This window comes from Tiliqua scincoides, chromosome 2, assembly GCF_035046505.1.
Source record: "Tiliqua scincoides isolate rTilSci1 chromosome 2, rTilSci1.hap2, whole genome shotgun sequence".
Taxonomy (NCBI): domain Eukaryota; kingdom Metazoa; phylum Chordata; class Lepidosauria; order Squamata; family Scincidae; genus Tiliqua; species Tiliqua scincoides.
Window position 1 is genome coordinate 51042585 of NC_089822.1, and position 288358 is coordinate 51330942.

Consider the following 288358-nt stretch of genomic DNA (forward strand, 5'->3'; position numbering starts at 1 on the left):
TCCGGGGCAACATTTTGAGCTTTGCACCGGGCTACATGATCATTAGCTACGCCACTGCTCTTACTGCATTAGGGGAAGGATGACTTCATGGGTTCAAATCTCAGTGGGCTATACAGGGAAAATAATACTCAATTTACAGGGCTGTTGTAAGGATTGCATCACACTAATGCATGGGAAGTGCTTTTCACGCTCAAAAGTTGCTCCACAAAAGGCAAGTAGTAGCTGAATTAGCAACTATCAACAGTATTAACATGCCCTTACCAAAAAGGGTGTTTCCATGAGGTTTAAACACTGAGATGCATGAGTATGCTATTTGTACAAAGCATTTTCTGACAGAAAAAAAAAGATTATTACAGTATTTTATTCTGGTGTTTCTGAAGACCAGCAAGACCAGGAATTGCATATTAGCTAACCTCATACCCTGCCTAATACTTAACTTGCTGCATGTTTTATTTTGCTAGTTCCTGCAACGGAGGTCATTGCACAATCCCTTTTGAATCGTCTAATTAAGAACAAACAAACGAAATAAAGAGCACTGGGAAGAAAGAGGAAGTAACTTTGGTTTTATATATAGCCTTCCCCATCTGTCCGTAGTTGTGATGTTCTGTGACAAGCGCAACACAAAAAAGTAGCAACATTAACTGTAACAAGTGTCATCGATAGACTGGAGGAGCTGGAGCTCTGGAGAGATCAATTGTGATTGAGCACAGAATGACTTGTGCCAACTGCAGATTTGGCGGAAGCAAAGAGTCTGCAAGCTGCAGTTTCTTGGCCTCCCCCCCGCCCACCCACCTAGTGGCTGTGACCCTGCAACTTGCCAACTACAAGTTGAGAGAAACAAGCTTAAATTAAATCGGCAGACTCCTCTCTCCTTGGCGCAAGGTGGAGTCTATCAGTGCATTTATTTTGAGTGCTGTAGACACTATTGATATGGAAGAAGAACATTAATTAGTTCAAGTGCAGGGAGATTAAAAAAAAAACTTCACAAAACGATGTAACTACTTTCAGGTTGTTTTTCATTTAGCAGCCAAAAAAAAATTGTGTGGTGCAGATTGTTATTCACAGCATTCTTCTGTTTTTCAGTGGGCAGTGAAACTTTTTTAGTTCCACAAAGCTTTTAACAGCTGGTTTTAGTTGGTGTTTTGGCCTGCTGCTGTTTAGTTTTTGTCATTTGCATGATGATGATGAAGAGGAGGAGAAGGAGAAGATGCAGAACATTTATATACAGTACCTTGTTCAATAAAAAGTTCTTAAAGCAGTTTACATAGCAAAGAAACAAGAAGATGGTTCTCTGTTGTCATCCCCAACAGACAGACAGACAGACAGACAGACACACACACACACACTCAAAAGAGGCACCAGCAACACCACTGGAAAAGATGCTATTCGTGATGGCATCCTTGCTTGCTGGCACTCTTGAGACAAGGGCACCCTCCCTGATGGCACTGTTGGGGTTATTGCTGCCACCAGGACTGAGGCTGCAGAAGTTGGCCTTGTCACACCTGTGCAGAGCCCTTTAGAAGGAATGCTGCTGGCAACCCAAAAGTGTGCGGAACCCTTCAACAGTTGCACAACATTACAACTTATCACGATGATGCCTCTGGACACCTGGTGATAGTCATCACGTCACTGTGGGGTTGCTGACTCTGGGCTAGGCTGGGAGCTGAGCAGCTGCACCACCATGTACCTTAGAGAGAACACTGGTAGCCAGTTCTTGTTTTAGATCAATATGTAACACTTGTTAAGTCTTGTACATTTGGACTCCACATGAAGAGCTGATTCAGACCTCCAGATGTTCACGTGATTGTGCCATCACCGCAATGCACCTGCTGCACCACAGAAGCTGTTGCTGCTGTTTGTAGGACTAGTGAAATTGCCAGAGCTGGGACTGTACTGGGTCTGCAGGGCACTTCTTAATGGCTCATTGGATGTAGGCATTACCACTGAAGGTATTGAGAGTTCAGGGGTCATCCTGGCCAGATTAGCCCTCAGATAGGCGTGAGCCCTTGGCCAGTGCTCTGCCTGGTTTACAGCTGACATTACCCCTGTCGGTTTTGTGAATGTGGTCACATACTGTCAGGAGACTCAGACAATCAAGTGAGAGGGTGAGGCTCTTAAGCCCTTGCTAATAAACTTCTGAACCTCAAATCTGATTCTGTCCCAGTCCCTGAGTTCGTAGAAGAGTTTAATGAGGCATTTTTGAAATCATTTTGAAATAATTTCAATTTCAAGGCATTTCAGTTGAAGAGCAAAGTATTCCTTAAAATGAGCCACAGGGAACAGGGTAGAAGTCAGGGTTTGTTTGCCTCAAGCAGAATGGAGAAACAATTCTTCGACCCTGGCTCCTGAAAAGCTGCACTTAGTCAAGCATCATATAACAGACCAACTGGCTGTGGCAGGCAATGAATATTGTGAAGTTAATGACCATAACAATTCCACAGTGGAGAGGGGTGTTCCACCTTTTTTTTTTTTTTGGTAAGAATTAAAGCATGGCAGTTGGATTCTAGGTGCTTTGCCGGTACAAGATATTTGGCATGATGAATGCCCTGGCAGATCAATGTAGTAAAAATATTTATTTTATTGATCCACTTTTCATGCTTTGAGTGTTTAATTAGTTAGCCCAAAGGGAGGCATCAGTTAAAACAGAATTCAGCACTGGGGTGCTCAAGCGGCGTCAGGCATGAGGAATCTGGTGTAAAGCTAGGTCATGTATACACAAGAGAAACAAAGTGGGATGCTACAGTTCATAATGCTGTTATTCAAGAAATTAAGAGGAGACTCGGGAGAAAAAATGTACCCCCTGGTAGGCCACCTACTCACTAGTGGGACTCCTCAGACCCACTGCAGCTATTTTGGAGTAGAGGAAGGGGCAGGGCAGTCTGGTATAATGGAGCTTTTGTTGCCACTGAGATTCACCCCTTCCAGCCCCTGAACCACCCTGTCCTCCCTTCTCCCCACCTGCCTGTGACCCATTCCTACCACTACTTCACCTGCTCTGGTGTGGGCCACGTTTGTTGTGGCAGCCACCTGGAGCTGCTGGCCATTTGTGCCAGTGGCTCAGACTCTCTTGGCAGCAGTGTACCATTTACAGCGCTTCTGTGGGCTTTATGACAGCAGAGCAGAATGCAAGATTGTAAAGTTCCATAGTATTGCAAAGGCCCCCTGCCTTACTATCAGAAAGGCCCCATAGGATTGGACAATGGGTGCTCTTGGGGCTTACCTTCACTTCTTAATACTGACTTGCATGTAGCCTTAAATTTGATTAGGTATAATGTGGGTAATCAATAGTGCATTCATGATAAAGATTTTTCAGATCCAAGAAGCGGACAAGATTTGTGCAAGGGGAAGGACACTTTTTCTCCCAAGAAATTTGCAGATACAGAGGGCTAGACCCAGAGAACTACAAATGAAGGCAAAAAAGGCCCTTGGATTCTTTCTCAAATAGTAGTAGGGAAGCTTATGCTTGCTAAAATAGATTCAATAGCAAGTTTCATGCTTCTACTCATGTGAGAATCAGCTCTTGTGCAAGTGAATGGTTGAGGTGTGCTCCTGGGTGGGTATGTCTGGGATTGTGGCCCATGGTGTCTGCAGTGGAAATGTGAAAGATATAGCGAGGAGATAGGATGTGGTGTCTACAGTGGCCCCTTGCTCTGGTGAATCTAGGAAACATAGAGTTAAAGCCTAGGCTGCACAGCTGCAGCCACTAGAGGCAACAAGGTCCTCAGGGATAAGCATCTGGAGCAGGGACAGTTTGTGGGTAGTGAAAGGAACAGAAGGTTTGACTAGGTGACTGATGTACTGACAGACCAGGCTAATGGACCTGCTTACTGTTTAATGGACTGGTTAACCATTTAACGGACCTGCTAACTAACTGATGGACTGATCTGACTGACTGACTGCAGGGCAACTGTGGACTACTGGAACTGTGATGGTTGGAGACTGCTGGTTGGTGGTGAACTGGGGGAGCTAATTTGCTTAAAAGTGAACCTAATATCTCTGAAAAGTTTGGAGAGAGGACTTGGGAAAAATGGTGTCTTCTTGCGATGACACTGTACAGCTGGCTTTGCCAGGCTGTGCCTGTGTGAAAGCTTGCACGGGGTGGGGGTGATGCTTGCGCCTGGGCTTGGCAGGCAACTTCATGCTTCTGTGTGTGGGGGTCTCAGAGTCCATAGCTGCTCAGTAGCTGGGCCACTGTGGCCAAGAATAGCTAAGTAGCAGTGTGGTTGCTGGAGATGTTGGAATTGTTGCTGGGCTGTGTAAGATGGTGGGCATGGCTCAGACTTGGTTGCCTCCCCTCCATCTTTGTGTTTGTTGGCCAAGATTTGAACTGGGATGTTGGCTGGTTACTATGCAACACTGATGTGGTGTCTGGATAGGATTGGGCCTTTAATGAAGTGGATTGTGTATCTGGTGTGCTCCCTGGGGCATTTGGTGGGCCGCTGTGAGATACAGGAAGCTGGACTAGATGGGCCTATGGCCTGATCCAGTGGGGCTGTTCTTATGTTCTTATGTTCTTATTGTAGTTCAGTTCAACTGACAGTATGCTGAAATAAATCAGCCTTTAAGGTATTACAAGATTCTTCCTCTAGTTGTCTTCACTTGAGACTGCCATTAGGGAGGGCTTCTCAGCTGCCTACTGTTTGTTGGTGAGTGGACTGAAAGATGCATGGTGTTCTGGACTTTTTGTTCTCATTTTCCTGGTGCCTTGTCTTAGGACAAACTGTGTGTTGCATCAAGCATTTCTTATGTGTCAAATATCTGAAAAACCTTAGCAGTCTGGAAGCATAGTGTGTGCTTTCAGGGTGCATGTTTATTCCCAAAGATTATTCTCATCTCCCTTGGTTAAATATCACGTCTTGGCTTCCGGCATCCTTTAAATGCATTACAACCATTTGGGATATATCCTCAATTTTGAGAAAGAAAAGTACAAATCTTTTAAGAAAATTTTGTGGGGTATATTGGGCTACCCATATACCAAATTCAAGGGCTCTAGGCTCACCCAGAAGAACTCTGATTATCTCAACATCCTCAGCAGTGAGTGAGTGAGGCTTAAATGTCATTATATACATAACAAAATGAGTCTGAAAAGAGGAATACTTGCATAATTATCATACTGATGAAACTCCTGTTTGGAGAATCCTATAAAGCATTCTTTTCTATTATGATTTATAAAAAATTTTTTTAAAAAAAGATTCTGTGCATTGATTTAGTAAAGGGACAGTGCTAATTTTTTTCTTTAATTTGGCCTCTATGCAAATTTGAGGCTTTCATAGATCTATTGAAAGAGTATATTTTCCAACTTTTGTAAGATGAACAACTTCATTCTAATTTGCATTGAGACATTGGAGGCCTCTCCCACAAATGTTAACAGCTGGTGCTTTAATCCTCAGATGGGGCTTTGTAGATTTGTATTGAAAGGTAAAAAATAAAGATGAATGAAGAACTCACTACATTGCATTAGTTATGTAGACTGGCATGTTTGTTATAAAGAAATTACCCAGGAGACCACTTAGCATACTGTCGCTCAAGTTAATGCATTTTGTACACAAGAGGTGAATGTTAGACGAGATCCTGCATTACTTGTGTCTATGGTCAGGAGTTGCTTTGGGGAATGGCTAAAAAGAACTATGGGCATAAATTTTAACTTGACATTAAAAATGAAAGGAATTTTTTGTGTCTCTTTCTACACCTCTTCTCTGTTCTGTCCTATATAGGATAAAAGGAAAAAAAATATGTCCTTGGTTGACTTGCAGTGCAATCCTGTGCAGAACTATCTAGAAGTAAATTCCACTGTGGTTAGTGGAGATTACTCCCAGGTAAGTGTGCATAGGACTGTGTTGCAAAGTCATTTAACTACACAGGCCTACAAAATTGAGGGTCAGAAAAGTTTTTCCCAAACTTTATGGTGGGTTTGATATGAATTTGGGGTACTAATTCCAAAAATGGCATCCATTTAGCCCTATCACTTCTAGTTTTGGAGATATAGTATAGTCTCATTAGTAAATGGTTCAAGCAGCTTCCTCATGAGGAAGCCATGGTGTAGGCTTCCTCATTATTATTATTATTATTATTGTCGTCGCCGTCATCATGAGGAAGCTGCTTGAACCATTCACTAAAGAGGCTATGCGTGTCTCCAAAATTAGACGTGATAGGGCAAAACAGATACAATTTTTGGAATCAGCACCCCAAATAAACCCAGGAATTGGTGTAACATCTAAGGAAGCAAAATGTGTTGGCCTGTGCTATCAGCCCAATCCTACTTAAATCCCCATGTGGTAATGCAGCAGCACCAGTGTGGGCTACAATGCATCTCACATGGGATTTTTGGCAGATGGAGGTCACCTTGAGGTAAGGGGACATCTGTCTCCATGCCTCAGGGTAAGCCATAGCAGTCACAATGGGTCAACACAGAGCTGCACCAGCGATATCACTGGTCTGCGTCTGATATCACTGATATCACTGGACGCAAGTCTGCGTCAATTCGTCCAGGCAGATCAGGTCCAGGAAAGGGGTTTGGATATGATGCACACCAGCCTGGCTGATCCTGCCCCCTCCCATTCCAATCTGCCCACCCCACCCCACCGCTGCCCTGTTCCATCCTCTCCCACCCCACTCAATCCTCTCCCTGCCCTCCCCACCTCTGACCCTGCAGTGGACGTACCTGCTTCAGTGGGCCACACAATGACCATTGGTACCAATGGGAAGATTCCAGCCTTCCTACTGGTGTGCCTGGGTCTTGCGCTGTTTATAGTGCCTTTGCAACAGCACGCACCATTGGAATGTGCATTCCGCCAGTGCAGGCCCTCAGTAGGATTGGGCCTTAGGATGCTTTATTTTGATAGGAGTGAATTGTTGAGACCAACATTTTATTACTAAGCAGTGCCTTTTAAACATTAATGTTCAAATCTAACATAGTTATGGGGTTATTTCCAATATTCTGTTCAGCTCTACTTCATTCCTCCCGAGGTGATTAAACCAATGCAAATACCTTTGCTGAAAAACAAGAAACCTCTTAAAATGGTTGACTGATCTTTGGATATTTCCTTACTTTTTATGCCCTGATAATTAATTACTATTGTGCAGGGTCATAAATTGCATATGCAACATGTGGTTGTTTGGGGTGGCAAATGCTTTAGGGACACCAAAGAAACAAAGAATGGTCTGAGCCGTATCCTCTGCAACATTGCAATACAACCCCCCTTTAAGTTCCAACAATGTGTTAATTCTTTTACTGAATACAGAAGCTATATATTCTGTCTCCAGGGTTATAATCTGCTTGAGATGAGCAACAAAGTGAGAGGATGAGAACCAGGGTAAGATAGAACATGGTCAAGTAGCAGTGGAGAAGGAACCGATGAGACCCGAACCGACGTTAGGGTCAGAGAGAAGGATAGGCGTGGAGCCCTGGCAGGCTGAGGCTGCCACTCATGGTTTAAGGAAAGAGTCCAATGGCCTGATCTGGTGCCTAAATGATGATGTCATAATTGGTTGACAGACCAATGAGGTAGACTGATGAGGGTCACACTGGGAAGGGTGGGGTTAGGTAGACTGGAGGGATTTAAGGGAAGGCCAGAAGAAAGCCAGGAGGAGAAAGAGTGAGAGGCAAGGATGAAGATGGAGAAGCAGGAACTGGAAAAGAGCAGCAAAAAGAGATGGGAGAGCAGAATGGAGGTTGGGGAGGGTAAGACAGGCAAAGCAATGGAGAAGAGATAGCAGAGCTGGACAAGGAGCAAGGGTAGAAAGACAAAAGGAGACACCAAGGCTAGGGACAACAGGGTAAATCCAGGGGTGAAGGGTTGGTGGAGGGGCAGGAAGGAGCACCTGGCAGAGGCAGAGAAAGGGGCCAGCCCTGAGCCTTGTGAGGACTTGCTCTTCCTGCCTTCGTACAGCTGGCCTGCAGGGAGAGGAAGCCAAGTCCTGCCTGGGGAGCTGTTCCTAGATTACAAGAGGTCTTCACCTGTCAGAGTCAAACACCCCTTCAGAGGTGGGGTCAGGGACATCAGGCCAGAGTAGTGGGTCTAGGACTCTGGCCTCACCCCCTCTGATAGGTTATGATGAAGATGCCTATAGGAAGGTCAGCTCCCATCAGTGATTAGTGGAACAAGAGAAAGCCCTGAAGAAGTATTCTGGGGCACCTTGGCACTTACATAAAGAACCGCTAACAAAAAGACTGTTATAATATGCACCCCAGACTGGTAAGCCTTACCTTTCTCATTCTACAACACCACACCAACCAAGAATTGCCCCCCTTGTGATGAGGAGGGGCTCCTGGGATCTGGGACAAAAGGCTTTGCAAAGAAGGAAAAGGAGTGTGAAGTTTGAGGGAGAAAAAGAGGATCCTTGAAACATATGCCAAATAAATATACCAAATGTTTAGACCAGTGTTTCCCAAACTGGGTTGGGACCCACCAGTGGGTCACAACCTGACTATTGGTGGGTTATGAAACTGACAAGCTGATAGCCAACAAGGCAAATGTACTGAGCACTATGGAAAGTGAAACTGAGTCACACATGCATGTTTACTCATGAGTAGGAGGACATGCCTCAGTCCACTTTGAAGGGCAGGCCAAGAGGAATGCAATATCACCTGAATGGTCCTAATCAGATGAATTCAGGCTCTAAAAAAACACGAGAAGGGAAGTCCGACCTTCCCAGCTGACAAAGAAAATGCATTGTGCCATATTGAAATTGAAACTGAGCCACATGTGTTGTGAGCAGGCAAATATGTTTCAGCTCCTATTGAAGGCCAGGAGAAGGGGAACACAAGGCCACTGGAATGGTCCTGATCCGATGAATGTGAAGTTAAGGTCAACAAACACTCCAGAAGGAGGCCCTCCACCATAGTAAAGGGCAGTGGTTCTCGAACGTTTCTGGCTTGCGCCTCCCCTGGTCCTTGTAGCCATTGGCCACGGCTCCCCATTACAACACCTCACCTCAGTTACCCCCAAAATGGGGATGAAGGTGTTATAATTATACACTAGAAACAAGGCTGCCAGCACTCTGAGGCTGCAATCCTAACCACACTTACCTGAGAGTAAGCCCCATTGAACAAAATAGGACTTACTTCTGAGTAGACTTTGTTAGGATTGTGCCCTGAGTTTGTTAAAAGCACACCTGGAGGGTTTTGGAAAGGGAGGGGGGAAGTGATGAATTTGCTGGGGGAGGGGAAGACTTTGTTTTGTGTGTATCTGCTAATTGCAAACTGATGCAAACGGAGACCTAGAGACTGTTTGGCTGGAATCCTAACCCCACTTTCCTGGGAGTAAGTCCCATTGAACACAATAGGACTTACTTCTGAGTAGACCTAGCCAGGATTGTGCCTTTTGTCTTACAATAGCAGCCAACACAGTACCCCCTCCCCCAAAAGGAGGCAGGAAGAAAAAGGGATGGCTAAAAAGGAATGGGGATTTTTATTTTTAATCTATTTTTGGAGACAAAGCCATCAAGAGTGGCTTTTTTTTTGTTTTTGAAGGGGGAGGAAAAAGAGAAAGGTGAGGATCCTGGATTAAGCTGACACAGACCCCAAGCCTATGTAGGTTTCCTCAGAGGTAAGCCCCATTTGAGTCAATGGGGCTTACTCCCAGGAAAGTGTGGAAAGGATTGCAGCCACACCCAGCAAGATGGGGGCTGCTCACACACACCCCCCCAACATGCAGATGCCACCTCTGTTCCCCTCAGGCAAGATGGAGGGATGCAGGCTGGGGCATTTGGACACCCCCTCCCCACTAGGAGCAGGCTGGTTCCTTCCTTCCCAAGCAGCCTTGACCAATCCCAGGATGCCCAGGGCGAGGGGCACACTGGGAAATGTAGTCTTTGGGGCGAGGTTGCACATGGGGAGAGCTCCTTGATGAGATGTGGCACCTCTGCCTGCCCAGCCAGTCTTCTCTCCCACCTCTCCCCACCATGTTTCACAGCCCTCCCAGCCTCACTCTGCCCCACCCACCTCGTTCACAGCTGCAGAAAAGCAGCAAGTCAGCAGGCAGTGCTTGGAGCAGAGCAGCCTCTTTCCCGGAGATGCCTGGCGATGCCCCTGGAGGCTAGCCACGCCTCACTAGGGAGGTGGGAAGCACAGGTTTAGACCGTGCAGCTCTACATGTACACTCTTTCCCTCTTGCATGTAAATCATGTGTTTGAATTGCAGCTTTAAGAAGAACATGCAAAGGACTCAGGGCTGATTCACACATTCATGCTTATCACCTGATCTTCTGACACTTGATATGAATGAGTACACAGTTGAATGAGTACACTGATTCAGTTGAAAAGCATTGAATTCGGAGATGAAGTGAGACCAAACAGAAGTTATATGGTGTCATATGATAAGTAATTCATACATGCAAGAACTCACTTGATGCTTCAATCAGCAAGCAATGGCCTCTCCATCAGCCCTAGTGACTGCTAGAGATGTGCCATGGACTGGCTTGATTAAAACGTATTGAGTGTGAAGAGAGGTTGACTTGAGATTAGGTGATATGACAGATGTCTCTATGATTGCAGGTCTACCATGCCCTACTTGCCTATGTCAGTCACCACTTGATGCTTCCCATTGTCAAGTAAACATGCATGGGCTGAAGCTCCTAGAATGCAGCAACTTTGCTGCATCTAAGCACATCTTGGTCTGAATGGAAGACTGCCTTGGGACAATATGTATACCATCTTGAACAGCATAATGGAACAAAGGGAGCATCATGTATGTATTATATATATGTTTAAAAAATGTGTGATCCAATGCATGGTGATGAGATGTATGCACAAATCAAAAAGGAATAGCATGAACTTCCTTAATGTAAACTAGACAAACACATGTATAGACAGGTGCTGTTGTTTTTCTAACTTGCTGGAGTCTGTCGGTTTTCCATCTGAATGGTGGCAATCTCATATACGTGACCAGGTCAGATAATAGTTTCAGTTACAGAAATGGATGGAAAAAGCCAGGTTCTTCTTTTGAAGCAGAGCTCAAGGTCTCCTCTTAGCAATTTCCAGCAGCCACCATGACAACTTCACACCATGAGTCTCTCGCACAGGCTCTTTCTTGCAATGTATGGCTCAGAAATATAGCTGGGAGGATCTTTGAAGTAAAAACAAGATTTCCCTTTTCCATTAGTCCTGCTACTTACTTGCTCAGGAAGGCTGAGGTTACAAAAGAGGTGTCAAGCTTCTTACTTGTCTACCTCTCACCTACCATCAGGTAGCTGGCTTTCCTAAGGACTTTTGCTTGATCATCCTCATCAGGATTGATTAAATAGGGGATATGTCTTCCATTCATGCTTCCCTGCCATGCATACAGAGGGTCTGTTTCAGTCAGTGTGAGACCTTTTCCTAGACTGCAGTGAGAGCTCATATATCTTTGCATGCTGCTAAATGCTCTCTAAATCACTGTGGGCTACGATGAACATAATATTCCTCGTATCAATCAACAGCCTGTCTAGTAACATTGCTGCAAGCCATTCTGTGCCATTGCAGCATCATATATCTATAGAATATGAGTGGTCAAACATTCTGCTAAGTTATTTCTTGGTTTCCAGTTCACCCTGGGGCTCAGGATTGGTTTTGCCCCAATCTTTGCCTCACTGCTTGCACAGATGCAGCTGTCTGATAGAGCACATGCTGCAACCAAAGGTGGGTAGGCAATCAGACAGCCTGCAGGAGATATTTTTTAGTTACCTCCTGGGAGGTTGCCTAATGGCCTATGGATCTCTTTGGACGTACACCAGCCATTTTGCTGGTATATGTGCAAAAGGGGCAGGGCAGCCTGGGAAAGAGGTGATAGGATCTGGCAAAAGTTACTGCCACCAGATCCACCTCTTTCCTCCCCTGACATGCCTCCCAGTTCTTCCCCCAACACAACCCATTACTCCCCCTCCCCACCCTTGAATTGCCCCCGGCCAGGCTGGCTTACTTGCACTGGTGCAGGTTACTGGCCAATGTTGCTGTTACTTTAAAGTAAAATAATTTATGATGGCAGGACTCTGTCCCACCAGCGCTAGGCAGCCCACAGGATTGGGCTATATCTTGGAGCCCCCCCCCAAAAGCTCCTGTTATTTCTGTGTAAGTATAATTGAGCAATGAACGAGTTAGCTCCCACAGTTATGAACTCATGATTCTTTATGCCAGTTAGTCTGTGCTGGGACTTGGCCAGTCTCAAATGGTTAATTTGATGATTCCAAAATAGTAGATTGGATTCTGATGGTCCATAAGTATCCTGCTGATAGGCCACCAAACAGGGCTGGCTCAAGAACCCCCAGCACCTGAGCTGGTGGGCAAAATGCTAAGCTCTTACCTGGCAGTGCTCCACCCATCACTTCTGGTGATCTCTTCTCCCACGGAAAAGGAACAGGAGAATGAAGTGGCAGAGGAAATGGGAAGGGCCCAGTTGTGTGAATGACTGAATACATTGCTCTGCATTTTACTCTTGATTCCCCCTTTCCATTATTGTATTATTATCCCCACAATAGAAGTGGTCTATTGTTGCACCACTAAACGTGTCTCCCTCCTTCTTTATGCCACGCCACTGAGCTGTGGTCTTGGCCACTGCTCTTGATCCCTGCACTTGAACTAGATTTCCCCCACGTGCACATGCAACATGTGTCTTAAGAAGCACACTTGGAACAAAAGAGCTACATGAAATTTCACTTTTGGAGTGCGTGTTTGAAACAGCAAAAGTGAGTTTCAAACAGGGGCAACATTCCACTGGTGGTCTTGTTAACGGAAGTTCCATCAAAGTACTGCATCAAATGACCAGTGAGTTTTCTTCTGTATTCTGTGCTTTAAAAAAGAAAAAAGAAAAACAAAAATAACAAATTGGCAATATTTCATTTTTAAATGGTTCCGAATCCAATCATTTCAAATATTCACTATTTTGCTTCCAAGTGCATTTGTGTTTTTAAAAAGCAGAATATAAAATGGGAATGATCTCAGCAGACAGCGTGCTTCTGTATTGCAAAACTTGTCCTGTCCTTGTTTGATCCAAAGGGGAAGGTAAACAGAAATTTGCTGTATCACAGGACAGTTAGAGAGGTCCTTGAACTACTTCTAAGCGACATCACTGTTGCGTTTTTTTTTCCTGGTGTTTCCAAGGAAACCAGTTTGGTGTAAAATGAATTCTTTGTCTCCTGCTCTTTGCAAAATGGTTGGAACCATCCTATCTCATAAAACATTACTTCCCAGGTGATTTTAAGCAGCATTAAGCGAGGTGGGGAAAAAGAAGCTTAATCTTCAATTTGATGCATCAATGAAGGTGATTATCAGAAGCATGAACATTTTCTATTATATTTTCTGAAAACGATAAAATTATGTTCCTATTTCTGAAGCATGTATGAAGTCAAGCCTGTTATCTTCCATTCATGCTTTCCCCCCCCCCCTTCAAAATCTGCTTACTCTTTTTTTGTTCACAAACCAATGAAACATCAGAGGAAAATCATTTACATGTCCTGTGAAGGATTTCATCAGCATTTTGGCAGAAGACATGAACTAAAAAAAGAAACACGCATTTGTTTTTAATGCCTAGCAAACAGCCTGAACAAGTAGATAAAGATGTGGAACTTAACTCACTGTTTTATTTCTATGGATGTCATGTCCATTGTTTATCATCTTACTCATAAGATCAGTGGTGGAAATAAGAATTGCACACTTTTGATTGGAAAAATGCAAGACCTTTTCCTTGCTCTGTTTCCCCCTACTGTAGTGGTTCTTTAACTTTTTAGCATCAGAACTGACCTAAATTTTTTTCTCTCACTTTAGCAGCCACTTAAGCCTCTGTGGTTATAATGGTGAGTGGGGCACTAGTGTTCCCCCCAAGTAGTAGGTTGTTTAACTTTTGATGCACAGAGCCTAATCTGCCCTGTCAGTTTTGCGACCCAAAAAATTGGGTCATGGGCAACAGACCCACAGTTTGCAAACCACTGCTCTAGTGTGTAAAGCCTTCCTGGAAACCCGGTTGGGCCTATAAATGTTAGCTTTCTTAAACTTTCTGCTCCAGGACAATGTGGAATCTCTTAAGAGCAGTTGCCAAGTTCCTGATGCTAAAACAAGTCATATTCTGAGATCTGTTGGTTTCTCATTTCAGGTCTTTCTTTGCAATCTGGACATTTTCTCCATGAAAGTGCTGTATATGTGTTTGAACTTCTTTGCTCTTTCTTTAGGAACTGTGAATAGCTGAAACGTTCCATTTCTTCAAGCAGCCATACAGATGGGTGGATTTCTCAATCAGTCCCACACTGGAAAGGTACATCAGAAGAACTTCTAAGATATGTAGAACTATTCCAGACAAATTTCTGGATTCCCACCCTTTACAATTGAACTGGAACATCTTTTAAAAACAGGAATTACAGCTGGCAGGCATTCCTTTTGACAGGAGGTGGGTATCATCTATCAAGGAGAAAAGGACATTTGGACTGCAATCCCAGACATGTTTTCTTTGGAGTAAGCCCCACTTAACCCAATGGGACTTCTGAGTAGACATGCATATGAGTGTGCTTTTGACCAAGTCACATATGACATATCTTACTTTTTGGGTGCAATCCTAACCCACTTTCCAGCACCAACATAAGGGCAATGCAGCTCCTAGGTAAGGAAAAAAGCGTTTCCTTACTTTCAGGAGGCCTCCATGAGTGCCCCCCACCTGCAGGATGCAGCACACGTCCCACTGGCACAGCTATGCCAGTGATGGAAAGTGGGTTAGGATCTTGGCCTTAATTAACTAAATTTAATGCAATATTTTAATTTGAAATTAACATAAAAATAAACCAAGACCCACCTAAATTTAATAAGCAATACAAGAAAAAACACAAACAACTCTGTTACATTCACCCTATCACAATATGCAGGTTATCAAACGGGGATTACCTACCCACACTTACAGCACAAGCCTAGGCATGTCTACTCAGAAGTAAGTCCCATTGTGTTTAATGGGGCTTACTCCCAGGAAAGCACACACTGTATTGTAGCCTTACCTGGGAGTAAGCTCCAATGACTGAGTAGATCTGCCTAGAATTGGGCCCTTAAGGTTATAATTGTCCCTTAATCACCTATACATAGGAAAGTAGCACATAGGAAGCTGCTTTATACTGGGTCAGGCCAAGGGTCTATTCTGTTAGGAATTGTTGATCCTGGCTGACGGTGACTGTTCAGGGTTTCAGGGAAGATTTTTTCTCTGCCCTGTCAGGGATTGAACCTGGTCCTTCTGCATGTAAAACATGTGCTCCTCCCCCTTTTTTTGCATGGATGTAGGCCAAAACATATGATTGCAATGCTGTAATATGAAAATGATGCGCTAACTACAGACCGGCGGATAGATGCATTGTGGATGTAGGCCACTCAGAACCTGGCAACTTCACTGGATTCCCCCCACCCCCACCCAATTGGCTGCATTCATCGTGAAGACCATAGAACTATACCCTGAGATAACATCCTCTGCGTATTGCCGCACTGGAAAGTAGCCTGCAGGTATATTGTATTACAGAGACTGCAGGTTATTTATACTTGTTATAATTTACCATAATGGTCATCTGGATTATTCTTTCCTTCTATTTCAGGATTCAGCTTTATTTCTGATGGCCTCTAGCTAAGGAGTATTATTGATTCCCCCCCCCTTTTTAATATTTATGTTTCAATTGTTCTGGTCGAAAAGGCAGCCAGCCACGTTCTGCACACTGATATTGGGACTTCAAATGCATCTTGGCCTGAAAAAGAACCTACTCATCTAATTGAATTAACAGTGACTGTTCTGCTTAATAGAGTTTGTCATGAAACACTAAGTAGATGCGACAATGATCACAGTAAATCATACAGTGCCTCTGCTTTCTGGATTACATTAACCATTAGCTGGCTGTTGAGAGGTTTATCCTTCTTTCTAATCAGTACCAACTTCTGAGGCTGATGGGTAAAATATGCCCATGATATGGCTAACTGGAAGTGTTAATATTGGCAACGAACTTGCCTAATTAAAAGAGATGCAGATGGCTGTGCTACCTAGCAATTTTCACTTCGACTCCAATTATAGCCCTTCCCTACTGACTTACACTGTATAAATTACAAAGTCAGAAGGGCGGATGACTACTCACCTATTTCTATTCATAAAGAGGAGTCTAACACTTTCTTCTTTTCCTGTGCAAGGCATGTGATCCTGGTTTTAATATTTGTTCTGGAAATAGAGGTAACTGCATTAAAAAAAAAAACAAAAAAAAAACCCCAAGGAAGGAAATGAATTAATGATATTAGCAAATAACGCTCAATAGCATGACACGCTTAACAAAATGCAACGAGTACAAGCCACTGAGTTTTCCTGCTCACTGAAATAGCTGGGAACTACTTGAATCTGGTTGAAATATGGCACACAGTCTTGCATCTGATTGTTGGTTTGCATAACTTTGCATTTATTATATATAAAGCAATTGCTTTGAATGGTGCTATACCACACTTATGTTCTTGCAGATGTCCCCAAATTCCTGCATCCCCTGTTTGTTAACCACAGTTGGGAGAACTAATTCTTAAAACAACTGATGTTTTTCACGCTTTTTGTTGGAATTTCCAGTTTACCCCATTCCTGAGTTTTAATGTGTTAATTATTTATTTAAAGTATCTATACCTCACCTTTCCTCTCCCAACTGAAAAGCACTCAAGGTAGCTAACAGACTCATTGAAAAGATGACTTTATGTTATATATATTATATTGCCTTTTTCCCTTGTGACAGATGCTTAATGTCGCTGAGGATTAAGGGTTTATTTCCACCAGGAGAGATTCAAAGTTCTCCCAGAATGCATAGGAGTGACATAGAAAATGAAGTGAGGTAAATGCTATAAAAGGGGCCAAGGCTTTCCCCCTCCCAAATAGCTGGACAGATGTCTGAACTGAGCTCCAGCATTTCTACATCTGGTCTTTTAAGAAAATGAAATCATTTTGTTGAATTGTGCCATTATCTAGACAGCGGCAGACACTAACCCTTCCATCCACCTTTGTCCTGCAAAAGCAGGACTCAAACTGTGAGCACTGAACCCTGGCATGTGACATATCCATTTCTCTGCTCAGCACTATATACGTTTAGATTTTAATGGCATTTTCCAACCATAGAAGGAAGATTTGCACTGAACCATCTTGATTCATTCTTTCATGAGACCTGAGTTTTATGTGTCAGTATTAATCCCCAAGGTGAACCAACATCAATAAAAGACTCTTGAGCCATTTAAACAGATTTATTGTAACACAAGATTTTGTGGACCAGGTTCCACTTTGTCAGATGCATGAAATATTATCTTCAGTTGACACACACACACACATACGTTTTGGTTTGGGATACCAATGGGATCATGTAGCCTCGGCTGTGGGGTCTCGGAAACTTACAGGAATGCAAATGTTTGAAGACTACTAGACTAGAGCATCACCAGGTAAAGGGGGAAGCATCTAGTGTACTCTTTCAGGTACCAGGGGATTGTGACCCAGTCCTGCTCAGATTCTTAACAATTGTGATAAAATAGTTTTCACTAGTGCCAGGCTTCATGGTAACTTATTCTGCTTTCTGTAATAGGAATACTTGGTTACAGTGAACAGTGCTGGGAGGACATAACGGAGCAGGGGTGGATAGCATCCTGGGAGGGGGTGGGAACAATAGTGGGTCCCCAGTCCCATACTTCTTTTACTCGTATTTATTATTGGGGTCATGGCACAAAAAAGGTTGAAGAGCACTAGAGTATGGAATTGGAGAGGTACGGTGGGTGACCATGATTGAGTAAAGTACAGTGATGATTCATAACAGCAATATTAGATGGAGCACTCGTCTTAACTGCATTGATGGTCCAGTCCTATGGGCCATTTATGACAGTGGATCTATTGATCTGCTCTTGTAAATGACCCTGCAATGGCGCTGACATGCATGACTGAGGGCGCAATCCTAACTCCTTATGCCAGTGCTTTCCAGCACTGACATAAGGGCAATGCAGCTCCGAGGTAAGGGAACAAACATTCCCTTACTTTGAGGAGGCCTCTGTGAGTGACACCCAACTGCAGGATGCAGCACCTGCCTCATTGGCACTGCTATGCCAGTGCTGGGAAGCACTGACATAAGGGGTTAGGATTGCGCCCTCACTCACTGGCAGAAATGGTCAGTGGCTGTGCTTATGGGAGAATCACCCATATGCTTTGCTGGTAGTGGAGGGAGTGGTTCTGGGGTAGACATATAATACAGGCTTCCTGGTGGAATGAAATTCTTCATCAGTGTAGTAAAATAAGAAACCCATATCTTTGTTTAAGTCAAAAACAAATAAAATCTACAGAATCAGGAAGAAATGCTTAATGGTTCGCCATTAAGTAATGGACCTCTTGACTAAGGTATGCAACTTGTCCCTCAAAACGGCCACGGTGCCAGAAGATTGGAGGATAGCAAATGTCACGCCTATTTTTAAAAAGGGAAAGAGGGGGGACCCGGGAAACTATAGGCCGGTCAGCCTAACATCCATACCGGGTAAGATGGTGGAATGCCTCATCAAAGATAGGATCTCAAAAAACATAGACGAACAGGCCTTGCTGAGGGAGAGTCAGCATGGCTTCTGTAAGGGTAAGTCTTGCCTCACCAACCTTATAGAATTCTTTGAAAAGGTCAACAGGCATGTGGATGCGGGAGAACCCATGGACATGATATATCTGGACTTTCAGAAGGCGTTTGACACGGTCCCTCACCAAAGGCTACTGAAAAAACTCCACAGTCAGGGAATTAGAGGACAGGTCCTCTCGTGGATTGAGAACTGGTTGGAGGCCAGGAAGCAGAGAGTGGGTGTCAATGGGCAATTTTCACAATGGAGAGAGGTGAAAAGCGGTGTGCCCCAAGGATCTGTCCTGGGACCGGTGCTTTTCAACCTCTTCATAAATGACCTGGAGACAGGGTTGAGCAGTGAAGTGGCTAAGTTTGCAGACGACACCAAACTTTTCCAAGTGGTGAAGACCAGAAGTGATTGCGAGGAGCTCCAGAAGGATCTCTCCAGACTGGCAGAATGGGCAGCAAAATGGCAGATGCGCTTCAATGTCAGTAAGTGTAAAGTCATGCACATTGGGGCAAAAAATCAAAACTTTAGATATAGGCTGATGGGTTCTGAGCTGTCTGTGACAGATCAGGAGAGAGATCTTGGGGTGGTGGTGGTCAGGTCGATGAAAGTGTCGACCCAATGTGCGGTGGCAGTGAAGAAGGCCAATTCTATGCTTGGGATCATTAGGAAGGGTATTGAGAACAAAACGGCTAGTATTATAATGCCGTTGTACAAATCTATGGTAAGGCCACACTTGGAGTATTGTGTCCAGTTCTGGTCGCTGCATCTCAAAAAAGACATAGTGGAAATGGAAAAGGTGCAAAAGAGAGCAACTAAGATGATTACGGGGCTGGGGCACCTTCCTTATGAGGAAAGGCTATGGTGTTTGTGCCTCTTCAACCTAGAAAAGAGACGCCTGAGGGGGGACATGATTGAGACATACAAAATTATGCAGGGGATGGACAGAGTGGATAGGGAGATGCTCTTTACACTCTCACCTATAATACCAGAACCAGGGGACATCCACTAAAATTGAGTGTTGGGCGGGTTAGGACAGACAAAAGAAAATATTTCTTTACTCAGCGTGTGGTTGGTCTGTGGAACTCCTTGCCACAGGATGTGGTGATGGCGTCTAGCCTAGACGCCTTTAAAAGGGGATTGGACAAGTTTCTGGAGGAAAAATCCATTATGGCGTACAAGCCATGATGTGTATGCGCAACCTCCTGATTTTAGAAATGGGTTATGTCAGAATGCCAGATGCAAGGGAGGGCACCAGGATGAGGTCTCTTGTTATCTGGTGTGCTCCCTGGGGCATTTGGTGGGCCGCTGTGAGATACAGGAAGCTGGACTAGATGGGCCTATGGCCTGATCCAGTGGGGCTGTTCTTATGTTCTTATGGAATGGGTTAACAAGGAAATTCAGTCATTCAGTAATGGAATGGGTTAACAAGGGAAGTGGTGAAATCCAGTGGTCCAATAGCCCTGGCAGATTTCTGTGTGTGTGTGTGTGTGTGTGTGTGTGTGTATATATATATATATATATATAGTAATCTATATATTTCTATATTTCTATATAGATATAGTAATATATCTATATAGATATATAGTATACTATATATATATACTATATATAGTATATATAGTATAGATATATAGTAATATATCTGTATAGATGTAGTAATCTATATAGATATAGTAATCTATATATTTCTATATATAGATTTCTATATATATATAGTAGTCATTAACAAATACAATAATTGGTGATAATACAATCTTAGTTTTGCTGTTAAAAATTTATACCCCCCTATAGTGAGGGAAAGCTGTAACTCCAATTAAGACGTAAGTGAATTGATTTACTGATGAATTCTCATTTGGCAATTTTACACCCGTCTTCTTTTGCGTGGGTGTGCTGTATCCAGCAGGGGGCAGGGAAGGTGGATTGGGAGGCTGCACCAATGATTTCGCTGGTGCAAGTACAAAAAGAGAAGGGACAGGGAGACTGCTGCTGGGGGGGGGGGGGAGATAGTATCTGTTGTGTACCATCGCTTCCAGATCCACCCCTGCCCACAGCTTCCCCCACCTGGTTTGGCCCCTCTCTGCCCATTCCCTCTCCTCTCCTGCCTCTCTCACTATCTTCAGTGGGTGGGTAGCACTTCACTTCAGTGAAGTGTGCAGGAAATCGATGCTACAGCAATGTGCTGCTTTGCGCACTGCCAGAATATAATAATAATAACTTTATTTTTACCCCGCCTTTCTCCCCGAAGGGACTCAATGCCAGAAGCAATGTTACAACTGCCATTAGGCAGTCAGTGCTGGTGAAACTAGCATTCTACCAGCACAACAAGTCCATCGGATTGGGCTGTGCATTTTCAAGGTGTCACCAAAGACTCTTGTTCTTGCTGCAACGCAGCTAACCTTCTGAAATGAAATGAACCAAGCTTACTGTTGTAGCATTTTTCTGTGTTCTGCTCTTATGTTCCAACATGCAGGATGTCAAATAAAGGGCTCCCTTGCCCAGAAGTGACCTGATTCACCCTAACCAATGTCATAGTGAGGTCGCTGATGATTAGTCAGGCTAAGTACTCCAAACTGCAAATACAGGATCCAATGAACTAGGATCTCTTCATCTAAAATACTTTTAACAGAACAGTGTATTATGCAAATGAATGCTGGTTTGCAATGAGCTTTCATATTTCATAGTGACATACTAAATGAGGAGATCATGATGACCATTAATACAGTGAATCTTATGCCATTACACTGATTAAAAAGCTCAACGTTGCACTGCTTTCCTCCTGCTAGCTCCTTCCCTGCCTACACCTATCCAGACCTGAAGGATTAATCCAACCTAGAACTGAATAATTCATTTTTTGCAGGAACATCTTTCTAGTTTTCACAAGAGGGAAAAGAAAGGTTCATATTTCATATTGCATCTTCTTTTGCCTCCTCATTTATCCCTGTACTGGGTGTGTATTCCTGACCATTTGCAAGATAAATGAAAATCTCTGTAAACAAAGGCAATGTCTCTACAGAGACTATTTTTGGAATGGTAGGAGGAAAGGAAGACTGGTTTGGCAATGAAGTTGACATTTCCTCTGTAACTTCAGGCCAATATGACAATTCTTACTTACAGTTCCAAACAGTGCTGGCATCTGGATTGCTGGTTCGCACTGACCATCCCAGTCATTTATTAGCAGCAGCTCCTCCTCCTTCCTGGCTAATGGGAATATCACCTGAAGGCCCCTACGATGATGTAGGAGGCCCTGGGGATGGTCACATTGGTTAAGGAGGGTGCCAGGCCCAACAGTTGCTAAGGCTCTTGGCTGCTTTGTTCTTATGCAGCAACTGTTACCCTGCACATGCCTGATCTCGTCTGATCTTGGAAGCTAAGCAGGGTCAGGCCTGGTTAGTACTTGGATGGGAAACCACCTGGGAATACCGGGTGCTGTAGGCTTATACCATAGTCTTTTGAGACTGAAGGTTGCCAACCATGCTTTGTTCTTACTACTCCCATCAGTAGCAGAAATTTCAGGAGGTCAGCTTAGCTGAAGAGGTCCTCTGAGGGGCATGAGCCCTTAATCAGTGCCCCACTTGTACTTGTGCACAATACAGTTAAGGTGGCTACAATTCTCTGCATTACCTACATGCAGCACAAGAAACATGATTAGCTGACTGACATGGAAACTTGATACAGTGGAAGATACATGGAAACATCTAGGGCTGCAATCCTAACCACCCTTTCCTGAGAGTAAGCACCAGTGAACAAAATAGGACTTACTGAGTAGACCTGGTTAGGATTGTGCCCTTAGTGTTATTGCTGAACTTTCTCTAGGTTTAAATAGCATTCTTTATATGTTATACTCCAAGTAATGACTGAAACTGTTTTTAACCACTTGCTTGGGCTTTTGATATTTTCAAATGACCCTCTCTTTTCCTTTCCAAAATAAAGGAGCATCATCCAAGTGGTGAAACAGCATAAAAACAGCCTGTGACATCAGATATCTGGCTCACTTCCCCATTTATTACAAAATAGTCTATGTGTTTGGGAAATACGGAGAGTTTGAACATCTTACCTGTTCTAAATATCCATAGAAAATTGTATTGCAACCACAAACACTAATTGGGACTTCTTAAAGGTGGACTTAACCACAACAACCGGAACAGCCAAAATGAATGTACCAGTTGGCTAAAGATTCTGAGATAAAATAGATGAAGTGTGTATATGAAGGCAACAATAATATGTCTTTAGTAAAAATGTATCCATGCCAGAGATTCTCACCTTGAGGAGGGCATAAGCATCTCAGAGGAGCATTCACTTCCTTGGCAGTTATTGTTGGTCTCTGCCAGTGGTCCTTCAGGAGAAGGCTGGTATTTAGAATTCTTTGCCAAACTGAACATCTGTGATCTAGTCTCTTGTTTTTCTTTCATTTCTAAAGGTTACAGCTTCAGATAGTTGGAGAACAGCCACCTCTAAATGGATACTTAAAAATGTGACACACAGAAGGATGTCAAAGGAAGACCAAAAAACTCCCCAAAGTAGAACAAATTAGGAAACCTTAAATGTAGCAAACCTATTACCAAAGATCAAAACATAATGTGGTTTCGATTGTAATGAAAATACATCTTGCCAAACATAAAAGCAACCTTGCACACAAATGTACGTGCTTGCACGTGTGTGTGGGCACCCCCCCCATATAGTTATGTAGCATTCTAGCACCATATTTTTTTATTATTTGAAATTCTGCATATAATTCAGAATACTATGAACATGAATTAAGTAATGCTGTTTAATGATTGGGGATATAGCAGAACTCAGCTAAATCCAGGATAATCATACAATGCCACAGGTCATAGTATGCGTGGTGATCCCAAACCTGTAGATTTTGATATTGTAACTGGATATCTGAATCTCCAATTCCATTGCAGGCCATCAATGCACTGTTTTGGCAAAAGCTTCTACAGGAAATTAATTACACATGGCATTAGACTGGGCTAAATGGAAATGATGTGCGTGAATCAGTAAACATGGGGTGAGATGGTGCTTGGGTGCTGGCCAAAGAATATGTTCTTTTCAAATGCAGGTGAACTTAAGTAGGGGTTTACTACTTGAATTTCATTTTATTTGTATTTACCATAATGAACCTTTGGCCCAACTGAGCTCAAGGGAGATGGCATTTCAGTATAAAACCTTGCATGTATAATCTGGGAGAGGGGTTGAGGGAGGAAGTTAATGGGTGTACTGGGCAAGGCCTAGGAAAGGGGGGTAAAGGGGGTAATTTTTACCCCAGCCCAGGGCAAAAAGGGGGGCCCAGGAGCTGAAGGAGGGAGCCCAGAAATTTCCTTGCATCTGACATTTTCCTGTCTACTCAGATCTGTTGCCCATATGGGATGCTGGGGACACTGCTGATGCCACATGGGTGGGTAGACCTGGGCTCCAAAGACTTTTCCAGCTGTCTCTACCCTCCCTTCACCCTGTTCTGCTTTGCCCCTCCCTGTCCCTATTCTGCTCACCTATCACCACCCTCCCCTGCTCTGTTTCACACATCCCCCTTTGCAAAGGGCCCCAAAACAAATTTTGTAACCTCTGGTAAAATTATTCTCGGAGGCCCTGGTGCTGGGCTGCCATTGAAATACAGAGCAGCAACTAGTGCAGAAAGTGGCTGGTTACCTTATCAGGAGTACCATGATGTCATAGTTGTCAAAGCCTTATGCCTAGAGTCCATTCCAAACCGGCAGAGTTCATTCCAGCCTGCCTGCCAGCCAGACTGGGGGAAAAAACCTCACAGAAAGAGAATGACATGGGCTGCAATCCTAACCTCACTTTCCTGCGAGTAAGTCCCATTGAACACAATAGGACTTACTTCTGAGTAGACCTGCTTAGGATTGTGCCCTTAGTGTGGTAGTGAAGTCTAACCCTGGCAGTTAGATGTCCCGAGAGTTAAGTGCTTCCAGGATTCAAGTAGAAGAGTAGGAGGTTTCACAGCTTTGAGGAGGGACATAGGAGGACGCATTGGGAGTGGGAGACTCATTCTTGGGGTCTAAGAACAATGCACACAAAAGCTGTCTCCCCCAGCATAGAATTTGATTGCCTGGGTTAGTGAGCTATCAACATTGGCAACCTCGCCCCCGGTAGCCTAACTCTGTAATTGCCATTCATTACAGTGAGTTGGTAGTTTCAGAGGAATTCCTCTGGAGGTGAGAACTTGTGTTTGTTCCTTAGGTGTGATGGAATCTTTACAACACATATCCTATATTGTCCCCTTTACAAGGACCTCCGTTCAGCCTTTCTTGAGGGTCTTCTTGACAGGAGGTTGGGTTGGGCAGACTCCGGAAAAATACAGTTCATCATTTAAGAGGATAATGACAATCTCTCTGTGAAAGTGGCATCTCTATTGAATTTAATTATTAAAAGGAGGAGGAGGAGGTTAGGATCTTTTTTATTAATTGTTTACTGATTTTTATAAAAGTGTGCGCGAACTGTATGCCTATTATGCCAATAAAGGGATGATGATGATGATTACAGTGAGTGTTCATGGACCATTCCCTTAACCCATGCTGATGCCATTATTCTTTATGGGAAAGCCACTCTTCATTTGTGCATTTTTGATATAGGTGGGATTTTTCTGGAACTGAACACCCATGTAAATTGAAAGCTGCCTGTATACAACAGTCATTTTTAGTAGGACTACAAAACATTTTTTCAAACTTACCAAGCTTGCCATGAATATAAGATATAATTCTTGTAAGACATAATTTATATAAGATTTAAATCTTATCAAAATATAAGATATGTTGGTAAAAAGATGCAGGGATGAACAGAGTGAGCAAGCAAGCAAATGTATGATAAAGGCTGAAATGCAACACTTTTCTGGGCGTAAGCCCCATTGAACACAACGGGACTTCTGAGTAAGCGTGCATAGGGTTGTGCTCAAAATTTGTCAATTGCTAGCACTCTTAATAAATAGAAGCTGGATTCCTGTTAGTGTATCAATCATTTCTACAGCACATTTCATATGCAGAAAAGTTTAGTTGTGTTGCATCTTCAGTACTATCCAATGAAGGAGCGTTTCACATTCTCACTTCGCAATAACTTCTACAAGAGGATGGCTGCCGTGTTGCTTGCAGTATTGCAAGCTTCAATGGGCACCCTGGCCTTAGGCTGCAGTCCACGCACACTTTCTTGGGAGTAGGCTCCCAAGCTGATTGAATACAATTGGACTGACTTCTGAGTTGACATGCATAGGACTGCAGGGTCAGTCAAGCGCCTATGGTCTGGCACTTCCCATTTTGTTTGGTCCATCTGTTTCTCATCCACTGTTCCTCCTCTGCTCCCTTGCAGAGATTCATGGATTCACAGATGCATGAAAACTGGTGGCAAATGGCTTCCAGCTCTAGCAGTGAGCTGCAGTCTGTTATTGTACACATTTTCCATTACGCTGGAACTGCCTGGACACCTGTTCCTTGTGTTTGGGGATTATTTTGTGTGTGCATAAAGAGTGCAGGTGAGGGGGTTTTTGTTCTTGTTGATGTGGACAAATTTGGACTCTGTGTCCTCAGCTCTCCCCATCCCCATTGCAACTCTCATGTCTGATCAGAGCAGCCTGTGCATGCTGCAGTTGTGCTAGACCAGGATTTGTGAGGTTGCAGGGGTGCAACACACTTTTTATATCCAATATCAGCCACATTAATCTTACAGCAGATCTGCTGTAATTTTTTCCTCCACAACAGAGAGTGAACCGTCATATGCTCCAACAGCACTGACTCTGAAAATCAGTCATGTACTTGCATTTACATGCTGTTTAATAGCAATCATGAAAGACAACCAGGAGACACAATAGAAGGTAGAACAGTCTGGTTTTATTACTTTATGTCAAGAGACTTTTTTTTTCTTCCCTTGCCATTTTTTTCTTTTTCTTTTCTATTTTTAAACCTTTTTTTCTTTCCTTTTTTTCTTTTTTACAGCATACATTAAGTTGTGAATCAGATGTTAGGGGGATGTGGAGATGAAGGGCAGTTGGTGACATCACAATATTTTACAACTTTACAACCAATGAGAGTCTGAATTTGTTGCATCTACCAGTGTATAGCAAGGGTGGAAAGCAAAGGCACACATAGGTCTAAAAAGGACCTCTTTACGCAAAGGGGCAGAAAAGGGGGGAGGGGAGTATCTGAACAGAAAACACACTCAAGTACAAAATGGGTATCTGAAGGTCAACTCAGCTGTTGGCGTGCTGTATATTACAAAGGCAGATCTATGTACAAAGCTGCAGTGATTATTCATTTCTACATTATGACAGAATGCTTGGTAAGATGTAGCAAGGGGCACTGTGCCCTCTGGAACTCCAGGGGGTCGAGTTTGAAAGGAAAAGATGGCATTGCTCCTTTTGACTTTGTCCTGATGAATTCCTGCTACCTGCAGTTTAGGAAGAAATTAAAAAAAAAATACAAAACAAAATCCCCAACAGAAGCATTGCTTTGATTTCAATATGCATAGTTCCCTAAAGGCAAACAAATCAGTTCCTTGAAGCAGGCAGAGATGAAAGGATAGTAGAACATGCAAGCACCCTTGTTACACACTTGGGTTTTGACCATCCAGACTTTCTAAATGACTACCTATGCGCTAACCAACTGGAAAGTTTTTCCTTTTTGTTTTTTTGATAATTGAAAAACAAAACACTCCTCCCCAAATCCAGCAAAATAAAAAATTTCTCTTGAAAAACAAATAGAAACCAAAACTGAAGAAAACAGTTAACACCCTCACTCCCAAACATTCTGTCCAGGCAATATAAAAACACGCACCCTCCCTCCCCCCTTTTTTGCTACAGTATGTCCACACAGTTATAGTAACAGATAAAAAACAAAATGTATGCTTGTGCTCAAACTGAAAAACTGTCAAAACATACATACACACAGGCACTCCGTGCACCCACACATCCCCCCCCCACCTGACAAATGGGAACAACTGAAACAAAAACTGGATTTCCTTCTAAAAAGGGTTATGCAGCATCCTTTTGGATTTGCATTATTGTACCGGTTTTTGAGAACCAGCAGGAACCAGCCTGCTGTTGACTTTATTTCCCTTCATCTCATGTGCAGTACATGTGCTATGCTGCAGTGCCTGGAATTTTTCTGCCAGACGACTGCCAACTGCACACAGGACTTGTCTCTGGTGGACACACCAGACTTGGTGACATTCCGTTCATGGCGTCTTTGCTGGTTATGAATAAGAATGTATCGCTATGCGGAAATGATATGAAAATATTCAGGTAGAAGGCAATGCTGCTCCTGATACAGTATCTATACTGCTAGCATAGCCCAAGATTGGTTAGAGAACCAAATTGGCACAACTAGAAAGTCACATTGAAGCAATGCGTACTGGTACTGCCCTGTCTTCTGGCGGGTCAGAGTGTTGTTATAACAGTAACCACAGCATTCTTCTTTGACATGTGCTCTCCAATTCAGGGGAATAAGTGAGGATGGAGATAAATAAATATCTGATTTATTCTACAGAGAGAGAGAGGTGGGGTAAGGTTATTACATACTACGTCTCAACAAATATACACAACTGAGGGTGTAAGGCACAAATTTACATGTGGAAGAAAAACAGGCTATTCACAGATGTATTTCCACGAAAAGACCCGTGCAGTAAGACCATAGTTTATGCATGGCACAAGCCAGCATACGAAGGAGTTCTTTGTGGATTTTTCGCTTGCCATCTCACATGCAAGGATGAAATGAGATGGCTGAGAACAAGCTGGTGCCTTCACAGAAAGTATTTGCTACTGACAAAACCATGTTCACAGCAATGGGGCACAAATGTGCAGCTTTTGAGAGCTTCCTCTGCAGTCACTCTAGAAAGACAGGAAATTCTGGGGTGGTGGGATTGGAGTTTCTTTGTTTGCTGCCTGACATAAAGAGGCTGGCAGAACAGCCAGCAAAATAAACTGACATTAAAAATAAATATTCCCCTTTTTGATTTTCCAGAAAGAGATCAGACAGTCCAAACACAAAAGTTCAGAATTCCAGCTCCAACTTATTATAACTCAGTGAATTTATTGGAAAAATAAAAAGAGTTTTAATTACTCCAGTTAATGGGTTTCACGTTAAATAGGCATAATGTATGTTCAATGTATTTTTTTTTTCCCCGTTCTGGAAAGCTGTTCATACGATGATATGCAGAAGTAATTTCCTTAGGAATAATTAAAAAAAGACAAAAGAATGAACAATAAATAATAAGAGTTACTTGCGTTAACAGTCACATGTTATTCGTTAAAAGAGAAGAGTAGCAGAAATCTATGACAGAGTTGTTGCCCAACATGGCAATCTGCTATAACCAAATGGCTGTAACACTGATGGGCAATTCACAGTACCTGCACATAGTAAATGTCTGCCACAGTTCAGTTAAGAGTTAGCTTAATCAACAAATTCCATTTATTTTGTTGTTGGTTCTGTTTCCCCCCTTCTTTTGCTTTCAAAGCACTCATTCCCCAGTTCTGGGATGCAGTGTGCAGTTGAGAGTGAAGCGATCACAGTCACCGTTCATGTGTGTGCTTTTGGCTCAATGTTTATGGTTAGTCTTTTGAGTACAGAACTGTTGCGTCGTGGGGGTGGGTCCTACAGTTGCAAATCATGGATTGCATGGCCCGATTGTTAAAAATATTCCACTTTTCCCAGAGAGCAATACATCCTCAGTTTAGCAACAGCTTCCTTGTCAACTGAAATTAGCAATGGCGGTTGCCGAACACTGGCTTTTAAGGGCATACTCTGGTTACCTGCTGTCCCCCCCCCACGGTAATTATGTACATGCATCGTTAGGCTTGATGGATGTTGAAAGAGGGGAAAAGGAGGGCTTGGGGGGTACGTCTGGTTTTAACGATGGTGTGCGTTTCAACCCTGATCTTGTCAACGAGTTGTATGTGGTGAGACTTGGCTGCCTAGATACAGTCACGGTTTGACCCTGAGCAGCATGGACTTGTATGGAGTCCACTCTCTGTGGGGCAGGAGGGGGGTTGTCTCCCCTGCCAAAGCTCTGATTTCTTGAAAGGTGAGAGGAATTAGAAGAATTAGTATTATTTCTTTTGAGAGTTGATGTCTGATGATTTCTCGTAAGCGAGTTCGTAGGGTAGTTTCTCTTGTAGTCCACATTATAAGCGGAAGAATGCATTTCCAATCTCTTGCTTAGGCCGCTCTGAGATAGAGAGGAGCCAGGGGGACCCAGGGAGGCTTCCCTCTGGGGTACTTTTGGTGGCATGCTATCCAGGTTTTCCACCAGATTCACCCCATGGTTGGGGCTTTTGCCGCTGAGATGCTCCTTTATGGTTTTGTATTCAAGTGTGGCATTTTGGTCCTCCATAGCCATCTGTGCCACTTCATTCATTTTTGGCTGATCAACATATTCATGCTGATAGCCTTGTTGAGAAATGGGCAGGACTACAACACTTGAGATATGGCTGGGAGAAGCCCTGAGAGGAAGGTCTGTGGGGATCACAGGTGAAGCCATGGGAGGGATGTCTTTTGTGCACGCATTGATGAGGTTCTGATTTCTTTCCCAGTCTCTGCTGCCCCGGCTGGGCTTCCTCTTCTGCTGAAGCGTTGGGGTAGATTCTGGGGTTGGCAGAGCAGCCAAGTCCAAGTGATGTTGGTCAGCTTTGATGAGCATCTTGGCAGTGCTGCCTGGGGTAGCAAGTTTGCCATTGTGCATCAAGGGAGTGAGAATGGCTTCAGGCTTTGGCTCTTTGGACTGACTGTCCCCAAAGAGGCCACTGAGCTTGGTGACACTGCTCATAGAGCCCCGGCGAGATTGGACCAGCTCCTTCTCCTTCCTCTGCACGATGGTGACATCTCTGCGCCGATGGTCACAGATGCAATATACTATGATCCCCGAGAAGACAGCCCCCATGACAAAGGCAAGAATGACTGCAATGGCCAGGAGGGTGACAGGCACCAGCTGATCATGACCTTTGAGATAACTCTCGCGAATCACTCCTGCAACAAACATCACAACATGGTAAGCAAAAGAGTACAGAAGAAAAAAAGATGGCATGATCACAGTTCATTTAAATTTAAAGATACTTGTTAGACGTTAACTTCTGCATTCTGAAAACAGCTTGTTTTAATTGCAAACACTACAAAGGTACTTTGACACAGTATCAAGGAACCTAAAGTGGATAGAGAGATGCTCTTTACTCTCTCACATAACACCAGAACCAGGGGACATCCACTAAAATTGAGTGCTGGGAGGGTTAGGACAGACAAAAGAAAATATTACTTTACTCAGTGTGTGGTCAGTCTGTGGAACTCCTTGCCACAGGATGTGGTGACAGCATCTGGCCTGGATGCCTTTAAGAGGGGATTGGACAAGTTTCTGGAGGAAAAATCCATTATGGGTTACAAGCCATGATGTGTATGTGCAACCTCCTGATTTTAGAAATGGGTTATGTCAGAATGCCAGATGCAAGGGAGGGCACCAGGATGAGGTCTCTTGTTATCTGGTGTGCTTCCTGGGGCATTTGGTGGGCTGCTGTGAGATACAGGAAGTTGGACTAGATGGGCCTATGGCCTGATCCAGTGGAGCTGTTCTTATGTTCTTATTGTCTTAATATAAAGAGATACTCTTAATGTCCAATAATTGGCTGGGATCCAGTTTCTGGGCCACGTCCAGGTGGATTTTGATTTCTTTCCTTTGAACAACAAACCCCATGGTGAATCCGAAAGCATTTTTGAAACCCGTCTTCAATTTAAACATGTTTTACCATACGGCATGTGTAGCAGGGAGCTACTTTCAAGAAACACAAGCCCAAGGCCTCTATGGACAGAGAACTAGTTGTACTCGTCACTGGCTTTGCCATTGTCTTTTTGTGTGGTTACTGTACACACACAGCACAAACCCAGCCCAATAGTGTTCTTTTGGAGTAATTGGTAATAATGGGGAGGTACACAAGGTTGAGGAGAGCCACGCAGTGCCTAAGAACAAGTCTTTCCCTGCATCCAGGTCCCTCCCTTTTATTTCTGCTGTCTCCTTCATGTCTCTTTTAGATCGTGAGCCTTCAGCCTAGGGATCTGCCTTTTCACTTTATGTAAAGCATCATGTGCAAAGGTAGTGCTAAATAAATAATACTAATATAATTGCAAATTAGTGAAGTTAGACATCATTTTGAACAGAGACATAACTATTTATGGTCCTGTGCTACCAAAAGAAAGGCCTAATTGAAAATCCAGGCTTAAAGGAAAGATCATAATTTCCTGATTGTTTGCATTCGTGGTTTGGATTAAGAACGGTTTTTAGAATATGTTCTCTTTAATCTCCTCATCTCCTCTCCATACACACATGGTATTACTGGAAATGTAGAACCAACAAAGAGAGAGGTTGAATGCCATCGCCATGCTCCCCTGTACTCTTGCAAGTGACCACAAGGTTTGCACATGTGCACTAAGCGTTTTGTCTGCATTTGCTTCCCAGACAGCAGTTTCATGTTCTGCATCATAACTGAAAGAGTTGTTAGGGATGGGAACAGTAAGAGGTTGAAGGTCTATTGCAGGGGTTCCCAAATTGTGCATTGCAATACCCTGGGGCATAGCAAGGGACTGTTGTGGGCGAGACCACCTGAGACACTACAAATGGAGGTAAGAGGCTCAGCCTAATGGACCTGTATGCAGTTTAGCACACTGAGAAAGACCCTCCAACGTGCTGTAAGTCTCTCACTTCCATGTGTTGGTGTCCCACATGGTATCTGAACCTGGAAGCAACTGGTCATCACCAGTCACTTCCAGGAGCCGTGTGCTGTGTTTGCAGCATGTGGGTGTATTGCAGGATACCAAAGACTGGGAAGTAGTGGTCAACTGAGGAAGCTATTTTACAGCTCATTTGGGTCATGTCTCATATCCTTCCAAGCTCTTCCTCTATTTTTTCTGCATGTCTGTACACAGAATAAACATTTCATGTAGGATATTTGAATATCCTAGGGGCTGCTTGAAGCGGAAGAGTCAGTTTTGACCCACTGAGGTCAAAACTAGACTTCACAGGTCCAGGATCTGTAACTATCTTTTTCTGTCCATGGGGACAAAAAAAAAAAAAGCTGCTTAGTAGGGGCAGTTTAATTTAGGAAAGTGTTTGGAATAAGGATTAAATGTCTTCCATCAGTGCCACTTTCCCAATCAAACTGGCAACCCCAACACATCTGTTTTGAACTTAAAAAAAGAGAAAAAAAACCAAAACTATGTGGGAATCACGATTACGGAGCTTTACATTATGCTGACTCCTAATTTTTTTTTTTAAAAAACACCCTTTTAGTGTGGGATTCCACCAGACATAATGCTTAAGGTTCATGAGGTTTTATTTTTTTTAAAAAGAACTCACCCTAATTTCAACCATCTTTTGCAGTCAAATTATTTCAAAAGAAAACAGTATCCCAGATGCGTCCCACTTTCTGGGCAGGTATGTGCCGAATTTTTTCCAGAGATGTTTACTGCTTCAGCAGAAACTGTGAGACTTAACCATTTTACAATATTACATCCTGTTCTTGGAATTGGTGTCAAGTCTCGCAGCAGTTCCTAGGAAATCTCCCTGCTCCAGCTGGCCTTCTCTAGCACAGTTAATCTCTTTAAGTGTACTCAAAATGATTTGAATGTACTCCATCAACAATTATACAGAATGTTAGCCAAGAGACTGCATTTCTGAATAATTCTTTTGTTGGGCTCTTTCAGTTCCTTTTACTTTTAGATGCATAGCCTGCTGTGCACCAAGGTCTCAGAATGGCTAATGTCATTCTATAATATCAAGAGGCAATGCTTGCAATCTACTACAGACAAAAGGTGCAAAGGCACTATAGAGCAGGTAAACAAAGGGATATTCAGAAAAATATGACACCCTCACTCCTTTTGAGAGCTTCTACAATCCAACCTTTCCCACAATCCCCTGCTCCATTCTGAAGTGGAATCCAAAGCCCTGCATGCTTTTCTTCTATGAAGAGAAATAAGCTGAACCTGGGATATCTTCTTTCAGGTATGGGATAATTATTTTTCCCTATTCATACAAAAGGATGGACAAGTCCCAGTTTGCATAGCCTTTCTTCCATGTGTTCCACAGAATCAATGAATCAAAGCCAAGGTCAATTAGCTCTGACCGCAGTCCATGTTTTTCTCATTTCTTTACATTTCAAAGTATATGCTAGGCCATTCTGTGAGCCAAACAGATAAGACATCAACAATGTCATGTGCTGTGGGGTGAGGTGGCAGTGGTGTAATGTTACTGTTCATGACTTCTCTTTAAAAAAAAAAAAAAAGGATTAGCAATCATATAGAGAATGGGTTTCATTTCATTATAATGTTGTTTAGCTAGTATGCTATTCATTTTAGTTGCTGGCTCCTTGTGACGGTATAGATGATTTGAACTATTACTCTACTTGCGTGTTCCAATACAGCAAGAACAATTTGTAAATCACTGTTCTGTGGGCAGATCTTCTTCTGAACCAGCACAAATGAGATGGTGGACATTGCCTTAATACAGCCTATCGCTTGTGGTTTAAGGGGAAAGAGGAGAATGAATCAAAACATCATTGTCCCTTTTTGAACAGATGTTGACATTGAGTTTCCTGTGCGTGCCAGCTGGTTGTGTAGGTAAATGCAGTAGCATGTGTGCAACGCAAATGGTACATATTAATTTCTGCACCCTGACACACAGAAAATAATCAGGCCCAGTAAAGGTTGAACTGGCTCTATGTAAGTTGCCTCTGAGGATTAAAGCAAATGTGCTTTAAATGTGAGAGTGTGGCTAGCATGCTTGGTTTTCAAGAGGACTGTCCCTCCTGCACTATAGGAGGATGCACTATCCTATAACAGGATGATAGGATGTAACCCTCTGCCCTGACACAGTTCCCAATTTGCACCAGGTCCCTGCTGACTGCTATCTGTCCTGGAAAAAAAGTGTGTGCATGTGCAACCTGGTTGGGATTGCGCTGGGGTCAGAGGGTTAGGCCACTACTCCTCCTACTCGCTATGCTGATCTGCAGAGGACCCAGTTTGGCTACTGAATAATAAACACATTCACATATGTTAAGTAAGGGTCGGTTTGAGCTGAAGTAGCAGTAAGGGTTAATAATCCCAAGAATATAACTGGTCCCATACACATCAGCTTCTCCAAATGTAAAGGAATCAGGCCTGCCAAGGTTTTTAAAACATGACAGCTCTACTCCTCCTTAATCTTTGCACCATTTCTCCAGCATTCCGTTCCCATGCATGTAACAGATCCCAAAGTGAAGTTATCAACGTGCATCTGTAGAAAGGAGACCCGATGACCAAGGGTCTTACAAAAGGAGTTCTGTGTGTTTCTTTATATTGTATGCTGTCTGCAAGACCAAAATAGCCTCGACATGTTACAAGTCTGAGTTTGTCTTGTCTGTAATCACAGCTAGGGATGGCAAAACATCACGGGAAATCTTAAGAGTATGAGCTCTCTAAAAATAGAGGAAGGGTCAATAGGGAAGTCAAGTCTGGGACTCTGACTTGTGATAGTTTGGGTGAATGAAAATGAACAAACATGCCTTTGTGCTTTAACTGCTGTGCCAGATGAAGATATGGGCAGTCTTGCAAACTTATCCCTATTCTCATATTAAAGATCACCCCCTTCCCATTACCTACTGCTGAAAGTTGGTCTCCCTTCACCACATGCTGTGTTCCTTTACTCCATGTCTATCCAACACAGGATTCTGAAGTCAGGTGTGTTAGCAAACTCATCATTACAGTTAGCCTCCTTTTAAAACTGTACAATATTTAACAGATTGTTTAATCTCACAATGGATCTAGTGGCACTATTGTAAGAAAGTTGTCACTCAATCCATTCAGCAACATTTACTGTCTGGATTTAGAGTTCTTTGATTCTTAAACTGCTCTTGTGTAACTGGAGATGACTTCCACTTGCACAAGGGGGCCTAGTTTTCCTCAACCACCCATTCCTGCTTTAGCCCATCCCACACATGCCACATACTATCCTGCACTGCTGGTCTGATTATTCTGTGGGGCAACTTTTGGGAGAAGGGTTTCGGGGGCACAGACGAAAAAAGGAGAGTCTTGTTCCAGAAACGGAACTCTGCTCACACTAGTTAGAATTCAAGACAATGATGGTTCGTTATGGTGGAAGCAAGGCTACCATGCATGTGTGCACACGATCTAAAGTTTGGAAAGGATCTCCAAAATCTCCACAAAAGCAAATCCAGGGCGGGTTTACAAAAGACCAGTAGCAGAAAATAGGGACTGTGCCTGGGAAATAGGAGCAATTGACATGTATGTCACTATACTGTAAATTAAATTCAGGACCATGCTGAGCAATTGAATTTGATCCTCTCTGTTCCAATCAAGGCAGAATATTTTTGATTATCATAAATTTTGATACCTGCCAGCAAAATTAATGCCAAACATTTCCTTTTTTTTTTTTTTTTAAAGCAACAAACCATATCTTTGGCTACAAGTGAACTCTTAAATTGTCTTCATGGCTACAGCAATCCAATGGCCAGAGTGAATGGGAAATTGAGAGTGTGCAATGTGGTTTCCTCTGTGGGAATCTGTCATCTTCTTCTTGTTTTCTAATGTAATGTGGACCAGATGGCAATGCAATAAACCCTTCCAAATGCTGGCATACACGAAAATGGGAGCGAGGCTTGGTAAATGAAATATGATGCGATTCTGGAAGGGATGAAGGGGAAACTGCTAATTGGGATATAAAATTTCAATGACTAATGTGCTGTGGTGAGGAGGCAGGCCATGAGTTGTAAAGGTAGCAAGTGTGGCAGCTATTTTGAGCTTCACATCTTGAAACGATGCCCACTGTAGTTGGGTGGGAAGTGGCCCGTTTCCGCTTCCACCATCTTCAGAACCAGCAGAGATCTGCTCTGGAGGCCCATCTCTTCTGCACATGGATGACTTCAGTCTATTTTTATTATAACTAATGTGGAAAACCTTGCTCATTTGCCTGGTGATTGGCATTTTACTTGCTTATGGGCTTATTCCTGTATACTTTATAACTTCACTTCTGAAACTCGGGCATGGTTCCATGTTTTCATAGATACAGGAAGCTATCACATGCTGTGTTAGACCATGGTCCATCCAGAGGTGAGTACTGTCCATACTGAATGGTAGAGGCGTTCTGGAGTTTCAGAAAAGGACTTTTCCCATCTCTACTTTGAGATGCCAGGGATCGAACCTGGGACCTGCTACTTCCATACTGTGTGCTCTACTACTAAGCTACAGTTGCATTTCCACCAATTTGTGTGCCTATGATTATGACACTTCAGGAAAGTTGCAAAGTTTCTCTGCCTTCCTCCTTGCCCAGCTTCCTAAATGTGTGAACCTGAAGCAGTGCTGACTTTTATTGTGCGAAGAAGGAAAGTTGAGTATTTGACATAAGTTGCTATGTGACAAAAATTTAGATCGATATATGTTTAAATAAAAATAAATTGTCTGAGCATCAATTCTTAATTAGTCAAGTTATAAACATTTAAATTTGAAGTAACAGTAGATGTTTGAATCAAACAATAGTCTTCCACTTCTCAACAGCATGATCAACTGTGCAGATGCACAGCCCAGTTATAGTACTTGGTAATACAATAAAGGGTTTCCATTTGTGTGCCAGATGCTGTGCCTGTGTTTTTCGGTAATAGCAGGCCAGAAGTCAATAGGTGCAGCTTTCTGCAGTGTGGAGATGCAATTATGAGTGTCACCTGCTGAATTTCTGTTTGCCAATGGGCATACAATCTCAGTAAGGACAATAAAGAATCAAAGTTTTAGTTTCAGTGTAATGCACGACCAATTCAATTTTATTGTCTATAGTAATCCTGAAGCATTTGATTCTGGGGTTGCTAACAAAACAGAAAAAAAAACCTGCCTTGGCTTGTCCTAATGCTTCAATAGTGACTTGATAGGGAGGAAATAGAAGGTGAGTTAGGGCGCAAACCAGTGCTGCCCTTAGGCTGATGCAAGTCCCTTGCACTGGCCCAGGAGGGTTACAAACGTGCTGTAAGCACATTTGCGCCTCCTCAAGAGGAAGCTGGGCCAGCACTCTAAGAAGCGCCAGCCTGTGCAGGCTGACAGAAGCCTCCACACTGGCTTCCTCCTCAACTCTTGCGTCAGAGAAAAGGTAGGCGGGGGGAGGCAGGCGATCCTGGGTGAGGCAAGGGCGGGTGGTGGGTGGCCCTGGGGGGCGGGTGGGCACGGAGCAGGAGTCGGGGCTGGGATCCAGCAGTTCTGCTGGATCCCAATGACCGTTCCAAGGGAGAACAGAGCGGCAAGCTCAGCCAGCTCAGGGGTCTAGGGGTGCGGGCAGAGGGAAGGGAGGAGGCAGGCGGGGACGTGTTTCAGGGCAGGGGGAAGGTGGGGCCAGGACCCAGCAGTTATGCCGGGTCAGCACGAAGCAGCTCCTGCTCCTCAACCTGCCTGCAGATCCAAGGGGACCCACTGAGGCTGCTATGGCTCTCCCTGGGGTAAGGGGAAAATTTCCCCCTTGCCCCTGGCTGAGTCACAGTCAGCCCCAAACTTCCACTGGATACATTGCAGGCCCAGTGGCCTGCGTATTCCAGTGCAAGATAGGCTTGCGCTGCCCAGATCTCAGTTTTAAGAGTATCTTAAAATGTAGCCATCGTAAAAAGAACTTATGGGTACTGCATTCAGAGCACCACAAATGCAACTGTAGTTTATCCTTTGCTGAACCACACCTGATGCTGCTTTGATTCTTAAGATATATGTCTTGCAACTCTTAATCCCCTGCTGCAGTTTTGTTAAAGCTTTCCATATAGTTAAGGACGCTTCTGTTTTGCCTGAGATGAGCTAAAATTAATCCAGTTGTCTACCTTGGCATGCTCTCTGCAGCTGGGATGAACTAGATTTATATATGCTGTTGCAACTATGACTTGTTGAAGGGTTTTTGGCTAATTGCTGTGCATCTCTCATCTTCATGGGCCCATTTCACTGTGTGTCGTTTCTCTAATAACGCAAAGCAAATGCGATTCACTCCCCACCCTTCCCCAATTCCCTTGTGCAGAGAGGCATTTTGAATTCTCAGTCCTCCTCACTCAGGCCCCTGCATTCCTGCACAGTGAATGAAAGAGAACCCACATTCTTAGGTCCTGCTTTTCTCATGTCCCATCCTGACTCTGTCCCCTCTGCTCAGGCGGAAAATAGGCACCCAGTCTGAATGTGGCAGAGAAACACTTTGCTTAGCTTGGTGGCGTAGCTGGAGGGGGGCGGAGTACTCAGACTGGCAGCGAGGCGGGCAAACGGCCCCTCCCTTTGAAACCATTCCCGCCGGGGGGAGCAAAACGGAGCCGTATGGCCACTTGCCCACCTCGCTGCCAGGCTGAGTGCTCTGCCCCCCTCCTACGCCACTGGCTTAGCTTGAGGTTATTGGAAGCATCTCAAATAAATAAACCCAAACAGAAAGAAGACATTTTAGTTGTTTAATACTGGAGGCTTAGAATATATTGACTTTCAAGTGCTTTTCTTTTAAAGACATTTTAAAAGGTACCAGTGTGAATGACTGTGTATGGTTTGACAATGATTTTGTGAAAACCATTGTCTGACCATGTTTTTCTTTTCAGTGTGTGCCCCAGCATAAAAAAGAATGGAACAAAGGTGTGAACTTGATGTAGCATGTATATGAAGTGCACTGACATCAAGCGCCAATAAACGGTCAGAAGGAGATATAAAACTTTCACAGTTTACACTGGCTAGGCTAGCTCATGTCTGCTTTTGCTCGCCAGGTAACATGTAGAAATATGAATCCACATGGGACTGTGAACAAGGAAAGCTTGAGAGAGTGCAGAAATGAAGTCTCTTCAAAAGCTCTTTATCTTGCCCTACATCACACTAGGACAAGCAAAGCAGGTTGAGCTAATTAACCTACCCTTGATTAAATATTCTAGGTAGTTAATTAATAGGCATATGCCCTGTATAGCACATCCTCTGAGATTCTTGAAAAGCTGTCAAAAAAAGCACCTGAAGGGCATACCTTAGCTTGAAAAATTAGTCCCCTCCATTTCAAAATGTGTGGTTTATAGGGTTAATGATAAGAGACTGATGCAGCCAACTTGCTGGAAAACCAGAATGTGCTAGTAACTATTGTATACTTGGGAGTCAGGAGCAAACAGGGTTGCTGAGAGGTTAACTTGCTTGCAAGACAGAATTTGTTATGATGAAAAAATGTGTCCTCTGCTGAATGAATGTATCTTTGAGAAAGAATCAGGAGAAAGAAGTTAATGCAAAGGGAAGATTGTGGGGAAAGGATTAGCTAGAACTTCCACTTACAAGGACACTACTTTTTTCTTGTTCTCTTAAAACATTCTATGACCCTGAATAAATTCAGTGAATGCAAACTCATTTAAAGCAGAGACAGTGCCCGTCATAACACAGCTGCACTAAGGAATCAGAAATTTCTATTGTTCTTTCATGTCTTGTTGATGTAAGCATTAGCCTGAGATAAGTTTCTTTAATTCTGATTTGTTTATTGCAGAGGATGGTAACCTTTTCGGGAAAATGGGCTGGACGTTCACAGCAATGACGTTATCACATCACCACCAAACTTTCTGGCTGCCAAGCTCCTGGAATCGGCTCTAAGAGGTAAGGCCTCCCGCCCAATTCACCATGTGCCAGATGGGGGAATGGTGCACCTATCTGTCCTGGCTCACGAAGTTCCTCTGCCGGGAGGCACAGGGACTCTGTGAGCCTGGGCAAGTTGCTCCACCATTCCCTGTCTGGCAGAACAGTGAACTGGGTGGGAAGTTTTGCCTCCCAAGCCAAGCTTCGCATAGGCTAGATGACTAGATCTCACTAGATCTGGTTCGTGGGCCATAGGGTTTATAGGATCTAAATGTTCATCCAGTGTTTTTCAAACTGTGGGTTGGGACCAACTAGGTGGGTCACGAGCCAATTTCAGATGGGTCCCCATTCATTACAATATTTTATTTTTAATATATTAGACTTGATGCTACCGTGGTACGTGACTGCATTTGGGGAAATGTTACAGACCTGTACTTTAACAAGCTACTACAGATATTCTTTTAACAATGACAGTAAATGGGACTTACTCTTGGGTAAGTGTGGGTAGGATTGAAGCCTAGGATTGTTAAAATTTTTCCTGCTTGATGATGTCAGTTTTGGTCATGACATCACTTCTAGTGGGTCCTGACAGATTCTCATTCTAAAAAGTGGGTCCCGGTGCTAAATATGTGAGAACCACTAAGTTAAAGGCAGAATCTGTAGCCCTGTTTTCATGACATATCCAAGGTGACTGAATGCATGGTTCATGGTGGCAGGTTGAGCTCCCCATCTACGGATATTCAGTTGAATGTCTGCATGGTACAAGCATGCAATTTGGTGTTTAAATTGAAATGCTTCAGCTTAACTCTCATATAATGCAGAGAGGGTTTTTTTTAAAAAAAAATCATAATATATAATCCAGCACATATTTGGAGACTTTGAACTGCAGACAAACTTAGCTATATGCATTAATATATTCTTTGTGCACAATCCATCCATCTTTCTCTTTAAACTATTGTGGCTACACAAAGGGTGGGTTATTCAGGGGGGATCTGTTTATTTTCCCATCCTCATACAGGGTGTTTTGCCTTGGCGCAAAGAATTGGACTTTTTTTGTTTGTTTGTCTCTTTAAAAAGGCAGTTAACTTATTTTTACTACTTAAGTTGGGCCAAACGCAGTGACAGGTAGTAAAAATGTCACCCTTTGAAGATGTCAGCATAAAGTATTTAAAAGCATTTTTGGATACCACACTGTTGGCATTATTAAGCAGGTTAAAAGCTGTGCCCAGGGATGTATGACTCTAAGAGGACTACTAGCATGAAAAATTAATCGGAGTCCTGCTGAGACAGAGCCCCAGGCATCACTTCTGATTTGCCAATGTTTAAGCAAACACAGAAAGTGCCCTTGGAGACCTCTGAGAATTGTGCAATATTGCTCTGAATGGATATGATGTGAATGTTTGGTTCTGTAAAAGCTGGATGTCATCTTGGTACTGATGTGCCTTTTTGAGGATGTTTAATTTGAGCTGTGATCCTTTAAGTCTCGGAAGACTTCCTCAAACAAGAAGTGGTCAGATCATACGAAAAGGCTGGCAAAGAATACAATTGCTTTGTGCCACCCTGAACAGCAAGGCGACAGTAGCTAGAGGATGAAGCCAAGACATTAAAATGTCTACAGTTTTGGTGGCAGATTGCTCAAATGCCTTTCCTGCATCTAGTGTCAGTCAACAACACTGCTGTTGGCTTGCTTAATGCAATGTTTGTGTTTGGCAAACATTTTGAATAGGGGCCATCTCTGGAAGGCAGCCTGATTGGTTGGTATATATGAGTTGGAGAAGGGGTTGAGGACAAAACTGGCCAGTGCTTTTGTCGGTACCATGTGACTGGATTAGCTAATGACAGTGATAAGTACAGGCTTCTATATCTCAGGTATTTCTTACCCTCACAAAGAAACTGTTTCTTTCTTTGAAAGAGTTAGAATGACTCCACACCGAAACTGGGGAGGGGAGGAGAGTGATACAATACTGGAGGCACAGTTTAGAGCAGCCATTTTCAACCACTGTGCCGTGGCACACTGGTGTGCCATGAGTGGTCCACAGGTGTGCCACAAGAATTTGGGGGAAGATCATTTATTAGTAGGGTCAATGGGGATGTGAGCCCCCCACTGGCAGCATGGTGTGCCTTGTCAATAGTCAAAAACCTGATGGTGTGCAATTTTGACAATTTTGATGCCTTGTCAGTGTGCCATGAGATGAAAAAGGTTGAAAATAGCTGGTTTAGAGTTTAGCTCTGAAGGAACGATCTACTGGAATACAAATACAGTGGGCTCTCAATATCCATGGATTCTGAACCTGCAGATTTGAGCCCACCTGGGCCTCAGACTGCCTTATAAGGGCATAAAAACGTCACTTCCAGATTCCCTAAGAAACCAGAAGATGCTTTTTTCTTTTTTCGGTGCCTGAAACAGGCATTCTGAGGGTCAGGGAGGCCATCAGATCACCCTCCAGATCTCACTGGAACGCAGCTCATCCAGATCTTCTCGACTCCGGTTTTCCCCTTTAAATATCTCTTGTTTCCAAACTGTTTTCCCTGTCTATTTCATGCATTCTGCCTTAAAATTTAAAATACAGGTCACATTTTTGATGGAAATAGAAAGCTTTTTTTCTCTCATCCACTCTCAAAGCAAGAAGACTGTGATGTTTTTCTAGGAATGTGGACTCTCTTTGTTTATCCCTTTTACTCTCCATAATGCAAAGTTTTTTGCAGGGGTTCTTTTTGTGGGGGGGATTTTTTTTTGCCCTCATTGGAGTTTTGTTTTTGAAAGTTTTTAGCTAAAAGACTAAGAAATACAGTGGACCTCTGCTTTACAATGATAATCTGTTCTGGAGACTCCCATCGTATTGTGAAAATATTGTAATGTGAACCCAATAACACTTTTTGGGGAAGGGAATTTGTTCCAATTCGGAAGTTGAAGTTTCTGCAACAACATGAAGCTATTTCCCTCTCTAAAAGCTACCACACATTTGTATCGCTGCTTGGCTTGTCTATCGTCACCAACGAGGTAAGGCTGGCAGTAATTGTGAGCCTATCGTAAAATGAATAAGGTATAGTGAACCTTGTTTTACTATGGAGAGTCAATTGCAAAGTGTTGTTGGCAACCTTCAGTCTCGAAAGACTATGGTATCGCGCTCTGAAAGGTGGTTCTGGAACAGCGTCTAGTGTGGCTGAAAAGGCCAATTCAGTGACAATCCCTTCCACACTGGGAGCAAGTGCAGTCTGTCCCTGGTCTGTCTCCCTGGCTATGGGCCTTCCTTCTTTGCCTCTTAGCCTCAGACTGTTGGCCAAGTGTCTCTTCAAACTGGGAAAGGCCATGCTGCACAGCCTGCCTCCAAGCTGGCTGCTCAGAGGCCAGGGTTTCCCACCTGTTGCAAAGTGATTTGATCATAAAATGAACGCACTGTAAAGCAGGGGACCACTGTACTGGTTACAATTACATGGATCAACGGTCTGATTTAGTATAAGGCAGCTAAATAGCCATCATATAATCACCTGTATTTTTTGATTAAATAATGTAAGCATTGAGGCTAAACACGTAATAAAAATATGAAAAATTATTCAAATATCTTTGCCATTTAAGTATGTCTGTATTAATTTAAGTTTATAAATATGCTCTATAATTCTTGTTATGTCAATTTATTTTTCTGTTTAAAGAGTTTCTAATGTGAACAATTTTGTTCCTTTCTCCAGATTTATCCAGTAGCCACAGTACCCTATTAGCATGAGCTGGAATGTCTAAGGCAGTGGTTCTCAAACTCTAAGGGAGATTGAGAACCAAGGTAAGTCATAGCAGTGGAGGGGGGAAGGCAGTAACGCAATCCCCAGGATCATGCTGCTGCCAGGGACAAGGGTTTCCTCACCCCCACTCACCTATACCAGCCTCCTGGGGGGTCTGGGGAGCCTGTGAACAAACATCTGAAAATGGGGGGGGGGAATCCACTTCTGGTTTTCATAGTGAAACTGGAAGTAGGAGTGTTTTTCCTATTTTCAGATGTTTGGAGGATTGGGGGAGCCTGGCAGAGGGGTTTGAATCTGGGTTCACATCACTGGCGGACCTAGACGGGGGAAATGGAGCAAATGCCCCGAGTGCTGACCCTTCAGGGCTGCCTCTTGGACCCCAGGAGGAGTGCCCAAGAGTGCTGCGGAGAGGCAGCTTGCTACCTCTCCGTCAGTGCCTCGGCGCCGACTGAGCCGCCCCCCTCCCCTCCTCCTTTATAGGAGAATAGGAGACAGTTACCCTAGAGAGGCACTGACGCTCTAGGGCAGGAGTGTCCAAAGTTTTTGGCAGGAGGGCCACATCTTCTCTCTGACACTGTGTCGGGGGCCAGGGGAAAAAAAAGAATTAATTTACATTTAAAATTTGAATAAATTTACATAAGTTTATATAAATGAATATATTAAAGATGAACTTATATGAATGAATGAAGGTCTTGCAATAGCTCAAGGCCAATAAAAGGCCTTGCACAAAGCAAGGCTGGCCTTTCCTTTGCTGCCGCTACTGCATCACAGACGTGAAACAGCAAGCAGTGGAGGGAGCCCTCATCCCACAGCTCATGTCGGAAGAAACAGTTGCCCTCACACTGAGAGCAGTTGCATCAGGCCAGTGTGGGCGCCAACAAATCTCCAGAGGGCCAGAGGCTCATTGGAGACTGAGGGTTCCCTGAGGGCCACATTAAGAGGCCTCAAGTGGCCCCAGGGCCAGGGTTTGGGCACCCCTGCTCTAGGGCACCCATCTCGTCTCCTCCTATAAAGGAGGAGGGGAGGGGAGGTGGCCCAGTTGGTGCTGAGACGCTGCCTGAGAGGCAGCTTCCTGTTGTCTCCCAGGAGTGCTCCTGGGTGCCCCTGCTCCACCTCTTAGGGCATCCCTAAGAAGCGGAGCTGAAGTGGCGTGCGGCTCCTCCGATTACGGAGGAGACACATGCTGCTTGCTGGGCTCCAGAGGAGCCTTCCATACTGCTTGTCAGTGGCATGGAGGTCTCCTTTGGGGCTCTGCCTGGGGCTGCTGGAAGCCCGTCTGTCTGGGGCGCCACTTCCAGCAGCCCCAGATCGCTTCAGAGGAGACCTCCGTGCTGCTTACAAGTGGTGCGGAACGCTTTGCTGGGGCGCCCTTCCTCCGCCTCTGAGGTCGTCCCTCAGAGGTGGAGGGCAAGCGGCACATGCCCCCTCTGACTTCGAAGGCTCTGTGGGGGCCTCAGCTGCCTCCTCCGTTCCCCCTTTGTTTTCAAAGGGGAAACGGAGGAGCTAGCTGCGCGGAAGCAATTGTGGTGACATTGACGTCACCGCAGTTACTTCTGGGTCAGCGGCGAAGGGGAAGGGGGGCAAAAATGTGGGGTTGCCCCGGGCATGGGGATCCCCAGGAACGCCTCTGGTTCACATTCAGAATGGATTGTTGAATTTGGGTGACCTTTTGTCGGATCCAACAGGGCTTCTGCTGAAAAACAGTTGAAAACATTGGAGGCTACTGAAAAACACAGGGCTTAAAGGCACAATGGTCCTGTGAAGCATTAGTGGCTAAGCAACTGAACTGTCACCAAGGAGTAACCTGGTTCAAATCACACCTCTGCTAAAAGCTCACAAGATGGCCTCAGGGAAGCTTTTCAGTTTTAGCTCTTATTCAGTTGCAATATGCAATAGAATTATAATAATCATATGTGATAATATGTGTGAAGTGCTTTGCACATCCATAAAGAACTACTCAAATGTGTAATATCATTATAGAACCAAAGCATTAAGATTTCTGGTTTGCATTTGGTTCCATTGTGACTAAAGACAAAACCAGATGTGATGTGGAAGATCTGTGATTAGGATCTGCTGTGGGTTTTGCTTTGTTAATTAGCAGCCTCTGGGACTACTTTGAAGCTTAGGAAAGTGCTGCTCATGAGAGGTTGTTTAACCCTTTTCTACCATATCCTTTTTCCAATGCAAATTGAAGCTCATAATAGCTCCATGGGAAGAAAAGAAATAAGAGAAAGATGTGTACTGATACTGTGCCCCTCCCACCACAGAGCTAACAGGAGCTTTGGGTGAAGAAAGGGGTTTACTTTCGTGAAAGGGCACTGGGAAAGATTTAAACATTTGCTCATAGAGTACCATTTTCCAGAACTTCAAAGCAGCCCCATATGGTGCCAATAATGGATCTCCAGCATCACATCTGATTTGGCCCTAAGTTTGTTCCAGTTGGCTTTGGGTTCACAAGAATAACTGGTTTGAAACACTCAAATGAGTTCAAGTGAGTGACTTTAACAATCATTCATAGGAGAAGTAGTTATGACCTTTGTATCTTGTCCTTCATCTGAGGAACTTAACAGCACAATCCTATACATGTCTACTTAGAAATAAGAAGTCCCATTGTGTTCAATGGGGCTTGTTCCTAGGAAAGCATGTATAAAGTCTCACAACAATTCTGGGTACTGTGATGGGAGTTTAAGCTCACTGACTCACTGAAGGACTGTAGTGGTTGGAAGACCATAGTTAACATGAAGACTTCGTGAATTTACATTATTTGGTCTGCTTACCCACTTATTTAGTGAGGCCTGGAGCTCAGGTGAACTTCACTAGTTGTCCTGTCTGTCTGCTCATTTAGCAAGGGCTGAGTGTGGTAGGCTCAAAGTTGCTGGTTTTCTATCAGCATGGAGCTATGTCCTGCAAGAGTTATCCTACAGCACAGTTTAGATAAGGCAAGGCCCAGATGGTGGAAAATCTGTCTGTGTGTGAAAGACATTGTAAGGATCTAAGCTCCCAGCTTCTTCTAGAAGCTTCTTTGATGTTGGGTATATAGCTACCTGAGATGCCAAATTTGGATTTCACTAGAAGACAAGGAACTGTGGAGGCATGCCTAGAACTTGCTCCACTAGGGTCTGTCCACTGATGTTCAGGGATCCCCAGCAGCAAATAGAAAGAATGTCGTAAGCTTTTGTTTGCCCAGTGCCTATTCCACATACTGTACATGCATTCTTTATTGTGTTTTCTGTATATAAGCTCTCTTGCTTCTGTATATTTATAAATCTTACTTTTTAAAACATATTCTATATTGTGCTCTGGCTCTCCTTGGCTACCCTCTGAACCGGGAAATAGCAGAGTCTGATTGAAGCAGCCTCTGGATTTCAGGACAAGGTGCAAATTTTCACCACCTATGCACTCTCATATTATTTGAGATGGGATAGACTTCAGGATCCGCATTACGGGTTCCTCTAAAAACTGGAGCATACATGCTTTATGAGGCCCCTCCAGTCCAATCCTATGGTTCCCCCATCTACCAATGCAGCGACAGCAAAATGGCTACTGCTGCATCCTGCAGGGGAGATGCAGTCACAGAGGTCTACTCTGGGTAAGTATCCACAATGCAGATGGTTCCACTTGGACCTGCGTTAGTGAAATCACTGGTGGAAGTCCGTGTAGATCAGGGCTGTGGGATTTGTTCCAGGAAGGTTAGGATTTGGTGGCTGACACACTGACCCCTTTCTCAGAGCCCATCTCCAATAGTTGGTTAAATAATGCCATGTTTGTCTTCTTTATGTTTTGTCACCATTTGTAGTAGTCTCCTTTAAGGCATGTAGGTCCCTTCTTTATGAAAGCAGTGAATCTAGCCAGTGCCAGCTACTGCCCAGCTGCAGGCATTCTCAAGGGCAGATGGGAGGCGGGGCCAGAATTCTGCGGTTATGTCAAATCCTGACCCTGTTCTGGGGCAGCATAGTGCGGTCCCTGGCACTCCCTTCTGCTTGGATCTGCGCCACCTCATCAGGTAGCGCAGATCCAAGTAGACCCATTGGGGCTGCAGCAGCACAACACAGGGTAAGGGGAAAGGTTTCCCCTGACCTTGGGTTGTGCTGCTTTTGGCCCCAAATTTGCACTGGATGCAGCGCAGGCCCGCTGGTCTGCCTGCTCCAGTGCAAATTAGGATTGGTCTGTTAGGTACTTTTTTTTTCTGTAGTGAAATGCCCAACTCACCCTCACCGTTTTGCCCCATGTTAATTAGATTATTTCTCTGAAGCTAGAACAGGAGTTCCTATGATTAACAGATCCATGGATGGTGATATGATATACGACTGTACTCTTTGGCCATGGATTTATAACTGCACTTTGTTGTACACAGCCTTGCTAGGAGTATGCTTTGGAAGAACACTGCTTTAATCTCATTTTACATCAGTTTTTCGTTATCTCACTTTAAACCCTTTCCTGTTATCTCATATAAACTCTTCATTTCAAATCTATCTTTCATACTTCTGTTTAAATCTCCAGTTAAAAAGAAACCTTTTGTGACATGCATGAATAATATTTGCTCTATAAACAAGGATGTTTACAATAATTTGACCAAAGAATAATTTCACCAAAGAATACTTTAAGGGAAAAGAAATGTATAGGGCCTTCTACAAATGTTTAACACGGTTAAAACAAACCTCCATTTCAAATGGGGGAAAAAGTATTTCTATCTTACTCAAATGAGGATATGGAAGTTCAAATGTATTCAATACGGAGGTGGCTCAAAACAAGATTCCTGTATGCATGAAATATTACTTGGATTACAATTACAAAAAAAAAAATTCTTACTTCTGGTTGCAGACCTCTGCCAGATGTTAGGAAAACAGCGGAAATAGAGACAGACGGAGTAATTCTGCCCTGATATGCTATTTGGAAACCCCAGCACACCAAGTGTGAGAACTCAATGCTGTAAAACTGTTGCAACAAAGGAGTGAATCTGCCTTTTGCTTTAATGTCACAGGCCCAAGGGTTTGCTTTTGATGTTGGTTGTCAAAATAGTTTACTAAAATGAGAGTGACTCCAGCCATATGTGTCTTAGGAATACAACTCCTTTGTGGCTTCTTAAGATGGAATTGATTATGCAGTTGCTACTTGACTGCCATGGCTTTTAAACATCATTTGCTCCTCTGTCAATTCTCCATAGCCTAGGTGAGCTGCAGGGTATTTAACTGACATTGGAGGTGACACCTCCAGGGTCACTTTTTGATAAATCTGCAGTGAAAAATTCTTTGCCAAAATGAAAACTGCACATTAATGTAGTGTGTTTTCCCTAACAGATGCTATATAGACTTGCTTTCAATGTCTTTAAGGTGCCAATCATATTCTCGGCCAGCCTGTGGGGCATATCAGCACTACCGTGACCTTGGTTGCATTCTGCGGGTTGGCTGGGGCCCATGGCACAATGGTGAAGTAAAATAAATTTTTACTTTTCTAGTCTGCTGCACCATGGTCCCTAATGGATCTGTTATCATCTGCACCAGCTGTTTGACTGGTGCAAGTCTGAATTGACCCAAGGGGGCACGGCGAGGCCAGGCAGAGGGCATAGGATACTGGTGGTGCCATTACCGCCAATATCTGCCTCCCTGCCTGCTCTAGGCAGTATTAAGACAAACTGAAAAAAATAGTCAAGACATATTATTTATAGCTTTGACACAGGCTATATAGTGGTTTTTGTTGTTTAAACAATGTATATTTATACCCGATGTTTCAGTCCACTAGCTTTCTTAAGGCAGCTTTCAATGTAATAATGGCCTTTGTCAGAGAAAGGTCCCATGTTCCATTATTAGCTCACTTCCACAAATCATGTTCATTTTAGAGGTCTACTCTTGGGAGCAATGTAATGGCAAAGCTATGAACTTGTGCTTTATAATACAATTCTAAGTGTATTTGACACAGGCTATATAGTGGTGGGCTTTACTCCTAGGAAGTGTGTATAGGATTGCAGCCTTATTGTGGTTTCTTTTCTATGGGTATTTTCCACTTCATATAAATTCATGGACTCACATGAATTCATGATAGAATGTTAACTGCTCACATGAATAGATTACTTGAGTGAATGGTTATTTGTGGAAGTGAACTGGGAACTAAAAGTGGAAGTTGCCTTAGAGTGTAATTCATCTTCTAAAACAGCCTTACTCCATTGTCTCTAAGGCACTATAGTCAAAGCTTAATTAACAACATGATTTAAGAAGCGAGGGTATCAGGATCCTCTTACAAGACATTGTTTTTCCTTATCTGATTTTGGAGAGCAAAGAAAAGTGATATAACACCCCTTGCAAGAAAAAACACCAAGAACAACAATACATGAGCTTACACAGTTAAAAATGGAACAAGCCATTTGACCCCACTTTTTGAATGACTGAAGCAATGCGACAACTGTAACAAAACCAACAGCGCTGAAGAGACATCTGTGTTTAATTTTCAACACTTTGACTTAGAGGGACAGCTTGAGAGGCACTAGACATCTAAGGACTAAGAGTGAAAACAGAACAGTTGGCTGCGGCTTTAACTGATGAATCGGAGACTTGAAATATATTGGGGATTTTTCAAAAAGAGAAGAGGCAGAGGAGAAAGGGCAGGAGGGTAATAAATGGCAAGGCCCTGTTATTTGCTAGAGAAAAAAAACACTCCACTCTTCTCATTTGGTTAGTAGGATCTACACATTGCAATGTAGCACTACTTATAGTAAAGATGGTCGAGCCTTGGAACATTCTACAGAAAGGGTTTTCTACCATGGGGTGGGCAGGGAGAGACTATGTACAATGGCAGCAGAAGGGAGAGTTAGAGTGCAATGTGAGGACTACTGGCATTTGTTAAAGATGACAAACACACATAATTAACACTGCAAACACAGCGAGAAACAAAAGCAAAACAAAAATATACTCCGGAAATTTATTTTGTTTTTAGTTCTGTAGGTAGATGAAGAAAGTGAGTAACAGACACATACATTTGAAATTTTGCCAAGCAAAACTGGAAAAGGATTGTTGGTTACTGAGTTTTTTTTTGCTTTCCCCCCCATAGCTTTCTCATCAATGGAAGATGTTTTTTCAACGACCAAAATGAAAAGGCCAGATTAGAAGGCAACACCAGCTTCTATGCTACATGCTGCACTCCACATTTTCGTCTTGGCAAGAATAAAACAACAATTCCGGTGTATATTTAGCTACTAAAGCTGCAGTGCACACAAATGTCACATTCCCATGAGTCAACCCATTTAATTATCCCCCTCCCCATTTCTTGCATCTCTTTTTAAGATATTCCCCAAGATGCTTGCACTGAATTAGAAGCTGAACATATGGATGTGACAACATCAAGGCAACAGTGGCATTGAAAACAAAGCAGCAAGTGGCTTAAGAATTAGTACAATTGGAGGCAAGTCATTCCGGGTAGGAAAAAAAAGAGAGAAAAAGCACCTTCCATGGGAATAATGCAACCACAAATTAACACCAACCAAGCACTTTGCAAGACCAAAAGAAGAAGAAAAAATGCAGAAAAAAACCACAATATTTTTTGTGAAGAAAAAATAAATCCACAACCAAAATGAAAACAAAGATTAAGCATAACACTTTGTTTTTACAGTTTTTGCATTGCAACCCTTTCCTTTGCCCTTGCTTAATAATTTACAATTATTAAAAGAGATATATTTATTTTTTAGTGCCATCTAGAGCGGGCAAGGGAAGGAGGAACAGCACACAGATATGTGATAACAGTAAACAACATGCGGTCACCTCTGCCACCATTGTTTGCTTGAACGTGTACAGACTGCTTCCAGCTTTGGCAATATTCCTAATTAGGCCCCAAAGAATCCATGATATTTAAACCAAGTGCTAATAAAGTCTCCCTGGTAGCCTCATCATGAGGCAAATTCAAGTAAAAACAATCATGACCCATCAGCTTTATACTTATGAGTAATTTCACTGGGAGCGGTTTTGAAATTTAGAAGAATGAGAAGTGGCTTGAAAAGCAGCCTGCTTGCCCATTAAGACAACTGCTCATTAGAGAAGCAGTGAAGTCTAAAAACCACAGAGAACAAGTCACCTTAGCCTATCTTGAAAGGTCTCTCGCTACTGAATGTAGGTCCATCAACAGCATCAAGTATTTTAGGCTGCAACCCTATACATACTTAGCTGGGAGTAAGTTCCATGGAAACACTGGAACTTACTTCTGTGCAGACATGCATAGGATTGTGCTGCTAATTAACTGGTAAGTACCTAATAAAATACAGCTATATATGACTAAACCCTCTTACAGGTTTTTTGTGTGTGTGATATTGAAGCAACTGCCATAATGTACATTTTAATAAATAAAAAACAACCACTTATTGATTTACAGCCCAATCTTATGCATGTCTACTCAGAAGTAAGTCCCATTAGAGTCAGTGGGGCTTACTCCCAGGAAAGTGTGGTTAGGATTGGGCTGTTAATTCCTTACACTTTAGACCTTAATTCTCCTTCCCATTTTTTTGTTATGGTACTTTACCACCATTATACTAGCCTCAAAAATACATAAACAGGCTCTTAAATAAAATTTGCCCTTGCTGTTGAAAACAGCCCAACCAAAACCAATAGGGTCCAATCCTATTCACCTTTCCAGCATTTAATGTAGCCATGCCAAGGAGGCATGTACTGTATCCTGTGGTGGGTGGCAGTTATGGAGGCCTCCTCAAGTTAAGGAAATGTTTGTTTGCTGATCCTGGGACTGCATTAGAGCTGGAGAGTTGGATAGGATTGGGTCCTAATTAGTTGATTAATTTGTCTTTTAAAGGGGAATTAAGCTTGCAGCCCTAATGAGGAATTTGGCCCCAAGTGTCTTTTTCCCAGATGGTGAAATCTTCTGGTCATTACTGTGCCTCACTCCCTGACAATTCTTTACTATGAAGTTTAGGTGGAATTCCCATTCAGTGGAATTAATGCAAGTTGTATAGCTGCAGTGTTTTAGTGGATCATGTCTAAGGCCCACCTTAAGCAACAGATTGTTTCCACAACTGGAAACATGCAAGAATGCTGATGAGTAATTAACAAGCTGCAAACTCAAGCCACTTCAACCTCTTTTGCATATAGTTGGACATCTCATTGCAATTAAGGACAGAGTACAGACAGAACAACAGGTGAAGCTGGTGCTTCATACTGAACAACATTAGAGGGATAGTATCAAATTACTTTCAGGACTGGAGCATTTTTTTTATTAGGGTCATTGTTCATATGAAAAGATCTAATCAATCTTCTAAAGTAAGGTTGTAGTTAGCAGCAATTCTGATACATCACAGAATTAGAATGTCTGTTCTCCATAGTATGGAGGATGTACTGTTAGTATTCAATTTATGAGACCACAAACTGGTCTGGTCCCCCCTTTCTAAGATTAATTAAAAATAAATACATACTGCCACCTTACAACTAGCTGCAAGTGTGTGTGTGTACACGATGGAGGGGCTTTAAAGTCTTGCAAGAACTTAAAAGTCTGCTACTCTCCCACAGCTGTGAAATGCCAATATTAAACACACACACAAACACAAGATTTGCCACCATTTGAGTTATCGAAAAACAAAACATTGCAAATATGACTACTCTTTCGATGTCAATTCCCCAATCACAAGCATTTGGATATTCAGGAGCTCTTTTGCTTTGGACACCATCTGACAGAAAGCTCCCTTGCACAAGGTCCACTGCAGTGAATGGGGACAGCTCCAGCTCTTTCGACTTCGCTTGCACTAGGGATTGTGCCCTTCATTTCAATGGGATTTCCATAATACTAAGTGCCTTGAGCTTGCAGTATAAATAAATTAAACATCAAAAGTGCTTTCATGCACTCTGCTGGAAGTGCAAAATGGTGAATAATGTAAAGCTGAAGCTCATCTTCTATCATCATCATCATCTGATCTAGCTTAAACTTTCTGATCTTATCCACAAATGTGTTCAAAGTTTATATGATTGTGTTTGTTCTGCATGGTTTTCTTAGTCACTGAAGAGCCAGAACCAAATGTAATTCTTTCTTTCCTTTTTGTTTCTGCTTTTTTTTTTATTTTTGATAAGCTTTTAATTATGGGGCAAGAGCTGTATTATATGTTACCATGCTCCAGCTGGAAGCAGTTAAACTCAAGTCACTCCCCCTCCCTTGCAACCACAGGAAGAATGCTTTCCAAGGCCTTACCCTTCTTGTCTTGGTGATTATGAGATGAGATGGCCACAAATGGATTTGTGTTTTCCGATGAGCCAACTGGATCCTTCCAATCTAGCATGCGCCCCCTAGCATCGTAGCCCTGTTGGGCTGGAGAGTCAGAAGTGGTGGTGCTGGGAACTAGGGAACTGGAGTGTCCTGTTTGCATCACAGACACAGTTAGGGAAAGTAAGAACAAACAGCCTAATAAGAATCAACATTTCCAAAGACATTTTTCAAAGGAAGTATAATATTTGAGCCTTGAAAGAATTTATGTTGTTAAAGTCAAGGATATGAAGACATGATTACAGCAAGATGAGAGCATCTGAAAAAGTGATAGGATTTTTCAGGACTAAGTGAACAATAAGCTGCAGTCCGCTTCCTACTACCAAGACAAAACTGTTACCATAGGTGCCTGCATGCCATGTGTGGAATCTTAATTCTTTCAGGGATAGGACAGTAGTCTTGAAAAACTGGTCAATGTATTTAAATATGCTGAAATTAATGAGATGAGCAGGGTAAAGGGAAAAAAAAACTGAGTGCAACTACAATAAACACACAAAGAAAAATATTCTCTCTCCCTCCTTCCTTGTCTTCCTTCATTCACATGATTTTGGTCAAGATGTAACTTATTACCTTTTCCTCTGGGGTAGTTTTGCAAAACAGCAATAACCAAAAATCTCATGCCTTTTGGTATAATGAAAGAAGTTACTGATTTAACTAATACTGCTTTAATTTGTCTCTCTCTTAAAATAAAAAAGAGGGGTTTAAATAAGCTAAATAAGAGGGGAGCATAAGCTATACCCGCAATAAGGTCCTCCTTTTGAACAAACAAGTGAAATTTGGAATAAAATTGCTTGTATTGATTTCAGAAAATATAGGAGAGGATTTCGCATGGATGAAGGTGCTTCTAAAGATACAATGGACTCAGGTTAATGTATTCTCTTTGTTTAAGGCCTTATAGTACATAATGAATTGTGCCTGGAGGACAGTAGGTAACTGTTAGGTACTCTCTCCTACTACCTCCTGTTACGTGACAAGCAGCTGCAATCACTACCAGTTAAATATTTCAAAGAGTTTTCAACCTTTCATAGAAGGTGCACTGCAGAAGTTCATCCAAGAGATTGCCAGGAGTTTTACAACAAAAGCAAGGTCATTTTTCAGGAAAGGCAATCAAGTGAACATGTAACTGATAAAATATGACCCTTGCCACTGATGCCTGCAACACATATGGGTTGTACAGCACTATCAAGCTTGAAAGTGCTCCTTTTGGAAGAGTGTGACCTTGCTCAGCCCATCTCCATCAGCTCATGAGAAGCAGTAGAGTCTTAGTCTAATGGTGTTCAGTGACAGCATAGTCAGGGGCATACAGGGTGAAGGAAGGGGCAGAGAGCGGAAAGGAACAAGAACTAGGAACATCGTGAGTGGAAAGGGACAATACCAGTAGGGTCAGAAGAATTTGGAAGATGTATGTATATGGATTAATCAGTGTAAAATGAGAGAGGTGAACACTATTCTTTTCAGCCACATGGAGAATTCACTAAGGCCCAGGAAATCTTGCTATCTCTGATATATTACCTTTGAGTGTCTGTAACTCGTCTGCGGAAAAGCAGGTCAGATTCATAGTGTTTCATTGTGCCTTCAGCCCACAGATGCAACAGCTGATCATTAACATGATTAATTTATAGAACTGTACCCCAGGCTGGAGAATTACACTGACAAGGGCACTGTATTGTTCGTTATCTATAATGACAGGAAGTGCAGTTCCACCAGCACCCATTAATAATGAAACTTAGGAGCTGCCACTTGCAGTTTCTGAAATAATTCCTTAAAAATAACAATGCCTTAAAGTGGAACTGGGGAAAAAAACCCACCATGTACTTTGGGAACATATGATGTTTACTCAGCAGGGGGAAAATTGTTAGAGATCTTGGTTTCTGTCCTTGGATGGATTGTGAATCAATTGCTGCCCATATATGAAAACATCTTCTTTGCAAAAAGGATTGGTGTAGATCAGGGGTGCTCACACTTTTTTGGCTCGAGAGCTACTTTGAAACCCAGCAAGGCCCGGAGATCTACCAGAGTTTTTTTTTTACAATGTTCGCGCCATCATAACATATAACATTTATGTGTACAATGTATGTTGGTGTACCTTGAGCCCCACTGAGTATAACAGGACTTACTCCTGAGTAGACATGCCTAGGATTAGGCTGCGAGGCTGCAATCCTAGCCACACTTACCTGGGAGTAAGCCCCATTGAGTACAATGGGCCTTACTCCCGGTGTTTCCTCCCAGAGGCACCTGAAGGGGGGGGTCGGCACTCCGCGATCTACTCATTTTGCCTCGCGATCTACCGGTAGATCGCGATCCACCTATTGAGCACCCCTGGTGTAGATAAAAATAATGAAAACCTGTGACTTCTGCAACTGGGGCTAAACGGACATAAAAAGCTTCCGAGAAGTGTATGCCTGGCCAGTCTTGGTCATCCTATGCCCTAAGACGACTGAGGCATAGAAATGTCTAGCATGAGTCTTTCATGTCCCCTTTCCTGTGCAATACTAAATCATAGCACTACTGTGGCATGTACTCCAGTCTACGGTTTGTTTTACTTCAGCACAAAATCTTTTTCGTCTTTACAAGCAAATCAATTCGCAGCATGAGAAACCAATTAGTTGTATCTAACGACACTGGAAGCAGATAAAACAACTGCCAAATAGCAGTTTTATTTTATACCTGGATTTGATATGCAGTTTGCACCCACCTCCTAGTGCAGATACTTTCGGTTTAGCTGTGTTCAAGGGGCCATTTTATGGTTAAGCTATACATATGGTTAAGGAAAACCTTTTCTTAATATGGTAATCTAGGGGAAATATTTGCCCAGGGGACACATTTGCTGCAGAAAGTGTTCCTGAACCATATGCTTCAGCTATGTGAAGAACTCATTGATAATGGAAAGCTATAGCTATGCAAAGAAATTAATGAGTGCCAGATGGTAGTAGGGCAAGGAAGTGTTTCACGCAAATGCAAAAAAATCAGTCCATTCACTCCATTACTAATGTGCTAGTCTCTTGCACACTGAGAAATGATTTTCTACATGTAATCAAGATAAACTGTCCTTCATATCCATACTTGAGAGAAAAAGAGAGGAGTAGGAGGGAACTGTATTACACGCTAATCTTTTCCACTTCTGTTCAGTGCTACTCTTGCAAATACCAGCAGGCCACTCTTTTGACTAAGTGAGCCCTGCCAGCAATCAACTCCTTTGAGCAACATTTATTTTTTGGAATAGTGGGCTAGCTTTATTTTTTGAATATTGGGCTGTGCACCTTTCATATTCCATATTCATTCTTCTAATACAGCACAGAAGGAGCTGCTTAGCACTAAGTCACACCATTGGTCCAATGAGTACAGTGCAGACAAACCAGAAAGTCCCTTTTCAGGATCTCACATATAGATGTTTCCTAGAACTGTTATATATTTTAACTAGCCTGATATATGCACAGAATATCCTTGGCTGCAGAACTCTGCACCTCGTTCCTTGGAATGCAGGTATATTAAAGGCATTTGGAAAGGGTAATCCAATTCTTCTGCATAGCAGAGTGACCCACAACATAAGAGTAAAATAGAAGGCAATGGTACTATTTGTAAAAAAGGGAGGGGGGGTTAGGATGATGGCTGTTCTTAAGGCATTCTTAAGTTTTCTTTGCAATTTTGGGAAAATGATTAGTGAAATTGCAAATCATATACAATCAATTTATCTCAGAATATGCCAATCTAACTGTGAATATGCTTTCAGCTGACCTCTTCAACACTGAATTCCTTAACAGTTATTAATGTTTACTATAACTATTTTTTTTTTTTACATTTTACTACCATCCGTTTGAATTTGTATCAATATAGTATTTGTTTTCAAACCCTGCTTCGGTCAACCTCAGCTCAGAAATGTAAATCTGCAGGTTTTATAACTGTCTGATTTAGAAGTTTGCTTCATAAGGCAAGACACTGCATTTATAACAAAACGGTTTTAAGTTGAGAGCCATTAGTTGTCTGATTTTCTCTGTAAACTGCTTGTGAACTTAATATAAATATTGTTAATAACAATAATGTCCCAAGACCTCCTGGAATCTGAGAAAGCATGCCAAAATGTTGTGCCCCATTACTAGGTGATGTGCCAGCCTCTCCTCCTTCAACTCCCTGGACGGAAATGGAAAAGGAAACAACACAGAAGAGGAAGTGTGGAGGAGAAGAAAACAGTAAGCTAGAATCTTCGCCCCCACTTTTTTTTTCAATCCAAGGAGAGGGAGAAGGAGCAGTGGACTGAACAAACTGGTGTGGGTGCTCCCGGCCAATCTGCTGGCTCAGTTGACCTCATGAATGGGCCAGTCCTGAATACTGTTTTTAAAGACTCCATAAATACGACAAGTGATAAGAAGGAAACACTGGATGCAATGCAGTTAGAGCACTAAATATCAAGGACGAGAACTGTTAAAATGGGTTATCAATACGTATTGGATGTTTGCTCTAAAAGAAGGCAGAGATTAAGGTGCTCTACATATTATTCCCTTAAGGCTAAGCAGCTAGAACAACCTAGTGAGACAATGGTTCAGGAAGGTTAAATCAACACTACAAAGGAGACAGGATGCAAAAGTGGAACAAATCAGGGCCTGATTCACAAAAACTGATGTTTGTAAGTGAAATGTGAGCAAGAAGAAAGCCTGTTTTGTCCTCCAGTCCTTAAGCATGGGCACCTGACTTTCATGACAAAGCAGGCATTTTGAATGATTGTATAATTGCTTTAAATATAGGAAACAATTGGGCACTAGAGGTCAAGTGTGCAGGCTTTTCACTTTTATCACCATTCTGGAAATAATCTGTCAGTGCAGTTGCCAAAAAAACCCCACAGTCTAAATAAGCAAGAGGGAAAAAAAAACCTTGGAAACATAGTGGATAGAAAATATCTAAGGGGAGAAAACAATTTATTTGCTTGGCATTTGGGAACATATTATTATATTTATCTGCCTCTGTCCCTTAATTATGCATTTTATTTGGTTGAGTAAATAAGTGAAATACATCATTTTAAATATTTAGTTGAAACAGATACAATTTCCTTCTCGTGCTAAAATGAATCCCCATGCATGGATATAAAGGAGAGCAAAAAATAGAGTGTTTACAAGATAAATTGCTGTCTAATAGGCATTAAAAACAAATGCGTCTTATTTTATTTGGCATTTTGAGCAAAGTCATGTAGGCAATGGAAGGCAGTTTGGTTTACAATGAGGACACATAACTGTCAATATTGTGAGTTTTTGCTTCACTGGGTTGTAGCCAAACATTGCCTTTGGCTACCTAGTGCTTGTGTAAGAGGGGCACAGTCTTTTCCCCCAATTTCCCCCTTCCCTCTCCAGCCTCCTACATCCTTTGACAATCTGCTAAGATTGCTGAAAATCATGTGTTCCTTCAGGTAGCTCTTAGTCACAAAAGGTGGGGCTTGGATAGAACCCATTATCAGTATGAGAAAGAACTTACCCACTGACTACATCATGATCTGGTTTGGTAGTATAACTGGTGTGATGTGAAAGACTAAAGGACATGGAATATCTTTTCTATGATTTTTTAAACTCTTCAAAGTACATAAGGAAGCAGTTAAAATGTTTCAGGTTGACAAATATCATGTTGGAGGACTAACTGAGGCAGTCTCGAGTGAGGCATTTTGGGGCATGTCTAGCCTTTCAGTAGCATTCTGAGTATAGTGCTCACAAAAGCCACCTTCCTCAATTGTTCTCTAGTGAAGCCCCTAACACCCCAAAAACTTGTTGTTGAAGGTTGCCGGACCTTTGGAAGTGACACACTGTGTGACTGGGGTCATGCAGAGGAAGAGGGAAGTACCAAGAGCCTGGAAGGAACCACAAATAGAAGGAAGAAAGGGAATGTGTTTTCTGTCTGTAGTTTCCATGAGCACTAGGCTATGGAATCTATGTTTTCTGTGATACTTCTGCTAACTCTATTTTAGATGAGAATAGCACAGTATCTTGTTCACACATATATTCCTGAGAGATTGCAGAGTGGTGGATATCTATGCTGTCTGCCCACCCTTTTAAAACATTTACAGCATAATCCTATGCATGATTACTCAGAAGCAAGTCCCATTGAGTTCAATGAGACTTACTCCCAAGAAAGTGCGTACAGGATTGTAGGCTTAGCCTCTTCTATGCTCTAGCATTAGTGATAAGTAAATAGCTTTCAGAGAAGGAAATCTAAAAACATTTACATTCCAGAAGGGGAAATAATAGTGTGCTACTCCATGGATTTATCTCCAGCACTTGTTTAGGGGATCTTTAAAGCAGAAGAGCACATGGCTGCCAAAGACACTCTTTATAAAAGTTTGTAAAATGGTGAAGACATCAGTGAAAGAAACTTTGCTCTTCAGTATGATACAAAAAAAAATCTAATAGATGTCATGACACTCACTCAATCACTTTTCACATTGCAAATATCACATAGCTGCTTTAAATGCCCATTAGGGAGATAAAGTGGAGTATAAATTTGTAAATAAATAAATAACAGTTGCAAGGAAAGGTACTGTTTGGGGGGATATTGCATCATCCCAGACACAAAACTTTATGTATCAGTGACATCCTGATGAGAAACACAACATTGATGGGAAAGCACCCTTGAAATGATGGTCCTTTAACCAGAGTTTCATGCAAGTTAAGGAGAGTTCTAAGAAAACATGGTTAAGATTGGGGTTCTAGCCAACAGAAGAAATCAGCCTTTACCACAGCCCATACTACTGCTTCTATCAGGAATATTTACCAGGCCACAAGGACCTATTTTACTGAATGCATTCTTAAGTCAAATAGTTGCTTAAATTATAACCTTAGTGCATTCCAAAGCTATGCAAGGCACATGATCTTCCTCTTCCACTAAGAACTGAATATGGTGCTGATAATGCTTCAATTTCTGCTTTTATTTGGGAGGGATTACATAGAAAATCTGTCTTTCACAACTGACAGAGCAGACATTCCATATTTAAATGAAACACTTTCTCCTATGCAAAGCAAAGATCACACATCTCCTCTTTGGTCTTCCTGTGTTTTCATTATTATACTTGCAAACACTTGTAAATTTTACAGCCCCTGATGGAAAACCAGGTTGCTAGTGCTTAAAAAAAATATGTTGCTTTGCTAATAAAAGAATAATTATTTTTGAATCTGCATTATATAAAAAGTCTGATGTGGCTAGGTCAGCCTGTTATCTTTAACTGTTCCTCACCTGCTGCAGAGTTAGGACAGAACAAGAATTTAAGAACAAGAATCCAATGTACCTTGTAACATTATTGCAGGGACAAGTGTGCATGCATGGTAAATACTTCCTCAACTTGCCATACTCTTTCTTCTCCCCAAGTCTAATTTAGCCCAAGCTGGACTCTATTATGATCTGATTTCAGGTGTGACAGAGAAAAGTGTCTTTGCAGGGGAGGGCATCTGCAGGACAAAATTAACACATGGGAATTGGGTTGAGCTTCCTCACTGTCAGCTACTGAGCTTACTGATGGTGTCAATAAGTACCATAGATATTTGAGTATGTTAATCTCACAGATAAGTTGAGGGCAGGTTTTGAGCCAAAAATCATGGAATTTTCTATTTACCCGATGGGGTAAAATGTAGAGGGGTGTTGGATTATAATTCTGGGACACCCCAATAATATCAAAAAGGCAGGTCTTCAAGTCCCTATATTAAAATGGCATAGTATTGTTTGTGATTGGCAGGCTTTAAGACCCAGCGACTGCCTGCCTGCCTGCTTGACCTATTAGCTGGTTGCAAAGCATCTTGCTGCAGGAGGGAGCTGTTGGGAGAATCAAAGAGGAAAACATGGTCAGCCAGAATGTGAAATCATGCAGAGTGAATTTTGCTGGCATCCAGGGGGAAGGAAGGAAGGGGATTTTTTTTTAATCTGCACTTACTAAGACCCAGTGGCAGCCTTCTTTCCTGCCTGCCTGAGTTATGTGCTGGCTGGCTAGTTGCGAAGTTTCTCCCTGCAGGAAGGAGCTATTGGGAGAGATAAAGCATGGCCAGCTGGAGCATGAAATTACCCAGGGTGAGCTCATACCTGCTGCTCCTCTGGACTTCTCCTGGGTGCTGTGACACCCCTGAACCCCGAGTGATCCACAGAAAGGAGACAATCTATGCTGGATATTTTGATAAAAATTTCTTGCCTTATAGGCAATTATCTACGGTACCCCTCTGCTCCACTGCTTGTGTCATATAGGCAGATCTTAATGCTAGACTGTCAGCTACTCTGGAGCTTGATATTTCATGAGGTGGGTCAATTTGTTCATCAATACAGTTCTAGTTTGGAAATGAAGAATTTGGAGAATAAAGTGTCCCCAGAAAATATAGAAGTTGATCTTCCCTGTTCTACAGTCTTCTCTCTAGAATTTTTTAGGCGAAGCATATTAATTTATAAAGGGTGGTACTGGAAGTATCGTGAGTGCAATGCCACTCATTCACAAAATTTTTTCTGCCCTGAGATATCCAAAAAGTGTTTTTTTTTGGGGGGGGGGGAAGGATCCTGGGAATTATGAGCATTGTGGAGGGGGAGAGTGCAGTGGGAGGGGAGAATTCCTAGAAATAAGATGCAAGCACCTTCTGCAAGTGGAACTCCCATTTGTGGAAATAACTGTGCCCTGTTTCTGGGGATAACATTCCCATACCATTTCTGAGGGGTCACTGGTCCCAGAAGCAGTTTTTCAGAGGATTCAATGAGTTGCCCTATACTGCAACTTGCATGAATGCTGTTGGGCTCACACTAGTTAGGATATAACTCAAATATCTGGCTTTAGCATAAAGCTCAGTGCAAAAGTTTTTTTGAGAACATGACTGAAACAGTCGTACATCAAAGAAGAAGAAAAAAATCTATCAGTTTTTTGAACCAGGCCACATAATGAAAATGATGCTATTTACTTTGGGATCAAAACTACCAGCTAACACAAGGATTCAAGGAAGAATTGAAACAAAACAAAAAATCCCCAAACTGACCATACACTGTAGTGTAAGACATTTCATGATCTGATGAAGTAGTTGAAATGTCTATGAAAAAAAATAAATTAGGGCACAACATTAAAACAATAAAAGCATGGAAATATTTTATAAGAGTGTAAAACATTGGATTCCTCCAAAATTGATCTGCACAGACAGGTATCAAAAGAATGTGACTAGGGAACTTCCTTACCATTCAGTGCTACGAACGAATCTGGAAAAAAAAGAGAAAGGAGGGGGAGGGGAAAGAATTATTTCTAATACCATTCTAAATTCTCTATCCACAAAACTTTGTATGCATCCTTAATACTATTCGTTCATATTGTGGCAGTATCCCATCTTGAGATCAAGGAAAAAAGGGAGGGGGAAGCAAACTTCAAGGCATGTACATGATGAACAATTTATTGCAAGGAATGTATCTGTATTTGAGCCCAACATGTTTCAGCACGATAAACCTTCTTTTTTTATCTGGTGTGCTCCCTGGGGCATTTGGTGGACTGCTGTGAGATACAGGAAGCTGGACTAGATGGGCCTATGACCTGATCCAGTGGGGCTGTTCTTATGGATCATAGAAAATAGTTTCAAAAGGCAAGAACTTTCATTGGCTGTAGTGATCTTCGTGAATCAGGTGCCTCTGATGAAAAAATTCACACCAAACCATATATGGATACACTCTTTGCAATAATGTTTTCATTATTCACATCCCTTGTAGTTCACATCCTCTGTTCTTCCTTCATTATTGAGTGTCTGGTCCCCTTCACGCTGTCGTCTTCTTTATCTTGAGATCAGCACATCTGTGTTGATCATCTCATATGGTTTCATAATATTTATTGTTGCATTTTGACATGAATAATAGCGTCATTTTTTGCAAAGAGAAACACAGAGACCTACAGTTTTGGATGAAAGCCATGGTATATTCTTCTTGGACCAATGTTTGAGTTTCTAGAGTGTTCTCCTAGGTACTGTCCTAATTATTTGTTAATTAGAAATGGATTCACATAATTTATTCACAATGAGAGAGCCAGATCATTGAGAATAATTCTTACAAACACGGCATTCTCTTTGCATGATCAAAGCTTAGTTTAAGAAAAAACAACAAATGAAAAGGACAAACCATATGAGCTGATTGTGAAAATAAAAGAGGGAATGGCAAACGCAGGAACAAAAATGAAAACAGGCTTATATAAGATATCTTAGGCTTCAAGCCTGTAACTTTCCTGGAAGTAGCCTCATTAAACACAGTGGGACTTACTTCTGAGTAGACATGTCTAAAATTGCATTATTAGTCAAGGTCAGGGGGACATTCAGGCTTCAGAACGAATGAGAGAGTGCTTCTACATAAGCCTCATAACTAGCATTCTGCATAGAGATTAAGCTCCCTCATAACTAGAGGTGTCTGAAAACGGTGTTATTTATTTTACTCAGAAGTAAGCTCATTGTGTTCAGTAAGACTTAGGCTGTAATGCTTTCTTACTGACTGGAAACAAGCACCTCTGCTCATAGCACAAGTCTGATTACTTTAAAACCTCCTTTAGATTCTAAGGAACTATGTCAGTAAACCCAGTAACTATAATTGAGCCAACATAACAAAATCGGACCCTACAGTGCTGCAGGAAGAGGCTCATTTTCAAGATGTTGTACATTTAAATAGTTAAATTCAAATAACTAAAGAACAGACTAATCCTTGTGAATGAACCCATGGTCTTTGGTTGGATCATGTCTTGCATTCAGTTTTGGCGGAATTCATAAAGAGGAATAAGTCAGAAGTGAAATATCTGTTCAAACTTAAGTGCCAATGAGAGTGAGGAATGCAATGAAGAATGTCATGGTCTCCAATTCCAATATGCAAACCTTGAGCCGACTGGGAATACTAAGACATTATCAAGTTCCCATTGCAAACTGTAGTATAAACATCTAGTTGGTAGAAAGATGGGCCAAGTCAGAATAGTATGCAGTGATAGCCAAATTACATTTCAAGTTGCAACATGGAACCACCCCAAGTACAAAAACCTGTTTAGCTGTGGGAATAAACTTTTTGCAAACTGACCAAGGACTCATGCAGAGAAAGCAAAATGCAGTTATAATCATGGCGGCATATACAGTATCAGTGCTACTACTATGTACAATAAATCATTATGGGTTACTATTTGTTAAATTCTAAGCTTCTGCAGGTTGTTTCATTCACTGCCATTAATGAAAAGAGTTATATGCAAATATTTTTGGGTGCTGCACACAGATTAAAAGAAGTTGACGACTGCCTGGCATTGAGTTTGGTGCATTAGTTTTAATTTTTGTAGTATGTAATACAATCTTTGAGTACGCTGAATATAATATGACAAGTTCTTCTTCTAATTCACAGAAGATAACATTTAATATTCCTCCAAAATACAACAGTGCTCAAACTTAGCCATTCAAAGATGTACATCTCAGTCTTATATAGTAGTGAGGCTCTTGCAGGGCAACCTAATTGATCTCAGTAGTGTTCCCAACAACCTCACTTTTCTAAATGTGTACAATCTTCCAAAACTCCATTTAAAATTCCTTAGTAGACATTCCTGAGAGTCAGCCAAGACTTCACCATGGAGAAGATGAACCATGGCTCCCTCCAATCAAGACTATACCAATAAAGAGCTACGGACTGGAACAGAAAGTGGTAGCACTGTGGAGCATCTGTATATCACCTTCCTCTAACATCCTGCAAGGCTTTCCACCTTGGTGTAATCTCGCTTGCTAGTGCAAGTCTTACTGCATAATAATTAAGTTTAAATGCCCAGTGGTCAGACTCCTTCTCCAGGAAACCTCTTCCAGCAATGACCAAGCATGGGTGCAGCCCACATCCTGTCATATCTTCAGTCCCCAGGAACCTCTTCAACTGGGGTGCAATTAAGTCTTTGTGCTCTCCTGGCATAACTTGGCTCAATCAAGCGCAGAAAACTCCTAGCTGTATGTTCCAGATACATGTTCCAGAAGATGTTCCAGATACCATTATTCAACCAGGAATGTCTTTATATTCTTTGTTCAAAATCATGCAGCTACCCCTGCTCTGGAAGCAGAATTTTGGCATTTTCTTCCCTACTGAGGACATCAACACTTCTGTTGGTTTATGGTAGGGTCTTTCTGATTTAAGGAAGTCTCTTGCCTTAGTAGCTGCTTTCATCTTTGGAGGGGCTATTTACTTTTGGGCTGCCAACTCAGTGGAGATGGCAGCCCAACTCTCACTCTGTCCCGTTTTGACTTAACTCATTCCTGTCCAAATGAAGTTATTTAAATGAATTATTTCATCCACAACTGCTTAAACCTCTTGCATAACAGATCTTCACCTACAAATGTACCTTTATTCGTATTTTGTTTTAACTTTTTCTGTTTTAAGAAATTTTTGCTTCTTTTGGAAAACTCTGTCTCATGGTTACTGTTAACCTAATCAGAGGTAGTTTATGAATGTTCACTCTGCTATCCTGTCAACAATCCCAAACAGCCATACACTTATTTTGATCTCGCACATTATAAATTCCCCATTTTAGTTTAATTCTGGGTTGTGAGACTGAATGTGTACATACACATACTGTAGACATGTGTGCATGTGTATGAGAGCAGGGTTGGCAACGCTATACCTACTCATAAAGGTCCAAGAACTATAGTTTAACTACTATAGTATATTATCTTAGTAGTCCTTAACTCATTGATATAAAGCAAATTTACTTCCATATTAGTATGTCCGATATTAGAGTCAAAGGCTGCAATCCCTAACTAAGTTCCCCTGAACTCAGTGGTATTACCTTCTAAGTACAGGTGCGCATCGCTTCCACTTAATGGACTGCATATACAAAGGTGGTCAAAGCACAGTAAAGAGACTCTTAAAGAGGCAGCAAAGTTTCCCATACCCTGCAGCAGGGTGTCTGTTTACACAACAAAGGGTGCAATCCTAACCCCTTATGTCAGTGCTTTCCAGCACTGGCATAGCGATGCCAGTGGGACACGTGCTGCATCTTGCAGTTGGGTGTCACTCATGGAGGCCTCCTCAAAGTAAGGGAATGTTTGTTCCCTTACCTCAGAGCTGCATTGTCCTTATGTCAGTGTTGAAAAACACTTAGGATTGCACCCAAAGAGACTCTTAATGGAAAGAAGAGGCAATCTATCTCCAGAACAGGCAATCTATCTCCAGCAATCTATCTCCTATCTCTGTGCAGTCAGCTAGTGTCTGGCAGGGAGTGTCCATTTATGGAACAAAGGTACTAGATTGGGCTGAATGTTTGTTTAACAACCTGATTGTATAGCAACAGGGATCGGAGAACGTAGCCCCATCATTAAGTGAGGCACACCTGTATTCATTTTTTGGATCAGGTAAGAAACATTTAAAAAGTATATTAATGTTCTTTTTTATTCTGTTAAATCATTCATTGTCTTTCCCTCTTAAGCAATTAAAAACAATTAAAGTTATGAGAATAAGAGTATTTAAGGTGAGTTGAAGATGCACCTTGAATTATCTTTAAGCACTGAAGAAGGAATTAGGATATGGGTGTCTTGTGTAAAGCTATGGTACAGAGGCGGTAATTTAAAATATTTCTGGCATATGAGCTTCTAAATGTTTCTCTGGAGGTTAGCACAGATAGGATGATTTTAAGAGTTAGGGAAGAAGGTTACTTCCTTGACGTAGTTCATGAGTCCCGAACATTAAATAATTGGCCATGTGTGTATTTTTCATCTCAAGAGGTAGATTCTGTTCTGATAGCTTTATGTTATCTTGAATTACTTCTGATTCAACATGAATGCCACTGATCTTCATGTGGCATCTTGAGAAGCAAAGAACTCTCAAGGCTGGTTAAAGATATCAGGATATGGGGCTAATCACACATTACTCAGAGAGGCAAATATTAATTTTAAATTTTGGGGGGGAAATTCAGAACAGGAAAATGGTGGGCAGAGAAACTCTCCCCCCCCCCCACTGCTTCATTTTCATTCTAAATATCACACTCTTGAAACTACCTTTAAAAAACAAGCCAGGTCACTGATACACATCGTACAGTGCAATCCTAGGCGTGTCTATTCAGAAATAAAGTCCACGGAGGTCAGTGAAACTTACAGTCCAGTCTTATTCTATCCTAGGTGGCTCTACACACAGGCCAGCTCTTGGACATCCAGCCAAAGCAGGTAAGGTGGGACAAGGGTGGTTTGGGGAGAATTGGGGCAAGGAGCAGGGCAAACCAGGGGAGGTTTGGGAGAGGATCTCAGCAGCAGCAGTGCACACCAAGATCCTACCCCACCCTTTCCCGGCACCAAAACATTCCTCAAGGCTCCTTGGAATTATGTGATCTAAATAGTTGGCATAGATTGAAGAAGACCCACTGGAGACTAGGTAGCTTACAGGGAGGTGAGCAAAAAATATTTTTGCCTCTCCTGGGCTGTCTGGTTGCTGCCCCTCTCCCAGCATGCAGCACAGGCTCTGTTGGCAGCACTGCATGCTCTGGGCTGGTGGGATTGTAGCCATCAGGCTACAATCTTATCTAAGCTTTCCTGGAGTAAACTCCATCGAACACAATGGGACTTACTCCTAAGTAGATATGCCTAGGATTGCACTGTTACTTCCAGGTAAAGGTATACAGGATTTCAGCCTTAGTGTGTATTATGAGTTGAAGCTTTTAGGGTTTATCTGAATAGGTTATACATTAGTTGCTGACATAAATTCTTTGTGTAATAATATGATTTTATAAGGTACAATGGCATTTCACAAAAAAAGTGAAACAATTCAACTTCATAAAAAGGCCTTTTCAGTCTTCTCAAAAACAAACAACTAGCACAGTTGTTAAACCAACATGCTTTTTTAGACAGTCTATAGGAGGCTAAGACTGTCTAAAAAAGCATGTTGGTTTAACAGTGGGTATTTATTTAGGCATATTGCAGAAGACGAGAGAAAACAGTATAGAGATTTCCTAAACTGTCATAATTTATGGGGGATGAGTGACAACACTTGTTGCCATTGATAACTGTAGCATTTCTTAGACTTTGAACCATTTTAATCACATATACTGTATTTTAGGTTTCGTGTTCTAATAATTCTTTAAACTCTTTCATTGTGCTTGTGCTAGTTGTTTGTTCTTGAGAAGACTGAAAAGGCCTTTTTATGAAGTTGAATTGTTTCACTGATTTAAGGGGTTAGGATGCTTTCCAGTACTGACATAAGGGCAATGCAGCTCTGAGGTAAGGGAACAAACATTTCCTTACTTTGAGGAGACCTCTGTGAGTGACACCTAACTGCAGGATGCAGCACATGTCCCATTGGCACCGCTAGGCCAGTGCTGGAAAGCACTGACATAAGGGGTTAGGATTGCACCCTAAGATGCTCATTACATATATACAAACACACTCCCCATCTCATTTCCTCCCACCTGCTGTCTGGTAGACCTATGATCTAGTTCTGTATATTTCAGCACACCTGAACCCAAAGCTTTGCATACCTACATTGTGGGTTGTGTATTTCCTTAAGAGGATGTATTTCCTTAAGAGCCCAAGTAAAAATGTAACCACATATTTGTAAAGCATATCCACATTTGTTTAAAGTAGTTTTAAACAAATGTATATCAACATCAAAAGTTTGTAGCTGGAATCTGACTCTGAATACATGTTTATTGCTCACTAATTTGGCTGAGCTGAATGTCTGGAAGTAAAATTTTTTAGCACAAAATGTAATTTTAGAGGTCCTAAAGTATACCCTGAATTACCCTTAACAGGTTTCTGCATGTTGGTTTGACGCCCTGGGCGGCTGCAGCCTTGATGTTTTTTCCGCTGTTGTAAAAACATTTCTTTCACAAACACAGACATCATCACACAGCCAAATCTGATTGGCTACATGGCAGCATTACTAACAACCATCAGGAAGAAAAATACGGCTATTTTCAAAACAATAGGGTACCAGAACAGCAGCTGCTTGAGGATGCAAACAATTCACTTTTTGGAGTGCCAGTACTTGGGAGGACAAAGATAGTATCTGAGATGGTATGCCAAATGCTGTCCCCCAGTACCTGGTAGAACTCTAGTCACCACCTCTGAAACTTCTCCTTCTTTCTGGATTTGAAAAGAAAGTGAGGAAAGAAGTAGAAGAGGAGAATTATGGTTTATGTTCCAGACTGCCACTCTCCTGCTCCATCCCCCACTATTTTTTCCAAAACAAGGAAGGAGAAGGAGCAGCAGAGGTGGGCAGATCCCCCAAACTGCCACTTGAAGCAACCTCCTCAGTTGGCCTCCTGGAGAGCCAGCCCAGACAATCTGGAGCTGAATGTGCATTGGTGATGAATGGGCCTGCTGTGTGAACATTCCCTAAAAAGAAAAGTAATTAGGGCACATGTTTTGCAGGCACCCCTCCTCCATTTCAGCATAGCCCTAGCCCCCAAATCAGAGATGATACAAGAGATCAAGAACACTCATTTCTAATAACCCAGTTCTGATGCAGAAAACCTAGGCGAGATCTAGAACTACATTTTCTACCAAGCTTGATTTTAATTTGAACACAGTTACCATTGAAACAGTTCCTATTTTTCTACAACTCATGTCCATGAACAATTCCTCACCTTTTGTTAGGCTTGCTGCTGTAAGAGCTGGTTACACTATTGTTGATATTTTCTCTCTTTATTATTGCTGAATCTGAGCTTGCAACACTCAAGCATTTATAGAAAATCTCTAAGGTAAGATAAATGAGAGATTAAACAATTTTGCTTACTTTGGCAGTCACCCAGGCCATCAGTATTGCCATGCTCTATGTCCTGCTCAAATGCCAGTCTAAACAACAGAAAGAAACATAATGGTGTGAATTACTGCATTCATATGCCCTGCCACATATAGGCCATAGTCTTTAAACAGAAAGGAAGATACAGACAAAACCTAGTGATTTTTCTAACCTTTCCACAATGCTTCATTTTTCTTTACTTTCCAATTGCTTCTTCGTGTGATCAGAACTTTATAAATATTCTTCTTTAAATCCTACCATTATCAGAGGAATACTTCACAACTTCAGATTTATGAAGCCTCCAAATCCAAAAACTGTCCAATCATCCAAATGATTGAGAAGCTACCCAAATATTTTTCATATGCTATTTTCAGATGACTTTCAAAAGGAAACCTGTAATAAAGATGACAAATTCACACCCCCCCCCCCCAAAAAAAAAAAAAAGCATAATGAATGCATGGCACAGGAGTGAGTTTGGGCGTCCAGGCTGAAATCATGTGGGGGCAATCATACTGAAAAGTGACAATCCATATACATTCCTATGCACACTGGCCTGAAGTCTTTATGTTTGAAAATTGGAGGTATCCAAAACTGGGGCTCATTTCATAGTATATGAATTAAAAACACACACACACACACACAAAAGAAAAGGAAAAAAAACATTGGCAGGAAATTATTTAAAGAGAAGCAAGTAAGTTCTTGCTTCTGTTTGGCCCTGATAGAAACTGTCGAGGACGTGGAAATATGCAAAACAATGACATAATAACATGGGAGAAATAAACTTAATTATTAACAGGATAAAGGAACAGGTTAGGACACAGTTATGCACTAATGTGCAGTGTCACCCTTAGAATGAAATGCCCAAATAATACGATGAAAGCTGACAGAATGTAAATGCAGAGAAAATAAATATTCATCACATTTCTTTATCTAGAAATTCACTACTGCCTGCTAGTTTTCACTATAGCTATGAACTCTAAAATGAGATTTGAGCAATACAGCTCTTAGTATCTTCCAATGTCAATGATGACTTACGTAGCTCCAGGTAAGAGCTGCATGCATGTCCCAGTTTCCTTCATCCATCCACAATATGGATCTCTAGAAGCTATGCAGGCCCTTAATAAGGAGATACACACGAATCATTCTACAATTCATTGCCAGTATCATAAACACTTGTTATATTTGAGAAAGGAAGTAACAGTGAAAGAAAGGATGACCGTGAATACCTACTTTTTGCATTTGCCATGACGCTCACATCTTCCCAGGGGAACCCTTATTAAACAATTGGAGAATGCTACGTAGAGGGCACTGCTTTTCTTGTCCAACTGCATGCCCATAATTCTCTTGTCTTCCACCCCATCATAGCTACACCTGGTGAAAAAAAAAATGTGACCATTCTTGAAAAATGTGATTAGAACAATTACTTTTCAGTCAAAACAAAGTCAGGAAAGCAGAAACTCAGCTTAGAAAAAGGACATATAATTATTTTACTAATTTATATGACATTAAAACTTATGCTGCAAGACAACAGCCTGTCTTGCTGGAGCATGACAAAGAGCTTGGGGTGGAAATGCAGCTCTGAGCACTGAAGTCACCTGCATACTTTGTATCCTCCTCCTACTATCAGCTATTTCCAGCAGAAAAAGGGCTGTGGATATGTGGGGAAAAGAGTTCATCCCCACTCATCTGCCCTACAGGCCATTATAGAAATAACTGTTGTCATACATTGTACATATTATTATGGAGCTTTGTAAGCCAACCTCAGTGCTGCCATGAACTAAATAAGGGGTGGGTCACAGTTTTCAGTGCTCCACCTGTGGCAGCAACCTCCATGACTCAAGTGCAGGGGTGTCCAAACATTTTGGCAGGAGGGCCACATCATCTCTCTGACACTGTGTTGGGGGCCGGAAATAAAATTTGAATAAATTTACATAAATGAATATATTAGAGATAGAACTTATATGATTGAATGAAGGTCTTGCAATCATGCAAGGCCTATAAAAAGCCTTGCACAAAGCAAGCCCAGTGATTCCTTTGCTTCTGCTGCTGCATCACAGATGTCAAACAGCAAGTAGCCCTTGTTGCACAGCTCATGCGAGAGGTCAAACAGTCACCCTCATGCTGAGAACAGTTGCGTCGGTCCAGTGTGGGCTCCAGAAAGTCTCCGGAGGGCCAGAGGTTCATTGGAGACTGGAAGTTCCCTGCGGGCCAGATTGGGAGTCCCCGAGGGCCACAAGTGGCCCCCAGGCCGGGGTTTGGGCACCCCTGCTCAAGTGGATTGTGGCACAGATTAGCAAAAGGGGGTGTAGGCTTGACTGTAGTCACAGTCCCTTATTCTGATAGTCATTTCACAACTTATCATGGGAAGAACAGTAAGTGGCATGTCATTACTTTCCAAAAGGCTTCCAGAAGTCAAATGTTGAGACCATCTACCCAGATTTCAGTTACATTCTTTTGGATTTTGTTCACTGATTGTGACATAAAATAGTTGCAACTAGAGATGGAACTGAGTGCACTCATCATTTTGGGATGGGAAGAAGGGAGCATGAAAGCTTTGAAAGCAAGTATTATATTCTACTGTTTTGTATTTCATTTGGTGTATGTAAATCATTTGTTTGGATATATTAATTTTAAAAGTAGTTTTTTTCAATAAAGAAACTAGAAGCTACAGGCACTCCCAGACTTACATAAAGGTTCTGTTCCAGATGAGTTGATTTTTATGTAAGTTGGAATGGAGAAGCAAGAGGAGACTCCTGCATTCACCGCTCGGTAAACAAAGCCGGAAATGCAGAGCATGCTGGGATTGCTTCCAGTATGCTTCATGTTTCCTCTTGATTCTAGAGCTCATGCAGAAGAAAGGGCAAGATCATTGCTTTCTGATCCTTGGAAAGTAGCGAAATGGCCCCTTGCCCTTTCACCTTGCTCCTCTCCCATGAAGGCAAGGGGCCAGACTGCTGTGCCCTAATGACTGAAACACAGCGATTTCACCTCTTCCTCTGTGTGGTCTCTTAGAACAAAGGAGGAAACGTGAGAGTATATATAGTAAGAGTACAAATAATTTTTTAAAAAGCAGCTCCTATTATTATTATTTTTTTGGTGGGGGGTACTATAGAGAACAGAGAACAAATATCGTCTTTGCTTAAACACAAAATATAGAAACAGAACCAATGATACACACTTTTCAGGATTGTAAATGCTCATCTCCTCCAGGAAAAGGCTGTCATTTAGAAAACCGCTGTTTCCTGTCTTGACCAAGAACTTCAAAATGATTCCCTTCTCTGATCCAAGAAAAACCACAGTGTGATTCTTATTTGGCCCAGCAGAATTATCTACAGCAATTTTGGTCAGTCGGTATCTGGAAAGACAACGATAGTTTTAATCATCGCATTAGCCTGTCAATTGTTTTATCATTCTTTCCACTTTATGGGATAGGTATTTAGTAATTTACTAAATACCTATCCTATAATTTATCCTAAATTACTAAATACCTATCCTATAATTTATCCTAATTTGATAACAGTAGCTCAACTATTCAACATAAAAGACCATTTTCCATCTTAAAAAAATTCAGGCATAGGTTGGGCTGAGGTTAAGCCACAATGATGCATACTTTTAAGTTGTATCTATTTAGTTACTTTGAAGCAAATATGTGAAGAGTAGGAATGAGAATCACTGCTTTTAACTGTTTTTCCACTTTGCTGAGAATTTCATGTATGAAGCAATACAGATTTTGTAACGTGCCAATGCATCTATTTTCTACATTTTTCAGAAGTTGATACAGGAATCAGCTTTCTGGTTCATTACTGAGCTATGAATAACATATAAATGTCCTCATTCATTTATGTGTGGAAAAAATAATGAACGAATCTACCTGTAACATGAAGCAAACAAATCAGTTGATGTATTTCACATAGACTAGAATAAACAAATTCCAAAGGCTGCTAACTTAAGTATCCTTGTATGGTTAAAATAAGCTTGTTTTTTCTTATGACAAAACATAAATTTATTTTGATGGAAATAGCTAATTCTGAACACTAGTGCAAATATTAGAATTCTTCATACCATATCCTGAAGGGCACCAGCACATCTGAAAACATCCTAGCAGACAGGTTTCATGTCTGGTGGATGAAACCCTTCAACTACCTGTTCATTTTACCCAGAATACTGAGTGCTTAAAAATGCTGACTCATAAGCAGATATCAAAGTTGATGTTTCCTCTAAGATCTGGGCTGAGGACAGTCTGGCTGGAATTAATGGCATTTTTCCATTTTGAAATTTGTTTTCAAAATACTGTAGTAACCTTTTCCTTGTCATCAGCTGTGAAAACATAAAAACTGCCTGAACAGACAAAAGCAAAGGTCTTGCAAGTCAAGCATTCTTGTAGTGGTCAACCCAGTTTAGAAAGATCTTTTCAGAGTTCTTCAAATGTGCTTGGGATCTCAGAATCCTAAACAGATGTCAGCTAAAAACTTGGCTACTTCATTGATTACCCTGTCTCAGATTATTTGAGAATATTTCAGATATAATTCGTTCCAATACAGATCTTTAAGAACCCCAATCATTCCATGATAAAAAAAGAAAAAAAGCCCCACTTTTTATTTATTCTTCATTTTATTTATTCTTTCATTTATTCTTTAGTCCATTTAGTCTTAACGCTTTGCTTCCAGGTGTTACGACTTCTAATTCAACTCATAGCCAAACACCTAGCAACTATGGCAGCCATATTTTCTGACCTTCAAATCATCCTAAGCAAACCTGAGGGGAGAAAAAAGAATACGTTCAAAGAATCTGAAAGAACAGTATTTACCTGACCATTGTCCGCAGAAACCATGGCTTGTTGACAATTGAAGGTACTGCTTCATCCATGAGAGAATGTGTTTTGATGAAGTTTAGTGTGTCATCTGGAAACTCATTGGAGGACGCATATTTCTCAAGCGATGCTGAACCAGCACAGGAACCTGGCCTAAATTAAGAACAAGGAATGTGATAATTTACTGCTTTTGTTCAAACATTCTATGTTCTTCTAAGCATCTTTTATTAGGTGAGAGTGTGCCAGAGGCCTTGTAGAGCAAAGTGAACAATGCATAATGCCATCAACCAACGCACTGTTAGATTTCCTCAGGGCCTAGTCATTCCACAGTGTGAGTCTAACTTTAGCGCTCAGTTCTGAGTGTTCTGGGAATACCTGATTTATGACCTATAGTGCACATAAATTTCCTAAGCAGATTATGAAGTTTGTAAAATGCAAGTTCATAGTTCATCCATCTACGTGGAGCCCAATAAACACATGAATAGTTTGGCAAGATTCTGTTTATTCCTTAGCCATGCTCCAGATTTTCTTCTGCAAGATTCTTGTTTTTGGAATTGAGTACATTATTTAATTTTTAAGGGAAATGTTGCATTTTTTTCCACTGAAAGTGTGAAATAAAGCTGCTTAAAAACACAGTTTGGAGAGTAAATCGCGCCAGCATCAAAGTAAACATCCTTTTTGCTATGGCTCCCAAGAACATTTTATTTTTGACAAGTATGAAAACCCTAGCCTTTTAAGCATGAGTCTGCAGAGTCCTCTAACAAGACACAGTGTTATCTGTCTTGGATAGCTGGAATACAAATGGGCTCAGTTTATTTCTGGAATCTTCCCAGTATTCTCATAGAAGCAGGGCCAAAAATTTATATATTGGCACCAGAAAAGTCTGCTTTCTTTTGCTTACTATGCCTTACTCCATTTCTCCTCACAATTCCTTCTTGTCTACAGTTGTTATACTTATTCAGTCTTTGAACTGCAGAAGAAGAAACTGCAAGTCCACACACAGCACAATGAAGCACATGCAAGGAAAGAGGCAACTTCTTATTGAAAATCAAGTTTCATTAGCTATTCCTATGAGGACACTGACCTGTGAAGGCACTGACCTATGGCACTGACCTATGAAGGCAGATGAAGTCTGGGAAGGGGGTCAGGATTGAACAGTGATCATCTGCTGACCCAATGCCGTCCCAATCTGCCAACCCAATGCCATCACTCTTCTGCCGACCTGTTCCCTTCCCGGTTCTGATCCGCCCTCTTCCCCCCAGTCACTGTTCCGCCCTTCCCCAGCCTCCCTCTGACCCTGTAGGTGGCCTTACCTGAGACAGTGGGCACTGGTGATCCATTGCAGTGCAGAACCAACCACTCGCCATTTTTGGCGGCAGTCAGCAGTGCTCTCTGGCAGAGTCGTGTTTGTGGCAGATGGAAAGTGCGCTATGCAGGCAGAACACACATTCCACCAGCAGAGTGCACTCATAGGATTGGGACCTGAATCACTGTTAATTCTTCTATTTACACTGCATGCCACATTCTCCATTGCTATGAAAATAATTATACTTTCTACATTGCAGCACACTTAGCAAATAAAAAGTACCTGGGCTTGGGCACTCGTTCATCAGGAACTGGTGTCCATATTGAATCTGGTGACTTCTGTTCTTTGAACCTCCCGGTAAATACAGTGGCAATGTCAAGAATATCATAAGCGCAGACTGCAGAGCCAGGAATGCTGCAATGTGACATTCCCACAAATGGTTACTCATTCTCAAGTTATGCATAATTTTTGTTTTTGTTTTTGACAGAGAAACATGCTTCATAGAAGTCTTCCCGTCACAGGCCATTCAATTCTGAACCTTTTAACCTCTGGGTATTGAAGTAAAAGGTTGCCCTCACACAGGCATTTGTGATGCTCCAATGGGCAGCCAGTTCCTCTCAGGATGACTTGCTTCCAGAAGATAAAAGCAATCCCATGTTATTGTCATTTCAGAAGTGCAAAAGATTCTGGGATGTGCTTCTGACTACACACAGTTCAAAGAAATTACTGAATTATCCAAATCACAACCCATTTACTGGGGGGGGGGGAACTCACACTTTAAATGTAACATTCCCAAAATTAAACCTCACAGGCCCTTCCAGTGTCTCCAGCTGTACTGTGGAAAGCATTCAGATGGCAGAGCAGATTCATTCTGCTTACAGATGCACCTCACTCAACCTGAAAGTTCAGCAAAATATCACTATCCAACTGTTAAGGTTCGGACTGTCATTTGATTTTCCTATACGTTTCTGGCTGAGTTCCTGTGAGCAGAAATTTGCTTAACTCAGTCAACTGTAAAGAGTTTGCAGAAGCAAATGCAGCCTTTGCCTTACACCCTCTAAAATTTAAATTTGAATTTTCTGATTATTTGCTTGTAACCTAATAGTAGCAATCACTAAATATAATTACATTTTTACACAAACACTTTTGGAAAGGCTTAGTTGATTCTTTTAGGTAATGGCTGCCAGGAATGAATTATTCATTGATCTTCCTCAGTTGTTTACACATGATCTACTGTGCTGTCTAAGTTAAGCTACACAGTTTGGAACAGATTGCATGCACCAGCTAGCTATGAGTTATAATTCCAATTTAAAGTGGTGGGATATCATACAGCCAATGATTAGGATTTGGCTTTTGGATGTGTATGTGTGTGTGTGTGTGGGGGAATACTAAGGCAAGGATATAAGAGGAGACTATTAGACAACCAAACAAAACTAGATGGTATAATTATCCCCAAAGGGTAATCTGTGGAAGGATAATTAGTGAAACCATACTTCAAAAGGTGATATTTGCTTTCTTAGGGTTTTTTTTTAATCAATGTGATTTAAGTTGCAGTGTAACTCGTCAGATAAGGCCTTTCCTTCAATCTCAAGAGTTTTATCAGGAATATATCAGACCTAAAGTATACAAGGATGCCTTGCAGTTATGGTCTTTTTTGGTACTCCAAACCTAGAGAACCTGAGCTTAGATGCATTAGCAACTGAACAATTCAATAATTTATGACTTTGAGCCAGTGCAAGGAATTAGTTACAGGACACTAGCAAAACAGTGATGCCATTGGTTGTACCCTGTCAATGGGGTGTGTACTGGCCTATGCAAGAATACTTACACAATTGTGATAAGAGCAAGGAGGAAAAAGGATGTTGCCCACAGCATGGAACCCCGTTTACAGCTGTTTTACACGTTCAATTAACAGCAGGTACACATTAATGTGTAAACCCTTCCAGTTTGTAATGGGGGAAGTGGCTACACATTCTACTATGAGTATAGCATGGAAATGTGCATCAGGGTCTAATTGCAAATGGAGTGGTTGTACAGTACACAGTAAGACAAATCTAAATTGATAGGAGCTGCCCTGCTTGCCCAGCAGAGGATGCTGCCTTAGTTGCGGCAACTCAAATGAATAGTTGTTCCACCACAAACAGGTTGATAGGATGAAGTATTTAGGTACCGAGGACTATAAACTACTTTGAGGCAATTGTTAGTATTGGGTCTGTGTCGTACTTTGCTCGTCTGCTTTGTTTCTCTACCCACTCATCCTTGTGGAATCCTATTTAAGAAACCTGCCAAAGCGGCTCAGAAGGGATGAGAAGGTATTTGGTTTTATACGTATATGGACTTGCTGTTTTACTATTTATTTTACTATTGTATTTTATAATTTTATGTATTTTTATGTATTTTATGGTTTTTAAGTGCTGTTAGCCACCTTGGGTGCCCTTCGGGGAGAAAGGCGGATTACAAGTCCAATAAATAATAATAATATGTACAGCTTTGTCCCAGGTTTTATTTCTTTGACAGGATAGAATGTGACAAAGAGACGAACCCTGCCAAGGTGTACACATTCAGTGATGATTAGGAGTTTGGTCGGGCTTATGATGGCCTCAAGAGGAAACGAGCCTTTATGTTCTCAAATTACAAAGGCTGGAGCGAGAAGAGAATGGGTGATGAGCTGCCCCAAAGGAAAAATCGCTAATGCAAGTTATAGCTGTGATTATGCTAATAAAAGTTACCAAGGACAAAACAAGGAAAACACTGAAAGAACATGAGATGCAATCGTGCTGACTCTTTTTAGCACTTTTCTTTTCACCTCTTGGCAATATATATATTATACTAAACAATGATTTTCTTGTAAATAAAATGTGCATCACTTCTTGCAGTTGGTTGTACTTTCAGCTCATGGCTTAATCATCTCCCAAACAGCTAATTCAATGTGGTTGTCAAAAACAGCTATTATGCAACATTTCCTGCACTTTCTCCCCATTTCATAGCAGTGGGAGGTCTGTCTACAGCCCTGCTTAAGTTACCCTTTGACTTCAGGTAGCCAATACACAGCTTGAGTCCATGAACTGCGGGGTTCCCCCAGCGCTCAAATGTTATTTCTTATATACAGGAAAGGAAACAGGCCCTTGTTGTCACAGAAGCAGTTTTACTTTAATTAGCATCTTTTCTAAAGTTTCCTGGAGACCTTAGCAACTGGAGGCCTTAGCATGTTTCCATAAATTACTGAGAAGTGCGTGGTAATATACCAGCACTTACAAATTCTTAACAGATGAGGTGATGCTGTAAAAGTCTTTTATTAGCTGACCTAAAAACTATGGATGTAAGATAAACAACCCCCATTTCTTTTATTTATTATTTGCATTACAGCAGTAACCACAGGACATTGCCATGGTCAGGCTTTCTGCTGTGTTGGGCGCTATACCAAAGGAGAGGATGATATATCCATTCATAGAAAGAATACTCACAGCCCAATCCTACCCAAATCCCTCCCCGCTGATGTAGCCGTGCTGTCTCTGCATGGGGAGACAGGGGGACTGGAAAGTCTCTTTGGCTTAAGTGAATGATGGCTCACTTAGCCCAGGGAAAACCTCTATTGCTACCATGGGACTGATCTACATGTGCTGGTTGTTCAGGAAGCGGGGTTAGCATATCAGCACACACAAGTGCCACCTTCCCTCCCATCTCCATTCCAACCTCTTAATTTGCCCCTGCCACTGCCACACCTACCGTTTAGGTCTGGCAACAGGCCTCTAGCACCACCACAGGGTGTGGCAACGCATCTAAAATGCCTGCCAGTGGTGTGCAGTGCTTGCTACTGAAAGTCATTTTATGGAAGGCTTCGTAAAGCCTTCCATGTGCTGGCCCGATCCATGATAGCATTGGGCCATCAATCTATGATGATGGAGAACCTTCCCTATTTCGTATGCACCCATGTGATTCAGAAAAAGTACAATCTGTCAGGTATGCGTTCTACTAACAAGCAACAGATTGTTAAGATTGCTTTATTCCTTAAGTCCAAATTATTTCTAAGGGGCTTCCATAGAAGATGTTTCTAGTGAATTGTGTCCAGAATCTCTTAGAGCCATTTCATACCTTCTGTAGAAGTGGCAACAGCAGAAGCATATGTGATTCATGCACTCTCAAGTTCATTTTACATATTTTGCCTACTGTGAAATGCATGTGCATTCTGGCACCATAACCGTCAGATAGGATCAAGCTGTAAGTTATACTGCCCAGGTAATGCTGGCTGACAAACAGCTACAAGTAGAATTATAACTGTGGTTTAACTGTTGTTAACACTGTACTAAACATGATGCTTTTTTGCCTCTGAACAACCCACAATGCCTGTTCACCAAGTGCATCACAGTACTGGTGGGTGCGTCTGGCACACAATATGTGACCATTGCTTCTCCCTGCAACTTTTTTTTTAAAATCAACAAACACATGTGCAGAAATGTTACTGCACAAATTCTTTTTTCCGTGAAAACTGCTAAAGTGGCACTTTTCTAAAATAAAAGTGTGCCAGTGTACTTCTGACTGAAAAGAAAGAAAATAATAATTTTTAAAATTTATTTAATTATTTATTGATAAATGAATGAATGAATGAATGATAGCAGACCACTTAAAGCAATACTGGCCAGGATGTGCAAAAAGAAATGGTGAAACTAGGTAAGGTAAAACGGAAGCAAAAAGAATGGTGCAGCTATTTGAAATGTAACAGAAGGCAAGGCAACAGAACTATTATGATTCACATCTGCAAAGATTATCCTGTTTGAAACTAAAAATATTACCACAAATGAGCACTTAGGGAAAAAAGAGTTAAAAAAGAAAATAAATGTGGGAGTCAGGTGGTGCAGATCCAAGTAGACCCATATGGGTTGTTGCGGCTCTCCGTGGAGTAAGGGGAAAAGTTTCGCCTTGCCCCTGGCTGAGCCACGTCGGCCCCAAACTTGTGCTGGATACAGCACAGGCCAGCTGGCCTGCATGTTCCTGCACAAGTTAGGATTCCACTGTAAAATCACTCCAGATAAGGAATTCTCACATCATAATTTTCTTGAGGGGGGATTCATCCAGGGATCTAATGTAGATCTAAATCTATTTCAACTTGTGTGGAAGACCTTAGGAGAATGAGATGGCATGCGTACCATCTCATCCCATCAGAAAGGAGTGCAGGAAAGGGACATTCATTTAAGATCTGGTAGACAACAATAGTTAACCCCTCTGCTGGAGGAACACAGAAAGAACCATGCCCACTAAGAGCAAGGAATAGAACTCTTGCATGCTGAAAGCTAGAGTCACATGTGTCTATCACCATAAATAAGTTATTTTACTAACAGTATAACATGTTTGCATGGGGGTGCTCACTGTCAATGCTTTCAGTCATATAGCACCTTTTCCATATGACTAAATAAAATCCTATTTTTCTTTGCAACACAATATTCAGCAAAAACAAAACACTTAGATGGTGAACGATTATGACAGGGAAGGCTCTTGCAGTGGTTACCTGTTATAAGGAGTGGAGAAAGTTGCTAAGACAATATTACGACCATTGATATGGATAACATCTGTCACTGCCTGCAGTATGTTAAAGTAGAAGTGTGAATCGCCAGGAACTGAACAGTTCAGTCGCGCCTTCAGGAAGGAAGTCCACTGTTTTTCTAGCACTCGTTGAGATCCGCCCATGTCATTCTTGCAAACCCGAGCTACTCTGGGGAAAACGACCTGGAGTGAGTGAAGGGGGAAGGGGAGTATGGAAATAAGGAAACCAGAATATTTGTTAATCAAAAAGGCTTTATTGGAATTTTGAAGGGTTTTTTTTTGTCTCTTCAGAAATGACAGTGTAGGCTGCTTCATTTGATCCCATGTTTCGTATAATCTGTGACAAACTAACACACAGAAGGAAATTTAGCTTTGGAACTGTGTGCTATGAAAGATAAGCCTGTGACATTTCAGACATAGCCGTAAATCCTTTAGGAGATCAGTTCTCAGCCCAAATAAAGCTCATTTCCATGCAGACAGCTCAGTGTTCCGTTTCTCTGAACAAAAGCATACTCTTATATTTGCAGCCCATGCGGCCTAACTCACTGGCCTCCAAGTCTTGTTTCCTCAGCATTTTTCAAAAGTATGCAAGCGTCATCAGACTTTTATTTATGTCCCTCTCCTTTTTAACCTTGTAAGTGTTTCTAATACAGTTATAGTGGAAATATTTTCTAAGACTTTTTTTTAAAATATAACTTCCATTGTTCGTTATGACATGGCAAGACTGAAATTCCTTCCTGTTCACTCCTGATGAAGGCCTTCCAAATACAGCTGCTTTCTTGCTTTAAAGGCAGGCTTGTAATGATTATTTGGAGCTCTAAATTAAATCAATTTGCCATATGCTTCCCAGCTTAATGGAAGAAAGGACAAAAAAAAGAATTTTACATCTTGTCGCCATCACAAGCAAGAAAGTTTTATATCAAGGCAAGGGGAATGCTGCATTCCAGACAACCTTTGGCATGAGCAGCAAGATCCTCTCAAAACAACGACCTTGTCATTATGATTTATGGCTCTCATTTCAAGGTCATTCCTAACTTGTGCTGGTCTATGAGGTGTTTTTGCCTCTTACCTTTCCCATGCTGTGATACTCCATGGCTATTTCTCGAAAGAAGAAGTAGATATAGTCACCATAATCCACTGCATGGACAAAGTAAGGTTCTGCAAGCAATACAAAATGTTCTGGTCATGTATGTTTGAATATGAAAACTAATCAAGGGAATACCGTGAGGAAAAGACAGCATTAAGTTGAGGTGAATTTTTAACTACTGTTGGTGCTGGAAGACTTTAAAACAAAAATGGACAGAGTGGAAAGTAACAGTGGATTTAAGGTACAGTGCTAGTCACATGACTTTATATGCTATGGAAACAATATTAATTGTTGATTGATACAGAAGTGTGAAGGAAATGAATTGGTTTCATCCACAAGAGGAGGATTGGTGATGTAAAACTATTGCTAAAGTAATTTCTTCTTGAACTACTGTCATGGCCTCTGCCCTGTGCAGTAGCTCAACCTAATGATTGTGGAGCAATCAGGTTAGAATGACCACCTCCTGCCCCACTCCCAACTCCTATCCCAGAAACCAGGTGCGCTAGCCAGGAAATCCCATAATTAGAAATCTTGGAGCCAGAGACTCCCAGAGGCATCCCATGGATCAGTTTGTAGAATGGTAACATAAAGTGAGAGTTGAGTAGCTATGCTGAAAATGTGCAAACTCAACTCATAAATTGATTACACTCTCTTTCCTTCAACTAATATAGGAGTACATCTTGGAAACATGGGGATAGCACTCATGAAATCTCATAAATGATAGTACCATTGGCAGGGGAACTTCCCCATTGATATATTTTGGGGACTATGTTATACAGGTTACTATACATTTCCCACATCTTCTTTCCTTATATATTGACCTTTTGGCCAGTCTCCCAAATTATATGAACTCTGAATGTAGGGTAAATTATGCAAAACAAGGAATTATGCAGGAAATTACTTTTGCTCAAATTTACTCAAAAGTACAGAATTTGGATGTACTTATTTGTAGAAGCATGGTTAATTTTTGCTCACAGAGAATTAAGAACATAAGAACAGCCCCACTGGATCAGGCCATAGGCCCATCTAGTCCAGCTTCCTGTATCTCACAGTGGCCCACCAAATGACCCAGGAAGCACACCAGATAACAAGAGACCTGCATCCTGGTGCCCCCCCCCCCGCATCTAACATAGCCCATTTCTAAAATTAGGAGGTTACACATACACATCATGGCTTGTAACCAGTAATGAATTTTTCCTCCAGAAACTTGTCCAATCCCCTTTTAAAGGCATCTAGGCCAGATGCCTTCACCACATCCTGTGGCAAGGAGTTCCACAGACCAACCACAAGCTGAGTAAAGAAATATTTTCTTTTGTCTGTCCTAACCCTCCCAACACTAAATTTTAGTGGATGTCCCCTGGTTCTGGTGTTATGTGAGAGTGTAAAGAGCATCTCTCTATCCACTTTATCCTTCCCAAGCATAATTTTGTATGTCTCAATCATGTCCCTCCCCTCAGGTGTCTCTTTTCTAGGCTGAAGAGGCCCAAACGCCATAGCCTTTCCTCATAAGGAAGGTGCCCCAGCCCAGTAATCATCTTAGTCGCTCTCTTTTGCACCTTTTCCATTTCCACTATGTCGTTTTTGAGATGTGGCGACCAGAACTGGACGTAATACTCCAGGTGTGGCCTTACCATCGATTTGTACAACACATTATAATATTAGCCGTTTTCTTCTCAATACCTTTTCTAATGATCCCAGGCATAGAATTGGCCTTCTTCACTGCCAACGCACATTGGGTTGACACTTTCATTGACCTGTCCACCACCACCCCAAGATCTCTCTCCTGGTCTATCACAGACAGCTCAGAACCCATCAGCCTATATGTAAAGTTTTGATTTTTTGCCCCAGTGTGCATGACTTTACACTTACTTACATTGAAACGCATCTGCCATTGTTGCCTCTTATCACATGCAGAAAATGCTTGCTTGACAATTGCAGTGCCCAAATTTTCCATGTCTCTTTTTTATTGTTTCCAAGGGACTCTTTTTTAAGTATTTCTGTGGACAATCAAATCCCCCTTGTCACTATCTCAGAATACTATGAGGCACTCACCAGTTGTGGACCTACCATAATGTCCGATGGGGCAAAAGCCCCAGGTGTGAGCCGCTAGGACCCTGCGGAAGCCTCTCTGAGGCTCCTGAAGGGGGCAGAAACTATGCTTCCAGTTTTCTGGAAGCACAGTTTCAAGCGTCAGGGAACCTCACAGAGGTTTCTCCAACACGGGTGGAGGTCGTGCAAGGCTCCGTGGGCCTCAGGTGAGTAGGGGGGGAGGATTTCTCTGCGGGGGGAAGGCGGCAGTAGCCTGCGAGGGGGGCGTCATCGTGGACCTTTGCTCCAGGCATGGGGCTGGGAAGGTCCGCTGCTGGCACTCCACTGCTGGCACCCACCCACTGGCACCCACCCATATAATGCTGCTGGAAAAGAATGAGCAGCACTCTTAACAATGAGGTTATTTAGAACATACAAATTCCCTAGATTCAGCAGCACCCATACGGTAGGTACTTCATGGTGATAAAATCGAGGTGCTGTTATTTTATTTTTACTGATGGCTCTTAACGCTGCAGAACAAATTTTCTACACCTCATAAAGTCTTGATAGTTACCCAGTACAATCCTCATCTCTGCTAAAAAATACTTCTAGCCAGCTTCCAATGCTCCACTCTTTCTCATACTATCCTGAAATATCCAGGCATTAAAAAAAAATTGGATGCAACCTATTTTGGTGATTCTTGTGGTTTTCTTATGCTATCTAGCAATTCAGGAGGAAAAAAGGTGAAATAAATGTAAAGAAGGTAATTTAGTCCTCTCTACCTCACAGAAGGTATCGCTGCCATGAAGTATGGTTGACATATGCTTTAAACATGGCTTATTTTAAAGATTGCTAAAGGGGTAGTGGTAAGGAAAGACTGGAGTATACAGCAACACAGTAAAGATAAGAAAAATAACAGTGAGATCTGTCAGGAATCCAAGAGTGTAATTGAAAACCCTGCCCTTCCCCTCCCCACTTTTGTTTACTTACCTTTCAACCATTTTGAATCATGTTTGACTGTCCGCAGAGTTGGGCTGTCTCCAAGGCTCCGATAAATGACTGCGTCTATTGCAAGGAAGTCTGTCACAGTGGCAGAATACAGCTTTCCCTCTTTGAAGGCAGGAGTGGAAAGGGACAGAGGGGGCAGAGAAAGAAGAATACAGTTGTATTTCCTCATCAATCACTGAGATAAATCATCAAAAATAATTCAAGATAACTTGCATTTCAAGATAACTCTTGAAATGAAAGTTCTGCCAATGTCATAGAAATCAGACAATCTTTTCTTACAGGAAAAGGCTCAGTTTGGGGGAAACAAAGTGATTAATGATTGAGACTTATAACCAGCCTTCCCCATAACTGAAGACCTGCGCAGCTTCCTGCTTGGTGCTTCCTGATTATGAAAATGTCATCACCAAGCACTCCACAGTTGCTTCCCATGCAGCCTGTGTAGGGCTCCAGGGGAAAATTAGAGGGCAGGTGAAAAGAAGTTCTCCTCCTCCAGTAATACTAGAACCAGGGGACACCCATCAAAACCGATTGGTGGGAAATTTAGGGTGGATAAAAAGATGCACTTCTTCACGTAGTGCATAATTGATCTGTGGAACTTGCTGCCACAACAAATGGTGCTGGTCACTAGCTTAGATAATTTGAACAAATTCCACCAATAGCAACTAGTCATGATGGATATGCTCTGCCCATCAAGGGCAGTGGCAATATGCCTCTGAACACCAGCTCAAGAGGAACAATGGTGGGAGAGAAGGATGTAGGCTTCCCAGAAGTAGCTGGTGGGCCCCTGTTGGAAACAGGACGTTGGACTAGATGAGCCTAGATTTGACCTGACCCAGCACAACACTTCTTATGGTATTTCTCAAAAGCGGTATATAAATACTGTTAATAATAATAATAATAATAATAATAATAATAATAATAATAATAATAATAAATGATGGACAAATGCAAAACAGATAATTCTAAAGAAAAATGGCCATCTCATTACTCCCCACTCCTTACGCTCTGTCCACCCCCTCCCTGAACCCACTGCTGCCTTATTTGGTCAAGATGGTGCAATGATGTCTGGCGAGGGACTTGAGGCACTGCCACATCTTGCAGTAGCATGCACAAAATAGCCACCAATGGAGGGCTGTGTGTTCTGTCGGTATCCATTTTATGACAGTGGAAGTTGCTTTTGCTATTGTAATGGCCTTTGAATGATACACCAATCTTCGACAGGAGTGGGCTGTTAGAATAGAAGTATGGTGGAGCCAATTAAAATCCCCTAAGTTCCAGCAGGTCAGAGTTTTCAGATTCTATTTATAAAATACCGGATGCTTCAAGAATCTAACATCTCTTTACACTCTCACATAACACCAGAACTAGGGGACATCCACTAAAATTGAGTGTTGGGAGGGTTAGGACAGACAAAAGAAAATATTTCTTTACTCAGCGTGTGGTTGGTCTGTGGAACTCCTTGCCGCAGGATTTGGTGACAGCATCTGGCCTGGATGCCTTTAAAAGGGGATTGGACAAGTTTCTGGAGGAAAAATCCATTATGGGTTACAAGCCATGATGTGTATGTGCAACCTCCTGATTTTAGAAATGGGCTATGTCAGAATGCCAATGCAAGGGAGGGCACCAGGATGCAGGTCTCTTGTTATCTGGTGTGCTCCCTGGGGCATTTGGTGGGCCATAGTGAGATACAGGAAGCTGGACTAGATGGGTCTATGGCCTGATCCAGTGGGGCTGTTCTTATGTTCTTATCTTTTTGTACACTAAAAAAAGATATTCCTTTAAACCAGGGGTCTCCAAATTTTTTGGCTAGAGGGCCGCATCGAATATCTGGCACGGTGTTGAGGGCCAGAAAAAAAATTTAAATATAAAATTTATTTAAATAAATTAGAGATGGAACTTAGATGAGTGAATAAATGAATGAATGGGCTCATTCATTCAACCTCTCTGGCCCTTGAACACCCTCTAGATGCAACCAGAGCATAGTTCCAGTCATGTTTGGCCAAGTGGGCCAGAGGCTTTCAGGGGACAAGAGGCTGGCTGCGGGCTGCATCTGGCTCTTGGGTCGGGGTTTGGAGACCCTTGCTTTAAACCAAGGGTGATTGGAAGACTCCCACAATTGCTACCCAATATTAAGACTAAAGTGAAAATCATGGGCCATCAAATTAAATTGATTGGTTTTAATAAAATCTGAGAGTAAAACAAATAGTTTTCCTTCTCCTTGTAAAATTTTCAATAAGCAGAACATGTTCATTTCTAGCTATATGTAAGCTATTCACTTTTTCCAATTCAATAATAATTGGCTTTTTGATTCTTTTAAGCACCTGTGAGAGATTATGTTAGTATTTCAAATTCCAGCAACATGTTTGAAGAACTCGTTACATAAAATGATGTGATATTTGACAGGATGTTTCAGGTAACTAGTATGGCATTTTCACTTTCTTTTTAGAAGAATAGATGTTAAATTTCTCACAGATTCTGATAGGTACTGTGCAATTCTAGATTTATTTCAATGGGACTTGTTGCCCCTTAGGAAGCACACAATTCTAAGGGAGCTACCCCAATGCTAAAAATTATTTTTCAGAAGCACTATATGAGACGTGAAAGAATGTTAGCAAAAGATAAATACATACGATCAAATAGGAAACCAAACATTTGGTGATGGGAGGGGATTTTCAAATGGCTTTTGGTAGGGTTTGCTATCTACAGTTTTCAGTGTCCATGGTGGCAGCTAGAACCTATCCCCTATGAATACCAGGGGACACCTGTAATTACATTAGTGACATTAGTACTGTGAGCAGAGAAGCAAATAAAATATCCCGGATTGGAGTGTAAATTGAATACAGGGCAGCCCTCATTATCCATGAGGGTTCCGTTCCAGGAACCCCCATGAATACTGAAATCCGCAGACTTTGGAATCCGCTGATTTCGAGCCCCCCAAGCTCTCCAAACCCAATCAGAACTGTGCTCTGGTTGGGTTTGGAGGCTTTTCTGAGGTCTTCAGAGGGTCGAAAACCATTACTTCCAGTTTTCAGCTAAAAACTGCAAGTTCATAGGGCTGCAGGTGACCCACCCTGCTGCTTCCAAATTCAGATCTGTGGGTACTTCACCAAGGCCTGCCTGTAGATTCAAACAGTCTAATTTTAATTTTTGTGACTATTATATTAGCCTCTTATGCAATCACACTTTTTTTTCCACAGGGAGAGGAAAACTCATAGTTAGTCAGCATTTGCTACATGCCATAGCTAGGCACCTGCTCAAAATGATTCTGAGAGGTTATCCCAGGTGGTTTCCACAATACTACTGAATATTTTACAACCACATCTGAAATGGGATCATTGGGGTTTATGCTAACACAATTTCAGTAATGAGACAATTTAATCATAAATCTATAAAGAGCAAAATTCCAAAATGCCATTCCATAAACAATGGCCCAAATTAACCCCACTAATAAGCACTCAATTTTTTAACTACTGCAAAAAGAATTAAGTGTTAATTGCACTTCATTGCATGCATAATAAATCACAATTAAACCCACACACTCTGCTTCAGTCCCCTCCCTGCCACAGCTGGTAACAAAACATCAAGGCGCTTAATCACACCAGGTTTGCCCATTTTTCTCCTTCTGTTTTAACCCAGAAAGAGATGAACCATACAAAATATTTTGTTACCATTACAGTGTTAGCTTTGTGTTCTGAGGGAAGCAGAACCACAGCTTACAAGTTGGTTCAGGGAGCAGGTGTAGATTGCTGAGTCAGCAGAATCAGCAGGCACCTGGGACTGACACACCCTGGGTGTGACCAAGCCAGCACTGATTGGCTAAGCTGACTACATAAGGTTAGTCTGCTGGAGCTTCCAGTGCAGCAGTAGGGGTGTTGGAGATAACTGTGGAACTGCTGCCAGTGACTGAGGAGGCTGGATACTGTATGTATATGTTATTACTGACTTATGGACTGAACCTTTGACTGTGTATTGTTGGAAACTGATTTGGATTTGTTATACTTGGAATGACTGCTCTTCGTGCTGACTCTTGGACTGTTTACTGACTACTCTACTTGTGATATCCCTTGCTCAATAAATCTGCTGAAAGTACTCTGCTGTATTTGCTGTTTTTCTTGCAACCTGCTCACATTGGGACAAAACAGGGATCCTACACCAATCATCCCACAAAATAACCTTAACATACAGTTCAGACAAAGTCTTTGGGTTGCTTTCATTTTTAACTGAAGCAAGGTGTGGCAAGATTTTCTGCCTTGCTCTGATTCAATGTTATAATATTAGCATACTTTTAACAATTACAACCACAACTGCAAATTATGATTTGCAAAACTGAGCCACTTTACTTTTTTGCCACCTACTCTTTAATTCCAAGTCAGATGATACTCCATGAACTAATAAGAACATAAGAAAATGCCTGCTCAGTCAAACTCATGAACCCTCAAATCTAGCATGACAGTGGACAATCAGATGTCTCTGGGAAACCCATAGCATGGCATGAAAAAATAGTCTTCTCCCCAGTAACAGATATTTAGAGGTATGCCGCCTTTGAATATGGAGATTCTACAAACCTATCATGACCAATAGTACATTTCTGACAACAGATTATTTCCTCAGATCAATAGCAAGATGCAGGAGGAAATAATTATTTGCGAAAAATTTGCTACTGGAGAACTTCTCTACACCAGATATTAAGGGAAGGGTCGGATCAGGGGGGAAACTGCTCCCTATTTTAGGATGTGACAATAACTGCACTGGAGTAAACACAAAAATCAGTGTATTTTTTAAAAAAATCTTGCATATTACCTGCAAACAATGCAACATTAGCATGCTTTGCATCATAAGGGCACCTGGCCATCCCGCTAAACTCATCTCCGTGAAACTCCAGAGTATCCATCTGAAAAACAAAACCAAGCAACAGAATCTCTTCAGAAACTTGCAGAACAGTTTAAAACTGCCTCTGTGTTGAATAGATTGCCCCACACTTGCTGCATCTTGTCCTGCCCTCATTTTTTTAGATTTGCTGGGTTTTCTTTGGTTTAGCTATCAGTGCAATCCTAAGTATGTCTAATCAGAAGTAAATCTCACTAAACCTAATGAAACTTACTTGCAGGTAAGTGCTACTTACTGAGGAGTACACCTTTATGAATACAATGGGATTAACTTCTGAGTAAACATGCATAAGCTTGTGCTGTTGCTTTACTTATTGTTTTCTGCTTTCAGAAAGCAGAAAACTTTGGAGGCTGCTTCTGAGGGCAGCAGCATATGAATTTTGTAAAAACAAAACAAACCACTGTGTGGATTCTGACAAATGATTGGTTTCTATCCATAACACACAGAATAAATAACCGTAATCCAGATTAACAATATTATCAAGACTATAATAATATGGCAAAAGTATTTTACCAGCTGGGGATACTTTTCCCCAATACTATTTTTTTAATGAAAATCACCTTTTTTCCTCCTCAAGATTTCCCCTTTCAGACAGACGTTTACTACAATGGTTTTGAGTCAGAGTCATGTATAAATCCTCTTTCTGTCTGTCAAGAATTAATCTGTGAAGTACTTGTAACTCTCGGCCTTAAGTGTAACCCCTGGGAAATTAATTCTCCATAGGGTAGCTGTAATGATACAAATAACCAGCTCAACACAAAGCAGAAGCTCAGCAGGTTTGAATAAAAGCTACAGAGAAAAGTAGCAGAGCCTTACAGGCTTAAGATTCATGTATCTCACGATTACGCAGCAGTGACTTATTTCATTCAGGTTCTGATCCACCTAGCATATTCAATTTACTTCAACAAAGGTAAGCACAGACACTGATTCTGAAAAACTAGCGTGGATAATAAGCCATCTAAGCACCATCAGTTTCATCCAATCAACTTTCAGTCCGATGTGTTGAGAGACCTATTTCAAGCAAAGGATGATTTGTCATCATTTGTTTCCTGTCATGTATCCTCTCTCTCCCTGGATCCTCTGAAGGGAATCAGTTGTGCTTACCATAGGAAGCAAAAACACTAAGAATGATGGTGAATGGAAAAGGGATTAGCTTAGAGCACAACATTTCAAGCCCATCTGCAACTTCACTTTATAGCCTTGAGAAATGACAGTGGTATTAGGGCAACCAAGTGCCTGAACACTGGCAGGGCCAGGTGTTCCAGTGGCATTCTAAAGACCCCTGAGATATTATTGGGCAGGAACTCTGGTAGCACAGCAATAGGTGAGGACACTAACATGGGCCCATACATCACAGGGAATGAAACATTGCAGAAATAATAAAGTCATTCATTTTCCCCACATTGTGGTGCTCCAAATAAACCTTTATTTGTATACAAAATGCAGCTTCCCAGCTGTGAGTCTCCATGAGATTTGTCTGTCACATTTATTGCACTATGTGCAAAAATCAGTTTCCCAAAACATGTAATTGAGAGGCTTCAGTGAGACAAGAAAACAACTGTCCAAGGCTCCTTTAGATAACAGTTTTCAGCTTGTTTCCTTCCATTATTGTAATGGCTTGAAGGAAAAAAGAAGAAAGAGATAACGGGAATATGCTTGTGCTCAGCCTAGCTGCTCACACTAGATGCTCAGAGCGCCAGAAGAAAACTAAACCAAATCTAGTTGCCACATCAATCAACAGCACAAATACTAGCTCCAAGTCAAGCCAGGATGCACTTTTGAGAGGATGTAAGGAGAAACTTGTGTCACTCTTGGGAGAATTCAGCCCCCTAGAGATCTACTTTGAGAATGAATGGAGAAAAGTACTATCAAGCCTACGTACACACCCACCAATCTCTTGTTCTATCCTTGAGTACAGGAAGCTGCCATATATTAGGTCAGACTCTTGGTCCATCTCCTTCAGTACAGGTTTCACTGCCTAGCAGCAGCTATCCAGTATTTGAGAAAAGTGTCTTTCCCAGCTCAAAATGGAAATGCCAAGGACTGAAGCTGGGATCTTCCATATGCTGTGCATGTGATCTACAACTGACTTTTCTCAGTGATACTATATATCTAATGCTGATATACAGGTCTTCCTCCAAAACCTATGTATTTGGTGCTGGGAAAGAAAGAATATTGGCTACCTTTTGAAAGAAAAGTTTGAACAACAGGGGTTTAGCTAACGAGGAGAGACATATATTATGCTAGTGTAGTTGAGATAAATACACTGTCTGATAATCTGGTCATGGGATCATAACCTAAATGTAATGAGAAAGTCTAATGGACTAATGCTGCCTCCTACAAGGGATGAATAAAGCAGGGTACAAGACAAACTAAGCATACTGTACCAAATTATTTGTGTTCCATGTCTACATATTCATCACTAAGGCTGCAAACCACCTGGGAATAAATCCCATTGAATTTAATTGGACTTATTTCCAAGTACACATGCATAGGATTGTGCTCAAAAGAATTACACCCTCTTGTGCTCAAAAGAATTACACCCTAGGCAAAGAATTAGCCCTATAATTATCCCTACTCTGGACTCTGTAAATAAACAGCTAAAAGTTCAGTAACCAGAGAAGGTACATTGACCAGACTTTCACAAGGCAGAAGATGTGTTTTTGGAGCAAAATTCTGTGTCCCTTGCTTTGATTCAGTCCCTTCTTTCTTCCATCATTGCTTTTTGCTAGATCTGTCATTGGTAAAACATTTGAGTTAAACCCTTGTTCCACCCAATGCTCCAAAAGACTGGAAGCAAAATTCATCATACAAAATACATACATGTATTATACATTTAGTAACAATAGCATATACATCCTGGAGTCTTTTTCACAGATGCACTGGCTCTTGCATTAATCCTCTGTAGCAGAATCTGATGAGCATGCCTCTGAACTGTGGCCATAATTCAGGATTTTATGGGGAAGAATTTAGATCGTTGGTATGCATACCAAGTGAAAACTAAGTTAATAACTGAACAGGCAAGTGACAACTGGGGTCCTATTTTAAATGCAAGTTCTTTTATAGTTGCTATTTGCTTCCATTTATAACATTCCTTACAGTAATAACAACCCTGGCACTGTTCCTACTGTAGGCAGGTCAATGGATTTGCTATTTTGCTGTTGACTTTAACATCAGTAGGAGTAAGTTTTATAATAGCCATTAATTAAATCTTCCTCCTCTCAAGAGATGGGCTAGAGAGGTTCCTAGGGAATCAGGGATATTACAAACAGAGTGTGCTCTTCATTCTGTCTTAGGTTTCTAAAAGCTTGATCTGACTCACATTAAAATAGGCAGAAACACACTGACAGCAGGAAAGGTTAGTTTAAGACGTGAACACCCAGGAGCAAAAGAGTGAACAAAGGAAAAACAAATGGGTTTTTCCCCCCATTTAAAACAGCACCAATGTCTCTAGAAGTCATTGAAGGGAAATGAACTTCTAGTGCCCAAGCTGGTCTCATTCTGATGGAACATGGGTACATTAATAGTGGCAGTCGATCAGCACAAGTACTTCACTTTTCAAGGAGTTGATTTTTTTTACTGCCCTAGCCTTTTTGTTGCCTATGTTTACAACTGCTGGGCTGGTCTTCACACCACAGCCAGCCTCCTTCTTCCATATGTCTGAGTGAGCTGCAAATTCTTAGCTCCAGGCATCTACTTTCTGGTCTGTCAGGACTGAACATTTTAGATAACAACAAACGGGAATAATTTGAGTGTACTAAACTGAAAGATGTTGTTCCAAGTGACTGCAAAGTATTACTGAGCTTACGCAGCAACAAGGAGTGAGTCAAAAGGATTTTAAAAGATGCCTATATTGCCTCAAGCATACACCTTTATTTCAGATCAGGATTAAATATAAGTGTGGCAATCCAAAGCTCTGCAGGGCTTTGAGGCATACATGGATTGCCATGTGAGCAGAAGCTTCCCCATTCATTTCAGTGTTGGGAAATGCTTTGTGTTTGCACTGGGATGATGTTTGCCTATGGAAACCTTGCTAACTGGGCAGAGGGACACCTATTTGGTGATGACTCTCTTACATTTCTCTGTATATACAGAGGAAAGCAATTATCCTATTCTTCCCAGGATATCAACAGTTACAGTGGCTACAGTGTCCTCCCCCATAACTTTTTTTTCCCTTTTAGAGTTGGAACCACTTTGGGAGTAGGAATCCCTGTTTTCCTTTCTTCTGCTATGTCAACCACTTCGTGAACTCTTTTTTTGTTGAAAATCAGTATATAAAATTCTTAATATGAACGTGTTTGTTGCAACATGTCTGCAGCAAGTGAATACTCTGCTTCAGATAAGGGAAGCCTTCTTTTTAGTAGTTTATGTACCAATTAGTGCTGTGATTTTCTGATTATCTGAATGTGACTTTGCTGAGATCAGCATTTTTGGATCTCTGTCCATCATGCAATTCAGCATTTCTCAAACCCACAAGTGGGTCACAACTTGATTTCTGGTGGGTCATGGAATGCCACCAAGAACCACCAACACTTCTGGGTTGCCAAGCTTTCACGTTTTTTAAATGCATAAAGCCTGCTTCAGGAGCAAGATCTCATTGATGAGCATACTGATGGAGTGTAGGCTGAATATTGCCAAGGCAACCCGGAAGTGTTGGTGGTTACAATCATGTCACCATCAACACTTCCGAGTTGCTGAGCTCCATGCTGAAGGTGAGTCACAGAGTGGGAAAGTTTAACCACTGTGCTAATTTATTGCAAGATTTCTCAGTGCACATATTCATTCTTAAAAATGCAATACATACCTTATAATTCCTGCAGGCAGGACTGAAGGCATTTGTCCCACAAACAAATAATGTATCATCATTCCTTTTCAAGAGAACCTTAATAAAGTTATGACATTCATCCTGGAGGGAGAAAAAGAAATCAAAGATAAATATTATTTGAGTAAATGCAATACAAATCTTCTTGTTTACTGTCTTATAAGGAAGTTTCATTGCTAGGATGAAACTATTTAAGAAATAAACTACTCTAGACTTTATTTCAACAATTCTTTAACAAATCAAACCAAAAAAGCAGTGAATGGATTTCCTGTTATTAGTATTAACATACAACAGAATAAGAAGAGAGGATATGATATTTATTGGTCTTCTTTGTTCAGCATTATTTCCAACATTTATACCCCAGCTGTAACAAATAATCAAGGCAGTTGGTAAAACCAGACAGTCAATAAATGTAGAGATGTCTGCTGAGGAAAATTTTGTAAGGTTTAGGTTCAGGAAAAAAAAGTTCTTGGAGTTTGGAAACCACCTCCCACTCCCACCCAATCCCCAAAAGGGAGGTAAACTACTCAATCTCCAAGACTTCTTTTTTTTTGCTCCAAAAATCATTAGTAAAATGAGTAGTGCTCATTTTGGTGGTAGTGCTTATTAGTTTGGCAGTGAAACAGATCACCCCAAAATGAGACAGAGGTTTCTACACTCTCAGCAGACTTTCTAGGTATGGACCAGTATCTATGTCAGAAAGGGGTATGTGTGTGTGTTTTAACAAGAAATGCTATTAATAGCCACAAGGGATTCAAGGAACTGTGAAATTCTAGGACTCACAGAATGCAGAGGGAACAAAGATATGAAAATACTGCAGTAACTCATCTCATTGTCTTGAAAAGCCATTCTGAATGAAAGCCATACAGTCCCCTCTGGGGAGCCTTGGCACATCTGAAGGGGACCACAGACTGAAATAAATGACCTCATGCTTATCTGTTTGTGTTGTATCCTGTTTTGACAGGGGGGGCCCTGGGACCTGAGAAGAACTCCTAAGGGGCTGTAGTTGAAAAAAATGTTGAGAATGCTGGTCTACAGTGATAACTTCTGGGTTGACAGTGAATGCCAAAGACAACGATTCTTGCGTTTACTGCTGTCTTCTCAACACACTTCTGCACAATCACACCTTCACTAGAATCCTGGATTTCACCACTGCTTCCTGTGCTCCACTGCTTCCTGCAGCTCTTACTTCCAGCTGCAAAAGAAGGGGTCTAGAGGAGCAACCAGACAGACTGTGCAAGTCTAGCAATTAAATTTATGATAGAGGATAGATGAATGATAGAGGTGCCAAATGAAAAGAAAAAAAGAAAAATCAAGGAGAATTGAGGGAGAGAAGAAGCTGGTCTGCTTGAGCCCCTAACAGCTTACAGTACCCTAGAGGTGAGTATTATAGTTGGAGGAATATGCAAATGCAGTTAAAAAAAGAACAAAAACTTGACATTCGTCTCATCCCAGATATATAGCAAATAAAGGTGCAAAAGAGAGCGACTAAGCTGATTACGGGGCTGGGGCACCTTCCTTATGAGGAAAGGCTACGGCGTTTGGGCCTCTTCAGCCTAGAAAAGAGACGCTTGAGGGGGGACATGATTGAGACATACAAAATTATGCAGGGGATGGACAGAGTGGATAGGGAGATGCTCTTTACACTCTCACATAATACCAGAACCAGGGGACATCCACTAAAATTGAGTGTTGGGCGGGTTAGGACAGACAAAAGAAAATATTTCTTTACTCAGCGCGTGGTCAGTCTGTGGAACTCCTTGCCACAGGATGTGGTGCTGGCGTCTAGCCTAGACGCCTTTAAAAGGGGATTGGACGAGTTTCTGGAGGAAAAATCCATTATGGGGTACAAGCCATGATGTGTATGCGCAACCTCCTGATTTTAGGAATGGGTTAAGTCAGAATGCCAGATGTAGGGGAGAGCACCAGGACGAGGTCTCTTGTTATCTGGTGTGCTCCCTGGGGCATTTGGTGGGCCGCTGTGAGATACAGGAAGCTGGACTAGATGGGCCTATGGCCTGATCCAGTGGGGCTGTTCTTATGTTCTTATGTTCTTATGTAAAGTACTCAGGTTCAGGGCTGGCAGTCAGCCACAATTCTGAGCCTTTGGCATTCTATGGCATAGTGGGGGGATGTTTCAGGAACAAGGTAAACAAGGGCGAAAAGGTGCCCCCTGTGATCACCAAACAGCATAAGGTCAAATTCTGTTCCTGCTAGTAGATGAGAGTACTCTGGAACATTTGTCCCTCCTGTTTACTCCAAGTTCATCTAGTTAATAACATTCTGCATTACGATCACATTTCTGTCTCCTGTACCTAGAAAAAGAAGCCCACATATCAAGAAACAGTATTATGTCAGCTCCCAATAGATAATGGACAGTAGAATTTAGCTACCGAAAATAGCATCAAATGATGTCAGTGTCCATAATCCCCAGTGCTTCTAAGTATTTCGCGATGTCGCTAGGTCTGCTGTCATAATGTTTCATCACATTAGAAGCAAACTATTTTTTGCAAATTAAAGCCTTTAATAAGCTGATGGAAAAAGCAATTACTAGCTAAGAAGCAAACAGCATGATCCATTCCACATCAGAGAGGGGTCTGAGATAACAGTCAAGAAACTAAACAAGAGTGGCAGCTGCTGAAGAAATGAAAATTGCCTACCTTATGTTTTCCCTTCATTCTGCATGTGTCTACATCGAGCTGTCTGGATTTCCACGTCAATTTCTGAAAGGATCAAGAAAGAAATCAATTAGACGCAGAGGTTGTTGAGTTGATTTCAAAAGTAAGAGTCCCCCCGAGAAAACTAGATGCTGAATGTAAACTTATTGAAAGCTTTCTGCATGTTGCCATGATTAATTTACCATAACAGTGGAAGACCTTGAATACCAAACATTTGCTTAGTTCTGACTGATATCCATTAAACCATAGAAAACATCTCACTTTATAAATCTGGGAAACAAGCACATTCAAAAAGAGGCAAATATATATTTTAAAAAATATATATAGGTTTGTAAACTATTTTCTTATCACTTAATTTGCCAGTTTCATTCAAATTGAGCTTGCATTGAGCAACAAAGCTACCATTTATTAAACCGAAGACATGTCTGACACACTACCTGAAAGCATTAGAGGAGGAACAAAGAACTCTAGTATGAGTTTCTTGCCATATTTAAAGTTGGCTGAAAGACCAGGAGAGACCTTCATCTAACAGACTCAGCATGCTTTATCTGCAAAACCTTGTCTCTTCGAAGTCCTATGGCTGAAAATACATTTCAGAGTGGCTTATTTGTTGCCCATTAAACTGAATTTTAGTTAAGGAACTTATTTTAAATTATTTGCACTGAAGTGGAAGGGAAATTTTGAGAACTAGAGCTGTTTATAGACAAATTGCCTGAGCAGCTTGGTATGATACCATTGAACAAGCAAAGCAAAAACCCCACTCAATCATATTATCTGTGGCTTAAAATACCAATCATATTAACATTGTGGACAATATTTGAACTCAACAAAATGAGTAATTAATAGTCTTCAGCAATTCTTGATTGCAGCATCACCTTTTTTTAAACTGCTGGCCAAGCCTGGCATTTCAGCTCTATTTTACCCAAACTGCTACATATGAAAATGAAGCCCATGAATCATTCTCAGGATGCCAACAAGTGAGAAGATCCTTTCCTGCCAACTCTGGAATCTACAAACTGTTCCGTCTTAAAATACCATGTCACTTATTAGTTATTTCATAGTGACTTGTTCCAAGCAACTAACAGCAAAAATACTTTCATCCTGGACATATAAAATACCTTATACTGAATCAGACAATGGGTCTTTCTAGGCCAATGTTGTCTTTCCTGTCTCTACCTGGAGGTGCCAGGGAGGGAACCTGGAAACATCTTCATGCAAAATGTATGCAGTATCACTGAGCTACAGGCCTTCCCAAATCTTAACTCATTATGTTTATAATGGGTAACAAATCTATGGAAATAGATATAATTATAGGTTACTGCTTTGCTTAGATATATTTGCTTGAATGGACATAAACTGCGATTATCAAACTACTTAAGAAATGTTTGCCTTTCAAAAGGGCTTTATTACAATTTGTATAGTATACCAGTAAAAAAAAAAACCTGCAGGATACAAATGAAACAGATATTTGATGGATTACTTGCCCATATTTCAGTATAGATTACTCCCACCCTGGTTAAGCCACTTATCAGAGATTCACAGTGGTCAAGGCTGAGCAGTGGTTTCAGCTTTCTCCAGTGTGATTAATATGCACCATCCTCCTTGATCATCACAATTTTAAGAGCAATGTTGGAATTTGTGCAGAACAAAGTCTTTTTTCTCTGTTTAGCCTACTGCACTTTTTGGTGTCCCTGGCTTGAGAAGGACAGAACAGTACTTACTTTGCTAAAATAAATTTCTTCCGTATGTGATGCATCCATATCAACAGTATAAATATGGTCCCTATAAACAAAAGGGGAAAATGATTGCCAAGTTAAACTTAGATAGATTATTACTTGCAGAAATATTCTTTTGTGATCAGATAAAGCATTGTTCATTGGGGAAAAAACTATGGGGACAAAGGAAGGTACCAAACAGGGTATACCAATCTCTGCTCCTCCCACGCTCTAACATTCTAGCTCTGTACTACTCTCCTCTCCAACACTTCCTCTTTGTCCACCTCTTCCTTTCAAATCCATGGAGAGGAAGGAAAAGAAGGAGCAGAGGTGGCAAGTTGGTGGAAAGAGATGGGTGTTCCCCACTTATCTGCTGCCCAAGGCAACTATTTCAGTTGGCCTCATGAATGGGCCAGCTCTGGTAGCAAAGAAAGGCAGCATCCCTTTTGGTTCTTGACATAAAGAGGAACACATGTAAAGTCATAAACTTGGCCAGCATGCACCGTTGCTGCAGTTCTTTTTTGTGAATCAACACGTGCTGTGATAAAAGAGCTTAATTGACTCATTAGAAGGAAAAAGTACAGATTTCCTAAAGACCTCTAATGAGAGACAGTGTTCTCTGCACACCGTGTACAAATACAGTGCTTCCTGTTTATGTCAGGATTAACGGAAACCTGCAATCCTCAGGACCAGCAGGCACCAAACCCCAGCCTGGGGGCTGGATCTGGCGCCCACTGCAATGCTTCTCCAGTGTGAATGGCACTTTCCGTTCTGCTAGGGGCCCTCTGCAAAGCCCCTCCATTTGCCCCCAGTCTTTGAGTTGGCCAGCTGCTTCTGTTACCCCAGAAGGTTCTGTTACCCCAGAAGACTTTGTGCTCAGATTTCCAGGCAGATGCAGCTGGCCAGCGTGAAGACTGGGGGCAAAGGGAGGGGCTTTGTGGAGGCTCCACAGTGGAACAGTAAGTGCCATCCATGTCAGGGAAGCCTTCGTTGGTGTGCAGTGGTCTCCACTTTGGAGACCACTGCTCAGGACTGTAGGGTAAGTACTCTGATTTTCTCTGTAAACTGATTTGTGAATATTTTGTTGAAAAATGGTTCATAAGTATTCTTTTTCTTAATAACAACAGGTAATGGTGATGATTCAACAGCTCCATAGCACCTATAAAAAAAGCAATGTACATCCAGAGCTTTGTACATGCAAGAGCCTTCCTAATGTTTTAGGAATAGACGGTCTTTGAGCACAATGGGGAATCCTTATGCACATGCAGAATAACTTCCTTCATAAAGGAGACAGGAACACTTGTGTGCAAGAAGAGCTTTGGGCTGTGTGCCATGTCCATATCCCCAAAGATGTGCTATACAAATGTGTTTATGTATCCTCAAGTCAACTGCAAGAAGAACTTTTGTCCGGTTCTTGGGATGGCACTCAATATCCTTCAGTCTTCAAGACTTTAAAGAACCATTCACTTTAATAGGCTGTTTTTCTAACCTCTGTTGAGATGTTTCAACTGACAATATGAAGGGAGATGGTTGACAGCAACCAAACTGTTTCAAGAAGTCATTTTTCTTTTGTTGCCTTGATGGCCAAATTAACTTTGAAAATTTGCTCTGGTAAAGAAAGAGTGTTTTACATTATTTGATTTTGTTCACCTTCTTGAATGGTTGAGAAATGGTTTCTCTTAAAAACTATCTGCCAGATTCCTCCTGGAAATGGGAAATATGCCCAGCAGCTCAGGTGTGGTTTTATTTGTGCTCATTTTCCATTTGTGTTGACAGGAATACAAGCCATTTCTTTTTTCTTTTCTTTCTGCTCTTGGATATATACAAATGAAATATCCACAATACAATGAAACCTTGATGGAACGGATCTGAATTGCATGGGAGCAAAATATAAGGAATTTATTTCTAAATAACCATCTCATTGTTTTTTCTATTTAACTCTCTCTAACTCTCAATGAGAGAAATCCTTCTGTTGGACTTAAGCAATCCACTACTTTAAAAGAAGGTGAAGAAAAGAGATGAATGTAGGAGGACAGACATTGTTTTTAATTTAAAAGTTTCTGCTTTCAAGATTATGTTTATCAGGCTTGGTGAAACCAGGTTGGCCTCTAAGTAAAACAGACTAAACAGTCCTTGCTATGAAACAGACAACAAGCAACACTCTTCCTAAACGGAGAATAGGGGCAATGCTGTTAACCGAATCAGGCTTTTAAGATTCCACAGCCTGCCACTGCACTGAAAATCGTGCTTTGTAAATGCCAAAATGAGGACATTATGTCTGTGTGCTTTCTCTTTTTTGTATGCTGCCCAGTCTTCAGTAGAAACTGTCATTTATTTCCAAGGCAGATTTATAGAAACTGTCATTTACTTCCAATACAGACGTAATCTGTTGGTTTACTATTTGACTTCACTGGAGGAGCTGTGATTGGAGGTCAACAGAGAATGGAATTCCCCATTAGTTTGATTTGAACTATACAGGTGAATGCAGTATGGCTTCCTCCTTCCCCATCCCTTCCCCACAGTTTCCCCTGATATATTTTCACTGTTGTGTTGCAATAAAAAATAGACCCAAAAAGAAATCTGAATTGTAAATGAACAAGTGATTACTATGCACTGGCAACATCTCAAACATGCTTCAGTTGCCCTCTTTTAACACAGCTCTGTATAAGTTAATTGCCAGTTTTTTTAAAAAAAAAAACAAAGAAAGAAAGCAGTAAGATTTCTAAACAAGCTTGGGTTGCTAAGCTCCATGCTAACCATGGGTCCTTATAACAACTTCGTGACTGGTTTGTCAATCAACCCTAGAAGAAAGGCCAATTTCTGGAACCATTTGAATGAAATTTGATTTCCAGATAACTAGAAACCATTTCCGTGTTAAACCACATCTGCTTACACAATGACAAATATTGAAAGAACTGTGAAGAACTATTTAGGTTCTGCTAAACTATTAACAGTAAGGGTCTGTGCTGTTCAGTTTTCCCTGCTGCTCCCTAGCCCACTATTGCCTGCCTGGAGGATCGATACGGCTCTTGCTAATTAACTTACGCATACACAAACAGACAATCCGAGCACTTCCGTTTTCCCACCTCCAAACAGTAAGTGTTGCAGATTGTTGCCCTGGCACAATCTGTGAAGGAAGGAAACTGAAACAATGTTGGCTTTGTTTGACACTTGGCCACCCACTGCAGCCCTTAGATCTGGTTTGTATAACTTCAAGGGACTGAGGTGGATTCAACACACTGTCCTGCAAGTGCCTATCAGGGATTGCAGGCTTCCTAACATCACAACAGGAGGGGAAGACACAAGGCAGATCTAACATGTGAACTGATGCTGCCAGGAGACGAGAAGTGGACAGAAAACGACTCTTTTTGTACTGTTCTAAAAGGAAAACTCATTTAATTATTTAGACCAGCCTTTTTCAACCACTGTGCCGTGGCACACTGGTGTGCCGCAAGTGGTCCACAGGTGTGCCACAGGAATTTGATGGAAGGTCATTTATTAGTAGGGCCAATAGGGATGTGAGGCCCCCACTAGCAGCATGGTGTGCCTTGGCAATAATCAAAAACCTGATGGTGTGCCTGGACAGTTTTAGTGCCTTGTCAGTGTGTCATGAGATGAAAAAGATTGAAAATCGCTGATTTAGACTTTGCTTGCTTTCCTTGTCCTCTAGACTGGGGTGTCCAAACCCCGACCCGGAGGCCATTTGCAGCCCTTGGGGACCCCCAATCCGGCCCACAGGGAGCCTCTAGCCTCTAATAAGTCTCTGGTTCTCTGGAGACTTGCTGGAGCCCATGCTGGTCCAACACGACTACTCTCAGTGAGAGGCCTGACTGTTCAACCTCTCACATGAGCTGCAGACCGAGGACGCCCTCTGCTGCTTTCTGTTTCATGTTTGTGAAGTAGCAGCAACAGCAAAGGCTGGCCTTGCTTTGCGCAAGGTCTTTTATAGGCCTTGAGCTATTGCGAGACCATCATTCATTCATATAAGTTCCATCTCTAATATGTTCATTTATGTAAATTTATTCAAATTTTAAATGTAAATTAATTACTTTTTCCCCGGCTCCCAACACAGTGTAAGAGAGATTATCTTTTTCCAGTGCCCGAAGGAGCAGTGGTCCCAAAATGGCCACCAGTGGGGCCAGCGAAGCAGCCCAAGGTCTCCTCAGGGGAAGGGAACCTCAGTTCCTTTACCCCTTGTCAAGCCCAGGCAGCCCTGATGGGTCTATTCAGATCCATGCCCATGATTGAGTGGGCACAGAACCAAGGAGACCCTTGTCAGTCTCCATGTTTCGGTAAGGGTTAAGGATTCATCAGCAGCCTCTGCTTACATCTCCTGCCACCTCCTGGGCCCAATCAGTGGCATCACTAGGATTCGCATCACCGGTTGCAGGAGGCCTGCACATCACCCCATGCAGTGGGCGGGGCAACACCCCAGGTGTTGGGCGTGGTGATATACTATTGGTTTTTTGGCTGTACCTTTTGATAGAACAGTTTTTTCAATGTGGTTTGTTTCATTGCATTCTACATGAAATTACACATTGATATATAACATGATGGGATTACTCCTCCAAACTCTGGTTTTAGTGATTTTGAAAACTTGTAGAGTCTCACACACACACCCTGTCAACTTACTAACACCTTATTGCAGCAGTTCTCAAACTTTTAGCACTGGGACCCATTTTTTAGAATGACAATCTGTCCAGGACCCATTGGCAGTGATGTCATGGCCAGAAGTGACATCATCAAGCAAATTAAAATAGATAATTATAAATAACTAAATTAAAAGAAAAGAAATAATTAAATAAGGGGGAGCCAGTCCAGTTCCACAAAGTGAATTTTCTCTGTAGTCTGCCTGCAATAACACCCCCCCCCCAAAAGAATCAGTGAGATTTCCAGCCCTCCCCAGTGCCCAGTTTAAAGTTCTTCTATTTCAAGCATATCAAGATACAGATCCACCTGGCTTTACAAGTGCAAGATAGAAAACATTCTGCTTACCAGTTCAAACCTCTTTTTTGTCCTTTTTAGTGGGGGCAGGAGAGGCTGCCTTCTGGAGCATCTGTGGAGCTCCAGTTCCATCGGATCGGAACCATTCTTGTGTCCTCACATTCCCCTTTGCCTGGCCTGATCACAAGCCAAAGCATGTCTGTTTACTCACGAGTAAACACATGGCTGAGTTTGCTTTCCATAGGGCTCAATACACTCACAGCTGGGAGGGAGGGACCTCCTTCTCAGGTGTTTTTTTGGGGCTGCATTCATTGGATCATGACCATTATGGTGTTGTTAAGAGTCCTCTCAGCCTGCCCTTTCTGAAGCACAAAGGCACCTGAAGCACATACTCACGAGTAAACGCACAATACAGCTCACTTTCACTTTCCATAGGGCTCCATGTATTTTTTTTTCCAGTTTTAAGAACTGTTACAAAACAGTCCAGCCTAAGAGAACAGAACTAGGAGGGAAAGAACCTAGTAAGGGGCAATTCCCATTCAGGAGCCTGCAGAGTAGGTTACGCCCATCAGCAGCCTTTTGTCTTCCTGAGCTTTTGTAAACTCACCTGGGAAGACCAGCCCCCCTTTCAATCAGGAAGGAAGGAGGGAGGGGGAGCCAGCCAGGAGCATAAAGCTAGGCCTGCCATCGCGTGAGGCTCTCTCCAGATGCGTGTGGCCTCTGGGACCCCAAGTGCCAGGTAAACTGAGAGTTTAGCATCTGGGCGAGTTCAGCAGCAGGGCGAGGAGGCCAGGGCCCTATACACTGCCCTTCCTCTTCCCTTGAGAAGAGGGCTGCTGACCAGTGTAGGGTTTATAAAAGTACCCCTAAATAAAACAACAACATCAACAAAAAAGCTATGCAGTCAGGCAGCCAGCAGCAGGGTGGGGGCTATCCCGTGTTCTGCATCGAGTGCCACATGTATGATTATATGCCTCTGGGGCATAAGTCATGGGTGTGTCCTCGGTGCAAGGAGCTCCAGGCTCTCAGGGAACGCGTCCGCTCCCTTGAAGCCTTGGTGGCCAACCTGGAGAAGCACAGGCAGGCAGAGGAGGACCGTGGGGAGACTTCCGGAGATGATCAGGCTTCGTCCCAACCTCAGGTGTGCAGCTCCTCAGCTGCCCGGGTGGGAAGTCTCGGGACTGGAGGACGTCATCCTGGAGAGGAGGGAAACAATCCCCTAGGGAGGACCCCTTCTCCAGGGGATGGGCCCGTATCTGAACGCACTCAGGATACTCCTCGGCGGGAGGGGGGTCGGGCGCTTCTTGTAGTGGGGGATTCGATTATTAGAAACATAGAGAGGGGGGTTTGCGACGGATGTGAGGACCGCATGGTGACTTGCCTGCCTGGTGCGAAGGTTGCGGACATCACTTCTTGTCTAGATAGGCTAGTAGATAGTGCTGGGGGAGAGGTAGCGGCTGTGGTGCATGTCGGCACCAACGACGTGGGCAAGTGTAGCTGGGAGGTCCTGGAGGCCAAATTTAGGCTTTTAGGCAGGAAGCTGAAAGCCAGGACCTCAAAGGTAGCGTTCTCTGAAGTGCTACCTGTTCCACGTGCAGGGCCAGCTAGGCAGGCGGAGATCAAGGGTCTCAATGCATGGATGAGACGGTGGTGTAGGGAGGAGGGGTTTAGATTTGTTAGGCACTGGGGAATGTTTTGGGACAAGCGGGGCCTGTACAAGAGGGACAGACTCCACTTGAACCAGAATGGAACCAGACTGCTGGCGCATAACAAAAAGGTGGCAGAGCAGCTTTTAAACTGATCCCTGGGGGAAGGCCGACAGGAGCCGAGGGGCATCCGGTTCGGGACTCCTCATCCCTATGGGATGAGGATGGGGAGGTTAGAGAACAACAAGACAAAGGCAGAGTAGGAGAAGAAATTGGGAAAGGTAGCGTGATGGGATGTGATAGACGGTTTGGCACACTGAGAGGATGCGGGGACAAAGGAGCGAATAAGCAGCCCATCCTAGGGCATTCCATGTACAAATGCTTTTATGCGAATGCCCGAAGTCTACAAGCAAAGGTGGGAGAACTGGAATGTCTGGTGACAAGGGAAAACATTGACATAGTGGGCATAACGGAAACCTGGTGGAATGCGGAGAATCAGTGGGATACCGCAATCCCGGGCTATAAACTCTACAGGAGGGACAGGCAGGGGCGTGTTGGAGGTGGGGTGGCCGTTTATGTTAAGGAAGGGATAGAATCCAGCAAAGTAGTGATTGAAGGTGGGTCCGACTCCACCGTAGAATCTCTGTGGGTTAAATTACCAGGCTTGTGCAGTGATGTAATACTGGGGGCGTGCTATCGTCCTCCAGACCAGAAATCGGATGGGGACCTTGAAATGAGGAAACAGATCAGGGAGGTGACAAGGAGGGACAGGGTTGTAATCATGGGGGACTTCAATTATCCTCATATTAACTGGGTCAATTTGTGTTCTGGTCACGATAAGGAAACCGGATTTCTTGATGTGCTAAATGACTGTGGCTTAGAGCAGCTAGTCATGGAGCCCACCAGAGGACAGGTGACTCTGGATTTAATATTGTGCAGTATGCAGGACCTGGTTAGAGATGTAAACGTTACTGAGCCATTGGGGAACAGTGATCATGCTGCGATCCGTTTTGACATGCACATTGGGGGAAGAATACCAGGCAAATCTCTAACAAAAACCCTTGACTTCCGACGGGCAGACTTCCCCCAAATGAGGAGGCTGGTTAGAAGGAGGTTGAAAGGGAGGGTAAAAAGAGTCCAATCTCTCCAGAGTGCATGGAGCTGCTTAAAACAACAGTAATAGAGGCCCAGCAGAGGTGTATACCACAAAGAAAGAAGGGTTCCACTAAATCCAGGAGAGTGCCCGCATGGCTAACCAGCCAAGTTAGAGAGGCTGTGAAGGGCAAGGAAGCTTCCTTCCGTAAATGGAAGTCTTGCCCTAATGAGGAGAATAAAAAGGAACATAAACTGTGGCAAAAGAAATGTAAGAAGGTGATACGGGAGGCCAAGCAAGACTATGAGGAACGCATGGCCAGCAACATTAAGGGGAATAATAAAAGCTTCTTCAAATATGTTAGAAGCAGGAAACCCGCCAGAGAAGCGGTTGGCCCTCTGGATGGTGAGGGAGGGAAAGGGGAGATAAAAGGAGACTTAGAGATGGCAGAGAAATTAAATGAGTTCTTTGCATCTGTCTTCACAGCAGAAGACCTCGGGCTGATACCGCTGCCCGAACGGCCCCTCCTGATCGAGGAGTTAAGTCAGATAGAGGTTAAAAGAGAAGATGTTTCAGACCTCATTGATAAATTAAAGATCAATAAGTCACCGGGCCCTGATGGCATCCACCCAAGAGTTATTAAGGAATTGAAGAATGAAGTTGCAGATCTCTTGACTAAGGTATGCAGCTTGTCCCTCAAAACGGCCACGGTGCCAGAAGATTGGAGGATAGCAAATGTCATGCCTATTTTTAAAAAGGGAAAGAGGGGGGACCCGGGAAACTATAGGCTGGTCAGCCTAACATCCATTCTGGGTAAGATGGTGGAATGCCTCATCAAAGATAGGATCTCAAAACACATAGACGAACAGGCCTTGCTGAGGGAGAGTCAGCATGGCTTCTGTAAGGGTAAGTCTTGCCTCACAAACCTTATAGAATTCTTTGAAAAGGTCAACAGGCATGTGGATGCGGGAGAACCCGTGGACATTATATATCTGGACTTTCAGAAGGCGTTTGACACGGTCCCTCACCAAAGGTTACTGAAAAAACTCCACAGTCAGGGAATTAGAGGACAGGTCCTCTCGTGGATTGAGAACTGGTTGGAGGCCAGGAAGCAGAGAGTGGGTGTCAATGGGCAATTTTCACAATGGAGAGAGGTGAAAAGCGGTGTGCCCCAAGGATCTGTCCTGGGACCGGTGCTTTTCAACCTCTTCATAAATGACCTGGAGACAGGGTTGAGCAGTGAAGTGGCTAAGTTTGCAGATGACACCAAACTTTTCCAAGTGGTGAAGACCAGAAGTGATTGTGAGGAGCTCCAGAAGGATCTCTCCAGACTGGCAGAATGGGCAGCAAAATGGCAGATGCGCTTCAATGTCAGTAAGTGTAAAGTCATGCACATTGGGGCAAAAAATCAAAACTTTAGATATAGGCTGATGGGTTCTGAGCTGTCTGTGACAGATCAGGAGAGAGATCATGGGGTGGTGGTGGACAGGTTGATGAAAGTGTCGACCCAATGTGCGGCGGCAGTGAAGAAGGCCAATTCTATGCATGGGATCATTAGGAAGGGTATTGAGAACAAAATGGCTAGTATTATAATGCCGTTGTACAAATCTATGGTAAGGCCACACCTGGAGTATTGTGTCCAGTTCTGGTCACCGCACCTCAAAAAAGACATAGTGGAAATGGAAAAGGTGCAAAAGAGAGCGACTAAGATGATTATGGGGCTGGGGCACCTTCCTTATGAGGAAAGGCTATGGCGTTTGGGCCTCTTCAGCCTAGAAAAGAGACGCCTGAGGGGGGACATGATTGAGACATACAAAATTATGCAGCGGTTGGACAGAGTGGATAGGGAGATGCTCTTTACACTCTCACATAATACCAGAACTAGGGGACATCCACTAAAATTGAGTGTTGGGCGGGTTAGGACAGACAAAAGAAAATATTTCTTTACTCAGCGTGTGGTTGGTCTGTGGAACTCCTTGCCACAGGATGTGGTGCTGGCGTCTAGCCTAGACGCCTTTAAAAGGGGATTGGACAAGTTTCTGGAGGAAAAATCCATTATGGGGTACAAGCCATGATGTGTATGCGCAACCACCTGATTTTAGGAATGGGTTATGTCAGAATGCCAGATGCAGGGGAGGGCACCAGGATGAGGTCTCTTGTTATCTGGTGTGCTCCCTGGGGCATTTGGTGGGCCGCTGTGAGATACAGGAAGCTGGACTAGATGGGCCTATGGCCTGATCCAGTGGGGCTGTTCTTATGTTCTTATGTTCTAACTATTCCACTCTGGTTTTTTGCATTGGGTTCTGCAGGACATTCCGGTGTATGGCATGACGGGGTTACTCCTAAAACTGCAATTTTAGCGCACCCCCCCAGTGTGCATCACCCCCCTTGCGCATCACCTGGTGCGGCCCGCACCCTCCTAGCAACGCCACTGGGCCCAATCCTCCCTTTGCCCCAAAAAGCCTCACCACCGACTGGTGGTGATACTCACTGCCCAGCACTCTCTCGAGTGCTTTCTCATCACTGAAAAACATAAGAAACATAAGAACAGCCACACTGGTTCAGACCATAGGCCCATCTAGTCCAGCTTCCTGTATCTCACAGCGGCCCACCAAATACCCCAGGGAGCACACCAGATAGCAAGAGACCTCATCCTGGGGCCCTCCTTTGCATCTGACATAGCCCATTTCTAAAATCAGGAGGTTGCACATACTCATCATGGCTTGTAACCCATAACAGATTTTTCCTCCAGAAACTTGTCCAATCCCCTTTTAAAGGCATCCAGGACAGATGCCATCACCACATCCTGTGGCAAGGAGTTCCACAGACTGATCACACGCTGAGTAAAGAAATATTTTCTTTTGTCTGTCCTAACTCTCCCAACACTAAATTTTAGTGGATGTCCCCTGGTTCTGGTGTTATGTGAGAGTGTAAAGAGCATCTCTCTATCCACTTTATCCTTCTCATTCATAATTTTGTATGTCTTTTGTATTTCTGAGGCCCAGCACCAACTGGCAATGGCCTCACTGTGAGTGCTACAGCCTTACCGACAGCACCAGAGTGCCTCATGCACTTTTTACAACACCCGGAGCCAGCAGTGAGGCTAGAGTGTGGGTGGTAAGCCCAACTGGATTGGGTTGCCAGACAGGGGCTTTTCTAATCCTACCTAGAGATTCCAGTGATTGAAACTCAGAACTTCTACACACAAAGGAGGTGCACTACTAATATAATGTATAAATATCCAGGGAAATATTCCATTTGAACATGTCATTTCTTCTGTCCTTTGGCAACAAAGAACATTATAAATTTACAATTTATAAATGTATAATTTATTTATTTCTGGTCTCTGATGTTTTTTCCTGAAATCCAAGAAACTTCCAGAGAATTACTTCCCAAGCAAACTGGATTTTCTCAACAAATGTTAGTCATTTGCTTTTATTGTTTTAAGGTAATTGGGTACAAATGTATACTTAACATCACTATATTTAGGCTACTTAAAAACAACAGCTCAGAAAGGAACATCTGATATCGTAGCTCAGGGATTTATGCCAAGAACAGTTTCAATTAATGCCTTTACGAAGCTGTTTGATAAACACCTCTGATTGGATTCATGTTTGCCACTGTACCTGGTTTTATACTGCAACCACCAAAGAAGAAGCAGAGTTGTAATCTAAATTTTCATTCACAGTAATGATATGAGGATATGACTCACTTTGTAGAATTTATCACCTAAAGATAAAAGTGACCTTTGCATTTTCACTTGTCACACAGGTTCATAGCTCAGTAAGAAATTTTAAGTGACATTTGGAATGAAACAGTTTTTGTGTGATTTCAGTGATGTCTCTGTACTTGTAAGAGTTGGAATGACTTTAGTATTTATTCTTCAGCAGACATGAAACTAACAAGGTTTTTCAGTGCATAGACAATATTTGCACTTTCACATTCTTAAGTATTTGATTCATTCTCAAGAATAATATTTGGCATTTATCGAGGGCACAGAAGCACTTCTGTGTGTTATCTTGATGTAGTGATTACTAACAGCTCAGTAAGATGTTATTTCTGTACTGCAGTTGGGGTTGACAGGGAAGTCACAGGGAAGTAAGGCCACAATGTGCCAGAAATGTCATTCAAATTGGGGAACCCCTGGCTATAGCTTTGTCTCTGAGCCACTGTAATTATGCTAGATCTTTGGCTTATGGCTGACTTGGAGCCCAATCCTATCCTTCCCCTTCCCCCTGCTGGTGCAGCTGCACCAAAAAGGAGCATGCTGTATCTGGGGAGGGGAGGAGATTTAAATCCCCTTATGCCTCCTGCTCCATAACGGTTCTACATGAACCTGGGCCAGCTTTGTAACTGGGGCAAGCCTAAGGAGAGAAAGGGGATGGGGAGGCTGCTGACAAAGAGGATAGGGTCTAGCACAGGGATGCTCACACTTTTTTGGCTCGAGAGGTACTTTGAAACCCAGCAAGGCCCGGAGATCTACCAGAGTTTTTTTACAATGTTCGCACCATCATAACATAACATTTATGTGTACAATGTATGTTGGTGTACCTTGCATAACCACATGAGCCAATATTGCACAACACAACATAATTAACTATAAACATTTTTTGTAATTACTTGAGTTTACTTTGATGACTTGCACTGAAGTGAATCAGCCAAGGATGCATAGCCTGGACAGTAGCTGCTGACAGCCAGCTTCAAGCACACTTCCAAATGTTCTTCAGTCATGGTGGAATGGTACTTGGACTTAAAGATCTTCCTGTAGGAAAAGGCTGACTCACATAAATAAGTTGAGCCCTTCCTGCCTCAGGTGCTCTTATATCCCTGAGGGCCCTATTGCCTTCAAGTGGCTGCAGCTGTGCAGCACACTCTGCTGGATGCCCAGGCCTTACCCTTAAAGGGGCCACTGCTGACACCACAGCCTACCTCCTCACCAGATCTTCCTCGATTCCAATACAAGTGGGGGGGGGGGAGCAGATCTCTATACAGACCAGTGCAAAAACAGGGGAAAGATGTGGGGGAGGGAATATCTCTATATAGACATCACAGCAAGACCAGTGCAAAACCCCTTGCACACAGAACCAACAGATGGAAGTTGGGGGGGGCAGGTCTCCATACATACCAGTGCAAAAACAGGGGAAAGGTAAGTCATCCCCAGAAGAGTCAACGGGGCTCACTCCCAGGGATGCGTGGACAGGAAAGAAGCCTGCCAGCGGCTCCTCTCCAGGCCTACTCACGAGTCACCCCAGTAGAGTCAACGGGGCTCACTCCCAGGGATGCGTGGACAGGAGCTCACTCCCAGGGCGGGGCTCACTCCCAGGGATGCTTCACTCCCAGGGCGGGGCTCACTCCCAGGAATGCGTGGACGGGAGAGAAGCCTGCAATCTACTCATTTTGCCTGGTGATCGACTGGTAGATCGGGATTGACTTATTGAGCACCCCTGGTCTAGCACATGCCATTGCCACTGCCTCCACCACCTCCTGCAGCCTCCCCCTCCTGTTCCTCCCCCCTTCCTGCTCAGTTTCACCCCTTCCCACACCCACTGTTGCCTTATCTGCTGTGGTGGTTATGGCAGCGTCCAAGAATGGATGGCCACAGATGGAACACTCTGTGCGCTGTGGATGGCCATTCTGCGAAAACAGAATTTCATTCTGCTGTCGCTAAGTGCTGTGGCTGGCAACTCAATTCTATACAGGCGTTGGGGACTGGCCAGGGCCCCGACTCACCAGGTGGCGAAGGCACAGGGATAAGAGGCACAGGGAAGGTGAGCAATGGGACAGGGTGGGCAGGACCTTGCCACGACTCCTTGCAGGCTCTGCCTATGTAGCGAGCTGACCAGGTATCCCAGCTGCCCAACAACTATCCTCCATGTAGAGGCCTCACCCTGCAACCCACCACCCACCTGCAAATGCCGAGCGCCAGCAAGGACACCGCTGGGGGACACGGGGAGGGCAGCCCCTGAGTGGGAAGGCCATCAAGATCACTGGCCTGCAGGGGATAAGGGAAGTAATCAAGGGGGCAAGCTGCCAGGAGAAGGTGGCTGAGACACAAGCAGTTGCCACTAGCCAACAGGGAAGGAATGGGCCCGCAGTTCCAGTTGCTCTTTCAGACAGTGCCTGGGGGAAGGTTGCAGCTTTGGCGGGGCCATGGAGGCCCATAAAGTAGAGGAGGCCTGTGATGATGGCCTGAAACCTGCATGGAGAGACAGGAGGCTGTGCTGCTAACAGCAGCCCATCAGTGACCCTAAATTCAGCCACAGTGTCAGGAAGGAGGGCAAGGGTGCCGCAATCTGGGGATGGTAACTGAGTCAGGTAATTTGAGTCCAAGCTGTGAAAATCAGCATTTTTTGCTGACTTGTGTAACTTGAGTCCGCTGTGCCGATGACTTGGGAATTGACTCAAGTCTGAGGCCACTGACTAGGCACTTGGTCCATATGCATGCAAATTCAAGTAAGAACATAAGAACATAAGAACAGCCCCACTGGATCAGGCCATAGGCCCATCTAGTCCAGCTTCCTGTATCTCACAGCGGCCCACCAAATGCCCCAGGGAGCACACCAGATAACAAGAGACCTCATCCTGGTGCTCTCCCCTACATCTGGCATTCTGACTTAACCCATTCCTAAAATCAGGAGGTTGCGCATACACATCATGGCTTGTACCCCATAATGGATTTTTTCCAGAAACTTGTCCAATCCCCTTTTAAAGGCGTCTAGGCTAGACGCCAGCACCACATCCTGTGGCAAGGAGTTCCACAGACCGACCACGCGCTGAGTAAAGAAATATTTTCTTTTGTCTGTCCTAACCCGCCCAACACTCAATTTTAGTGGATGTCCCCTGGTTCTGGTATTATGTGAGAGTGTAAAGAGCATCTCCCTATCCACTCTGTCCATCCCCTGCATAATTTTGTATGTCTCAAGTCTGCGTCAGTGTGCTTGCTTACTTTTTTCAGCGTGTGAAAGATCTCATCGGTCCATCACTCAGACCAGGCAAGCAGCAGAGAGGTTCCAGCCACGAGGCAGGGAAGGGTTAATGTTTGCTTTCCCATCTGAGCAAGGGGGGAAGGTGCAAGAGGGCTCTCTTGCCCAACTCTGAAGGAACTGATGATCACTGGATGAAGGATGGGTGGTCAGATTTGTTTCTTTGGATGAGGGAGGGTAGATGGAGGAGCCCAAAGGGGTTCTTGCCTTGGAAATGGCTGGAGAAACCCAGGAAAGAAGGAGATGGGTAAGTGGGGGGGGGGGGAAGGTTCGTAGAATTCACATTCTCCAACCACATGGCTGCTGTGAGTTCCACTGCTACTTGGGATTTAAAAAGCCTCATTGAATGACCAGTGCAAATGGGACTACTTCTGAGTAGATCTGCAAAGGATTGGGTCATCCTGGTAAGCCCCACAGCTGCTGCATGTGACCCTCCTCCCTCTTGTCAGTTCTGTCCCGCTACCACGCGGTCCGTCCCACCCCCTCCTGCCCTGTTTACAGATGGGATGGGATCAGCAGGGGAGTGGTTAAAGAGAACTCTGGCACACATATGTATACGTACACCCTGGCAACAGCTCTGTTTTTAGCCATGGAATTGCTGCTTGCTTTTTAAAGCAAAAGACCCATGACTCAAGTCTTTTCAAATCGCGAAAACGCTCTGGATGACTCAGAAAGAGACCCCATTATGACTTGTTTTTTCATCGAGTCACAGGGGTGCAGACTCATTACTCGACTTGAGTCAAGCAACACCTGACTTGCCCATCCCTGCCGCAATGCCTTCCCCCTGAGCGAGTCTGAGGACTCCACTGCTGCCACATTAGGGTGAGACCCTGGAAAAAGGCCATAAGGGACCCTGGAGGACCCTTGGCCTCACCCCAAGGGGCGCACCTGCTGACTCCTGGGGCATGAAAGTAGGATTGGGCTGTAAGAGTGCTGTCTTGGTTTGTTCAGCCTTAATTGATGGACTGATTTTCTGGTGAGCTATGGTACGACAGCATTTGCAACAAACCAAACAATGTATGACAAGACCACGTGACAAGTTTTAATCAGGCATTGTAGTATCTTCAGGGATCTGAGACATACAGAAGTTCCTGCAGCAATCCACAGTTTCTATACTAGTTCTGGGATAAACCTACATGTTTTAATGATAGTGCTCTGAATGATGTAATTTAATGATTGCAGCTAAAATTGCCACATCAACCAATTACAAGTTGCCCCAAACAAGTTTTACTTTATTTTGTTTTATTTGACTTTAAAGCCTGGCATCAATTCTAATTAAAAGGCAATGTTTATTTTTGCACAGTCAAATATTAATCAATACATGCCAGTCGAACAGTGACTAATTTTTAGCTTTGGAAGAAGTGGCAATTTCATAATCTATCAGAGCAGGGGTCAGCAAACCTTCAACTTTAGGGATCCTGGATTTGTAACAATTGTAAGGAAGAGGGAATTTTAGCAGGTGCAGTGTCATCTCACAGATGACAAGCTGCACCTGCTGAAATTCTCTCTCCTAAACAATTGATAAAGGTCCAGGATTCCTAAAGTTGAAAGTTTGCCCTCCCCTGTATTCCAGCATGAAGTTTAGAAGGTACCCACAGCCAAAAATCCCCTTGAAGTCACAGAATGTGGTGCCCGTACACTCTGCAAACTGGTTACAAGAAGGTATCATCAGACACAAGGTGTCGGCATGTAACTTCAAATCACTTCAGATGTAGATTAGAGGTGAAATGTTGTGCATGTGGCAAGGAGTTTGTGCACAAAACAGTTTCTCTGTGGCAGAAAGCCAATGAACAGTTATTTCAAGAGGCTGCCACTTGTCCAGATGGTCATATAAAACTGGTCCTTGTGCAGGCATGTGTATTGGAATTGCGGAAGATATTACCGAGGAGATAGGGTGTGGTGTCCACAGTGCCCCTTGCTCTAAGTGAATGCAGGATTAAGGCCCAGGTGGTAGCTGGAGGTGTGCTGCACAGCTGCAGCCACTAGAGGCTAAAGGAGATCCCTCAGGATATAAGGAGCACCTGAGATAGAAAGGATGGTGGGTTGTAGGAGGAGTGAATGTGGTGAGGTGACTTGGTTTATGGAATTGGGAAAGACTGGATTGTGATTGGACTTGGCTTTGGACTTTGATTTGGATACCCTGACGGATTGGACTGACCTACCTGGAACCTGACCATTGGACTGGAACTTGGCTTATTGGCAACTCTGATTGGACTGGCTTGCAAGGCCCAGTGGATTGGGATTTGGCAAAACAATTGGTACCAGGAGTGGGGTACAAGCCCAAGGGAAGTAGTATCCCCTTGTGTAACAAGAGAGCAAGCAAATGGATCTCTGGCAGTTCTGGGAGGCCCTGGACCTTGCTGTATGGAAAGCAAATGCTCCTGCCCTATTATGGAATGTCTGGGCTACTTTGAGCATTCTTTGGACCATTTTCCAGCTGGTGCAGTATATGGGTGGACTCATTAAATATGGCATCCTTTCCCTGAAAAGGCTCAGGGGGTCAGGTGGGGAGGATGTGGAAAAGAGAATTCTGAGGGAGGAAGTTGCCAAGTTAAAAGGGCTAATTTGCATTGAAAGAGAGAAGAATCTCACATATGTGAAGGCCTTTGCAAATGCCCAGAAAGATATAAAGGCTGCAGAGAGCCTGTATAAGGCACAGGCAGGACACCTGGTTGAACTGAAGTGCCGGTCTGGACTAGAGATAAAGGGGTGGGGCTGCAGGAGCAGCAAAGAGGGCCTCTTTGACTCTTTTCAGACTGGTAGATTGGGAAGCACTGTGTTTGTGGCCAATTTGAAGTACAAAGTTGGCTGGAAGAAACTGAAGGATGTGTTCAGCATGGCTGGTGTGGTTGTCCGTGCAGACATTTTGAAAGACAAAGATGGCAGAAGTCGAGGGATCGGCACTGTGACTTTTGAGCAAGTAATTGAAGCTGTCCAGGCCATCTCCATGTTCAATGGACAGTTGCTGTTTGGTAGACAGATGCACGTGAAGATGGATGAACGAGCCTTACCAAACAGAGACTGCTCCCCTCCAGAGCAACCCCAGCAGCTTCCTCATGGACTTGGGGGCATTGGTATGGGGCTGGGACCAGGAGGGAGACCTATTAATGCAAACAACTTGACCAAGGGCCTGGAGATAGGCAACTTGGGACCTGGAACAACGGGTATGAAAGGCTTGGATTTTAGGATGAACAAAATGGGAGGAATGGAAGGCCCTTTCCATGGCATGGAGAGTTTGGGCCATTATCCTCCTAGAATGGGGCTTGGCAGGATGAATAAAATGGGCTTTGCTGCTGGAGGGGGGTTTGAAAGAGACTCCCCAAGAAATGGAATGGGAATGCCTCATAGTTTTGGGGATGCCCGAGAGAGGGGAACAGATGGAAGTGGAGGAGCCAGCATGCCTGCAATTAATAGGATGGCCTCTGGACTTAACTGCAGGACCACTGGGATTGATAAGCTGCCCTCTGGGATGGGGCATGGAATAGACCAAATGGGCACCAGGATGGATTGGACTGTATGGGAGCTTCAGCAACCGGTATGGAAAAGATGAAACAGACCAAGGGGTGGATGGTCCAAGAAAAAAGAGCAATTGATCAAGGGAACCACTGTGACACCAAGGGGTGGATTGTATTGGAATTGCGGAAGATATTACCGAGGAGATAGGGTGTGGTGTCCACAGTGCCCCTTGCTCTAAGTGAATGCAGGATTAAGGCCCAGGTGGTAGCTGGAGGTGTGCTGCACAGCTGCAGCCACTAGAGGCTAAAGGAGATCCCTCAGGATATAAGGAGCACCTGAGATAGAAAGGATGGTGGGTTGTAGGAGGAGTGAATGTGGTGAGGTGACTTGGTTTATGGAATTGGGAAAGACTGGATTGTGATTGGACTTGGCTTTGGACTTTGATTTGGATACCCTGACGGATTGGACTGACCTACCTGGAACCTGACCATTGGACTGGAACTTGGCTTATTGGCAACTCTGATTGGACTGGCTTGCAAGGCCCAGTGGATTGGGATTTGGCAAAACAGCATGTTGAGAATTTTTCCTGGCAAGCCAAGAGAACACTTTGGCTCACTCACAATCGAACAAGTATATTGATAAATACTGGGTAAGTAGATCTGCTTCAGTAAGAACTAATTCTGAACAATGTTACTATGTTACTGAACAAGAAGATCTAGTCTATAATTGTGCCTGTTCTACTACGGAGCCCTAGAAGATTCCTTACTGTGGCCTGAAACGATGCAGTCCAATAGGTGGCACAGCAAAGAGGTCACAACAGAAGAAAGTTTGTTCAGGAACGAGGGTTTGTAATACTAATTAAATTCAAACTTGCCAACTTAAAATAAATGAAGTTGCTTTACTATAAAATATGTCTAGATAGTGCAGAAACATTAAAGTTTAATTCTTCAAATATGTACTCATACAATGTGAATTAGTCTTGTTTATTCTTCAACAGAAGCAACTGGTTGTGTACTCAAAAATTTAAAAAACTCTTTACAGATATAATGAGTCCAATATTCCAAGTGCTGAGTTGTGTGGGGTGCGCTGGCTTAGTACATCAGCTGAAGGCATCAGCCAGTATCACCCAGTTGTCAGGACATTGCAACTTTAAGCCCTAGCTGAACAGATAACACAACCTTTGCCATTGAAACACATTCTGAATGGGATACCAAGTCCTTGAAGCGGGGGTTTACAGAAGTCCAAACTAAACAAAGGTGGGGGGGGGGGAGAGAAGGAGATAGGCCAATCTCTTTTCATACTCTACATTAGTTTTACAACTGAAAAGCAAACTCTTATGGAACATCCCTTCAGCAGAGAGGCTGTCACCAATGACTCTTGTTGATGTGCACAGCACCACTCACTTCAGAAACAGTTTTGAAGGAAAAATAATTCTTCTCCTGTGCCTTGTCCTGCATTAGACCAGGGAACATGTACCAAAAATATGGTTCTATTGTTCAAGCAGGAGCCTGACCGAGAGGTTGGCCAGCTCCAGCACTGGTTGAGGGTCCATGTGCATAAGAGGGTTAACTGGCTAGGCTGACTGCTTGTTCACCAATGTGGGTAGGGGTCAAAGGAACTGCTAACAACATATGTTGCGGGAAAGCTTAGGAGAGAAGGCCCCATAGAGGGTTTTGCTCCAGTGCCTCCAGCAACTGAGTTTAGCAGCTTTCAAAGTCTCGTGTTTATACTGGTCGGTGCGAGAGAGTCAGTTTACACATTATCTGATCTTCCCCTTGGTAGCAGCTCTTCCAAGACCTGGGCAGGTCTTCCATGACCTCACTGTAACCTGCAATAGCACTTCTCTGACAGAGACTTCCAAAGATATACAAGGTCAAAGCCACCAGTATTTGGCAATAAGAACATATGGTCCTGCAATATTAATGCAATATTATTAACAATATTAATAATAATGCAATTTTCTTCCTCTTATTAGGGGTATCCACATGAGAAGTGGTGGAACATCAAACACATAGGGATGGAAAGTCAACAAGGAGAAATGGCTACAATTTTGATGGTATGTTTAGGCTAGCTCCTAGAGCTGGGATCGGCAACCTGTGTTTTTAGAGCCGCATGCGGCTCTTTCAGCCATCTGCTCTGGCTCCTGCAGGCTGGGATTTAAAGGGGCAGGACGGGTGGCTGCTGCTTTCCCCTTGGGCGGAGGGGGAGATTGTTTTGTGCAGGATGGGCTGCTGCTGCTTTCCCCTTGGGGGAAGCGGGAGATTGTTTTGTGCTGCGGGGAAGGGAAAGGGGGGCTTGGCCGCTCCTGCCTGGGAAGATGGTGTGCTGGGCCTTCGCCTGCTTCCGTAATGCGCTGTGCGCCCTCTACATCGTGTATATGGTGAGTGTGGCTGACAGCAGCCAGGCTCCCCTCCTGGCTTCCTGCCACCCTGAGTGTGGCTGGCAAGGGGTGGGGGCGTCAGGCGGGTGGGCTTCCAGTGGGGGGTCGGTGGGGGGCGCAGAGGCAGGAGGGGAAGCCCAGGCAGGGCTGCCTGGGTGGGGGGAGGCAGGGGCAGCTCCCAGGAGAGGGCAGAAGGCGCCTGCTTTCCCCTTGTGGGCATCTCCTGTGCACACAGCTGTGGTGTGGGGCTTGGCACAGTGAGGCAACAGGGATGACCTCACTTTTGTCTTGTAGGGCAATAGGTGAGGCAGAGCAGTGGGAGAGGGGAGGTGTTGACTTTGCAAGGGTGGGTGGGTGGGAAAGAGGGAGGCTGTGGAAGGGCTGCCTGTGTAATTCCATCTTTACCTTGCTTTTCTGGGGTGCCATGGGGAGCAGGAGGTCAGAGATGGGGCTGTGGGAGCCTTAGAAAGGGGTGCTCTTTCAGGAGCAAGAAAGATGGGGGTTGACCTGGGGAAAATGAAGAGTGCTAAATTCAAGGGTGCCGTCTTAGCATGCACCATCCCAGTGTGTGCCCAGGGTGACCAGAGGTCCTCCTTTTCCAGGACATGTCCTATTTTTTAGCCCCATGTCCTGGAAAAGAACTTAAATGTCCTGCTTTTCCCTGTGAGCAGGCAACGCATCCCCTCTTGTAATTAATAAATTATATGTAATACAGTTTTAAATTCAATAATAAGTAATTTTAAATTAGGCACATGAGATCAATAATACAATATATAATAAATATATAATCTATATATTGATTAATATATAATCAATATAGATGAGTGTTTTTAGCTTTTATTTTGTGGTCCTATAATTTTTTTCAATATCCTACATTTTGGGGTGACTTGTCCTCTTTTATTGTTATGACATCTGGTCATCCTGTGTGTGCCTCAGAGTGCCGTCTCAGGGCCCAATCCTATCCAATTTCCCAGTGTCGGTGCAGCCATCCTAATGGGGCATGCACTGCATCTTGTAGTGGGGAGTCAGTCACAGAGGCCTCCTCAAGGTATGGGAACATTTGTGTCCTTACTTCTGGGCTGCATCAGTGCTGGAAAGTTAGATAGGATTGGGCCCTCAGTCAAGATATATCTATCTTGACAATAAGTATATTGTCTGGTTAGCACAGGAAGAGGAGCTTGCAGCAGATCATAAAGGTAAAAAATATATATGCAGTGTTATCTTCATTTTAGATGTCAAAAGAGTTTTGTGGCTCCCAAGGTTTTCTTTTCTCCAGAAAACGGGTCCAAATGGCTCTTTGAATGTTTAAGGTTGCCGACCCCTGTCCTAGAGTGAAGGGCTTGTGAATACAGGACATGAGACTGGTGTAGGCAAAGATTCACTTGTGAAAGGACAATTCACATAATTCTGGAAGACCAAGTGATACATAAAAACTTAAGAGGATGACTATCTAGTTCAGAATCCTGTTTCCCAGAGTGGCCCACCAGGTGTGCCTGGGAAGCTCACACAAAGATGATATCCCTTTCCCATCATTTCTTCCCTGCACCCGGCATTCAGAGGCATGCTGGCTTTGAAACTGGAGGTAGTATATAGCCATGATAGATAGCAGAGACTCTTCCTTTTTAACATGAAAGAAAACGACCGCAGACACCCGCCCATAAGTCGACCCCACAGATGAGGGCAGGTTTTGAGTCAACAATCATAGAATTTTCTATCACCCTCGGATAAGTCGGGAGTTAAACTTAGGGGGGTGTCTGACTATAGTTTTGTCTGATTTTACCCCAGGCCAGATCCTGAAAAATAACCTACCACTAATTGTTACCTAAGAACTGGAGTCTCTAATTTATTTAAAACATAGTAAAAGATCATAACAAACATTTTTATTCTTTTTAAATTCTGGTCTTCACCACCTTTTTGTAAACACTATCAGAGTAAGTGCACTGTAAACTACATACCAGTAAAACAATGGTTCCCAACCTGGTATTCAGGTACTCCCAGGGACACTCAATAGGACCTTTAGGGGTACTTGAAAAGAATGAAATAATGGCAGAAAAAGGCAGGCCATGCTGCAGAATGCCTTGCAAGGCAGGAAAGCTTTGCAAGTACCAGCAAGGCAGGAAGGGAGGTAGCTAGTTGGCTGTGAAAGCCCCACCAATAGCTAGTTTTTGATCATCAATTCATCTATGAACCAGTGACTGAAAACCAGCACAGTAAAAAAGCTGAAACATAATATGGAAAGTGATCAATCATCCAGAATTTCTCAGCACACTTCTGGTACAAAACAGTGCAAAGGCAGAGTCTTCTTCAAACAGATGAAAAGAGAAAATATGTGATGAATACATGAAGTCTGGGCTTTCATATGGAGGAGATGAGGGCTTGCATTATTAATTACAAACATTTTGCTAATATGATGGGTGCAATTTATGGAAATGGGCTGCCAAGGGATATGCCAGTGAAAAAGTTTGGGAACCACTGCAGGAGAACCATGAATCAAATTCACCTTTAAGGTGTCTGGAGTGTTAAGCCAGAAGCTCTACATAAAACATACAACGTATAACACATAACTGAGAGTGTGCAATTCAATTTACAGCAGAAAGATGAGATATTTACAACCCTTTTTAGTCAGAAGCAGACCCACTGCTTTCCATGGGTAATGCAATTCTTAAGTAATGGTGCACCGAATTGTAGCCTGGGAAGGAGGATCCCATCCTGGAGTTTCAAAAAACAGACCTGCTTTGCAAGCATTTGCAAAGCAGAACCAGGCTGCAGCAGAAGGAAGGAGAATAAAAGGTTAACTTTGATTGGAATGTCCCAGGAAAATCACTGCAGCAACTAATGAGGTGCCTGCTTGAGCTGTTCAGAGTTGAAAGGCTCTGCCCTCTGACTGACCAGGAGATAAGTCGAAGTGATAATTGGAACTTGATTACTTGGCAGAGGCCAACTCAAAGAAGCCTGTGCTATTAAGGTGAGGAGAGAGGAAGTAAGAGGTAACTTACCTAGCAGCAATATAAATGGTTCTGTCCATGATCATGAGCAGCTGGATGTCCAATTTATGCCTTTGTGGGGCGTTGTGTCCTGGCTTGTGACCCACAAACACCGGATACTGTTTTGTATCTATGAAAAAGAGGCAATTGAGAAAAAAACAAATTAGAGTAACTCAGTGAAAATATGCTAACACCGGCTAGATGGCTTCTGTAACTACTGCTCTGCTTTTCTCTCCCAGCCTCTAGCTTGTCACAGAAATAGTAAAGCAGCAGATCACATAGCTCATCAAGGTCTTAGCTTCCAGCTGTCATAAAGGAGCCTGTTATATCCTTAGAATAATGAAGAACATGTCTTTCTTTTCTTTTTTTTTAAGAGCAAAAAGCTGCTAGAAGCTCCAGGCGTTTCAAGTACTTAGCATTTACACCTGGCTTTCTTTTCAGTTCTTTCAGTGTTCTAAATAGCTGGATTCTGCCTGCCAAAGATAACCTGTCAGCACAAAGATATTTTATAGGAGTCCAGTAATTAATGCTGTGGACATGTTCTCTGGTGCTCAGAACAAAGGGCTAAAGGCACAAAACTGGCAACTCTACAGGTTGCCTGCATGATTAGGAGCATAACATTCTAATTGCGTCTATTTTTAGGAACAGAGGGATGCAATTAAATGAACTTTAATTTTTTGTCACTGTTTTATCAGCCTGCTGATGGCGAGTACAATGCATCCTCCTTTTTCATTCTGGAAGTATCAGAGAAGGCCTCAAATGCAGAGTGGATTGAAAGAGAAGTAAGAAATTGAAAACTGCTACTTGAATCAATTGTGATATTCTGTATCTTCCCATTTTCAATATATTATTTAATAAAAATAAAACTGTAATTTACTATAGATATTTACACTCTAAAAATATAATCTTTTCTTGGGGGGAGGGAGTCTTTGGATTCTCTATGAATCACATAGCAATTATGATGACCCCTGTTAATACAAGTTGCAAAGTGCAAGATACAAGGTCTTGGCCCAGGTGACGCAACTCAAAAAAGGGAGTACTGAACACTGGCAGTTTATTATTTAATGGATGTTGTTTCTTGCTCTTCCAATTTAGTATTAAAGTAGAGATTCAGAAGCGCAGGAAGCAGCCCATTAAAGGTGTCCTAAAAATAACTGAGGTTATGCATTAAAAAGCTCAATTCATAGTTATGGGGCTAGTGATCCTCTTTACATCATAGAGGAGTGAAAACATGTCCCTTCCCTCAGCCACATAAGTAATCCAGGACATGATAGGAATGCTTCATGCAGAGACCAGCTTGGAGACCTTTAATTCCCACCCACTCTATTTTGAATGGGAAGAATCACACAAATAGAGTCAACATGTGGAGTATCTGCTTTGCACCAGATAACAGATATGTGATGAAGGGGATGGGTACATTTTCACTTCTCCTTCATGCAAAAGCAGATCTCTGACCCAGGAAGTATATGAACACCAGATACACCATGCCAGAGAAAAAGGAATCAACTAGCAGACAACCAGGTGGTTCAAGACAATGAGTTGAGTTACACAGTAAAGTTGAGTAAAGTTCTTTATAGGATGACCAGACAATGTGACCTGGGAAAAATTCCTTCTCTGACTCTAATTGGCAAATAGACATAATTGTGCAAATAGAACTTTCCAGTTATATCACCAAAGGAAAATTCTCTTACACCCTAATTCGAAACTCATTTATCAGGAAAGTTTTAATAATGGGATTGTTGGTGCCTAGGATGAAAAGGTCAGCATTTTGGCTTAGTTGCGTAGCACATATTGTCATCCATGGACCAATCCAGCGTACATAGCTAATCTACTTTTGAGAAACAATGTGAAGATGCACTTGCTATATCCTAACTGCATGCTCAAATTTATAATGTTCAATGATAAGTGTGGCAACAAGGGCTGTTATATACATATCACCGCTCAATTTGAGACTTCACTATGGCTTCCAACTTAGGTCTTGTTGGGTTTCTACAGGACACCCCTCACTAGCATTCAGATATCAAAAAGTTAGATCATTCAGCTGTAAGATAAGTGGTAACAAGTATAACTCTAGATGGCAGAATGATTTCACGTGCAAGTGTTGTAGCTTTACCTTGCTGTAGCTGGACACACGTGCCTAGAATAATATATGCATGACTCTATAATTCTCGCTTTCCGTGGCTTTAGAATACAATTGTTTCTTCATAACTGACTGAATGCAAGGCATTTATACACACACAGATGGAGGCTATCCCTGCTAGTTTTCCTAGCCTGTTTATGCTGATTTGCACTGGGGCACTTAAAGCCTCAGTGCCGTTTGCCCAGCTTCCTCCGATGGGCTCGGGGCAGAGGCAGGAAAACTGAGACTGTTGAATCCGTTGGGGTGTGACATGGCTGTCACTGAGGCCAGAAAGGTCTCCCCAGCCTCAGTCCAAGCCTTTTCAGCAAGTTGCGAGCTGCTCCTGTGGTCTGCTCTGCCTGCAAGGCCTTCATGCCTCTCAGGCTTCTGGGCTTTCCTTTCAAGTGCTTTGCTCTTGGGTTAGTTGGTCACCATTTCTTTCCTTTCCTCTGGAGCTGAGAGGAGGACGTCTGAGGGCTGCTGAGCTTTCTCACTCCTGTCTTTAGCTGCCTGTTTCTCCTCCCTCCCCACTTCTTTTTTAATTACTGGCTTGTGTTTTCGCCTATTTGGCCTTTACTGCTCCTGCCTTTAACAGGCAGCCCTGATCACAGGCTGGTTCATGTGCTGGGAACCTTCCCACTAGCCTCTAACCCCTTTTGGTCCACCAGCCCTAACCCCTTTTGTTGGCTTATGCTTGTTTAGGTGGGGTTTCTGAACCCCCTTTTTGTTTTTCAGTTCACTACTGGTCTCCTCAGAAGAGAGCAGCGGCCTTGAACTTCTGCACCCAGCTCGGTTTTGAAGACATGGCAAGGGTGTGGTAGGCTACCAAGAGGGTTATTCTCTGGGGCCAGCTGCTCCCATTGCTGAGAGAATAATTGGACATCAAGCCACCTTCTCAGGTAACTGTAGTGCATCTGGGTGAGAATGACTTGTGCCAGAGGACATCATTGTCCTTCAGGTAGCAAGTCCATAGGGATCTCACCCTGATTCAGAACTGGTTGCCGGGGATAGTAACTGTCTGATCGGACATGCTTCCCTGGAAGGTTTGGCGGAGTTGTCAACCCGCCTTGCGGCTGACATCTCCCTGCAGAAGATTAATGCATATCTGAGGCGGGTTGTGTCTCACCTCGGCGGGACTTTTATTTCTCACCCAGTATTATGTTCTCCTCACTGTTGCTGTTCAGAGGTGATGGAGTATTTTTGTTCATGGCTGGGGCTGATATATTTTTCTTTTGACCTGCAGCAGGGTCTATGGAGCCTTTTCAGCTTTTGTGGGGTGGTGGGATTTAAGCGCTAGGCTAACCCCCCTGTGTGGCAAGTGGCATGCTGGCTGGGTAGCCAGGAATGGAGGTGGTGTGCATGCTGAGGTAAGCAAAGTCAGGGGGTGAGCCAGGACTGCTTTGACAACACTTGTCCAGGTTGGTGAGGCTGGCTGGCGAGCCCCCTGGATGGTTAACCAAGGGCCGGTTTATGGCTTAGACTGTGCGGGTCAGCTGTCTCGACCCCTTAGGGTTGCCTGGGATAGGCTAACCCTGTCTCTGACAGGATGATGCCTGGAGTCAGGATGTCACGTCCATGGGGTCTTGGGGGAGGTAGTGCCGTTGTCCCCCAAGCTCTTAGTGGCCAGCACGCTTTGGGTTTTTTTACTAGCGTAATTTTTCCCTGCTGCAGGTTATTTTTATTAATTCAATAAATTACAATCATCCCAAGCTTCTGTCTCGTGTCCTTCTTGAGGAGTGCCTGGGTAACAAAACAACTTAGTTTTATGATCTAGTGTTTGTCATCACATTTTGGATAGTTCACCAAGCTTGGTGAAATATTACAAACCACTGAGCACTCAGGAACTCTCAAGGAGCTTCAGTTCATTGCAGTAGGTGGGAAAAGGAAGTTTTACATGAAGCACCTTATACCTGTCATTGTACAGCCAGTTATTGTGAAAGTTCTCCTCATCAATGCATCTGCTTGATGAACAGCAGAATGTTGTACTAACTTTCTTCCCAGGCAGACTGCCACTTATAATTGCCTTTTAAAACTGAATAGGGAACTATTTGTTTTATCAAGTGCTGTTTTACACTACAGCTGTAAAGGTAGAGGAGTGTATGCGTGTGCTATTCTTAAACACACACACACACAAATATAAATTCCAATTTGGGTAGATGTACCCAATTACCCCTGCTAGTTGGGCAAAGAGGTGCCTTAAAAGTGGTGTCCTCTTATTTTCAGCACGGGACAGTAACTGACCCTTTTGACTCCAGCAATGCATCTTTTCTAGTGGCTGTTGCCTCTTTTCCATCTTTTTTTTGGACTTTGACCCCTTTGGGGACCAGGAGCCATTTCTTGATTTGTTTTGCTGTGTAATTGCTTTGTGAAATACATTTGTTGAAAGGTAGTATATAAATAATAATATTCTAATATTCTCATGTAATCATTTAAGTGCTGAACAGTACATTCCCTGTGGAATCTTATCAGAGATTTATCTAACAGAATGCCTAATTTTTCTTATTAAAGACTGTCTAGCTCTTTTTGGAACTCATGGAAGAAAGTTTGAAGTGATGAAAAAGAGAAGTTTACTTCACAATACTTGGCTGAGAAAAAGAGTGACAAATTTTGGAGAATACCAGCTTAAAGAGGACCATGGATTATTAAAGATAGGAAGCAAATAATCTTTTGCCTTTCATAGATCATGATAAAAAAAAAAAACAACAGGTTTTACTTATTGCTCTGAAATCAAGGGATATGCTGGCATGGAGCTGAAGGAAGAATAGTTTGGATGTTCTGAGGAGACACAGTAGGGAAAAAAGTGCAGTTTTTGGATCACAGAAACATGCCAATTTAAATCTCACTGACCAAGAAGTCATGACTGGCAACTTTCAAAAAACAGGCATGGGTGGGAAGAAAAACAGAGTGCAATTCACTGCCTTTCATACTCACAGTTGCCATGCGAAATACTGATTGGCTCAGGATCTTCTGGGAAATCAGCCCCAGCAAAGTGTAGCAGTGTGAAATATAGCAGCAAGGCTTCTGACCTCATAGTAGTTCAGCTGGGAGACTATTTCTTCACTTCACCCTGTGAAAGACAAACGAGGGCATAAGCGCTTTCCATCAATTCATATTTAGCCACTGCAAACAAAAATAGGCCACAAATAGCGAACAAGTAACAAAGGGTACTCTTCTGCCCTTCAGACATTCACAATAAAATAACAAACCACCCTGGCAGCAAGGCTCAATGGGCTCTAACGTATATCGGCAACAACATCTTGTTCCAAATAGACCTGATGATGATGAAACCTTCCAGTAAATTCTTCGCTCGCCATTCTCTGCTGTTACTTTTTACCCTGATCTAGAAGCTTTTCGAGAAGGGCCAAACTGCACATGACACTTTAATTTCATGATTTCCATTTTTAGAAAGAAGCCATAGTGACTGGGCTGGGTTGGGGCACTGGAGTGATGCAAGAGACATCGACTGATTAATCCTCCCCACCACTACCAAAGCCCTGCTCCAAATCACTTCTGGAAGATGCTATTAGCTATGGAGGGAAAAACTTATGGGTGCAGTGTTTATGCCTGTAAGTGTTCCCTTCTGAGTCTAATATCACCTTTAGCAGGTACTTTGGAATGGTGCTGTGGAGCAGGAGAAAAAGGTTAGCCTTCCCTTCCCCATGCCACTGGTCCAAATTGTGCCTCTGGTGCTCCTATGACTGCTTCTTTGGGGGTGTGTGTTTCAGGTTCCAGTTATGGAACTCCCATGCTGCATCTATTTTGGACCCAACTAGATCCAAACTACACATTATGCAAAGTGAGCCAGTAAGTTAAGGAGATAGATTCTGGACTGCTCCTTTTCTGGACTCTTCCACTGAAGGTGGGAAGTCGTACTTTTTAATTCTCCAGCTTGCAAAAAAAAAAAAAGAAAAAAAAAGATCATGCACATAGTAAACTAGCAAGTCACAGAGAGTTCTGCACTAAAACATTCCTCCAGTGTGATCATTTTAAGATATGCAAGGTTTTGTATTTTTTTTTTTTATAAATAAGAGTTCAAATATATGATGCCACACCTACGAGGTGAAGCAGTCCAGAATTTTATCACCTTGCTGTGCATGACATGAACATCAGGTCTTAGCAATCACTGAGGTGTTAAATCTTATTGCTTTTAATTATGGTACAAACATCCTCAGAAATCACAGTTGATAAGATATAAATATTTTAAAAATAAATAAAACAATTTAAAAATTTCTGTGAGAACTACAGAGCTCCTACTAGGGGGAGGTATGCATAGGTAGCTTACAGGGGCATGTACATCCTGTAGGTTGACCAATCACACATCCCCACCCTAGCATGCAGCTCATGCTATGCAACTGCATGCTATAATGCAAGGGAGGAGGGATAGGATTGGGCAATAGGAAGTCTATTGCCTTCAGTCTCAACATGGCAGGATATAAACAAATAGCTTTGCCTTCTCTTCTACATACTCATTTTTGGGGAGAATTCTTGTTCAATGAATGAGTAGTTAATTGTGTGGGCCCCTGTGTGAAGCACTATAGCTCAGACTCAAGTTGGCTGTCTAAGTGAGAATGACCAAAAACAATCTATAGTTTATATAAGATTTTGGAAAATACTCTATCCACCAGTTTGGGAGGTAGGTGGAAGTTTACATAATTACACGGTGGCTTCGGTCATGAATTAAAGTCACTCTACATTATTTAGGTTTAACAAGGGATTAAGGGACCTTCCAAAAGACTGATTCATACTTGGTAGAGTTATAAATCAAGCACAGCAACATGGGAGGGAAGGAGGGGGACTGATGGAGCACAGTGAATGTATCATGAGACTGCAGACCCATAAATTTAAATACCATAAAAACCAGTGCTTCAAATTGCAGTAAAATAAGGGTGAATGAAACTGCTTAAAATGCAGAATCTTCACTCCCATCTCCACCTGCTGCATTCCAGGGATGTGTTCTTTTATTCCCCATCTAAAGAAGTCAAGTGTTTTAAAAAAAAATAAGAAGCAAGCGACTTTTCACTCAGTGAAAGGAAACTGCACAATACAGCAAAAATAAATCCCAGGCAAATTTCACGGAGGTGCTGATCTGCAGGATAACTCAGTGGTTAAAAAGTGGGGATTTCTTTTCATCCCTTCCAGAGTTTCAGACCTTTGATGCAGCCTGCCAAAGATTACATTTTTGAACAAAGCTATTTTACTGTAGTCCTGCCTATCAATCCAGATTTATGCACAGAGAGTCAAAACTTTGTAACCAAGATAGCTTTTGAAAGTCCATTTGGCAAACAAAGTGCTAACTTGCTCTTTTTGAAGCATCATTTAATATTAGATACCTATGTATTAGATACATTATGTATCTTTTCCTCATGCCAAATCTAAGAATTAACAACCCTGAGTATTTTATTTCAACATGGAATTTCACAAGCGCAGCTGATTCTCAATAATTTATCCTGTTGGAAACACCGCAGTAATTAATTTTAGAATTCAGATATATACTTTTGTAATAAATCTTTATATTCTTACTACTACAAAACAGTAATTCAGAAGGTGAGATAGATTGCTTGGGGAGTGCCTTTGTAATCTTTTAGAACATTGGCATCCTTCAGTCTCGAAAGACTATGGTATCGCGCTCTGAATGGTGGTTCTGGAACAGCGTCTAGTGTGGCTGAAAAGGCCAATCCGGGAGTGACAATCCCTTCCACACTGGGAGCAAGTGCAGTCTGTCCCTGGTCTGTCTCCCTGGCTATGGGCCTTCCTTCTTTGCCTCTTTGCCTCAGTCTGTTGGGCAAGTGTCTCCTCAAACTGGGAGAGGCAATGCTGCACAGCCTGCCTCCAAGCGGGACACTCAGAGGCCAAGGTTTTCCACCTGTTGAGGTCCATTCCCAAGGCCTTCAGATCCCTCTTGCAGATATCCTTGTATCACAGCTGTGGTCTACCTGTAGGGTGCTTTCCCTGCACGAGTTCTCCATAGAGGAGATCCTTTGGGATCTGGCCATCACCCATTCTCACGACATGAGCGAGCCAACGCACAAAGCAAGGCTGGCCTTTACTTTGCTGCTGCTGCATCACAGATGTGAAACAGCAAGCAGTGGAGGAAGCCCTCGTCCCACAGCTCACACGAGTTGACAGCAGTTGCGTCGGGCCAGTGTGGGCTCCAACAAATCAAGAGCCAAATGGTTCTCCGGAGGGCCAGAGGCTCATTACTTAGTGATTAGTAATACTAATAGTAATTAATACAACGGCGTAATAGCCAGAGGCTCATTGGAGACTGGGGGCTTCCTGAGGGCTGCATTGAAAGGCCTCGAGGGCCGCATGTGGCCCCAGGGCCGGGGTTTGGGCACCCCTGATCTATAGCACTAAAAAAGAAATCAGAGAGACGTCATATTACTTAGTGAACTTTTAACCCACCTTTCTGCCAAATAGGTACCCAAAGCAGCATAAAGGAACAGAATGAGACCTAGAATATCTGAAGAAAAATGTTTTCTGTTTTATGCTGTTTTGGTTGGTGAATTATTATACCTTCTTCATGTAAGCAGATCACTTACAGGAAACTTAACTGGCTGCAATAACCTATGCCTCTTAGCTTCACCTTTCCTGCATCAGACAAGACTACAGTATGTTGAATTCTGTCAAATATTTTTAATTTTAAGTAATTAACAACCCAATTCTATTCATTACTCCCAGGCCGCTGAAGCACCAGCACCAAAATGGCAATTGCTGCATCCTCTGGTTGTGGTGGTGGGTTTCCAGGAGGTCTCCTCTGGGTGATGAAACATACAGTATGTCTATTTGGATTTGTGCTACCTAAATAACTGACACAGGTTCACATGAACCTGCGAAATAGATCAGGTTCAGGAAGGGGGGAGGGGCTAAATAGTGAACGAAACAGGATGATCTCCAGGATCAGCTCTTGGAGATTACCTATTTTTCACCTGAAACTGCAGGTCTAAAGACCTGGTAACGAGTGCTAGGAGAGGCACTGTTATCCTGGCGGCATTAAAGTATCTGGAAAGTTTAGAGCTCGGCCAGAGAGCTTTCTTTTCAGGACTTTGCCAGTAAGGCAGCAAGGGAGGCAGTGCGGAAAACCATCCGCAACAAGCTGCTGAACCCCTGTGGAGATACCATCTGATGAAAAGAAGATATTTGGAAGAACTAAGTAAGTGCTGCTTATGTTATGCAAATTCCGGCTATAAAGGAGTGATGTAACTCAAAGCTTTGGAAGATAAAGGGAGAATCTCTTTAAACCTCTATAAACCTCCTGCTTTGGGAAGGAGGTCTGAGGCCCGAAAATAATATCAGAAGGTCGCCAGTTCGAGGACACCGGCAGCTCCCTGAACAGCTGAGAATGGCGAGACCTTGAAGCAGCTGACAAAGCCCAGCTGAGTGATTCCACCTGCTCTTGGTGTGAGTAAGAAGCGTCTTGGTTGCCCTCCATGTGAGAGATGGAGCTGCTTGTCAGCCTGCGCGGGAGAACTGGAGGCCAGAAGTGAGACCAAACCAAGAAGATCCATTCTGAAATGTTGTTGGTTCTTGAAAGAGAGAACCTCTATAATTGTAAAAATCCCCTTGAGGGATTTAGAAATGCCTGCCTATGTAAACTGCCTTGAATAAAGTCAGAGGAGTAATCTGATGACCAGAAAGGCAGTATATAAATACGTTGTTGTTGTTGTTCATAATAATAATAATATTATGAAGAAGAAGAAGAAGAAAGAGGGGGAGGACTCCTTCACTTTACTGCGGAGAAGATCATTGAGCACTTGGTATTATATGGCACATGTTTTCATCAATATATATTTATAAATGTGTAACCCTGAACTGGATATAATTTCTTTTTATTAGATTTTGGTTTTTGGACTATTTTGGATCCTTCATTGTGGCAGGATTTTGTGAAATATGGATTGGTGAATAGTCTTTGTTGTGTCTATTAATAGAGATGAAGAAATTCTTCAAATTCCATAGGAAAAAACAAAAACAAAAGGAAACTTTATAGTAAAAAGAGAGTTGACATCTAGTGGATTAAAAAAAAATTGCAAGGAGAAATGATGAAGGAGAAATGCCAGAAGATGAATGGCAGATCCTGATCCAGAGACAGTTGGAGAATATGCTTGTGATGAGCAGAAATCAGGTGATTCAAATTCTACAAATACAAATTAGCGTGGAAACTTTAAATCAACAAGTATCTAAACTGTGTGAATTGGAAGTAACACCGGAGAAAACTAATGATCAACAATTTGAGTTACTAACTGATGGGGTAAATTGGAAGAATTCAAAAAGTATCGGATTGGAATGGAGAAGAGATACCATGAAAAATAGATTTGAAGGGACTAATCAAGAAATTGGTCAAAAGATGGAGAGAATGTATCAGGAACTGGAGTTGTTGGGTGGAGTAAGAAGAGGATGGATTTTCAAGAAGCAATTGTTGAGAGATGTTGATATGAAGTTTATTAGGAAAAGAAAAAGAAAAGAAAAAATTTAGAGATAAGCAAGATATGAATAGATATTCAAGATAATGACATGATTTGGTAGTTGTGTAATATTTGATTTGATAGAAGAGAAAATATGTTAGTATTTTATAGGTTAGTTCTGGTGAATTAGATTTAGATGAATTTTGATGAATTAGTTTTGATGAATTAGATTTAAATTTGTTTGATATTGTTTTGGAATTTATAGATGGGGAAATGATATGAAGGTAGAAAGTCAAGTTTAGAAAGTAATGGATATGTAATATATGAGTGGTTTGGTAGATTTGTTTATAATTAGATCTATGATAAGTATTTAGTAGTAATTTGTATTAGAATAAGTTATATTAATAAAAGAGTTTAAGATTTTATTGAAAGAAGGAACATAAAGAATGATGGGAAAAGAAGGGGAGAGATAATTATGATGATGGAAATGATGAAAGTATAGAGAATATGACAGGGTTTTTAGAGATGAATATGTATTTTTTGTGGTTTTTTTCCTTTTTATAATTGTTCTTTTTTTGATTATATTAAGAGATATAAGAAATTATTGGTAGAACAAATTAGTAATTAATTGGTATATGATATCCTACAACCTCAATGTTGTGGTGTGTGCATGTGTTTGTTTATGTGTTTATGGAAAAGCAAAAATAAAAATTAGAAAAAAAAAATAGATCAGGTTCAGGAAGGAGGACAGGATATTGGCAACACTGGTGGCACCGATCCCGCCCTCTCCCAGGCCCAATCCACTCATCCCCTGTCTCTGCCCTCCCCCACTGCTGTGGTTTTTGAAATTATTACTATTATCAGCAGCTTTCCAATTACAAACATTACTAAGCAGAACTCTCTCATGAGTGAAGTTGAGGGGATGTCACTTAAGAAAGTGAGCTGTGAAAGAAATGTGTAGAAGAAGTTTCAGCAGGTGCAGCTTGTTGTCTGTGAGATGACAAGCTGCACCTGCTGAAATTCCCTCCTCCACACAACTGTTTTAAGTTGAAAGGTTGGCCATCCCTGTTCTACAGAGTAGGCATCCAGGAGCCCTAAGGTTGAAAAAATGGCCATCCCTGTTCTAAAGAGTTGAGGGTGACACTGATACCTATGAAGTGCTTTGCACACTAAGAAAGCACTAAGAAATTCTACTCCTTCCTGCCTCTCAGAAGGAGAGCCACAGCAGGTGCCACCCCATCACCCCCCTGGCATTAAAAAAAAATCTGATCTGTTCCAACTACCAATTGTTCAGATGCTCTCTATAAGAAGATAGCAGCATGTGTCATCAGCCAGAGGACTAAAGGGCTGCTGTGATTGCATGCATGTATTTCCTGTATTGCTGAAATCCGCTCTAAGGATCATTCTATCCAAAGGGGAGAGATAGTCTAAAGCAGGGATGCCCAAATCCCCCCGGCCCTGGGGCCACTTGTGGCCCTCGAAGACTCCAATCCGGCCTTCAGGGAGCCCCCAGTCTCCAATGACCCTCTGGAGACTTGCTGGAGCCTGTGTTGGCCTGATGCAACTGCTCTCAGAATGACGGCCAACTGTTTGACATCTCACGTGAGCTGTGGGACAAGGGCTCCCTCCACTGCTTGCAGTTTCACATCTGTGATGTACTCGTAGCAGCAGCAGCAGCAAAGGAAAGGCTGGCCTTGATTTGTGCGAGGCCTTTTATAGGCCTTGAGTTATTGCATGACCTTCATTCATTCATATAAGTTCCATCACTAATATATTCATTTATGTAAATCTATTCAAATTTTAAATGTAAATTAATTCTCTTTTTTCCTCGGCCCCTGACAGTGTCAGAGAGATGATGTGGCCCTCCTGCCCTGGTCTAAAGCAATGAATAAACAAATACTTACAAAGATGGATTTTGAAATGTCTACCAATGCACAGTGGGGGGATCTCTTACCACCTGACTGGGATTACACCAGTGATTTTCAGCCTTTTTTTAAATCTCATGGCACACTGACAAGGTACTAAAATGGTCAAGGCACACCATCAGTTTTTTTGGAATTTACAAAGCACTGTGCAGTCAATGAGGGGTTCACATCCCCCAATGGTCCTATTGATGAATGACCCTCTCCCAAATTCCCGCAGCACATCGGTGTGCCACGGCACAGTGGTTGAAAATGGCTGGATTACACTATACCTTACAATTCTATTTAAAAGTAATTGTAATTGCCCTATATAAGACAGCCCAAAGAATAACAAGTAACAGCTTGAGCTCAGGGTATTTTCAAGGTTTTGCATTCAACAACTTGAAACATAAAAGGAACACAAAAGTTGATTGTTGCAGTTTGGTATATGTGTTGGAATAGGCTTTGCTATTTTTTTTTTTTTTTTAGATTTATGTTTCCACTTGATATCAGCAATTTTTTTAAAAAAATCTCAACCTATTCTCCACAAGTATACTTCAAGGCAACAAAACTAAGTAGGCTCCTTTTGTGTATCGACTAATTTAACTTCACTCCTTTCTTCCAACCCCAGTTATTTTGGACAAATGCAAAGTGATTCTGGAAATAACAGCAGAAGAATGGCAGTTTATCCACCAGGAAAGTACCAAGTAATTTAGGTTTTTCATTGTAAACTGTTCTCATCCACAGGATCAGGCAGATCAGTCAAACTTAACCAGGTTCATAGTGAGGTAAGAAGGCAGAAGAATAGGTGCTTTATGTGGCTTTCTGCCATCACATCATCAGCTACCTAACTGTGTACATTATATGAGAGAAAATGTTAAGAGAGTGTTAATAAATCTTGGCCTCTCCACTTTAGAGCTTTCAAATCTTTGGGTGTGTGTGTGTACTTTTTTCGCCAGTTGTAAGCTATACATTATCCTCTCTTTGCCCAGTTTTCGATACTGTTCTGTGCAAACATGTCAAAAAGGCAGCCATCAACAGAAGTGATTACGTATATTACAAAGCTTTATCTAAGTGCAGTTGAATTAATGTGGCGGCAAATCCAGGTTTACCACCGAGCGTAAACTCTTTCTGCAGCCACAACCAATCCCAGCTTTCTGATGAGTGGAGCAGTATGGTAAACATGCTTTCAAATACACTTATTTCATTCACATTGTTTGATATATACCGAAGACATTTTTATGTATAAACCTAAAACTAGAAAAGAGAAAGCAGCCCTAACAAGCACTTTCTCCTTTACGCAAGAGTAGCGTGGCTAGAGGGGGCCATTCTGGGCAGCAACAGCAACACAGAATAGACACTGTCTGGTTTGGCAAACTCCTGCATGGTGCCATTGCTGCCTGGAGTGGCTCTGACAGCAGCCGCTTATGTGGCACATTATGGCGCCTGTAGTATTTACCATTCCCCCCAGTTATACTACTGGTAAGGAACTCAAGGAAGGCAGAAAGCCCATTCAAAATACACTGAATGGCTCCCCTCTATCCCATAGGGGAAGAGAATGACTGAACATGCCCCCCCCATCCCCAGCATACTGTTAAACCAGCACTTAACTGTGCAGGGAGTGTCTCATCCAAGCTGCCTGCAATGTGTTCAGACGTTACCTTAAAAAGATATTTGAACCACACACAGAGGGGCTGTTTGGATGGACTGTCAGTGTGTGTGGTGTGTCAGGTATTGAGGGATGGTGTGCATGGCCAAGCTTCTTCCCCACATAGTGGCAGCGTCCGTCTGGAATATCCCTTGAACCGGTCTGAACACAAACAGATCCAAGTTTTCATAGTTTACCACCCGACTTTGGTTTGGGTCCTTTTGGCTATACCCAGGCCTACTTGAAGTAGAGGTGGTTCTAGTCAAGCTAACTTGGTTGGCACACTTGTACAGTGAGTTCAGGAGAGCTGTGTTCATGACAGAGCTCTGCTATCACTGTACTGCTACCCTATATAACTCACACTTTAAATCACTGTTTCACTACTGAGAGCCTGTGTGCTGTAGTGCTGGACTAGGACTTAGGAGACCTAACTCCAATCTCAGTCAATTTATAAACCATAAAGCTCCCCCATAAGCTCCCTCCCAATAACACCCCCCATAAAGCAGGGCACTTTTTCAGTCAAAACTACTCTGTTATAAAGATAAAGGATGGGGATTGAGAGGGTGAAAATGCCAGCCTGAGCTCCTTGGAGGAAGCAGAGGCTATAAATAAAATGTTACAATCACTCTACTATTCTTTGGTCATAGTCACAGCCATGGAAAGTGACCTGCTAATGGAGCTCTCTGTAAATAATTTCCTATACTCCTGAGTAGCTTCTAGATTAGATTGCAGCAAATTACTATAGTGCATATCTGAAAAAGGCCTAGAAGAGTTCCAGATGGCCACCATGAAGGCTCAGAAGCAAGGTCTCAGTGGTAAGCATTCTGATGCAGCTGCATGCTATAGTGGGTAAAACAATAGGATTGTGCTGTTGGGTTCCATTCCTATTAGGGCCTTGTGCTGCCAGAAGTAGCATTATGGCAGTGCAAAGTCCTTTATGGCAGTGAGAAAGCCAGCCACTGTTGCCTGTGACTACCAATGGTGACTAGTACAGTGGGCATCGCAACAACTCCGAAAGACTCCACAGGCCCCAGTAAGTTGGTGATGGGAGAGGGAGGTTCAGGAGTGTTCCAAGGTGGGGAGGGCAGAAGACATGCTAGATCTTATCCTCCATTTTTCTGGGCCCACTCGACCCCTTCAACTGCACAGACTTAAGCCAGTTATATGCTGGTGTGGGTTCAGGGAGACCCACATAGGCCATTGGGGGATTAAATTTTTACTTACCTCTGGCAGGCCTCCTGATTGTCCCCCACCATTGGATGTAAAATGCACTCCACCAGTGCCGCTGCATCAGTACCAAGGATTGGGCAGTTAGAAGGATAGCAAAATGACGTCTTCAACCAAAAGTTATTTTTTAACTAGTAACTTTAGGAATTGAAGGGAAGTCCCTGTGACTGAATACTTTTCATTAATTTATTTTTAATAACTGGGGAAGATAATTTTCTTGTATGTTTCTGTATATGTAAGTGCTTTGTTTTGCAGAACAAAAAAGTGACCTATTTTCTTGAAGGGCTGGGACTGGCATGAATAAAACATCAGGCAAGTTTATCTTGAGTACTCCTTTTGAATCAAATAGAATTTAGGTAAGAATATAGAATGGAGTTGCAGGATGAGAGAAAAGGTCAATTGCACCCAGCACTGAGTTGTATCCTAGGTTTAGTTCACCATGACTAATTTTCTTACTAAAACTTAGGATATAACCCATTGCATTTAACTGTGACTAGTTTACAAAAGAAGTGTGATAGCTCCTGCTATTTACTCCTCATTTCCAGCGAGGCCCTGAAGACGGAGACTCCATTTTTAGCTGTTATAGCCAAAAGCCATTGATCTAACTTCTTCCCATGTTCTGGTCCTCTGACTCTATACCATAAGGCAGTGTTTCTCAAACTGTGGGTCAGGACCCACTAGGTGGGTCGTGATCCAATTTCAGGTAGGTCCCCATTCATTTCAATATTTTATTTTTAGTTTATTAGACTTGATGCTACCATGGTATGTGCTTTTGGGGAAATATCACAGGTCTGAACTTTTAACAAGCTACTATGTCTATTCTTCTAACAATGATAATATATGGGACTCACCCCTGGGTAAGTGTGGGTAGGATTGCAGCCTAGGATTGTTAAAAATATTCCTGCTTGATGTTGTCACTTCTGGTCATGACATCACTTCCGGTGGGTCCTGATAGATTCTCATTCTAAAAGATGTGTCCTGGTGCTAAATGTGTGAGAATCACTGCCATAAGGCCATCTAAGCCAGTGACCAGCACCATATCTTGAAGAAACGAAGTACTGTGATACATGAAGAAATACTTCCTTTAGTTTGTCCTGAACCTACTACCAATCATTCACTGAATGACCTCGAGTTCCAGGGTTTTTTAAGATAATAATTTCTACTATTCTCTCTGCACCATTTATTTCACAAGATTTATATCCAATACATTAAGAGAATGCTTTCCTTTCTTAAATATGTTTCCCATTAGGGAAATAAGGTTTTGCAGAAACAATTGTAAAAATTTGTATCCAGCTCTCCAAAGACGTATTGGGGCCAAAACCCGTCTGAATGAAATGGTGATTCAGTACTCATTTTTGCAAAAGGGAATACTTGAGAGGTGTGGGCACATCTGGATACTTGTGCCTGCCAGAACGCTTCCAGGAACAATGCTATAGAACATTATACAAGCTCTGGAATGTTCTAAAATCAGAATAAAAAACCCCCACAAAATGCAGGGTCTTGTTAGGTGAGACTAAAGCAGCATACTTGGGAGGTGGTTCTTTGGAGATGTTTTAGCATGTTCCTTTGAATGTTGCCAATGCTGTTGTCAAACTTTTATCTCCCCCCACTTAACAGTACTTTTATAGAATGTGGAAATTAACTCTCTTAGTTGAGAAAACAAATTTTTGTAGGGCCCAATTCTATTCCCTGCCATTCCATAGCATGCAGCTCCGCTGACAGAATGCACACAGCTTGCTATGGGGGCTGGGAGCATGTGTGACCAGACAGTTCAGGAGAGGTAAGTAAAACCTTTTCTTACTCACTTCCTTGAAGGCTGCCTGGCTTTGAATGGGTTTCCTCAGATCTATATCAGCTATTATGCTGGCATCACTTCCAAGCGATTCAGGGAAAAGTTCAGGGCAGGGAAAGGGGGACAGGATCCCAGCATGTGCCACTGCCACCAAGATCCTCCCCTTTCTTCACCCACCCTGAACCATCCACAATCCTCCCCCAAACTGCCACCCACTGATCTGCTCCAATGGGGCATCTGGAAGCTGATGTCATGTGCGCAGGGCCTCCAGCTGTTTGTGCTGGCAATTTCAAAACACATGACAATGACGTGGCTTTTGTGCCACCAATCCTGGGCTTATGCCTAAGCTTTGGTACACAAAAACCAAATAATTTGTAAGCTAAGGATACAATCTTATACACACTTTTCTGGGAGTAAGCCCCATTGAACACAATGGAACTTCTGAGTTGACATGCACAGAATTATGCTGCAAATGTTCTATTTTGGCTTTAGACAGTCTTCCTAGGTCCACCTGGACTTGGGCCAGCAGCTGGTCCAAGTATCCAAATCCAAGTAGACCCAGTGAGACAGCAAAGAATTACTCTTGAGCAAGGGAACAAACATTTCTTATCTGGAGGAGACGTCTGGGACTACGCCCCCTCACACGGTATGTACCACACGCTCTGGTGGCAAGGGGGTTTGTTAGGATTGACCTACCCAAACAGCAATTTGGCGAGTGATTATAATAGTTTTCTACCTATCTGTATTGCCAAAAGAATGAAGAAAAGAGAAAAAAACTTTAAAAAACTAGTATGGCACTTGGCTTCTGGAAACTGTGCCCATCTCTATGATACTGAAATAACCCCAGGATTTGCCGTTCTCTGAAACTGAGAGATGAAGGAAAAGATGCTGTGAGCATTTTATGTTTATGTAAACAGTGGGCACTAAAGGGTTATGAAGGTTGTTTACTGAATCAACTTGAAAAAGCAGTCACAATACAATACTGATCATAGCTGGTAGAGTCTTCCAGAAGAATAGCTGTGGACAGAAGCAATTACTTCTTGTGGAAGGTACTCTTGAGTCATGTAGTTTGCATGATATTGTTCATCTTCAGTGGGCCAAACTAGATGAGATAGCAGGAGATTCATAAAAAGATTACCTGTTCTTTTTTTAAAAGAAGTGTGTTAGGGACGGGGCAAACAGGCTCAAGCCAACAGCAGTTGTGAAGGATGGTTTAACCTTTCCGTTGTGGTGTTTTTCCTATTAAACCACTCCACCAACATGGTGACTAGCCTCATAAGAAGGAAATATTCAGGTATTATAGAGTACCTGTATGTTTTCTTTTGCTGGAGGAAAAAGCAGTTTGGGAAGCCATTATGATAGATGTAATAGCATCTTCCATCACGAAGGCCCCAACCTGATTCCCTTTCTGAATCTGGTCTTAACATTAAAAAAAAAAAAAGTAAAAGTCAGGCATTCAAGTAAGAACCTCCTGCCACCTTGTCTATTGGAGCCCAAAGTCCCTATACAGTTCCTCTAATTTTGACATCCTTGGTTATACAGGGTATTTATTAATATTTTCCAGCAACGGCTCTAAACAAGTATAAACAAAACATTTTCATGATACCAAAATGTGTAAGTGGAGTGATGCACAGCACTGTATGCTGATCCTCTTATTTTAACTCTTGGCATAAAGTGTGCAAGAGACATAGTATGCTTAATAGTTAGTTGTCTTAGCAAAATTACAGTTGCAGCTGGCAGTGGTCTTAGGTTAATAACAACAACAGATTTGCCTTCGAGTTGTACTAACTCTGACTTCAAAATAAAACAATGTTTTTAGAGTGTGAAATGTTATACTATATAACTATTCCATCAACACCGTGACAAGTGAAGGTTTCTGTGCTTCTGATACAGCTGAAACTAAGAAATGTGCAAGAAACTACTCAATCAAGATATTGAGCTCATCTTCCACTTAGCATTGCCCATTTATTCCTCTGCAACTATTGCTGAAGCTGAAAAGGTCCTCACAAACCATCCACAACAAAGCCTGGATCAATATCAAGAGTCCAGAGCTCTCATTTATTTCTTTCCTACTGGGGGTGTTGAGCTTTTACCTGACAGTGCCATTTCAAAACATATGAGACGTACTTCTCATGACATATAGTAGTTACAGAATCTGTCACAAAGGTCAGCTGAAGGATTGTCTCTCCTTATGTCTTCAACTGTTCTTTACATTTTCTTTGGCTTCCTATAGCGATTATTGGGAGCATCAATTGCTGGGAGAAGTTGTTTGTTGAGCTTTCCCTACAGACAAGATGTCTGTGTTCATGGAACCCATGAAACCTGCTTTGGCATTGTCTCTTTCTTTACATATGTCCACTATGAACACTCCCTTCTTAGTTGTGATTTATTGCACATGATTTAGTTCTTGTCTTGTGGCAGATACGAAAGGTTGAAAGGTTGAATGTTTGTCGTATGTACCAAACTTAATATTTATGTAAACATGTGGCAGTCAGAAAATTCCCTGGTTGTAATTAGATGTGTTGTAATTTTCATTAAAACGCCCATTTAAGCAGGAAACTTGTATTATATTTGTTGGGAAGGAGAAATGTTAATTTGCCCCTTATGCTGTTTCCATACTTATTTAGTACATTTTCTAAATAAAGCAGAATCTATTCTAGGATGAGATATCCCTTGGGATGAACTAGCATCTTTAGTGAGCAATGCATGGCAACAGCGATAAGTAAACAATGTTGGATCCAATTAAAATGATAGTAAAGCCTCGTAATCTAAATCAATCCCAAATCTCTAATGTCATGTACAATAGGTACTATTGCATCACTTACGAATACTACATAAAGATTTAGTGTATACCCATAAAAGGTTGAATAGAGAAATGAATCAATGGTTGACACAAGAAAGATACAAACTGCTCTGCAGGATCCTCAACACTAAAGTATTCTTAATTCTGTGAAGGTTCTTACATATCTTCTTATCCCTGCTAACTGGGTAAGAAGCACTTTTTCAAGTGGGTGCTCCTCTTATTTAGCAGGGGAAGAGTAACTGGGCATCCTCATCTCAGCAGTCTCTTTTCTAGTGGCTGTCTGCTGTGTTGTTGGTTTTTTTTACATTTTTTTAGATTATGAGCCCTTAAGGCAGTGGTATTCAAACTGGGGCGTCACGACGCCCTAGCCTGTGGGTCCTGGACTCTGCCCCCTTAAGGGGCGGGGGCAGCCAGGAGACAGGGGGAAGGCAGCGGCGTGTTCCACAGGATTGCGCCGCTCAGGGGAACTGCAGGGGCTTGGGTGCACTTACCCAAGCCTCCTGCAGCCATCTGGGGATGCGGGGAGCCCTGCACAACCTTCGGCAGGGCTCCCCAGGTCAGGAAAAGTGAAAGCGGAGTGATTGCGCCCCGCTCCGCAAAACCGGAAGCAGAGCACGATCGCTCTGCTTTCCCTTCTGACGGGGCTGCAGGGACTGGGGTGCACTCACCAGTCCCTGCAGCAGCCATCCCTGTGTGCGGGGAGCCCTGTGCGAGCGCCTGCAGGATGCCCCAGGTCGGGGAATGGGAGAGTGGGGCGATTGCACTCCACTCCCGCTTTTGTGGAGGCAGAACAGATCGCTCCACTCTCCCTTTCCCTGACCTGGGGTGCCCTGCAGGCGCTCGCGCAGGGCTCCCTGCACACAGGGACGGCTGCTGCAGGGACTGGTGACTACATCCCAGTCCCTGCAGCCCCTGAGTGACGCGATCCTGGGGATCGCGTCGCTGCCTTCTCCCTGCCCCTGCTTTCTCCCCCCCCCCCCCGCAAAGACTTACTGTGGGTTTCAAACTCCCGGAGAGTTTGAAAACCGCAGCCTTTAGGGATAGGAAGACATTACTTTGGTTGTAAACTAATCTGTGCACTTTTTGTTGGAAAGCGGTATATAAATATTATTATCAGATTTTTGCACAGTCAGGTAGATTTTATTGACTGGTTTGTTTTATCCAGACATTGAGTCCTTCCCAAGGACCTGGGATGCCTGGTTTTTGTCCTATTTTGCTGTTCCCAGGAAAACCGCTTTTTGTAGTTGGTGGATGGTAATTTCTGTGGCCCCAATGCTGTTCAGGTGCTCTTCAAGGTGTTTTGGAATAGCGCCAAGGGTGCCAGTCGCCACTGGGACTCTCTTTGGTCTTCTGCCACAGTCTTCCAATTTCTACTTGTAAATCTTTGTATTTTGTTATTTTTCCAGCTCTTTCTTCCACTCTGCTATCCCCTGGTATTGCTCTATCAATGATTATAACTTGTTTTTCTTTCTTCTTGACTACAGTTATGTCTGGTGTACTGTGTGATAGGTGTTTGTCTGTAGTTGGAAATCCCGTAATATTTTGGCATCTTCATTTTCTACGACTTTTTCAATTTTGTGGTCCCACCAGTTTCAGGCTGCAGGTAGCTTGTATTTTTTACAGATGCTTCAGACTGTCATTGTTGCTACTTTGTCATGCCTTTGCTTGTAGTCTGCAATCCTTTTCAGCAACTAATTAGGTGGTTCACTGTTTCATTGGCTTCTTTGCAGAGACAGCACTTGCTGTTTGTTGTTATTTTTTCTACTTTTGCTTTTTGTCATCATCTAGTTTACTACCGGCATGCTCCCTTATCCATGGAGGTTCTATTCTGGAACTTCCCGCAGATACCTGATATCATAGATACAGAGGAACAAACATCCTTGCAGTCTGGGAGCTCCACTCCCCTGGCCTCTGGAGGGGAGTCTGAGCTCAGCAGAGGCCAAGGACGTCCTTCCCCAGCCTCTGCCAGGCTCAGACTGAGCTGTATAGCTCAAAACATGCGACTTTGGGTTTCATGGAGAAACCGTAACTGATTTTTTAATGCCTTATAAGGCATTGGGAGGCACAAGGAACTTCTCCAGGGCTTCCCTGGGCCTCCCAAAGCCTTGTAAGTCATAAAAAACATTTCACAGATAAACTGGAAGTCATGTAACAGTTTTGAGCTACGCAGCTCAGTCTGAGCTCAGCAGAGATCCTCCACTCTGGGGGGGGGGTGCACGGGGATGGACATGCTGGGGGAGCCTAGACCCAATCCGTGGATACAGGATCTGTGGATATGGGAGCCCCCCGTATAGGCTAGTTGCTCTGTTTTAATAGTGTCAATGTTAGTAGACAGCAAGTCTTAAAATAGCATGTGGTACTAGTACATTATTTGGGGCAGATACATTATCTGGGACAGTCTTGTTTCTATGTCGACCTGGTAACATAAATCTTTGACCATGTGGTTCAGCTGAACTGTATGTTTACATAGCACACATACAGCAGTAACTTGTCTCCAATGGGATGAATGTCACTATCCATATAAACAGCTGCCTTATACTGAATCACACCATTGGTCCACCTGGCCCAGTGCTATACCCTCTGACTGGGACAAGGTTCACTAGCAATCTTGGCCCCTGTGCCGCCTGGAACTGGGACTGCAGAGGAATGCCACCCCCCACAGGGCTTTCTGAGGACCAGAGGAGGCCACACACAGCTCCCCAGCCCTCTGAAGCCCTTCTAAGGTCTCCAGGGGGCCATTAAACTTCACTTCCTGTTTTCAGACAAAAACTGGAAGTGATGTTTTAGACCCTTAGAAGGCCTTTTGAGGGCTGGGGGTTTCCGAGCCCTGGAGCATAATTCCTCAGGAATTCTCAGTTCCCTCAGTATTGAAGATCCTTTAAATGGAGAAACTAGAGTTTGAACCTAGAAACTGTATGCAAAAGTGTATATCATTGAGCTATGACCTCATGCTCATATGCAAAGCAATATTGAATTAAAAATGCAACACTGCCAAACCACATGGGCATAAGTTTTGTATGTTCCCAGAGTGGCATGAGAGCAACCATAGATGCAGTAGCAATTATACCACCCTGGGTATACATGGTGTAACATAAACATGGTGCTCAGTCAGCCTAGTTGTCTGAAAACTTCTTATCCGGTGATATGAGAGATCAAAACTTATGACTAGCTTGCGCTTTACTACCGAATTTTGGCCCCACCACCTAATATTAATTTTGTTTATTGTAGGACTCTTATGGATATCTCCATTCTAGGTGAAGATAAACAGCTTGTTGGTATGACAAACTACTGTATCGTCAAAAATAATTCAAGGACAGAAAGGGGGTTTGCTTTTACCACAATAAAGTGTAATTGACAAGCTAAGTGTAAGTTAACCAGATTTTACTATCTAATTACAGTCTGAATTTGTCTGACGTATCTTCTTTTCCAATCAGAAGTTTGTATTAACTGCAGATTGGGAAGTGTCTTGCACTTTGCAAATTATCTGGCTATAAAGGACTGGAGATGAACAAATTGTTTAACATCTTTATCCTGCTGTTTTTAGCCTTCATTTAAGAATATATGGAATGAGATTCGAATGCCAAATGTAATAGAGCAGCCATATGCCAGCTATTTCTCAGCACTGCCATCAGCTGCAGATTTGTGGACTGCATTTGTTTTAATGTTTGTGCCTCTCTTTTCAAACAGTGACTGAAGTTACTACCTTAAGGCAAAGATGGGTTTTGATTTCTAACTCATCTGCAGCACACAGTTTATTCTGCCACCCATAAAGTTCCAAGGCTAGTTTTCTTCTATTGTCATCATAACATAACTGTGAATTCAAAGTTCTCAGAGATCTTTTTTCAACTTTCTTATGCTTAAGAAACACAATAAATTTTCTGCTGGATGAGACCTCTGCTATTTCAGGATCAGGACCAGAAGTAATCTGACTCAAAGACTTGGAGGATCTGTAAAAAAACCACTGGGATGCTATTTTAGATGGCACAATCTCCCAGCCTTTCCACCCCAATTCTAGCATGTGGCCTTGCACATTGCTGAATTCACTTGGTAAGAAGATATCCAAAGTAACAACCCAATCCGAGGCATGCCTACTCCCAGATAACCTTGTTTAGAAATGCAGTATAAGAAATGCTAATCCGCTCCCAGGAAGCTGCCTTCTGCTGGGTAATGCTAGTGTGCCATCTAGACGCAGCAGCTCTCCAGGGTCTCAAACAGAAGTCTTTTCCAGCCCTATCTGGAGATGACAAGGATTGAACCTGAGACCAGGTAAATATAAGCAGATGTTCTACTTCTGAATTATAGCCATCATGGAGACAAATTTGGGCATGGTGGGGCTAGACAGGTGGCTTAGCAGCTTTCTACCTCTATAGAGGACCAACTCTAAATTCTCGATTAGAGCTTAAATTTACTACTAGTCATGACTGGCCCCTTGAAATTGCATGTATGGTCCAATCTTACGGGGACACGGTATGCCAGCAGCCTTCCCACAAGCCCCAGCACCAGTAAGTCAGCGTGGGGGGGGGAGGGTGCTGTTCAGGGAGTGAGAAGAGGAGCAGTTGAGGCAACTAGGCAGATGGAGGTGGAGGCCCCTCAGCTGCTTGTGTGTGTATATATTCTTTAATGCAGTAGATGCAGAAGCAGGGTATCACATTTGCCTGTGATTAGATCCAGAGGTAATCATAGGTTACTAGGCTACCACAGTAACCTTTGAAATAAATTGATACTCTGATGCTTTTGTACCTTGCATCATTACCCATCAAACACTAAGAAGTGCCAGCTGTTGTCCTCCTGCAACTATTTTTATTCTCAAGTAGGCATTAGGCAGACCTCTTATCTTTGCATACTGCAATAGGGAGTTGAGATAAGAAGAGGGTCACCATGCACTAGACCAGGGGTGTCCAAAGTTTTTGGCAGGAGGGTCACATTGTCTCTCTGACACTGTGTCAGGGGCCGGGGGGGGGGGGAAGAATTAATTTACATATAAAATTTGAATAAATTTACATAAGTTTACATAAATGAATATATTAAAGATGAACTTATATGAATGAATGAAGGTCTGGCAATAGCTCAAGGCCTACAAAGCAAGGCTGGCCTTTCCTTTGCTGCTGCTACTGCATCACAGACATGAAACAACAAGCAGTGGAAGGAGCCCTCAACCCACAGCTCACACGAGTGGTCAAACAGTCACCCTCACACTGACAGCAGCTGCATCGGGCCAGTATGGGCTCCAACAAATCTCTGGAGGGCCAGAGGCTCATTGGAGACTGGGGGCTCCCTGAGGGCCATATTGAGAAGCCTTGAGGGCCGCAAGTGGCCCCAGGGCCGGGGTTTGGGCACCCCTGCACCAGACCACTGAAAATCTCCCATAAATTTAGGGGAAGATTTCATTTGTTGATGCTTAGTTAGAACTGTTGCTGAATAGGATTAATCAAGTAATAATCTTTCAGGTTTATATTAGAGCAGTGTTTTCCAACCAGCGATAATTAGTACTACTACTGGTATCAGCCCCTACTAAGGGAGGGACTGTGACTCAGTGGGGTGGAACATCTGCTTTGCGTGCAGAAGGTCCCAGGTTCAACCACTAACACCTACAGGTAGGGTGGATAAACACTCCTGTCACAGGCAATACTGTACTGAGCTAGATGAACCTACAGTGTGACTCAGCATGGCAGCTTCCTATGTTCCTGGTGGGACTTCACCATATGACAGGTATTTGGTCCCACTGCCATGATGTCTACATGGCACTGCCTTGCCCATCCCAAACCTGATGGAAGTGGAGATAACTGGGGTGGCTGTGTATCTCTGGGTACGATGTGGCCACGCAGCTGCCTGGCACTTCAAAGGAGACACAATCTGGGGGAGGAAGCACATTAAGTTTTAAAAGCCATGTACATGTATTACAGGAATTGTGCAAGTTCTTTGCATTCACTTGGAAAGTTGTGCTGAACACGCAAGCTACACGAGAAAAGCATGCCAGCCAAAAGAGGTCAATGCTATTGGCGAAAGTGATTCACCTTTTGAGAGACTCAACCAGTTGTAATCGGTATTATATTGCAACTACTATTTTGCAAATTGATTCTGCAAACAAGCCTATCAATGAAAACCGTATACTCGTTGCAATTTCATTTTTACTCCAAAACTCCAAGCACATATTCCATGCTACGTAAAAGGGTTGGTGACAGAGAAAAGGTGCAATTCCATTTTTGTTTCCTCCTGGAAAGGAGGTGTGGAATTGAAACAAGAACTAAAGTTCTAGTTCCTATCAGCAGAAATACATATAGCAATAAGATACAACTATAGAACAGCTTGGTCAGCTATTGGAATGATGCCTGCATTATTTTGAAAAAGGCTCTCTCATTCAAGAGATAAAAATAGGTCTACTGATTATTTGTGGGCTTCAAGAAACCTGCGTCAGGATTTTGAACGGATTTAAGATTCAAAGGCAGCAGCAATCACTGCCTTTTGACATGAGCAAGAACACCATCTCAAATATATACTTGGCTGTTTCATCTCAGCATGTTCAATATCACAGACACACCACCAGCTACCACATTCATCTTCTCAGTTTTACATTTTGCCTGGGAAATCTCTGTCTTTCAACTGAACTTCTCTGATCTCCTTTTGCAGCATGAAAACAAAAAGGCGCCTGAGTGCCCAACTCAAAGTTATATAGAGAGACAGTATCCAATATGAGTATTAATAATATCTTTTATTTAAAAGAGAAATTTTAAAAATACCCAGAAACTGGTTATTTTCAGATAACAACAGCCACAAAAAGTGTTTCAGAAAAGTTTCAGAAAGCAAAAAGTTTAAAAAAAATCCACCATTGCACGCCTTCTGAGAGTATTTCAGATTTAGGTAGCCATGTGGAAATAAGATTTCTAGACTGCAAACCTATGTTCTGTTTCCTGGGATTAAAGTCTACTGAACACAGTAGGATTACTTTCCAAATAAATAAGCATGGGACTGCGCTGTTAGCTTATTAAATAAATATTTCAGGCCAGTTTCCCTAGTTGCTTGGCACATGCCTTCGTGCACAAGTTCATTTGAGTGATTCTGCATTTAAACTCTCCAGAGTTTATATCAATGATAATTAAGGCTTAACTTGGATTCTTTTCTTTTTAGTACCAGAACCCAAATCTCAGAGGGCCTGCCTCTCAGCATAACCAAACTATTTTTTTTTTCCATTGTGCAACACATCTAGTCTTCACCATGTTTCAGGACAGAAGATCATGACTTCAAGTCAGAAGAAACAATTTCCTTGCATTACTCCATAACTCAAAATGTAATCTGAAGTAATTCCAAACCCTAGGCCACAATGCAAAGGACATAAAAAGTGATAGTTCTCTTCCAAATTTTGGTCAGATTGAAACACAAGACTGTATTTTTAAAATTACTGATATTTAATATATTTTTAAAGGCCAGAAATGGACAGTAATGTGAATACAGACTACTCTGTATGTACACTTGCTAATCACTTGCTAAAATAAGAGAAGTGCTAGAAGTGGTTTGTGGGGGGGGGGGGGGGGAGGTCAGTGAAGGAATCTGCTAGAAACTGAATCTATGAGAAATGAATGGTGTTAATGCAGAACTGACACATACACCTTTGCATTATGGCCATCACATCACTTACACAGCATATAAATCCTGAACGTTTTTGTCATTTTCAAACTAAACATTCAAAGCTGCGTTTTAGATATGTACAGTTGTGCGCCAGTTAACGACAGGGATCAGGACCGTGATCCCCGTCAAGCAGTGCTTGACGCAATCTGAATCTTCTGCAGGGAAGGGGATTCTCCGCTCCACTCCCCCCCAGAGGGTTGTCTGAGCCTCCCAGAGGCAGCGCATGTCCGAGCACTGCCTCTGTAAGGCTCAGACTGAGGGAAATCGCGTCTCTCATGCCACTTCCAGCTTCCTCCGTGAAACTGGAAGTTGCGCGAGAGACGCAATTTCCCTCAGTCTGAGCCTTGTAGAGGCAGAGCTTGGACATGTGTTGCCTCTGGGAGGCTCAGACAACCCTCCAGAGGCGAGGGGAGCATAGCTGCACGTGGTTGTCACATATGCAATCCCAGCGTAAGCCGGCAGGTCACTAAGGGGCGCACATTTTCCTGTATTTCCTTTGATTTGTTTTGCTTTTAGAAGCGTTCTCTAAGATTCCATTAGAAATGGGAAAAAATCCAGCTTTTAAAGGAATGTACCAAAAAAAGAGGAAGAAATGCAGATCTTCACATTTGAGTCAACTGTTGAATAATTACAATTCACAGCCCATCTTGTTGTAATTATGGATACCTAACATTGGCTTGTGCTCGTGCAGTTTGCTCTGAAAACTGGCTCATCAGCTTTGCTTGATTTAGCTTGAGAGAAATAACTTTTGCAGCATTTCAAAAATAATCAGTGTGAGCTTACAAGTGATTGAAACTTTCCATGCATTACTTCTACTGAAGTCCCCCCTCCCCAAAAGAAAGGTGGAGGACAAGAAAATGCTGATCAAAGCTATGCCAACCATACAAAAACATTCATCATTTTGCAATGTAAATCACAGCTTGATTAAGCCAATCACTCATGCAACACATCCTGGCCATACATTTCTACCATAGCAACAATAGTAACATCCTGAGAACACAGCATCCAAAACCTACTCTGGCTGAACAATCTCACCATTAACAAGAGCAAATTACAAGTTCAGAGTCAAAAGAAAGTTGGTCAGCAAAGTGAGATGCAAAACTAAGCAAGATCTCATAACTGTCAAACCATCTAGAGGTGAATGACTTTTTTCTGGACAGTAGCAGGGCTTACATATAAAATGAGAAAAACAAGCTAATTTGTACCTTGATGGTGCAAACAAAAGTGAAAACACTTAAGCAGTAGTGAGTCCATCACTTTCAAGTTTCCAAATATTTTTATAATCACTTCTTCAAACAGGATAGGATCAAGGTCTAAGATGTCAAATTCATGTTCATCAATACATTTTGCCAAGAAATTGATGCTGCAAGACAATGTGCTCTTATGCAGGAGTAGGTTCAACAAGACAGAAGACAGCATGCCTATCAGTAAACAGGCACAGAATTTGGCAAACAGTCAAAACGTCTACTGAAATCATTGGGACCTGCTTTCACGTCAATGCTTTTTGTTTCCGTTTAGTTATAAAAGCTTTTTATTCATCTCATCAGCCTCATTTGTGATTAACCTGAATAAAACCGCTCCCTCTGCTGTTGCTAGCTGAAATCCAGCTAACGTATGTGCAGGACAGGACTTTTTCAGTAGTGGACTCCAAGATCTGGAGCTGCCTGCCACAGGAGATTCATATTACGCCTTCTGTCCTAGTCTTTCAAGAGATGACAACATATGTTCAGCCAAGCCCATGATGTACAATTGTTGGGGAGCTTTATTGGAAGAAGCGCTGCTGGTTTTTCATCTAATTGGTTTTAACTGGCTTTACTGTCTCTGAGTTATTGTGTTGATTTTTATTGTGCTTTACAGTGTTTTGTTATGTTTTTGAATTGCTTTGTATTTTAAGTTATATTTAGGTGCCTTGGGCCTATTGAAGAAAGGCAAAATGAATGAAATGTAATGATCTGGCCTCAATGACTAGCACACGCGCGCACACACACATACCAACTCTTCCTCACTTTGCCTCCTTGGTTGCCGCTACCACCTTTAAAGTGACCAGGTGAGGGTGATCCTGGCAGAGTTTCTCTTTTCATAGCATCCTTCCCACTGGCCAGTTTCAAGGAAATAGCCACCACCGCCACTTCTGCTATCTGCTCTTCCAGCTCTACCACTGTTGGAGGAGGAGGAGTTGAGCCTCCATCCTCCTCACACTTGCTCACTAGGAGATTGAGTGAGAAGAAGGTGCAAGCAGCCATGTGGGGTGGCTGGGCAGATGACCAGAGGATGTAGTGAACAGGTTTGGGGGTACAGGAACCCCTTGCCAGTATGCCACTTCCTCCAGCCTGCTGCTCAAAATGGCCATTTCAGTAGACCTCATGAATGGGCCATCCCTGCCACAATACAAACAATGGTTCCCACAGCAACTACACAGGTATGCACTGACAGCCAGACCACAATTTTCCATAGGTACTCATCCACATTCTTTTTTTTTTTAATGGGTTTGTATACATTAAATGCTATTGAAGCTGCCTTAAGTGAAGCAAGAAATAAAAATGACTATAGCTGTATTAATGACAAGCTTCACTTCTTTGAAAATACTCAGTTGGGAGAAGTTTGCTGCAGTGAGTGACTGAGAATGTAGGAATTTCTTACCTGAGAATTCCAGTTCTGGGAAAGGAAGGATGGCATTCCTACTGCTGGGATGCCCCTCCTCCTGGAAGGTAGGATAGGAACCTCACTGAACGGATACTCCTCCCATGTTGGGGGTGTCCCATAGTGTGCCCCAGTTCAGACTCGACAAACAGGAAAAGACCTGATGCCCCCTTGCTCTTCAGCAGTGGCATGGCCCTTGATTTGTGGCGTGTCCACCGTGAGGGTTGAGTATGGCAATACCTAGCCAACTGTACGAATACCTAAAAACAACCAACAACAACCAGCAACCCCGCAAAGAAATCCCGCTAGGGTTTTCTGCCCCCCGCTAGGGTTTTCTGCCCCCCGTAGGGTGGCCTGAGGTAACAGTGAACCCCCCGAGCTGGAGAAGCGGCAGGCAGAATGCCACCCTTCCTTTCCCAGAACTGGAATTCTCAAGTAAGAAATTTCTACTTTCTCTGGGAAGGAAGAGCTGCCATTCCTACTGCTGGGATATACCAGAGCCAACCAGAAGGGTGGGCCAGCAAGGGGTCGCTCACGGCCTCACCACCTGTTGCAACACCTTACGCCCCATAGCGGCATCCGATGAAGTGGCTGTGGTTATTCAGTACTGCTTGGCGAAGGTGTGGACCGAAAACCATGTCGCCGCCCTACAGATTTCAATGAGGGAGGTGTACCCATTGAAGGCCGCTGAGGTGGCAGCGCTCCTGAGCGAGTGAGCCGTGATCCCTTCTGGGGGAACTTCCCCTCTGGCCTGGCAGGCCAGCCATATGCACATTTTTAACCAGCGTGCTAGCGAGCTGACTGAGGCCTTGTGGCCTTGGTTGGCGCCCTTGTAGGTCACAAACAGGGACTCCGACTTCCTCTCTAGTGCACTTGGTGTAATAACGTAAGGCCCTACGCACGTCCAGAGTGTGCCATGCCTTCTCCCTGGGGTGCACCGGCTTGGGGCAGAAGGATTGGAGAATCAGTTCTTGAGTCCTGTGAAACAGGGAGTTGACCTTTGGGACAAAGGTCAGATCCAGGCAGAGTACCACCTGGTCCTTATGGAAAATGCACAGCTTGGGGTTGATGGACAAGGCCCCAAGCTCCGAGATCCTCCTGGCTGAGGTAATCGCCACTAGGAAGAGAACCTTGAATGTGAGTTCCCTAATGATAACTGAGGCCAGAGACTCGAAGGGTGACTGAGTGAGGGCCTCCAGAACCTTGTTCAGGTCCCAGCTAGGGAACATGTGTACCGTCGGGGGGTTCTGTAGTGCCACCCCCCTCAGGAACCTGTGGATGTGAGGATGGGATGACAGGGATTCCGCTGAGCCCGCTCCCAGGATACTGCTGAGGGCTGCTACCTGCCTCTTGAGTGTGTTGGTGGACAGACCCTTGTCCAGGCCCTCCTGCAGGAAGGCCAAGATATGCTTTATCCTAGCCATGACCCCCGACCCCCCTAGCCTCCGCACACCTAATAAAGGTGCGCCAGGTGGACTGGTACACCTTCCTAGTGGAGGGCTTACGTGAGGCCAGCAAGGTGGCCATGACCCTGTCAGAATACCCCAGCCTGACTAGCATGCTCCGCTCAGCCTCCACGCTGTCAGATTGAAGAGGTGTGGTTGAGGATGTGCCATCGGGCCCTGGAGCAGGAGGTCCTGCTGTAGCGGGATTGTCCAATGGTTCTGTGTTGACAGGCGTGGGAGCTCTGGGGACCACGGACGTCTGGGCCACTTGGGAGCGATCAGAATGACTTCGGCCCGGAGCTGCTTGATTCTGTTGAGGAGACGCTGGAGTAGCGGAACTGGTGGAAAGGTGTACAGAAGACCCTGCGGACAGGGGCTGCTTAGAGCGACTATGGCCTCCGCTCCGTCTTGTGGGACCCTTGTCCACTCCGGCCCCGTGCTCCGCCCGAATGGCTATGAGATGGGCTTTGGCCCAAGTGATGATGGCTGCGTGTGTGTGTATGGGGGGGGGCTCCCTCTTGGGGCTGGTGGAATCAGAGCTGGATGAGGATGGGGCGCTATCTAGTATCTGTTCAGTGAGGTTCCGATCCTACCTTCCAGGAGGAGGGGGCATCCCAGCAGTTGGAATGCCAGCCCTTCCTTCCCAGAGAACTCTAGCATGTGAATATATGAATTGGCAATGATGGATGAGCTACCATTTGGATAGAGGAGAAGCGTCTGATCCAAACTCCAAACAATTGGAAGAACAAGTCAAAGACATCCTTTTCACCCCACAGGAAACATTCCTTGTGCTTTCAACAACAGGCACAAGGTTTTGCAAAGAACTTCCGACGATGCCACTCAATGAGTCGACAGAACATTCCACACTGAAATACGGTAAGGGCAAACTTGAATATTTGTCCCACAATAGCTGGAATAAGGCGCAAGGATATTTTTTCTATCACTGGCAACTACTATAGCCTTTTGAGAGAGAATGCACTCTTGTTCCAAGAAGAATGCACAAGAAGGAAATACACTCTGAGGCTTTGCAGTTTAGCATCTGACTAGGAACTGACACTACCAGAAAGCTTGCACAATAGAGGCAGACTGTGAGGAATCCTTAAAAGACTGGGAGACAGAATATTTTGCTTCTAAGGGAAGAGGTAACTAGCTCAGGACTTATTTACATGCTACAAGTCAGGGTTGAAGATTTTCTTTTTTCTGGTACAAAAATCATAAAGGTTTCTGTTAGAACGATCAAACTCAAAGCAAGGCAATGTGCAGCTTGTGGCATGCTTGCAGCTTAGCAACTGCTTTGTTCCTAAGCCTAGTGGGAAATTATATTATTTCTGGGAACTATCACAATACTTCCTACAAGCCCTGCTCTTCTACAGTAGGTAATATTGTTCCCACACTGTGTGCAATGTTGCATGCAATATTGTGTGCAATTCTGATGACTGAACTGGCTGCTGATTTGTTCCTGGGCTCATTTCAAGGTGCAGGTGTCAACCTTCAACACCTTTTATGGTCTGGGACTGGGGTACCTCAGGGACCATCTGCACCCATATATTCCAGCCTATCACCAAGGTCATCTGAGGGGACTCCGTTTTGGGTGTAGCCATTAGTAGGAGTTAGATAGGTAGCAGTGAGAAGCAGGACCTTTTTTGTGGTGGCACTGCAGCTATGGAACTATTTCCCTTACAGCCCTCTCATTAGAGGTATTCTGGTGGGAGCGAAATATATTTTTATTTCAGCTAGCAAGGTGAATGAGGAGTGATATTTATTCTTGCTGCTTATGATTTTTGTGGATTTAATGCAGCTTTGGTTATCTTATTTTAGACACCTGCTTTTAGCAGCTTCCACTGCTTTTAATGTATATTCTGTTTTATGCTGCAATGTTGATTTATGGGGTACACATGGATGCTTGGAATTTTATTGATAACTTGTATTTTATTCTGTATTTTATGGTGTTTTATGAATGGGCTTTATTGAATTTGAACTTGGTACAAATCGGGATACAAATCTTTTAAATCAGTGATGTTTCTACCACCATTTTGGAGCTGCCATTGCTCGGTGGGATTAATGGAAGATACATACCAGGGCAATAAATTCGAAATGTATAAGACCATACAAAGAACAGTACTGAATCAGACTAACACGTCATCTATTCCAGCATCTTGCTTTTCACAGTACCAACCATGGGGAAGCTTACAAGGTCACTAAGGCCCTCTCTCCCTCTTGCTCTTCAGAAACTTGTATACAGTAACTTACTGCCTCTGAACACTAAAATTCCACTAAGACATCATGATGAATGCCACTGATAAACCTATCCCTATGATCTTATTTAATCCCCTTCTGAAGCCACCTAAGCAGGGGGTGTTCCTCAACAAGCAGGATGCCTAACCTATGGAGCTTGATCATGATTTTATGGGATTTGTATGCTTCTGTTGTATGTTCCTGACCATTTCCAGAAGGAGTGTGAAGTATCACAATGTGATGGCTGAGTGCCATGGTTCAAGTATTCTCTATTTAACAGGCTGAGTAGAAATCAGTTGCCATGGAAAGCCAGTTTTTAGCAGCCTCCCCATATTGACCTGAAGGTGCACTCTGGTCCTAATTCTGTTTCTCACTGTGCAATCCCCTTTTTCTCTGTATTTCTCTAAATGAATGAATTAGCCCCTAATTGGAAGTTCAGATTATATTTTCAGGCTGTTATCTAGTGCTGAATATCTAGTGCTCTGAAACACCTACATCACCTTCAGGTGGAAATATTAGTCAAAATTCATCCTAGCAATTTCTTCCAAACAGATATTCTGGAGTAGTCACTGTGTTGACTAATCTAAGTAATCTGTTGACAGCTAGCTAATTCTCCTTAATTAGAGAAGAAAGATTTGTTTGAGAATGAGAGGTAGGTGTAAAATGTTGATATGAAATTAAAAGATATCAACAGTGCTTCTAGAACATGGGTGTCCAAACTTTGTGGCAGGAGGGCCATATCATCTCTCGCACTGTGTTGGGGGCCGGGAAAAAAAGAATTTACATTTAAAATTTGAATAAATTTACATAAATGGAGGGAACTTAGATGAATGAATGAAGGTCTAGCAGTAGCTTAAGACCTGTAAAAGACCTTAGGCAAAACAAGGTCGGCCTTTCCTTTGCTGCTGCAGCTGCTTTACAGACGTGAAACAGCAAGCAGTGGAAGGACCACTTAGTTTGCAGCTTGCACAAGAGGTCAACCAGTGGGCCCTCGCGCTGAGAGTAGTCGTATCAGGCCAGCACAGACTCCAGCAAGTCTCCGGAGAGCCAGAGTCTCACTGGAGACTGGGGGCTCCTCACAGACTGGTTTTGGGGTCCCTGAGGGCTGCAAATGGCCCCGGGCCTGGGTTTGGATACTCCTGTTCTAGAACAAAGAAGCCAAAAATATTTTTACTTCAACAAGGAGATTAATTAAATTTCAAGGATAGAAGAACCAAAAATGCAGTTCCAAATCAGTAAGGAATAATCAGCCAGGTATAGAAAACAATTCTACAGAAAATGGGCTTCTTGCCAGTATGGCTGTCTTTCAAAGGGGCATTTACAATGTGATTCTCATATTTTGAATGCATGCACTATTGGAGTAGTAGTAGTTTGGAGTAGTAGACTGGAGTAGTTCCCAAGCAACCTCATACAGACTATTTTGATCTGATTTTACATACTGCCATAAAAACTGCATACAGAACCTGTTTTACACTGAGAGGCATCCTATGCCAGGTATTACAATCCTAGCGGATTTCCTGATTCCAGTTTTGTTTTCCACGCAATAGATCAGTTTTTACATCTTGTTTTCCCAACACCAACTTCCCAGCTGCTTGGTTATGTCCACTGTGAGATTTGAAGTATGAAATGTTGGCTTTCCCCCTTGATATCTTTTTAAACACTTACTAGTGATATGAAGGGGAAAATTTCCCCATGGTGAATTTTCCAGCTGTTCAGCTGTACTCACTGCAGTTCCATCTATCCCAGTTTTGGCCCAGATACAAATGCTCAGGCTTGAATATGGACTGATCTTACCAGCTGTCATGACAACAGCTGACCAGCCTCAATATCCTCAACTTCTGCTGAAGTCCTTGCGAATACTTAGGCAATTAACACTATTTCAGGAAACCAACACTTCACCAATAAAAATTCTGTACTAAGGCGCAGAACAGAGATAGGTAAATTATATATTAACAACAACAACACAATCTTAATTACTCTTACTCATATATGATTGCAAACTTAAACACATTTGCTAGGGAGTAAGTTCCAAAAAAACTAAGAAAGACTAATAGGCCAATCCTATTCTCACATCACAGCAGCTACTCCATCTGTGGAGCAGGGCAATCAGTGCAAAGGCCCAAAGGCTGAGTCCCACCAGCAGCGCCCCACAGACCAGCCACAGGGTGGGGTTTTATCAGCTGTGGGAGAGGATCAGGGTGGGACAGTAGCAGATCCTGGCAGCACCAGTGTCCACCACATCTCAAGCCCCCAACCTGGGCCTGAAACACCCACTGCAGCACTTCAGATCTACGCCAGCAAAAGGTGATCTCTGAGGAGTTCCATAGGGGACCAGGTAGCAGCCAGGGAGATAAGTAAAGTTTTTCTTTACTTACCTCTTCCAGTTAGCCTGGTCTACAATTGGTGTAGCAGAGGTTGCTCTGGTGACCCTGCATCATACACACCGAGGGATAGGATTGGGTCTTTACTTCTGATAAACATGTTTAGGATTACACTGCATACAGTCCTATGTGTTTGGTATGATATGTCTGTAAGAAAGTTCTGCCAATCTATTTTCATACTGACAGTGTGAGAGCTTTCAAGTGAGAATTAAAATATTGGGAACCACATATAAACTGCCTGCCCATCTTCCCTTTGGAACTATGATGGTCAAAGAAGTTCAACTTCTAACAGTTGCTATATTAGTACACTATCCATGGATACAACAGAACATACACTAATCAGCTAACTGGGAGCCATAAGCAGTTTTTTTTTCACGTGGTGAATCTAATCATTTATGATAGCTTGGTAATTTGAAACTTCTATCAACTATTAGTTCCCCTGCCCACTAGCTTTCTTTAATACCCTGCAGGCAATAGAGAAGGAAATTTGCCTTTGGTGAGCTTAGCACGGCATGTAATACATCTAAGCTGGCAGCCAAATTTAAAACCTTTGATTAGTTGATTGAATCGTGTGCAAGTTTAATAAAACGTCTGACAGCTAATTGCAGAGGTCCTTGTCATTGGTGTAGATCAGGCAAAATGAATAAAATTGTGGTAGCCTGGTCCTCAACTACGTGGCATTACCCTGTAAAAGTACAGAGCCAGAAACAAGAGCCGCAATGTCTCCTCCACAGAAAATTCATTTTGTTCAACCATGTCTGCATGAAATATTCATACAAATTTTTTAAAAGCCTCATGAGATTTGCCCCAGACAATAAATATTCAGGTTATGCCATCACAAAAGACACACTGAAGGTCAACGTTTGGCAATTTGGAATGGGGAGAAATTGATTTATGAGACAATTTTTAATCTCATCACAACCAAACCTTCAATGTATCTACAGTTGTATCAAACATTCCAAGAATTTACACTAAAGGTAAATAATTTTGACACCACGTCTGTACACTAAGCCCCCAGGTAATGTACTCATTCTATCCTGGAGATTTGCGCAAAGTTGTAACGTAGAGAAGTCATAAAACAACCAGCTCTTGCCAGCCCAAGACTATCACGCCTGCACAAAAACACCACAACACGCCTGCAAGAAAGTGCCGGCTCAGCGGTTCGTAATTTGGACATTCATAACTTGGGGATCTATAATGCTACTATAATGTTGTATTATACATTATACAGTACTACTATAATGTTAACTATAATGCTACCATATCATTCTTCCACTCTAGTTTGAATGAGTAGGGAAGTAAGCACGATTTAGTGGAAAACAAAGCTCCGCTTCTCCTATCTTAGGTTTCCCAGGCCTTGATTCCCAAGATCCCTAATCCAGAAATTTCCAATCTTTTTCAGCTCATGGCACACTAGCAAGGTGCTAAAATTGGCAAGTCACACCATCAGTTTTTTGACAACTGACAAAGAGTACTGTGCTACCTTATTCACATTCCCCAATGACCCTCCTAATAAATGACCCTTCCCCCCAAACCACCATGGCACACCTGCAGACCATTTAAGGCGCATCAACGTGCCATGGCACACTGTTTAAAATCACTGCTCTAACCTCATTTTGCTGAAACCTGCCCCTCCTGGGTTATGATGTCTCTGATTCCAGCAAGCTAGAGTTCTCACCCTTTCTACTGACCAATATTACCTGAAGTGAAACTTCTCCTTTGATAGGATTCTTTTAAACTAGGAAACACCAGTGGTGGAAAGGGGAGCCCTGTCTTTCTAATGTGCCGATCTACCAGGCCCCCAATATCAATCAATGGCACAAACCTGTACAACTGCGACAACCCCATTCCTCACAAAGAACAGAACATAATGCTCGTCTCCTCCCTTCTCATTTTTTTGTCCCACGCCCCTGTTTCTTCATTCCCTGCCTCTCCATAGAACTCTGAAAACAACTCTGTGCTCCAGGAGCTGAATATTCAGCCCTCATCTCACAGGGAGTAGGTGTGGTGCCACAGTTGCTTTCTGCCTGACTGGAAATGAATGCAGCGACAAAAAACTCATTTGTAACATCTGCCACTTTACTTTTCCCAAGTCACAACCCTTTCTTGATTGCAATGTGAGCTCAGGGAAGTATAGAAAATCATACTGGAAACAGCTGACTGTTGTGAGAAGGCAGTTGCATTTCTAAAAAGATAAAAACTTGCCACTGCTCTAATTCAAACTGTTATTTTGTGGGACTCATTATAATCTTAAAAACACATCTTGAAATATGATGTTAACACCACAGCTTTTATACCTCTAGATACTTGAGATATTTCTTAAGAAGCGAAAAAAGACACAGTTGTTTTCTTAACTGCAGGAGTGTACAACTTGTGACTTATTGTGCTGATCACAATCCACCAGCCATGTATTGTGACCTTCCTGGTGCTTCATAAAACCCTGCACAGTCTCAGGTACAAAACAAACAAAAAAAAAAACAGGAGGCTTACCCGTTCCTGAAAGGACTGCCACACATAGCTGGTGGGCTGTATTTGGCTTGGTGTGATAAAGTAATACTAAGTAACAAAACTATGTAATACTTGATGATTAAGGCACTGTGAGTGCTAGAATCTACATCTAATTATTAATCAGAGTCTATTCACTTAGTTAGTTCCTGACTCCTTTCTTCAACTTGCTTTTGAATTGATAAAAGAACTGTAAAGATATTGATTGTTCCTACAATGCATACCAATAATTATAGAATGCCACTAAATACCCTTACAGGTAGGTGGTAGTGAAACAGCTCCTGTTGGTTCATTTTTCATGGGGCTGATTCCAAAAAGTTGTCGTTTTGAGGTGACTTTTTTTTTTGGAAAGAATTAGAAATGTTTGGCAAGAGCCAAATATGCCACTGACTGCTCCTTACCTTTGAATGATGAAGTAAATATGTACATGCCAATGCTGGGATGGGATGAATAAACTGAGAAGATAAATGCTTTTATTTAGATCTAAGCAGAATTTTCAGGTTACTTTATAAAGTGAGTGTTGCATACCGACTAAGACTGAAGCCCCTTATTCAAATCTCATCTCTGCTGTGAACTCACTATACCCAGTCTTAGGTAAGCCACTCCTCTCAACCTCAGCACTTGAACACACAAAAGCACTACCCAAGTACTAAATTAATATTGTTAATATTGAATACACTCAGATTTTTATGTGCCTACTACTTTTCATGCTAGTGAGAATTAATTTTTAAAGATATATGCTAATGTCAGTCACCAAGTGAGCAAGTACAAGAGAGAAAATTCTAGGGAAAAAGTGTAAACTATTTTCACTGGAGATCCCTGATATTCAGCACATTCCCAAACAATTTCAAAAAATGTTTGCTCCATTAAATAATTCATTGCACCTCAATTGCGGTGTTTTCAGAATCACTGGAAAATTTGTTTCTTTATCAGACATTTAGCTTCCTATGCACTGAGAAAACTACAGAACTATATTGAGAATTTCAGCTAGTCCTAATCCAAAATTTTTCAGTTGGTAACTACACAGTAAGACATATTCCAATATGAAACGTCAAATACGATGGCAATATTACACAACCCTTATACCAGTGTTTCTCAAACTGTGGGTCGGAACCCACTAGGTGGGTTGCGAGCCAATTTCAGGTGGGTCCCTATTCATTTCAATATTTTATTTTTAATATGTTAGACTTGATACTCCCATGGCCTGTGACTGCATTTGGGGAAATGTTACAAACCTGTACTTTTAACAAGCTACTATGTATATTCTTTTAACAATGATAGTAAATGGGACTTACTCCTGGGTATGTGTGGGTAGGATTGCAGGCTAGGACTGTAAAAAATTTTTCCTGCTTGATGATGTCACTTCCGGTCATGACATCACTACTGGAGGGTTGCAACAGATTCTCATTCTAAATGTGGGTCCCAGTGCTAAATGTGTGAGAACCACTGTCTTATACATTTCAGTAGGTTCTGTGATAAGGACATTTTTGGTAGATTGTGTCTAGTGCTTTGAAAAACGATCTACATAACAATTGACTCCAATGATGAATAATCATGACCCAGCAAAATATAAAATGAATAATCCTCTTTCTTGAGCTGAGTCCTTCCTTTGTAGGAATTGCCACTTCCTCCAAGTAAGATTTTTCATTCCAGCATGAACTTGGCTTCATAATTGGATTTTCCATATATAAATATAAGCCAAATACAATGATTCATTTCTCTGTTAAAAGCCTAGTCATTACCATGTTTTGCAGATTGCTAACTTGTCACTAACAGCTATACAAATTAGGTCTGCTGACAAGGTCTACATAAATACCAAGAAGGCTTCTGTCAGATCATTATTCTGAAGAGTTGCCATCAGAACCATAGCAAATAATTGAACAAACAATGCAATGAAAGTACCAAAAGCAAAACTGGATGGAGAAGTGGTAGGAGGGGGTGGATCTGGTGGGAAAGGCATGAGCTGGATCCTGCCCCCTCCACTGGGGAACTCTCCACCCCTTTTCTCTCTGCTGACATACACCACCAAAAGCAATGGTGCATGTCTGAGAAGACCTACAGATGGCCCCAGGACTTACTGAGAAGCAAGTATAAATGTTTTACCTCCAGTAAGCTCTAGGGCCAATATCCCCCACTGGATGCAGTGCAAGCCTTTTTGGCATAGTTGCATCAGTGTGTCTGTGTGTGTGTGGGGGGGGGGGTTGAGGATAGGATTGGGACCTAAGTACATGATCCAAGTTTGCTGTTACAGATGTGTGGTCAGGTTGTATTAAGGCACAGGATAATGGCTGTGGGAAGGGAAATACAACAATTTCCAGTGGTCATGGATAATGGTGGAAACAAAAGGAACTGGAAATCAAAGTCTTGTGAGTTAGCAGAGAATGGAAGAAAGCTAGGACAGGATGGGAGTAGAAGGAGGGGACATTTGAGGCAGGTAACCAGCAGCAGCTTCAAAGATCTTTAAAGAAGGTGGGCTGTTCAGATTAAAATAGTTAGAGAAAATATTGAGAATGACAGAAGAATGTTGACGCAGAGTTCAGCCTGGGTAGGGCAGACCATAGACCAGGGGTGCTCACACTTTTTTGGCTCGAGAGCTACTTTGAAACCCAGCAAGGCCCAGAGATCTACCGGGGGGAAGGAAGCGTCTGACAGACACCCCCTTTAATGTATGGAGCCCCTGCTGGAGTCTAGTCAGTTTGGTCAGTTTTGTTGCTGCATGCCTGAAGAGCAGCTAAAGTGTCAGTTTCAGTGTCAGTTTAGTGTCAGCTAAATATGTCAGTTTCGTCTAGTCACTAGACGAAACTGACATATTAACAGTTTGGAGAGACAGGGCTCTGCGATCATTACAGTTCATAGCTGATAGATGATTACAGTTTGGAGAGACAGGGCTCCGCGATCTACTCATTTTGCCTCGCGATCTACCGGTAGATGACATCACCTCTGGCCCTCAGCAGGCATCATGAATGCTAGTCAGCCTGCCATAGAGCGTCATTGTTTTACTCACTGTGCTACTCACTGGTATCAGTCCCCTTCTTCACACCTTGTACTTTCGATGTATGCAGAATTTATTCTTCAGGTATTTTGGCAATTTACAAGAACTGCAATTAATTGGTCCCATGTGGTTCTCTCTTCAGATACGTTAACTTGATGATGCATGGTGCGAGAATTTTGGCTGCCACCAAGGTCCCTGCTTCCAGATCTGTTTCAGACCTCTTACTTAGATGTCAGCAGCATTAAAATCAATGGAACTTCCAAGTAAATATTTTTAGGAGTGAAGTGCCAAGGATAGAGGTCTAAATGAAGAGTGATTCTTCTGAACCCAAACAGTGAAATGGAAGACACTGATTATTGTAACAAATTACCACTTCCACATTTAAGAATAAGTGAACAAGGGGACTGATACCAGTGAGTAGCACAGTGAGTAAAACAATGAAGCTCTATGGCAGGGGTGTCAAACTCATTTCATACTGCAGGCTGACTAGCATTCATGATGCCTGCTGAGGGCCAGAGGTGATGTCATTAGGCAGGAAGTGATGTCATTAAAAAGGTCACAACCAAAAATAAGAACTTCTTTCTCACTTAGAAACTCATTAGCTGCAAATGGCAGAAGAGAAAATATGCAAATCTTGATCGTATTTCAAGATATGGTAGAGCCACATTTTCATGTGGGCTGCCCTTTCAGCAGTAAAGCCTTGGCACTGCTCAGCAGCTGAGAGCCCAAGGGCCAGATTAAAAGCTTCTGCGGGTCGCATCCGGCCCCCAGGCCTTATGTTTGACACCCCTGCTCTATGGGATCTGGTGGCATGCCCAGCCTTGCTTAATTATTTCTGAAATATTAACTTCAAAGTATATATTTCCTTATGACCAAGGCTTTCCTTTTCTTATTTAGAGGTTAGAAACATGTGCATTTGGGCAGTTGCACGTTATCTCATTCTCAAAAGATTAGTGTTATTCAAATTTGGAATGTGCTGGCAAAGTTAGAAGACCCAGTTTCCACAACAGACTTCTGCCAGCTAAACAGAAAACAGTTGTCACCCTCTCTCCCCCTCCAACATTCCAATATTTTTGCACATATTACATAGACACCAGCAACAAAGAGGTACAGTTGGTGAGTATGTGTGATTAGCATAATTAATACTTTCATTATTTCATTTCTTGCCCACAGGGAAAAGAGGAAAAACAGGTTCAATACTTTTTTGCTGTTTCTTAGAAGAAGCCCTTTGAGAATTGGAGGTGTGTTTTAGCTAATTGCTAATCCTTTCACCAGAAACGCCACTGACTTTAAACGCTTGGAGCACCAAAGTTTAAACCAGCTTGGGCCATGCAGTTCATTCTCCTTTATAATCCTCTGCAATTAAGAAAGACTAAGGTCATGATAATAAACACTGACATATGTTTTACTCAAACTATGACATTTACCTACAGGTAATATGTTTGGGATATATTAGCCTGAGTAGCTCAACATGATTCTGTGCCCTGGATGTTCCTTAGCCACCTGTCAGGCATATGACAAAATGACGTTTGAATAGCAAACAGGTGTGCCTGTGTGCTATTACCCTAGATTATTGCACAATCATCCATTCCCATTCATCTTGACCACCTGCTTGCCATGTGGTTAGAGAATTCATCCCGCATGCAAAAAGTAAGAGAACAGATCTCACACTGTTCCAATTTTGGCTGCTTGAAAATACCATTAAGGCTATATAGTACTTTAAAAGGCCCACGATCACAAATCCTCTTCCTAGCATCACTGTGCATGGGTGAGGCACTATAGGCCAAAGACATAGCCTCATTTTCCTACAGCTAGAGTACCAAGCTTTGCTTTTTAGGAGCGAAACCATGTAGTTTAATTGAGAGAGTCAAAAGGAGGGTTAGGGATTTCCAAAACCTAAGGAGATCTGTTACCACCCAATCACCATTAGATGTTTGATTTCTTGGCTTTCATCCTAGTAGCTGTGCTACCTATGGGCAATGGTATTGGTTGAGACTGTAGTCCTCAGTTGGTATGCTGAGGTGACTCGAGTTGCTATCCTATCTACACTTACCTGGAAGTAAGCCCCTTTGACAATAATGGGACTTACTTCTGAGTAGACATGCATAAGATTGGGCACTCAATCCCTTCCAAGCATTTCTTTTCCAATTTCATTATTCTTGATGCCAAGGAAACTACCACTGCATGAAATTTTGATTCTTGGGCAAGTCTTCTTGTGTAAATTAACTTAATGAAATAGGTTACTGTGAAATATGAATTAGGTTCAAGTATCTACTCAGCTACTGACTGGGGAACTAACCTGAAACCTCTTATGGAAGTGTCACAGCTAGCTTATACTATTACAAGGTTTACTGGCTCACATCTTCCATCTGTCTAGTCATAATCATAAAAATAGGCAAGTTTCCAAATAGATATGGCAGCTGTTAGCAGCCTAATACATGACTGGCATTATATTTCTTTCAAAAAGAAAAACTTATGGTTATTTTGCAGCCAGCCCTACATACAAAGTCCCTACATACAATGGAGATAAGTCTTTGTGTCCTCCACTTTTCCGCTGCTAACCAATACACTGTGAGACACTTCTCCGTGATTACACGTACTCTAATCATGCTATGTTCCGTCTACTGCTGACACCCAGACAGTTTAATCTCACAAAATCCTACTGCAAGAAACTGCCTTGGATCTGATTCTCAAAACAGTAGCACAGCTTGTGAAACGGGGTGTTTCATATGTGACATTCGCCCTACAAAAAGAGAAAAAGTCCTCTATAGGAAAATGTCACAAGGGAACTAGCCCGCATCTAAGCAATGCTCTTTATAGGAGCATTGTTTGATCAGTGAGACAATGTCAGAGTACATGCATGCCCCAGATTTCACAGAAGTATCTAACCCACTGTGATGCAAAACTCTTAGGCTGCAATCCTATATAGACTTTCCTGGGACTAAGCCACACTGAACCCAATGGAGTTACTTCTGAGTACATAGGAACAGAATTGTGCTGCTAACTTGTTGTTATGTTATACATGTCTTTACAATTTATGGAACATCAGTTGTACCCTTGACTTTAAATACGAGAAAGCTATACAGGCTGAGCTCTAAAGAAGACTATACACCTAAAATAACTGTTCAGCAGCTGTTCCTCATATGCAATTTATACTGATTTCACTGAGACTTACATACAAAGAAAAGTTTCAGGGCTGGGGTTTTTATTGTCCTTATCCTGATTATCAGAACACTCTGCTGGACCTGACTGCATTCTGTTAAGGACTGGCCTGCAAATCAGATCGATGTTACCAGGTATGATGAAATAGTTAACAGCTGTATTTCACTGTGGAGGATTTTTCCTCCAATTCTTAAGGGCTTTGGGTTCCAGTGGGAACCAGCTAATTAGAGAGCCAGGGAAACAGGGCCAGGGAAAAAGGAGATTTTTCGCTCTCTCTTCTGCATGCTTCTAACTGGGCAAGACAGGGATTGCCCACTCTCTGGGCATCCGAGTGGAAAGCTGCTGGGGAGAGCCCCCAGCTACAGAAAGGGATGAAGTATCAGCCAGGAGAGAGTGTCAGGTTCTGTTTATGTTGGTCTGCCCTCCCCCTCCAGACATTGGAACTCCTGGTTCTTTCAGCTCAGGCTAGGCTGATTTGGGATCCAGGCTCTTGGCCTAGTCCAGCAGGGTCTACACATGTGAGGCTTTCCTGCAGAGTCAGCACCATTCAGGGGACGTTAACCTCTGAGGAACCAAGCTTTTCCTCATCTCTTAATAAAACCTTTTGGTTTAAAACCTCTGCTGGGATCAGTGGATTTGTCAGCCTCCCTGCTCTGCAGGTACTACTGTCAGAGTGAGGACATTTTAACCCCTCTGAATAGCATTCTCTGGGCAGGAGGTCTGATCTAGAGGGTAGAGCCTCCTTAGCCAGAAGATAACATCAGAAGGTCACCAGTTCGAGGACACTGGCTGCTCCCTGGACGGCTGAGAATGGCAAGACCTTGAAGCAGCTGACAAGCCCAGCTGAGTGATTCCACCTGCTCTTGGTGTGAGCAAGAAGCGTCTTGGCTGCCCTCCATGTGAGAGATGGAGCTGCTTGTCAGCCTGCATGGGAGAACTGGAGGCCAGAAGTGAGACCAAACCAAGAAGATCCATTCTGAAATGTTGTTGGTTCTTGAAAGAGAGAACCTCTATGGTTGTAAAAATCCCCTTGAGGGATTTAGAAACGCCTGCCTGTGTAAACCGCCTTGAATAAAGTCAGAGGAGTAATCCGATGACCAGAAAGGCGGTATATAAATACCTAGTTATTATTAGTTAGTTATTCTTGGGGAACGGTTTTGCCCAGGGAACCCCTCTGAGAACCGAATCTCTTGGGCTGGTGGCAAGTGGACTAAATATACTAAGTCTTGTCCCACCAAGCTGCACGTTAAACTGATTGGGTGGGCAATGGGAAGGGAGTGAGCGCTCGGCACTAGGCATCACTGCCCTGGATCAGCAGGTGGTCACTAGAGGTCCCCCTTCCTCTTTCATGACACCAGAAATTCTTTATTTTAAGGAAAGGTTGCTTGGTTTAGAGCAGTGGAGACTGCTGCGCACCAGGGATGCCTTCCCCAGCGCGCTGCGGCTCATCATGACCCCAGATCGGAACAACATAAAACTCTGGGCAGTTGCGTCTATGGTACAATGCCCCAGTGGGCATTGTGCCTGGATTTCCGGGCAGATGCAACTGCCCAGAATATCGCATCATCCCAATCTGGAACATGATGAGCAGTGGCACGTCGTCAGAACAATTAGCACTGGTCATGGGGGGAAGGATTAACCCAAGCCCTGGATCTGGCCCGTGGACTGGGGTTTGGAAGGATCTGGTTTAGAGCACCAGTATTTCATAGAACGGTGCTCCTTGGGTATATCTGGTGGTGGGCTTTTTGGGGGGGGGGAGAACTGGTGTTCACATATTTGTCCCAATGCTTCTTTTCCTGTTTCATTATCTGCATAGTCATTCTCTCTCTCTCTCTCTCTCTCTCACACACACACACACACACACACACACCCCAAAGTGGCAAGCAGCTTATCAAGATACCTCACACGTTTCTCTTGTGGCTTATTTGGCAGTGCTTGTACCATATCCAAATTATCACACATACGTTTTGAAAGAAGCGTATTGGTAACTAGCTGGAAAAGATTCCTACACCATTTATGGTGACTGCTTCAGTATTGTCTTCTGCTGCAAATCAACTATATTTCTGTATAGGCAAGAATTTGGCTTGCCCTCTGCCTGATTATTTTGCTCCTTTTTACTACCTAAGTGATTTGTTTCTTTGGGTTTTATCACTTTGTTATGATTTGACATCCTGATTGTTGATCAACAGAATATAAACTGATCTAAGCTTTAGGGGGGATGGGTAGGTAGGTAAATTATTTTTAAGCATTGTACAATCTCTTGAGTATTTTGGTAATGAAAAGGCAAGATATAAATCCTAAAATTGTGACTAGTAAGAGAAGTTGCTTTGCATTTTTAAAAAAGTACATAGTACACACTAACCACACACATTCATTTCAACATTGTTGACCAGATCACATGCATTGCTTACAGAGCTTAAATTTCTTTCCCTACAGTTACTTGCTGTTTTCCAAATGACTAGGCATATAGTCATTGTATATACACAATGCGCATTGATTTTAATTGCATTTTGGAGTTGCCTCTGCCTGCCCCTACAAGAGGAAGCTTGAGATTTTCCCAGGCCTACCTTGGGCTTTAGGCATGAAAACCTCTTACTACTGAGCTATGCCTATGCCCCTGAGAATTACATTCAGTCATGTGGTGCAGTCCTCTTTTCCTAAGTGCACCATTTTGGAGACCATGGGCAGGAACACATCCCCACATAGATAATGTTGATATCACGGAAAGGTTTTGCACTTCAGAGATGCAACAGAAGGAAGACAGAGAAAGACTGTACACAGAGACCATGTGCTGTGGGATCTTAAAAAGCAACAATCAACCCACAATGGACTTTCACTTTTACACAGCTGCACAGATTAATGTTCTTCGCCATGCTTTCATCATAAATCCATGATTTTCAGGAAGTTTTAAAATTGCATTTCAGCTGTTCCAGACTGTATTGGACTGAAAAACCTTGGCAGCTTGTAAATTCAATTCCTTTCCAAAACATTAGCAGAATCTGTTAAGCTTTTTCTTAAACACACACATACACACACGCCAAATCTATCCTAAAAAGTTCTGAATTCTTTTGTACAAAAAGAGGATAGAATGGTTTATATTTCAGAAATGAAATACCGTATGCTTCCTCTTAAAGTCTTGTCCAATTGCCAGTACAGGAATTGAAGAAGTTCTCCTTGAATTTTAAGGAGCTTGGATGAGGGATTTCATCAGCAAACAAACAAACAAAAAAGCTTTGGGGAATTTTGGACGAGGAAAAAAACCCCATGAAATAGATATATAGCTTTGAACAACATTCATGAGTAAGTAAAATGATTATTTATTGCCCACAGGTATTTGTTAATTCTCACATTATTGTTCTCTTCCAGGCATCAATTAATTTTAACAGAGTTTCAATAATGCACTGTTTTATTTCACTGGGATTGCTTTTACTTTACAAATGTTAACATGCAGACTGCAAATGTCAGAGGTTTAGATCCCAGCAGTAATTTAAGATCTAGCAAATAGGTGTACTGCCTGTTCAGTCAAAAAATTGATTATGAAGAACTCAAAAACAAGAGAATGCTATTCTCATTAGGATTCCAAGTTAGAGCTCAGGATGATAAACACGGAGATGGCTTACCCCACTTTATCCTCCTAACAACCCTGTGAAGAAGATTAGGCCATAATATAGTAGGCAAGCCAGGGTTACCAGTGAGCTTTATGACTGACTGGAGATTTGAACTCTGAACTTTCCAGCCAATGTTCAACATGCTAACCACTACACCACGCGGTTAAAACCCTCCCCAAAAGTGTGTGTCCTCTTCAAATGTCAGAGCCACAGGGCATGTAAAAATCTGTAACACAGTCTCACAACTGGAACATCCTGTTTATTTATATGATGACACTGCTTAAAAATGCAGCTATCTGAAAACTTCAGCCTGCCATGGGAAATGCACTCTCGCTAATGAGAGCAAAATTTCCTTCAAAAAAGACTACGGTTACTTCTGGTGATTTGTTGTTGTTGTTGTTGGTTAAATTTGCCATCCCCCCCCTCATTTTATTTGCAATTTAATTGTCATTTGGAACTGCTGAATCTCATGTTAATTCCTGAACAAACAAAGAGTCCTCAGCAGGAGCTCTGCTGTCCCTGCACTGTTGATTCTAAATGGATAAACCTGACCAGCGTATGACACACTGCAGAGGCAGGAGGGGGAAGTGTGACGTATCTAAAGAAGAAAGGGACATTGTCCCAAGAACTCCATTCATGGAAACACAGTTCACACATTGATGTGTTGCAATATCTGAGAACTGACATGCCGCTCACTCTAAGTTACAACATGTATGTGTGCACACATATTACAATATGCAACATGCATGCATGGACACACATATTGGAATGCAAATATGACTGCCAAAAATGTCAGGACTTTGACAAAAAAATCTGGAAAATATATTGATAAGAAAACTAAAATAGTATGGGTTGCTTAAAAGAATTTTTGGGTGCAACAGGAAAAGAAATGCACACAAACAGATACACTTGACAACCTTTGGCAAGATCCCAAAGCCAGCTTCTCCTAGAAAGCTCAGTGTGACTATGTTTCCTTCAGGTACTACATTGTCAACAAGATGTTCTCAGCAGCAAAATAGCAACTACATAATACAGTTAGTTCCTGAATGGCTGAAGAGCTTCCTCCTCCCCTTTCACACACGCATGGTGTGATAAAAACCTGGTGTTCTTTTGTGCACCACAAAGCCTATACTTTGCTGACTCCAAGTTAAAATCTCACAGGCTATTAGAGGAAGGAGGAACAGTCCATTAGCATATGTGACAAGCAAGGAATATGCGACATTCTGGAAGCCAAATGTAGGGTTGGAGCTATGCTACATCATTGGTACCAAGCCAGAAGCAGCTTTTATGTCAATTGTAATGGAGGTATTTCAACAAATAGAGATTGACAGTTTCTAACAATACCTTTCAGCACTGTACGTGTCAAAGGTAAAAAAAAAGAAGCATTTTCCAAAACAGGAGAAAGCAAAAAGTTTCTTATCCTTTTCTTCCCCTGTTTCCATCCTCACTAATGACATACATTCCAGTAATGGGCACTGGAAAAATCCTTTCAGATGGCTGAACATCTGTACGGCAGCCCAACATTAGAGAGCATAAGTACTTACATAAATGTTCTCCAAGTGAAGACAATACAAAAAGCAAGGAGAACTATGGTCACTTCTTACTGCAGCTATTGAAAAGTCATAAAATCTGTGAACAACAAAATACACAGATTCCACATTGTATGATAAGATCATCCATGTCAACCTCTATACATTCATACATTACACTTGCATTTTTCACAGAGCGAAGAATCAATTAAAAAATGACCCTGTTAACATTATAGAGTGAAACAGATAACAAAGATTACTGAACCCAACACACATTTTGGTGTCTTAGACACCAAAGTTAGACCTATTCTTGGATATATTTGGAGTGCCGATTTCAAAAATGGCATCAGTTTTGCCATCAGTTCTAGTTTTGGAGATACGGCATAGCCACTTTATATACTGAATCAATCAGTTGTCTGTACAACAGCATCTAAGGTGGGTATGCCATATCGCCAGAACTAAAGCTGATGGGGCATTTTTACTTTATTTTCTTTTTTTGTTGAACACTGTTCAGTCTTGACCACCAAGTGCCAGATCAAACAAAAGTACTTTTTGCATTACTTCTAAGATATTTCAGTTTTTGAAATGAAAGAACTTTTGGAGAAAAGGTCTAGTGGTGTGGCACAGCCAAGAAGAATTCTCTGGTTGTTCTCATCACTCAAACTAAGGATACATAAAATCATCAAGAGAGAGTTCTTGGTAATTCAATGCAAATTAACTATACTATGGCCCAATCCTCTCCAGCATTACAGGGGCAGATTTTGCGCTCTGCCAGTATAACGCCTGGGCTGCTGATGGTTCTTCAGGTGGCTGCTGCCAGCACAAAGTCCTAGAGGCTGTACATGGGTTACACCAACCTATAGAATCCCTGCTGTTGATGGTAAGTAGGCAGTGTGGGGGATCCAGAGCAGATCAGTTCAGGGAATGGGTGAGGCTGGGGGGTGGTTCAGGGGTGACAGGATCTCAAAGGCAGCTGCAGGTTCTGGATTGTATCCCTTCTTCCTGGTCCAGCCCTGGCATCTCCTCAGACCTATGCCAGCTAAAGAGCTAGTAAAGATCTGAGGAGACCTATTGGTGACCAGGCAGCCTATGGAGAAGTAAAGCTATTCTTTACTTCCCTCTCCCAGGCTGACTGGTCTCCTGACAGCCCACAGCAGGCAGCATGTGCTTCACTGGTAGCACTGAATGCTCATGGGTGGGTGGGGGATAGAACTGGGCTGCTGGTTTAATTTGTCACATGTATAAGCATGCATTGCGAAGTTGCAAGTTCAAAACAATATTTTTCAATAAAAATTTAAAAGCATTAGCCTTCTTCTCTTGCTTTTCTCATTATCAAATAATCAAATCATTAAAACAACAAAGATAAATTCCTGATAAATGTACAGGTAAACCCAACTCCTTGTGGTGTCCATAAAGTGTTTAGTCATATCAGCACCTGTAATGTTGTCGCAATTAGGATCTGGGCCACTACACTCAAAACCGGAGACAGTCTCCAAATCATCATTGCTAGCACTTCACATCTAGTCCAGTCTTGATTATGAAGACACAAATTATGGCAAATTTGTTAGACAGGTGAAAGTGACAAAAGCACTGCCACTATTCCTCCTTGAAGTTCAGAGTAAACCGAATCTAGAAACCACACACCAAAGCTGTCAACCTGATTAATCAATGGATACTAATCCCCATCACCAACAGATGTTCATGTAACCCAAAGGCCACTGAGCATGTTGACTGTTATTACCTTTTCGGATTCACATTTAGCAGGTTCGCTGAATCCAGTCTCTGATCATCGATAGATTTCGAGTACTATCACTAAGTTCACTGAATGAGGATCAGATTAGATAAAGAAATGGGTTTCATATTTAACTTTGGAAGTTTCAGTAGTTTAAGCTCCATGAAGCATTACGCTCTCTAAACAGGAATCACTTTTTCCTAATTAATATGGAAGCATGTTAAATTGATCATTTATTATTGAATTCAATAATGATTAAACATCATTTCAAAGTCCGCAAGACGATATTTGACATTAAAAACAAATTCTGCAATTATGCCCTGCCTTGAACCCTACTTACAATTTTCATCTGAGTTACAAAACAGCTCTATGTGCATAGTAGGTACACAACAGCGAGAAGGAGGACACAATGGAGCCTTCAGATATAGCACAGTAGATCTTTGGAAAATAATGTGCAGTTTCTGATCACCATTCCTGCTGACATCAAGTAGAATCACTTGAGAGCGCTCCTGGGAAATGTCTGTCAAATCACACATTTCCAAAAGCCAACGCTTTACAATCAGAAGTATCAAAAGGCAGCCAAAAGCACTAGCAGGATAAACAAGGTACGATTTACACTATTACTCTCTAGGCAGGGAACATCTGCCAAAACCACAATTCCGGCATAGTGCCATGCTTCGGTAAAAACCAGACTGGCCGGAACACAGCAAACCAATATTGTCTATATGTGCCTGAATCTGAACGGCCACCTATTCAATAGCATGTCCTGCAACCAAAATGTAATCTGAGGCATGGTTGTAGCTGGCTAAAGAAACCACATTAAGATCGATATTTCTGAGCAGCAACTGAATGACTGAAGATGTGAATCCATTCTGTACCTCACCCTGCCAAAGTAAGACAACCAATTAACCTAGAAAGGAGACATCCATGCTATATACTATATTCTTCCGTACTATATTTGCATTTTTCTACATGTGAGCGGGTGGGTTCATTATTATTATTATTATTATTAAGGCACCTCAAAAAACTGTGTATTGTTGCATACAAATGTTTTATCAATACGAAAATAAGACTAATAATAATGACTATGGGCCCAATCCTATGCAGTGCACACCAGCTCAGCGCCAGTGCGCCCTGTTGCAAACGTGCCATATTGCTCCCTGGGGCATTTGGTGGGCCGCTGTGAGATACAGGAAGCTGAGCTAGATGGGCTATGGCCTGATCCAGTGGGGCTGTTCTTATATTTATGTTTGCTGTCCTCAGTGCTGGCGGACCGGACCATCCCCACTTACCTCTCTCACACGGACCACCAGGCAGCAAAGAGGTAGGTGGGGATGTGGGGGGAGGTGGGAAAGGTGGAGAGAGGGCGGGGAGAAGGCGGGCCGGAGAGGGGGAGCGGGGCGGAACTAGTGGATTAATTAGTTTCCACTTCTGTTGTCATACGGACAGTGACCCTAAGCTGAACCACAAAAGCATATGACTGCTTCTGATGTATTTACCTGGCTAACCATTCGGTGCATTTTACTGAATATTGCAAAGATGGGATGTCAATGGAAAAGAAAATTACTTGACAGTTCTTAATTGCATCTCTTTCATTGTTTTTCTAAATTAATTTTTCCTTGTTTTTAATAACTCCACTTTTTCATTATCTTAGATTCTGGTTTTTTATATTATATCCATCCATCCATCCATCCATCCATCCATCCATCCATCTATATATATATCTCTCTCTATGTATGTATGTATGTATGTATGTATGTATGTATATATGTATGTATGTATGAGACATCTGCCTATAAGACAGTTAAACATGCTATGGTATATTTAAACTGTTTTACTTCAATGGTTTCTAAAAAGTGTTGATATCTAGACGATCGGGACCTCCTTCTTCAACTCAGTTACTAATGTCTAATTTTGATTTTATTGGCCACTATATTGCTTCTCTGATATTTAAGGATGTGAAAATTTGGTATAATGATATCTAATTACAGAGACACTTCTGGAGGCACTTCAAGATGATCTTTGGATAAAAGACGCTATGCAATTTCAATAAATATTATCGCTCAGCAGTTCCCTCATTTTTCATTTGCTTCTTAGCCTTAGGGCTACTATTTATTCCTTACACACCATTTCTTATCTGGAGTATAATGAGCAGTAAATATTTTTATATCGTTATTCTTCACTAAATAATACAAGTGGAATAGTAAGTAAAATCTCAGACAGTTTGGGACAGAAAAACAATTAACATTCTGAAGTTCTGAATGACACTGGATTCATACAAAAACATAAGCAATCTTACAATGTCCCTAAACATGGGATTTGATAACCACCTAGCAAGCAGATCAGGCTCAGCTACGTACCATTCTATCCAAGTCACAGCTTGAAAATATTGTACCAGTTTCTGGAGGACTTTGACACAAGGCTCAAAACTTCACAAAACTGGTTACTGCTTCTGTTCTGGCAAGAATTCTCTGTATCTGCATTTTCATGCTCTGAATGAAGTGGGTGCAATACTGGTTTGGGTCCAGAAGGTTCACTTATAAGGCAGCCGTTCCCAAACTGTGGGTCAAGGACCCAGCAGTGGGTTGTGACACAATTTTTGGGTTTGGGAACCACTATTGTAACTTATAATGCATTCTTAGGGTCTTTGAGTGTCAGTCAGCAACAAGTATTTTGAAGAACTCAAAGCTGGATAGTTCAGGTTGCTAAAGTAGCAACTGTAACTTAAGCAACTATGGGCACAATCCTATCCTGCACTGGAACAGGCAAGCCAAGAGGCTTGTGCTATATCCAGCGCAGGATAGGTGCCCAAAGAGGCTCAGCCAGAGGTAAGGGGAAACTTTTCCCCTTACCTCTGGGTAAGCCACCCTTGCACCTATGGGTCTCCTTGGACTTGCACCACCTCCTGAAGTAGCATAAGTTAGAGCGCAGTGGCTTGAGGCCACTCCAAACTCCCCAGGAACGGGGGTTGGGATCCAGCATAACTGCCACTCCTCACCCGCCCACTCCTGAGGCCATCCCCCGCCCCCTCCCCGGAATGCCTCTCTCAGCCGACGCAAGACTTCCCCTTGACTTAAGAATGGCTCCCTCTCTTGAGACTTTTCGGCGAGACCCTTCTGTTTAAACAAGCCTTCTGAGTTTTCAGCCTTTTTAACATCTTTTCAACATCTTTTAATTTTTTACAGGCCTGATTCTTTTATGACTTGCTGCTCTATGCTCTTTTTACTACTTTTTATCTGACTACTGTTTTTATGATATGTGTTAATATGCTTTTATCTGTTTTTAAATTATGTTTTTAATCTGTTTTAACCTGTTGTAAGCCGCCTTGAGTCCCTTTGGGGAGAAAGGCGGGGTAAAAATAAAGATGATGATGATTATTATAAGACTTAGAACGTCTGTCTGCGTGGAGGCTTATTCCAACCTCCAAAGGCCGGCGCTCCTTAACACGCCAGCCTAGCCAACCCATGAGGAACCTTACGGCACTCAGGATTGCACCGTATGTGAATCACTACATTATGCAAACTAGAAGCACTGGCTTGGCACTTTCCCAATTAAAATCAATTTCAGTGTTTTCCCCCCTCTAAATTATGATACTACAGTAAGAACTTCAGGTGCATTTCTATTAAAAGAAGATTCTAAGTGAATATGGATAACATAAGTAATGTTTCTGAGGAAAAGCGCATTGATGTTTAGTTCTATAGTGAACTTCCACAGTAATGGAACTTCAGAGGCAATAAAGGCAACTTCTGCTCTACAAATGGTTGCTCAATCGCATTTTCATTGAATTTTGTCACTGTCGATCAGGGTCTGTGTATGAAGCCATTAGCCCTTAGATGCCACCATGCTGGTCTGCCTTTGTCCCTCAGAACTCTGAATACTTCCCTCACCTTACTACAGGAAATCATAGCCCCTTCACTCCAATGTATGACAAGTTGTTTCTTGCTCAAGACAGTAGTCACAAAGGGCAAAACAACGGGCAAGACTACAAGTCACACCATAGGAAGTCAAATTATACTGGAAAGATGCCAGTGACTGACCTGGTACTAAATGAACCAAATCCCACTGAGCTGTCATACAAAATCTGCCCAAAGAAGTCCAATAAAAGTAGGGCTTGAATTTGAAACTTCCATCCATTTCATTGTACAGTAACTCCAGCAGGGGTAGTAACCCCTCCATCAGTAACTTTAGAAAGTTGTTAGGTGTCATTTATTTTAAGGAGTATTAAAGGATTATCTCTTATTGGAGAACATTAATGATCCACAGAACACTATAGATAAGCCTCATTTTTAACAAGACTCCCAAATCAGTGAGTCACGCCTCTCTTTTGATAGTGAACCTTCTCAAAGACTTATTAAGAAGCACAAACACAACTGACCACAACAAAAAATGAATCGGTTCCTGCATATATTTTAATGGTGTTCTAAATATAATTTGCATTATCTTCCATCTTCATATGCCTGCTGCTCTCTTCACTCATCTTCCCTTTTAGTGTGAAAAGAAAACCCCCAAACCATAATCAATTAGGAAAGACACAATTTATATACTTTTGTAGAGCTGCGATACCAAAATGAGAACATGGACTCCTCTCTAGTCAATGGTTAAGGTTAACAAGGAACCTGAAGAATTCTTCAGCTCATTCCTGTGTTTTTAATCTTTAACCTTGCCAGTTAAAAGGTTTACCGTAACCACAAACATGTCAGCCTCAGCCCGTTTCTCTTTAAACGTTTTTTTCCTTCTGCTTGTAATTAGTGATTGGCATGTTAAAACAAGCTAGCAAAAGCGAGCTTCTATAAATTAAGATACCATAACAGGAGATACATTTCAGGTAGACAGAATTTCATATGGCTGAAGATCAAAAAGAGTTGTATAGGCAAAAAAAAAAGACAGACATACATCTCCATCTTTTAGAAATGGGCTATAAATTGTTCTCTTTCAAAGGCAATGGAATCGATGACAGGTTTGACTAAGTACCTGCTGTATCTGGAGCACCTTTATGGAGTGAAATCTCTTCAGAGCTTTTTCTCAGTTTCTTTCCTTGATAATGTATTGGAAAAGCTCCTTCTTGAAGGCTAAGCACCCATGTAATCCAGGCTCCAAAGTAAAGAAGAAAATGATCCTTAAGAGTCCAATCCTGAGCTCTTATCATTGGTCTGTGGTCAGCGCTGAGTGTCGTAAATGTGCCATAAGGCATGTCTGCAGCCCTCAGCCCTGGCTCAGCACTGGGCTAACGGGTGGAACACCAGAGCTCCACTGTTCAGCAGTCGCATGGACGGCCAGGTGGTTGAGAGATAGGTGGGTGAATGGAGGAGGCAGGGGAGGGCGGCGAGGAGGTGTGCCAGGGGAGGGAGTGGAGCAGGGGGGAGGTGGGACTGGTGGAGCTCTGCTCCACCATATCCAGAGCCTGTGTATCGGGCCACGGGCTCAACACAAAGAGGCTCTCGATTCTACGACAGCCCAAGGGTTGCTGCAGAATCAAGTAGACCCATTGCGGGGCTACTTGCCTTCCCAAGGGGAAGGCGATGAACGTCTCCTTCTCCCAAGCAGCTGCCCTGTTGCAACCAGGATGCTGCAGCAGCCATTTTGGCGCTGCAGCAGTTCTGGAGCATTTTGGCGCTGCAGCAGTTCTGGAGCAACGTGCAGCTCAGGATTGGGCTGCCTGCCCTCTCTCTCCTTACTCTCCTGCATGGCTTTAACTTAATTTTTTGAAGGATTATGTTCAACCAAGGAATTACCTCTGCTTTTTCATTTAAATTCCATCTTCGGTTTCAGCTAAAATCAATAGGACATTTCCAGTTGTTGTCCGATTGTAAATGATTAAAAGTTGGAACAGAATAAACATCCTGTAGCAATATCCAAAAGAAAAAGCTCTTTACAGCAACAGTTTTGGACAAATCTCTGGGAAAAATACTTGTTTAGACAACATAGTTCCATTCATGGCAATAGGATTCTTGCCAAACAATTTACTCCAGTCAGAGCAATAATTCCTTTCAGGTTAGAAAGATTCAACTGTCCTATTTCATGACATGGTTTATTGTTGCTATGTTGGCAACAAAAGGATGAGCAAACCCAGAGAGACATGAAGCAGATAAAAGTCACATTTCATCATGCCACTTCAGTTAGAAGTATCATGCAAACTTAAACCGCCTCTTTGGCGGAAAATGGACTAAGGAAAGCTATGGCAACTATGTATTCACCATGACACAGACCTTAACAAATTAATCACCATTTGCGTATGGGCAATCCTAACAAAATTCCCCCATGCCAATGCAGCTGCTCCAGTGTGGCTTGTGCTGTATCCTGCAGGGGAACGTGCAGCCTGGAGTTCTCCTTGGGGTGCCTGCTAATTCGCTGGTGCAAGTGGAGCCATGTTGGCAGATTTTGCTAGGGAAGGGGGATAGGATAGGATACAGCACACGCCAGCGCTGCCGATCCCAACAATAATTTTCATATTAAACTCACAAGGGGCAAAAAATAAAGTAGCACAATGCATGTAGACTGTGTGCAAAATGATTCCAAACACTTTGCTCTTTTATTTCTACAGGAAGGGAAAACCTCTCAAATTGCCACTGATGCCACCACAGAAAACAGATTTTAATTAAAATATTAATCATTTTAATTAAAATGTTGATCCTATCCTTTCAGGAAGGTCAACATCGCTTCTAAAGGGCAGCCACCACTGGTCTTTTTTTTGTCTCCCACACAGGCACTAACCAGGCTCACTGCACTTAGTTTCAAGAGCGCTACAGCACAAGATGCTTCCAGACCATTCATAACACTACACAGAGTACGGGGAGGAGGATATCCCGTATCTGTGGTTTCAGTTAATTGCGCATTGGATCCGCACGCCCCACACGTGCCCCTGGAGGCAATGGGAGCTATGCCCGCCTCGCCTCAGGAGGGTCTTCTAAGCCCCGCAGTGGCTGCACACGTCCACCCGCAGCCTCAGAATGACTGTTAGATTGAAAAAATGTTACTTCCCGTTTCATCATAAAACTGGAAGTGATGTTTAAATTGCCTAATAAGGCATTCTGAGGCCTGGAGAAGCGAGGGGAGCACAGCTCCTCTCACCTACAGGGGGGACATCCCCTCATATCCAAGGATTCAGCTATCTACAGGGGGGGTTCCAGAATGGTACCCCTACAAATACAGGAGCATGCCTGCTCTGCAAAATCATATAAATTTTAAAAATTGTGCAGTCCTTTGCATACAATTCTATTCTTGTTATGAAATGATCATAATTTTGTAGCGTTTGTTTGCATTCAATTTTTATTGTTCATATATTCACCGCTTCCAATTACCATATGTCTGGAGAGAGTTGCTTGATTGGTTCTTTATAAAAAAACAAACCAAAAAACTTGTGAGCAAAGGTCTTAGATCCACATGTTTGCATATTCCCCAACAAGTATTTGCTGCTATGTACACAAGGATAGAAGGGAGTAAAATATAATACTCAGATAACACCCTAAATAAGTCTTTGCTGGATTATAGCCAAGTGGATTCACCCAAGTTTACACAGGTGGTCCTACTGGTAAGGAAAGCTAGTCTACCAAATCTTCAGTGAATATTTGAGCTATTGAATAATCTTTCCTTGCATGATCCTCTGACTAGCTTACAGTATTACTCATTTGTAACAGCTGTGAAGGCTTCTGGCTCAGATTGGGGATATAGCCCAGAGGGTATTTCAGTCTTTACTCCCACTCCATATTTGCCAAAGCATCCCAAAACAGATATTTAACCATTACAGTACAATTGATTTAAGGGAAAGGGAAGAATTTTGAGCTGGATCACAGTGGTGCCTCTGAGGGAAGAGGGTTTAAGTCTTCCTCCATTTCACCTTCCTGATCTTAATCACCCTGCAAAATTGCTATCAGACCTACAAGGGAAAAATACAAGTATGTGTATTTTTCCCAAAAGGAACTACTAGTAGCTATAAGGTATTTTATTGAAATTAAGTGGCATGTGAAGAAAGTATTCTCTCTCTCTCTCTCTCTCTCTCACACACACACACCCCATGGGGGGGAGAGAGAGAGAGAGCGCATAACACTGCTCTGATCTAGGTCTGAGTGTCTTGAAACTGCTTTTATGTGACTATCAAAAACAGGAGACTCGTTCACACATATCCTGTATAACACAGACTGGTCCTCAGTTGTGCCTACGGCACGCTCCACTGTTCAAATTTAATATTTCTTCTATTCTACATATCATAAACATATTGTCACCTCCCTATTGCAATTTTAGATTCCCATGTTTCTACTTATGTAAGCACACCCACGAACAGGTACAGCAATACCTTACACTTTCATCTGGGTAGGGAGCAGAACATGTATGAAAGTCAAGAATGGATAAAAGTCAACGAATGGCCTTATTTAGCTTGCAAATTTATTTTGGCTAGTAAAAACATAAATAACAGCCCAATCCCAATCTGCACTAGAAAGCTAGCTGGCCTGCACAGTAACCAGCACAGGGTTGGAAGTGGCTGTGGCGCAACTCAGTGCAAGGGGATATTTTTCCCATTGTCGCAAGCACTGCCCCAGGTACCACAATGGAGCTACTTGGATCTGTGTCAGTTCAATAGGGGGTTAGGATCTGGCCTAAGTGTTGGAGGCCAGTCCCACCTCCCTCCCACATCCGGCTTGCCCACTGGTTCATCCTGCGCCTGCCCTCCCGCTCCTGGAACACCCCCAAAATACCCTCTCCTGCTCTCTCTGAACCCCCACACTAGCGACCAGCTGCCAGGATGAATTCACCTCCACTGGGTCTTGATCTGGTGCAGGGAGGCTAGCATGTGCCCTTGTGCTGGCCTCCCCAATTTGAATGGAGGCACAGATGTGCCCTACAGCATGTTTGCGACACTCCTTGGACGGCGCAAGTAACTTGTGCCAGCTGATTGAGCGCTCAGGATTGTGCTCTAACTATATAAAACTTGCAAAAGAATGTGAAACCTAGAAAAAAATAAATTAAACATAAAAATGTCAACAAACACCGTGGAATGAAACAGTGTTGGATGAAATCAGATGAAAGAAGAAAACATATGGATGAAATTTGAAAAGTGGTTATAACTGAAAATGGCTGAAAGAGCAAAATGATGAAAGTCATGGTGTCGCTGTACTGTTCTTTAATAAATATTTGGAGAAAGTTCCCCTTCATCCTCCTGGCTCTAGGCTATACCCTAGCTCAGGGGTGTCAAACATAAGGCCCGGGAGCCGGATGCGGCCCCCAGAAGCTTTTTGTCTAGCCTCAGGCTCTCACAGCTGCTGAGGTGTTACCGCTGAAACGGCAACCAACATGAAAAGTGGGCTTTCCCAAAGCTTGAAATATGATCAAGATTTGTGTACGAGATTTGTGTATTTTCTCTTCTGTCATTTGCAGTTAATGAGTTTCTATTTGAGAACAAGGTCTGATTTCTGGCCATTAGCTGCTTAATGATGTCACTTTCTGCTTAATGACATCACTTCCGGCCCTCAGCAGGAGCCCTGAATGCTAATTTCGGCCCTCTGTATGAAATGAGTTTGACACCCCTGCCCTAGCTATACCCTGTGGTTGGCTACAAAAGTAGTTTCCTTACTCCTTGAAATCAACTTGCAGTATAGCTTTCTGTACAAAGAACACAAATTCAGCAGACATTTTGGTCAGTGGAAGACAATGCTGAAAATAGATACAGTTCATTAAAGAGTACAAACTCACTAGAAAATATCATTAATGTATAAGATAACTTAGCTGGGATAGTAAGCTGGGTTGGCAAACTCTTGTCATAAAGTACCCACATGTAATTGGCTTTCCTGTTCAGTTTCCTCCGCCTTGGGCTGAATTATGGTACTCTAAGTTTTTTTACAATCACTCAGCAAAGGAGGCATCAACCCCTGAAAGCTGATTTACTCTTCCTTGTTCCTTTCATTCTGAACTCATTTTCAACATTACATGAAAGCACTTGCTGATAAATAAAGTCAAGATCCTTTTCCAGAGTACCTGCTGCTGAACACTGCGATAAGAAAAAGTTAATCCAAACAACAGTTTAATCTAGGGTAATTCCTCCAATCACACCCCGTCAGTAGAGTCTACAATTGCTGTTTATCTTTATGGCTCCAGTCATATCATCTAAAAATTCTGCACTCCATTGTGCTGGTGATGGTTTCACAACGCATGCCAAATGTTGAGCTCCCTCTCAATCACCTTCCTAGGCAAAGAGTGGCAGCATTGTATATATGAAGCAGAACAACTAACAAGATCTGATCATGTGCAACAGTTCAAAGGAAGGTTAATGCTGAAGGAAGCTTCAAGTTTTTCTTGCCATTTTAACAAGATTTAATTCTACCCAGATCCCCACCACCAATGCAGCCATGCCAATGGAGAGCAAGCTGAATCCGGGGGGGGGGGGGGGAGAGGCAGAAAGGTCTCCTCAGAGTAAGTGAACATTTGTTCGCTCATCCCAGGGAAAGCCTCTACCACCACCATGGGTCTCCTCACCTTCACCTGCTGCTGCTTAGCAGACATGAGTCTGAGATGTATAATGGAGACAACAAAGGGTTAGGATATTAGTAAGTACCCCTCATAGCACACCCAGTCCACTCCCCTTCCCCACCCTTTGCTCAGCCTGGGGTGACACCCATTCTTCCCCCTTCCCACCCAGCATCCTCCGGCTTCCATCCACCCTGGATGGGTGGCATCCATCCACCCTGGAGTAAGGGGTAAGGTCACACCTGGAGTATTATGTCCAGTTCTGGTTGCCGCATCTCAAAAAAGACATAGTGGAAATGGAAAAGGTGCAAAAGAGAGTGACTAAGATGATTACTGGGCTGGGGCACCTTCCTTACGAGGAAAGGCTACGGCATTTGGGCCTCTTCAGCCTAGAAAAGAGACGCCTGAGGGGGGACATGATTAAGACATACAAAATTATGCAGGGGATGGACAGAGTGGATAGAGAGATGCTCTTTACACTCTCACATAACACCAGAACCAGGGGACATCCACTAAAATTGAGTGTTGGGAGAGTTAGAACAGACAAAAGAAAATATTTCTTTACTCAGCATGTGGTCTGTGGAACTCCTTGCCACAGGATGTGGTGATGGCATCTGGCCTGGATGGCTTTAAAAGGGGATTGGACAAGTTTCTGGAGGAAAAATCCATTACAGGTTACAAGCCACGATGTGCATGCGCAACCTCCTGATTTTAGTAATGGGCTATGTCAGAATGCCAGATACAAGGGAGGGCACCAGGATGAGGTCTCTTGTTATCTGGTGTGCTCCCTGGGGCATTTGGTGGGCCGCTGTGAGACACAGGAAGATGGACTAGATGGGCCTATGGTTTGATCCAGTGGGGCTCTTATGGCTGTCGCATTTTGTGACACCTGTAAAGAACATTGTGGGCCCATTCTATCCAACTTTCCAGTACTGGTGCAGTTGCAACGTAGCCCCCAGGTAAGGGAATAAATGTTCCCACACCTTGAGGAGACCTCTGTGTCTGCATTCGCATCCCCTCCACAGGATGCAGTGCATGGCCCATTGGCACAGCTGCACCGGTACTGGAAAATTGGATAGGATAGGACATGAATGGGGATGTCATACTCATTCCGGTAATGTAAGATTCGGTTAGGATCAGGCCAACAGTATTGTCTTCTCTAACACCTTCAAAAGGTGCCAACTTCAGCATAAGATGGCATTTGGGGCAAGGCTTTCTCTGAAGATCTTAGCAAACAGTTATTTTCATATGAAAAAGAATTTCTCAAAAGTATTCTGAGTCCAGTTTAGGCCTTAAGTGCCAATACCAGCATTTTTAATTGTATCCAGAAATGAACTGGAAATCACTGAATATCTTTCTACACTGATCTAACATGCTCCTGGCTTGATCACTCCTGTTAATAAGCAGGTTGTCAAGTTCTGAACTGATTGCAGTTTTCAGATACACACAGAGCAGCCCACATAGAGCACTTTACAATGGTCCAGACTAGGGGTGCCCAAACCCCGGCCCAGGGGCCACTTGCGGCCCTCGGGGGCTCCCAATCAGGCCCTCAGGGAGCCCCCAGTCTTCAATGAGCCTCTGGCCCTCCAGAGACTTACTGGAGCCTGTGCTGGCCCGACACAACTGTTCTCAGCAAGAGAACAGTTTGACCTCTCATCTGAGCTGTAGGACAAGGGCTCCCTCCACTACTTGCTATTTCACGTCTCTGATGCAGCAGTGGCAGTGAAGGGAAAGGTGGCCTTGCTTTGGGCAAGGTTTTTATAGGCCTTGAGCTACTGCAAGACCTTCTTTCATTCGTATAAGTCCCATCTCCAATATATTCATTTATGTAAATTTATTCAAGTTCTAAATGGTAAATCTATTCCCTTTTTCCCCGGCCCCCGACACAGTGTCAGAGAGATGATGTGGCCCTCCTGCCAAAATGTTTGGACACCCCTGGTCCAGACTGAAGAGAACAGGTATGCTTCACAGTAGCCAGAACACCATTCTCTCTGAGTTGCTGATGCTGGTGAACCAACCAACTGAAGTTGATAAAAATGCCCCCAACTATCACCTTGACAGTCAACTCTATAAACCAGTCAGAACACAGGATACTTCCAAACTGCAATTTGCTCCTGCATGGGGAGCACAACCCCATCCATAATGGGAAACACCATCTACCAGACGAATCAGACCTCCCATCATCAACAGGTATGCCTTGTTTAGTTTGAGCCTCAAATGCAATTCATCACTATCACCAAGGCAATCAATTTAAGGCTCCTACTGCCTTTTGGCACATTCTTCTAAAGATGGTTATGACCTCATTAAAACCAGTAGCAGCATATGATTGCCACTGGTTGATTATTTTTTCTTATACTCCTTTGTCATTATTATGTTTTATAGTTTTTATATTATATGTATTTTGACATTATTCTATGCCACCTTGGTTGCACTTTGAAGAGGCAGGTGAAATATAAATCAAATAAATATATTTCACTATAGGGCAAATTTCTTCTCTGTCTTGATTGTACTTGTTTAATATACACTGTTAATAACTTAAGTGTCATTAAAAAGGCTCTGTTAGATTTATGCCCAAAATACTGGGGGGTGAATACAACATCTTTCATTACTTATGGCACTGAAAACTTCACTGACTATAAAAGGGCAAACACTCTGTGTGGTGTTTAAGTAATGCAGTACAATACCATTGGGCATAGTATTCTTCACATAATATAATGTTGGATATACTCCCAAAGAGTCACTTACATTAGAGCTGTATTTTTCTCATTGAAACTGAATAAAGTACACAGTAATACTAAGGCTTGTATTCTTTTACCAATTTGAATAAAAGGTCCAATAAAAGGTATTGTCTTACTCACTTAGGGACTCTTGTTTTTATCACATACAAAACCTATGCAGCCATACCTTGAGTTTATTGCCTCGAGTTTCATTGCTTTCTTCTTTTGACATTGCCAAGCATCCAGAGAGCACCATGCAAGCATCCGGAGAGCACCATGCAAGCACCCATGCAGAGCTTGGCTTGGGAGGCAAAGCCCCCTACCCAAGTTGCCGCAAGCTGCACAAAGACTCCATGTGACTGGACAGGGGGGTTGTTCCTCCATTCTCTGTCCAGCGGACAGTAAATTGGGTGGGAGGCTTGCCTCCCAGGCCGAGCTCTGCACAGGATACTTCTGGGTGCTTAATCAAGTCCAGCAACATAAAACAACCTCATTCTCGACTTTCATCTGTTTTTTAGTTTTGTCGATGCTCTGGTCGTCAACACATCAAATACGGGTATACTTTGCTCTTTCTGCAGCCTGTAAAGCAGTGGATTCCATCCCACAATTACTATTTGGGATAAGGGCAGCTCTGGATATGGGGTTATCCAGAGTGGTGCAGACTCCACCCTTATATGGATGATAGACTTTGTACAGTCAGTCCACATCTTACGCAAGGATTAAGTTCCAAAGTCAGTGTGCAAAAGGCCTAGTGAGTATAGTCAAAATTCCCTTAAAGCCAACAAATACTGTACATAATGTCTCTTTAAGAACTAAAACAGTACTATCACACTGATTCTCCTGTTTCAGGCTTACTCTAGCGCAGTGATTTTCAAAGTGGGTGCTAGCGCCCCCCAGGGGGGTTGGAAAGATCCAAAGGGGCGCTGAAAGTAAAATGGGCGTTAGGGGGCGATGGGGACAAAGTGGGCGATAAGGGGCAGTGACAGGTCAGGCCAGGTGAAAAACGCTGGCCACCACCAAAAAAAGGGGTTCCAGGCGGCCAGTGTTTGAATTTGGCGCGCTTTGTCCTTGCGCGCCTCTGATTTGTTTTTCTCTGCCTGGAGTCAATGAGCGGGAGAAGGAGGCTCCTCCCCCCTCACCACTCAGAGCGCTCCAGACTTCTGAGGCAACAGCCTCGTGAGTGCTCTTCTCCTGCGCCGCTTTGCCGCCTGCCTCCCTGCTTGTGTAGCCACAGCCTCAACGCTGGTCGTGGTGCCTGCCTGCTGCCTGTGTGGCCACAGCTGCTTGCCTGTGCCGTGTGCCTGCCATCGCCACCACAGCCTCTGCAGCGGCGTTGAGCTGCCTGCCTGCCTGGGACCAACACAGCTCAGCAGCAGCCTTCTCCATTGATATCCAGGTAAAAGAAGAGAAGGAAGTGTGCAATCCTGAGGCTGTCTACTCAGAAGTAAGTTCCATTATATTCAATGGGACTTACTCCCAAGAAAGTGTCTTAAGGATTGCAGCCTCAATACGTTAAGTTAAAAACATTACTCATCCTACTTGTGTCTACTCATAAGTAAGGTCCATTACTCAGTTGGGCTCGCCCCCAGTCCAGCAATCTCCCCCTCCCAACCCCCCCTGCACCTGCAGCCTCTATCTCCCAGTCTGAGCCCCATCCCAGTTGTGTCTACTCAGAAGTAAGCCCCCTGAAATGAAGTGGCTTGGATTGCAGCCTAACTAGTCTTGCCCCCCAACCCCTCTGGACCTGCCTGCACTGCCCCAAAGAAAATCCCGTCATGCATGCACCCCCCCGCCCCAAGATAAAAAATATATGCAATATATTTATACATATTTATTTATAAATTTATACATATACAAGATGGTTGATGCTGGATGCAAAAAGGTTGGTTGCAAAGTTTGCTGCAAGTAGTGGTGTGTGATTTGCACAGGTGTTTCTTGACTTGGCCTGCTGGAGACTTCTGCAGACTCTGCAGAAAAGGTTGGTTGCAAAATTTGCTGCAAATAGTGAGTGCGTGCTTTGCAAAGAATTTGCATATTCTTGTTCCAGAATAAAATATGGCTCCAACACAGCAAACAAAAAAGAAGTGTAGGCAATACAGTGTGGAATATCTGAAATATGGATTTGTACCAGCACCAAATAACAAGCAGCAACCAATGTGCCTACTGTGTGAGGGAGTTTTTTCAAATGAAGCCATGAAACCTTCCAGGCTCCTACAACATTTGAAGAAAATGCACTCTGATAAAGCAGACAAAAACTCAGCATATTTTTAGTCACTTTGGGAACAATTACAGAAAAGGAAAAATATTATAAATATGTTTGCTAGCACTTCACAGCAATCCAGTGATGGTTTGCGTGCATCATACAACATCTCATTGCTAATTGCTAGATCTGGTAAGCCTCATATAATTGGGGAACAGCTTATTCTGCCAGCAGTCAGTGAGGTTCTCCGCACAGTTCTACACAAGTCACCCGAACAAATTATTAAAGCTATTCCTCTCAGTGATAACTCTGTTCAAAGAAGAGTGGATGAAATGGCTGAAAATATTGAAGACACACTGTGCAACATGCTTAGAGCAATAGAATTTGGTTTACAATTAGATGAGTCCATTCTTCCAGGCAATCAATCTTTGCTTCTTGCTTATGTTCGTTTTGTCAAAGATGAAAGTTTGGTTCAAGAGCTGTTATTTGCAAGACAACTAGAAACAGATACAAAAGGGGAGTCAGTATTTCGTGTTGTTGAGACTTTTTTCAAGGAGAAAGATATCCCGCTTACCAACATTCTTGCTTGTGCAACAGATGGGGCACCTGCGATGACAGGTCGTTACCGTGGCTTCATCAGTTTCTTGAAAAAAGCTGTACCTGGTGTGTTTACGGTCCACTGTGTAATTCACAGGCAACATTTGGTCGCAAAAAACCTAAGCAGTCGACTTCACGAATCATTAAACACTATTATCACAGCGATAAATAAAATTAAGGCACATGCTCTCAATTCTCGATTGTTTCGACAGCTCTGCACTGAGAACGATGAAGATTTTGAACATTTGTTGTTGCACACAGAAGTTAGATGGCTGTCAAAGGGAAACTGCCTGAGACGTTTCTATTCAGTTTTTGGAACAGTTGTTGAATTCTTCCAAGACTCCAATCCTGTTCTCTCTGATGAACTAAGAAACATCAAGCATGATACTGCCTACTTGTCTGATGTATTCACAAAGTTTAACGAAGTTAATCTGCAACTGCAAGGAAATGAGATTAGCCTTATCAAAGTCAAATCTGTTCTCTCCACATTTCGCTCGAAGTTACAGTTGTTCAGACGTAACATCGCCCGTCGTGAGCTCTTTCAGTTTCCGAGCCTCTCTGAATTGAAGAAGGAGAAGAGCATACCAGACGATAACCTACAAGTGTATTGTGCACACCTGGATGAGTTGCACAGAGACATGTCTGATAGATTTCAGGATCTTTTTTTGCTTCAGATACCAGACTGGGTGATAAATCCATTCCTAGATATCGGCAATGTTGAAACAGGAATGGTAGAGGAAGAACTTATTTCACTCCAAAATGACATTGAGCTCAGGCCAAAGTTCAAACAGTCATATCAAGACTTTTGGTTACAAAAAAAATTTTTGACCGATACCCTGCACTGTGGAACAAAGTTAAGATGTACTTCATTGCTTTCCCTACATCATATTTAGTGGAGTGAGGCTTCAGTGCAGTTGCCTACCTACTTTCCAAGCAAAGAAACAGACTGAACATTATTGAACATGGGGATCTAAGACTTTTCCTTAGTTCCTTCCAGCCAGATGTTGATAAGCTGATATCCCTATACCAAATACATCCATCCCATTAAACTTGTGAAGACAACGTAGTTGCAGAAGAGATGCAAATTTAGCTTTTTAAAAATGTTATTTATTAAAAATGTTAAATATTATATATTTAACTTTAAATACTGTTCACTTTACTAGATTTGTCAAATACATGCGCTTTTTTTATAGTGTTGTATTACTTGTTTTGAATTTGCAGTAGACTATTAAGCAGAGGTGGAGGGCGCTAGGAATTTTTCCTGGGCCTCAAGGGGGCGTTAGCCCGAAAATGTTTGGGAACCACTGCTCTAGCGCATTCACAGAGTAAGTGGAATGATGGTCAGAGTCACCCGCACTATTTAAACTGTTGCATTTCTCTGTCTTTCTGGGGGAGGAGCATGTATACTTGATCTTTCATAAGTCTCCCAAGCATAAGTTGCAGGCTGTCTGTAATACTGCAGGCCGACTGATGTGTGCTACCTGCAGATTCCTTTTTCAATAGTGTGCTACTTTTACATATTCTCAGGAAAAAAAGAAAAGCAAGTCCTTTGGACATGCATTCATGTGAGTGATAGAGGAACACTTTATGCAGAAAAAAACCAGATTCTAATACATTAAGTGATCATTCAAAGCTGCTGTTAAAGTTCATTGCTAGGCGGGTTCAGTCAGAAGATGTAGTAAGATCTACTACATTTCAGGAAACTTAAGCCCATGGAGATATGCACTGGGTTGTATAGTGGAAATGCTCTTTAGACATCCTGTAATCATCCACGGGAGCATGTGGCACTGCTGGCAGGCCCACAGCACAGCAGGGATCACAGATGCACTGATTCATAAACCAGCACCTTACATGGGACCTGCATATGAGGCTGTAAAGTTTGTGTGCAATGCTTACTTGGCAACTGCATGTGTCCAGTCATGAAATAAGTTTCAGGAGCACACTTGCTCTGCCTAAGAAACGTATATGTCAATTTAAGATGTGCCTTCTGATGTATACTGTTCTTCATGTCAGGAACAACCACCTCTTTCTAGCCACTAAAATACCTTAGTCTTTGCCTTCAAACTACACCCACTTTTTCTGCATTTTCTGCTAGTTAACATTCTTTCCTGGTATTTCATTGTCAACCCTGACCTTGATAATGGTTGAAAGTGTGCCAGCTGTTTGCTCTTATTCCTGTTACCCTGCACATGCCCGATCTTGTCTGATCTCGGAAGCTAAGCAGGGTCAGGCCTGGTTAGTACTTGGATGGGAGACCGCGGGGGAATACCGGGTGCTGTAGGCTTATACCATAGTCTTCCGAGACTGAAGGTTGCCAACCATATCATCTGCAGGTAATTCAGCCAGAAAAGCTTTTCCCACCATTGCACCTCTATGCCAGAAAATGTTTCAGGGGTTGAATTCTTATCTAGACTTTAACTACCGTATATACTTGTACATAAGTCAAAAATTATGCCTTAAAATTGACCCCGAAAACATGGGTCAACTTAAACATGGATCAATATAGTAGACAGAGCTTCTAGGAGCAGCTGTATGGTGAGGTGGCGGTGGGACTAGGCTGAGCAGGATGCAGCGGGTGAAGGGGGGGAAGGAGTAATTTTACTTACCTGTAATTGTTCTAAGGCAGCAATAGAAAACAAGAAAAAGTAGCCATTTTAGCTTCTTCTCCAAAGAGGAAGAGAGTCAAGGCACTTATGGGAATTGTGGTCTATATGAGGGCTGCTGCTATGGAAGTTCAGCACTGTACTCCTCACAGAGCCCATAAGCATCTTCATTCACAAGCAGAAACTGTTATTCAGCATTCCTAAGGAATGGGAGTTGTTGGTTCATCCAATGTGCTGTTCAAAGCTTTATGCCAATGGTTCAGGAATTTTTCACTAGATCAAAAAAATGCTGAGGATATGAAATAACCTTATCAGACACTACATCTTTTACCTCTATCACAGTATACAATAATGTAATTTACTGCTCCTCTGCAGCCTCAAGGGCATCAATATCAATAACTTATGCTGTCAAAGCTTATAGTTCTTGAACACTGTCAACACAATACTTTGTTTCTGTCCTTTCTTGGTAGTGTATTGCTAGCCACAGCTGTAGGATGGGTTAGATCACTGATTCCCAAGCTGTGGGTCAGGACCCAATTTTTGGTGGGTAGCAAAACTGATAAGGCTGAAAGTTAAACACTTTTTTTCTGCCTTGTAAAGCTAAGTGGGTCCAAATAAGAGTGTTGTTCCAAGCAGTGGGTCCCAGTGCTAAAAAGTTTGGGAACCACTGAGTTAGATAATATCCCATAATGGTATTATATGCAGAAGTATAATGCAAACAACGTTACTGTTTGTAAGCTTACAAACCTGCCTTCTGAAAGCATTAAAAATGTCAAAAATTATGCCAAATAGCTATGAGAAAATGTCTGTTTATGGCAAGGAGGAACTGTATTTGCCAGGCACTAGTTGTCTATGCCTTCTGGACATTTACACTTAAGCGTGTGACAAGGATGTGTTTACCATAAACGTAGGTAGTCTAGAAAGGAAATGTATCACATTTTCTATGCAATGTGTAATATTTAGTGTTGTCACTAAATAATAATGCAGATGTAGCAATAAAAATAGTTAGAGTAGCAGCAGTTACAGTAGTATTTATTATTTAAATTCCATCTTTCCCTGCAAATAAACAGAGCACCCAAGGAGACATACAACCTAAGGGGAAAAAACAGTAAAATGCAAAAATAGGAATGAGATATGGGACCTGCACCCAGAAAGCTCTTCAGGCTTACATTAGCCAAGAGCGGGCATAGGTTTGAGATCCACTGAGGACCAGTCAGGCTATAGAGAGGTTCTTTATTTACCTCTCTGGGGTTACCTGGTCCCCAGCCAGCCCATGGCATTCAGCACATGTGCTATCAGCATAATGGCACACTCTGAGCCAATCCTGAATAGGCCAATAGGATAGTTTGGTTTATTGTTATCACCCATATTTAATGAAATGGACAAACAAATGGTAATTTGTTTGTTGTTTAGAAAGTAAACAGTTGACGCACAAACTACTACCTGAGGGGAAAAATAGTTATCAAACTATTGCTGTTGCAGGACCTTAAGTTTTACCAAGGATTTGTTCACTATAGCCTCTGATCTTGTTGCCAGTATAGAATCTGACAAACAATGAGTGATGAAACAAAGGTGTAATCTGCTGGAAAACATTTCTAAAGATAGGTTAAATGAAAGAGAGCTAAATAAATATTTTTTCTAGATACATTTTGAAGGACCTGTACAAAAGGAACCACTGACATATAATGCAATTTACTGTTTATTAAAACCACTTGCATACTACATCATTTTAATAAAATTCCAACCTTTGGCCTGTTTTCTGTTTTTACTTGACATCCAAATTGAAACTGCTCTACTGACACAGTTAAACAATATTTGATTATTCAGATCGGAACATATTTGTTGTTCAAGTGACAGCATTTAAAGCTGTGAAATGATCTAAACTTCTGCTCATACTACATCATCATTAATAACAATAATTTTCCATTTGTAAACTCTGGAACAGAAGGATTATCTTTGATGGCCCATCATACAAACACAATGAAGATCACGTACCCTGTTCTGAAATATTCACAATCTCAAATGGACCGATGAACTTGATGCAAACATATTTAAATTGGACTATTATTGCTATTTTGATGGTTCTAATGGGGTTTCATCACTACTGGGTGTGATAGAAGTGCACAAGATGAGAATTATTTAGTAAGGTCTGGGGAAGGGCATAAACAAAATGGAAACACCACTACAAATGTATTTTTTGCAGAGGATTCCTGATTTCAAACAGAAAAAAACAGATAGTTTACTAAGATATAAAGAATGAAAAACAGGAATGGAAGAAAAAGGTTACAGGACTGGAGAGAAAGTGGGAAGAAGGGATATAATCAGGCCTGCACAATTAGACTAGTGACTCAGTAATCTAAATGCCGCCTACCAGTTCTGCATGGCTGCACACCAGGGGTTCAATAAACAACTTGTTTTGCCACCCACCTTGGACTTCATAAACAGGGGTTCCCATAAAGCAGTGACTGGCTACAATATGGCTGGTAAGCTACATTTGGCCTTGATGGGTCACAAATTGCACATATGTTGGCAAACCCACAATGCATTTTAAGAGTATGAATTAACAGATATGGAGGTGTGAATGTGTTGACTCCTGATTCTTCCTAGCAAAAAGCTAATTTGCATAACCCTACATTGCAAGGGTTATGATTACCTTCTATTTATTTTATTTATTCATGTGATTACCTTCTATTTAGCATCCTTTACATGGAAGACAGATGTGCTAAAGTGAATACAGCTTTTACACAAATGTATTGCATTCTGAGACATTTCATATTTTTTATTACAGCACAGAAAGTGTATTCAACCAAATTACTTGCACTTATAGTGTCTGTCTATTGTCACCTATTTTTCAAACTGTGACTTTTCAGCTCACAATTACAATAATGTTAATTTACAAATCAATCCTATGCTCCCCTTGCGCTGATGCAGGCACACCAAAACGGCTTGTGCTGCATCCTGTGGAGGGGGGTAGAGTCAGTCCCATAGGTCTCCTCTGCATAAGGGGACATTTAATCCCTTACCTGGAGGTCATCTTGAACCTATCTGCTTGGACCTGCGCTAGCCAAATTGCGGGATCGGTTCTGGGAAGGGTGCTAGTATTTGATGGCCGCCACCGCCACCAAACCCGTCCACTTCTGAGTCGTACTGCCCTTCCTACCACCACCCTCTTCTGTCCTCTCTTGCCCCTGTAGCCACCTTCCTGACTTACCTGGGTCGGCGGGTCCAGACAGAGCCACAGCAGCCTCCCCACTGGTGCTCCAGCAGCAACCATATTCACATACTGCAGGAGGCTTTTCTGCGACTGCCATAAGGCAGCTGCTGCTGGCAGAACATGCATTTCACCAGGGTTAAAGCCCAACCAGGTTAGGTTGTTAATCTGTGAAGTTAGTAACATATGACTATATAGTGGGATTTGCATATTCAAAACCCCACTATCTCAGCCCATTTATTTTCTTGACTAAGATATTCTCCTTCAAAGTTCATTTTTACTCTGAAAAGTGTGTCAGATTTTGTTTTACCCTCTCTGAACATTTATGCCCAATGAAGAACATGCATTCTGAAAGCTTGCAATATTTTAAGTAACTACTTAGGATAACAAGTATAATCCCTCCTGTGTTAAATTGCTTCTCTAATCAGATAGGTAACACACAGACACAAAACAGCAAAAGGAACTTCAAAAGATTATACAATTTTGAATTACAGGTGGGATTTCATATGAATAGTTTAAGTCCCTTACCATGCATTTTACCTCCATCCATCCTTTTCTTAAGTCACATGGAGCATATAAATTGCTTTCATATAATTAAGTCACATACTTCTATCTAATCCAGACAAAGAGATTATCTATCCACATTTCCATTTTGCTTTACAAAGTTAGTATCAGGTCTGACATACTCTGAATGTTAATGAGATGCTTATAAGTAATCAGATGCTTACAGAATAAAACACATCCATCTTTTTCTTAACAACTTTTCTAGATACATTTTCATATCTGCTCCCTGTGGTGCAGCCCTAATACCAATTTCATATATGATTGTCACCACAATCAGCACATGGCAAGCGAAACTGAAATGAACTATTAAGACAGAAGATTGGCTATAAATTTTTACAATGTCAGCAATCTTCATATGGATTGCAGAAAGGTCAAAGAAATAATTTTCATTTGAAATGTTACTTGATACTATTAGAGCTTTATTATTCCTGAGCTCAGATCTAAAATCAGCACTAGGTCAAAACAGTGCAGCAAAATTGCCTTCACTAAGAATATTCTGCAGCTTTCAGGAATGCAGAAGTGGCAGGATTTTGTTACAACTGAGGCTCCAGAGGAGTCTCATTTTCCCTATTAGCTTTCTCAACTTATAGAAAGCCTAAAAGCATGATTGTGTTTTTCAATTCAACCAGTTTACCAATGGTCTATTTTTTTTTAACCTGCACGATGAAACAGCAACAAGATGCCGTACAAGATGACTTGGGGTCATGTGTGGATGACCTCAAGTGCACCCCAACTCCCGCTGATTTCAATAAAAATCCTTCCATTCATTTTAATACAGCTGGATTGCAACAAGGCTGCAATTATAAGCATACAGTCTATGGATGGAAGTTCCATTACAATCAATGAGAGGATCAATATAAATGTGAGGGCAGTTGCTGAAAAGTATGAAAGCTACCTAAAACACTTAGCACTGTAGCTTTTCCACTCTGCAGCGTATTCTGCCAGATTCCCAGTCCAAGCTCTGCCTGGAGAATTATGCCCACTTTTAGCTAATTAGCTCCCCTTTCCTCAAAATGACCCTGGTTCTGCCCTGCAGTACTGCTGGTCCCCACCACCAGGGCAGCTCACCTGTTTAACCTACAGAGGTCCTCCTTCCTGCCAGCAGCCTCCCGCCACTACAGCAGCCCCTTGGTCCTCAGCAGGTCTTGGGCACAGCAGCCAAACACCAGTCTTAATGTCTCCAGTAGTTTCTACTCCAGCAGCTTCCAAAGTCCATTCACACATCAGTCCATTAGCCATCAATTCCTCAGTCCATGTCTCCAGTCTGTCCTTCCTCAAGCTTTCCTCCTGCTACCCACACCCAACTCTCCCTTCATCAGGTGCTTTTATGCCTGAGGGCCCTATTGCCTTCAAGTGGCTGCAGCTGTGCAGCACACCCTGCTGGGTGCCCAGGCCTTACCCTTAAACGGGCCACTGCTGATACCACATCTACCTCCTCGCCAGATCTTCCATGATTCCAATACACAGCGCTAGCATTTGTAAAGGTGTAACATTTAAAAGGCTCTTAGCACATGCTTTGGCCCATACACATTATTATTAAGAACATTTATATATCATCTTCTAACAAAGAAGTTCACAAAGCCGTTTTCACAAAGAAAAATCAGATAAAACACACAAAAATCAGATAAACACATCTTTTACACTGGTAACAAAAGACTGCCACTGCTGCTTTCTTGTACACAACAGAACGTTCCCAGCAAGAGCAGTTTTGCAGGACTGTTTTGACCTACTGCTTATTTTTGATCCAAGTGCAGGAACAATACACAAACACATCAGGGGGTTTAGGATTAGGTTGCTGTAATCCTAAAAAGGACAAACCAGATCTGACTCCGTGTTTTACCTACATTAACATACCAGTTTATCAAGTTTTTGCCTCTCTGTATGTCTCAATACCCTATCCCGCTACTTTTGTTTGGGAGTACTGGAGAAAATGAGACAAGAGGCAGACAAGAAATTGTCTTGTCCCACCCACCCACGCACCTACATGAATCTTCTTTGAATTTCTGAAATAACCTGGGGGGGGGGGCTACTAGAACAATTAGTAGGGAATGATTTAAGTGGACAAGGGCAGGTGGAATCACCTTGTTCTTTCACCTGTTCCCCCCCCCATCTGTTCAAGAGGAGAACAGAACACAAAACTGATGGCTGGTTTGCCAAAAGGTTAGTGGGAGACTAGGGAATCACTCTGCCCTGATTCAGGTGATGAACTAAACCATGGTATGGATTATGAATGAACAAGTGGTGCATTTCAGGGTCATGTGCTCACCCCTCCTTCATAAACAGGGGAAAAGACTGAACACCTTCAGTTCTGAATAAAGTTCAGCTTCCCAGTGTGCTTAGTTTAAAAAACTGGGGCATATTCCAATTGTGATTAGCTAACAAAGCAAGATCTGAAACCACAGTTTGATCCTGGCTTGTTTGAACTAACCATAATAAATCATAGTTTGACCTTCAATAGAATGGGAAATTAGAGTTTACAAAAATAAAAAAAGTGAAGACCTTCAATCTTCTTCCTTCATGCACAAAAGAGGAGGTGTCAGAGGGACTGTAATAGCCCAAGGCTCACAGTGGCTCATTCAGAATAACTGCAAGTAACAACTGCTTGAACTGGCTCTGGCTCTGGTTCTCTCTCTGAGCGTAACTACTGTAATTAGGGGAAGAAGAGCAATCTAATTTGGTAAACTGAAAACCAGTGAAGTATAACAGAGTGCTGGACTAGGTCTGGCAAAAACTGGATTTAATCTCCACTAATTCATGAAGCTCACTGGGTAACCTTGGGCCAATTATTAAGTCTAACAACATATTAAGTGGTTCTCAAACTTTTAGGAAGCGTTACTCCCCAAGTAAGTCTTTGTAGGGGAGGGGTCAGGGCAGTGACATGATCCCCAGCAAGGAGCAAGAGGTGTGGGAAGCCAAACACAGTCCCCCGCAGATCTCCTCGAGTGTTAGAATGTTGAGAAACAGCATGCGCAAAGCCCCTCCTGCAAACCAGAAGTGGTTTGGGGGCGCTGTTTCTCAACGATCTAACACTTGGGGAGCCCTACAGAGCGCTGTGCAGGATTCCTCAAACCTCCTGTTCCTTGCTTCTGCCCACAGTAAGTAAAAGCAACCCCCCTTGCCCCCCCTTGGCGATGCGATCCTGGAGACTGCATCACTGCCTTCCCACTTCCCCTGCCCCTTAAATGGATTTGGGAAGCTTTACACAACCCATCAGTTTGAGAACCACTGGTCTAACCTAACCTATCCCACAGGAGTGTTGAGAAGATAAAAGAGGAACAAAGAACTGAATACACTGACCTTGAGAAGGAGTCGGATATAAATACAATTAACAACAACAATAATTTTATTTTTCGTACAATCTGGTCCATTCTCTTAGGTCATCGGAAGGGGCTCTGGTGGTGGTGCCTCCATTGAAGGAGGTTAGGGATATGGTGGCCGAAAACAGGGCCTTCTCAGTGGTGGCACCTGCATAATGGAATTCCCTCCCCTTTGAGTAGTGGACAGCTTCTTCTTTGTTAACCTTCTAGAGAGGCCTGAAGACATTTTTATTTAGGAAAGCCTTCAAGGCCCTATAATGGCTGCTTTTAGGAACTGATTTTAATGTTTTATTGTTTCTTACTGCCAGTTGATTTGTTTTTATATTGTCTGCTTTTATTGTTTTTATAGTTTTATCTGTATTTTTTTGTTTGTTTTTGTATTATGTATTTGTTGTTAGCCACACTGGGTGCCCTTCAGGGAGAAAGGCAGATTACAAATCTAACTAGTTAACTAATTAATTAATTAGATAATGGGGAAAAGAACCATATATGCCACCCTGAGTTTCTGGGAGGACAAGGATATAAGAATAATTAATAATAGACCAAATACTGTACTTCAAACCTTAATGGGAAACAATAAATTGAACATTAAACCTGTGTCTGGCTAGGATTACATTTCATTCACTGTTTTCTAAACTGTTCTATTGATTGTATTAATAAGCAATTATTACAATTAAATATCCTGGAATGTGGATGTCCAGCTAATTTGAGGACAAATTACACTGCATTTGCACAGTGTGCAAGAAAAGAATAGCTGGAGCTTGTTTACTTGTTTTTAAAGGGGGTTGTTTGCACCTCTGAAGAAAGTTAGAATGCTAGAAGTCATCCCAGAGAGATGGATTAGTGGGTAAAGTACAGGTGAAGTGGGCAAAGGTGCATAATAACCACTATTTATCACACAGACATCTTTACAAGTTTTGTGCTGTAGTTAAAAATTATAACTAGCTCCTGACTGCAATGATTGCTTCTGTGACACTTAAGAAAAATATTGCTTTGGTTGAATTACAGTAGAGAGTATACAGTGCAATCCTATGCGTGTCTACTGATAAGTACATAAGTCCTGTTGTGTTCAATGGGGCTTACTAAGGGAAACTGTGTATAAGACTGCAGCCTTAATGAATTGCTACACCTATAATGATGATGCTTCTTCCAGCATACATGAAGTTTATTGTTACATTCCCACGGCTACACACACACTGCAAATACTCATCAACAGTTTTCTAACTATACCAGAGTTGTCAACATAAGGCCATACAGCCCAGAGAAGCTTTTCACCCAGACATGTGATCATTGGACTCTCCCATCACCACACTTTCAGGAGCACTACTTCTGCTGAAGGTCTGGGAAGAAGAGATGGAAGGATGCCTCAGAAGGCAAGGGACGCTATGGGGAAAGGGACAGACCAAAAGGTGTGAGAGTGGAAGACACTGCTAAGGCGCTAGGAGAAGCTAAATATCATATGGGCTGCCTTTTCAGCAGTGACGCTTCTGCAGAGGTATCACTTCACAGAGTACCCATCAGCTGCTGAGCTGCTAAGTGAAGTCTTAGCAGATGCAGCACTGCTGAAAGGGCAGTCCGCATATTTGGGCTCTCCCAGCATGATAACTGGGTTCTCTCATATCTTGAAAATATTAAGATTTGCATATTTTTCTTCTGTGGTTTGCAGCTAATGAGTTCCTTTGTGAGAACAAAGCGCTTATTCTGGCTATCATCTGCTTAATGACAACACTTCCTGCTTAACGAGGTCACTTCCGGTCCTCGGCAGGTGCCATGAATGCTAATCGATTCACTGTATGAAATGAGTTTGACACCCCTGTCCTAGAGTATCATGGAATTCCAAAGACGACCAAAAAAGCCACACAACAGAAGGAAGCTGCCAGTATAGGTTGCAGTCCTGCTCTCAATGAATGAATACAATTCATTTCTACTTATTTCAGTAAGTCTCGAGCAAATGCTGTTGGATGTGCAATTTCATCTTTTGTGTCTACAACTGCATTACACACTATATCTACTAACATGAGGATCAAAGACGTATGGTAAGCGCAGCAGTAGCAATAAATAGGAAAGCAAGGAAATCTGTTGCTCTAGTGAAGTGAAAATTTTGCCACACATTGTGCTATAAAAGTTGATTTGGTTTCTTACTGTTAGCACAAAACCATGGATTTAATCACACACAATGCTGATGATTAAGTGTGTTCTGACTTCTTTTATAAAGCATCTTTCCTCAGATAGGGGGATGGTCAGGAGTGGGGAAAGACGAGATCCTTACATTCTGAACTCTGTCACGTCCCATGGAGCACTGCAGCATGAATACATCAATTCAGACACAGGTCACAAACACCCTGCACCCCTTTAGAAAATATGCATGGACTCTTGTGTATGCATATAGATTACAGAGCATATTATTTCCATAAAGCTTGAACTGCCTACAGTTGGATCAGCGTTTGGCACACAGAACACATATTTTACAGGCAAGCCAGGTTTTAGCACTTGCTCTCGACAGGCACAGTTGACCAAACCTAAAAACATTCACAAAGCACTCCAGGCATTGAAAAGAGAGTTTGTTTGAAGTAAAGACAGTTAATTGCAGCCCTTCCAAGTGGGAGCAAGTCCATCTTTTTATTAATGGGATATTGTCAAAAGCACCTAGCATTTAAAACCCAGTTTAGATCAATTTATGCTTTAGAAAATATTTCATTTAAAAAATAACTTGATAAAACTATAACTGTTACCAATCAATTGTTAGCCTTTTGAATGCATCAGCATGTTCTTTTTCTGGGTTAATAATCAAGGCAGAGTTTAATCTTTTACAAGCCATTCATTTGGAAAGTTCAGTACATAAGTTAATACATAACGTCAAAATTCCATTGTAATTTTGCTTTGGAAAATCTGATAAATCTTACAGTGAATGCAATGCTTCTCTTTATTTGTTTTTAATCTCATGAATAATGCCAGATTTACAGTCATCACAAAATACATACAATATGGTCACAACATAAAAATGCTAGTTGTCTAGACTAGCAGTGGCACTATATTCACTGCCCCAAACAAGACAGAAGAGATCAAAATACATTCCTTGTTTTTACTAATTCTGAAAAGAAATACTGAAATCTTTATACAAGTCTACATCTTAATTCTATAGACCAGTTAAATGGATTTAAGCCAATGTACTTTTTTCAAACAGAATTCCCAAGGTTAAAAATACTGCTCTCTGTGGAAACCTAACTTTCCATCCTTTTCTAGTAACCCTCTTTTGAATATACAGTGATATAGTCCTGGAAATTAGGTTGACAGCAAATGCACCAGTCAGGAACATAGAGCTACTCTATTGAAATTTTTATAAACAGAATGGCTATGACTCTTTAAATTTTGAGGCTCAACTAAAAGTTATGGACATTTGCAGGTACTGTGGGTTGCAAAACTGACAAACTGGCAGCTGACCTTCCCCTGTATTGTATTGGGCCCTATGGTAACTGAAACAGAACATGCACATTTACTCATGAGTAGGTAAACATGCTTCAGTCCACTTCAAAGGGCAGGCTGAAGGGAACGCAATGCCACCAAAATGGCCTGGATTCAATGAATGCAGGCTCCAACTAACTGTCAAGAAGGAAGTCATCATCCATCGGTCCCCCAAAACTGGCATGGAAAATGTATTGAGCCTTATGGAAAGTAAAACTGGGGTACACATTTGTGTTTACTTGTGAGCAGGCAAATGTGCCTTGTCTCTTATTGAAGGCAGGCAAAGGGGAATGCAATACCACCAGAATGGTTCCAATCTTATGAATGTGGAGCTCAACAAAAGCAGTTTCCACTTCCCCCATAGTAAAAAGGATTAAAATAGAGGACTGAGCAGCTGGTAAAGTGAAACTTTGTTTTGTAAAACTAGGTGAGTCCTGATAGACTAATGTTGTTTTAAAAAGTGGGTCACAGCACTAAAACGTTTCTGAACCACTGCCCCAGTCATATCTATTAAAACCATTACCTTATTTAAAAACAAAAAAGAAACTTTACCCCGAGTGCAAAATAAGTCTGTAGAATTTTCAAAAATGCTAGAAAGATTAGTTAGAAGGATGTCACATTAACCCTGATTTCCTATTCTGTCAACCAAGATATTTCAACAGTAAAAGTCAGGTATCACACATTTGCAGGTAACAATTCTAGCGCAAAAAATTCTATAGATTAAATGAAACTCCAACCAACTACTGCTTTGCAGACTTATGACAGTGACATGCAAAGTATGTGCATTTACATACAATGAAAAAGCAAATTATTATTTGCCCTCCCACTCAGAATTTACATTGTATACCTCCCTCCCAATGCTAAACAGGTAGTTGTCTACTTTGTACTAGAGGGAATATACATATGATGTGTGTAAGCTGCCTTGAACAGATGACAGGATAGGGTATACATGTTTCTAAGCCATCAGACGACTCGTTGTGCAGTTACCAAACCACTTATGTTTAAACTGAACTAGCTGAACACAGACATGGCTATGCTTGTTAAAAACCAGATCCTGTCAATGATAGTTTTGTTAGATAATGCAGTGACTGAGGGGGGCAAATGGGCATGGAAGTGCCATCTTAGTAAGGCAGCTTAGAGGTACAAAGTTGGCTGACTAGAGAGCCCACATATCCAGAAACCAATATACAGGTCTCCCAGGTAACAGGCTGCAAGTCAGAGTTACAAAAGTCTGCCTGACAAAGGGCAGGGGATTAGGAAGCCAGATGATCACATAAGCTGTATCAGCAATTGGTGAGTACAACAAGGCTTAATAGCCTGGTCAAGAAAGCAACCAAGACAACACCATTGATTTGATCTTGAAACTTGATCATAGTGAAACTTCTGATCTCGCCTGAGAATCCTGTCGCCTGGGACATGATGTACTGTTGCATGCCATCTCCTTTGGAGTTCATCTTTATCAATACACCTGGCAGTAAGTGGGAGAGTTAGGCTGAAATTCTATACAGTGTTCTGGGAGTAAACCCCATTGAACACAATGGGACTTACTTCTGAGTACAGGTGGAGCCAAACAGGCTGCAGAATTTTCATCTGCAGATCTGGCTCAACGCGGGTCCCCCAAACCCATATTGAGCCAGGCTTGGAGCCACCTGAGCCCTCCAAATGCCTTAAAAGTCTAAAAAAGGCCACTTCCGGTTTCTCAAGGGAAACCAGAAGTGGAGTTTTTTTTGCCACTACAGACTATTCTGAAGCCTTCTGTAGGGGACTGGAGGGCATAAAAGAGCGAATATCATGGATTTTGTTATTCACTATAGTCGGTATCAGAAGGGGGATCAAGAATGGATCCCTATGAATCCTGAGGCTCCACTTGTAGATACACACACACACACACAGGATTGTGGTGTTGCATTGTTTATCCCTTGATGAAAATGATTTGCTGCATTTAATGGTAGGGAATCAGCTGTGCTATCAGGTAGGTCAGCACTGGGGTGGGGAATTCTAAGCATAATAGGTTCCCCCTTGATCTTTGTTGTAAGAGGAATACAGTAGTTTGCTTCTGAGCCCAGGTTCTATTCAGTCATAATATCTATCCTCAGCTTGGCTCATCTTTTCAGAATTAACATGTTGAGACAGGAAGCAAACTGGTATTTCTGCCCAGCTTCTTGTTCAGAGGACTCCGTTCCTTCCCCTAACCATTACTACCCACAAGACTACAATGGAATTAATATCAAGCATTAATTAGGAAATGTAATTTTGAGGTTTGTTTTTTTTCCTTATGCAAGGTTAAACTGTGGCTGCAATATATTTTCTTGTTCCATATACAGAACTTTCATTGACAAGTATTAAAATACTAAACTCAAGATTGTGCTTGTTGGTTTTCAGACCAAACCAAAAAGAGTTATTTTGGCTTGCTCATCCTCTCAGTTGTAGGCCACTGCATACAAGAATAAACATGGGCTTTGAATACTGTATATTGAAAAAGGAGATATCCAGAACCATGGAACCTAACTAAACTGAATTTAAATGATAATTTTACTATGAATATTCATATCATCTGAAGCCATAACCAAAGCTAAATTTTGGCCCCTTGCTGCCATAATTCATTTCTAAACAGTGCTTTAAGTGTGCAATTTGTTACATGGTCCATATTTTGTTTAATTTCTTTTAATTTAAGGCACGCAGGAGACATTTATACATGTGCACTTAGTGCTAGACACCTGTCTGGAGAGAAAAGAGTTATGTGAGTATTTACAGAATTAATGGCAAGAGGCCACATATCCACAGGTCAGGCTGTACTTTTGATGAACTCATGTAATCACACATACCCCTCCTTAACTGATTCAGGGACTCCAATGCACAAATTCAAAAGGAGACCTGCTTTCTCCTTAAATTCAAATGGAGTTTTCACACCTCCAAAACTTAGATGAAGCCTACCGGGAACAGCAAATTTAGTGTGACCCTAGCCACCTCCTAAGGACTTCTGAGTTTGGGGAAAAAACAGTTGTAGAACAAAGGAAAGGTTTTATTATTATTATTATTATTATTTTATTTTATTAAGTTATACCCCGCCTTTTTGCCCAAAGGGCACACAAGGCGGCTTACAAACAATTTAAAATACAACATTAAAAACAATCATTAAAACAATTTAAAATAATTAAAAATCTAAAAAACAAACAAACCCCGTGGATTCTCATATAAAAAAGCAAGAACGCCAGCCAGCCTGTCAACAATTAAAAGCTTTTTGAAATAAAAAGGTCTTCAGTCCACGCTGAAATGCTAGCAATGAGGAGCAGTTCTCAATTCTAAGGGGAGGGTATTCCACAATTCGGGGGCCACCACCGAGAAGGCCCTCTTCCTGGCCGCCGTCCCTCTCACATCTCTTAGTGGCAGCACAGTCAAAAGGGCCCCCCCCCCATGATCTAAGAGCATGGGCAGGATTGTAGGGAAGGAGGCAGTCCCTCAAATACCCCGGACCTGAGCTGTAAAGGGCTGCTAAATTATACCTGCCATGGTCCTCCCCAATCCCACAAGTAAGTTCAACCAAGGAATAAAGTAATGGAACTCCAACTAATTACCACACTCTGGTAACTGTGTAGGAAAGACCAAGGCAAAAGCCAGCAGGCTCCTCAACTAGCAACACAGGATCCCCCAAATGAGTCACACCACCTAGAAACCCATAAGATTTTATGGAGCAAAAACAATCAAAACCTTTAGCTTTAGAGCCTCATATTTTTCATTCTCCTTTCCTGACTACATCCTGCCTTGTGTTCACCTCTGAAACATTAACCCACTGGTGCTATGTTAAACCAACCCATTCCAGCTGCCATCCAAGGACCACTACGCCAGCTGGCACCTAGAATTGGTAATGCCTCACAGTCCTCCTTCCTTACCAGTCTTCTCTTTCTCCCTGAGCACAACCAAAACAGGTTGGTCAGATAACTTTGTGGACTGCTTCTCTCTGCCTAAACAGCCATTCCCTAAAAAAAGGCAACTTGGCAACCTTGCCCTGATCCCTCTGAGGTTATTGTCTTGGTGCATACAGGAGCTTGCTTCATAACCCTCCTATTGTCTTTCAGACCCCACTTTGCCCAGACAGACTTGTGTGGTGGGCTTCCTTGCCGCTGCAGCCCCTACAACACAACACTCAAAATTCATGGAATAAAAATAGTTGTCTTGGACCCACCAATTCCCCACTTTTTCCTTGTCTTTTCTCATGGAAGGTCACACTGACTGCATACTTAAGCGTCTGTTTTTTCCTTCTCTGTATGTGTGTGCTGTGGGAGAGCGTGCATCTTCTGTGTTTGTACATCTTTGTTGGAGACCCCAAATCAGCCTCAGGTCACCTTCCCCAAACAAACTCCTTTGATCAATTCACTAAAGACTCCACCAGCAGGAAATTCCTACAGTTTCCCCTTCAGAGGCCTGGGGTATCAGTCAAGAGTGCTTTTTGGGTGAAACAGTCCATCTTCCCCCACCACAAGTGGTTGACATGCATTTACAACCTATCTCTACCCCTTGCCTGTAGTCCCTGATTCAGAATAGAGAGCTGCTGCCAAGCCACAGCCTGAACCATAGAAACCTTCTTCCCCCACTGATCTTCATTTTCCTTCCTTCCCTACAGCCCTCATGCTGCACTTCCTTTCCTCGGCTTCCCCTGTGAAGCTCATAATGCCCAACATTTTTTCCCCTCTCCACTCTTCCCTCCTCCTTCTAAGGAGTTTAGCCTTCTTTTGCCTTCAATCTCCTCATTTCTCCTCCTCCTAGTTCTCATGTGCCTATTGTGAGTCTGTTATCCACAGAATTCTCCTTGCCTAGAGTAACAAGTCAGTGAGTTATTTCAGTTGGGCCCTCTTTGAACCACCCTTTTGGTTTTTGAGCATATTTTCTTGCTGAATTATACCGCTGTGCCATTGGTCACTACACAGGAACCCTACACCTAATTTTTCCCCCCATTGGTGTGTTATACTTGTTTTAGAAAGCACTGCCTGTAAAATGTTCCACTCCACTCAAAAGGCAAGAACAGACAATTAGTCGTGACTTAGTAAGTTCACAGTTCATCTATATACCTTTGTTATGGCAGCTCAAGAGCAAAGAGACTTTTCATTTACAAGAGAGACAGTGGCACATGGTAGATATCTTGGAAATTCCTATATTTTCTATACCTCATCTTCTGTCAACCAGTAACTGGATCTGATACTGTTCACAGTCTATTTCTAAGTCTAGGGATGTTACAAGCCTGTTCAACAGGACACAGTGGTGTTGCCTAGGGCTACAGAGTCGATGGTTAGAAAGGCTTTTGTTGGCACTGGGACATGTTGCAGACTGTATAATTACTGTTCTTAAGCTTTCTCATGTGCCGAGATTATTAATTAACACATCTTTCAAATGTAAACAAATGAATCGCTTGACTGGAAAGTCTGGTTTCCAGGCAGGTAGAAGGACAGAGTGAAGAAACTATCCTTTTTCCCAGAAACAGATCCAATAAGTATACTTACTCTGGAGCGCTACATGAAAGCTCATTGTGTTTGCAAAGATTTGACTAGCACTTTTTATTCATTTAATCCAAAATTACCCCAAGCGGAATTGCTTAGACAAAAATCTGAGAAGAATCTTAGTATCAGTTTTGTTCTCTAAGAACAGGCGCAATAATTAGAAAATGCTTTAATCTAAGGTAACTCAAAATATTTGCTTTTTTATTATTTTTAACTTTCATAGCATTTTTCAACATAAACTAACACTCTCATATCATTTATTCTCACCCAAGGCCATTAACTGAACGCCAAGCCTAAACAGGCATTTTAACTTTTTTCTTTCTTCTCCAATTCCAAAACCAGCTCTATCCACACTGAGAAAATGTTAGCTTTTCCGATTGTAAACATTTGTTCATAGTTGCCAAATGATGGTTCCTGATCCATCAGCATGAGGTACTGGGAAAAATATGGTTTAAAACGCTAAGCAAAAATCACATTCCAGTTGGGGATAAGACCAACATCTGGTCCCACTGACTAAATAGGTTTCAGTGGATGATCCAGGCCCTGGATCAAATTAGAATGCTAGCAGAGCATGCAACTATTTAAACTGAATCAGATGAATGAGGGCTGACAGTTTTTGTGCTAGTCTGAGAAGCATACAAGCAAAATTATGGACAGCTTTCAAGTTCAAAGTCATGATTGATATGCCATTACTGTGAAGTGTAATAGCAGCGGTGGCAGAATATTTGTCAGTACCGTATGTGTGGTTGCTGATTGGCTAGCACCTCCTACTGACATCGGCAGCCCACACTTGCATAGGAGGTTCCTAGCCAGTTGGCAACTGCACATCTGTATGGTGCTGATACAGATACTTTCTTCTTCCACTGCTACATCCCAACAGTTACCATTTGATACAGACCTCCCTTCTACCTCAACTGCTAAACAGCAGCTGTGGGCAGTTCCCACCAGAGAACTACCTCAATGGCTGCTACTAAGACCCACTGAATGCAAGCAACTGCAACTCACAGCTCATGGCTTTCTGCCAAGCTAGATGGTAGACATGCTAGGTGAAAAGGTTTCTGCATACAGGTTGTGCCCCTTTAAAACATGTAAAAGTAGAATAAAAGCATCTTCTAACAATGAAAACTATAGTTCATTCCAGTAAAGAGAGCCAAAATTTTTTCCAGAAAACTGCTTAGTATCTTGAGATAAGTTTTACGCTTATTCATTTGCAAAGCAAATAATTGTTTAAAGGACGCAGAAGCTTTCTTTTACTCTCATTCTTTTAAAGCAAAAAAGCCTTTGAGCCTGAATGTAATCTTCAGTCTTTCATAAAAATCAGAAAACAAGAATAAGCCATTCATATAATTATTAGAGCAATGTTGTGGTCGTTAACAGGCAAGCAAACTTGTAGTGTTCCACAGATGTGAATGCATGTATTCTAACATTCTGCTAAAAAGTCAATAAATGGCTTGTGACATTACTTATCAAAATCACAATTACATATAAAAAATGCCAAGCTTTTAAAATCACCACTTTCTGCACTGTTGCCTTGTTTTCCCTGCTTTGCTAAACATCTGGCTGATTAAAGGAACTGCAATGAGACAGAAGATCGCAAGAGGGCAGACTAGAGAAAGGAAGAAACAATGAAAAAAGTAGGGAAAAAGAAAGCTTTCTAGAAGACTAGACTTAAACAAGGGATGCCAATCATACATTTTCTCAATTTTCTCAATGGATCTGAGGTGCTTTACTGGCCCTCACTTTCTTTTCATACATTGATGGCAGGGAAGGTGAAAGACATTTTTAGAATAAAATAGGGCTCCAGTATCTCTTTGACTGGCACCTCAAGGTCCCTCCTTAGGTAAATACCACAGGGGCTTCTACCTTCTGTCGCAATGGTTAGATACATTTTTCATGTATTATTCATTTTAAGTATTTATATCGCCTTTTGCTGTTTTTATACAGCATTCAAGGCTGTTTATATAAGCAGGTGAAACTTAAACCACCATCTTTCAGTGGGGTTTTTACAATACTGTTCTACGAGAAGAACTCACAGAACCCCGAGTTCACTAGAGGTTTTCCTTCCTGATGTAGTTATCTCTTCTGGCTGCCTGCCATCAGACTTCTGCAGGCAATTTTAAGTCAAACCCAGGCAGGTTTTCAATCTCTTATCCATTCTTGCCAGCTGACCTTCTCCACACTCTCCCACCATAGGTGATTTATCAGCTACTCCATCTTCTCACAAGAGTATTAACTACTTTTGTTATCTACCTTTCTCTCTTTATTATCAGAAGAGTAAAGAGGAAATAAAGTTAATAATGTTAGAATCTCCAGTTTTAACAATGTAAAGATATGCTCAATTTGTATGTCATGTGGGCCCAATCCTATCTCCCATCAGCCCACAGCACACAGCTTCACTGAAGGAGCATGCACTGCATGCTGGGGAAATGCCAGGCAGCTTTGGAGAAGAAAGTAAAAATCTTTGTTACTTACCTCCCCATAGGCTGCTAGGTTTCCAGTCCCACTCCTGGCCCATTCCCCATCATGATCCTTTCCTGTTGCCAAGCTATCTGCTTTGGGGGAAGGGGGCATCTACAAGCTGCTGTTGTCTGCATGAGGCCTCTGACCATTTGCACTGGCAGCCCTGGTGTGCATGACAGCGGCACAGCTTTCATGCAGTCAGTCTGGGACTTATGGTGGCCCGCAACTATTAAGCCCCAGATAAGATCGGGATGTATATTATGCAGACCAGTTTTTTCCTGGAAGCTTGAACACCCCATAATCTGCTATCATGTCCAAAAGATTGACTCTTCAGACATTTCAAGCATAGTTCAATTTTCACTGGAGTTCACGAGACTCCTGCACTAGGAATTGGAAGTGGGGAGAGAAGAGATGAGCGGCATTTTTATAGCCTCAGTCTACACATCAGGTCATATGTACTGTGTCTGACTCAGTCTTGCTCTTAAGCATCCTACCTCTTTATCTTTACTAGGGTTTGTGGGGAGGGACCATTGCTCAGTGAAAGAGCACCTAATTTGCATGTAGAAGCTTCCAGGTTCAATTCCAGGCATGTCCAGATAGGAGTCTTTCCCAACCCTATCTGAAACTCTAAATGGATGCTATCTCTCAAAGCAACAATACTAACCTAGATCAACCAATGTTCCAATTCAGTATAAGGTAGTTTAATATATGTTCAAGAGATCTCTGCCACTGTTGTCTGGAAGATTAGGTCTCATTACAAGTGCAAGCACAAAACCTATGGAATGACCCCCATCACCAGTTTGATGTTCTACTAAACTGCATAGCAACTCATAGAGATCTAGTCCTTCTGCAATTCATGAACCACTTAAGCTTCCATTTTTTTTACATTACATCCGTCAAATCAATTCACACAACCAGTACCGATATCTAGACTCATTAGGGATTCTCCATTTCCATTACTCGCAGTATAAAAACATTAATTTTCAGCATCATGTCACATAAAAAAGGGAGCCAGCTTGAAGTAATGCTATTTCTCAAGCACCAACAACACTTGAGTTAGGTGCTATTTATACTTTCCCAAGTGATGTCACCTTCAGCACTTCAATTACACAAGACAAGACACAAGAACAGATAAAAATATCTATTGTAAAAATATATGGCAGTTACAAATTTAAAGCACTTGCTAAAGATGAAGTAATACTCTTGAGTCTGAGAATGTAGTTCTATTATTGCAGAAGTAAAAAGCTTTTATATTTGAAACTTGGCTCTCTAGTGTATGGTTGAACTTTTAGTCTAAAATGAAATCTGCTTCTCTAGACAAACCTTATCATAGCAGCTTCAGCAGGGCTACCAATTAGCTTACAGGCCCCTGCTCCTGTGCCTTTAACAGCAGACTGGCTCAAAGCTTTTCTAGCGTGGAGACAAAGTGCTGAAAACAACACTACTTGCTATTTTTTATATAGTGCTATTAAAAGGCACAGCATCAGGGTCAGTAAAATACAGTCAGGTTCTGTTGTGATTACGCTGCAGGATTAAAAGGAAACACAGATGCTTCTTGCTCACAGAAGCATCTCTGTCTTGTTCAAACTTTCACATCTCCCTGGCCAGGAAATGTGCAAACTGTCCTCATATTCATATGTCGTCCAGACAGAGGAGATGTGAAAGTTCTATTCTGAAAAGTCAGAGAAGAAACAGGAAGTGTGAAGTAGTCAAACTTCCTATTCCCTCCACAACACGGTTGCATCCAAAGCAGCTTTCCAAGTATAGGGAAGTTGTGGAACTCCCTTCCCCTTGACTTGAGAATGGCTCCCTCTCTTGAGTCCTTTCGGCGAGGCCTGAAGACCTTGTTGTTTAACCAAGCCTTCTGACGTTCTGGCCTTTTTAACATCTTTTATATATCTTTTAGTTGCTTTTTTACAGGCCCGATTCCTCTAAGAACTGCTGTTTTATGCTCTTTTATTCTGACTCTTCTGACTACTGTTTTTATGGGTTCTGCTAATGTGTTTTTTAATATGTTTTTATCTGTGAAATTATGTTTTAATTTGTTTTATATGTTGTTAGCCGCCCTGGGTCCCTTTTTGGGAGAAGGGCGGGATAAAAATAAAGTTTTATTATTTTATTATTTTATTAAGTATACAATAAATCATTTCAATCAAACTGCACAACAGTTTCAGGTTATTTAATGATGGATTTTGGAACTGCACTTATTATTAAATAAGAATCTCTCTCTCTCTCCCCTTGGGAAAGGAAATATTCTGGCATCATCCCTGGGCCTTCTGCTCAGAGCAAGGTGAAAGGCCAAGAAGACAACACCCTACAGCATATGTTTCTTCTGAGGGAATAAAACATGTTGGACTTCCTTTCATCAAAACTAAAAGGAAACACCTTGCAGATAATAAAATAATTGCAGCCGCTTATGCAACAGCTTTTCCCATTGCCAGGATGGTTCTCTAAGGGCCTCATGCTGCAGTCCAAGCTCTGGAAAAATAGATCTCAGAACTTAAAGTTCACTTTGAATGGAACTACACCCTACAAGACAAAACCCAAGGCTTCCAACTATGGCAGAACATGAATGCAAGGGTGAGAGGGGAACATTTACAAGCAAAATTTGTTGGACAGATGGGAGTGCATAAGATTGCCTCTGTAATTTACCCCATATGCTCCTGTTGTAACTGATTTCCCCGAGTCAGACTTCAGATCTGGAAATAAATCCAACTGGGGAAGAAAACATTTGGAGATGGGTAGCATTTGTAGAGGAGAATCAACAGGTACAGGAAAGGAATAATCATTGCACTTTGTAATAATGATTACAAACACCTTTCCCTGTATTGTGTTAACCAAAACAAGTTTGACAACACGCCCACTTCAAGTTACTTTGCAGTTTCCCCTCTTTCTCTGAGCAAAAACTGCAGTGCTAGGCACAAAAAAGAGACACCCAAAACATTTCATCTTGTTACTACTGTGCAAAAAAATGGAAAACCGTTTTTTCTTTTACTCCAATCTCTGCTTGAAGAAAATACGGTATGAATTTAATTCTACTAGAGGACATTCTTGCTAGATGGATACAATTCTGGAGTAATGTTACATAATCAGTTTCCTAGAACTCATTACCGCAAATATTAAATCAATTTTATTCAGATAATTTTTCATTAAGATGGTTAGAGATCAATACGTCTGAATTGCAAAAGCTCACCATTTATAATTAATAAGTACAAATTATTCTACGACCGGTGAGCTGAATACCACTAGTGCTTTATTTAAGATACACGATCATCATCTACTCAAGAAGAATCCTAATGTAAAAATGGTTTTAACATGATTAATACATTTATTAGGAAAGCTGTTCTTCAAATGTTAATGACCCAATCCTTCCCTAGCCTTCTGATGGCGGCAAGGTTCCCCCAATGGCACTGACTGCCGTAAAGCAGTCAGCGCCTGTCACACTAGGCGCTCTGACAGTGTGCAAGTCAGCAAGCTGACAGGAGCACCAGGGGGAAGGTCTACTCCTTCCCGGCCCCCCCCCCAGCAAGGGAATTGCTGCTCACCAGAGGAAGTAGGACAATGGAGGAGGTGGGAGAGGGAGTTCAGGAGGATGAGGGAGGGGGTGAAACTAGCAGGGAGGATCTGTCACAGGTGGCCTGCGATGGATCTTATCCCTTCCAGCAGCAGCATCCCCACTCTGTTTCTCTCCTCGGACTTGTGCTAAAAAACTTACCAGCGAAGGTCTGAGGAGACCCACAGGTTGGGAGGCTTACACAGGGGTAAGGGGATACCCTGTTCCCACTGAAGCCTCCAGGTCATGGATGCAGTGTTCGCCAGTTCAGCGTTGCTGCGTTGGTGGGGGGGTGTGAATGCATAAGATTGGGTTCTAACTAGATTTCAAGACTGTGAAACAAGTAAAGTCGTGTTTTGAAGACACGACATGACATATATTGAGCTAATTAGATTGCAATATCCCAAGTCAGCATTTGTGTAAGCATGTGCCAAGTGGTACAGTACTCACCTGGAATCATCAGTGAGCCCACACATTCAAAATAGACAAAGAAATAAGAAGCATGGAAGGGATATTCAAAGTAGTACATACTTCAGTTTGTTATTTCATTAACTCTGGTTACGACAGAACAGAAGTAGAGGTAAACCTTATTTAAAACCTTAAGTACATTCTTAAAACCCATTTTTGCCTGGCCCACAGGTATACACATTTGGTCCCTGTTGTATATTTGCAACATTGAACAGAAACGGCTTAAAGATAACCTCAAGGGAAACTTAACGACAGTTCCAATCCTAACTCCCCCGCTAATGCAGCCATACCACTGGAGTATGCACTGCATCTTGGGGGGGGGGGGGCAGACCCAGAGGTCTCTTACTTAGAGGAACATTTGTTCCTTTACCTGGGGGTAAGCCTCTGATGCTATGATAGATCTACTTGGACCTGCATCAGCAATTTTGCAGGCGCAAGTCCAAGGGTACCCAGGAAGGGATATCGAGGCCAGGAAGGGGGATAGGATAGCAGCACTGCTGCCGAGAATACCATCCCCTTCCCGACCTCGACATAGCCTCTCCCCACCCTGGACTCCGCTCCACTCCTCTCCTGCTCTTCCCTTCAGAACCAAGCAAAAGGAGAGGGAAGAAGAATAGGAACAACAGGATATTGGCACACACAAGTGTGCCAGTTACCGCCCCTCCTGCCTCCCAACATCCACCTACCCTGCCAACACTCCTGCTCCTCCTTGCCCCATTCCTCAGGCCACCTGCCTCCACTACCAACTCACTGGCACTGGCAGGCAGCAGTCTCTCTACTAATTGCACTGGTCGACTCGTGCTCACCGACAGAAAGTCACTTCTGTCAGCAGAAATAGGGCAGTAGACCACTCTCAATCAAAATAATGGGAAATCCAAAATATACACATATTAACATATACCCATGAGTAATGGCAACAGTGTCACTCTTCCAGTAAGGAAGAATAAAGTGCAGATAAATCATAACTGAAGAAGTTAAACATAGCATTATAAATTGGTAATTAAGGTTAGCAAACACCATATTGTGTTCCTAGTTTCCACACAAGAGATGCTTACTGTCTTTAAAAGTGCATGAGTGAGACCTCTCTAACCTCTGACTAATTCAGATTACCAATTCTGAGAGTGAAAAACACAAATGAATTAATGTAAGCTACTTTTACAGGCTCTGATCTAAGATATGCTTTCCTTACTATCACTTTTCCTTGGAAGCAATCAGCTTCCACCCATATGAGTATTGTAAAGTGATCAGGACATATCTTTTTCACTGTCAAACAATTGAGCCATCACAATACTGGATACATTAATGGACCTGTTCTTTACATGGTGGAAAATGGTTCCAGTGCCTCATTGTGAGGCCCACAAGCAAAAACATATTCAATTCTAAACTTCTGAAACAACTGGAAAGGACAGATTTATAGTCCGAGTGCTTTTGATCACCAAAATCTACAATCATCAACAAATAAAGTACTCTAGTCCTTTTCTATCAAGTCTCAATTGATTTGATCTCAATTTATTATCTGAGACAGTAGGTAAGTCATGAAGGAAAATATCTTAAAACCAATTGCTGGCCTATATCCTAAAACTGTTATTTAGTCTTCCCGCAAAACTATATTACTCTGGTTGGTAAAATGTTACTCTAGTAAGGGTCCTAAAACTTCCTAAAACTTGTGCCAGTTCTGGGGGTTGAAGGGTGTCAAGGCCAGTTCTGGATGTGGCCTTATGACACATCTGCAGCACCTGGGGGGTGTGTGTGTGATGGTCAGCACCAGTCAGTGCTGAGCCTCAGCACCACAAGGAAGGCCGGCCGGCACTCCAGCAACACTGACCAACAGTAAGTAGCTTCGGGGTGGGGGGAGAGGCAGGGAGTGGGCAAAACGGAACAGGGGGAAGAACCAGGGTGGGAGGAGTGAGACTGATGGAGCTCTGCTCTGCAAAATATCCAGTACAGACTTGAGAAGCCCTACTGCGGGGTTGTGGCTTCCCCCGAGGAGACTCCCGGCAGCTTCGTGCTACCTGTTGGATACAACGGTAGCCACTTTGGCACCACTGCTCCAGCGGGTGCCGGGAAGCTTAAGATTGGGCTGTAAATCCTTGACTGAAAAGTAGCCATTGTGCAATTTTTAAAAGTCGTTATTTCTTCATATTGGTTTCATTTCCAAGGAATTCAAATTCTTCATAATCATACTTATAAAATATACATACTTATGTACATACATACAAATATACATACTTATGTAAAATATACATAGTTTTAACTATAATGGTTTGCTCAATACGAAATGTATCAGACTTCTTGTACAGAATTTGTCAGGCTTCTTTCCTTGTATTTCTCAAATTTATGAAACTGTCTTATTTAAGCTGGTAAGAACCATTTGTCTCTTGCATGAGATGTTATAAATAAAGTCTGCTAAAACACCAAGTCCAAACCTGCTCATGCTGGAAATTTTGCCTTCATTTCAATGGAAAAAAGAGCAGATCCACAATTTTTCTAGTAACAAAGCTGTATATTTTTGAAACATCATATGCAGAAAGATATACTACATAAACAACTGAGAGCTCACGTTAAGATTTAATGTTTGCTATGGTGCAATTCAGTCAAAGTTAAATATGTGAATACTTGCCAAACAAGACATGATGGAGACTGTTTTCATGTGTTTAATACAGATCTGATCCAACCACATAGAAAGAGGGACTGGGGGATCTGCTCTGAACAGCAAGAAGGGTGCATGCATGAACCCTCCTTGACCATGCTGATTACTTCCTCACAGCCCTCTTCTCTCTCAACCAGGAGAAGTCACTATGAGTGAGAAAGGATAAGAAAACTAAGGGAGTGAATATAGGGCAGGGAAATTGCAGGGGGGGGGGGGAGTTGAGCATTCCTTAGCCACACACCCCTTTGTTGTTAATGCTAGATTCCGCCCAGCCCTCTTTCAATGCATGTAGGGAAATTCCAAGTTTTAACATTTGGAGCTGCAGCCATCACATCTAGTTTGGCCCTGGCTGAAATGGGGGGGGGGGGGGAGGAAATCCCCAAAGTCCAGGCTTCCAGGAGGCCAAAACCATGACAAAACTGAACAGTACAAAACAAATTTAGGAAGGGAGGGGGAATCAGGCATCTTGCCCCAGGCCCAATGCCAACTCTCAGCAAACTTGCTGAAGTGAATGAGACCTCGGCAAAAAGATTTTACACAAGAATTCATTTTGGTTTCTGCTTCATTAAAGTTAGGAATGACAACTCTGCAATATTCATTATTATTTCACCAATAACATCTCCCTGCATATAAATAACCATTTTCCTAACAAGCTGTCTGCCTTTGGAAATAAGTAAAAGTAACAAGGGGAATAAAAATGCTAGAAAGGTTGAACGGATGAACGGCATTCCTAATTAACATGGAATGGTATTACAAGGGGCCCCCCATTTCACGGATTCCCTTATCTGTGGTTCAGGTCTGTGGGTGCCCCCCAGCACATGCCTTCTCCGGAGGCGAGGGGAGAGGAGCTCCCCTCACCTCCGGAGAGTTAGGATAGGCTTCCCCTTGTATCTGCGAAGTCAGGTATCCATGGGGTGTTCTGGAATGGAAGCCCTGTGGATAAGGGGGCACATCTGTAGTTAACTGAACACCTAAAGTTGAACTCCTCTTTCTTTTTAAACTTAATTTACAAAATTTCTACCCCACTTTATCTCCCCGAAGGGCATTCATAAACCTGGCATCAGATGGCTAGTGTATCCAACAAGATGAGAGAAGAGTTGCGGAAGAAGTAAAGGCAAAAATTAAAGTGATAACAAAAATGACAAAAGAAATTTTTGTTTTGTCAAAAACATTGATGTCATGTCATGTGCAGCAAAACACAAGGCATTTGGAAACAAATTTCCTGGATCACTTGGTAATCCTTAAATGCCCTAATTTTCTCAACCATTCATCAACAGCCCTAATGAAAACCCTTCCCCTGCAATAGATAATGGCAGCCATTAGGCTCTGAATTGTTATTTCTTTTACTAGCAAGAAGCAAATCCTGGAGTAAATATCAGCTGGGTGTGCACATAACAAGGTCCAGAGAGACATATCCTGAAGTTGCTTCTTTTAATCCAGCACTGAATTATGTTGGAAGCTGTTTTCTGTTCTTTCAGAGCAACGGAACTGCCAGAATAACTGCAAGGCTTGCAAGTCGTAGTCTATCTCAAGCCTTTCCCAAGGCACCCCAACACTATCTGAGGCACTGAAACTATGGTAACCGAATAAGAAAGCAGCTTCCATGATTAATAGATGAAGAGGCCAAGGACAGTGTCAAACTAGGCCATAACTCAAGAATGGAAGAGGAATTAACACAGCATCCATGTCAAACTGGCACTAAACAGTAGATTTTGATAGGCATCAATAAAATATTGCCTTTTGTATTTCTTTTTTGAAAACTCACCCAAATGACAGCAAAAATGACAGCAAATTATCTTCCTTAGTTCTGTCTCCCTGAAAAGACATCTCCTATATAAGGAGCAACAATTAACTAGAGTAGAGCACTGTTGGCTACTATTTCAGAAGCTTCTGGACTGGAAAAATAAGCAAAGATTACATTTTCTGGAGATAGCTCTTACTATCTTAGAAGAGGTTCCAAATCAAGACCTTCCTTTTCAGTATCTACATATAAGCATACTTATTTCAAGCGCTGAAACGTTTTTGTGAGGCTGCTGCAGCCACCTCAATATTGGTACAGAATAAAAAAAAATTTTTTAAGGCATAGGGCACAAACCTAACCAGGTCTATTCAGAAGTAAGTTCTATTTTGTTCAATGGGACTTATTCTCAGGAAAGTGTGGTTAGGATTGCAGCCATAATCAATATGACAATCACAATCCTGCTTTAGTAACTTTAATGTACTGGTCCCAGATTTTAACTGAATCCTTGTGATAAAAACAGCCTTCATTTCGTCCTGCTTCCCTAAGTATTTGGATTCCTCTTGAAGGCAGTTGGATACAGAATCTATAGGTATAATAGAATATATATTTTACAACTTGTACCAGTAACCTCATTCTGCAGCCTGGTATCCAAGCAAAAATAAAAATACTACAGATTTCTACATGATGTCTGGTTCTTTTTAGTACCAGTTTTGCTTGGTAACTTCAGAACAGAATTTGGGAGGGCCAGCAGATTCAGTGTGAATTCCAAGTATCTGCACTGAAATGCTGTATATAGCAATAACTATTATTAAAAATGCTTTTAAATGAAAGGTCAGTACTGAACGCTGCAAGTCACCATAAGTCTTTCCTCTTGAGATGCAGCAACTGGCAGTTCTGTTAACAGTTGGTTTATCATTTTCCATCCATGCTTCAGTCTCTACAGACAGCTTGGAATTTTGTTCTTAGTAGTGTTTTAGAAAAAAAAATACCACCCACTTTTATACTGAGGAAATATTTCTTTGGGCTCGATAAAATTTTATGTGAAAATGTTTAAATGTTCAGGAAGACTTAGGCCCCAATCCTATCCACCCACCTGCTTACATTTTGTAGCTGCACCACTACAGCATGCCCTGCATCCTATGAAGAACGAGACAGCCCAGGAGAGGCAAGTAAAAATATTTTTCATTTACCTCCCAATAAGGCCTCCAATAGTCTCCTTGGATCTATGCCAGCTATTTAGCTAATGTAAGTCCAAAAAGACTAGGGGCGAGTCCAAGCCAGATAAGGGGGATATGATCCTGGTGTGCAGTGCTGCCTCTGAGATCCACCCCCCTGCTGCCACCTATCTGGTCTGCACCCCACCCAGATCCTCCCCAAAATGTCCATGACCCCCCCACCACCACCGTACCTGCTCCTGCATGGCCTAGATGGGTCATTGCCACATGTGGGGCCTCCGGTCATTTGTGCCAGCAGTCCACTGTGTATAATAGCAGTGCACCTTTTGTAGAGCTGCACCAGCACTTATGGCGGTGAATTGGGAGAACTGTTGCCGTAAACTACCACATTTTCATTCCTAATAAATTAGTGCAGAATATGTTTCAACAGTAGTGTTCTCAATATGCTTAATTTTATTGTTGATTAAACCTTAGCTTGACTCAAACTCTAGATATTAAAAACAGAGTATTTAAAAACCTCATTTTTAGTTTTCTGAATTTTCTTATTTGAGGGGGCAGACTGTTTTTCTATTATCTTTTTCCTCTAGTTCTTCCTGTGCCTCTTTTATTCAGCATTAACAGTTTTGTGCTTCTTAGTTGTCATGAATAGTAAGCAGTTTCTTTTTAAGTATATTTTAAAAATATACAGTCTAAAAATGTCAGGTGCTTCATTTCTCATTTTCCACAGACGATTTCAGAATCTTAGGCCAACATCTAATGATCTAGCTATCACTGAAGTGGTAAATCTGTGTCTTGGCTAATGCAACATGAGATTGCAGGTGAAGATTCCCATGACTAAATACTCTTCCATGCAAGAACTTCCACCTACACAGACAACTTGATGATAAAAAAAAGCCTTCTCAAACTCAGACTTCTCCCTGACATCTGGCTCATCACATACATGTCATTTTTGTATGGAGAAATATTCCATCCTGAGTCCCACCTGCAGTCTGGTGGTACAGTCAGACAAAGATTTATCACCTTCGCAAGAACTATATCTACACTAAATCTTTCTAATGAATTTCAAATGCTACTAAACTGCCTTGACAGCCCATTTTAGCTTAATAGTAGTTTATAAATATAATTAGTAAACGAACAAGCTAGTGACTTCTCTAATAAACTAATGGCCCAATCATAACCCCCACCACACTGTAGCATGCAGCCACACCAACAGAGTGAGTGCTGTACGCTATGGTGGTGGTGGGGGGGGACACCCAGAAGGCCAACCAAAGGCCAACTTGCCTCTGGGTAGGCCTTCTGGCTGTCATAGATCTCTTCAGACCCATGCCAGCTATGTAGCTGGCATAAGTCCAAGGAAAGGGGTGGGCAGCCTTAGAGTGAGGGTATAAGAACCTGACGTAAGTCCTTGCCAGTTGGATCCATTTCCTCTCTCCCCCAATCTGTCCTCCCTCCCCACCACCGACTTACTGGAGCTGGTCAAGCCAGGCTCTGACTTGGTGGAGGCAGAGCTACTACCGCTTTCCAGTGGAGGCTCTGAATAGCATGGCAGCAGCACCATATTCATGTCTTCCTGGGTTTTTTACAGCAGTGTGCCAGGAGATATGCTGTCATGAAAAGGCCAACAGGATTGGGCCACATGTCTATATACTACAGGCAATTCAGAAGGGGGAACACTGATCTCTAAGGGTCAAACTACACATTACATTAAGAGCATCATTAGAAGTGATTTGCGTGATTTGGAGTGATTTGGAATGTTTGGAGATTCCTCCCGAATGGGAGCTTTCCCCCCAAGCAAGCAGAAGCCACAGAACAGGGAAGGAGCCCAGTCAAAACCATGACGGGAGTTCTTTCCCGCCTTGCATTGATCTCAATCCAGGAACAAGTAGTATGTCCATTCTAATGATGTGGTTAATATAACATATATAGTAATTGGTACGTAATATGCAGTACAGTGGTTCCCAAAGTGGTGGCTCGCAACAGCACTGCAGCAGTTGTGGCACTGTTGAGGCCCATGGATGTTTCCTCTTATCTGAGCAGTTCCTCTGGCCTTGAGGAGGGTCCAGGAGACCCGCAGCCCCCTCTGCAAGTCTCCCCAATGCTAAAAATGGCTCCATTAGGGAATTGGAGCACACTTCCGGTTTTCATACGAACACCCCCCACTCAGTCCTGCACCCACAAATACCACTATGGTTCCAAAGTCTGAGTAGGACTTTGGGAACCACTGTACTAGTACATAATATGTAGTAATATAATGTGACTTTATCTAGCAGACTAGAATTGCTAAGTAGCAGAGGTAACTCCCCAAGCAGGTCAGTATCCCACTGAATGACTACACAGGCCCCAATGCAAAGAGGTAAGATTAAAAAAAACAAAAACCTACTGGCATTGTAAATTCAAGATTCCATAAATTTCTCTACATTTTTGAGATCAAGAATACTAGACTGGCAGATCTTCAGAAAGCCTAATAAAAGCAGATATGCTAAATTCGTAGTTCCTAGACAATTTTCTGAACAACATTGCTGACCTATCCTTCAGCACAATCCACCACAGTTCTTGGATTTACGCCAGTTTAGTCCCACTGAAATTGACTTTACTAATTCACCTTAAATCCAGTTATTTTAGCTTGCTTTATGGAGAGTAAAGCTGACCTATCAGTCAAGTAAATTTAGTTAGGTGAACAATTTCATTGACATCAAATAACCAGCCCTTGAAAAATCTGCCCAATGCCAACTTCTAAGTGCTAGCAATGTAGCCAACCTCCTTTATAAAGTCCAAATATGAGAATAGAGCACATTAGATTCCCTTAGATGGCAAGTATGCCCATTATGGGTCTCACGTTTTGTACACAGATCTGCCACAAGGATGCAATAGTGTAATGCAGTCAGAGGCTTCCTAGGCAATATGAACTAGAATACTGAAAGTTTACAAATGTCACACTGTGAGAACATTTCACCGGCTTGTATGGCTTGATGTTAGACTGTGCCAAAAAGATGGATAAGCCTGAAGCAGTTGGCAGGTAAGCTACTGGCCAGTAGTATTGCAACTCCCTAGTCTAGAACCAGATACTATCTGAATGAATATAAATGGAAAATTATTTCAGAAAAGGGCTCAACACTGCAATCCATGCCTAACTGATATCACACTTGCTTTGGGAACGGTGTTTAGTTGCAAAACCTAGTTACTAGACAAGGACGTTTTAGTTTCATGGGTGGATATGGAACATGGTACTAACTGAGTAATGGTAAGTGGTGAAACCAAGGTGTTGAAAGAACATTGAAATGAAACCATATAAGACGGCTAGAATCCAGATCTCTGGCCTGACAAAGGGATTCCTTTTGCTACTATCCTCCTGTGGCCGTTGGCTTCTGTAACAGCAGCTGCCAAGCTACAAGCAGCTGTATCATTCCATCAGGTGATCTGATCACTGTATATCTCTTACCTATCTAACAGTAGTACCTTGAAACTTAATTAGTTAATTACTGCAAGCACCTCCCAGCCCACCAATTTATAACACAAGAAATACAAGCTTCTGGCTTGTTTTCCTGCAATGAAGGTAATACTGAGAAGGAAATGGGAAACATGCAGATGTAAAGCTTGGGAAAAGAGCCAGATTAAATAGCCAGAGAGCAGTACTCTTTTTCACATTTGGGCCCCAAATGCATCTCACTCATAAACTATGCTTTCTCCTTTCAGTAGTTATACTTAAGGCAGACCATCACAAATCCACATGTAATTATACCAACAGACTTGTCTCTATCTACTTCTGCCCCTTCAGATCTTTTGCAGCCAGGTATTATTTTCCAGATTCTGGAAAGACTACCAATATCCTGAATTCTGTTACTTCTGAGAACTGCACCTTCTGTTTACTAGCCAGCTGATAGGGCAGAAACCAAAATATTCTGAACTACAGGGAATCTTAAACTAGCACACTGCACAGTGAAGGACAGACATACTGTATTCTGTGCATAGGAAAACTCTTAGATAATAATCCCACAGCAGAGGCTCTTATCTTGCTGGAGCCATATTCCATAACCTATTCAACATAATATAAATCTATCCCTGACTGGTTTAAATTGATTAGGATGCTGCTTTTATCAGCACTACATCAAGACTGAACTACTCAGCAATCACACAGTGAATTGTCAGTTTCTGCTCCAGGATAGCTGATCTCTTAAAGATCTTTGGGCATGAGTCATTTCTCAGTAAATGACAATGCTTTGTCTAAATCTCAAGTTCTACAGTGCTTACATGATTTAATCAAAACAGTTCCAATTACTTCACTGTAACTGTCCTGACATGGCCTATCGCTAATTATGTCATATAGAAAAAAAGACTGAAATCACTTTTATTCTAGCTAGATATATTTTTCTTGTCTCTTTCATGTACCTCTCCCACCCAATTTGTCTCACAGCCCAATCCTATATAAATCCCTGCAGGTGCACCTGGATCTTGCACTGTTGCAAAGCACTTTTGTGACAACATGCACTGGTCACCACAGGCCCTCAACTGGGCCATCAAGAATTGAAAATGTTACAATGCATTACTGCAATTAGCCTTTAACCTTTTGGGATAATATGTGGTAAAGCTCCACAGTATGTCAAGCATTAATTTGCACAGCAAAGAGAAAGGAAATTATGCATGTGTTGGGTGAGGGAAACTGAATCCCTTTTATGTTCCTACCATTGTAAACACTGTGAATTTCTTTCAGAGGTATTTATGCATGGTGGCTCTTCCTCTTGTTGAGATGACAAATCTCCCCTTTCCTTTACCAAACAAACACACAAACACATTTACAACTACATCCTTCCTTTTAATGAGCAGAGTTCTATTTTAGATTTATCACAGGCCATTAATTTGTTTTCCTTTTTATCAATGAAGACAGCTCCTTGCTCTTAACCCCTGCTCCCCCCTTTTCCAGACTCCAGCAGCAAAAGCTCAAATTACAACCTATGAAAAGGGGCTATAGCCAGGATAGACTTCTGTTACCATGAAATAGCTGGGGATGTTAAATACACATGTTCTTTATCTGAGTACCCATACTTTCTCTTTCAAGAATGTTGGTTCAACACATAAAGTAGATCTTCTTAATCATCAGGAAAGAACAAGCAGCACCATGTTAACTAATGGAAAGTATGGAGAACATATGTGAACATCCATTCTTTCTAATGGTTCAGATCTTCTTTAACTTTTTGTACACAAAATGTAAGTGCACCAGATATCTTCAATCTATTGTACTTCCTGATCCAACCCTCAGCCAGAAGCACAATCCCTGAACTTCACCTTAATGGTAATTGGAGATTTTCTTCAGCAAGAAAGGATCAAGGACTTGCTAGTAAAGTCAATTCGGTATTGTTTAGTTTTCTTTCAAATAATGGGTTGTTCAGAAGATGTAAATATCCTCAGAGTTTAAGTTACTTATTTTAAATAGGATCATTGATATTCCAAATAAATTTATACCAAGTGGAAAAATGAAATATGGCAATTCACTGTATTACTATCAATTCATACAGCCCTACTGGGTAATATATGTGGTTATTTTTTTTAAGCTCTTTTAAGGTTTGGACTATACATTCCATCTTCCCCACCTTTTTAAGCAAATGACACAAGAAGCAGCATTAAATAGTTAAGTAGGAGGCTTTTTAGAACTGAAAACTATAAAGTTAACTCTTTTTAAAGTAGTATTTCTAAATATTATGAATCTTGGAGAAACAGCAAAGTCTGTTCAAATGCTAAGGTCAAAGGCGTTATCTATTCTGTAAGCTTTTCTAAAACATCTTCCTACCCACTGAACTATTCCTATTGAGTTCAATTGATTTATTCCTAAGTAAACTGATTATTCCCAGGAGCAAAGATTGCAGGATCAAGCCCACAAAGGACAGTCAAGTAATTTTGTTTTTACAGAGGCCCTGATACAAAGACAATGTTTTCTTTACAAAGGCAAGGATAAAATAAAGGATAATAGCTGGAGACAGGATTCTGCCACTTTATTTAATGTTACATTAATAATTAACCAATGCGGAATTATTATTTGTCCTGGCAACTTCTGCTTAATAAAATTTGCTTGGTACCTGTACTTTAGCTTTAAGATGTGTTCAGGATTATTTAAATTCATTGTTATGTATTGTGCCATAGGAGTGAGTTGAATTGGCCCCCTCACAAATCAAACTTTGGTTGCTTGTTAACACCATTAAACTGTACTTAAAACTGACAAATGAAAGTTTTCAAACATATTTGTAGGATACACTCATAAAAGAAAGAAAAGAACTTTATCCACAAAAAAATGGGAATAGATATATAAAAACAATCACACAGGGTAAAAAAACATAATTGATATTATACAATTGTCATTGCATAACAGGCAACAATAGACATTATCTGGACTCAGACATATAAATAAAACACACCAACTGTTATTGTATTAAAACTGCTCTAACACCAAAAGACAGTGGGTGAATATTAAAAAAAAAAATCACAATATTGCTTACAGTCACCACCACCAAGTGAGTATTCACCTCACTTCCCATGAAACTTATTTTATAAAGCAAGACAGAACTGTGCAAACAAACCATCTCTGCAGAAGTTTCTCACCAAAGAAAACGCAAAAAACTTTTCAGCAGAATTCCTGGGAGAAATACCCAAACTGGATTTGCTGAGTCTGGAGCCAAAACCTTTTGCACAGGTCACATGTACATAGCTGTTAGTTCTGTTGCTGTGACTGCTCCAAAGAGGCCAACAATCAGACAGCAGTCCTCCTCAGCCTACTCTCCCCCCTGGGTTGCCCCACTTCTGCTCCACTTCTCCAACAGACCAGCAAGCAGGGAAAACAACTCACAGGCTCCCGTTTTCACCCTTGCAAATCCACAGCCAGAGCACTTAATACACATTACTCTCAACTGAGAGCTTTTCATGCTCACCTAGAGTGCACACACAACCAAAATCCTTCCCAACAGCAGCATACTCTGCCACCAGCAACCAGAGCACTCTGCCCCCTGTTGCTGGTTTAAGGTGCTGGGTGGTATGACTGACAGAACCCCTCTGGCCCCTTTTCTGTTCCAAAGGAGTCCAAAGAATAGAGCTCAGAAAAGGGCTAACAGTTTTCCTTTGTTTCTTGTGAGTAGGGAACTTCCCTTAACCCCTTTTTTCTCAGGTCTGTAGGCATGTTCCCCCACCCAGTCCTCAGCTTTAAGACAGCTTGGGGGGGACAACAAAACTACCATTGTGCAATCCAACCCTAGGACCGCCTTTTACAAACACACCGTTTCCCTAGGCTCAGGGAAAATGTAAAGAAATTGGAAGTATGTGTAGATTTCTGTTTGGGAAGGGAAGAGTACATACATTCTGAAATGAGAGATTCTGAGGATCAGACCTACCCTGAAGTCATGCTTTCTGCTCTGGGAACCCTTTTCCCTAATCTCAACTGCAGAAGCTGGCTGTGCTTACTCAAGTGAGGAAAAGTCACTCTCCACATGCTCAAAAGTCCCACCTTCCTTTGTTATTACTTTGAAAGGTGTTCCAGAGGTCCTTATATCAGAAATGCAGTAGCACAAGAGTGGCCCTGCGTGTGTTGTGTGTGCTCATCCCAATACCTTTGCAATATTGGGTAACCAATCAACTATAATATACAGCATTAGAATATAATGATAGATAAGCAGAGTAAGGAGTCTGTTTCCCACTTTGCAACAGCCTCTTTCTCTATCTCTTCCTCCCCCTTCATGTCACACACACGAGGACTCTTGTCTCCGCAGCTCCAGCCTTTCCATGCACTGGCTGCCAATGTCAAAGAGACCTCAACCACACCTCCTTCCATCATTGCCTTCTCCCTCATCCCAAGTTATCAATGCCTCTTCCCACTCAAAGAGGACCATTTGCCCCTGAGCTCCTGCTCTCTCTCTCTCTCACCTCCCCTCAGCCCTATTATCTTTTTGGCCTCCAGAGACAGATTTCCTCTCAGGAGTTGGTCAATGGAAGTCATCTGTGGTGGTGGGGTGTGTGTGTGTTTGTAGCTGTCCTCTGGTCATTTGTGGTGGTGGAGGGTGTGTGTGTGTAGTTGTCCTCTCAGGAGTAGGTCAATGGAAGTCATCTGTGGTGGTGGGGTGTGTGTAGTTGTCCTCTCAGGAGTAAGTCAATGGAAGTCATCTGTGGTGGGGGGGTGTGAGTTTGTAGTTGTCCTCTCAGGAGTTGGTCATAGGTGGTGGTGGGGGTGGGGGTGTGTGTGTAAATTTCCTCTCAGTGGTAGGTTAATGGAAGTCATCTGTGGTGGGGGGGGTGTGTTTGTAGTTGTTCTCTCAGGAGTTGGTTGGTCAATGGAAGTCACCTGCGGTGGTGGTGGTGTGTGTGTGTAGATTTCCTCTCAGGAGTTGGTCAATGGAAGTCAATTGTGGTGTGTGTGTTGTGTGAAGGGACAAACTGAGATACCACCTCACTCTTTAAGAGCTGGAATGAGCTTTGGTGGTGGGGGGCGCTGAGGGGAAAAGCAGTTCAAATGAGCTCCTCCCTTCAGCAGAGGCCGCAGGAGGGACTTGAAGCCCGGGAGCGCGCCCCTCCTGCTCCTCTTCCCTGGCGACAGCAGCCGCGGGAAGAGGCAGCCACGGCAGCGAGCGCGCCCTGCGCAGGAGCCGGAGCTGACAGGCTCCGAGGAGAGTCACTCCCTTCCTAGCTGTTCCACACAGACAGAGGCAGCCCTCCTCTGTCGTGCCCACCAACTCTCCCGGGAGGAGAGCGAGGGGACCCCCAGCACCTCCCCCGAGAGGGCTGCCACGGGGAGCGGAGCGGAGCAGAGCAGAGCCCTCACCTCCAGTGCCCCCATCCGGCAAACAAAGCCAGGGACGGGCGGCAGCAGCGCCACAGACGCGCCCAGCACCATCGCAGGGACCGGGGTGGGCGCCGGGCAGGGGGTGGAGAGGCGTTGGCTGGCTGCGGGGAGGGGAGGGGAGGGAGCCGCCTCTGCCCCCCTCTACCCCGCCAGCCCACCTGCCCCGCTCCCTCTCCGCTCCTCTGCCATCACATTGTCTCCGAGACAAAGACTCCACGCCCATCCTCGCCCCCCGTGCGGAGGGGACGAGCAGCCGGGCTCTGCGGGGCGGCAGCTTCTCCGTTCCGCCGCCGCCACCCCCAGACCCTCCTGCAGAGCCCGGGTGGCAGAGTCGCCCCGACAGGCGCCGGGGGAGCCCGGCGCGCACCACCCCGCAGCAGCCTCTGCTCGGTGCAAGGGAGAGCAGGGGAGGGGGACCCCCAAGAAGACCCCCCACCCAAAGGGGCAGGGGGGAGAAAGCGGCCCCCTCCCCTCCAGCGTGCACAAGCCCTCGCCTTGCTCAGCGCGCCGCGTCCTCATCCTCACGCCCCGTCCTGCCGCCTTGCAGGACCTTGCACAGCAAACGCTCCCCGCCGCCTCGCCAGCAGCTTCTCCTCCGCCTTCCCTCCACCGCCGCCGCCGCCTGCAAACGCAGCCGCGAACAATGCACGCCTCCCCGCAGGGAAGAGTTGCACCCACCTACCTCGTCGGTGCATGTATCTGGGGAGGCGAGAGAGAGAGAGAGGACGGCGGGACGGACTAGCTGCTGGGGCGTCCCATTTAGTAATCCATTCCAGGGCACCGCTCGGCCGCGAAACTCCAGCCACTCTCGCCACTCGTGCGGTCCTTTGTCATTACTACATGGGTGCTACTACTAGGGGGAGCGCGAAGGAGGGAAAAGGGGGGGCTGATGTTGCTAGTTCGACTTTCTGCAATGCAAATGCAATGTGTTCATTGCCACGGTGGGGAAAAAAGGGGGAAAGGGTGGGTGTGTGTGGGGGTCCCTCCTCTTCCTCGGATCTCTACTCCAGTAAGCCCCCTTCGGGTGGATCTAGGGAGAAAAGTCGTTTCAGGGTCTTCCCGGTGCCCCTCCAAAAAGTGCTCCTGGTAGGCGAAGCTGCTCCGGGGAAACTCCTCCTAAGCAGGCAGCGGAGCTTCTGCTCCGGCTCTACTCCGCGCCTTGCCCCAGCTCCGCCTGGTCATTGAAGTGTGCGCTTGCAGAGGACTTCGGAGCTGCCGATCTCCCCGTGCCCTGCCTCCCTTCCCACTGCTAGTCTCCGTCCCAACTCCTCTTGTCACTGGAAAGCAGCTTGGCTGGAGGTGGAGTCAAATCCCGAGCTGGATTCCGTGGAAACGGACCGGCCCCATAATTGTCTTCCACCACCTTCGCCCCACTCCAGCGCATGAATGGATGGGTGGGTTTGGAGGGCTGGGGGAGGGAGGTGGTATGCATGAGGTGGTATGCATGTGGTGCGGGTGTTGGCAAGCCTCCAGAAGAACTGCACTCCCCCCCACACACACACAATCGAGAGAGTGGGAAATTGATCACCCTCCTTAATCCCACATTCCCTGTACACGCCACACGGGACGCGCGCGTTGTAACGCGTTTCTTTGCCCAATTAAAAAGAAAGTTGTGCTTCTTTTCTGTTTCAAAGCAGAAAGTCTGAGAAGAGACGGGCTGCAAGAAAGGATTTGCTCATCGATCTTCTTAAATGGAAAAGTTTAAAGGCATGTTGTATTAAGTACTATTTTCTATTCCAACTGTGCCTAAGCTGATGCTCCCATTCCCTGCAAGAAAGGATAAGAACCAAAGAACAAGTAAGTGGAAGGGGGATACGCAAAATAAACTCTGCTCACGAGGCAATAATTCTTGGTTAAGTATAATATAATGCATATTACATTACGTTGCTATATGCTTCAAGATTCCTACAATGTACGCGTATCCCACTGACTTCAACGACACGTATTATTTTGTGTAGGACTCTCAAATGTTTTCATTTGGCATGACTGTCCGAATATTTCAATAGTTTTGCACTTATCCAAGGCCAGGGACGTTTCAGCTTTTCCTGCGAATTAACAGCTCAATTCTATCCACATTTACCTGGGAGTAAGCCCCATTGACTATAATAGGGCTTACTTCTGAGCAGACATGCATAGGATTGGGGCTCTAATCAGCAAGTGTAGGTGCTCGCTGGTTGGGTTGTTGGGGAGTGTGGATGTCTGTTTAAATCCTGGTATATGAATCTACTTCCACTTAGTTCATGAAAAGAGGGGGAAAATGGTGTTCATTCTTTCCCCAAACTTTCTATTGGCAAGGAAGAGCACTGCCTGTGTTCGCAATCACAGGGAGCTCACCACCCCGTGCCAAAAGTCGCAAAAAAAGCTCGTTTCCCTTCATTTCCCAGCGCACATCTCTTTATCACCCTTTCTGCAGCTTGTCTAGTTTTATGGCCCTCCCCAAACTCCCATGGATGCAACCCCAAATTATTGGGGAGGGGGGAGCTGACTCTCCAAATCAGTGCCTAAAGAGTTTGCTGCTGGATAAGAAAGAGAGGGTATACTTAACAAGCAGTAGTAGGGGAAAAAGCCATAGGAGAAATTAATGATATGAGAGGTGGAGCAAAAACAAAATGCTAGGACCATGTGTGGTGTGTGAAAAGAAACGAATCCGAAGCAAGCATCCGTTGAGATAACGGGACTGAGTGTAAATGCCCCTCTGCGCCTGCTGGCTTGCCCCGCATTCTAGACACGCAGCGCTCATGACGCTCATCATCCACGCTCTCTACGTAACTAGGCTGGGTTTATTATCAAGGGAGAGAAGTTGTAGTTTGGGTGCTGCCCCTGGCTGTTCTCCGCGTTCGCCAAAAGGGGACGCTGCGCCAGTGATGCTTGGCCGGTGAAGCCCGCTTGCAAAGTTGGGTGCTCGCCGCGGTCCTGCTGGACGGGAATGCAAAAGAGAAAGCCCACGCTAGAACTTCTTTGGGGAGCGCAGGATCGGGCCCGTGATGTAATAGAGCGCCAGCTGCAGCAGCAGCCTGCGGGCGCACTCGATCTCCCGGAGCGAGCCGTGCTCTCAGCCTCTGATCAGTGCCGTGGCTAGAGGGGGTGCAAAGCACTAAGGCTGCAATCAATCCTATCCGCACTTACCAGGGAGTAAGACCCATTGGCTATTATGGGAGTTACTTCTGAGTAGACACGCCTAGGATGGGGCTCTGAGTTTTGCAGGGAGCCTCACTGCAGCGTGCAAGGGGCTCGCCTCCCTCCCCTTCGCTCCCACCTCCCGGAATGACTCCGAAGGAAAGAGGGAGGGACCCCCTGCACGCTGCAGCGTGGCTCCCTGCAAAACTTAGTGCTTTGCACCCGCTCTAGCTACGCCACCGCCCCGATGACCACCCTGCAGGGCATTGGCCTCTAGGATGCTCGCGCACGCTGACCACGTCCGTACCCAGCCGCTTTGGGTTGAGTTTCCAGGGCTTCCGACAGAAATAAAAGCAAGCCATTCATTGCTCCAGCTCCCTGGGAGTGGACATCACGCTGCGATGATGCTCCCCGTTGGTACATCCATGGGGTCCTTCCCTCTCAGCTTGCCTGACTTTCTCCTTTCCCCCTCCATCCCAGCTTGATCGCTCCTGGCCGGGTTAATCCGTCCCTGGCTGCCTTGGAAAAGCAGCGGCACCGGCGCTCATAAATTAATCCTCCCGCTTCCCAGCCCCCTCCTGTCTGAGAAACCCACTGACTGCCGCTAATCCTAATGCTGCTATTTAGATCGGCAGCATCAGCAGCGCCTTCAGTGGCCAAGACTGCACAGCGCAAGGAAGGCAGAGCCCCAGCGATGTGCTCGTTTCCCCTTTCCCTGCCCACTTCCTCCTCTCCCACAGCATCCTGGTGCACCTCTCACTCCGGGGCTGATTTACTTGTTAATTGTGTCTGAGTGAGAAAACTTCTGTAATTGCCAGAATTAAGCAGAGCAAACGGATTGCTTCACAAGCTGAGTCAAATTAATTCCGGGTTTAGCTCCTTCCCTTAGAGAGACAAAACAATTAAGCTGTCTTGTTTGCTCTATGGCTATATTCGAATGTTAGAAACACTGACTTTTGCAAAAGTTAGGCAGTGGTACAGTATTCCCCCCCCCCTTTATTCTTGTTTTCATTGGAATAACACTTTCCTCTCATTGTTCCACAGATGAAGAGAGGAGTGTTCCAACTGTTTTTAACATAGATGCCAATCAGCAAAACACTCACAGCCTATTTTTAACTGAAGTGCCATATTTAAAAAAGAAAAGAAAAAAACTAGGAAGACAGATTTTTTTTTTAAACTGGTGGTAATTGTAGTTGGCAAACCCTCATATTTGTAGGGGGTAGTTATTGTCTTCTAACCAGTGGTTCTCACACATTCAGCATCAGGACTCACTTTTTTGAATGAGAATCTGTCATGACGCCAGAGGTTACGTCATGACCAGAAGTGATATCAGCAAGCAGGAACATTTTTAACAACCCTAGGCTGCACTCCTACCCACACTTACCCAGGAGTAAGTCCCATTTACTATCATTGTCAAAAGAATATACGTAGTAGCTTGTTAAAAGTATAGTTCTGTACAATTTCCCCAAATGCAGTCGCATACAATGGTAGCATCAAGTCTCATATAGGAAAAATAAAATATTGAAAAGAATGGGAACCCACCTGAAATTGGTTCACGACCTACCTAGTGGGTCTGACACACAGTTTGAGAAACACTGTTCTACCTACTTTTGTCTGGCCTACAGGTGCAGGGTGACCAGAAATGGAGTACCTATACCTTTAACCACTGTATAGAAGGGGGAATTTTGGCAGGTGCAGCTTTTTAAACTCTTCCATGTTGAGCGACACCTGCCAAAATTCCCTCTTCTACACAGTGGTTAAAGGTACAGGCACTCTGTCCTCCATTGTATCTGGTCACCTTGCACAGGTGTACACATTTGATCCCTGTTGCATATATGCAACATTGGACAGAAATGGCTTAAAGCCTGCTGTCTACAATTGGAATCTTAAAATGTTTCAGTGAAAATCCTTTCCCACAGCACTTAGGTATTAGGTTTGGCACTTCCAAATATTCAAATAGGATGCTTTACCATATACTATACCTAGACCACAAATCAACACACATTTGTAAACTTTTACCCAAAGCCTCATGAAGAAGTTGCTCTGGGCAGCAGAAGCCAAGAGAGATGCCATTTCCCTGCTTCCAATCTCTGTTTAAAAGAAAACAAAGAGATGGAGGTGCCATTTTGTTTTCCAAAATTATCCAAAGCCTGCCTGCCTGCCTGCCTGCCTGCCCACCCACGTGCCGTGAATATGAGTTGAGCTGAGAGGAGCCAGACATTCATAAGCCTGAGAGCCCAAGCATATGCCCGTCTACTCAGAAGTAAGTCCCATTAGAGTCAATGGGGCTTACTCTCAGGAAAGTGTGGATAGGATTGGGCTGTGAGACAATTGCCTCAGGCCACAGATTGGCAAGTAAACTGACTGTTGTTTACCCATTGCTGCTTCTCCTCCCCTTACTTTCTGGATTAGAAAAGAGAGGGAGGGAGACAGCTCTAGTTTTAGTCCATTATACTCCTCCACACTTCCTCTTCTACTGTTCCTCCAGTCTAGGAAGTGGGAAGCATAGAGGCTTCCAGGTAAGGCAGGAGCAGCATTTGGCATGTTGTGTCAGGTACAGGGACGAGGACACCAATGCTGGCTTAGACATTTCATGAAGCTCTTATAGGACTGTGGGCATAATCCTAACCAGGTCTACTCAGAAGTAAGTCCTATTTTGTTCAATGGGGCTTACTCTCAGGAAAGTGTGGTTAGGATTGCAGCCTACTTCACCACCACCATCTCTAGAAATTAGAATCAGCTTGTGGTTATAGTTCCATACTACAACTAAGCTTTCTGTGTAACCAAAACAATTGCATCCTATCCCCCCTGTTGTTTGCTGCCTCTGCTTTCCTCACCTTCCTCCATGGTTACCCGTGTGACTGTAGATTATAAGCCGCTTTGAGGCAAAGACCTGTGTCTCATTCTTTGTAAACTGCCATGTTCATTGATGGTATTGCATGAATGCCCCCAATCATCCATGGGGGCATGCAGGATGGATGATGAAGGATTTTGTCCTTCCATTGTTCTCTAGAAATATGTATTATTTTGAAGGTTTGCAAACACAAGTTTTTCCCTTTCCCTCTTATTTCTTCTGTGCTCATCCTTGTTAGGCAACTTGCTCTGGATTATTGGCAGTGATCCTTTTAAGCCATTCATTTTTGGATCTCGGTTAATTATGTGAAATTGCACTAGAGTCCATGGGGAAATCCATCCCTGTGGTTCCATAGATACAGGGTGGTGGATTTCCTCTTGGCCTCTATAGGTTTTTTGCTGGGCAATTATACTAGCTACCAAGCAATAAAGGGAGAATTATAGTATGCTTCGCCTTCTACTTCTCTGATTTGGGTCCACGTCTCTGATTACTGAGGTTAATCAATCTATCTGTTGATTCAAGCCATGTGTTGTTTAACATTCTGTTTCCAAACCACAGCCCAGCTACACGTAGTTCAGTCATGAGCTTTGGTTCACCAATAAATAAGTACATTTCCTGGAATGGGGCATTATCAATGGCCACACAAGTGCAGTATAAGAAAAACAATACAAAAGAAGACAAAATCATCACAACATCACTTCCATGGAACAAATCATTGCAACAGCAGTGATGCAATGATGCAGTTTTAATATCACAGACAAATATACCAGTCACTGTTTACAACTGTGGTTTTAATAAGCTTCTCCATTCTTATTAAACTGTATCAAAATATGTCTTATACTGAGAAGCTATAATTACTTTTAAAGGTGAAAAGCAAGTCTGACAAGCTGGCTCTGAAGCACATTTACTCAGAAATAAATCCCACATTGTGTAATGGGTCTTCCAAATATGTGTAATAGAGGTGTTTGAAAATGGTGTAATTTATTTTACTCAGAAGTAAATCCATTGTGTTCAGCAAGGCTTATAGCCCAATTCTAATCTGCACTGGAACAGGCAAGCCACAGTGGCCTGTACTGTATACACAGTAGATTTGGACTGGGTTGCCTTGCAACTTGGAGTAAGAAGAATTAATTCCCTTACCCCAAGTAATGCAGCAGCCATCCCAATGGGGCTTCTCAGATCTGTGACACTGAAATAGGTGGCGCAGATCTAAGCAGCCCGGTACAAGGCTGTGCTACTCGGGAGGAGGTTAGGATCCAGCCTATGTGCCAGATCCTGGTCCCACATCCCCTCCTGGGCCCGGCCCGGCCCACCCACCGGACTTGCACCATCCTAACCAGGTGTTAGGATAATAGCCTAACTGCAGAATCCTATCTTACTCACTGGAAACAAACACCTCTTATAATAAGATTATAACAGTGCAATTCTCAGCATGCTTACTCAGATGTAAGTCCCACAACGTTCAATAACCTTTGTTCACTAGTAAGAATGTTCACCTGGGAATGATCCCTGTGGAACAGATTGGGAGGTGCTACTGAATAAATGTGGATAGGATTGACCTGTAAGTCTGTTAATCAGTTAAGTTATAGGAATTTGGAAACAGAAACATTGGAGCAGGGCAGTCAGTTGATGCCTCCAGCATGAAACAAAGTCTTCTTGGCAATGATGGAGCAATTCAAGCCACACTGAAAGAACCTCAATTCAAAACAACACATGGAGACTTCTCAATGATTTTAAATTGGGATAGAAAACATAACCTCTAAAGTCCTGGGAAGGAGCTCAACTATAACCTGAATTCATGTGGGACAAAGGAGGACCATCTCCCTCCTGTTTTGCTTGCACTAATGTGCAAGTGTTTTCAAACAGTGTGCTCACTGTATCACTGTCCCATGAATAGCTCCACAGCACTGTGTTGTCCTTTGTATTCGACAATCATTCTACTGTACTTCGTTAAATCTTTAGCTCTATTCCTTTTGGCTCTATTCACTTTTGATATGAAATTATCAAAATAAGACTCAAGCAGAAGATGATACAAATGCCAGCACTTTTTTTAAAAAGCCCTCTAGCTCTGTGTCTTTTTCTTTTTACTTTTTTTAAAAGTGTTTTTCATTTCATTGAAGCCCTTAGATGTGTAATATGAGCAAAGGTTCTCAAACAGTATTTCTCATCTTGCCATTCGCAGCTGACCTGTGTTACAATGACAAGCTCAACTCATTTTGCCTTGGAAGATATCTATTTTCCAGTGGAGTCATTCACAAGTGTAATTGCTTAAAGATAATTTATATTTTCAGATCCCGATAAGTGAAAAGATTGAACACATTCCAGAGATATACTGTGTGGCCACAAAAAGCATGGCATTAAAATTAAAATAATTACATGTTGCGGTTTGTCTGCTTTTTACTTTTAGATAATGAAAGGGCTGCTCAAAATTTGGAGTTGCTTTGATTTCACCATCTAAATTACACATGAATTGATTCACTTCTTAGTTTGTTAGATTGCAAGGGAAAGCTTTCTTCTTGGATCAAGAAAGTGTTTTCTCCTCCAGACAATTTAAACTCAAATATGTACTCCATGTCATTTTCCAACCAAAGGAACTGAGAATTCATATACTGTTTATATTACTTTTGATTGGGAATTTTAAACACAAGCTACCAAAAAGGATAATTGTTGAGGATAGTTGCATTTTGTTAACAAGAGTGCCTCCATGAAAAAAGAGAAACACAGAGCAATGGAATGGTTTAAAATAGCTTTACAGCACAATCTTGGACATGTCTACTCAGAAATAAGTCTCACTGACTTCAGTGGGACTTGTTCCGAGGTTTGCATAGGATTTCATCCTCAATGCAAGATGCAGCATTTCTAGCTTTTTCAGGACTGAGTGAAGCTGCGTACCTGGGCCTGCTGGTGCCAGAGATGGGCATGCCATGATGATGGCACATTTCACCCCCTTGTGTCAGCACATCACCCCCACATGTCTCAGTGTTACCCCTTGCTTCCAAAATGGCTCCATTTCTGAGCCAAACAGAGGTGAGGGCAGGCAGGAACATAAGAAGAGCCCTGCTGGATCAGGCCAAAGGCTCATCTAGTCAGCTTCCTGTATCTCACAGTGGCCCATCAGATGCCTCGGGGAGCGTACAATATATCTGCATCCTGTTGCCACTCCCTTGCTTCTGGCATTCAGATACAGCCTACTTCTTGAACCAGGAGATTGCATTTACCCATCATGATGGAATTTTTTTCCCCAAAAATGTGTCCAATTTTAAAGGCATCTAGGTCAGCCATCATAACTACATCCTGTGACAAGGAGTTGTACAAATTAATTACACACTGGGTAAAGAAATATCTTCTTTTGTCCTAACTCAACAATCAATTTCAGAGGATGTCCCACTTCTGATGTTGGGTAACAAGAGAAAGAACTCTATCACTCTATCCATCCTCTATTCATTCTATCCATCCCCTGTATAATTTTATACTCAATCATGTCTCCTCTCAGGTGTCTTTTTTCTAAACGGAAGAATCCCAAACACTATAACCTTTCCTCAAAAGGCACGTGCCCCAACCCAGCAATCATTTTGGTTGCTCCCTTCTGCACCTCTTCCATTTCTACTATGTCCTTTTTGAGATGTGGTGACCAGAACTGTATGTTGGCAGTTTATTCTCAAACCCCTTTATAATGATCCTGAGCATGGAAGTGGCCTTCTTCACAACCGTCACACACTGAGTTGACATTTTCATCAATGTCAAAAATGAACTGACCACCAACACCCCTATATCTCTCTCCTGATCACAGACCTCACAGACAGCTCAGAACCCAAACAGCGTTATGTGTGAAGTTTTTATTTCTCCCAACATGCACTACTTTAAACTTACTGAAGTCCATCTGCCATTTTTATACCCTTTCTTCCAGTTTGTAGTGATTCTTTTGGAACTCTTCACAATCCCTTCTGGTCTTCACCACCCAGAAAAGTTTAGTTTTAATCTGCAAATTTGGCCACCTCACTGTTTATCCCCAACTCCAGGTCATTTATTAACAAGGTGAAAAGCTCTGGTCCGAAAGACTTATCATAGGGCACACTACTTTCCACCTCCCTCCATTGTGAAAATTGCCCATTGACACCCACTCTCCTGGTCTTCGTATGGTTCTTAATCCATAAGAGGATCTGCTTCTCAACACTGTGGTCACCGTTCCTAACACAGGCAGCAAGCACAGTGCAACCCCCCCCCCCCCATAGAGACTGTGGCAAACCGCCAGAGTGCAAATGGTGTGTTTTATATACAAAAAGCTTTGTATCTGTTTCCTCTTTAACTATGTGAACTATGATGGTCTACTATCCATCACAATAGTAAAAATAGAATGCAACCTTGTAAAATTTGATCTTGTATCACTATACTTACTGTGTAATCCTTGGCATGCTTACACAGATGTTAATCTCATGGAGTTTCATGAGACTCACTCCCAGGTAAATGTGTTTAGGACTGCAGCCTGTTACTTATATTCTGACATGTCCTTTACTCTAATCCAGGGGTTGGCAATCTTCTTCTGCAAAGGGGCCAGACATTGGGTCCATCAATAGTGAGAATGCAGCACATTCAATATGCTTGTGCGAACCTCCCAAATTAGGCCATATATCAGCAGAATCAGACAACGTAATCTTGACGTTTCAGCATCAGTGCCAACATGCACAACATTTCTGACCCTACAGAAATTTTACAAAGCAGACAGTCTCAGAATGAGCCATAGCTCAACGACTTTGCCTTTGGAAAGTGGCTGGTTCAGTTATTTGCATCTCCTCCTAAAAAGAATCTCAAGATCTGGAAAGACCACTGTCTGAGAACTGCCACAATAGATAGCACTAGGATAAATGGATCTTTGCTCTTGCTCATTATTAGGCAGATCCAGATGTTCAGATAGAAAATCTCCCCGAAGGTAGGACGGGAATTTGTATTTTTATTATTCACATTTTTATATCACCATTCCTCCCAGGAGCTCAAGGTGGTGTACATTGAGCTCCCCTCCCGTCCTTTTGTCCTCACAATAACCCTGGGAGGTAGGTGAGTCTGAGAGACAGAGACTGTCCCAAGGTGGCTTCATGGCTTCATGAAGCTTCATGGCTGAGCAAGGATTTGAACCTGGATCTTCCAGGTCAAAGTTCAACTCTGATCCACTACACCATCCTGGTCCTGGAGCCCTGGAAGTGGCTGAGTGAAGAACAGAGAACCTGCCCTGGGCACAGAAATGACTAGTTATTATGGTATTGCAATTATATAAAAATGACTAGTTTTGGTACTGTGAAGGCCTATTGTGTAGTTTCTTTTGTTCTTTATATTGGGGCAACCATACCTCTACTGTTTAAGGAAATCTGTAAGAGGCAGAGTACAGGGAGAACAAAGTGAGAAAGTTAATGACTGTGAAACTGTTTGGCTTTCTGGGAACTCTGATTCCCAAGGGGTATGTGACTAATGTCATATTACGTCTAAAGTGTACAAACATTCAAAGACTGTGTTTCTTGCATACTTATCTTAAGCACATTTCTGCAATCTTATAAAGGAAACTTGTCCATTTTGCTTCGTTTTACTCTTTGGGAAAAAAATAAAAAACACAATATAATATTTTTAAACACAAGATCTTCTTCAGTGTAGACCAGCTGTTTGAAGTATTTCAAAAGACTGTGTGTGAAAACATTGAAATGACTATTCCCTTATTTCTTGAAAAATATTATTAGTGGTGAAAAGTTACGTTGTTGAAACTCTTTTGTAATCTGCTCTTTGTGCATTTTCTATCCTTTCCTTTTATCGTCTACCAACATGTATGGAATCATTTTCCTTCTCTAACTTTCCCATTAAAACCTTCCATTCTGTTTTGACCCACAGTTGAAGTTAAACTCTGCTTGCCTTCTTGTTCTCCTGTCACAGCACATTCACATTTTCAGTTCCCAAGAACCAATCTTTTTTTCTCTCCTTACATTTCATATCCCCTTTCATCTTTCTAAAGACCCAATCCTATCCAACTTTTCAGTGTTGATGCAGCCACAATGCAGCCCCAAGGTAAGGGAATAAATGTTCCTTTACGTTGTGGAGGCCTCCATGACTACCCCTCCACTGCAGGTTGCAATGTGTTGAGGGCAGAAATGAGGTAGTTATTGGAGGCAGAGGCTCCACTGATATGTAATACTCTTCACAATCTCAGTCTACCTCCTCAAGTCCACCCAAAGCTGCTCCAGCAAAAGGGATGGCATAGATCCAAGTAGACCTATTGGGAGCTTACTCTGAGAAGGCCTCTAGGACTGCCTCTCAAAGGATACATCATGTCCTCTGTTGGCATGGCTGCATTAATGGAGGGGGGGATTTAGTTAGGATTGAGCTGTGTGTGTGTGTGTGTGTGTGTGTGTGTGTGTGTGTGTGTGAGAGAGAGAGAGAGAGAGAGAGAGAGAGAGAGAGAGAGAGAGAGAGAGAGAAATCCTATAACTTCCCCTGCTCTGGAAGCAGAACTTTGTCACTCCCACACGAAGGATGTCCATGCTGCTGTGCATTTTTTCAGTCTCTCCCACAGAACTTCCCTCCTTTTTGTGGTGCTTTCCCACTGAAAACTTCCATGCTATTCTCTCAATGAAGATTTGTCCCACTTGGAAAACCTCTCATAAGAACCTAAGAAGAGCCCTGCTGGATCAGGCCCAGGGTCCATCTGGTCCAGCTTCCTGTATCTCACAGCGGCCCACCAGATGCCTCAGGGAGCACACAAGACCACAAAAGATTTGCATCTCACTGCCACTCCCCTGCATCTAGCATTCTGTTTACCCTGGCACCCTTCAATGAAGACACCAGACTGCACTTGGGTTTGACTTCAGCAACTTTATTAAACACAAGTGTCTCATTCAGTAGCTGCTCTTACCTTTAGATGACCCACTTTTCCTGCCCAGTACGGGGGACCTTTTTGCTATGTTTTTCCTTTTCCCTGGAACCTGAGGTTTTGCAGCCCAGCCTGGCTGTACGGAAGGACATTGTTCCCCAATCTGCTCAACAGATCAAGGACTGGTAATCTCTTTTTCTCTCTGCCTTTGACAACTCTCCCTCCCTTCCGAAGCCTCCATTCTCTAGTGTGTTTTAAAGCCCCCCACTAATTTCCTCCTTTTTTCTTTCTCCTTTCCCATCTGACTGTGAACACCATGATATGCCATATAATTATGATACTATCTTTTGCCACTGCTCCGGGTTTCTAGTTGTGAATGTTTTTATTTATTTATTTATTTATTTATTTATTATTGCCTGTTTTATTGTTGCCATTTTATTGGCTGTTGGTTTATCACTGCCTGTTAATTGTGTTTTAATTTTAAATGTTTTGTTTGGTTGTATTTTAAACCGCCTTGTGCAGTTTTTAACTGGAAAGATGGGATATAAAGTCACTAAGTGAATGAATGAATTGGTCAGTATCATATGCCACTGGGCTATTATCATTGTCTTAACATTCTCTGCAACATTAAAACATAGAGTTGCCAAAGCTCAGGGTTTGACCTAACATTTCTGGGTTTTAACTTCCTTTTCAGGGTCTCTAGGGGACGGAGTAAAAAAAATCAGTGTGTGAAATCAGAATCAAAAAGGAAAGCTGTTTGGTTTGAGAAAGTTTTATTATTGGCTCTGCTGTCTCAGGGATGAGGCCCAGCCAGTTTTCACAGCCAGAGTTGATTGCAAACTTGCCAGGGACCGTTGATTGCTATCCTTTGTCCACACCAGACATCTCTAGGTGCCTCCACTGGACTCCAGTGCCGGATATAGATTTTGTGAGGCCCTCAGCTATATAAAGGAGACAACTTGTTTGAAGAATTACACCAAAATTTGCTGGACAAGCTATTTTTAAAAGATTCACGTTTATTTATATATATTATGATAATTTTATTTTTATATACAGGTGCAATCTATTTATCCTATTCACGGATTTTTTTTATCTGCAGATTTGTCTCAACACAGGGAGACAGGGTGGGGGGGGAACTGAAAGTCTCACACACTTTTGCCTCCTTTGCCCTGCAGTGGCATCTTTCTCGAAGCCCAAAATACTGCAAAAAGGCTCCGCCTGGCACAGGCAGGGAAATAGCCCTGGAGCCCTGGAAGGCTCCCCTTGTGAATGAACAGTAAGACTCCTGGAGCTCCTGAGCCAGCAAAGAGGCTGAAGAGCGGAAGGGGGGGCGGAACCAGAACAGAAGGTGCAGCAAGGTGGAGTGTGCGCTCCTGCGCTCTCTCTCACTCACTCACACACACAGAGGCAGGTTCGGTAGCAACAGAGGGGATTACTTTAAAAAACCCAGGGAGTGTTTGCCAAATTCCCCCACCCCCAGATGGTGCAGGCAATCGCAGACACAAACAAGCCTTCCCAGCAAGCCAAAGCATGAGATTTAGGCTACAATCCTCTCCACAATTTCCTGGGAGTAAGCCCCATTGACTGGAATAGGACTTACTTCTGAGTAGAAACTGGGACTGGACTCTTAAAAGCTCAGCATCCCACCTGTGAAAGAAGGTGGCAACAGGGAGTGCTGAGTATGGAGCGGAGGAGGGGGGTGAAGGAGAGGAGTGGAGGGGAGGGGAGGGAATTGATAACAGCTGCCTTAGTTTCCTTCCAGCCCCAAGTGTCAGGCTGTAGCATATTTGCATAACTCTATGGAAATTAGCACATGTTTTTTCTTAATCCCAGCGGGTCACAGAGTGGAACTCACACGCATAAATAGGCTCCACCTGTATTTTTATGAGAATTATATAAATTCAGCATTCATAAAATTTTTTAAGCCCCCCCACCCAAATTCTGAAACTTTTTTTAAAGGCCCCTGTGGATTGTGAGGCCCTAACTGTATCTTGTTTAGCTTATGCCTAAATCTAGCACTATCTCCACCCCTCAGTTCCTAGGCTCTGCACATGCATCTTAGTATCCAGGGATGGCCCAATCAGAACTGCCACCTGCTGCCCCCCCTGTGTACCCTCCCCCCATCTGGAAAGTAAAATACATCCTCTTACCTTGCTCCTTCCTACATCATCATTATTGACAAAACTAGTAATGCAGATCATGCTGGGAGCTCTCAATGTGTCCTGCACTTCCTTTTTTTAATTTAAAGAACAATAATGAGGATGTGGGGTGGGGTGAGTGGATGAATTTTTTCAGACAGGGCAATGGCGATCTATCTCCCTACCTATTCACCTTGCCTCTTCCTTGTGCAGTCCCTTCAAACTTAAAGGGACCAAGTTTATTGCTTTATCAAGTGGGAATTGTATTGAACAGGCTGGAGGGAGTCTGCCCCCATGTTTGCCACCCCCTCCATCTCTTCTCACTGGCAGTATGTTGGAGGAGAGGGAGGAATCAAAATATACAGGGCTTTATTGCAGGATTTCCTTTCAAGACTTCCAGCAATTTGATGCTGGTACCAATTGCTGTAGAGTTAGTGCCCAATTTGCTTTGAGGAATGTACAGTACCAGTAGTATAGTTAGAGTGGTGCAAAATGGTAAGTAATGCAGGCTCCCAAACATGAGTGTAAGCAGTTGTGTGTTGCTGTCTGAATGGGTGTGTGGGAGGGGCTGCTTATGTTCTGGAGCCTGCACTACTTACCATTTTGCACTGCTCTAGCTATGCTACTGTACAGTACAATAGAAAGACCAACCTATGTAATTACCTTTAAGTCCCTTGGCAATACTGTGGTCCTGGGTAAGTTGTTCAAGTTTGTCAGGTGCTGCAGAAAGTCCAACTAAGCCCTAGAACAGGGGTCTCCAAACCCCGGCCCCGGGGGCCAGATGTGACCCGCAGCAAGCCTCTTTCCAGCCCGCGGCCAACCTCTTGTCCCCTGAAAGCCTCTGGCCTACTCAGCTGAACACGACTAGAACTGTGCTCTGATTGTGTCTGGAGGGCGTTCTGAGGGCCAGAGAGGTTAAATGAATGAGCCCATTCGTTCATTCATTCACTCATCTAAGCTCCATCTCTAATTTATTTATTTAAATTTTATATTTAAATTTTTTTCCGGCCCTCCACACCATGTCAGATATTTGATGCAGCCCTCTGGCCAAAAAGTTTGGAGACCCCTGCCCTAGAAGTTTGGAAAAGCCAGAAATGCCCCACCTGGACCACAAGGACAATAGCAAATGAACCAGCTTCTCCGGCAAAATAGAAAATGTCAATGGACTATAAATACCCCAGCAGGAAGTAAGCTGCAACCCCAAGGCAACCTTCCCCAGGTAATGAACTTGCACATACATTCATATTCCATCAGCTTTCGCCTCCTTCTTATTCAAATGAGGATTTTAGTATTGACTCTTAATGTCAAATGTTTGCCCAGGTATTTCCACTAGAAATGGTAATTATCAGGACTCATTATCTGTTGATCGAATGGTGAGCAGCTGTCTTACGAAGCTTTCTAAAAGAATGGCCAATTTTTGAACATTCCTCCGGAAGGTTCTTATCTTTGTAAGAGCGTAATTATATTCCAGATATTCAATATGGCTTTCTTGAGGAAAAATCGTATTTTTCATTTGATGGGCTTTACTTATGATAAACTTCAAACCACAGAACAAATATTTATATTAAGGCAATTTCGTGCTCACCATCTATTCCATTTGCTTTATACTAGGCATAATCCTAAAATTCTAAACCAGTTTGATCTTGCTTCCACAAGAGAAAGGAGATGCAACCCTTCCCCAGAATCTGAAGCTGCAATCTTTTTTTGCCTAGCTTGCTCACCAACAATAGACAATGTTCTTCTCTACTCTTAACTTATCTACCCATAACAACCGATAAGGACTTTGTAAATCAAAGTCAATATGTAGTCAATAAGCAGTCAATATGTAAATCAGCAGAAACTTTAGGCAGGCCTCCCTCGCTCCTGACTTGTGTAGCATTGGTTTGTATTGTTGACAGCATGTTTTCAGTTGTCTGTTCCTATCAGGACCAGCATATTATGTTGTACACTAAAGAAATGCAAAGAGAGAGAGAGAGAGAGAGAGAGAGAGAGAGAGAGGCGCGAAGGGGCAATGCACAGGAGATGTGACAGGCAGGAAAGTGCTCTTAACCTTTCTCCTGGCCACTGCCTTTCCCTCACAATCCTCTTCCCCTCTGCCCCCAGTCATTTTTCCCCAGCCGCCCCCGCCAGTCATTTTTCCCTTTGTCAGCTTTCCAGATATGCTGGGGTGGGGGTTGCACATACTGGCAGGGGCAATTCAGGTAGCAGAACTGCTTGTACTGCCCTTGGCTCAACCCCTGACTACAGAGCATAGCAATATCAGAATCTTCCAGTGTTAGCCAGCCTTTGACACTGTGCTGCATGTTTCAAAAACTGGGATTCACCTCTTGTAGCATGCATGGCAATTATGGGGGCTCTGAGGCAGTACTGTCTGTGGTTGATGTAACATGGAACAGGGCATTTCAAGTATGTTTCTATTTTCATCTCACACGTGTTTGAGGTTACGTCATGAGGAGCTGTCTTGAAGACTGTGTGAGTGTCAGGTAGCCAAAGAAGTGATACTGATGAAACAGTATTCCTTTTCTTTTCTCAGCAGCTCTTTCCAGTATAATTCTGAAAGCAGAGCGAAAGAATGTCAAGACCATTGAGGCTTGTGGGTGGGTGTTGAGTGGGTTATTTAGAGCAGGAAAGGAAATCTACAAAATCCACACCAGAGTGAATTGGTTCCACAGCTTGGCTTTGTTGTGCCAGCTCTATGTATTTTGGCTGAAGCAAGTAATGAGAAGGGAGAGGGGCCAAGGCAACACACTTCATGCAGAGTGCATCTTTGCCTACCAAGAGGCATGTTTGCCAGAGAAAAATTAACAGATGTTTGCGAGTGTTTATGGTAAACAGCTTACCAGCCCACAAGCTTGTCAGGGGCCATGGGCTTGTAAGGAGACCTGAAGCACGTGATGGAATTCAGTGTCTCATTTTAAAAGTGAGATTAAGTAGAGCATGAAAACATTTCCAGCATAAAGCATTTCAGTTCGTACATTTCTGCAGGTTCAAAAACATTTTGGGTGATCATCATGTACAATTATGCCCACATAATCTGTCCCCTTGTGAAACATCAGCTACACACCTCCTTTCTGAAAGCTCTTCCTATTACTGAAGCAAGAACTTATTGTGTGTGTGTGTGCATGAATGAGAGAGAGGGAGAGAGAGTGAGTGAGGGAGGGAAGGGTTAATGATTTTTATGTATTAATTAAAATATTTCTGTCTTGCTTTCCAGTTTAGAAACAATGGTCAAGGCAGCTAACAGTGTAAATCCCAAATTAAAATAAAACAAACCTGTGACCTGACCTTGATTTAACAGATTTAGGAAATAAATATTTTCTGCTTCATTAAAAACTAGCCGCAAGTGTGCACTCTGCACACGCAAGTGTTCATTGACATGAATGCATTCAGATTTAACAAATGTTTGGCATTAACAGACACCCTTCCCCCCATTAGTCTGTTCAATTGGCAGGGACGGAGACTCAAGTCACTTGAGTTCGAGTCACAAAAACATGTGTTTTTTGCTGACTTGCATACACTCGAGTCACCTGCATCAATGACTCCAACACTGACTCAAGTCTGAGGCCACTGACTTGGCACTGATTCCCCACACATGCGACAGGAGTCTGCCTGTTTCTGGTTGTGCTTACTTACTTTTTTTTTTTTTTTCAACATGAGAGACCTCTGGGACCATCATTCAGACTGAGTGAGCAGCAGGAAAGTTCCAGCCAGGAGGCAGGGAAGAGTTAATGTTTTGCGTTTACATTGAGCAAGAGAGGGGAGGCAGAAGTGGGCTCTCTTGTCCATCTCTGAAGGAACCAATGATCATTGGGTGAAGGATGGGTGGTCTGATTTTTTTCTTTGGCTGAGGTAAGGCAGAAGGAGCCCAAGGTGGTTCTTGCCTTAGAATTGGTTGGAGAAGCCCAAGGGGGGGGGAGAAGGAGGTAGTGAAGCTAGTGGGGAGGCGGTTCATAGCGATCACGCTTTGCAACCTCATGGCTCCTGTGGGCTCCTTTGTTAGTTGGGAGAAGAGAGCATTGAATGACCGGTACAAATAGGACTACTTCTGAGTAGAGCTGCAAAGGATTGGGTCATACTGGTAAGCTACCTAGCTGCTGCACATGACCCTCCTCCCTCTTGCCGCTTCTGTCCCTGCTCTCACAGAGTTCATTCCACCCCCTCCTGCCTTGTTTACAGATGGGATGGGGACATTAGGGGCGTGTTTAAAGAGAACTCTCTCTCTCTCTCTCTCTCTCTCTCTCTCACACACACACACACACACACACACACACACACACACACACACACACCAGCAGCAGCTCCGTTTTTTTAATTTCCTGTGGCTGACTTTTTAATGGAAAAGACTTGGGACTCAAGTCTTTTCAAGTCGCCAAAATGCTCTGGGTGACTAGGAAAGTCCACTTGTTAGGACTTGTTTTCAAGTCGAGTTAAAGGGGGCAGAGACTCGTGACTTGACTCAAGTCAAGCCACTCTGGATTTGTCTATCTCTGTCAATTGTAACTGTAATGATAAAACACAAAACAGTTAAAACTGCACATTGGGCTGCAGTTCAGTGTGCAGATGGCCTTAGGCTCAATCCCTGACATCCCCAATAAGGCTGGGAAATACCTCTGCCTAAAGCCCTGGAGTATTACTACCTGTCACTGTAAAGAATACTGAGCTACAGAGATGAGTGTATATGTGAAGGTTAACAGCTCAGTAGGCCAAATGCCTGCTGAAATAAGAACATCCTTGCACAATGACAGAAGGCCATCTGAGAAAAGCAAGATAGGGCATTCCAAAGTCTTAGTGTGGCTATAGAAAAGGCCCATATCAACCAGACATAACTCAGAAGTTGGAGAAATGCCTGGAAACAAACTGGGAGACAGTAAAGCTCTGTCAAGGCTGGTAAAATATTCTAATCATTACTATGACCAATGATGCTTAACAATCTGGCCACTGTGTTCTGAACGGAATGAAATTTTCAAATATCCTTCATAAGCAGCTTTATATACAACGCACTGCAGTCATTTAACCTACATGAGCCAGTGTGGCGTGGTGTGGTGACTAAGGTGTTGGACCAAAAAGACCTGGGTTCAAATCCGCAATTCCTGAATCTTACCACGGACCAATTACTATCTTTAGCCTAACCAACCTCACAGGCTTGTTGTGGATGAGAGGAGGTGGAGAAAAAGCCATGTACTGTATAGTGCCCTGAGCTCTTTAGTGGAAGGCTATATATACTTGTGAAAAAAATAAAATAAAATAGTTAAAATGGTTAATAAACATGATGGTTATGTTTGTGCAGGAAAGTTCAGAGCTGGTGTCCCAATCAACCCTGATTTAAAAAGTGTTCTGAGCAAGCAATGCTATTTGAACATTCAGCAGCAAATATGGATAAGAGCACTGTGAACATGATCCTTTACACCTCTGTCCAGAACAGACCATGAACCAAGGCCACCTGTGTCAGCAACCCACAGCATCTCCATCTTATCTGAACTGAGCTTTAAATGTTCCCTTATCTCAAGGTAAGCCTCCACTCCCCAATAGGTTTACAAGGCCCTGCACCAGCTCTTTGGCTGGTGCAACTCTGACTGGAACTGGAGAGGTGGATCAAGGCAGGGAAGAGGGATAGGATATCAGCAGAGTTGCTGCTGCTGCTATTTGCCTCTTCCTGTCCTTGATACCACCCCTGTTCCCTGGTCCCAGCCCTATTCTTCCCCTTCCCTTGGCCTTCAGGGACAAACCTAGAGAAAATAATATCTGATCTGGAATGTACTTAATGCAGCCAACACGTTTTGCAGTGGAGAGGCAGCCAAAGGTGATCACTGCTCAAATCCACTTAAAAAGTCCACTCCCACCCCTTGCCTTGCACTATCATGAGTATACCATCTGCCCAGCACACACCGTCCCATCCACTATGAACCACATGATCCTTTTTGTCCTGCTACTGCTCTGCTACTGCTTATTGGAAAGTGAGTTGGCCAGAACAATCTTGGGAGTAGAAACTCTCCACTTTTTTTATTTTCCCCACCAGCCACTTTACAAGAAGCAGTGGTGGAGCTAAAGGAGATAAGCTATCCTGATTCTCTTTTCACATGTTCTCTGAGAAGATAATGGGGCTGCTGGGTAGACTGGCTGGGCAGATTGGCTGGCTGGTAGGGAGAGGTGGTGAACAGGCTCGGGTCACCCCCACCCAAATGCCACCTTCCCCCAGTCCATCATAAGGTGGTGGGTTAATCCAACCTCATAGCTAGCTCAACCCTGTAGCTTTTTGCTGTATTAATTGTTGCTTTAACCTTTGTTTTAATGTTAAGTTTATTTGCATTGTAATTTTTACTGTGTTATCAGCTACTTTAGACATTTGATCTTGAGGAGGAAAGTGAGGTATACTTTAAGGGCGCAATCCTAACCAACTTTCCAGCACTGGCATAGCTGTGCCGGTAGGGCATGTACTGCATTCTGCAGTTGGGGGGCAGTCACGTAGGCCTCCTCAAGGTATGGCAATGTTTATTCCCTTACCTCGAAGTTGCATTACCCTTATGTCAGCGCTGGAAATTGGGTTAAGATTATGCCCTAAAATAAACAAAAAGTATTGAAGACCAAATGAACAAATAATGTGATCCAGAGGAAGAATATAAAGAGAAAAAATAAGATTATAAAGAACAAAGAGAAGAAGGCTTAAAGCTGATCTCAGAGGGTCTTCAACAGGAAAGAGGAAAGATGAAGACATGGAACCATTGAGGCAAACCTTAAAGGAGCAATAAGACACATCTGACTGAGTCTATGACAAAACAGCACCTAAAAAAGTAAGGGCGCAATCCTAACCCCTTATGTCAGTGCTTTCCAGCACTGGCATAGAGATGCCAATGGGACATGTGCTGCATCCTGCAGTTGGGTGGCACTCACGGAGGCCTCCTCAAAGTAAGGGAATGTTTGTTCCCTTACCTCAGAGCTGCATTGCCCTTATGTCAGTGCTTATGTCAGGGGTTAGGATTGCGCCCTAAGAAAATTAAAAGAAAACAGGAGAAACCCCTTGTAAGAATGTGCAAAAATATAGTATTTTGAATATTTTGAATAGTATTTTGAATAGTGTACACTTCTTGTTCATGCAGGTGAGCAAAGCTGTTTTGATTTGACTTCCATCAAATCAAGGAGCAAATGAAGGTTTTCCAGAGAAATTGTGGGAGAAAAGTAGCTTAATGTTAATTCAGTTGTTATTCTTGCAGAAGAATATAGCCCAAAGAGACTATTACAAGCTACAGATCTTAAAATAGCAACCACCATTTCAAATCCAGCTGTGGGGAGCCTCAAAAAGTGTAAAATTATTTTAATTGAACAGACGGGACTGCAAGAGGTCAGTATAAGAAGACTGTTTTAAATGCCAATATAGAATCAAAATGAGAATGGATCCAATTTAATGGAACTGAAGTTAGAAGAATAAGTTAAAGACTTTTTTGATGTTCTTGCAGATGAGAAGAAAGAGAGCCATGAATAGCATTTACAGTGCTATCCAGGGCCGGCCCAGGGCATGCTGTGGTACTGGCACACACTCCTCACTGCATGCTATGGGTTGGCTAGCGACCAGGCAGTGATGGAGAGGTAAGTAAAAAACATTTTTACTCCCGTACTCTGATATGCAGTGGTCCACAGTGGGCCAGCTCTTTGGCTGGTCTAAATCTGAGTGGGTCCAAGGACATAAGAACAGCCCCACTGGATCAGGCCATCTAACGAACTGGCTCAAAGTGTTTACCAGCAATTAGAGATACCAATATCAACAAGGTAGAAATGGGTGCAGGGCCTTCACCTTAGCCAGGTGCAATGTATTTCCCTCAGCTGTGCTGTACAGAAAATTAAATAAGACCCCGTATAACGAAAGGTGCTGTAGATGTGAGTCAAGCAGCATTGAATCTTTGTCCCACATGATTTTGCATTGTAAACTCTATCTAATGGCCCCCAATAAATATTTAGCTCCTTATCTGAACAAGTGAGCAGATTGTTTGGACGAGACTCAATTGAAGCACCTGATAATATAATAATAATATAATAATATACAGTATTTATATACCGCCTTTCTTGGTCTTTATTCAAGACTTTATTCAAGGCGGTTTACATAGGCAGGCTTATTAAATCCACGCAGGGATTTTTACAAATTGAAAGAAGGTTCTTTCTTTCAAGAACCACTACATTCAAGGTGTTACACTCCGATCTGGTTTAGCATTCTGGCCTCCATCCTCCCACGCTCCGAGCAGATGGAACAGCTCAGCTGCAGCTTGCCAGCTGCTTCAAGGTCGCACGGTGCCGGTGGCCTCGAACTGGCGACCTTGTGGATGTTAATCTTCAGGCAAATGGAGGCTCTACCTTCTAGACCAGACCTCCTGCCCTGATGTCTTCTGAGGACCTGATTATAATTGAGACAATTATAAAGCATCTCTGGAAACACTGAAGTTCGGCTAATAGCATTGAGAAATGGGTGGTTACATCAGGGAATTATTCTTTGGGTTTGTGAACTGTCTGTTTGTATACGTGTGTATATATTATGACAATAAAGGTTCTGATTACTAGGCAAAAATGGCTACTTTCTCTAAATGACTAGCAGCCCTTTAAGGATGCTAGTGCATCACAAGATCCTCCTCGGTGACTGGAGCTGTGCTTCGGTCTTTTCTGGAGGGCTTTCTGAAGCCCACAGAGGCACGTATCCACCAGCTGCCTCTACGAGCTTCAGGATGGCCCAGAAGCCCCAAAGGGCTTTCCTGGGTCTCAGAATGCCTTATGTAGCATAAAAATGTCACTTAACTGGAAGTTGCTGTCTTTCGGCCGAAATAGCCATTTTGAAGCCCGCAGAGGCAGTGGGCAAATGCTTCAGAAAGCCCTCTGGAGGTGACTGGAGGGCAGCTCTGTTCACTTCCAGAGGGCTCAGGTGGAGGCAAGTCTGGCTCCATGAAGGTCCAGGCAGTGGCGTCCCTAGAGTTTGCGTCACCCGGTGCGGGATGCCATCGTGTTATCCCCATGCAGTGGGCGGGGCAACACCCCAGGTGGTGGGCGTGGTGATGTACCATCACTCCATCCCCACTGATTTTCTGTCTGTACCTGTTGATAGAACAAAGATAGAACACATTCTGCATGAAATTATGCATTGATTGATATATAACATGCTGGTATTATTCTTCCAAACTGCGATTTTAGTGATTTTGATCACTAGTGGTGTCACCCCCCCCAGGTGTCAACTTACTAACACCTTACTGCAGCAGTTACTTTAGCACTGGGACCCACTTTTTAGAATGACAATCTGTCCAAGACCCACCAGAAGTGATGTCATGGTGGACATCATCAGGCAAATTAAAATAAATAAGTATACATTATTAAAGTAAAGCAAATAATTACATAAGGGGAAGCCAGCCCTGTTCCACCAAGTGAATTTCCTCTATAGCCTGCCTGAAATAATATCCCCCCCCCAAAAAAAAAAAAAAAAAATCAGTAAGGCAGTGGTTCTTAAACTTCCCGGGAGATTTACTCTTGGGGTAAGTCTTTGCGGGGGCGGGGTCAGGGACAGCAAAGCAATCCCCAGGATTACGCCCCTGTGGGGGGAGGGGAGCTATTTTTTAACAAACCATACATGTTCCCAGGGTCTAGGAGGTGTGGGGAGCCCTGCAGAGAGCTTGCAGGGCTCCCTGTGGCTTCCAAACAGTGAAAGTTGCAGGTGCGACAAACCTGAAATTCCACTTCCGGTTTAATTGTGCCTGCAACTTTCACTGCTTAGAAGCCGCGGGGAGCCCTGCAAGCATTCCATAGGGCTCCCCACACCCCCTGGAAGCATGTATGGTATGTTAAAAAATACCCCCCTTCCCCTGCAGGGGTGCGATCCTGGGGATCACTTTGCTGCTTTCCCCCTGCCCCTTAAAGGGAACTGGGCATGGTTACATGAGCTAGTGGGTTGCAACCCACCAGTTTGAGAATGACTTCAGTAAGGATTTCAGCCCTACCCAGTGCCCAGTTCAATTTAAGAACTTCTGTTTAAACCAGATCACTGTCAGGATCCACCTGGCTTTGCAAGTCTCAAAAAAGTTCACCTTATCAGCTGAAGCCTCTGTTTTGATACTTTTTAGTTGGGGGGGGGGGGAGGCTGCCTTCTGGAACATTTGTTGAGCTCTAGTTCCATCAGCTCAGGACCATTCTAGTGGCTTCACATTCCCCTTTGCCTGGCCTGACGACCAGCCAAGGCACATTTGCTTACTCGTGAGTAAACGCAACAGTGAGGCTTAGTTTTGCTTTCCATAGGGCTCAATACATTCATCTGCTTGGAGGGTGGGACTTCTTTCTCAGGTGTTTTTGGGCATTGCATTCATTGGATTAGGACCATTCTGATGTCATTGGATTTGTCTCAGCCTGTCCTTTCCAATGGACTAAGGCAAGTTCGCCTACTCACGAGTAAACATGCGAAACGGCTCAATTTCACTTTCTATAGGGCTTCATGCATTTTTTGTTCTCCAGTTTTTTGGCCATAACATTGATAGAAAGGAGATATTTCACTCCGGTTTTTTGCATTGCATTCTGCTCAAAATTCTGCATCCCACAGTATATAACATGATGGGATTACTCCTAACCACTGTGATTTTAGCATGTCACCCTCCCAGTGCACATCACCCCCCCGTGTACATCACCCAGTGCGGCCCGCACCCCCTGCACCCCCTAGCAAAGCTACTGGGTCCAGGGGACCCACTTTGAGCCAGATCCGCAGATGCAGAATTTGTTGATATGGAGGCCCCAGCTGTAATAATAATAATTATTCATATTAAATAAATAAATAAATAAATTTCTAGATCACTTTTTTGATTTAGTAAATCTATGCTGGTCACTGTTGTCATTTTAAGAAGTGGGTCCCAATGCTAAAAAGTTTGGGAAGCATTACTCTAAGCCAGTGTTTCTCAAACTGTGTGTCAGGACCCACTAGGTGGGTCGCGAGCCAATTTCAGGTGGGTCCCCAATCATTTCAATATTTTATTTTTAATATATTAGACTTGAAGCTACCTTGGTATGTGACTGCATTTGGGGAAATGTTACAGACCTGTACTTTTAACAAGCTACTATGTATATTCTTTTAACAATGATAGTCAATGGGACTTTCTCCTGGGTAAGTGTGGGTAGGATTTCAGCCTATGATTGTTAAAACTCTTCCTGCTTGATGACGTCACTTCCGGCCATGACATCACTTCCGGTGGGTCCTGACAGATTCTCATTCTAAAAAGTGGGTCCCAGTGCTAAATGCGTGAGAACCACTGCTCTAAGGAGTTAGAGCCCTGGATACTTCAAACACTGCCTTTTGCCATATGAAGCACCCAGTCCATACTGTTCAAAGGAGGCACTGCTCTGTATGATGTCATTGATTGGCAGACACACAGGACAGATTCTTGCCTGTGATAGCTTCAGGGAGAATGGGCGGTCTCCAGCCTCTTTGCTTTTAATAAGGTGTTCAGGGCATGGCAATTCTGCCCAGGTTTAGGGTTGCAGACCTGAGCTGTTCTGTATCTGCTGCTGCAGTATTGCATCTCTCTCTCTCTCTCTCTCTCTCTCTCTCTCTCTCTCTCTCTCTCTCTCTCTCTCTCTGAAATGTTCAATGGTTGAATCTGTTTTTATAATAAATTATTTTAATGTTTTTGTGTTCTTTTTTTTGGCTGCCTTGGAACTATTTAGTAAATAAATAAATAAATTAGTAGAAGGGAACCCTGACAATGCCTTGTTTTGAGTCTAGGCACGTCCATTTCCTTGCATCCACTCTCTGGCTAAATGCACCGTTCCTCTGGGCAGACATCCTTTTGATGCTAGAACATAATTGTGCACCTTGATAAACATTAAGTAATCAGTTGACCTTGGAAAACTTCAGATAAAAATGGGGAGTATTTGCCAGGGTCAATTATGTAGCTGCTCGGTGTTCAACAAGAAGGAAATATAGTGAGCATCTGTGAACCACTGTGCATTGTGCAGTACAGCTGGTGTAGTGTGGTGACCAAGAGACTGAGGGCCCAATCCTATCTAACTTTCCAGCACCAGTGCAGCCACAATGCAGCCCCAAGGTAAGGGAACAGACGTTTCCATACCTTGAGGAGGCCTCTGAGACTGTCCCTCCACCACAGGATGCAGTGCACACCCCACTGGCACAGCTGCACTGCCCCTGGAAAATTGGATAGGATTGGGCTCTGAGCTGAGAATCAGGACCTCTCTGGTTGAATCTCATCTCTGCCCTGAACTGATTAGATGGCCTTAGGCAAGCCACTCCCTCCTAGCTTCAGCTGCATATGGGGATGATGGCGACAACAATGATGATGATAATGCAGGCAGGAGGTCTGGTCTAGAATGTAGAGCCTCCGTTAACATCAGAAGGTCACCACTCAGCATGGTATCTTAATCGATAATCCCTTCTCATGCCTGTTTATTGACCTTTGCATCCCACTTTGCCTCTTGGAAAGTTTTGGTTCTGCGCAAGCTCCAAGGACATGCTTATGCTGATGTTTTTAATCATCATTCCATTCCCACAATATAACTGTATAAGAGAAATGGCAGCATAATAATCTAACATAATCTTCAGTTCAATTAAAGCAGGCAGTTCTATTAAGTTTTGTATTTACATTTACTAATGTTATAGTAGACAGTTTAAGCTAATTTACTTATTTATTCCTCCAAGGACTCCTAGTGGGTCCTAGCAGGCTGGAGGTCTGGTCTAGAGAGTAGAGCCTCTGTTAGCCCGAAGATAACATCAGAAGGTCACCAGTTCGAGGACACCAGCAGCTCCCTGATTGGCTGAGAGCGGCGAGACCTTAAAGCAGCTGACAAAGCCCAGCTGAGTGATTCCACCTGCTCTTGGTGTGAGCAAGAAGCGTCTTGGCTGCCCTCCATGTGAGAGATGGAGCTGCTTGTCAGCCTGCATGGGAGAACTAGAGGCCAGAAGTGAGACCAAACCAGGAAGATCCATTCTGAATGTTGTTGGTTCTTGAAAGAGAGAACCTCTATGATTGTAAAAATCAAATGCCTGCCTATGTAAACGGCCTTGAATAAAGTCAGAGGAGTAATCCGATGACCAGAAAGGTGGTATTTAAATACCGAGTTATTATTATTGTTGTCATAATGCCTTACAGAGCTGTTGTAAGACAATATCAAGGCAATATTCTTTGCCTATGGAAACGTTGCATTATTATTTCGGCTGGAGATACAGTAGATTGAATGTACTGCCTTGGTGATTGGTGAAAGAACTAACATTGTTCAGAGCAGTTAATTTAATTTCCTTGGCTTTGTGCATGAAGATGTGGTGGTGGTTTCCAACAAAGAAATTCATTAAACAGTTTGCACAGCTAAATAAATAAATAAATGGTTTGTGTCCTCAAATGGCTCACAATTTAAAAGAGACGCAGAAAGAACACTTGCAACTATCTGGGCTAGTCTGTCCATTAGGTGAGATTATGTGGGTCAGTGGTGTGCCAGAGGCCAGCATGTCACCCCCATGATGGACCTCCTCCCATGCAGTGGGTGTGGTGATGCACCATTGTCCTACAACTGCTGGTTTTTTTGACCATAACGTTTGATAGAATAGAGCAGTGTTTATCAAACTGTGAGTTGGAACCCACTAGATGGGTCATGAGCCAATTTCAGATGGGTCCCCATTCATTTCAACATTTTACTTTAAATAGACTTGATGCTACCATGGTATGTGACTGCATTGGGGAAATGTTACAGATCTGTACTTTTAACAGGCTACTATATATATGCCTTTAACAATGGTAGTAAATAGGGCTTACTCCTTGGTCAGATTGCAGCCTAGTATGATTAAACATTTTCCTGCTTGTAATGATGTTAGTTCTGGTCATGACATCACTTCTGGTGGGTCCTGACAGATTCTCATTCTACAAAGTGGATCCTGGTGCTAAACGTTTGAGAACCACTGGAATAGAGGAATTTCAGTGCAGTTTGGTTCATTGCATTCTGCATGAAATTATGCATTGAACAATATATAACATGATGTATTTTTTGAAAATACCAAGATTTTTAATATTTTGGCCAGTAGTGTCACCCCCCTGCGCACGTCACCCAGTGTGACCTGCACCCCCCTGACACCTCCTAGCAATGCCACTGATGTGGGTTAAATCAGTAGCAAATGCAGGCGGGGGGGGAAAGGATAGCAGATTAGAGGTCACCTTTACTCTGAGTCTGCCATCACCACCCCTTCTCTCCAGCCTGCTATGGATGAACCCACACTGATCTGCTTTCTGGTTTGACTGACAGCGGCTGCATAAACAAAGGAGCTCTTTTATTTGTGCGGTCCCTTTAAATCAAAAGTAGATATCTTGCATGGACCCGAGGCAGCATTTCAGCTTATGTCACCACTGCAGTCACTAAGAAAGACATCATGCTGGGGTGAATAGGACCAGCTGCTCTCCCCCTGCCAAAGAGGAGCACCAATGTAAAAGAAGTGCCTCTCTGCCCAGTTATGAATGATAAAACACAAACCAGAATCAAGAACAGCTTCCCTCCCCTCTTTCCTTCTTTTGCCTTTTTCTTTGTTTTTTTCCTCTAGAATCTCGAAAGGCCCAGGCAATAATTCTTCAAAGAATGTATAACATTTAAAAACCACTTCTTGGTAGTCTGCCTGTGTCCTCAAATGTTCCTGCAGATAGCATTTTAAAACTCCTGGAAGCAAGGGGTTCCTAATGAAAACTCAACTTCGCTTAGTAATGGTGGCACATAATAATATGAAGGTTGTGGAAAATGCCCGGCTAATGAATATCAGTACGATGTGAATGATAAGGGCACCTTTGAAAAGTCTCCATGCTGCAGTAGATTTATATTGCTAATTACAGTGAAAGTTACACAGGATTCCATGGACGTTACCTCTTTCACCCCCAGAAATCAGCACTGCCTCCTTATTAATGAAATGGAATATAGAACAATATCCATCTCCCAGGTCTCATTCTACTCATTTCATACATACTAATGAGGAGGAGCTTCTGAAGCTTGTGGTAGGAATCATTTATTCAGTGGCAGGAAAAATAACATCAGGACTCGGGGCCCCCTGCTGACTTTGCACACAGTTCTGCTAGATTTATATTGGCCAACTGATAAGTAACTGAATACATTAAACAACGGGCTTGTCAGCGAAGGTTTACAAGTGGCTCCTTGTTTCCCCTGCCTGCCTTGAGGAGTCTTGGGTGAAGGGATTAGGGGAGACTGGCCGACTATTTAAGCCTCTTCCCTTTGTGTGTCACCCTCTGGTTCAAAGATATCCTCTCCAAACAGAAACTAGAGCAAAGTTCTCATCAATCATTAAAAGTCTTCGGTGGTGACAAGCTGGCAGTTGTACAATGTAATGTCACTTTTTTTTTTTTTTGCACCCAGAAAGTATAGCAGAAGATACTTAGCAGTTTGCAACAATGTGCTACACGGTCTGCATGCTAAGCAAAGAGAGAGAAAGAGAGAGAAGATACAGGCTATCTTCATTCCTTCCCGCCGGCTGCCCTCCCAACAAGTCCCTTTAGAAACAACACTGAGAAATGCAGCACAATTGCGGCTGCTGCATGTATAGACAAGGTTGCCCAGTCTGAGTCCTACAGCACTGTCTTTTGATTAAACAGCAAGTCCTCAGGCACAACACAGCCCAAATTAAACACTTCTAGATATCACAGATTCCAGTAGGAATGCTAAGTATGTGTTTAACTGCACAATCCTATGCATGTCTATTCAGAAGTAATTTCCATTGTGTTCAATGGGACTTACTCCCAGAAAAGTGTGCATAGGACTGCAGCCTGCCACAATCCTATCCACACTTACCTGGGGAGTAAGCCCCATTGACTATAATGGGGCTTACTTCTGAGTAGACAAGCCTAGGCTTGGGCTCTGAGGCTGCAATCCCATCCACACTTACCTGGGGTATAAGTCCCATCGACTAAAATGGTACTTACTTCAGAATAGAAATGCATAGGTTTGGACTCCAACTCTTATCTACAGAAAACAGTCGGACTTGAAAGTGCTTAACTTTGGCTGGATTGTGCTATTCTTTTTGAACTTTGGGAGTATATGATACACAGAGTATATGTATTATGTGCCAGGCAATGTACTATAGTACTACTGAATTGCAGCACATACAGTAGTGTACAGTGCAAACTTTGAAATAAGGAAATGCAATGTAGCATTTAGTTTTTAAAATGAAAGAAAAGATTGCTATCAAACAACAAAATAAATCTGTAATACTATTAACAAAAAGGGCTCAAGGATTGAACTGTGTTATCAAGATACAGTACTGTACATTGTGTCTCTGGTTATGCCCTGGGATAAGTGTGAGCTTTTCCAGGCTATAAGAATTATGTGATCAAAACAGTAATTTGCTGTAACTGGTTTGAAAAGTTTGCTTTTGAATCGGAGTGCATTTCCCTTTGCTCCAGCCTGAGTTATACAGTATGCTGCCTGTGATTTCTTTCTGCCCTGAAGATAGTTTTGCTTCTGACACATCTGGTTGATTTGATTTCAGCTGTAATTATCTCTTTTGACATAAGGGCAAATATTATTCATGCCCACGCTGGTGCTTAGAAAAGCCACAGTTGCAGAGTTTCTTTGAATGGCAAGAAAAGTTCAGCCCTTTTTGTACAAGCCAGGCCCCTTGGACTACACTGTGCACTCTTTGTGATATGAAGCAACCGGGCTGGATGTGGATTTTAGCTCCGTGGTTCCCAATTGCTTGCCAAGGAGATTATCAATAGGATTTTGACTTTGCCCGAGGCCCTCTTTGAATAACATCACCACTAACTAGGAAGTGTCTACTAGCTCTGGTTACTCTATTTTTCTTCAAGTCAATGCTAGCAGCCAGGCAGCCACACTCCCCCCCCCCCCCCCACAATTCCTTATTTGCTCTGTTCTTCCTCACCATTTGGGAAATATTCTAAAGTGAATATTATTTAAAATATTATTTAAAATATTTAGTTAAATATTATTTAATTTTAAAAACCTTTAAAATCCGTCATGGCTTGGGGCCAAGGTATGTGCAGGACTGCCTCTTCCATAAAGAGCCCTGCCTTCTGGGGTGGGGGGGACTCTTGTCTGTGTGAGCTCCCTGGTAGCATAGCTAGAGGGGGCAAAGCAGGTTAGTACTGCAGGCACTACAATGCGCCATATAAGTGGCCCCTCCATGGGAGCCATTCTAGGCAGTGATAGCAACATGCAGGCACTTGCCGAACCAAATGGCATCTACAGTGCACTGCTGTCTCTGCCTGGAATCACTCCAATGATGAGAGGTAGGGGCTGTTTACATGGCACATGGGGGCACCTGCAATACTTAATGTTTTGCCCCCCTCTAATTATGCTACTGGTGCTCCCATTCTCTGAAGTTTGGTTGGTGAAAACAAGAGGAAGGGGCTTCGCTGTGTTACATGTCTACTCGGAAGTAAGTACAAGTCTACAATGCATGTCTACTCAGAAGCAAGCAATACTGTGTTCAGCGGGGTTTACTCCCAAGAAAGTGTGCATAGGATTGGAGCCTTTTTGGTGGAGGGTGAATACATTTGTACAGGCGTCTCTCTCATGATTTGTTGGATTTTCTTTTGTGTTGCTTTTATTATTACATATTAGTGTTATTGTCCTATAATCTTGACTTTGATTGTGTTTGATTGTATCTTGATTTGTTGCAAGTCTCCTTAGACTTTTTTTTCTTAAAGGCAGGATTAGAGTATTTTAAAATACAATAAAGTACTGCTTTGAACAGAAATGAAAATGTACACCCTTCACTGCATGTCACTTTTACTTTTACTCATTACACAGAGAAGTTTTGTGGTCAACGTTTAAGTCAGTGGTTCTGAAACTGGGGCATCGGGGGGGCCCTGGCCTCTGCTCCCTTAAGGGGCAGGGGCAGTGAGGAGGCAGGAAGGAGGCAGCATCGCAATCCCCAGGATCTGCAGGGCTCCCCAGACTTCTAAAAGTGAAAGTGGAGCGATCGCACGCCACTTCCTGTTTTGTGCTTTCACATTCTACAGGCTGGGGAGCCTTGCAGAGGCTCGTGCAGGGCTCCCCGCACCCCGGGAAGGTTGCTGCAGGGACTGGTGAGTGCATCCCAGTCCCTGCAGCCCCGTTAGCGACGTGATCCTGGGGATTGCGTTGCTGCCTTCCCCCCCCTCCCCTGCTGCCTCCCTCCCCTCCCCTGCAAGGACCTACTGTGGTTTTCAAACTCCCTGAGAGTTTGAAAACTGCAAATTTAAGAGTTTGGCATGATATCTAAACTGCAAAACCATGGCATGTCATAGTTGATGAAGCAGAATTAGAAATCATGGTTTGAAGTTGCAAACCATGATATATGCTAGTCTAAACTGCAGTTTGTCTGACTGGTTGGCAGCTCAAACTATGGTTTGAATTATAAAATGTGATTAGCACAAGTCATGGTTTTAAGGGGTATATACTTTGATCCCATCTACTGTGATCAGAACTGGAATTGTAAATCGCTCCTGAGCATATGGATGAATTTAAAATGAAGCCGAGTTATATGCATGTAGAAGCAGACTTCCATGCTTTCTTACTGAACCTGAAAGCATGCTGCATGAACTAGAAGAAAAAAATCCCACAGGTAGAGCTGTGAACGGTCAATTTTGACTGCATCAATTCTGCACTGCAGGCATAGGGGCTTGAACGCAGTCCCCTTTGCACATCCAGCCTACAATAGTCAGTCAGTACTATCAAAGGTGACAGAACTGACCATCTGTTTGGTAAATGCTCTCAGTGTAGAGTGCAGTGCATACATCAACTTGTATGCAACCAGCTGCCCTGCCTCTTTTCCCTCTGGACGTTGGCTTTAGTTACTGTTTTTTCTCAGGATCTTGAAAAAGCAAACAGAGTCCATCTTTTTCAGAATACAAAATATAATTTGTTGTGTGATTCTAGCCAAGTGGTTTCCTACACTCTTTCAGTATGGCTAACTGCTCAGATAATTTCAAAGGAATAGAGGACAGGAGGGAGGAACACATGCAGTCTCCTCTAAAACCTGTTTTATAGCATAGGGCAGTGCGGTTTTCAGGGCAACCACATGATCAATCACAGGGCATCATGTTTAACCTTTGCAGCTGACTGTTAAGGAGCTTGCCAGCCAGCTGTTTCCAAACATTGGTCATTCTGAAGCTAGGGTGCTACCAGGCAATCATGCTATGCTGTTGGACAAGTCTATGGTAATTCAATTAAAAAGGGCAATTAGGAGCAAATTACAGTGACACTTTCAAAGGGATTCATTATTATTATTTTTCTTTAGGAAACGTTCAAAGGCTCAGGTTCACATTGTTGTTACATCAAACAATTTCATTGAACTCTAGAGGCTCCTGTATCCTAGTTTGCAATGTTTGGTTACGCTTCAGTCTTTTGATGCCTGGACTTAGATCTTAGATTTAAAATTCAATCCAGTGTTCACTGAGGCAATGGCTGGATCTATTCAGCAGTCAGACGCTTTGTAAAGCTGAGAGAAATGTTAACCTTTGCCAGAAACAAAGTATGATAAAAATGCAAGCTTCACCCCTTCCCCTTTACAGCAGAATTAAAGTAAGTTGTAAGTGACTTTTGTAGCACTCATTTGTTTTGCTGCTTTCCTTTGCTAACCTTCAACTGGCATTGTTCACTCTTCCAAATAAAGAGAATGGAAGCAACAAATATTTTGCTGATGATATGAATGGAGGGGGTACATCAGGAACTAGGGCAATGGATAACTTCCAAGGGTAAGAAGGTTTAGGCGAGTTAAAATATTTTTCTCTGAAAAGCAAGACAAAACTTCCACAGACTTTGGGTGACAAAGCCTAATACAAAGTTTTCTTTTGTAACATACAATTTCATACACAGCCATTTGTTGGAACACACTTTTGTTCTAAATTAATGCTTCACAGCTCAATCCTGAGCTGCCAATTGAACCAGGACTGCTGCAGCATCCCATGCGCAACAGGGCAGCTCCTCCGGGGAAGGGGACTTTTGACCCTTCCCCCAGCTAAGACAAGCAGCCCTGCAGTGGGGCTATTCAGTTCTGCTGCAGCCCTTGCACTGCTGTAGAATCAAGAGCCTCTGTGTCGGGCCAACAGCCCAACACAAACGCTGTGGATGCAGAGCAGCAGAGCTCCTCCAGTCATGCTTCCCTTCTGCCCCACTCCCTCCCCTGCCACATGTCCTCCCTGCCCTCTCCTCACCCTCCTACCACCTCCCCCACACTCCCACCTACCTCTCTGCCCCCCCCCGGTTCAGGCAACTGCGGAGCAGTGACGGTCCACCGGTGCTAGCTGAGCTAGCACTAGTGCTCGGCCGGAACTGAGAGCTGCAGACGTGCCTTACAGCACATTACAGTGCCTTCCAGCACTCAGCACTTGTGGTGGTCCAGCGCGAAGAGTTCAGAATTGGGCTGTCAGTCACATTTCCATCTGAAAATTGTGATAGCCTAAACCTTGCACAAAGACACTTCTTGAAAGGTGATAGTGGCAAGTTCATTCCAACAGACGTATGTTTTATTGTAAAACAGAATACAGGAATACGGAGACAGCATGGTCATTACGGTGCCAGGTGCTATGTTTGACATCACTGGTGTAGCTCCCGTAGGGCTGGTGGTATCCTGTGATACCAGGTGGCACTCCTTCAGGGACAGCACAGCATCAACAGCGCCAAGCTGCCTCTTATCTTGCCTGTTTTGCTGATCTGTGCTTGCTCTCTTGCTATAAATCAGCGACATAGTCCGAGTGCTTCTGAACTCTCCTAAGTTTTAAACAAAGTTATGGAAACCTTAAGAGTCATTAAAAGTCAGAGTTCCTGTGCTTTGCTGATCTCTCTGCTTTAACCCTTCTCCTGTCCATTTTCTCCTGTATATTGCTGTGGTACTCCATGCAGAGTAATTAAGTCTGAAATCAATCACAGGCAATTGTCATGTTTACAGCCTCTCTATTCACTGGGTTAAACTCATCAGTTTTCTGCTGTTCTGTTTTACTGCAGAGATGCTCCATTATTTCTTCAGGTACAGTTGAGATATTTAAGGCGCTATGCTCAGTCACCCTTGGGCCGGCGCAAGTCCTTTGCGCTGGCTTAGAGGTGTTGCAAAAGTGTTGTAAGGCACTTTTGCGCCACCTCAAGAGTTTGGAGGCTGTGTGCATATCTGTCTCTGGAGGCTGCCTCTGGTGCCATGATGCTGGAGGAGAGGTGAGCTTGTGCCAGCTGTATCAGGCCAGTGTGGGGGTCTGGGGAGGGCAGAGTAGAGGTGTTCCAGGGTCGGGGAAGGGTGAGGCAAGCAGGACCATGGGCAGCCTGGGGCTAAGTAGGGGCTGGGGCCAGGCTTCTGCACTTAGGCCAGATCTTTACCCCACTCCCGGGTGAAACAGTGCAATGCCAGGCTGCTCAGATCTGCACCATTGCTTTTGGTGGTGCAGATCCAAGAAGCCCCATTAGCTGGGGTAAGGGGAATCAATTCCCTTGTCCTGGGTTGAACTGCAGCCAGCCCCAACCCTGTGCTGGATATGGGGCAGGGTAGCTGACTTTCCTGTTCCAGCGTGGGTTAGGATTGGGTTGTCAGTTACATGTCCAATAGTTTGAATACAAATGGACAGTTTTTGGAATTTATTCATTGGTTTCCTTTCCTTAAAAGGTGCTAGATTTCCATTTTCTTCCACCTTTCCTATCGTCCAATAACTGGAATAAATAAATGAATTTATTTATTTATTAAGCTATGTAAACAGCATTGTGAGCCTACTTTTTGATAAAAGTGGTACACATGTATTCTCAACAACAACAACAACAACAACAACAACAACAACAACTGCACATGCCTCTGCATGTCTATTCAGAAGTTCCATTGTGTTAAGGGGCCTTACTCCCAGGAAAGAATTGTAGGATTGCAGCCTAATGTCCTAATCCAGCAGTTCCCAAACTCTCTGGGAAAGTTTTTGTTGCAAAACCGGATGTGGCTATTTTCAAACACTATTTTTGGCTGTTTGGAGTTGCAGGGAGCTCTGCAGAGGGGAGCATAGGCCCTTAAGGGGGCAGAGACAGGGCTTCCCTGGCTGGGGTGTCACAATGCCCCAGTTTGGGAATCTCTGGTCTAATTGTATCCCCACCATCCCAGAGCATTCTGCTGATGGAGTGTGTGTTGTATGCTACGGTGTGGGGAGATGAGCAGATGGCCTGGGAGAGGTAAACAAAATTATTTTGTACTAACCTCCCTGTAGGCCAGTTGGCCTCCAAAGGGTTTCCTTAGACCTATGCCAGCTGTTTAGGCTGGGTAAAAGGGGGATAGGGAAAAAGGGGAAAGAGTCTTGGTGTGTGCCACTGCCACCAAGATTCTTCCCCTCCTGCTGTGAACCATTCCCAGTTCAGCATGGTCCATGCCCTGATCCTTTCCTGAATGTCTCCCAAACTGCCCCCACAACCATCTTACCTGCACCAGCAGGGCATTTGGAGTCACTGGTGGGAACTCAGGGACTCCCACCATTTATACTGACAGAACAGGGCTTATACTAATGGACTGCAAGATCCATAAACCCACCATTGGATTGGGTCGCCCATCTACCATAGTTGTTGGGAAAGGAATTCAAGTAGCTTCATTTTTTTTAGCCCAACACAGGACCTGGAAATAGAATCAAGGGCTTAAAGGACATAAAATAAATAGAAGAAAATTGATTCATGTTATCCTCACATTCTAATTAACTTGGCTCCTTCCTGAACTTTATCATTCACACAGAATTTGTAACAAACACTTCAGTGACTTCTGCTTTGACATTAGCCAAAACGGGATTTTTTAAACAACTGTTTCTGTTCCTAAATCATAATTATCTTACCAGAAAGAGGAGAAGCCTACAAACAAACCCATGAACAACTAGGATAATAATTCAGGCAGAGCAAACAAGAAGACATTGTTGACTGACTGACTGACATGAAATGTGTTTTAGCTCCATTGAGAATTCCTTTGCAGTTCCTTTGGTTTTATTCTGAAATTGATTCGTTGAGTGCCATCAGGTCAGGTTTCTTCTTTGGTAAATGTACGTTGTGAAAACACAGTAATGAAGCCTCAAATGTTCAGGTGTAAAGGCTTTCATGCTAAATGGCAGGATTCATCTTGGTTCAGTGTTATGACCTTTTATTGCTGGTCACAGGCTTTTCCCACCTGGTTATCAGTGTATTGAAATGCTGCTAGCACCCATTGAGAGAATCAAGTTAGAGTAGTGAGAAGACAGGCGTTTGCTATTATAAGTGAAATACTGTTACCCCTTGCCATCATTTTTAGAATTACTGGGCCTAGAGCTCCTTCTTTATCCATCCCATTGCTCTGGGCAACCTCTTTGGCTTTAGTACTGCTTGCCAAACTGTCCTTTGGTCTCCTTTCTTCACTTTTCCACAAAATCTCACTCATTTATCAGACAGGGTACAAAGAGGAAGAGTGGGATCACACCTGCTCATTTTCTCTGCCCCCTCTTCTATAAATAAATATAAATGTTGGCAGAGTCTACTTGCATACAAACTGCATGTGTGCAGCCTCTATTCCTGTGCTGTCCCCAAAAGCAGGATCTCTGGCTATGTGCACAGAGCCTCTGCATGTATAGTTTGTATGTGCATAAACCCTTTCATAAGTAATGCTGAATGTGTATCGGACACAGGGCTGTGGATGCAGCCTCACTGCGTATTGCACATTGACCATTCACACATATATAATGGGCACAGTCCTTGGACGGTCCTTCATTGTAGACATGGCTTTCTTCTTTATAATGGGAACTCTGAGGCTTGGGGGATTATGTTTGAGTCAGTAAAAAGAAAAAAAACAGGCAGAGGGACAGGACTATTTCTTGTTACTCTGTGATTTGGGGATAGAGCTGCTTGTGCTAATTTATTTTTGGCACTGTGTAAATTTGTTTTGGAACAATTATATAAAATACCAGAAACCAACTTCTGGAAAGGATCACAGAATCTTCCACTGTTTGTTTAAGTGGAAGCAGTACAGCTGAATTGTGTTGATTATAAAGCTGCCTATAAGACTTGTGAAAACTGGGAGTTTGAGAACAGTTGCTGGACTCTGCTTAAGGAATGCTTCCAACCTCATAACTACTTTATAAATGTGTTTTTCAAAACTGACGGGTGGAGAACAGCAACACTTGTTAGTGTGGGATCACTGAAAACATTGGTGGTTGTTGGTTTAAACAAAAAAAAAAATGCACCTGTCACTGTCAGCATTATAACTGCCAAATTCAGATGCCCAGAATCTGAATCAACTGCTTATCCACCCCCAATCTTTTATACTACTGGAGTATACTAGGTTGGGTTTTAAAAGCATGATAACAACAGGCTTTCTTTGGGTTAGTTGAAACATTAAGGCCCAAATCCTAACCAACTTTCCAGCATTTTTCTAGCTGTCCCAATGGGGCATGTGCTGCATACTGCAGTTGGGTGGCTGTCACGGAGGCCTCCTCAAGGTAAGGGAGTATTTGTTCCTTACCTTGGGCCTTCATTGTCCTTACCCCACAGTTGGAAATTTGGTTAGAATTGCACCCTAAGGGGCCAATCCAACTAACTTTCCATCAGCGATGTAGCCCCAGGACAAGGGAACAAATGTTCCCTTACCTTGAGGAGGCCTCTGTGACTACCCTCCTCCACCCCCACTGCAAGATGCAGCACATGCCCTATTGACACAGTTGCATCAGTACTGGAAATTTGGATAGAATTGGGACCTATGGTTCCCACATGAGCATTGCTGAAAAATGCTGATGTATGGGAGTGATACAAGTTGGAACAGTATCAGCTGCACTAACCTGGCATGTGATCAGAGGTTGATAATATGAAGCATTTACATATCACAGGAAGTAGCTAACAGCAAGGTGCAGAACTATCATAGAGATGCTTCACAGGAACAGCGTCTTAGCCTGAGGTAAATCAGTGGTTTCCAAATTTTTTTAGAGGCCCTAGAAGCTGCTGCCTGATTTATAAATGCCAAGGGGTATGGCAATAACGGTGACTGGGCAGCAGTGCTCCCCTAGCAAGTAGCAGTAACCCTTGATGCACATAACCTCGAGCCCAATCCTATGCATGTCTACTCAGAAGTAAGCCCTATTACAGTCTACGGGGCTTGCTCCCAGGAAAGTATGGATAGGATTGCAGCCCTAATCTGCCCTGTCAGTTGTGCCAACCATCAAAAATTGGGTCATGACCGAACAGTGGGCCCCAGACCCAGAGTTTGGAAACCACCATGAGAAATGGTTTTCAGATTAGTATTTAGTGGGCTTCCATGTGGAGTATCACCACACCAATGTTTTCAGCGACTGGGAAACTGTAGGGGCTGTAATAGTGGTCAGGCTTTAAAGTCTGTAATAATTGATCAGGCCTTTGGTTTTTGACTTTTAGGCTTCTGAATTATGCCCATCCTATCTCTCCAAAGAGATACGTCATGAGACTTGCATGGTCATGGGAGGGCAGATAAAGAATCTCAAAAAGAAGTTACTGTAGTAACCTTTGCAGATCTTTCCTGGTTTCTCATCAATGTTGCTTTTAAGGGGTGATGTCTGAGAGCTAGTGCATTTGGTGGCTAAGAAACTGAGCTATGAATCAGAAAGCCCTCCTTTTATATCTAACCTTTTTTGTTAGTTCGTTAGGTGGTCTTGGGCAAATCACTATTTCTCAGCATCCCCCCCCCCCAAATTGATGGTATGGAGATACCACCACTCACTTATCTTATACAGTTGTTGTATATGGGAAGATAATACATATAAAGTATACATATAAAGTAATTTTCAAGTGCTTCAGATGCTAAGTGGTATTCTTACACTAGCAAAGAAAACAAAACAAATCCTCTCTTTTATAAAACATTGTTTGTCGGTCAAATCAAATCTACAAAGATTTGTCTTTGTCTACAATCTACAAAGAGCTTTAAGATGTAGACACAGAGATGTTTGTAAAGCTACCAACATGGAAGATAGCTGGATCTGTCTTTGAGCTGCTATGATTTGTATTTCTCTAATGGCCTTCCTGTTTGTTGATTGAGCTTGAGATGGAAAATGATCCTCAAGAGCCATCACTGAGTTCCCTAAAGGGAGTAATAATGTCAAAAATGAAAGTGCACTAGAATCTTATACTGAAATTTGTATCAGCATGAAAGTGTTTTAACACAGCAATATACTGTAATGACTAACAGTGTTCAGTCTCTAGCAAGGTTATGTTAGCGAAAGAAAGTAATCTCCTGAGTATATGCAGAATGTTGAAAGTCTAAAAACATGAACACCTATTTTATGTATGGGGCAAACATCTTATTAATTTTAGAGTATGGAAATTTAGAACTATAGAATGTAAGAGAATTACATTTCTACTGCAAATTCCAATTAAAAAAAAAAAAAAGCATTATTTCATTATGGGTGCAGTCCTAACCCCTTATGTTATGCCAATGGGACATGTGCTGCATCCTGCAGTTGGGTGGCACTCATAGAGCCCTCCTCAAAGTAAGGGAATATTTGTTCCCTTACCTCAGAGCTGCATTGCCCTTATGTCAGTGCTGGAAAGCAGGAACTGGCGCTTCATCCGGTAATGGGGCAGCGTTTGGCATGCTGCCTCTTGTGTCAGAAGGGCTGGGACCAGCCCTGGACAGGTGAATGGGTATATAGTATTAGGGGTGAGCACCTGATTCAAAAAATGCTCAAAACTCACAGCCCACTTGGAAGTCAAAGAGAGTCCTCAAGGAGCCCTCAAAGAAACAAAGTCTCTGTGAAACAAAGCCTTTAAATGACTGGCTGCTTCTTGTGCCTTTTCTCCTTTTCTTTGTCTGTCTCTAACTGTCTGGAGCCTTATATAGCTGGAAGTTTCCAATGAATGAGGGGGACAAGGGGAAGATCAGGCAGAGTAATATCAGGACAACCCTGAGATGTGAGGCACATACCTGCTGAATTAAAGCAGCCAATTGGTGCTACTTTTGCTGCCTCTTGCAGTCACTGTGATTCTTGAATGGGAACTATAAAAATGAAAAAAAAACTTAGAGGTCTTTTGGGCCAACTATTTTGTCTGCCTTGTGTGTGTTATTTGTTGCAGTGAACACATTCAGGAACACTTCATGTATTCTTTAAATCAATAAATTCATTTCCATTCCTTGGTACTTAAATTATCCATTCCTCTTCATCGAAGTTTGATGCATATGTGATTTGTTTATATTGTTTTATGCTAGTTTGTTCCCAGGATCCAGATTCATTTTCCTAATAGCCAGTTCAACCCAGCAAAAAGAATTAGGCCACCAGATGAAGTGAAATCTGATTTTTGTTTCTTCTTCTTCTTCACATCCCTATATGGTATGCACCACCATGGATACTTTTTCAAGGAAGGAAAAGAGAAAACAGGCTCTGTTGAGCCCACTGTTGTCCTCTCTCATGGGCACAGCTGAACTCATCATGAAATAGTTCAAGTCTTGAATCTGGAATTTATTTTGAGTCTGGAAGAACTAAATAGGATTGAATTCAAGTATGCCAATTTAAGTGATTTGGGAATCAGGCAAGAAGCAGTATAATATTGATTCAACTGGCTTGTTCAGGATTTGTTTTTTTCTGTTAACCTTAATGTGGGCATGCTCTGCTCCTATGAATACTAATGGAAGAGACTCTTGTCTTGCTATCAAATCAAGTGCAATTACAGAAAACAGAAATTACTCAAAATCTAAGTAAATGCTGAAAGTGAAAGGCAAAGAGAGAAAGTATGGCAATCAGTCAGTGGATTAAGGCTGCCATCCTGTGCACACACAGGATTGGGAAGGACCCAATCCTATCCAACATTCTAGCACCGATGCTGCCTCAGTGCAGCCATAGGGTAAGGGAACAAACATTCTCTTACCTTGAGGAGGCCTCCATGACTGATTTCCCCATGTAGGATGCAGTATGGGTCCCATTGGCAAGGCTGCAGCAGTACTGGAAAGTTGGATAGGATTGGGCTCTTACTTCAGTGTGAGTCTTCAGTAACTTAACCTTATTTAAGAGTAAGAGTGAGTCTTACAGAATTCAATAGGGCCTACTTCTGAGTAGATATGCATAGAATTGCACTATGAAATTCACATTCTCAGTTAAGAGAATCACAAACGTGCACAAATTTCAAGATTTCAGACAATCTCTTAATGAGACTGACTCAACTATGGATCATTCAATTTTTACTAGGATAAAATTTTTTTAAATAACTTTAAAGAGAGATACTTATCTTCTTTTTCAGTAAAACAAACATAAAAGTTTTATTTTAATTTTAAAAGCCTTTGGCTGCAATCCTAACCACACTTTCCTGAGAGTAAGCCCCACTGAACAAATAGGACTTACTTCTGAGTAGCCCTGGTTAGGATTGTACCCTTTGTTATTATCTGGTTCGGATTAAGAAATGCCAAGACACTTCAGGAAAGGCTGTCCTAGTATTTCCAGCCAACTCCAGGAGTGAAAGTGCCAGAACTCTTACAAGAGAATCTGCTGTCTTCATGGCTCCAATTCTGATATGGAGGCTTATATGACTCTCGGGTTTTACACATAAACTTAGTTAAACCCACACTCTTTTGGTTTCTTTTTAGCCAAATTTTATTATGAACTTTCTGCTTCTGAGGATAAGCCCACTCATCTTCCCCCTACAGAAAGAGATGAAGTTGCATAGGAACCTGCAAAGATCTGTCCAGCTGGATTGAACCAACCATTGGATCTAATCTAGCATTCTGTCTCCTAACAGGACCAACCAAATGCCTGTGGAAAGGCCACAATCAGGTCACAATGGAGGTAACTATTCCCTGTTTGTTGTCCACATCAGAACTATGCTGCCTGGTTCTTATCTTTTAGATGGAACTTCGTGAGTTAACAATGGAGCTTATAAAGTTGTACATACTGTATAACCAGGTGCTTTAAAATTGTGATGCTTCAGCCAGTCTTTCTAAGGATGCAGCTGTTCACACGTTTTACAACTGAAAACAGATGGAAATTGATGTAGCTAATTGGTACTGTTGACACAGAAGGTAAAAAATTTCCAAAAGTTGTAGCCTCTCACTTCCTTTGTCTTGAGGCGAGGAATTAACATTCCTGATACAGAAGATTAAATTATATAGCTTTTCAAAGGGGAAGTCTCTTCAAGTTGATGACAAATGCCTATAAAATAAATAAAGCCTGCTGAAGTGAAGACACATTGTCTATTTCTTGAATTGGCTACAATGTCCTGGTGGTGACACTTAAAGAACTGTGGGAGTTCTGATTGACATTAATTCTTATTGCAGGATATCACTGTTGTATAAAGGCAAAAACAGAATCCCTTAGAATTGACTCCCATTAGAACACATGTCTACAGATAAGTGAGTTTTTTTTATATAACTATGTTTAATGCTGCATTTGGAAACTTTTTCAGTAGGACTTTAGGAGATTATTCTACTCGGCAGGTTGAAAAAAAGGACAGATCACTTGTTTCCACTTGCAGAAATGAAGATTTTTTTTTTTTTCTTTTTAAAAAAATCAACAGAATTGCAGTGTGATTATACTGCTTTAAAGGGCTTATTTGTAATGAATTTCTCAATGGAACGAAGGCAATATTAATGATAGTTCTAAAAATAAAAAGTATTAAAGTATTTGGATTCCAAAGCAATTCAAATATTGAAACTTATTCATGGAGTTTACATTGTCATTGTAAAGAGCTTTGATCTGATCCTATATGTCCGCAATAGCAATTGAAAGAAAGCTAGAAGACTTAGGTCATGACCTTAATAAAACCTATGGGCTTATGTATCAGGGCAGTTCATAAAAATTGGAGTTTCGTACACAGAAGTCACAGAGATAAACACATGTATCTTCAATATGTTAAATAACTTCAACATGATAAATAACATACACATGCGAAACATGTCACTTCTTCCCATACTGAACTGATTTCTGGATAGAAATGCTATCTAACCCCTGCTAATTGGGTAAAAGGCACTTTTTCAAGTGGGTGCTCGTTTTTTTAGCATGGGGAGCGTAACTGGCCCACCTCACCCCAGCACTGTCTGTTCTAGTGGCTGTCTGCTGGTATTCCTTTGCATATTTTTAGATTGTGAGCCCTTTTGGGACAGGGAGCCATTTGCGCAACCTCCTGATTTTAGGAATGGGTTAAGTCAGAATGCCAGATGTAGGGGAGGGCACCAGGATGAGGTCTCTTGTTATCTGGTGTGCTCCCTGGGGCATTTGGTGGGCCGCTGTGAGATACAGGAAGCTGGACTAGATGGGCCTATGGCCTGATCCAGTGGGGCTGTTCTTATGTTCTTATGTTCTTAAGAAATATATTTTCCCTTATCCCCCATAGTCTCCCGAACACCAATTGCATGAGCCAGGTCTTTAGTTGGTGCAAGTCTGAGGAGAGGAAGGGCGTGTGTCAGAAGGGGATAACATACTGGCACAGGTTGCATGCGCAAGGAAACATACTCCACCCACCCCAACATGTCTCCTCCTTTCTGCAGTCTCTGCCCCATTTCACCTACACTGCCAGCTTACCTGCACTTCTATGCAGAACCAGGTGCTGGAGAGGGCCATTGCCACTGCAGCTATCTTGGATGGTTAGCAACCTTCAGTCTCGAAAGACTATGGTAGAAGCCTACAGCACCCGGTATTCCCAGGCGGTCTCCCATCCAAGTATTAACCAGGCCTGACCCTGCTTAGCTTCTGAGATGAGACAAGATCAGGCACCTGCATCCTGCATCTTGGATGGTGGGTCCAGAATGACTGCTCACGGCCTGCTCTGTGCAACACCTTAAGGCCTTTGAAATGTCGTAACTAGCATTATGATATCACTGCCAGCCCCAGAAGATTGGGCTGTTGGTTCAGGCATTCTAATAAATGGTTTTATGTCTGGAATGGAGGCTGCTGCCACAATAAGCATTCTCCCACCTGTATTCAATCTATATGCCAATTCATGACTGAAAAGATATACATTTCCTCCCACAGTATAGTTTTAGGATGTACACTGCCAGAGTTGTCACCAGGGTTAGCATCACCTGGTGCAAGAGCTCATTGTGTTACCCCCATGATGGACCTCTTCCCGTTCCAGACCATACAGAATACATTACAATACCAATCGCACAGCCTTAATGCAGAGGCATCACTAGGGTTGGTGTCACCCCCCTTTAACTTTGTTTATTTAGTTTAATATATCACAGTACAGATCACCCAACAAATCAGTAACCAACAAAAAAACCAGTGACCAATTTGATGACACTCATACCACTGAATAAGAATTCTAGTATTAACTCTGATGCATGGAAATGAGAGCTCATACTAACACCTTAGTGGTTCCCTGCTGTGTCATAATAAAACACCTCACTGGCTCTCAGAATAATCAGTCTCATTGGTCAGTATTGAGTCAAGGAAATCCACTTTTTGTTACATAAGACGTGTTTTCTGGTTATTTGGCCATAACTTTTGATAGAATACAGATATTTAAATGTGGTTTTGTTTCACTGCATTCTTCATGAACTTCTGCGTCAAATGATATATAACATGATGGGATTATTTGAAAAAACCCAAGGTTTTACTATTTTTGCCAGTAATGGTGTCACCCCCCCGAGCGCGTCACCTGGTGTTGTCCACACAACCCTAATGACACCACTATATACCACTACACACTTAACAAGTGAAGTCACCCATGAAATGTGAGGATGTCTTTCTTGATAGTTCTTGTGAAAAGTCCAGTTTTACATTATTAGATGGACCATTTGTTTATCTTTGAAAGTTGTCCGCAAGCTAGTGTTTCTGCTGATTCTTTGAAGTTGCACTCTGTACAAGTATTTTTGTATTTGACTATCACATATGATACTATTGCAAAGAAAGGGATCTATCTACAACTTCTCCTGGGTGCCTAGGTGTTGCTAATTTGTAGCTATATGTGAAGACCAACTACTTTTTCACTCACCTGCATTTATATTTTTGTCTCAAGCTGCTTGGTTCCCTTTGTACTAACGACTTCTTTGGAGTGGCTGCCTGGCCTTCAGGGGTCGACATGACGAATCAACTCCACAGCCTTTAAAGATAGTTCTTGTCTCCTGAAGGCAAGTAATCATCAGGAGTTGTGAAGACTGGCAAGCAAAAGAACCAAAGAGCTTCCTCAATGAATTTTCTTGTTTTTTATGTTTATGTTTTTATGCAGTCCTCATCTAGGAGAGAGAGAGAGAAAGCGCGCAATCAGAAATACACATTATTAATTTGCATGTTACACACTGCTGAAAAGGGGAGAGATCACAGCAGTTGTAACTGTACTGCCAAAACAATTGGGAAAAAAAAAACAACTTGTGGCACTGGAAAGAGAAGTAACTTTATTCCTGATGCATTTTGATTGAAACCAACCCAGAGCGAATATACTTCAAAAAAAGAGTTGAAAAGGACCTCGCCAAACAAAACTTAAAAAGAAATCTCTCATTTTGAGGATCTGTTACTCTGTTTCTCCTGAGAAAAACTGACTTCAACTGAAATTGGGAATCAAACTTCTTCCCCTTCCAAGTCACCCAGCTATTTTTTTCCTAATTGTTTTGGCAGTGCATGTTAAAAATCCCTATTATTCAGCATTGAAGCTGAGCTGAAAAATTGGCTAATGCATCCAGGGGTGGCACTGGCCAAGGTCCATGACCATACAGGGCCACATGAGGCAAGACCTGAAGGTGTTTAGCAACTGGCAAGCAGCAGTGGGGAAATGGCTCAGATGAGCAATTTGTGCCATCTCTGTTTTCTCCTGCCCCTTCGGTGTCCATAATTGGGCTTTCTCAGGGGCCCTGTGATGATGCAGGGGCCTCTGAGGAAACCTGTTTGCTGGATGGGAGAGGTAGCTGCTGTCCTTGATGGTTCCTCCTACACTTTTGAGGGTGCTCAAGGATCACTATGCAGAAACTGCTTCTTTGCCTTCCTGGATGTCCAGGAGAATGGATAGCATTCTTTGACCACTGTTATCTCAGTGTCTAATGGTACTGAGAGAAGAATGGTCTGAACTGCACCCTTTCAACCTTTCAGACCAGCCAGGAAGGTAAAAGAGAGTAGTTGGGGTCATACTTCCCTGAGAACTCCAGGTGCACTAAGTCAGGAGTGGTCAAACTGTTCATAGCTATGGGGGACATGCTAGGACAGGATTTTGCCCAAGCCAGCCCCCCCCCCCCAAACAAGATGCCAAGACTGATTACATCATGCAGGGTGAACTCCATCAGCAGTGCTGCCTGGTCTGGGCTGGTGGGGGGTCGAATTGGGCTATAATAAAATTACTGTGGCAAAAGCTTCTGCAGGTCAGAGGCCACTGTGTCAGATCCACAAAGCAGTATTCAGATTTGATGTAGTGTAGTGGATATGAAACAACATTGTAAACCAGGCCTCCCCATGGTGGTCCTGGGGCCTTTGACCAGTGGGGCCTGTGGACCCCATGGGGGCAGCACTGCCACCTCTGCCCACTGTGCCACTGTTGCCACTCTGCCACTTCAGAGCCATTCTGGGGGTAGGTGAAGCTCCGCACTGTGTCCATGGGTGCTCTGAAAGCCTTTAAGCTATATTTAAAGCGCCTTTAATCAGTACTTCCGGTTTTTGTTGGAAAACCAGAAGTACTGCTTAAAGGTGCTGGGGGGTGGGTGGGGGTGTGTGTTGCAGGGGTGTGGCAGCATGTTGCATTCCTGTGCCCCTGGGGGTGGCACAGGGGCCGGGTCTGCATTTGATACTTCCCTTTAAATCTCACCTCTGTCACAAACACTGTAGTCCTATGCATGATTATCCAGAAGTAAGTCCCAATAAGCTCATTGGGACTTACTCTTAAGCAAGCATGTCTAGGGTTATAGCCAGTGGGCCTTAGCCAAGACATTTAATCTCATTTGTGATACAGGATTTATGATAACACTACATTCTCACATAACACCAGAACCAGGGGACAGCCACTAAAACTGAGTGTTGGGAGGGTTAGGACAGACCAAAGAAAATATTTCTTTACTCAGCGTGTGGTCGGTCTGTGGAACTCCTTGTCGCAGGATGTGGTGATGACATCTGGCCTGGACGCCTTTAAAAGGGGATTGGACAAGTTTCTGGAGGAAAAATCCATTATGGGTTACAAGCCATGATGTGTATGTGCAATCTCCTGATTGTAGAAATGGGCTATGTCAGAATTGACAGCAACTGTTACCTTGCATATGCCTGATCTTGGAAACTAAGCAGGGTCAGGCCTGGTTAATACTTGAATGGGAGACTGCCTGGGAATACCAGGTGCTGTAGGCTGATGCCATAGTCTTTCGAGACTGAAGGTTGTCAACCATAATGCCAGATGCAAGGGAGGGCACCAGGATGCAGGTCTCTTGTTATCTGGTGTGCTCCCTGGGGCATTTGGTGGGCCGCTGTGAGATATAGGAAGCTGGATTAGATAGGCCTATGGCCTGATCCAGTGGGGCTCTTCTTATGCTCTTTTGTTCTTATGATATATGTACTTTTCAGGGTTGTTTTAGGATCATTATGATATAAGAGAAATGAACAACTCAACACAAGCTGCAGCCCAGCAATCTGGAGACCACTCCATCACTCTGAATTGCAGTACTGCCTCCTTCCTCCACTTCTCCTGTTAATTTCTAATAGGTAAGTGTGGAGGAAGCAGGCAGTGCTGGAGCTCAAGGTCAGGGGGCAGAGGGAAGCTCTGTCTCTCTTTACTCACCCCAGTTGCGGAGGACAGTGAGGTAACAGCATTAGTTTTAGGGGGCAAGCAGAAAGCAAAGATGTGGCAGAATTGGGTTGCCAATTGGGCAGCACCAAGCTATGACCAGGCCTCTTAAAGTTATGCAAAGAATATATACATCATTTTCTATATTTGACCCACTCCAGCCCCCATAAGAGCAAGACTGAGTGAAGTGGCCATGACAGGTAAAAGCTTGGGGACGGATGGACCCCCATCATACAGATAGATACAGATATGCACTCATATACACAAAAGAAAACATGGAAGGCGGAGGTGCACATTCTTCCAAAATGAGGCCTGAAGACCTGGCAGTGCCCCATTAGGGTGCTGAGTGCAAATGTAAGGACGATCAAATCAAAGGAGTAAATGATTCAATCAGAGTGAGTGTGACCTGCTTGCAGCTGGTCAGGAATTGGCAAAACAAACTGAACAGTGTATTCTGACACCTAAAGAGGATCAATTAGGAAGTGTTCGTGCTTCAGTAGGGAGCCAGCTATGGCCATCAGTACATATCAAATGTACTGTACAAGCCTGTGCATGTCTACTCAGAAGTAAGTCTCATTATGTTCAGTGGTGCTTACTTTCAGGGAAGTGTGTACAGGAGTACAGCTGAAGTCATTTATGCTTGTATACCGAGTGAATTGTTTTTCAGGCAAAAATGATTTCAGGACTGTAAGAAGGCCCAGGAAGTTGCACCTGAGCTTGGCAACTTGTTGCTTACTGTTGGTCAGCTCCTGAGAGCATCTGCAGCTATTTAATGACAATGAAGAGCAGAGTGAAATACTCTGTTCATTCTCAGACAATGCCTCTACTTTATTTTGGACCAAGACAATCCCTATTATACGCATTGTTCTGTATTGACTCTATTGCCTGGTACTGTAATACACTGCTTTCAGCATTCTAATGGGATTTCATGGGGCTGCCATCCCTAGGTTGGTTTGTAACAGGAAGCTTGGACAATGAAGTCTTTGACGAACTTAATGTGAGACATGCATGCCTTGGTAGAGTGCAAAATGAAAAACCACACTGTCCTCCATTGTTGCTTTTTGCTGCCATCTCATTTTCACAAGTAAATAACTTAGTGCATTTCTAACAAAACAAAGGGGTCCGAGGAACAATGAACACACTTCTTGAGAGAGACAAAATGCTTTTGAGATATTTCATTGTCACCTGCCAGCTTTGCCTTTCACACTGATTATTTTTCTGCCTAAAGGAATTTAACATTCATTTTGTTTCTTTTAAAAAAAACACCTTTTAACCCTCAGTTTGCTGTATGTAATCACAAAAACACCAAGCAACTTAGCAAGATCATTGGTTATGATAGCAAAAATTGTATTTTAAGTCAGCAAGCAGGTACAAGGTCACTCAAAAGGTGATTTATAGTCTCTTGCACCAAATCTCCTGTCCACATTGCCCCTCAGTAGTTGAATTTTTTTTTTCCTTGTGTCCACTTGCTCCTGGGAATCCAGGTTCAAATCTCAGTCCAACCTTGGCCAAAATTTTGAGCAGAGTGCGCTGCTAATTTGTGAGTTTGTGTGAAAACAGCTAAAACTGTAGATTGTTCTATACGGTTCCATTTTGCAACCAGTTCTGCCCCCAAACTGCCATTTTGAAACATGCTCTACCTTCATTTCATGCTGGGTGCTCCTGAAGATCTGGCAAAAAAAAAATAAAAATAAAATGTAACCACAGGAAATTTTAAATTAAACCCCTTAAGTTGTTTGTTCATTGCAACTGAATATTTTCCAGTGTTGAACCCCCAAAAGCAAATGTCTAACCATTGGGACAGCTGGCCTCGAGGAAATAGGGTTCTTTCTACTTTCCCTTTGCTGATCATAAATTAATGGCCCTAACCTATGGAGCTGGCGTGGTGCTGTGAAGCACTTTGCAACAATGCTTCTAGCTAGTGCATCAGAGAGAAGGTTGGAGACCTCCTGCTGGTGCCAGCAGCTGCAGGGATGCCTACCAGACCATGTAAGCCTGGTGTAGGGGCAGGGGGAGGGTGGGAAGGGGGTGGAATGGGGCAGGGGCAGGGTGGCAATGGGGGCAGGGTTGGGGAGATCAGGCCTGGAAAGGGGTGAGATAGGTGACACTGTTTTACGTTGTATCCAAACCCCTTCCTGGGCTTGCTCCTCTTGCTTGAATCAACTCAGGCTTTTGCCAGCAATAATACTGGAACAGGTCTGAATTGACCCATAGCAGTTGCTAACCTGGGGCTAACTTGGAGGAAGGGGACAAATGTCACGCCAAGGAGACCTCCAGCAGCTGGAATTTCCCCAAAGGATACAGCGTAGCCTGCACTGGTGCTGCAGCCTCACCATGCAGCAATTTAGTTAGGATTGGGCTGTAAGGTTATTCGCAATACGATAAAACCAAGATTATGCATTGTTATCAAAAGTAATTGGGTGTCCAATTTAGTGCTTCTGCAGAGCTTTGAGACTGCGAAGTGCTATGTAATTGCTATTATTATTCATAATGACCAATTAGAATTTCAGCAATGGTGCCATTATTTCTAGAAAGAAGGAGGCAATGGATGGCAAAAATGGATGTCGTAGCCCTCCAGGGAAAACCTTTCTGGAAAGACAGAACTTATCATTATGTGAGGCCACGTAATTGCCATGTCACATAAGTTGAAGGATGATCTGTTTCAAGAGTGTTTCCGCAAAAATCGGTACAGACATTTTTACAGCACAGGCATGGTTGACATGGGGGCACACTGAGAGGCTGCTGGTGCCACTGCTTCTTTTGAGCTATAGCGATGGATTTTACATGAGGGGCATCACCTTATTAAATAAACCTCAGTAGATTAATAACACGCATTTTAGCTGATTAATTAATCAGTCAAAATGGCATATTAGCAAAAACAAAAGTTCCACAGCAAAAATGATACTCTGTGTTTAAATGGGCTTCTCAAGGTTGACCACTGCTCCCATTTACTCATCAGGGACACAGTGAAGATGGTCAAATGTTACTTTGTTCTGATGCCCAAGTTTACATAATTGAGGAGACAATTGCCCCTCCTCGAAGCCTGGAAAATCAAAACACTGGGGAAAGCACTCTGTGCGCCCACCATGGAGTAAGATACAAACATCTGGCTTGTCTGATCTGTTTTCATTGAAAATGACGCATTGGACTGGAAGGGAGATGTGCAATGAGCAGAATACTGAAGAGTACAAACTTGGTCTTTGGGAGAATAGAGGTTTGAATGCAAAGTCCTTTTCATATGGAAGCATTCTTGCAAGGAAAGTAACATCCTTGGTTTTTAATATACTACTGACTTTCACTGAGTCTCACGCTAAATCTGTTGCAGATCTCTCTGAAAGACAAGGAAACTATCACAAAGTAGTCTCCCTTTTATTATGTCCATAAAAGAATCAGTATACTATCAGTATACTACCAAGGCCATATTTTGAAATGTGCTAAAGCAACATGTGCGTTGTACTTTTTCTGCAAAAGGTTGTTACTTGTCAAAATAATATGTGGGTAACCTGCTCCTTGAATGGGTCAGCACCAATGTCCAAAGGTGTTATATCCCTATGGCAACATAAATACAATGGGACCCAGGTTGTGGGAACCTGTTGCCATCACTTGAAAGGGTTAGTGGATCTAATTTGGGGGTCTGCATAGGGAGCATCAGGTAGGAGCCAGGGCAGCAAGCAGCTGGGATGGCTGGAAGTGGACAGGATGGAAACCGGGCTGGGGAGGGGTATGTGTCAAGGCCAGGATGGGGCTGTATCAGTGGCAGCAGCAGTATAGCCAATATCCTATCCCTTTCCTGGCCTCAGTCCCCTTTGTTGGGTCCTCTTGGACCTGCACCAGCAATTGCAATTGCTGGTGCAGGTCTGAGTAGTCCAATTCAGGCAGCAGAGGCTGTCTCCCAGGCAAGGGACCAAATGCTCCCTTACCTAGAGAAGACCTCCAGGACTAGCCCCCTCAGTATGCATGCACTGGTGTCTTGACTGCATTGGTGGTGGTGGTGGGGGGGCGACACTGACTGCCAATCTCTTAGTGACTAGGGTACACAATACAACATACCAGTAGCTTTTGTGATGCGATGTTGATACTGCAGAATATCCATTTTCTATTTATACTTTATAATGATACATAAGAAGAAAAAATCCAGACAAAGAGAGAAAAGATGTCATAAAAGAGAAGGAGAAGATGGCTGTGTATCACTTGCTACTGGAAAACAAATTAGCCCAGCCACCGCTAGAAAGAACTTAAGATTGTATTAACTGTATTGCCTTGTTCTGCCAAGTCCTCTGGTTGCCTGCCAGTTTGTTGCCAAGCAATTTTTGATGTATGCATAGCCAGGAAGCAAAGAGAAACAGCACACTAATGTCGGGCGCTTCTTATTTTATACACCGCTTCCCATGAAAATGCTATTTTTAATTTAGAAATGATTGTTTATCTAACCTGCAGTTCACTTTATAGATCATATGCTGCTTCCATAACGCCAACATTTATAACACAGTAGTGTCAGAACATGCAAGTGGTGGACATTCAGTACTCGAGGGATATTTCCTGGCTTTTTCTAAGCCAATGATAAATTATTCCTTAGCGTATTTATTCTCCAGCTTTGCTTGTGGCATGCACGTGCCTGAAACGCTGACTTCACATTTGAACAAACTCTCTGATTTAAGAGATCTGAAAAAGTTTCTTCTTTGCAGTCTGAGCTGCTTTCGATCTGGCTGCATACCTAGGAAGGCACTGCAGAAAATATTCTCCCTCCTCCCAAGTGCTTTTGTGTGCTCCACTTATTGGACTTCAGTTGCCATGAGATCAATACATACACATAACAATTCACATATAAAGTGTAATTTGTGCCTGGGCTGAGCCCAGGCATCCGTTTTCAATGTGGCAGCTTAACTCTGGAATATCTGATTAAGAATAGACCAACATGCCCCTGAATGGATTCACAATGCATTTCCTTCTCTTCGGAACAAAATGGAGAGAGGCCCCACACATTTGAGATTAGCAAAATGAGGAAGTTTCTAGACAGACTCACTAATTCATTCTTTTGTTTATTTAGAAGATGTACATTCCACTTTTCTATCTCATTATTTCCAAGATGGTACAGGCATGCCCCCTTATCCATGGGGGTTCCTTTCCAGACCCCCCCCCCCATGGATATGGGCAAACACCCATCACCGCAGTTTGGGGGACTGCCCCCCCGAAGGTGAGGGACATTCAGTCTCTACAGGGCTCAGACTGACCTTTAGAGCTTAAAAACACATGCCTTCTGGTTTCAGGGAGAAACTGGAAGTGACATTTTTAATGCCCTATAAGGCTAAATAAAAGGCCCAGGAAAGCCCTCAGCAAGAGAGATGCTGAGAGAATACAAAGTGAAACCATCTCCCTAGCTCTACAGGGTTCATGTCATCCCTGCTGCTTTCTTTACTGCAGTTAATCCTGAGGGAATGACATTCTGGGAAGAGTGCATCAAGGCAGCACCAGACATAACTGTCACTGGTAAGCCAGGTGGAATGTGAGCCCTGGCTCATCTCTTGATGGTGACACAGATAAGCAAGATTTTGGGAGGAAAGAATATGATGTTAAAGTCAACTCCAACCATCTAGTATACCGGTCACTGCTGTTCTTATGGGATATGTGTGAATGCCTGGAGAAATAACCATTCCCACAAAGAGTGTTGCCAGGGAGCCCTGGGTATCACCAGAACAGAGTTACCTGTTCTGAAGGACTGTCTTACAGAAGTAGGTGAGGACGTGTTCTCTGTGGATTGTAAGAGCAAGATTAGAAGCAATGGGTTGAAGTTACAGGGCGGTATATTTAGGCTAGACTTTAGGAAGAGTTTCCTAACGGTAAGAGCTGTCCAGCAGTAGAACAATCTGCCTCAGGCAGTAGTGGCCTCTCTCTTGTTGGAGGTTTCCAAACAGAGGCTGAATGGCCATCTCTATGTTGTGGCAGTTGCCTGTCCTGGGCTGGAGATTATATTAGATGACATCCACAGTCCTTTCCAACTGTACTACTGTATGAACCTTTGATCTCTGTTTTTTTGCCTGAAACCCACTCTAGATTCTTTAGCTAGGCTCCAGATTTTGGAGGGCCTGAAGTTGTGAAAGACCAGCTCCACTCCCTCTGCCACCCTTCCATTCAAAATTGCTGCTAGCGCTCCACTTTACTTCCTCCTCCCTTAAAGTAGAGGAGGAGGAGGGAGACTGCCTTGGTAGCAGGAGTTTTTCAACAGTGTAATTGCCACTAACAATACTATTTTAAAACACTTCAGTAAAAAGTAGTGTTTCACTCATTCTGAAAAAAAGAAAAAAAATTAGAATTTTCTCTGACTTTTTTTTTTCTTTTTTCAGGGCTTTACCCTGGTACCAGATTTTTTTGGTCTATCAGTAATATGCAAGTATGGGCACAATCCTAACCCACTTTTCAGCACTAAATATTCCCTTACTTTGAGGAGGCCTCCATGAGTGCCCCCCAGCTGCAGGATGCAACACACGTCCCATTGGCACAGCTATGCCAGTACTGGAAAATGGTTGGCGACCTTCAGTCTCGAAAGACTATGGTATAAGCCTACAGCGCCCAGTATTCCCAGGCGGTCTCCCATCCAAGTATTAACCAGGCCTGACCCTGCTTAGCTTCCAAGATCAGATGAGATTGGGCATGTGCAGGGTGGAAAGTGGGTTAGGATTTGAGCCTAAGTGATATCATCAGGCTCCATCTGTGACATCACTCCACTTCCTGGATCTCAAGTTTGGGAGTACCTCCAACCTGGCAACCCTACAGCTGAATGTTCCTTTTTTCCTTTGCTCTGTTGATGTAGGTCTTATCGCGGCTCCCGTTTTTTGCTGCTCTTAATATGTTTTTGACATTATGGTGTTTTACTGTATTTTACCAGCACATCATTTTCTCGAAATTAAATACTTTTAGTATACTAAAAAAGTGATATTTCCTGCACACATCCTGCTAAAATCCCACTCACATCAAAGACATTTAAATAAGCTACTTGTGTGCATGATTCCACCTATTGCTTCCTCCTATTAATTTCCATTATTGAGGGAGCGTTTGATATGTGTGCCAAGAAAGATACTTTGTAATGATTAAATTTAATGACAAAACTAAATAAGCATTTCCATTTCTTTGATGAGCTAGATCTAAGCCAGCTAGCTGTGGGCAGTGGAGTGTCCTTCATTACTAAGCTAATGAGACAGACCCAATTTCTGATATTCTTATTCAATTCAAATATAGCCTTTTCTTTCTCATTACTTACCAGTTGAATTTGAAGTTATTTGAAGAGAGTGCCAGCACCATGTTGCCTGGGAGCCCTGAAGAAAGTCTTGCACAGGAGTCACCATGTCTGTGCCCCTCATCTGCTTCCTGGTGCTGCTTTTTGATGGCATAACCAGTTCTGATGGTTCAAGGGTTAGCCAAGTCTGGTGAGTCACTTGATGACTGTGGGTGTTTACCAA

At 42.8% G+C, this 288358-nt stretch overlaps 1 protein-coding gene, 1 long non-coding RNA gene and 2 pseudogenes across 5 annotated transcripts; 3 read left to right on the forward strand and 1 right to left on the reverse strand.

The window, feature by feature from the left end:
* Positions 1-21846: 21846 nt before the first annotated feature.
* On the forward strand, positions 21847-21966 carry LOC136642359 (5S ribosomal RNA; annotated as a pseudogene).
* Positions 21967-26349: 4383 nt separating this feature from the next.
* On the reverse strand, positions 26350-234788 carry SEMA6A (semaphorin 6A). 4 transcript variants are annotated; one of them, XM_066613228.1, is made up of 20 exons: positions 232023-232575; positions 129170-129305; positions 124132-124249; positions 100640-100700; positions 98901-98963; positions 96223-96324; positions 91332-91422; positions 86514-86633; positions 83478-83566; positions 82374-82591; positions 77153-77284; positions 75562-75717; positions 73933-74109; positions 71985-72125; positions 71790-71870; positions 70749-70807; positions 63231-63251; positions 63038-63088; positions 53994-54158; positions 26350-26925 (listed from the first exon to the last, which is right to left on the reverse strand). In XM_066613228.1, exons 2-20 carry the CDS (start codon positions 129267-129269, stop codon positions 26801-26803), a joined length of 2070 nt encoding a protein of 689 aa, XP_066469325.1. In that variant the 5' UTR covers positions 129270-129305; positions 232023-232575; the 3' UTR covers positions 26350-26800. The 4 variants fall into 4 exon arrangements, with proteins under 4 accessions (XP_066469325.1, XP_066469323.1, XP_066469322.1 ...); XM_066613226.1 differs by lacking the exons at positions 26350-26925; positions 232023-232575 and adding exons at positions 27990-30497; positions 234765-234788; XM_066613225.1 differs by lacking the exon at positions 26350-26925 and adding an exon at positions 27990-30497.
* Positions 193998-194116, forward strand: LOC136642329 (5S ribosomal RNA; annotated as a pseudogene).
* Positions 234789-253399: 18611 nt separating the features above from the next.
* On the forward strand, positions 253400-259574 carry LOC136639227 (uncharacterized). The gene is made up of 3 exons (XR_010793654.1): positions 253400-253632; positions 253748-253877; positions 258955-259574. It is a non-coding gene; the product is annotated as an uncharacterized lncRNA (long non-coding RNA).
* The last annotated feature ends 28784 nt before the right edge of the window (positions 259575-288358 follow it).

Bases quoted from the DNA above. Each gene is read 5' to 3' on its own strand.
- SEMA6A (XM_066613226.1), bottom strand. From the start codon at position 129,269: ATGAGGTCAGAAGCCTTGCTGCTATATTTCACACTGCTACACTTTGCT. The intron at 77,285-82,373 runs GTAACCACTGCA...GTCACATTGCAG, and splicing joins TTCTCCACTCCTTATAACAG to CATTCCTGGCTCTGCAGTCT. The intron at 71,871-71,984 runs GTAGGTATTCAC...CTCCTTATTAAG, and splicing joins CGTCATGGCAAATGCAAAAA to GGCCTGCATAGCTTCTAGAG.